The 288,358-nt window shown below is 38.0% G+C and overlaps 3 protein-coding genes and 1 long non-coding RNA gene across 8 annotated transcripts; 2 read left to right on the forward strand and 2 right to left on the reverse strand.

The window, feature by feature from the left end:
* The first annotated feature begins 21,680 nt into the window (after positions 1-21,680).
* Positions 21,681-36,861, forward strand: LOX (lysyl oxidase). 2 transcript variants are annotated; one of them, XM_019964655.2, is made up of 7 exons: positions 21,684-22,593; positions 22,945-23,053; positions 24,125-24,262; positions 25,798-25,954; positions 29,265-29,360; positions 29,723-29,838; positions 33,340-36,861. In XM_019964655.2, the coding sequence occupies exons 1-7, from the start codon at positions 21,960-21,962 to the stop codon at positions 33,344-33,346; spliced, it is 1,257 nt and encodes a 418-aa protein (XP_019820214.2). In that variant the 5' UTR covers positions 21,684-21,959; the 3' UTR covers positions 33,347-36,861. The 2 variants fall into 2 exon arrangements, with proteins under 2 accessions (XP_019820215.2, XP_019820214.2); XM_019964656.2 differs by lacking the exon at positions 33,340-36,861 and having other exon boundaries at positions 21,681-22,593; positions 29,723-29,842.
* A 15,082-nt stretch (positions 36,862-51,943) lies between these two features.
* On the reverse strand, positions 51,944-119,675 carry SRFBP1 (serum response factor binding protein 1). 3 transcript variants are annotated; one of them, XR_011567596.1, is made up of 9 exons: positions 119,488-119,675; positions 106,680-106,768; positions 105,595-105,667; positions 82,788-82,859; positions 67,873-67,954; positions 66,196-66,907; positions 64,657-64,694; positions 54,422-59,489; positions 51,944-52,315 (listed from the first exon to the last, which is right to left on the reverse strand). XR_011567596.1 is itself a non-coding variant. In XM_070793267.1 (9 exons), exons 3-9 carry the CDS (start codon positions 106,757-106,759, stop codon positions 59,305-59,307), a joined length of 1,242 nt encoding a protein of 413 aa, XP_070649368.1. In that variant the 5' UTR covers positions 106,760-106,768; positions 116,461-116,527; positions 119,488-119,669; the 3' UTR covers positions 51,944-59,304. The 3 variants fall into 3 exon arrangements, 2 of the variants coding, with proteins under 2 accessions (XP_070649368.1, XP_019820216.2); XM_070793267.1 differs by adding an exon at positions 116,461-116,527 and having other exon boundaries at positions 51,944-59,489; positions 119,488-119,669; XM_019964657.2 differs by having other exon boundaries at positions 51,944-59,489.
* Positions 119,676-119,735: 60 nt separating this feature from the next.
* On the forward strand, positions 119,736-223,424 carry LOC109561865 (uncharacterized). Of its 2 annotated transcripts, none has more exons than XR_002181096.2 (5): positions 119,736-120,164; positions 131,441-131,715; positions 135,969-136,083; positions 176,492-176,552; positions 217,624-223,424. It is a non-coding gene; the product is annotated as an uncharacterized lncRNA (long non-coding RNA). The 2 variants fall into 2 exon arrangements; XR_011567597.1 differs by having other exon boundaries at positions 119,736-119,862.
* Positions 223,425-238,299: 14,875 nt separating this feature from the next.
* On the reverse strand, positions 238,300-239,692 carry FTMT (ferritin mitochondrial). The gene has a single exon (XM_019963611.2). The coding sequence runs from the start codon at positions 239,615-239,617 to the stop codon at positions 238,889-238,891; it is 729 nt and encodes a 242-aa protein (XP_019819170.2). The 5' UTR covers positions 239,618-239,692; the 3' UTR covers positions 238,300-238,888.
* Between the last annotated feature and the right edge of the window lie 48,666 nt (positions 239,693-288,358).

Below are 288,358 nucleotides of genomic sequence, written 5' to 3' on the forward strand. Positions count from 1 at the left end.
AGTGGATAATTTAAAGCACTGAGTTTTTCATGTTTCTTCTTAATCTCTCTAGCACAACATGCAGCAACCAGTTTACGCCTACTCATCAAGTCTTCATACTGTGCCACCTTATCACTCAGTTAACAAAGCCAAGTTTCCTATAGACACCTCAAGCCAGGTGAATACAGGTAACAAATTAAGTAACTATTTCACCTCCAGCCACCATAGGTTATTATTATTCCATTATTTAATGGTAGGTCAATCCTACATCCTTCAAACCTAACCCAGTGCCTCAAACATTATCATCAGTCAGAATTCAGACACAGATAACAGAAAACAGTCTATTTCAACCAGGAAGTCACAAATCTGGGAATTAGGTACTTATAAAATCATTTAAAGAAATGGGGAACTGGATTCTAGAAACAGTTTCAGACTTATTCTGGCCCACTAACGGAGCTGTTACCTTGACCATGTTTAGGGAAGCTGGAAATCTGGAAGCTGTCCCTGGAACTATTGATCTGGGAACACTTACCTTAGCTGTAATCCAGGGATATGGAAGATGGAGCTGTCAGCTCTAGAGCCAGCCTGTACCTGCTTGGCTCCGTACTATACCCTGGCCCTGCAGAACTACTGAATAGACCTCTGACTTTTCTTGAAGCAGGGAATCCTAACTGCTGAGCAATCATGCTTACCAGCAAAGGCAGCAGAAACTGAAGGAGAACCGCCGCCTCACTTAAGTTTCTATTTTGTGCCTCCCATCTGATCTCAGAACCTAATCCTTCAACCCTGGCTTCAACAGACTCTGAGAGGTTCAGATTTTAGCTTTCTCACCTCTGCCATTCAGGAAGTCACATGAGGCGGACCACATCCCCATAAAGTCTTGAAGCAAAGTTCTAACAAGCTTGAAACAGATGACCTCACTTATTCTTGGATTTGTAATAAATGTGGTTCTTGGATGCATCATATTTACAAAATGTTAATGAGCTACATTCTGAGCCTAAAATCACTTAGGCACAGTGTTTTTCCCAGCTAACCTCCAATGAGTTGGGACTATACTACTTGAACTTCCTTCCCTCATGTGGTTGGGGGTTGAATTCTAAGCAATGCAAACTAACTTCTAGGGATTCATGAACTGAAAGGTTCTATAAATATCCTATTAAACAATGTTTAAACTTGTTTAAAGAAGTTCTGGGGTAAAGTTTCATATGTATCCGTGGAAGGGGTAGGGAAACATTTCAGATACTATAGGTATAACAGAGGAATATTGTCTCCTTGAGTAGCTTTTTTTTCCTTAGAAAATTCAGTGATCTTTTTACTTACATTAACTGACAGAGAAGGCAAATTATATCCTGATAAGGTACTGCTAAGTCACTTCAGTCATGTCCGACTCTGTGCGACCCCACAGACAGCACCCCACCAGGCTTTCCTGTCCCTGGGATTCTCCAGGCAAGAACACTGGAGTGGGTTGCCATTTCCTTCTCCAGTTGATAAGGTACAGTAACTTTCTAAAATAAAGACTATGAAAATGACTTGTGTGCAAGGTGAAAACAATGAATGAGAACCCTGAGCACACAGACATCCCTATGCAGCAGGTGTGTGTATGTGTGTGTGCACGTGTGTGTGTGTGTGTGTGTGTGTGTGTTAGTCACTCAGTCGTGTATGGCACTTTGCGGCCCAAGGACTGAAGCCCGCCAGGCTCCTCTGTCCATGGGATCCTCCAGGCAAAAATACTGGAGTGGGTTTCCATGCTCTCCTCCAGGGGATTTTCTCGACCCAGGGATTGAACTCGAGTCTCTTACTTCTCCTGAATTGGTAGGCGGGTTCTTTATCTCTAGGGCCACCTGGGAAGCCCATACAACAGGAGGCCCACGGCAAATAGAACCACACGTGTGCAAAGTCTCAGATGAGATCTGCACAGCCACCTTATGATTTAGTGTTTTTAACACATGGACAAATCAAAGAGTAGAACAATTTTATACTATGTAACTGTTTATGCTAATGGTTTGAAGTTTAAAAGCAAAAATGAACTGTGTACAAATATGTTCAACTGAAATAAAATGCTTATATTTATATTCTAAGTAAGTTTCCATAAATTCGCTCCACACATTGTCAACTTGGATAGAACAACATGGAAATTCAGTCTCTACTCAAATTCAGTGAAAGAAGAATGTGAAAATCCAGACCTGGACCTCATGGCTGGGAACTGAGCGTTCTGTGTTGCTTGGCTGAGCAGTGGTGCAGTTGTCCTCTGGTTCCTATTTTGCTCTAGTTCCTCATACTTTGTGGTTGTTTCCAGTCAATATGTGCTCTGAAATAGACGAACCCACCCTTCTTAACATGACCTAAGTGTGGTCTTTGTACTTATATATCCAAAAAGAGTAGAATTTAATAAATGATTTATTAGTGTGGTATAAAAAACAAAAAAGGCAAGAAGAGTAGGAAAAAGGATGCAATCTGTTAAAAGAGGAACCAATAGCCTAGGTTACTGAAATTCAGTGTTAGCTTTGAAGAAAACATACACCATGTATTTCTTGGATCTCCTGTGTGAATCCATCGATAAATCTCTTCTTCTAGCATATGGGCTTGAACTAACCCCCCAACTTTCCAACAGACTAATGCCTCCACCCAGCTACTCATTCCAGAGTTATAGTTATTGAGTCAAATGCCTTGGCCATTCTAAGAAAATTCCACAAGTAACAATTACTGTACTTGGCAGGAAGCCTGGTAATACCCAGCTAGAACGTTTTTTGTGTGTTGTTGATTTTAAAATACATTTTTAAAATATTTTTCAGATTTATGGCTGCTTAGGAAAGTGTGTTATCAAAATATAAAGTGAAAAAAGAGCTAAAAAGAAGTAACTTAGGTTAATAAATACATAATGATATTCCAAATCTATATACTATTTAATTGTAACCTAAATATAATTGAATCCTTGTCCCCAGATGGCCTATTCTCAAGTAGTAAATAAAAGCAATTGGAATCTGTGCTAAGTCTCTTGGTGGGGGAAAAATGCCTGAAAACGGATGGTGTTCTTAATATAAGCCACATGACTTTACTTTTTTTTTTGTTTTGGATAGTTTTCTTGTTCCTCATCTCTTTACAATATTCAGCTCAGTCCCTTAACATGGTCCTCCCATTTCTACTTTCTCTCTCATCCTTCTCCTTCCAGAGGAGTGATCTGCCTATCAGTTCCCTATTACCAATAGCTTCAGCTACCTACAGAGACTTTCCCTATTACATGCAGCCCTCTGTCAAGTTTATTCCCAACCTAGGCTTTGGCTGCTTTTCTCCTAAGAACTATCTCATCACTAAAATTCTGCATACAAAATGAGATCCAGCTAGTAGCATTTTTTTCTTCTTGGGAGAAAACAAAGGGGTGAGAGAAGTGATTGATACTTGCAAAGTAATTCTATTCCTCTGTTACTCTTCCTCAGAAGATCATAACCAAAAGGAGAATGCCATGTGTGTTTGTACAACTCACCACCACACCACCACTCATATTCCAAAATGCCTTTCTCCTTCTTCAGTATGGTCAGACATGCTTTCCATCAGGCACTCTGCAAAGTGTACCATACCTGTGTCTATCTAACTTTCTTCTAGAAAATTAGAAAGGAAATGGATCAGCATTAGGATTTTAATGCCTACCTACTCTCCTGGCATCCTTGTTTTCATAACAAGAGGATGAAGGTAATTTCACAGAATTCCTTCCATTACCTAGGCAGTTGACTATTAGATGACATGCACAAACATAACTGAGGAAGGATGGGACCAAGCTGAATAATCAGAGTTTGGGGAAATCAGAAGCAGTCCAGAAAAAATTTCCTCCTATCTTGGGTACTATAAAATGTAGAGAGTTAGCTGAAAAAAAAAATCATACTGGAGTTAAATAAAGGGGGACACTTCCCATCCCAGCACTCCTTTGGCAAAACAGGTGCTACTCAGGGTCAGAAACCTCACTGTAGTTCATCGCACTTCAAGAGACTGAGTCAGTCTTGCTCCTTCCCTTCCTCTTCAAGTATTCTGCAGATCTCAGGTTTGGGGTTCATTCATCTACAATTCTCCTGCAGGGCAGTTTCATTCATCAGTTGGTCCACCTCAGTACTGTTTAGCTTCACTAGCCACAAAAATCTGAGGAGATTCAGGGGCACTAAAATAAAGTGAAAGCCTATTTAAGGTTTTCTCAAGTCTAAGAGTAATTAGTCTTCACTATCAATCATTGCCTCAGGAACTTGATCCAGAAAATGATGAGTCTGTATCATACTCTATTGCCCCCTAGAGGATGACTCATTTTAGTGGTTTTCTGTAGGAATGCAAAAGCAGAGTTTTTTACCCATTCATAGTTCTGAACCTGACACATGAATTCCATAAAACTCCATTCTTCCATATACTCATTCTGGAGCAGAAAGTTCACTACAAAAAGGAAAAAAACTGTGTGGCTTTGAGTCCAACAGACCTATAGACAATATTTTTTCTATCTCCAGGGAGGTCTACTAAAGTAGATTTAAGTCATTTGCTAACCACACCTAAAATTCCACTTCTTGGGTTCTTGGTGAGACACCTCCCATGAATTTCTCAAATTCCTAGTAGCAAGTGGCCTGTATCAGTAAATCCAGAAACTGATTTCAAGTCTCTCGATGGAAGCCATATTCAGAGGACATGAGGTTTTGGGACTAGGAGTGGAGACACTAAACTAATAAGCACATGTTTGCTATCATCTTTTTTCCCCCCCTTTTAGGAATTATAACCAAAAACCCAGAAAAATTCCAAGAAATTGAGAGTCTGTTGAGAACAGATTATAAATCAAGCTCATAGATACCCGCAGTACAATTCTGCATAAATCAAGTCCTATTTTTAAAACATCCAGTTCCCAAAATTGACGTTTTTGCTTCAGTGCATCTTCACAACCTTTCACTGGTTTTTAGTATTATTCTAAAACCCACTGGCACTTGTTCTCAGACCATCCTCTTCTTTATATCTATTCTGTTAATAGTTTGGTAAGTGTTTAGTTCTAGCAATTATTATACTCTAGGCTCAAAATCACAAAAAGTAGTCCCTAACTCAATGTAACTCAAATGTAATTCATACCAACCCACCAGGATGTCAATTCAATAAACAATGGTCAATCATCCTAATAGTAATTAAGCAATTAGAAACTTCACTCAGTCTCCAAGGAAAACACCAAAATAGAGAGCACATACTTAAGACAGTCAGTTTTCTTAAAACAAAACAAAAAAGTCTTCAGACCTCACATTTAGTCTCAATATCTAGCCAGTGTGAAATAAACATTGAATATTTAAGATATATCTCCATTCTCTTACAAAGTGCTGTAGAGCCATGCAGAAGTTAAGTTGGAGTACCATCACTATTGGCTTTATTGACTATGGCAAAGCCTTTGACTGTGTGGATCACAACAAACTGTGGACATTCTTCAAGAGATAGGAATACCAGACCACCTGACCTGCCTCTTGAGAAACCTGTATGCAGGTCAGGAAGCGACAGTTAGAACTGGACATGGAACAGACTGGTTCCAAATAGGAAAAGGAGTACGTCAAGGCTGTATACTATCACCCTGCTTATTTAACTTATATGCAGAGTACATCATGAGAAACGCTGGGATAGAGAAAGTACAAGCTGGAATCAAGATTGCCGTGAGAAATATCAACAACCTTAGATATGCAGACGACATGACCCTTATGGCAGAAAGTGAAGAAGAACTAAAGAGCCTCTTGATGAAAGTGAAAGTGGAGAGTGAAAAAATTGGCTTAAAGCTCAACATTCAGAAAACTAAGATCATGGCATCCAGTCCCATCACTTCATGGGAAATAGATGGGGAAACAGTGGAAACAGTGTCAGACTTTATTTTTCTGGGCTCCAAAATCACTGCAGATGGTGATTGCAGATAAAATTAAAAGACACTTACTCCCTGGAAGGAAAATTATGACCAACCTAGACAGCATATTCAAAAGCAGAGACAATACTTTGTCAACAAAGGTCTGTCTAGTCAAGGCTATGGTTTTTCCAGTAGTCATGTATGGATGTGAGAGTTGGACTATAAAGAAAGCTGAGTGCTAAAGAATTGATGCTTTTGAACTGTGGTGTTGGAGAAGACTCTCGAGAGTCCCTTGGACCGCAAGGAGATCCAATCAGTCCACCCTAAAGGAGATCAGTCCTAATGGACTTATGTTGAAGCTGAAACTCCAATACTTTGGCCACCTGATGCGAAGAGCTGACTCATTTGAAAAGACCCTGATGCTGGGAAAGATTGAGGGCAGGAGGAGAAGGGGACGACAGAGGATGAGATGGTTGGATGGCATCACCGACTAAATGGACATGAGTTTGGGTAAACTTCGGGAGTTGGTGATTGACAGGGAGGCCTGGTGTGCTATGGTTCATGGGGTTGCAAAGAGTCAGACACAACTGAGCGACTGAACTGAACTAAACCATCATGAAGGATGTACCTTTTGTGAAAGATGAATATAATTAAATATAATGAAATCAATGTGAAATATGATTAAATATATGCAGTATATTTAGCAGTAGTTTATTAGTGGTTGCCTAATATCACACGCAAAAATATGTTATTTACTTCCAGAAATAATCAATTTGATAATATCCATTTATTCATAAGGGAATGAGTAAACTGTGCTAATTTTCTCACTAATCACTTAGACAGCTAACTATTAGTACAGCTGATTAATAGTATAGAGCTATAGCATAGTAAAAATGTATTGATAAATAAAACAGTAACTTCTGTTTCTTTGTTCTTTGTTCCTATAGCTAGTTGCAGGGAATATTTTCTTTTGTGAAAGTAAGCCTTTAATGGAGACACTTAGAGAAAAGACTATTTGACTGTGTACTTAAGTGTCAATATAAGCAAAGTGTGGTATAGTAATTTGTGAATTTCCTCTGTGGTTTGCTTTAAAAAATCACTAAATGATCATTTACAGCAGCACATAAAAATATTACTATTTGGATTGCAGCTGGAGTTCCTCTTACCTGGAACCCTGTTATTTCTAAGAACAAGTCAGAATTTTTAAGAACTCTATTTCAATGCTCATGCACGCATTCTGCCACATTAACCTTGTAATTCAGTGTTAGATCACCTTAAAGTATTTCTTCTAATCTCATCCACAGTTCACTATGCATTCATTGTTGAGATGCCCAAACACCATTCTCAACAAAAGACAGCTCATAAAAACCAGAGTCCTAATAAAATGTGAATAACTGCTCAGTTAAGTGAATTATTCAATTTACAAATGAAAATTTAAATGGGATAACTCTAAAACTATTTAGTCTACTATAAAACTACTTTGTCTACAATTATGTTACCCTTACCCTTTTAAAATTAAGAAACAAGTAGATTTTGGTACATGAAATGTGAGGGCCTGACTAAAGCCAGTTTGGTGTGGTCAAGTATTGGGCAAGATTCCCCATTCACCTCCGCCAAGACCTTGTCATTTTAGCGAGATTAAGGTTCCAACTGCTTAGGCCCAAGACCTCTCTGGAGCAGACGCTCTGCTATTCTGGTTAAGTTAAGCCCATTTCTCTCCCAAGTGAATAAATACTTAAGTTCCCATGCTGAGACAGCTGAAGTGACTTTTCATTTGGCACACTGCTTCCAGGAGTCTAATACGTATTTGTTGAAACCATGCTAAGTTAGGACAAAGTATTTTTATTATTACTACTTAATAATTTGTATTGAGAACAGATATTGTACTTTGTCCAGACATAATACCTAAAGGAAGCCATCATTCCTACAGATAGGAATAAACAAATTGGATGAATATATTATTGATTAAACTTATATCCTTACAGAAACTATAGTTCAATTGAGAAGATAGACATTGAACACATAATTATAGACGAGGCTAGTTTTTTTTTTAAAGTACAGTATATTATGTATGTGCAAAGAAGAAGGAGTTGACCTTGTCTTGGGGGTTAAAGGAAAGTCTCCAGAAAGAAATCTGTACTGAAGCTTGAAAAATGAGATAAAGTTGGCTAGCTAAAGAATAGAGGAAATAGTGATTCATGCAAAAACGACTCTGATGGGAGAGGGTATGACAGTTACATCTGGAAACTGCAATGAATAGTAGCAATACAAAGGAGGCAGAACTGTGGAGAGGTGGAGGTGGTGGTGGCATTGAACCTGTAGAAGCTGGCAACAGCAGAGTCCATTAGGCCATAGTAGGGATTTCCTACTTTATTCTAAGGGAAGTGTGATTCTCCTAAATTGTTTTGATGACAGGAATGACACGATCATGTGTGTGCTTGTAAAAAGAATCACCCTTGTAGCAGTATGGAATATGTGAGGGTGAGCATGGATGAATGTGGGGAAACTGGCTAGAAGGTTATTGCCCAAGAGAGAGATAAGTGGTAACTCTGTCAGGGTGTTTGAAATGGAGATAGGGAGAAGTAGAAATATTAAAGGAGGTCCAGTGAACCATATTTTAATATGGGTTGTATGTTAGGGTAAAGGATAGGGTGAGTTGAGGGGTGATCCCCTGGTTTCTGGACTAGCCAGCTGAAGTTATAGCTACTACGATAAAAAAGAATAAAGAAAAATAATCAGTTTTAGACATATTTACTATATATTAAAAATATTGGACCATACCCTGGATATGTTCCAGTGTCTCCTGGTGTATAGTCTATGGGAATGTGAATAGAATTTGTATCCTGCTGTTGTGTGAAAAATGTATAAATCTTAATTATGTTGAATGGGTTCATAGTGCTTTTCAGGTCTACTATCTTCTTCTACTTTTCTATCCGTTCTATTAATTTTTGAGAGTCTGATATTGAAATTCCAACTAAAAATCTTAATTTATCTACTTAAAAAATTGCAAATATAGTGGAACCATATGTAACTGTATTTTATAAGACTTCTGTAAATGTATTACATATTTTCATAATTAAAAAAAGATAAAAAAGAATTGTACTGTATAAATATGGATTATTAACATTGATTTTAAAATATTTCCTTTACATCCATGATTAAACAAACAACTTTCATATATACAAATGCTGCTCCTGATTCCTCTTATGTAAAATATTTTACAGATTCTGTGATGGGTGTCATTTATTTCAGAAGTAAATAGAATACATCATGCTTCCATTTTATTTTTTATTTTGATTTTTTATGAATCATCAAAATTATTTGAGAAGTATTAATATTTTATATTAATTAGTAAGTAAAATTTTGATAGTATCTGATTATCTTCAATATTATAAATAGGTGAAATGAATTATTCATGTTCCTTTCAATAGATATATTTTTTTTTACTACCTACTTTATTTTTTTTATTTTTAAACTTTACATAATTGTATTAGTTTTGCCAAATATCAAAATGAATCCACCACAGGTATACATGTGTTCCCCATCCTGAACCCTCCTCCCTCCTCCCTCCCCATACCATCCCTCTGGGTTGTCCCAGTGCACTAGCCCCAAGCATCCAGTATCGTGCATCGAACCTGGACTGGCATCTCGTTTCATTTTTTTATGGTCAAATTGTCTGATTGGTCAATAAATTGATTCAATCACAGATAGAATAAAGTATGTACCATGCATGTTTCTGAGACAAAGGTACAGTTGAGTGTATCTCTATGAGGAAGCCCAGGTGGAAACAGAATAAGCCTTCAGCTGACCCAGTGGATTGTGAAATAATACTATGTATATCATTTGAGGCGCCAGGTTTTGGGATGATCTGTTATATAGCAATAGTTAACAGATACGGTACTATTTTTTCATTACCTACCTTCTAAAACTGTCCATATATAATCATTCCTTGTAATCATATAGAATCATTCTTTTTTCTTCCCTTCTTGGCATCCATCAGATTTCTTTTGCAGTCTCTTATTTTCCTCTTTAAATCTCAATTTTAAAAAAAAGTTTTTAAGAGGTTATAAAGTCAGTTTATAAAATCAATTGTGTTTCCATCAGTTCAGTTCAGTTGCTCAGTCGTGTCTGATTCTTTGCGACCCCATGAATTGCAGCATGCCAGGCCTCCCTGTCCAACACCATCTCCCGGAGTTCACTCAAACTCACGTCCATCGAGTCAGTGATGCCATCCAGCCATCTCATCCTCTGTCGTCCCCTCATCCTCCTCACCCCAATCCCTCTCAGCATCAGAGTCTTTTCCAATGAGTCAACTCTTCACATGAGGTGGCCAAAGTACTGGAGTTTCAGCTTTAGCATCATTCCTTCCAAAGAATACCCAGGGCTGATCTCTATAAACTAGCACTAAACAACAAGAGAATTAAGTTTAAATATTTTCATTTATGAGGGCTTCTCTGGTGGCTCAGATAGTAAAGAATCTGCCTGCAATCCAGGAGGCCCAGGTTCAATCCCTGGGTTGGGAAGATCCTATGGGGAAGGGAATGGCTATCCTCTCCAGTATTCTTGCCTAGAGAATTCCATGGACAGAGGTGCCTGGCAGCCTACCATCCATTGGGTCACAAAGAGTTGGACATGACTGAGCTAGTAACACTTTTCACTTCATTTTCATTTATAAATAATCTCAAAAACACATAAAATACTCATAAATAAATTTAACAAACGAGATGCAAATTTTCTCCATTGAACATTACAAAACACTGCTGAAAGATATTAAAGACTGGAATAAGTGGAGTGTATACCATGTTCATGGATTGGAAGATTCATACTGTTAAAGTATAAATTGTCTCTGTACTGATATACAGATTCAATGCAGCTTACAACAGGTTTTTAGGTAGAAATTGTCAGGTTGTTTCTAAAATGTATATGGAAATGAAAAAAAATCAAAAACAGTCAAAATATTTTTGGAGAACTTTCATTATCTGATTTCAAGACTGACTATAAAGTAATAGGGCTTCCCTGATAGCTCAGTTGGTAAGGAATCTGCCTGCAATGCAGGAGAACCCGGTTTGACTCCTGGGTCAGGAAGATCCACTGGAGAAGGATAGGCTATCCACTCCAGCATTCTTGGGCTTCCCTTGTGGCTCAGCTTGTAAAGAATCTGTCTGCAATGTAGGAGACCTGGGTTCTTCGATCCCTGGCTTGGGAAGATCCCCTGGAGAAGAGAAAGGCTACCTGTTCCAGTACTGTGGCCTGGAGAATTCCATGGACTGCATAGTCCACGGGGTCACAAAGGGATGGCCACGATGAGAAACTTTCAGTTTCACTATGAAGTAATAATCAAGACAATGTGGTAATGACGTGAGAATAAACGTGTCAGTAAAAAGGAATATGATGCCCAGAAATAGATCTGAATATATTCGCCAACTGATTTTTGGTAGATACCAAGGAGTGTCTTGGAGACATAGTCTTTTCAACAAATTTTGCTGAATCAACTGGATATCCATGTGAAAAAAACCTCAACTCCTGCCTTAGCTGTACCTAAAGTATTTTTAAATGGACCACAGACTAAACATAAAGCTAAAATTAGAAAATTTCTAGAAAAAAAGTGGAACAAAATTTTATCAATTTGAATTAGAAAAAGATTTCTTAAATAAGATGCAGAATGAAAATAAATTGATCAATTGGATTTTATCAAAATTACAAAACCTGTTCTTCAAAAGACATTAAGAAAACGAAAAGGTAAACCCATGGATGAAGAAAATATTTCTAATGCATATGTTTCACTTAAGTCTTGTTTCCAGAATGTATTAAAAACTCATATTCCTTAATAAGAATATAAGAAAAAAACGGCAAAAAATTGAGTATTTATTTCACAAATGTGCAGTACACAGAAAAGTAGCATATGAAAGTAATGCTCAAAATCGTAAGTCATTAAAGAGATGCAAATTAAAATTACATCTAAACGGCTAAAATGGAAAAAGACTGGAATATCAGGGGTTGGCAAAGATGTAGAACAAAGGAATCTCTGTATGAAGCTGCTGTGAATGTAAAATAGTATCCTCTGTAGCCAAAGATGGAGAAGCTCTATACAGTCAGCAAAAATGAGACGGGGAGCTGACTGTGACTCCAATCATGAATTCCTTATTGCAAAATTCAGACTTAAAATGAAGAAAGTAGGGGAACTACTAGACGATTCAGGTATGACCTAAATCAAATCCCTTATGATTATACAGTGGAAGTGAGAAATAGATTCAAGGGATTAGATCTGATAGACAGGGTGCCTGAAGAACTATGGATGAAGGTTTGTGATATTGTATGAGGCAGTGATCAAGACCAAGAAGAAGAAATGCAGAAAGGCAAAATAGTTGTCTGAGGACAACTCAAATAGTTCTGAAAAGAAGAGAAGCGAAAGGCAAAGGAGAAAAGGAAAGACATACCCATTTGAATGCAGAGCTCCAAAGAATAGCAAGGAGAGATAAGAAAGCCTTCCTTAGTGATCAGTGCAAAGAAATAAGAGGAAAACAATAGAATGGAAAAGGCTAGAGATCTCTTCAAGAAAATTAGGGATACCAAGGGAACATATCATGCAAAGAGGGCACAATAAAGGATAGAAATGGTATGGGCCTAACAGAAGCAGAAGATATTAAGAAGAGGTGGCAAGAATACACAGAAGAATTATACAAAAAAAGATCTTCATGATCCAGATAACCACGATGGTGTGATCACTGACCTAGAGCCAGACATCCTGGAATGCGAAGTCAAGTGGGCCTTAGGAGGCATCACTACGAACAAAGCTAGTGGAGGTGATGGAATTCCAGTTGAGTTATTTCAAATCCTAAAAGATGATGGTGTGAAAATGCTGCACTCAATATGCCAGCAAATCTGAAAAACTCAGCAGGACTGGAAAAAGTCAGTTTTCATTCCAATCCCAAAAAAGGCAATGCCAAAGAATGCTCAAACTACTGCACAATTGCATTCATCTCACATGCTAGCAAAGTAATGCTCAAAATTCTCCAACCCAGGCTTCAACAGTGTATGAACCATGAACTTCCAGATGTTCAAGCTGGATTTAGAAAAGGCAGAAGAACCAGAGATCAAATTGCTAATATCCATTGGATCACTGAAAAAGCAAGAGAATTTCAGACCTGCTTTATTGATTATGTCGAAGCCTGTGACTGTGTGGATCACAACAAACTGTGGAAAATTCTTCAAGAGATGGGAATACCAGACTACCTGATCTGCCTCTTGAGAAATCTGTATGCAGGTCAGGAAGCAACAGTTAGAACTGGACATGGAACAACAGACTGGTTGCAAATAGGGAAAGGTGTACGTCAAGGCTGTATGTTGTCACCCTGCTTATTTAACTTATATGCAGAGTACATCAAGAGAAATGCTGGACTGGATGAAGCACAAGTTGGAATCAAGATTGCCAGGAGAAATATCAGTTATCTCAGATATGCAGATGACACCACACTTATAGCAGAAAGCGAAAAAGAACTAAAGAGCCTCTTGATGAAAGTGAAAGAGGAGAGTGAAAAAGTTGACTTAAAACTCAACATTCAGAAAACTAAGATCATGGCATCTGGTCCAATCACTTCATGGCAAATAGATGGGGAAACAATGGAAACAGTGAGAGACTTTATTTTTTGGGGCTCCAAAATCACTGCAGATGGTGACTGCAGCCATGAAATTAAAAGACGTTTACTCCTTGGAAGAAAAGTTATGACCAACCTAGACAGCATATTAAAAAGCAGAGGCATCACTTGGTCAACAAAGATCTGACTAGTTGAAGCTTTTGATGTGAAAGTTGGATTATAAAGAAAGCTAAGCACTGAAGAATTGATGCTTTTGAACTGTGATGTTGGAAAAGACTCCTGAGAGTCCCTTGGACTGCAAGGAGATCCAACCAGTCAATCCTGAAGGAAATCAGTCCTGAATGTTCACTGGAAGTACTGATGCTGAAGCTGAAACTCCAATACTTTGACCACCTGATGCGAAGAACTGACTCATTGGAAAAGACCCTGATCCTGGGAACAATTGAAGGTGGGAAGAGAAGGGGACAATAGAGGATGAGATGTTTGGATGGCATCACCAACTCAATGGACATGAGTCTGAATAAGCTCTGGGAGTTGGTGATCGACAGGGAAGCTGGCGTGTTGCAGTTCATGTGGTTGGAAAGAGTCAGACACAACTGAGTAACTGAACTGAACTGAACAAATGAACCTCTGACTGAGCAACAAATGCATGGATCTTAGACTTGCTGAGCAAAAGAACAGACACTAAAGGATATTTGCTGTATGTGTGTGGTAATCGCTCAGTTGTGTCCGACTCTTTTGAGATCCCACGGACTATAGCCTGCCAGGCTTCTCTGTCCTTGGAATCTCCAGGCAAGAATACTGAGTGAATGGGTTGCCATTCCCTTCTCCAGGAGGGGATCTTCTCAACCCAGGGATCAAGCCCAGGTCTTCTGCATTGCAGGCAGATGCTTTACCATCTGAGCCACCAGGAAAAGTAATGTAGGGGGAAAAATCAGAACTGTGGTTTCCTGGGGCAGGGGTGCAGTGGGTTCACAGAGACTTCATGGAATGATGGAAATAATCTTGATTGCTGTACTGATTACAAAGGCATATACATTTGTTAAAACTGTGTACTTGAAAGTTACACATCTTATTTTATGTAAATTACATCTAAATAAAGTTGATTTATTTTTTAAAGAATCTTCTTGCCTCAACATAACAAAATAAGCACTTTAAAAATTAAATAATGTCCCTTTTCCCGTGTTTAGAGAAAATGCCTTGCTGCATGATTGTTTACATACATAATCTTGTTAACTTTTAAACTGCAATGTCCAAGTACCAAGCAATAACAATAGTTATTATCTCCTTACTGCCTAAAATAAGCTGGATTCTCTGCCATATACTTATAACAATTCTGCATAAGTCTATTATCTTATATTTGTTTGGGAAACTTAGTCTAAAAAGAATTAATTTATCCAAGAGCTCCCTGTTAGTAAATAGTAGAGGTAACAGTTATCTAAGAACTGTCTGTCTCCATCAACCAGTTAACTTGCATGTCACACTCATCCCAAAGCTATTTACTCATAGGCATCAGCTAAACAGCCACTGCTAGTCTTCCCATTTAATTGGCCTGGTCAAAATCTCTTTGTTATGTAAATAAACTTCAGTGAGTCACTAAGCCTAATATTCCAATAATTAAAACAAAGAAAGAAAATGAGAGAGACTAATACCTTTTTTTCTACTTCATGTGGCAAGAGTAATATAGTGTTTATAACAGGATAAACCTAAGGTTCAAGGACTAGTTCTGTCCATTTTTAACTGAGCATGTTGCTTAATCAGTTTCAACTTTCTATCCATAAGATGGAAGTATGAATAACTAGTTCACAGGGTTGTTGGGAGGATAAAATGAGGTAATACATTTAAACACATTGTACTGTGCCAGGAACAAAGCAAGTGACAAGAAATAGAAAGGCTTATTATTAATGAGTGGACAGGTATTGTCCTTTAAAGAGAGTGATTAAGTTGCTTATTTTTCTTATTATTGCTCATTTTTTTAATTACTTCCTTCCTCTACCAAGCATCTATTTAGCAAGCTTGAAAAGAAAGGCCCTGTGTACTCAACTCATTATTTGGTCATGAGAGATTCCTTTGTCACAGATTATTTTGAAGTTGTATACATTCATTTACTAGCGTCACTTAATTGAAGATCTTCATTTAATCAATTTAATATTTTCAAGTATGTATGGCATCATAGGCTCTTGTATTAACTATTTGCCAAAACTTATACAAACTGTTGAGAATGAAGCATAAGAGATGTCATTGGAAAAACCTGTCTTGTTCCCATCAGTCGCCCAGAATAGTGGTCAAACTATTCACTGCCATTATGTGACCTATAGGGGACAGAGTTCCCACAAACAGTATGAGCTTCCATTTTTCTCTTTTTATCTCCTACTTTCTGGAAGAGATGACTGTGATCCATGAAATAGCTGAAAAGTAGGAAAAGAAAATATGTAGAAGTCAAAGAACCCATGTTTACAACAATGTCATAGCTACATAACTGACTGGGCCTGCTTTAAAAAATTCTCACAACTTTAAGGGCCATAATATAGTAGTCTTTGATTAAGGTGCTATATAATCAAGAAGAAATGGGATGGCTAAATAAGTGGTATTCTAATGATATCAGAAAGAGAAAGAACAATGATTCTCAAAGCTCATCTCAAGCAAGTATTAGTAGATAGATTTTTACCTTTAGAACCCCATCAAGATCTTTCTTCACTCTGCCTCTACTTTGAATATCAAAATACTCTCAAATGGTCTAACTACTGTTTCACAGGAGACAGCAAAAAATGTAAAACTCCATTTAATTTGCATTATGTTGTCAGTAATCCGTGGTCTTAGTTCTCCTGGACACTAAATGAAGGCAATGCTCTTTGGGCTAAGTTAAAACAAGGGGAAGACAAGCTGATGGTGGAATGCAATCATAGCATGTTACAAGTAGATGGAGACACCTTAGTTAAGCATAAATGTTCTTCTGACCTCTATCCCACCATCTCAGAGGATCAAATCCAGGTAACAGTAAACAACTTTTAGGGTTCTGAGACAGTGAAGCTGAATCCAGGAAGAGCTGAGAAGCAGCAAATAAGGCAAGACATGGACCAAAGGACACACTTCACTGTGTCAATTACAAGCAGGAATGACCCTAGTATATCTCACAGCACGAAGAACAGTTGACTCTTTGTCATTGGACAGCCCATCACGTCCAATCGAATCACTTGGAGTTCACTTGTAGGCAGTTTTGCCAACTGGCTGACCCCTTATTTTTGTGGTCGATACAGCCAAATTACTTTGAACTTTGATTAACTGAATTTCAAAGACTCATTCTCCTGTCATAACTTTACCCCTTCTCATTTTCCCACTTTGTTATAGTGACTAACAATATTTACTTAATCACATATGAATATGCATTAAGATACTAGGAAAAATACTTTTCCATTCCCTGGGGTTAAGCTCCACTTCCTAGGTGGCCTGAGGGGATAAGTAACCAAACAAGATATACTTAAAATTCATTATTTCTGGGATTCTTCTGGTCTGTTTACAGACTTTTTTCTTTTTTTCATTTTGGTCTTGACACAGAGACAAGTGTGTACTAACTGTCTACTTTTTATATTTGGGGAAGTACCTGGAAGTGGTATGTGGTAGAAGAAAAGAATGAGGTGAAGAGAACACAAGCACATTGTTAATGTCAAAACCAACTCGCTCCTCTCCTCCATTTTACCCCAAGTAAGAAGACTGCTGGTTCAAATACTTCTGGTTCATGCTATATTCCCTTCTAAATTACTTTCAAAAATGCACTGTGTCTTCATTCCCCTCTCAACACATCTCCCTTGTGTTAGATATGATACTGACCTCTTTTCTCAATCATTTCTCACTTATACATCTCCAACTTCCCACTGCCTTTGTTGATTTTATTCTCTATGACACTTTCAAACTACATGACACCAAAGCATATATGAGCATTAGTCTATCAATGAACATTTTTATGAGCTTCCTGAGCCCCAGACTAAAGAATGATCAACTCTGTGCTCTACTCAGGGTCCTTTGACGAAGGCCTAAGTATTCTGGTTTTCTGTGTAACTCGACTTTCCGTTTATACGAATTATCCCACATATAGGGCTTCCCTGGTGGCTCAGACAATAAGCATCTGCCTATGGTGCAGGAGGCCTGGGTTCAGTCCCTGGGTTGGGAAGATCCCCTGTAGGAGGGCATGGCAACTGACTCCAGTATTCTTGCCTGGAGAATCCCCATGGACAGAGGAGCCTGGTGGGGTGCAGTCCATGGGGTGGCAAAGAGTCGGACATGATGGAACGACTAAGCACATCCTAAACATGTGAATACAGTTTACAAATATCAGAACACAGCCCTATAACAATGTTCAGTTTTTAATGGGGCAGACATTGCAGTTTAAATTTTTGATATTGATATTCTATTGACAGACCCTTGAAAAATAGCATTATTCCACCTCTCTTCCTCTTATGCTACATACTGCAGAACTGTCCACAAAAGAAGGTCTTAAGGTCAAAGTGGAATCAGTTATGGATCTTACTAAAGCTAAAAGTAAAGGTATCTTGATGTAGTTACAGTTGTTACTGATTATTTCAGTGATGAGTAGAAGGAACTGTTGTTTCTCCAATTTTGTGAGTAATAGTTTTGTCACTGAACAGAAGGCACAATGTGTGGCTAGACTGTGTCTTGTAGCATTTGCAAATACTTTCAATCTTCCCCAATGTGCAAGCCACATGTTTGTTTTCAGCTGGCTGAGTCGTAAGGCAGAGAGTTTAGAGAAAGTGGAAGAGAAAGAAAATCAACTAAGCATTTATTAGGAAGTATAACAAAAGGTTTCCCCTCGCCCCCAACAAGGCAGTGTTGTGTGTGTTTAAAAGAAAATAAAGTGTACACATTGCTATTCTAGTTGCTTTATTCTGACATTTTTTTTAAAGTCTGTTGGAGTAAATTTGATAAAAAAAAAGACAAACTTCATTCAGCCATAAATTTTGATAATGAGTTAATCAACTGACATTCATCGAGTGCTCGGGTGTGCAAATCACCATTATAGTATACTACACTTCACAGTATCACAAGATTCAAGAAATTTGTAAATCAAATGTATATTCAATTTCTGGTGCTGTTGCTGCTGCTGCTAAGTCACTTCAGTCGTGTCCGACTCTGTGCGACCCCATATACAGCAGCCCACCAGGCTCTCCCGTCCCTGGGATTCTCCAGGCAAGAACACTGGAGTGGGTTGCCATTTCCTTTTCCAATTTCTGGTGGGAAATATGTAAAAATGGAAAATGGCCACCTGCACACTCTCATACATTGAATACATCTAAAGTTGCAAAGTCCAACTAAAGTAGTTATTCAATTAAATATTAATAATCATAAAGAAAAACTATAGTGAATGAAAGAGCTGATGAATGATATGTTTAGCTGGTTTTCTTCCCCCACCGCTTGAAGTAGGGGAAGTTTCAACAAAGCTCAGTCAGCCCCACTGTGCAACTGGGTTGGGGAAGTTTCCAAAAGGAAAATACAGTTGTCATGACCAGAAAATTCCAGTTACATGAAAGTAAATGGAATTACTTGGATATTCACAAAAGTCAGTGGTTTTAAAAGAGGGAAAATGCTTTAGAAAGGATTTGGGTTAATCCTTGAATCCTGCATATAACTAAGAGTCAGGAAAAGTAAGTCAGCTGTCCAAAGATACACAGCTTTTTATGTAAACACCAGGATTAGAAGCTAGAGTATTTTATCCAAGATTCAGGAAAACTTTCCTACCCTTCCATTAAGGGCCACTCTGGTCTGCCACACTGACAGTCTGAACTCTACGGCAGAGTTCTTCCCTCAGCACTGTGTGGTCAAACCCTAGTGGTTGCGGGCTTCTCTTTCCTGGGGAATGAGCTCGTCCTGGGTGAATACAGAGCATTCTTCTGATGACAGATAATTACACTCTCTCCCTTCCTGCTTCTCCTATAATTTGGCCTGTCCATCCAAATTATATACACCTGCTTCTTCTTTTTATTCCTTCTCTTAGTGGGTTTAGGGAATTGAGTAGTTTAAGTCCTGCAGTAAGTTCATAAAATGATAGACAGAGATGCCTCTGAACTTCATACAGAGGGATAGCATGGCTGACCTGCCATTCATGGGATTTGCCCTTGAACTTTTATCTTCATCATATAAGACATTTGGCAATACCAGAAAGTTTTCACCTGACACCTGTTTGTGATCAAGGATGGTGTGTGGTCAGGGTCATAGCAAATCTAGCTTGACTGAGTAACAGTCAAATCAATCACCTTGGATTCAGAATCACTAGATCTGATTAGCTAAGAGAACCATCCCACCTTCACCTTAGTGTCAGTCAGGGCTCTTGGGTAGAAAACAATAGGGAGAAGGCAACGGCACCCCACTCCAGTACTCTTGCCTGGAAAATCCCATGGATGGAGGAGCCTGGTGGGCTGCAGTCCATGGGGTCGCTAAGAGTTGGAAACAACTGAGTGCCTTCACTTTCACTTTTCTCTTTCATGCATTGGAGAAGGAAATGGCAACCCACTCCTGTGTTCTTGCCTGGAGAATCCCAGGGACGGGAGAGCCTGGTGGGCTGCTGTCTATGGGGTCGCACAGAGTCGGACACGACTGAAGTGACTTAGCAGCAGCAGACCACACTCAGCCACAAAGGAATGCAGTGGAAAAATGAAAGGAAAAGCTGAAGAATCAGCTCTTTGAAGATACTGGCCTAAAACAGCTTAAGGGGAATCGGTAGCAAGAACTTGCAGGAACTTTCTTTACTAGCAGGAAGAGTGGGCTCCAACATTTCTGACCTTTGTGTACTTCTGCTCAAGAGGTGAATTCTACGGAGATGGTTTGATGAGCCAAGCTTGAATCTCATGTCCACCGCTTGATGTGGTGAACTTGAAGTTCTGCACTGATATCATCAAGGCAACTCTGTAGGGGAAGTTTCTAAAATGAAAACACATTTGTTCCAACCAGAAAATAGTGAAGTGGATGTTGGGAAGTCAAATCAGCAGAGGTTCACAACACAACCAAAATGTGGTGGTTAAACATCCAGAGGCAGAGACCAAGAGTGATAGGTGAATAAAACCTGGGTCCAAGTCTAGTTTAAATCAAGCTGTTAATTTTAATTTTTCCTTTGAAATGCTTCCAGCAGTGCTGAAACCCTGAGTGGCATATGAGCAACTGGTCCACTAAACATCTCTTTCCAGTCAGTTACCTACCTCCTACCCACATCCTCCCACTCATTATCCCCTGGCCACCCTCATTCCCTTGTCTTCACCCAAATCTGAAGCCCAAGACTGTTTCTTCAGCAACCGCTTTGTTTAGCTTGGAAGATCAATTAAACACCACAGGATTCTTCACTGACTTATCAACATTTAACAAATGGTTAAGTTTTTTTTTTTTTTTAATTCAAAGTCAAACCTCCTTATTAGACATACAAAGAGAAAAAATAAAAGCAGATGAAATGCTTATTTGAAATTGCCTTCTGAGTGCTCTCTGAGGCAGAATTTGCTGAAACTTCCTGAGAGACACTGTGGAAAGGAAAGATGGTTCTTCACTTCCAAAGTACAAATCAGGCCGGCATTTTGAAAGCGACAGGTTTATTCATCACTTCAGCGTTAGCTGGCTTTGCTCCCTGTAAAATTTTACTTTTGGTTATTAAAATATTCACTGTAGGAAATAAATTTGTAATCCATTTCTCATATTACCTACACACAGAAAAACAAAATTTGATATCTTGGGGTTTATTTGCTGAGGGCGCTTCCCATAAAAGCAAGGGGTGTGCATTGGGAAACGTGTCTGGTTAACTCCTTATGGATAAATTAGTCACAACCTTTCCTCCGCCCACCCCATCCCCCCTTTCCCGACTCTCGCCCCCAGCACCCTCTCCACCTCCCGACTTCCCGCCTCTCCAGGGCTGGTGACCTAATAGCATTTTTCTTCATGCATATTTTGGCGTCGCCCCACGGCCTGGCTGCCTTTGCCTGTCTGAGTCTTTTGAAATTCCTGCATGTTCGCCCCAGATTAAGCCGAGTGTGTCTCAGGATGTGTGTTCCGTTTTGTTCTTTCCCCTTAACGCTCCCTGTGCAACGTGTCTGGGGGGAGGAGGACAAGACGGGGAGGGGAGGGGAGGGAGGGGCAGAGGCGAGGAGCTGTCCGCCTTGCACGTTTCCAATCACATTACGTGAACAAATAGCAGAGGGGCGGCCGGGCCAGAACGGCTTGTGTAACTTTGCAAATGTGCCAGAAAGTTTAAAAATCTCTCCTCCTTCCTTCACTCCAGACACTGCCCGTTCGCCGGGGCCGCCACGCCGCTCCCCGTCGCCTTCCAGAAGGACTGAGAAAGAGAAGAGAGGAGAGTGCCACGTCTCACCAGCCGCCTTTACTGGAGAGGGTCTGCAGCCCACCCTAGGCACTGCTTGGTAGGGACTGAGATACCCGGGCGTCCAGCCCGCCTCCTCGGTTGACGAGTTCTCCCTCCCTCACGTGACTTGAGCCCCGTTTTTTTTTTTTTTCCCCCCCTCCGAGCTACGTCTTCCCGGAGTGGGGACAGTCCAGGAAAGGGAGCGATGCGCTTCGCCTGGACCGCACTCCTCGGGTCGCTGCAGCTCTGCGCACTCGTGCGCTGCGCCCCGCCGGCCGCCAGCCACCGGCAGCCCCCTCGCGAACAGGCGGCGGCTCCCGGCGCCTGGCGCCAGAAGATCCAATGGGAGAACAACGGGCAGGTGTTCAGCCTGCTGAGCCTGGGCTCGCAGTACCAGCCGCAACGGCGACGGGACCCCGGCGCCACCGCCCCGGGGGCCGCCAACGCCACTGCCCCACAGATGCGCACACCAATCCTGCTGCTCCGCAACAACCGCACCGCGGCGGCGCGAGTGCGGACGGCCGGCCCCTCTGCGGCCGCAGCTGGCCGCCCCAGGCCCGCCGCCCGCCACTGGTTCCAAGCTGGCTACTCGACGTCCGGGGCCCACGACGCTGGGACCTCGCGCGCTGATAACCAGACGGCACCGGGAGAGGTCCCGACGCTCAGTAACCTGCGACCGCCCAACCGCGTGGACGTGGACGGCATGGTGGGCGACGACCCGTACAACCCCTATAAGTACACCGACGACAACCCCTATTACAACTATTACGACACGTACGAAAGGCCCAGGCCTGGGAGCAGGTACCGGCCCGGATACGGCACCGGCTACTTCCAGTATGGTAAGCACCCCAAGTCTCCACTAACCCCCGTGCACCGTCTCCCCAGCTCCGCGTCTCCCCGACGTGGCTGCCTGGGCGCGGCGGGCCTTGGTCCGTGCAGATCCAATCCCTCCCCCTGCGCCGGCCGAGGCAGCCCTGGAATTTGGTGCAAACCGCGCGCGCCTGGCCCCTCCTGCTTCGTTTCCACTTTACTTTGCAGCCCCGGGCGTCCCCATTCTTCTGCTACCCGCAGCCCAACACCGCAGCCCAGTTGACTGAAGGGTGAGGAGTAAGGCACATGGAGGGACCCGGAGCCAGGGTGGGGGCCGCTAAATTGTCTCACTGCTTTGCCCATCGCCTGCTGACGTTTAGGTCTTCCGGACCTGGTGCCCGATCCCTACTACATCCAGGCGTCCACATACGTGCAAAAGATGGCCATGTACAACCTTAGATGCGCTGCGGAGGAAAACTGCTTGGCCAGGTACCAGCTGGGATCTCCTCGGCCTAGCTCCCTCGTCTTGGTTCCAGGGGGCTCCTCAGGTGCTTGGTCCTGACCACTCTTGTTCTGTGCAGACAAGGGTTGGGAAGTGGAACGTGATCTCTCGGGCATGCTGACCTGGGTGGAGAATTAAAATTTGGAATATTTCTGTGGGTTCTGACTTTCAAACCGTGGCATAAATCAGGGAGATTAAGCAAACCCTTAGCCTGGAGACTGGAGGTCTCCTATTCTTTTTCCAAGATCCTTAAACTTTGGAGCCAACTGTTTCCAATGACGTTCTATTAAACTACTATACCGTGGAAAAAATACTGTAATGGAAGAGCTTGTTAAAACCCCCTCAAAACATCGGGGGGCCACTTGGCCAGTGTGTCACCCCTCCGATGGATGGCACTGTTTTCTTCTGTTTGAAGTCACAGTTAACTTAGTTGTTTTGGCATTACTTTAGCCAGGATAAGATCAGGAGCAAGAGCTTTGCTTTTGCATTAAAAGCTTTAGTCCTAAAATAAAATCTTAGCAGTTTGGGGAATGGAATTCCCTGAGTTTGCTGCTGGGAAACCAGCAGAGGGAGTAAAAGATGTTTTGATAAGACACACAATTTTTTTTAATGTAAAATAAGGTCATCGATAGTATTTGAATATATATTCACACAAAATATTTTACAAGACAGAAATGTTTATATAGTCAATTTCTTCCACTTCCTTTATAACTGTCAGGCTAAAAGAAGAGAAGAAATCCAAGCTCATCATTTTCATTCTACTAGAGTCTTGCATCATACACCATTGCATTCCCTATGGTAGTCTTACAGTAATGCCATTGTTTTAAAGTTACTAAATTATTTATCTTATCTGGGTATACTCTATCAGGATTATTTCCCCAATTTACATCTTCTTTAACTGGGTGGGAAAAAAATGTATGCAAAATGCTCTAGTCTTTTGGAACTGATAACCTCGTTGGGAGACGAGGGCAGTGAACTCTTGGAAGGTTTTGCTTGTAGTTTTGTCTTTAGTTTCATATTCTGTGAAAATCATAATGTTTCTCTCTGTAAAATCACAGCTCAGCATACAGGGGAGATGTCAGAGATTATGATCACAGGGTGCTGCTAAGATTTCCCCAGAGAGTGAAAAACCAAGGGACATCTGATTTCCTACCAAGTCGACCAAGATATTCCTGGGAATGGCACAGTTGTCACCAGTAAGTGGATGGGATGCTTGGGTACTTTTGAGTTGCTTTTTCACTTTACAGGTGATTCTTTTTATGTTTTTTAAGAGTTAACTTTTTGTTTTGAACTTTTTATTTTGTAGTAGGGTATAGCCGATTAACAGTGTTGTGATAGTTTCTGGTAAACAGCGAAGGGACTCAGCCATACATATACATGTATCTATTCTTCCCCCCAAACCCCTCCTATCTAAGCTGCCACATACTACTGAGCAGGGTTCCATGTGCTATACAACAGGTCCTTGCTGGTCATCCATTTTAAATATAGCAGTGTGTACATGACCACCCCAAACTCCCTAACTATCCCTTCCTCCCCTGGCAACCATAGTTCATTTTCTAAATTACAGGTGATTCTTGACATGACAAATCCTTACACAAAGGAAGAAAATTGCTGTTATTTACACTAGAATTTCTCTATATAATTTGACATAATCAAGGAAATCTATCTTTAGGATAATACATCAGTTACTATATATTGTTATCTTTTAAACTGGAAACTCTTTTAAGCCCAGCTTATTAAAACTGTTGATAAGATTACATCAGTTAGCTTCACTAGAATTTTATCCCAGTATACTACAGGTAGCGCTTCCTGGTGGTCATTGGTAAAGATCTACCTGCAATGCAGGAGACTTGGGCTCAATCCCTGGGTTGTTAAGATCCCCTGGAGAAGGAAATGGCAACCCACTCCAGTATTGTTGCTTTCGAAGTCCCATGGACAGAGGAGCCTGGCGGGTTGCAGTCCATGGGGTCGCAAAGAGTTGGACATGTCTTAGCAACTACACCACCACCACCAATTCTACAGTATGACTTGGTAACTTGCTTAGGTGTTCATTGCCAGGAAATCCTGTTTTATGTTCTTAAAATTTCTACAGTTTGAGCCATCACTTTTTGTTCTTTTATGAGAAAATGAACAGTTCAGCACCTTCACTTAAATGAAAAAAGAAATAAATGTGAGCAACTACTTTGCTGATAAAGTAGATTTATAAATAAAAGTTTATACTAGTTAGATAAGAATGGTGGATAAAACATGCTTTTATTTCTCCTTTGCATTTTAGTATAGATTAAAATGCGTGAGAATACAATTTTTAAAAATTTCATAGAAACCTCCCAAGAGAAAAGTGCTCTTCTCTTTTGGAATGAAATATGAGTAGTAGCAGCCAAAGGAGATATACTAGAGAACATATGACAAGTTTCACTTAAACAAAGATAATTTACCATCTATCTCTATTTAATCTTCAAAGATAAAACAGGGTGAAATAAAAAAGCAGAATACTCAAAATAAGTCTTTTTTTCCCCACATACAAAGCTAAAGCCTTACCATTTTGATAGATTTTTGTCCTGGAAAAAAAAAAATCTAGCATGAATCTAGCTTTAAGCAGCTCAACTTGATCCCAATTTTGATGCAAAAACAAACGTGGGAAGCAGTGTATGTGTGTGGGGGGTCATCTAGAATCCTCACTGCTGTCTCTGTATGTTACTGACTGCTGTCTCTGTGTCGTGTGGGACATTAGGCATTACCACAGCATGGATGAATTCAGCCACTATGACCTGCTTGATGCCAGCACCCAGAGGAGAGTGGCTGAGGGCCATAAAGCGAGTTTCTGTCTTGAGGACACATCGTGTGACTACGGCTACCACAGGCGATTTGCATGTACTGCACACACACAGGTAGGATGGCAACCCACACGCTTCAGAGAGAAAACAGCCATCTATCTTCTTTCCTCCTGCCCATCTTTGTGAAAAACTAGTTTACTCGGGGGGTCATCTAGTCCAAATGGTAAACTATTGGGAAAAGGAAAGTGATGGCTTGATGATCCAAATTACTTTTAAAAAGTATTCCATCATCACAGAAGGTCAAGGTGTATACTTGGTATGTTCCACAATGAAGAGCAGTAGTCTATAATCTGAAAAGATCGGAAGGGTTTCCCATTTTTGCACTCAACTCAACTGGTAAGTAACTGTAGGAGAGAGATGTTTTGTCACCTGTAAAACTCTCTCTCCATCTGAGCTAAAAACAGAATGGTGGTTGGGGTTAACAAAAGGACAGAAATAAGTTTCTTAAAGAGCACTTAAAAAAATGTCTCTTTTAATCATGCAGAGAAGAGCAGAAGGACAGTTTCTTTCTCCATGCATATATATTTAAACCTACGGTATAATTGATGTCAGATGTTCTTTGGATGGATTTTTAAAAATAGTGCTGTCCTAAGCAGTTTGTATGTCTTATAATGGGAAAATGTGTGTCAGTTAAAAGCCGCGCCAGTATTTCCATAAGAAACCCTAATTTGTAAAAGGACATTATAATTTTACTCCAGCAGAAATCTTGGCAGGGAGTAGTGAATATATGTAACTCAGGGCACAAAGATCAGCAGCTGGCATCTTGGGAAGCAAATTCCAGGCCTGTGGCAGGAAGCTTTCTGGTGACCTAAATATTATCACTGCTTCTTTCTCTGGACTTAAAACATCATAGCAATTGGAAGGCAAAAGGTTCAGTTCCTCTCACCTGGGGCAGCGCTTACTCTAAGAACAAGAAGATGTAACCTCACATTACACGTATGTTTGTGTAGAATCCCTTTTCACACAGTGATCCCCAAGTCCCACAGCACCTGCCAGTGCAGGGTACCTTGAGTTTACTCTCTTAACTTAGGAAAAGAGGCACTCTGAACAGCTCAGTGCTGAAGTATTTGAATCTAAGACTATAGGCAGCATGTGAATCCCCCAACTCCTTGGCTGGTGACCCTACTTCATTTTATGTGGTAGCTTTCTGATTAATTACCCTCCATTTTATATCCTGTTTAACCACTGTTCACTAGATCTTGCACTGCAAATGACTAATGTATTTGTGTTTTTCACTACACTGGTTGTCTCTTGAACATGGGCTTCCTTTAAAGGGAAAAAAAATTTTCACAAAGCCCCAGTGTTGACTTAGTTATATTATGACCCTTTTAAATGTATCCAAATATAAAACTAGATATAACTTCTTTATATTTATACTCTCATATAAATTCTTGGGCTTCCCTTCCCTCAGCTGGTAAAGAATCTGCCTGCAATGTGGGAGACCTGGGTTCGATCCTTGAGCTGAGAAGATCCCGTGGAGAAGGGAAAGGCTACCCACTTCAGTATTCTGGCCTGGAGAATTCCATGGACTGTATAATCCATGGGGCTGCAAAGAATTTGCATATTAAATATATATGAAGCTAGAAATTACATTAACCTCATTCATGTAATAGTTACATTTGGCTAAAACCAAATAATTTATGTAGTCTTGGCTGTGGTTCTACATTTTTTAAGTTTTTCAAGTTTGAATACAGGAAATGCCTGTTTGCTTACTGCCCTGAAAAACCCTTTTTTTTTGTTTGCCAGTTCAAATAATCAAAACTTATACTTAAATTCTGCCATCTGAGTAAGGTAGAGTGCCAATGTCAGCATTCTTTAAAGTGCTCTTGTTCACTTGAGGGTAAGATAAGCATTATTGAAACCAGTCTTAAATAGGTATCTAATTTGGTGAATCCCTTACAGTGCCATGAAGGTGGTACTAGTAGTAGAAGTAGCAACGATAGTAGCTAACACTGAGTATATGCTCTGTGCCAGAGTAAGAATTATGTGCTGGGAATCAGAAACTGAAAATTCTTCACAATATATTGACTACGCAGCATAAGGTTAATGAATGATTGCAGGTTGGTATGGACCAGCATGGGAAAACACTTCTCACTGCAGTGGCACAGGTCCTTTCTGAGTTTGGCCTGTCTGTACTATTGCGTACTGTATGAGAACACAGTGCTCCCCCGCAAACCAGCACTGGCACAGCATGCTCCAGATGATTCTGCCCTCTCTCTGGTGGCCAAGGTGATCTTAAGCACCAAACAATATCGAGTTTAAAGGACTGCAGCCTATTCTTTTAAATTTACTTTGATTAGTATTAGAATGAAAATACAAAAGTGAAAACTTCTGATAAAGAACCAGTGGAATCAAGAATATACCTATGGATTCCACTTTGAGCAAATTTCTCCAGACTAACTTGCTGGAGGGCAAGAACCATATTTTAGTGGTGTTTTTCTCCTCTCAGCCGCTAGAAGGCACTCATTTACTACTGAAGTGAGTATCTGAGCAAGTAGAGTTGACGTGGCATTCATCCCTTTAACACAACAACAAAATATTCAGTGACGATGTGAGAAAGATTACAGCGTGGTGGTTACAAACAGGGACCCTGGACCCCAAATGCCTGAACTCAAAACCAGCTCAGCCACTTACCAGCTATTTATTCTTGGATGAGCTATTTGACCTTATACAGCCTTAGTTTCTTCATTCATAATATGTGTTACTACTACCCTCTCCCTTGTGTAGTTGTGAGAATTAAATTTATATATATATATATATATATATAACATGCTTAAAATTGCTCCTGGCACATAATACATACTTCATAAGGGTTAACTATTCAAAAATGCAGTAAGACTCCATCCTTAGGGAGCTTACAATCTCTAGTAGATTCATTCTTACATAGGATGATTTTAATATAGAGAATAGACGGATAAATAGCATAAAATGTATACACAAATTGTGTATCATGGGCTTTCACAGTATAGGAAGGTAATTTCCAAGAACAGAAATTGGAGAGAGTTCCACCGATGACAAGACATTTGAGCTAAATTATTATGTGGCCTTTATTCCTGAACTGGTAATATTCAAGGATTTTGGTGGAGGCCTATTTTGTCACTTAAGATTGTATTTATCACTAGTGATTTATTACACTTTTAAGCGAGATGTACTACTACTTATATTAGTCCTGTATTTTTTTTAGCTGGAGGTGCTATAAGGCTGAGTAATATATACTTCTCAAAGGAGATGCAATATAAGTATAGTTTTATGTCAAACTCTTGTAAGTACTAAATTAAAATTTAATTTGCAAATACTAAGCATATTCTTTAGCATACTCTAACCATATGCCATCCTTTTAATTTTTGAATTTTATTTGTTTCAGGGCTTGAGTCCTGGCTGCTATGATACCTATAATGCAGACATAGACTGCCAATGGATTGATATCACTGATGTCAAACCTGGAAACTATATTCTCAAGGTAGAGAACTTTGAACATATACCCATAATGTATTTCAATTGTGACTCAGTGGGCTTATTCTCTGGAGTCAAATGTTAAATATTCATGGTCCTGCAAACAATTATACATCTTCTAGAACTACTTCTAAACCAACCTAGATATATTTAAAAAATTCTTATTTGAAAGAACTTTATGGAAAAAGATCCAGCCTCCTTCAAAAACTCCAGAGTTGAAACACATGCCTAACTTACACCCTCTTCCTTGCCTGATTTAGTTGAATTATGCTGTCTCTATTTTAGCCTCCATTCTGGAAAGAGGAAAAAAATTAACCAGTAAACACTGCTGATGAAATCTGAAACACAGATGATGTTTGTTTTGCCTAGGTCAGTGTGAATCCCAGCTATTTGGTGCCTGAGTCGGATTATTCCAACAATGTCGTCCGCTGTGAAATTCGCTACACAGGACATCACGCATATGCCTCGGGCTGCACAATTTCACCGTGAGTCCCATTTGCCTAGCTAAGTAATTCTCTTGACGATGAGTTTCAATTCATTGATAGGCATTCTACACATACATCTGTTTTCACTACTACTGCAGCTTCCTTGTAAAATAGGTCAAAGGTAGAAAATGATAGCGAGTCTGCACTATCATATAATGGGAGCTGATCCTTTTTTGATAATGCTAGAAAACAGAGTCACAGATTTGATCCCTGGAAGATCTCCTGGAGAAGGAAATGGCAACCCATTCCAGTATTCTTGAGCGGGAGATCCAATGGACAGAGGAGCCTGGTGAGCTATATAGTCCATGGGATTACAAAAGAGATGGATACAACTTAGGGACTAAACAAAAACAAGAGGATGGAGGAGCAGATATGCTCAGGTTTTTAATCACCCTGAAACTTAGCTTTTAAGACAAGACACAGAACACATGTATTTACCCACAAAGCCTGTGTGGCAGCTGAATCTGTAAAATATGCAGTGTGGGTGACCTTGTGGGAGCCCAAAGAGTTGGGTTTCTGGCCTCTTCCTCATAGTCCATGAAGGAGCCCTGAAAAAATTCCTAGAATTCTTCAAAATACATTTTGAAAGTCACTACCTTAAAGTAAACAACTGAAGAGGTCAGACCACCTGTTCTGTAGAAATCAAGATTCCACATATTTGAGTTCTACAAACACAAGCAATAGGGAAATACCTTGCAAAAGAAGGGCTGTGTGGAGATGCCTTCATAATTTTTCTAGTCCAAAAGCCCTTCTTCGGATGAAATTTTAGAAGGAATCCCAGCACTTACTATAACATGGTGCTTTGACGAGAGTAATGAAAGAAAGTTGGGCAGTTTTGCCTTCTTGTGTCTCTGTCCCACCCTGACCTGTGGCACTGCCTGCCCCAGTGATGCTGGGTTATAGATTCTAACTCATATGCCACCTGGGAGGGATACCTTCCCAACAATAAGAATACCATTAGAGTGATACTGAACACAAGCCAGGTTTGCTGTGATGGGAGAGAGGCACGAGTTAGTAGAAAGGTGTCTAACAGAACCACACTGGAAACATAATAGAAAATTTTCCCTGTTACACAAACCAGGGCAATGATTACTGCACATGGACCTGTAGTTTGTGGGCTTTCCGAACTCCACATGAACCTGTCTGGTTGTGCATATTTTGTCAACTACTCGGGGGCTAATAGCCAAGGGAAAGATGGAGCTTAAAGCAGCCCATGCTGTGCACTGTGGACTGGGCTACATTCACCTCGGAGAGGTGAATTTCCATGAAGGAGCAAAACCTGTGTTTTTTAAGTGTCATTATAGCATTAGAGACATATGTAGTCTATGACAAACAAAGGTGTAGGACTGAAAGAAGATTATCAAGTAAATTCTTCTGAACATGCCTGAAATACAGAAAACCTGGCTGGGTTTATGGCCCACACTGTGTGGAACTGATCACAGTATAACTGAAAATCCCCAGAAAAGGAATATAACTTAATTTAAAATTATTAATTTCTCTTAATTTTTATAATTCCGTAATTTATTCACTCATTATTCACTGGCACTTTTTGATATAATGCTTAAATTGCATGGGGGGGTGCTAAAATAAAATGCATTAGAAACAGGAGGACCTCTACGATGATAACCTAAGTGACTCTCAGGTACAACTGCTGATCTCCTATGAGGAAAAAGTCTGAGAGGTGATTCTATTGTTGTATAGAAAGTGACTTGCTTGTTTATCATCAGTAGAATCCATTGGGTTGGATATTGACAGACATTTAGAGCAAATAAAAACTGTTACTCTGTTCCAGCAGAGTTTCTTTCTCTTTTTTTCATTTTAGCCAGTTGTCATTGACTGTAAATTGTAAGAGTGGTTGATGAAAAACTTTAATGACCAATACGGATCAGATGAAAATATGCAAAAGTTAAAGGACGCATGGGTAGTGATTTGTAATTAAATAACAATCTCATACATATCTATGAATGGAAAATAATGGGAAAAGTACAAAAACCTTGACTTAAACCCCCACCTTCAGGAGAATGATGCTCGCCTCTTATATTGGCTCTCAGTTCCACCTCCCTTGATAGGGATAAGAGTTCAGAGGAAGAAATTTTCTCTGGCTATAGCTTTAGGACAGCACTTGAATTGGGCCTTGAGGGCTGAGGAGGACTGCACTGGAGAGGGTTAAGGAGGGCCATGCTAGGAGGAGTCAACATCACCCGCAACTACATGGCAAGAAGAAACTGCAGGGCATGTTTGGAAAAGCAAGTTAGCCTGGCTAAGGCATAAATTTCATGGGCAAAAAGAATGGAAAAGTTGGGACGAGATCAAAGTGAGCACTGAAGAGCAAGCTGAAAAGTCTCAGCTTCATCCTAGTGACCATGGGGAGTCTCTGAGGTTTCTTGAGCAAGGTGTGTATCTTGCCTAAAGCCATGTGGTCGCTCAGTGACTCTGTAAGCAGCAGTGTGTGTGTGATTCCCTTGGTAATGTTATTGTAATTAAAAAAAAACAAAACTCTTAAAGACATATCATCTCTTAGTTCACTGGTTGTTTTTCATGCTAATCAAATATCTGAGCACGTGTGTGTGTTTGTGTTCGTCGCTTCAGTCATGTCCAACTCTTTGTGACCCTATGGACTATAGCCCGCCAGGCTCCTCTGTCCATGGGATTTCCCAGGCAAAAATACTGGAGTAGGTTGCCATTTCCTTCTCCAGGGGATCTTCATGACCTAGAAATTGAACCTGGGTCTCCTGCATTGCAGGAAGATTCTTTACCATCTGAGCCACTAGGTATCGGTGTGTAAAAAAGTGTGTGCCTTGGGTGTATCCCCTCTCTCTCATTTTCCTTTCTGTAAACCCAGTGAATGACCCAGGTGACTCTGTGGCCCAGCTCAGTTCTAAGATACCATCATTAAGTTCTTTCTTCACAGAAACTACTTGGGAATAAATTCACAGAAATTATTTGGAAACTGATGGTTTATAATCTGGACTAAGTGATTCTTATTTCATGTACATAGGGATCTGTGATCACAGTATAAATACAGTATTTGATTTACTGGCTTTGACCCAGTCTTGGCCTATTAGTGTAACATTCTACATCCAGAACTTTGCTGGGAAACAACCAATGCCGGACAGTATGGAGGTCATGAACCTGCTTCTTGGTGGGCCTGCCACACTAGCTGCACAGAGTGAACTCACTTGGCCAGGGCTGGTGGTCCTGTAAGCCCTGCTTTATTCTTACATGTTTCAGAGGGTGTTTCTTTTAACTCTAAACATCAAGTTTGTAGGTATCAGGCATAAACTTTCTCCTAGTGACATAGTCACCATCTTCAAATCATGTATTAAATAATGTATTAATGGATAATTTCAGAAGGTGACTGTTGCATAGGTGGAGGGAAATTGTCATATATATATATATATATATTTTTTTTTTTTTTAAGATGACTTTAAACTTGTCTACTATACTCATTCAGAGTATTATCAGGTTAATAACTTGTTTTATTTTGTTTTCTTAATCTAGGTATTAGAAAGCAAGCCAAAACTCCCAAAGGATATATCAGTGCCTGGTGTTCTGAAGTGGAAAAAAATAGATTAACTTCAGTAGGATTTATGTATTTTGAAAGAGAGAACAGAAAACAACAAAAGAATTTTTGTTTGGACTGTTTTATAACAAAGCACATAACTGGATTTTGAACATTTCAATCGGCATTATTTGGGAAATTTTTAATATTATTATTCACATTACTTTGTGAATTAACACAGTGTTTCAATTCTGTAATTGCACACTTGGCTCTTTCTGAGAAATCCAAATTTCTTATGCTTCTTCTGAAATTATAGTGCAAAAGGGAAAAAAAATTCGATGAATGAGTCAAAATTATTTTAAAACTGAGAATTTTCTAAAGTTCTAAAACTTTAGTGAACCTTAATAATAACTGGCTTATATATGTCCTAGCATAGATCACTTTAGAAATGAAGCTCCTACTGTTTAAATAGATATGGACACATTTGGTACTGAGGGAGGAATAAACAGGTTACCATTGGTGTCAAGAAATGTTACTATATAGCAGAGAAATGGCAATGTATGTATTCAGATAGTTACATCCCTATATAAAATTTGTTTACATTTTAAAAATTAGTAGATAAACTCCTTTCTTTCTGTCAAGTGTACAAGTTCATTCTGACTTAAGTCAGCTTTTGTTGTGGAACAAATTAAGTAATTGAGCTGCCCAACTTGTGTCTGACATTTGTTGATGCGCCCCTCTATTCTTTAATTTTTCTATGGGCAGAGACCTTTTCAGTGACATTCTTAAAATTACTGTTATGGGGATCTGCTAGACATAGGACAACTGTATCAATGGGAAGTCGTTCTGATGATAGATGTGATACATTCAAAGACAGTATGCACTTTAGTATCTTTAACTATTAGCCAAAAAAATGCCCTTGCTGACATAAAAATCATACAAAAAAGTCCCCCAGACCACAACTGTCTCTAAAATACTTAGGAATATTAGTGAGAAACTTAGGATTTTCAACTTTTCTACACTTTTTTAAATGATCAGCTTTAAAAAGAGTAAGACTAACATTTTTTAAATTATCCAGAATAGATGACATAATGTATATGAATACACAAACATTATTCTGGGTCATCTAGGAATCAGTCATATGTGTTTTTTGTGTGTGTATCTGAAATATAATACAAACTAGCAAAGCACATAGCATTACATACTTGAGACGTTGGTGAATAAGGGGGACCAAAAGAGAACAGCTTTCTGCAAAACCAAGGAGTGTGTTGCATAATGAGACAGCTGTGATTTTATTTTAAACTGTGAAACCATGTGCCACATCAGAATTTGGAGAATTTCTTTTTTTCCTAGATTCAAAAGATGTAGAAAGAGATCAAATTACAGTTTTTAAGTTAGTGGTGCTGAAGCAGAAGTTTTCCTCTCTTAACCAGTATTCAAATCCCAAGCAAGGTATTTCCAGTGCCAAGACACATTAGGTAGAATTTTAAAATGAGTGGCATCCCTATATTGTGTCATACAGTTGTAAAGTTAGCACCAACTACCAACCATTCTTCACTCACCGAGTGCTCTGCACTGTAAGAAGGGCTAGAGGTGGGCAGTCGTCAGGGGAGATAGAGCGGGCTGCAGGAGCCTCATCTGCCAGGCACACACTTACCATGAGACAATACAGACAGCTTGATAGAGACCCAGAATTTCCATTGAGCTAGTATCTGAGCTATGGAATAGCTTCTTTGATGTACCTCTTTGCCTTCGATTGCTTTTAGTTTTAAGACTGTAGAATGATCCTTTAAAATTGTAATCTTTTCTAATAGAGATATTTTAATATACTTGCTTTTTTAAAAAACAAAAACTACTGTCAGTATAATACTGAGCCAGACTGGCATCTACAGATTTACGACCTATCATTTCATCAAGATTCTCACCCCCATACTAAAAGCTAGCTAATATCATGGCCTTTGGATACGTATGAGATGTGTTTACTGTCATTCCATTGGCCTTCCATCTGCCTGTAGATCCATCATTTTAGGGCCTAAAATATGCTAGGGACTAACATGCTAGGCATTACGATACGAAAAAGGCTGTCCCTAACCTCATTAAGTATTCAAAATGCCATTATTACTCATTAGGTTCAACTTATCTCATTTTTAACATCATAAGTACATGTCTAGAAAATTTCTATTTTAAGCACTATTGTTTTTCATGACCATATTTTATTAAAAAATAAGTTTAAAATGAATACATATATGCATGTATGTGTTACTAATAATTAAAACTATCTTTCTAATCCCTGAAATCTCTGCCTTTTAAATATAACACATACTATTTCATTGATTTTGGGAAAAAAATTCAATTAAAAGGTTAAATATTCTCACTTATTCCTTATATAAATATTCCTCCCCCCTTAATCACTCCTAAACACTCTCAAATAACTCACAAATATTGATTTAACACTCAGTATTTTTGAACCTCAAAGAATCTCTTCTCTGAATAACCACGAAAACTCACAGATAATGATTAGTTGGTAAAATGTATCTATTAATAAAAAATATAATCCCGCCTTACCAAACTCTAAATAAAAAAATCTTTTAAATAGGAAGTAGAAATGAAACAAAGAATTTTGAGTACTGAAAAGAGACTGGTTTTTAAACACAGACTGTGAAAAAAATAGGAAGATAACTTAGTGAGTCTTCCACATGCCATATTAGTGGCCTCATAATTATTCAGACCACAGTTTGTATTAAAGAGGTCTTGCCTTCTAAGGCTAGGATTCAGTCTCACATAGCTTTCCTATTTCCAGGAAATCTTTATATTTTTACATAATGACATTCACAATTGCTAATCATTCACTAGACATTATTTTTAATAATGAAGAACAAATGTTTTTTCTCCTTGACCTCATAGGAGATCATCACACTCATAATCTTTCTCAATATTCAGATTGTAGAGGAAATGCAGTTCACTAAAATCATGGTACTAAGAATTCCTCTTTACCAAATTATGTTAAAATACTGAACTTCTGATCAGAAGACATTTTGTTTTAAAAATAACTTGTTTTGATACTAACAGTACAACTAATAAGTAAAACTACCCTTTTCTATATATCACAATCAATAGCCACATTTCATTCCCAGCTACCAAAAGTCTTGGGCCACTTTTGAATGCTTAAAGCATGTCATTTATCCTTCTAATCAAAATGGTGCTGAATTATTTCAACTTGAATGTAAAATGTGTTGTCTTAGCTCACAGGATATAAACATTTAATATATAACTGCTTGCTATGAACTACGTAACATGTGATTTGGTATTGTAATGTTTTTAATGACGTTTTAGTTTCTTCCAAATTTTTCAGGAATACTAGTTGTAAAACATTTTTAACTTTTTTTTTGAAGAGCTCTTATTTTAAATGCCCAGACACTGGCTTTATAATCTTCTTTACACTCGCACATTCTTTTATTATATGCCTATACTATGATTGCAAGATTATGTAAAAATGCCTTGAATAAATGATTTCAAGTGTCTAGAGTGGTCATTTGTTGTTACATATAAATAAATGATATGAATTTCACTTAGATTAAGATCTTAAAGCCATGTGTATGGTTGGTGATTTTGCTTAATTGCCTTTTATATTAACAAACTGTTTATCAAGCTCACACAACTTGAAACTTGTCTATGATGGATAAAAATCTAGCTGATATTTTAAAAAGAAACTATCATACCGGAACAGATTCTAACTTTTGTCATCATTACCAACCACTTCCAAGGATGCGGAACAGGCACAGAAAGAATAACTGCCCTCTGTTTTGATTCGCATCTTAGAAATGCTCATGAGCATATGTGCACCCAGGGGACACATCTGGCTCAAGATACAAATTATTTATATGAAGAGAAACATTGCTATCACAGTAATCCCTATTTAAATGTGTACCAGATTAACCTGAAGCTAGTAGCCTAAGAAGACAGACAGGCCCCAAACTGTGAGCAAGTGTTTTGGGAGAAGAATAATTAATCCACAAACAATTTACCTTTAAGGAGCTCTTGCAGGTAAAATAGACGTAGGCTTGTGGCTGGCAGTTTTCATTTTTGACAGTACCAGGGACGGGGGAGCCTGGTGGGCTGCCGTCTATGGGGTCGCACAGAGTCAGACATGACTGAAGCGACTTAGCAGCAGCAGCAGGACATTAGCGACACCTGAAACCACCGATTTCCTGCTTTTCTCACCTGCTCATGGAAAGGTATTAGTGTAAAAGACGATTACTTTGGTGTTATCCAGTGTTCGCTGTTTCAGGCACTGTTCATTATTATTAGTTCATTAATCAAACATACATTCTAATTAGTCACAGTCCCTCTAGAGTGGGTACAATTCAATGGCAGAAAACCTGAGAGAAAAACACAGCAAAATATTAGTGTTCTGGAAGAAATGCAGCTGTAATGAGAGGGTTGGGGGAGAGGAACAGTAGTCAGCTGTACCCCTCCCTCTTGCAGTATTATCTTAGTGTTTTCACCACTTTTTAATCCATGATATAGAAAAATTCACATGTGGTTGATGCTGGGGTGAGGCAAGAGTGGCGCAACTCATTCCTGACGTTTCTGCGCCTGAGTCCAAGAGCATCAGCAACTGGGTTAAATTTGCTTTGCAGATGAGAGATCTGAGGGGACGAAGTAAGAGGAATGGGATGGAAAACACATAAATGGTGCAACTTCTTCCCTAATTTAGGCAACTGGTTCTCTGGAAAGTGACCTACAATGTCAAGATTTTCTCCAAGGCCCAGGCTGACCAGAGATGACTTTTCGTCCACAGGGAGTTATCCTGCTACTCTTTCAGAGTTTGAGAAGGCGTATCAGGAGCTAAGCATACAAAGCCTTATTTTCTGCCCCTTGCTCCCCAATTTTCTAAAAGGAATACTTCTGAGTATTAGAAACATGGGAAAAAAAGGTCATCCTCCTTTTCTCTTTCATGTACAGGATTCCACAATTTAGCAACAGGTGGTCCTCTGTGATTTTTTTTTCTCTTTTGATGATCAACAAGAGGCCAATAAGAGTTTTAACCTCAAACAGTAGTCTCATTTGAATGTGCTTAGAAAAACATCTTAGGGTTGAGTTTGCCTTATCAGAATATTTTAGATATTCATTCAATACTTCCATTATGAAGTTATTTAAAGTTGATTGTCATCAATAAATAATGTTCCTTTCACTGCAGTAAAATTAACGTAACAGTTCCTTAATAGCATCAAATACCTAGTTAGCATTCAAATTTCACTGATTGTCTTAAAATTTTTTTTTAAGTTGATTTGTTTGATTCAGGATCAAACAAGGACACAATGACTTAGTTATTATGTGTTTTCAGTTCAGTTCAGTTCAGTCGCTCGGTCGTGTCTGACTCTTTGCGACCCCATGAATCGCAGCACGGCAGGCCTCCCTGTCCATCACCAACTCCCAGAGTTCATTCAAACTCACGTCCATCGAGTCAGTGATGCCATCCAGCCATCTCATCCTCTGTTGTCCCCTCTTCCTCCTGCCCCCAATCCCTCCCAGCATCAGAGTCTTTTCCAATGAGTCAACTCTTCGCATGAGGTGGCCAAAGAAATTCTAGGGCTGATCTCCTTTAGAATGGACTGGTTGGATCTCCTTGTAGTCCAAGTGACTCTCAAGAGTTTTCTCCAACACCACAGTTCAAAAGCATCAATTCTTCGGCACTCAGATTTCTCCACAGTCCAAATCTTGCATCCACACATGACCACTGGAAAAACCATAGCCTTGACTAGACGGACCTTTGTTGGCAAAGTAATATCTCTGCTTTTCAATACGCTATCTAGGTTGGTCATAACTTTTCTTCCAAGAGTAAGCATCTTTTAATTTCATGGCTGCAGTCACCATCTGCAGTGATTTTGGAGCCCCAAAAAATAAAGTCTGACACTGTTTCCACTGTTTCCCCATCTATTTCCCATGAAGTGATGAGACCAGATGCCATGATCTTCGTTTTCTGAATGTTGAGCTTTAAGCCAACTTTTTCACTCTCCTCTTTCACTTTCATCAAGAGGCTTTTTTGTTCCTCTTCACTTTCTGCCATAAGGGTGGTGTCATCTGCATATCTGAGGTTATTGATATTTCTCCTAGCAATCTTGATTCCAGCTTGTGCTTCTTCCAGCCCAGCGTTTCTCATGATGTACTCTGCATAGAAGTTAAATCTTTTTAAAATCCATATATTTCCCTTTTATCATTTTTTGTCTTGCTATTAAAGTATGTGAATTTTTTTTTTTTTTTTTTTTTATATAGAACACCTACTATCTTATAGAATTTTCCACATTCTAGATTTTGAAGACTGGATACTGGTGGTGTCATTTAATATTAACACATTCTTCTGTTCCTTGTATTTCCAATGAAACGTCAAATCTGGAGGCTTGACCAGATGTAGGTTAGGTTTGATTTGGGGGTGCAACAAGACATGATCCACCTATGGATGGATAGATGGTAGAGATATCCTGGGCTTCCTCGTATGATGGAGTTATGAAGGACATCTATCATGATCTTCATAACTCCATCATACGAGGAAGCCCAGGATGTCTCTACCATCTATCTTTTTGTGATGTTAAAAATGATCAGTGGGCTCAGCATTGTCAGTCTGATACATCCACTATAGAAATCCCCAATAGATTCTTACCTACTCATTTTAGCAGTCATTGATGATCATTGCTAGATCTATTATCAAATTTCCGTATTAGCTGATTTTCTAAAAAAAAGAAATGTTGAGTATTTCATAATGGTATACATGCTTTTTAATTTGAATGGAACTGTTTATTTCATTAACGCACTTTACTAATTAAATAACATTTAACATGAAACTTAGTAACTGATATTTATTTCCCCCCCTTTTAGTAATTTGAGATACTTCTGGAACCTTATAAAAGACATTCAAGGTGCTGTGCTCTTTCACAAGAAAAGCCAAAACGTTGTTTTTGGAGCTGTTTTTCCCATGTGTGTGTGTATTTTTCTCCCATTATTGTTAAAGGTAATTTTAACCTTACACAAATGATCTGTTGATTTGAAATATCATGGGAAAACTTTGGCCTAGAACATTTTCAAAGAGGTTAGTTACTGGAAATACAAAAAAGCTAAGGATACTTGGCAAGGTGGTTATATTACATGCTTCAAATCTCTACACAAGTACATAGCTTTCTCCATCCTCAGATTTTTCAATTTCCAATTGAGTTTCTCAATTTCCTGTAAATTAAATTTCAAGAACCTTAAATGACATTCAAGGCCTTCTTTTAGCCTTAATTCTCCAGTTCAGCAGTTTCATATCTACCACTTTTCTGCATTCTCTTCTGTAGCCAAACTAGACAACTGACTGTTCCCCTTACTCCTCCTGTCTCTCCAGGAGTCAAGTACTTCCCTGGGGTACACATGGGGAGTTTACTTCTCTCTTAAGGTGTTTCGTTTCTTTCTATTAACAGATTCACATATATTCATGGTCTCTTACTAAACTTGTACAGGACAGCTACTCTTTCTTGGCTAACACCATGTCTTTCTACTATTTAAGAGATATTAGCGCCTTGATTTCCTTTGGGGGGGAATACTTTGCCCACATTGCATTGCTAACCATGATATCCTACACCAAGCAGGACACAGCTCCAGATCCCATGTTCAATGAATTAAAAGACACCTTCTCCCTAAAATGTTAATTGTCAGCAAAGTGACTAAAAGATTGACAATGTTTATAAATGATTAATCAGCAGTCAGATGAGTTTCTCAAGAACTAATAGTTATTATTTACTGAGTGCCTGCCAAGAAACCCTATATAGTATGTATGCAATCCATGAAGTATTTATTTTGTTGTTTTCAGGCTTTTTCTCACCTTTTCTTTCTCACTTAGCCTCAATTGGTCATTTCTTTACTCCCAGTTCATATTCACTTAGGAACAAACATTCAAAAAAACCTTACTCCTAAAGTGCCTGATGAGTTCTTATAGCCATACTTGTAGGGCTGTTTTCTCTGGCCTCAAATAAAACAGGGTCTGGGAGAAAGAGAAAAGTAGAGTAGGAATTCAAACTGATAAGGAAGATGGTTAGAAAGAGGAAGAACAAAAATTTTCAGAGTTTTGGGAAGCAGCATGAAAGGTTTTCTGACTTTTTACCTACAGGTAACTTGTCATTCAGGCTTCCCTAGTGGCTCAGATGGTAAAGAATATGCCTGTCAATGCAGAAGACCCAGGTTCAATCCTGGTGTTGGGAAAATCCTCTGGAGAGGAGAATGGCAACCTACTCCAGTGTTCTTGTCTGGAGAATCCCATGGGTGGAGGGCTACAGTCCATGGGGTTGCAAAAGCTGTATACAACTGAGTGACTAAGCACACACACAACCTCTCATTCAACAGTCCTGGACACTTGTGGGTCCTCCTGGAGAAAGGGGTGAGGGAATTTGGATACCTTACACGAAGATGAGGATAAAAAACAAACAAAAGCATCCTTACTGTAACCACAATAAAACTGGAATAAAATGAATGGGAAATATACTGTCAATAAGGCAGAGGTAGAACCGATGTTAATTTTATTTCTTCCTTTCCATTTCTAACTGCACTGGCTTCAACTTTTAAAACAATGGTAAGTGAAAATGTAGTAACAGTATAATGAGAGCCATCCTTGTTATGTTTCTAACTTCCAATATTTCTCCACTAAGTGAAATACTGATTATTAGTGTCAGTCAGTCAGTTCAGTCCCTCAGTCACTTCTGACTCTCTGCGACCCCATGAATTGCAGAACGCCAGGCCTCCCTGTCCATCACCAACTCCCGGGGTTCACTCAAACTCACATCCATTGAGTCAGTAATGCCACCTAGCCATCCCATCCTCTGTCGTCCCCTTCTCCTCCTGTCCCCATTCCCTCCCAGCATCAGGGTCTTTTACAGTCAACTCTTCGTATGAGGTGGTCAAAGTATTGGAGTTTCAGCTTTAGCATCAGTCCTTCCAATGAACACCCAGGACTGATTTCCTTTAGGATGGACTGGTTGGATCTCCTTGCAGTCCAAGGGACCCTCACAAGTCTTCTCCAACACCACAGTTCAAAAGCATCTTCTCCGGTGCTCAGCTTTCTTCACAGTCCAACTCTCACATCCATACATGACCACTGGAAAAACCATAGCCTTGACTAGACGGACAATTGTTGGCAAAGTAATGTCTCTGCTTTTTAATATTCTATCTAGGTTGGTCACAACTTTTCTTCCAAGGAGTAAGCATCTTTTAATTTCATGGCTGCAGTTACCATCTGCAGTGATCCTGGAGCCAAAAAAAAATAAAGTCTGACACTGTTTCCACTATTTCCCCATCTATTTCCCATGAAGTGATGGGACCAGATGCCATGATCTTCGTTTTCTGAACGTTGAGCTTTAAGCCAACTTTTCCACTCTCCTCTTTCACTTTCATCAGTTCCTCTTCACTTTCTGCCATAAGGTTGGTGTCATCTGCATATCTGAGGTTATTGATATTTCTCCTGGCAATCTTGATTCCAGCTTGTGTTTTTTCCAGCCCAGCGTTTCTCATGATGTACTCTGTGTATGAGTTAAATAAGCAGGGTGACAATATACAGCTTTGACGAACTCCTTTTCCTATTTGGAACCAGTTTGTTGTTCCATGTCCAGTTCTAACTGTTGCTTTCTGACCTGCATACAGATTTCTCAAGAGGCAGGTCAGGTGGTCTGGTATTCCCATCTCTTGAAGAATCTTCCACAGTTCATTGTGATCCACACAGTCAAAGGCTTTGGCATAGTCAATAAAGCAGAAATAGATGTTTTTCTGGAACTTTCTTGCTTTTTTGATGATCCAGCAGATGTTGGCAATTTGAGCTCTGGTTCCTCTGCCTTTTCTAAAACCAGCTTGAACATCTGGAAGTTCACAGTTCACGTATTGCTGAAGCCTGACTTGGAGAATTTTGAGCATTACTTTACTAGTGTGTGAGAAGAGTGCAATTGTGCGGTAGTTTGAGCATTCTTTGGCATTGCCTTTGGGATTGGAATGAAAACTGACCTTTTCCAGTCCTGTGGCCACTGCTGAGTTTTCCAAATTTGCTGGCATATTGAGTGAAGCACTGTCATAGCATTACCTTTCAGGATTTGAAAGAGCTCAACTGGAATTCTATCACCTCCACTAGCTTTGTTTATAGTGATGCTTTCTAAGGCCCACTTGACTTCACATTCCAGAATGTCTGGCTCTAGGTGAGTGATCACACCATCGTGATTATCTTGGTCGTGAAGCTCTTTTTTTGTACAGTTCTCCTGTGTATTCTTGCCACTTCTTCTTAATATTTTCTGCTTCTGTTAGGTCCATACCATTTCTGTACTTTATTGAGCCCATCTTTGCATGAAATGTTCCCTTGGTATCTCTAATTTTCTTGAAGAGATCTCTAGTCTTCCCCATTCTGTTGTTTTCCTTTATGTCTTTGCATTGATCACTGAGGAAGGCTTTCTTATCTCTCCTGCTATTATTCAGATGCTTGTATCATTCCTTTTCTCCTTTTCTTTTCGCTTCTTTTCACAGCTATTTGTGAGGCATCCTCAGACAGCCATTTGGCTTTTTTGCATTTGTTTTCCATGGGGATGGTCTTGATCCCTGTCTCCTGTACAATGTCATGAACCTCCGTCCATAGTTCATCAGGCATGCTATCAGATCTAGTCCCTTAAATCTATTTCTCACTTCCACTGTATAATCATAAGGGATTTGATTTAGGTCATACCTGATGGTCTAGTGGTTTTCCCTACTTTCTTCAATTTCAGTGTCAATTTGGCAATAAGGAGTTCATGATCTGAGCCACAGTCAGCTCCTGGTCTTGTTTTTGCTGACTTTATATAGCTTCTCCATCTTTGGCTGCAAAGAATATAATCAATCTGATTTTGGTGTTGACCATCTGGTGATGTCCATGTGTAGAGTCTTCTCTTGTGTTGTTGGAAGAGGGTGTTTGCTATGACCAGTGCATTCTCTTGGCAAAACTCTATTAGACTTTGCCCTGCTTCATTCCATACTCCAAGAACAAATTTGCCTGTTACTCCAGGTGTTTCTTGACTTCCTACTTTTGCATTCCAGTCCCCTATAATGAAAAGGACATCTTTTTTGGGTGTTAGTTCTAAAAGGTCTTGTAGGTCTTCATAGAACTGTTCAATCTCAGCTTCTTCAGTGTTCCCAAGTAAGATGGTAGGTGTTGTGAGAGGGCATCAGAGGGCAGACACACTGAAACCATAATCACGGAAAACTAGCCAATCTGATCACACAGACCACAGCCTTGTCTAACTCAATGAAACTAAGCCATGCCCTGTGGGGCCACCCAGGATGGGAGGGTCATGCTGGAGAGGTCTGACAGAATGTGGTCCACTGGAGAAGGGAATGGCAAACCACTTCAGTTTTCTTGCCTTGAGAACCCCATGAACAGTATGAAAAGGCAAAATGATAGGATACTGAAAGAGGAACTCCCCCAGTCGGTAGGTGCCCAATATGCTACTGGAGATCAGTGGAGAAATAACTCCAGAAATAATGAAAGGATGAAGCCAAAGCAAAAGCAATACCCAGTTGAGGATGTGACTGTTGATAGACACAAGGTCTGATGCTGTAAAGAGCATTATTGCATAGGAACCTGGAATGTCAGGTCCATGAATCAAGGCAAATTGGAAGTGGTCAAACAGAAGATGGCAAGAGTGAACGTCGACATTCTAGGAATCAGCGAACTAAAATGGACTGGAATGGGTGAATTTAACTCAGATGACCATTATATCTACTACTGTGGGCAAGATTCCCTTAGAAGAAATGGAGTAGCCATCATGGTCAACAAAAGAGTCTGAAATGCATTACTTGGATTATTAGTGTAAGACACTCCTTTTTATGCTGAGAAATTAAACTTCTATTCTTAGATTTTTAAGTGCTTTGTTTAGAAAAGGACAGATTAAAGAAAAGAAAGAGAAAAGCAGAGTAGGAATTCAAACTGATAAAGATGATCATTAGAAAGAGGAAGGACAAGAACTTTCAGATTGTATACATAGCACATACAGACCTTAAAATTTTGATAGGGCTTATAAATTTCTCCTTTATCACAGGTGGTACCTATGATTTAAAAAATAATCAGAACTAGTTCACACTTACTTCAGACTTGAGCTAAATTGTTTATTGTTGGTGTATGTGAAGACTGTGAACTTCTGTCCATAAGAGAGCTAAGCTAAACAAAGAATATTCATATCATGTTTAGTTTAAAAATAAACACAAATAACACTCCACCATTCACTGATCCTCTAAGTTTTGGCTGTCTTTACTGAAAAACATCCTTTTAATTATATCCTGAAAACAGCATGGAGAATGACTTTCTTTCACAACCAGTTTTCCCTTGAGGGAAAACTCATGTTCAAAGTACAAACAACATTCCAATTTCCAACTTAAGGCTACTTAATTTCTGCACAATAATGTCATATTTAAGACTACTGAGCTTGCTCCTGTTCATATCATTTCTTCTGTAGTTCCACATTTTAGGGCCATCCATGGAAAGAGACCCATCATTTTATATAAATAACTACAGAACAACAATGAGAACACTTCTGAAATACAAATACCTTCCAGGTTACAAAAAAATTTCTAAAAGGAATCAAAATTAATATTCCAAGACAATTTTTTGAAATAAAACCTATAAGCTGATTTTAAAATCTGTTGCTAAAGAAAAGATATAAGTCTTGCTAAGAAAATTCTGAGGAAAAAAAAAAAAAACCTTGTTAAGTAAAAACAGCTACTCAGTGTCTAAATAAATTACAAGGCTATAATAATTTAAAATGCAGTATTTGGTCAGAGAAACAGATAAGCAGCCAAGGGAGTGAGTCTATGAACAATGGACTGAATATTAATATACAGTGACATTTCAAATCAGTAGAGAAGGACAGACAACCCAACTATTCAAAAAAGGCATTAGAACAATATGTATTTTGGAAAAACTAGAATAGTAAGGTACCAACCACACATACGTTTTACAATAATTCTTAGCTGCAGTAACAGCTAACACTCTAAATCTCAGTGACATAACCAAATACTTACTTAGCTCTTGCTCATGTGAAGTTCAATCGGTGGCTGGATACAACCAAGCAGGGACCCTGGCTGATATTAACAGAAATTTCACCATCTTGTAAATCTGTCTTGTAAGGCTGCCCAAAATGTTTAACATCTAGCTGGAAAACAAAGAGAGAAATGTGGAGATTCCCTGGAAAGTTCTATGGGGAAGGTGAAAATCATGTACCCACATTCTTCTGGCCAGCATTTGCCAACTTCAAGGAGGCTGGGAAGTGTAATTTAGACAGGTACCTAACTAAAAGAAGAAATAGATTAAATGAACACTTAGCCAGTTTCTAACATAGTATGTCCTTCTGGTTACCAGGTGCCCTACCTCATAAAGCATACTCCCTCCTTCCCCAAGAGAGAAAACTCAAAATTCCATTCAGTTATTGCAATCAGCTCAAAGGCCAAGATCTCTGAACGTGTGGTTCTTTCCACCAGTTCTGGATATGGCCACTTGAGGTTCCAGTGATACTTGCACTAACAATAAAGTTACAGAAATCTCTCTATTGCCACCAGACCCACTTTACAACGATAAAGCATGGACAGGAGGTTTGTGATATAAATTGCCATCTGGTAAAAGGAATACGGGAGACACACAGAAGGCACTGGTTATGATATTCTTCTGGCAGGCATTTTGAGATCCCTCTTTCTGGTAGTGGGCCACTTTCCTGATAGCAGCTTTTCTATCTAGAAGGAACTACTTATACAGTGTTCTTCATAGCTCTGAATCTACCTTTCTGGAGACTGTTTGGTCCATTACTACATTTGAAATAAATGATGGGGATATTGACTTTCCTGGGAGCCTTTAGTTTTTGCAACTCATCTCTTCTCTAAGCAAGTTTGGGATCCCCCACTCATAATGAAAGAAAATTCAAAGGCTACTGAAATCCAGACTTCCAATTTTGTTGGCATTACAAAAAGGCAAACCACTATTTTTGAGGGAGAGGTATCTATTCACTTACATATGCTAATAGTATCCTTCAAAGTTCTTTCCTAAATATAATTCTCAAGCCCAACTTATTTTTTCCATTTGCCAACATGGCTTAAAGCTATCATGCTTAGGAGGAAATGCCACATCTTAGGTCTGTGTAGACCCAGAAGTCTCAGTGGACATTTGTCCATTATCTCTTATTATTTGGGACTAGAAGTCATGGCTTTTTCATCTTTTTTTTTCTGCTTTCGAACTAACAGATTTTTGCTAAATCCCATTTTCCCCCCCCATCACCCTGTTAAGTCCAGAGTAACAATCAACACTCAATACCACCATTCCATTCTCCAGCCTCTCTCCTTAGTACTATGAGGTCAATAAACACGTCATCTACCTTTTAAGCAATTGCAAATAACCATTTAAAAAAATGTTTTGTCATTGCATGCACAAATCTCCAGTTTTATAGCCTTGGATTATTAGTTTCCATCTTGACTGTATAGTGGACCAATGCTAAGTATATTTTGGATTTTTGTCATAGGAACATTCTTTTTCTAGCAACAATTTCTGTATCAGAGTAATACTTGTACTACAAAAAAAATTCTCACTGGTTTTACACAAAGATGTTTGATAGAGGCTAACTTAAGTCAATTTGGCTTAAGTGGAGGGAAAGGTGGTAAGTATGATTTCCACAGTTATTGCGGTTCCCACATTGATGGTTATTTCTTCATCTTAAAAACAGGGTCCTCTACTGTCTCCCCAGGACTTGACACCTGAGGGTGAAAAGAAGGGTAGAAGATAGATGACAATTTCCTGGGGCAGATCTAGAAGTAGTTTATATAATTTTCACTCATATTCCAATAATTAATTCTTGTTACATGTCCCCAACCTAACTTCAGGAGAGGCTGAGAAACACAAATTCACTGTAACTAACTGGTGTGATTATTTAGCAGTTTGCCCATCAGGGTAAATTCCAGAAATATTAAGCTTGAAAGGTAAACAAAAACCCATAAAAGTTCTAGAGGAAAATGTAGTATAATTATTTAGAGATGTCAAGAACTCTAAAGGGTATGGGAATTCCATAGGTCTACACTGGGCACTCAGGAGAAAGACTGGGGACAGAGCAAAAACTGTTGTTGATGGTGCAGGCCTGAAAGAGGAGAGCTACTACTGAAGCAAGGACACAAATACCTACAAGATCCTTCTTCCTTACTGAGAAAAAAAGCCTTAAGCCACAATAAGGTCGTCAAACATTGTTAACCAGAACACAGGTACAAAGACTTGCTGTGGGCTGGGGAAGGGTAAAAGGAAAAATACGAAAAACAAGAAACAACTCTGCATCCCCAGGAAGGGTCAAGGCTTCACCCAGATCTCCTAACTTGGGAAGGAACAAGAAACTCCACCACAGATACAATGACTGTTTAACTGTCACAAGCAAAAGGGGCAGGATCACTGAGAAAGCCACAAACCCAAGATCCAGTCATGTTTAACTATGAAAACCAGAGAAAAAAAAATTTATAGTGTGAAAACTACAGAAAAACATTGAAGCATCAAGAGCTCAAACAGTTTTTTCCATGAGTTCTTTTTGAGGAATCTGCTAGAAAATGAACTTTATCCAACAAAAGATGACTGAGAAAACTTGAGCAATTTAGCTTTAACATACTTAATTGTAAATCTAAGCCTAAAATGAAGGTGGGGATAAGGGAACAATATGTTATATAATAATGCTCTATGTTATGTGTTGTATCTCCTAATGAAGTAAAAACAACAAAACTAAAAACTGGAAGAGAATGCAGATGGAAGGAGGAAAGTAGAATAAACCCATTAGTTGTGGTTTAGGCAACAAGTGAAACTTAAGAGATGTCACTGAAAATGGATAATACAGATTGTGAATTTAAAAAAAAAATACAGGACTAAAGGCATTAAATAAAGGTAGAAGCACAAAGATAACTACCAAAACGGAAATACTGGCTTTTCTAAACATCAAATTTAGGAATCTCTTTCTAAAAAAGAGAACATAGCAGACATTATGGAGAGGAACAAAATGAATATAATAATTATTGCCTGAGAGGATGAGAAGGTTGGACAGCATCAATGACTCAACGGACTTGAAAATGAGCAAACTCCAGGGACACAGTGAAGGTCAGGGAAGTCTAAAGCACTGCAGTTCATGGGGTTGCAGAGTTGGACTTGACTGAACAAAAATAGCATAACATAATCTGAAAGAGTTGAAAGCAATCATATTCATCTTATTAACAACTGTGAAAGGGTTTAATTTGATTATACAGAAAGATTTTCAAGCTGGCTCATAAAGGCTCAACAAAATGCTCTTTTCAAGAGACATATCTGAAACAGAATGATTCAGAAAGACTAAAAATCAAAGGATAGTCAAAGGTGTTTCAGACAAATGGAAACACAAAGAACACAGGGACAGCAAAATTGATATCAAAGTAGAAAGAAAGTAGCAGAGTAAGATTTTCTAACTATGATCCCAAATGTATATATAAAAATTAAAATAATAGTAAATACAGAGGAACCAGTACATCTGAATACATCAAATAAGTGATAGACAAACATGATGGAAACATGAATGACAAAAATCAAGACAACTGACAATGTATGGGGCTATTTTTAATAAAACTACATACACATTTACCTTCTAACCTAACAGTATTACTTCTAGGAACTTACTTCAAAGACACCCTCCAACAATATGAAAATACACAGTTGATTCATATTTTATTTGAAAATTGCTTGCAGTTGTAAAATATGAAAAATAACCAAAGGCTCATACATGGTGGTGGTGGTGGTGTAGTTGCTAAGTCGTGTCCGACTCTTGCGACCCCATGGACGAGCCTGCCAGACTCCTCTGTCCATGGGATTCTCCAGGCAAGAATACTGGAGTGGGTTGCTATTCCCTTCTCCAAGACTCATACATAAGTGAGTGAATAAATAGATCTACTCAATGATGTGTGATGCTATTGCTATTCTGTAATGGCTTAAACAAAAATAAACATAATCTAATAGTTCTAAAGTCTGACATGGGTCTCAGTGGGCTAAAATCAGAGTTTCAGCAGGGCTGTGTTCCTCTTTAGAGGCACTCAGGTAGGGTCCTTCCCATGGCTCATTCAGGTTGTTAGCAGAATTCAGTTTTTTGAGGTGGTAGGCCTGAGATTCCCATTTTCTTCTTGATGTCAACGGAAGGCTTCTAGAAGCCACCAGCTTTCCTCAGGTTGTGATTCTTTCTCTGTCTTCAGAGCAAGCAACAGTGGATACAGCCCCTCTCACACACCTGGCCATGCTCCAGGTGCTGTGCACTACATCCTCAATACTTTTTTGTTCCTAGCAGTTTGAACCTCTTAATCCCCTTCACCTATCTTGCCCTTCCCCCACCTCTCTCCCCTTGGTAACCACTAGCCTGGTCTCCATATCTGTGTCCATTTCTATTCTGTTATATTCACTAGTTTTATTTTAAAGAAGGAAGACCTCTATGGACAGATCTGTAGAGATTTACAGAATATGTTGGGTTGGCCTTTGGTTTTTAACTAAAAATAAGACACATTTTTCATTTTCACCAAGAACTTTATTGAACAACACATTCACTATGTTGTTCCACTACCTTCTGGCATTTTTCAGGCAACTTTGTCATTCCATCATCCCAAAACTTTCTCTCTTTTTGAGCAAAGAACTATTCCAGGTGCCTTTTCAGTCTTCTAGGAAACGGAAGCTTTTTGCATTAAGAGAATTTTGTAAAGACTGAAATAACTGGACATGTGAAGGTGCAATGTCTGGTGAAAATGGTAGATGAATCAGAACTTCCCAGCCAGGCTTTAACAGTTTTTATCTGGTCATCAAAGAAATATGCAGTCTTATGGTAAGCTGATTATGCATTTTCTGTTGACTAATTCCAGACACTATTCTTTGAGTGCTTTCAGTTGGTCTAACTGGGAGCAATATTTGTTGGAAATAATCATTTGGTTTTCCAGAAGGTGCTCATAAGAGGACTCCCTTTCAATCACACCATATACACAACATCACCTTCTGTGGATAAAGTTTGGCCTTTGGTGTGGTTGGTGGTTCATTTTGCTTGCCGCAGGATCTCTTCTGTTCTACAACATTATACAGTATTCACTTTTCATCACTTATCACAATTTGTTTTAAAAACACAATATTTTCATTACTTTGAGGTAGAGAATTGCATGCAGAAATATAGTCAAGAAGGTTTTTTCACTTATGTGGAACCCAAATGTCAAAGAGATTAACTTGGCCAAGTTCGTGCAAATTATTTTCAACACTTGAGTTGGATATTCTGGGTATGTTGGCTATCTCCTGTGTGGTAAAATATTGATTATTCTCAATTAATGTCTATTTGATTGCTATCACTTCAACTGGTCTACCCGAAGACCATGGAAGATTTTTCAGCGAAAAATGTCCAGAATGAAACTTTGTAAACCATTTTTGACATGTCTGATCATTCACAGAACCTTCTTCATACACTGTACAAATCTTTTTCACATATTAGTTGTTTTCACCTTTCTTGAAATAATAAAGCATAATATGCCAAAAATGTTGCTTTCCCCATCTTCAATATTAAAATGGCTATACAAAAATTCACCAATTTTGATAAGTTTTTAATGCATGCTGATATGACAGCTGTCACAATATAATCTAACAAAATTGTTTTGAACAATGTTAAGGACAACTAAGCATTAACAAGAGCCATCTTATGGAAAAAAACAAATGAACTTTTGGACCAACCCAACATTTTTAAATGAAGAACGTGAACGTGAAGTTGCTCAGTTGTGTCCGACTCTTTGCGACCCCATGGATACCAGGCTTCTCTGTCCATGGAATTTTTCTAGGCAGGAGTACTGGAGTGGGTTGCCATCTCCTTCTCCAGGGAATCTTCCCAACCCAGGGATCAAACCCAGGTCTCCTGCATTGTAGACAGACGCTTTACTGTCTGAGCCACCAGGGAACTCCTTTTTTAAATGAAGAAACCAAGGATTATACAAGCATCTAGAAAATTTCAATTTTTATGTAAGAAAGGGGAAATAAAAAATTAACATTTATTAGTCTGCAAATAAAAACACAGGAAGAATACACTAAGGATGAATGAGGCTGATTATCTACATGGGGAGGGAGGGCTTGGGGTGAAACGGAAATAAACAATTTGAAGAGCAGAGCTGCCACTTCTCTGAGTATACTGTTTTATGGAGCTCTTAACATACAGAACAATATTAACGTTTCACATACATAAAGAAAAAAGTAAATACAATTACCAAGGATATAGAAAATAATCCTTAAAATAAAATACAATCAGAAATATTTGAACTAAAATGCATTTCAAATGAAGTACTATATGGAAGGAAGAAGAGTGGGGGAAAAAATACACTAACCCAGGTAAAATGTTATTATTATTTTAAAAAAATGAGATATAATTCACATACAGTAATATGCATCCTTACAAAGCATACAATTCAGTGGATTTTTGTATATTCACAAAGTTGTGGAACCAACACTACAATATCCAATTTCAGAACACATCCAGTCCTTAAAGAAATGTCACATCCATTAACAGGCACTCCCTATTCCTCTCCCCCTCAGCCCTTCTCAGCCACTAACCTACTTTTGATCTCAATGGATTTACCTATTCCAGACATTTCACATAAACAGAACTCTAATTCATCCATGTCACAATATGTATCAATACTCCATTCTTTTTTAATGACTCAATAATATGCCACTGCATGTATATACCATTTATCCAGTCATCAACGGATGGATATTTGGGTTCTTTCCTCTTTTTCTCTATTATGAATAATGCTCCCGTGAACATTTGCATTCAATTTTTTTTCCTTTAAATATGTTTTCAATTCTCTTGGGGGTACACCACTATACTGGAAATGTGGGGTCATATTAGACTCTCATTATGCCTATATTAACACACTTGATGGTATCCCCATGGATCTTCAAGAGTCTACTAACTTTCATTATTTATTTTCAACTGATGAATTGTGAGCTTCAGTCAATCCTTCCTAACTGCTCAAATGTACTGTCGAACCCGTGTGTTGACATTTTTGTTTCAGTTATGTATTTTTCAATTTCTAAAATTTTTTCTTTCTTCTTTATAATTTCTATCTCATTACTTATATTCTCTATTTGATAAGAATAGTTCTCAAACTTTCTCTTAGACTTTTAGTATTGTTTCCTTTTGTTCACATTTAAAATAGCCTATTTAAAGTTTTTATCAAATAAATTCAAAGTCTGGGCCTATTTGGGACAGTTTGTATAGACTGTTTTTTTTCTCCTTGTATATGAGCCATATGCTGTGTATGTGTTACAACATTCTGTTGAAAACTAGACATTTTAAATAACAATGTATGTTGCAACTCTAAAAATCAGATATTCTCTTCTCCTTAGGGTTTGTTGTTGCTATTTTTTGTTGCTGTTTGTCTAGTGACTTTTCTTAACTATTTTTGTGAAATCTGTATTCTTTGTTGTATATGGCCACTAAAGTCTCTGCTTCATTTGCTTAGTGGTATGCTAATAACTGGACAAAGATTCCTTTAATGCCTGGAATTGATACTTCACTAACTTTGTTGAGAGCCTGTGTTGGGGTACACCTTCAACACTTGGCCAGGAAGTTGACAATTCCACACTAGCCATCACTTCCCGCTTATGTAGAACTCCCAAAGTCAACCAGAAGTGAGGGTTTAGGGCCTTCTCAACACTTTCCTGAACATGCACATAATCCTGTCATTCATATGACTTTCTTAATTCCAGGAAATATGTCAAAACTTATCAAAGTTCCCAAGGACAGTGAATTTTCCAGATTTCCTTTTAAACTGTTTGATTAACTTCTGTCTTTCCCAACTTATTCACTGCCTTGGGAAATTGTGATGTTAAACAATTGCCTCTAACTGATTTCAAAAAGTGATCTCAGAAAAAAGGCTTTTCACATTGGGCAAGCTCTTAGCCAAGTTAGTTAAAGACAGAATTGCCATGGGGTGTTCCAGTGAACTACCTTACTGGTCAAATAAAGATAATTCTCAGGGAATTTGAAAAAGTTCTGAAAAAGTTCCAACCTTCTTCTGGCTCCTCCAGTATCTGTCAGGCTGCAGGTTTTCATCATGATTGTGGGCTGCTGATTTTCAAGACACCATGGACTTGGGGAGTGGGGAATGAGAATAGAGCAAGTTAAAATGTCACAAAGATACTCTATCAAGTTTCAGCCATTTTTAATAAATAACAACCCTTAGTAAACTTTTGGTTAATTCTGCAGTTCTGAAAACGTCAATTTTGACACTATGAACAGCTTTCTCCACTGCTTTTAGAGGAGAAAGGTAATTCTTGGATGTCCTTAGTCAGCCATTTTTGCTAACAATATCCCAGATAACTTGCAAACTTAGTTTTGAAACCATATGCCCTCAGGCTAAAGAAAAAAGAACTTCAAACATAAATTAGTTTGGCTAATTTATTTAGCCAAATATACTTGTGTTTTGCAGAGGTATCAACCAGCAATTTTGAACTGAACTTCTGTGTACTCTGGGGCTGAGAAAATAAATATATTGTGGAAACTAAGAAACCACCTTCCTCACTACTACAGAAAGGACTTACATGCCAAAAAAACACAGGAAACAACTTGAAGGGGCTTCCACTAAGCAAAGTAAGGATAAACCAAGCATCGATATAAAGAACTTCTATTTCCTACCATTACAAAATAACAGGAATTAGATTTATTTTTCTATATTAAACTAGAAAACTGGACAAAACAGATGTGAAACAAAGGTTTCAGGCAATGGACAAAGAGCAGTACAGGATATTAATACCTGAGAGAAAACACAAATGAGTGCTCTAAGTGCACAGCTCACTGGTTGAAGAGTTTCCAAATTATAATGCAAGAGGAAGGGACATCAAAATAGCGCAATAGCTTTACTTAGGAGACAGTTCAAAGTTTAGGTAGGTTTATGTGACTAGAATTTGTGAGGCAAAAAAAAGAGGAAAGAGATGCACAGAGAGGAGGAAGCGCTCTGGAGGTCTATACAATGATTCCCTGAAATCAATCATATTAGACCGATCTGCATAAAGTATATAAAGAATCTAACAGGGCCAGGGGAAAAAAGTCACTAGACAAGAATTAGTGGAAACATCCTAACATAGGTCCAGATACAGTCTGCTTTCACCAGACACAACAGAAAAATTTCCTAAGAGACAAAGAATTAGGCAGAGTTCTTAGAATGGTAATGCCTCAACAGTGGCACCAAATGAGCCCCAGACCAAGATTTCATAACCTTGGTACTGCTGAAATTCTGGGTGTGGTACTTATTTCTTGCATATATAATAGAATATTTAGCAGCATCCCTGGCCTATCTCCACTAGATGCAACATTGTTCCCAGATGTGACACTCAAAGTATCTCTGCTGCTGCTGCTAAGTCACCTCAGTCGTGTCTGACTCTGTGTGACCCCAGACAGCAGCCCACCAGGCTGCCCTGTCCCTGGGATTCTTCAGGCAAGAACACTGGAGTGGGTTGCCATTTCCTTCTCCAGTGCATGAAAGTGAAAAGTGAAAGTGAAGTCGCTCAGTCGTGTCCGACTCTTAGCGGCCCCATGGACTGCAGCCTACCAGGCTCCTCCGTCCATGTGATTTTCCAGGCAAGAGTACTGGAGTGGGGTGCCATTGCCTTCTCCACAAAGTATCTCTAGGCAATGCCAAATATACCTTGTTGGTACAAACTGCCCCAAGAGAATGACTGCAGACAAGATCATTAAAACAGCTATTAATATTCCAGGAAGTAGAGAAAATCATAAACATGATACAAAGAAAAACAGAAATTTTAGTAAAATCAATAACAATGCACTACAGGGTTAAATGTAGAAGCAAAATGTATATAAACAATAGTACAAAAGCTTGGGGAGAAATGTGACATTTACTACAGTAAGGTGTTTGGATGGTATGTAAAGTAGTATAAATACTACTTGAGATGTATACTATAATAAATCTTATAATCCAATGATCGATAAAATGAATAAAAAATAGCCAATTAATAAAAAAATAATAGAAAAGGAGAAAAGTACCCATGAGATAATACTGAAATACATTTAAAAGCTCAACTAACAGGAAAAAAATGTAAGATTCTCCCTTATTCTAAAAAGCCATCTAGTAAGTATAGAAAAACAGTGAAATAAAAAAAATCATAATTTAAACCACTATAGCAATAATTATTTCAGGTTAAGAATTATGAATGAATGTTAAAACTAGTGCATGAAAGTTTCAAGACAGTTTCACACAGTCTCAAAGTATCTCCCCATAAGATAATTATTCATGACAAAGAGAAAATAGTAATCCTGCAGTGGAAAAACCATATAAATACCACTTAAAACAAGTAAGCAGAGTTAATATCACCAGTAAAGGCCCAGCCATATCAACATCATCACCTAACCTCAGATATGATGCAACAGGACAAATGCAACATTCTTTCTGCAACATTCCTGCCAAAAGTACATAACTTGAACATGAAAATGTGAATATTAGACAAGCCCAAATAAAAGCACACTGCAAAATAACTGATGTGCATTTTTGAAAAAGGTCAATGTCATGAAATCTTAAGACAGACTGAGGTACTTTTTCCAACCAAAGAGAGATAACTGAATGTAAGGTGACAACTGGATGTAAGGCTTGATGCTGGATTTTTCTGTTGCCATAAAAAGACACTGGGACAATTGGCAAAATCTTAACATTTGATAACTGAAGTGTGGTAATACAAAAGAACAAAGAATGACTTTGTTTTTAGAGAGAGGCTGTAAACAGCATAGAGAAAAAGAAGAAATGGTAAAAGGATGAGAGGAAGAGAGCAGATGGAGAGGGAGACAGGGATAAAATGAGGAAAAGAGAGATGAAGGGATAAAGATTATAAAAAAGGAAGGAGAGAAAGGGGAAAAGGGAGGAAAAAAGGAGGAGAGAAGGGAGTATGAGAGCCAAAGATAAAGTAGATACAGAAAAATGTTAATATTGGGGGAATTCGGGTGACGGATGCTGTGCAGTAAAGAACCTGGCCTTGCCCAAAGAGAGAAATGGCCTTTGCCTTCAGTTTCTTGAGGCACTCTATGTCATACCTGATAGGAGTGTCCTTGTTTAGAGCAGGGGTTGGCTGCACTACAAAAGACCTCATTTAGGATGAGCCTTCGGGTCATATGATATTATCAATCTATCTGAAACCATCACATGGGCAATCAACTGAGCATGTCTATATATGAAAGATACAATAAAAACTCTGGACACTAAAACTCCAGTGAGCTTTTCAGATTGGCAACACTGTACATATTGATGCAACGATGGTAATGCAACTTGAGGACAACAGAAACATTGCTTTTAGAACCCTCATGGACTTTGCCCTATGCATCTCTTCCCTTGGCTGGTTATAATCTGTACTCTTTACTTGTAATGAACTATCTGTTGTTGTTCAGTCACTGAACTGTATAATGAACTGTAACTAGGAATATAATAGGTTTTAGTGAGTTCTGCAAGCACATGTTTGAATCTGACAGTATTTGGGGAGCCCTCCCCTGCAATTTTCAAACCTGCAGTTGGTGTCAGAAGTGAGCAGTCTTGTGTGGCTTCTTTCTTCTAACTTTGTAGTCAAACCCTAACTCCTTGAAGTTAGGGTTAGAAGTGTTGGGTCGATGAATAGTGCGCTCAACCTCATGGTTTAGCTAAATCTGGGTAGGGACAGAAACATTATTTTTCAACTTTCTTAGAGTCGTTTTTCATAATTAAACTTTCAATTCAAATTAATTTCAATGTGACATAATTTTGTATGTAACTGTAAACAAACTTAAAAGAAAAAACAAATTTTGCATTTAACACAGCAAAAATAATTTTATTTCCGTATAACCTCTTGAATTCTACTGCTTTAGTTATCTAAACTCTTTAAGCATTTGAAAAAGATAAAAATGACTTTCCAGAGTTCCTGAATTCCTACCACCAGAAAGCTTTATTTCATCATTAATAGGATCAATGCATAAAAACATAGAATTTAGTTAGCATTACTTAGTTAACCAAGAACTTGAATTTCTCCCAGTAGCAAGAAGTGAAACATTTGAAGGGATTTTTAAAATTCTGTTTTCCCTTTAAATAACAGTACTATGAAATATAAAGCAGTCCCATCTTCAGTGAGTTATAACCTCTGCTTAGCTATCAGTGAAAATGCTTCTGTAATTATATCTCCTTCAGAATTTGCTCTTGTAAATTCCAAACCTATGATTCCTCAAAAACTGTTTCTATAAAGAACACATGTCTAGTATGTTATATATTTATGATTTTACACAAATTTTATATGCAGTAAAACCAATTTTTGGTTGGTTGCAACATTTGAACATGAATGCTGCCCAAATAACTAAACATAATTCAGAAATCCAAAAATTTCCTTGGAAACTATTTTAAACAGTCAAAAACTAAAAAATTACAAATAATTAAAACTATAATAAAAACTAATATTTACTTATATAACTTATTATCTGTATACCCATAATAAAAGTTATCATCTTAGTTTTGCTAACAAGAGTATCTTCCAGTAAAAATAGTCTGTTTTAAATAGCTACACTTTCCTCATATTTTTGCATTATTATTTTAAATATCACTCAACATTTATTTTCAAAGTAACGAAACACAGAGCTGACCTAGTGAAATACACTTCGTGATAAAACCAAATGAGAAAATGTGAGATAGCTATCATCTCAAAATTCTTTTATAGAGGGACAGCAGTCTAGACATATTTAAAATTAAGTATATACTTGATCAACAGAAGCTTAAACGTACATGAACACACGTAAAAAAATAAAGACAAAATCAACTCATTTCTATAACCCATTCAGAGACTTACTTAAATATATATTTTAATAATGAGCTAGTTTAAAAAATAAGAAGAAAATCAAATTTAGACAGAGAAGTTAACAAAAATATAGTACTGATCAATCATCAAAAGTAATTTTTTTCCCCTGAAACACAGCAATTTTGGATTGCTGTTCTTTTCGCCGCCGGCTTGCTTCCCATGAAGGATGAAGAGGCAGCTGTGATTTCTGTTTTGTATTTTCAAATCCTCTTTGTGCTTTCTTATTAAACTGATTCTTGTTCTGAGGTTCAATGTGCTGAAAATCTGTAGGAGAAAACAAAATTAATGAAAACTAAGTCTACACATAAATAGCATAGAAGACAAAAACATTTTATCTTCTCAAACCAGTATTTAAGGAAGAAATTTAGTTTTACTTACGTAGAATACCTCATACTGTTAAAAAATCTAAGCCCTACTGGAAACTTTGAACTTGAAATACACATATGGCCAGTGATTTTGGGACACATGCTTTCTGTTGTCAATAAATGTTTGTTGCATGCCTCCTAGTATATGCTGTTCTATCTTTTTACATTGACATTAAGGAAACAGTCCAGACAACACATAAGGAAACAAAATTTTAAAAGTGGAGTATTTTGTATTTTTAAAGGAATATGATTCATTGGCATATGATATCTGTGTGTGGAGCAATGCAGCCAGAAAACTCACATGTTTTAACTAAAATATTGAATTCAACAGTGTGGATAAGTGAGCTGTTTAAAGGGCTATTAATTGATTCCACTCCCTTCTGTTACTGAACAAAAAATTTGTGACTGCAAGGTAACTGCTATATCTACTCAAATTTAAGACACTGTTCTTTTTGACCATAATATAAGTTATCCACCAAATATGAGGGTGGCAATTTGTAATCTAGCTCTTACCTCTTTCATTATGAGAAACTTCTATTACATTATTTTGAACAAAGTACTGGGAGACATACGGGCCTGGATGGACTGAATCAATGCACATTTATAGGATCAGAAAGACAAGGCAAAAAATTTAATACCGATTTATTAATCAGTCCTAGGGGTGCATAATTTCTCCACTGCTAGTTAGCCATCATTGTCAAGAAGCCTTTTAAAGATCTTAAAAAGTGTCATAATGTTATTGAAACAAGTGTACAATTGGGATAAATTTCCAAAGATCACTGCACACAGATTCAAAACATCCCATATCTTGTACAAATCACATGTGCTCTAGAAATCTGTTATAATACTCCAAGAGTGCCTATAGTGATAAAGAGTGAAGAATGAAAATGTTAAATGAAACCATTTCATGTAACTTAAAATTTGAATAAGATAGTATTTCTAAACTGGTATGTATTTTAATAACTATGTAAGGCATACTTGGATGTGAAAATAAATGGATAAATTAAATATCATAAATTTATAAGCTAAGTAGAAACAAAAACACGTTCTACTTATGCCTTCTCATTAGGAAGATGTGGGAATTTTTTAATTTGCAGCTATTCCGTATTTGTGAATATAAGGCCACGTATTTCCCAATGACTTTATACAGTCATTAAAATAACATAAAAATGTGGCATGGGTTTTGCAGTTCTGTAGTAGGTAGTATGGCACCCCACTCCAGTACTCTTGCCTGGAAAATCCCATGGATGGAGGAGCCTGGTGGGCTGCAGTCCATGGGGTCGCTAAGAGTCGGACATGACGAGCGACTTCACTTTCACTTTTCACTTTCATGCATTGGAGAAGGAAATGGCAACCCACTCCAGTGTTCTTGCCTGGAGAATCCCAGGGATGGGGGAGCCTGGTGGGCTGCTGTCTATGGGGTCGCACAGAGTCAGACACGACTGAAGTGACTTAGCAGCAGCAGCAGCAGTAGGTAGTAAGGAAATGATATCTAAGGCTGCAAGTGAGTATCCTATGTGTCACAAGTGAGCATCCTATGTGTGAGTATCCTATTTGTTAGTGAGTATCCTATGTGTTAGGAAAAAGTAAAACTGTTGTTAGTTAAAACTTGGGAAGCAGGCTACATGCTTATGGAACTGCAGCACAAGGTTAAGTGTCTGGAAAGAATAAAAAGATTAGTGTACTGATGGCTCTTTGGCAAAGTACTAAAAAGAAAAAGAGAACAGTTCAAAAAAAACTGGCCAGTTCACAGGCAGATACAAAAAGGAAAAGAGGGTACAGATATTGGGCATTTAAGGTTTAGAAAAGCCTTTGGACTCCAAACTGTGAGAGATAAGACTGAGAAAGATTTTAAGCAGTAATGACCTACAGAGATGTAGCCCTGTAGCAGAGCTAAGAGTAAAGGTATGGCTCTCTCATGAATGCAAAGAAGAGAAGCAGAAGGCAAAGGAGAAAAGGAAAGATATACCTATTTGAAGCCAGAGCTCCAAAGAATAGCATGGAGAGATAAGAAAACCATCCTCAGTGATTCATGCAAAGAAATAGAGGAAAACAACAGAATGGAAAAGGCTAGAGATCTCATCAAGAAAATTAAAGATACCAAGGGAACATTTCATGCAAAGATGGGCACAATAAAGGACAGAAACAGTATGGACCTAACAGAAGCACAAGATACTAAAGAAGAGGTGGCAAGAATACACAGAAGAACTGTACAAAAAAAATCTTCATGACCCAGATAACCGCAATGGTGTGATCATTGACCGAGACCCAGATATCCTGGAATGCGAAATCAAGTGGGCCTTAGGAAACATCACTACGAACAAAGCTAGTGGAGGTGATGGAATTCCAGTTGAGCTATTTCAAATCCTAAAAGATGATGCTGTGGAAGTGCTGCACTCAATATGTCAGCAAGTTTGGAAAACTCAGCAATGGTCACAAGACTGGAAAAGGTCAGTTTTCATTCCAATCCCAAAGAAAGGCAATGACAAAGAATGCTCAAACTACCGCACAATTGCACTCATCTCACATGCTAGTAAAGTAACGCTCAAAATTCTTCAAGCCAGGCTTCAGCAATACGTGAACCATGAACTTCCAGATGTTCAAGCTGGTTTTAGAAAAGGCAGAGGAATCAGAGATCAAACTGCCAACATCCATCGGATCATGACAAAACCAATGAATTCCAGAAAAACATCTGCTTTATTGACTACACTAAAGCCTGACTGTGTGGATCACAACAAACTGTGGAAAATTCTTCAAGAGATGGGAATACCAGATCAGCTTGCCTGCCTCCTGAGAAATCTGTATGCAGGTCAAGAAGCAACTGTTAGAAATGGACATGGAACAACAGTCAGTCAGTCAGTTCAGTCGCTCAGTGGTTTCCGACTCTTCGTGACCCCATGAATCGCAGCACTCCAGGCCTCTCTGTCCATCACCAACTCCCGGAGTCCACCCAGACCCACGTCCATCGAGTCAGTGATGCCATCCAGCAATCTCATCCTCTGTCGTCCCCTTCTCCTGCCCCCAATCCCTCCCAGCATCAGAGTCTTTTCCAATGAGTCAGCTCTTCGCATGAGGTGGCCAAAGTACTGGAGTTTCAGCTTCAGCATCATTCCCTCCAAAGAAATCCCAGGGCTGATCTCCTTCAGAATGGACTGGTTGGATCTCCTTGCAGTCCAAGGGACTCTCAAGAGTCTTCTGTTCTCCAACACCACAGTTCAAAAGCATCAATTCTTTGGCGCTCAGCCTTCTTCACAGTCCAACTCTCACATCCATACATGACCACTGGAAAAACCATAGCCTTGACTAGACGGACCTTTGTTGGCAAAGTAATGTCTCTGCTGTTGAATATGCTATCTAGGTTGGTTATAACTTTCCTTCCAAGGAGTAAGCATCTTTTAATTTCATGGCTGCAGTCACCATCTGCAGTGATTTTGGAGCCCCCAAAAATAAAGTCTGACAGTGTTTCCACTGTTTCCCCAGACTGGCTACAAATCAGGAAAGGAGTACGTCAAGGCTGTATATTGTCACCCTAGTATTTCAACTCATAGGCAGAGTACATCATGTGAAATGCTAGGCTGGATGAAGCACAAGCTGGAATCAAGATTGCGGGGAGAAGTATCAATAACCTCAGATATGCAGGTGACACCACCCTTATGGCAGAAAGTGAAGAAGAACTAAAAAGCCTCTTGATGAAAGTGAAACAGAAGAGTGAAAAAGTTGGCTTAAAGCTCAACATTCAGAAAACGAACATCATGGCATCTGGTCCCATCACTTCATGGCAAATAGATGGGGAAACAATGGAAACAGCAAGAGAGTTTATTTTGGGGGTTCCAAAATCACTGCAGATGGTGACTGCAGCCATGAAATTAAAAGACGCTTGCAAAAGCGTCTGCCTACAATGCAGGAGACCTGGGTTCGATTCCTGGGTCAGGAAGATCCCCAAGGAAATGGCAACCCACTCCAGTACTCTTGCCTGGATAATCCCATGGGTGGAGAAGCCTGGTGGGCTACAGTCCATGGGGTCGCAAAGAGTCAGACATGACTGAGTGACTTCACTTTACTTCACTTGCTCCTTGGAAGAAAAGCTATGACCAACCTAGACAGCGTATTAAAAAGCAGAGACATTACTTTGCCAATAAAGGTCCATATATTCAAAGCGATGGTTCTTCCAGTCATCATGTATGGTTGTTAGAGTTGGACTATAAAGAAAGCTGAGTGCTGAAGAATTGACACTTTTCAACTGTGGTGTTGGCAAAGACTCTTGAGAGTCCCTTGGACTGTAAGGAGATCCAGTCCATCTTAAAAGAAATCAGTCTTGAATATTTATTGGAAAGACTGTTGCTGAAGGTGAAACTCCAATACTTTGGCTACCTGATGCAAAGAACTGACTCATTAGAAAAGACCCTGATGCTGGGAAAGATTGAAGGCGGGAGCAGGGGATGACAGAGGATGAGATGATTGGATGGCATCACCAACTCAATGGACATGAGTTTGAGTAAACTCCGGGAAGTTGCTGATGGACAGGGAGGCCTGGGGTGCTGCAGTCCATGGGGCCGCAAAGAGTCAGACTTGACTAAGTGACTGAACTGAACTGAAATCAAACAGACTCAATATTACTGATAAGTTCTGTCTGTATCTTTCCTACTGGCAGAACATAGAGAGTTAAAAAAACCACCTAATATAAAAAAACAAAAAACTATACTGATAATTACAAGATGCTCTATTTTCATTTCTGTGGGCACAGAATTTATTCAGACTACTAAGCAACCAGGCTTCTCTGGTGGCTCAGTGGTTAAGAATCAGGAGACACAGGTTCAGTCCCTGGCTCGGGAAGATCCCCTCGAGAAGGAAACGGCAACCCACTCCAGTATTCTTGCCTGGGAAATCCCATGGACAGAGGAGCCTGGCAGGCTACAGTCCACGGGGTCACAAAAGACTCAGACAGAAAAGTCTCAGACACGACTTCATGACTAAATAACAAGTAAGCAACCAGAGTTTTTCTTCTTTCCTCTTTGGAAAGGAACTGCTCAACTGTATGTGGAAGTCAGGTAGTTATTAGTACATACCCATGGTTTTGCTTCTTGGAACCTGTTCTCTGTGATTTCTAAAAGAAGAAAAACACCATTAGGATATTTAATATTGAAACAAATCTTCTGACTTTAAGAAGACAACATAATAAGAATGTTGATAAAACTCACTTTAAAAACTATCATGCTCCTTTACCTCCCCCACTAGAAACAATTAAAAAATTATGAAAACCCCATGTTTTAGCTACATCAAAGGTTTGTTAGATCCCAATATCACTATGGGCTTCCTAGATGGCACTAGTAAAGGTGGTGAAGAATCCACCTGCCAATGCAGGAGATGCAAGAGAAATGCATTTGATCCTTGGGTTGGAAGATCCTCTGGAGTAGGGATTAGCAGCCCCGTTTAGTATTCTTGCCTGGAGAATCCCATGGACAGGGGATGCCGATGGGCTACAGTCCATAGGGTCACAGAGTCAGACGTGACTGAGCGACTGAGCACAGTATCACTACAGAAGTATGTAGGAATCTTTCTCTCAACATCCTTATCGTGACTTTTGGCTATAAAATATCCTGTCTTGGTTACCTTGGATGCTTGAGAACTATCTAGACAAAGAATTTCAAAAATTTTCTTACTGGAACAATGAATCACATGTAACAAAAAGTAAGTTAACAATATTGGGGAAAAGAAAGGGATAGTGGTGTGTAATTTTCAAGTGAGGAAAAAAAATAAATCTTTCGAAGGCAGAGTTGGGAGCTACAAGGACTAATTTAATAATTTTCAAGGCTTCAAAGATGGTTTATGTGTCTTTTCCATACTCTTACTTTCTGGGAAAATTTCAACATCACTTTTTTTGTTTTATTAAAAATTATGCCTAACCTATTTATTATAGAAAAAGTTTACTGAAGAAGATAGCTAACCATGATTTTTATTCTAAAATGTAAAGATACCGCCTAACATTAGAATTACAAATGAAATTAAACCTATTGATTTACAACAAAACAGCTGAAAAAAGCAGTGATTACAGAAGGGATAAGGATGACCACCTAGTATAAGCACCACCAAATAGAAAGCAGTCTGGAGATACTTGGTGTTAGGGCAAGCAAGCAGCCTTATATACTGAAACAGGAAAATGTATAAAACAATTGTTTTACAATAATGCTCTAGGTCAACAAGAGAAAAAACAAAACAAAACAAAAATTCACCAGTCTTTTCAGAAAGTTCTGTTTAGAAAGTGAAATACATGAGACATTTTCAAAAGTTTTCACCAAAAGTTAACTCAAAAGTTTCAAAACTTCAATAAGTGAAGGAATAAACTTAAATTAGCTAGATATTAAATTAGATAAATTATTTATCTATCTCATTTTCTGATGAGGCTGGAAGAATTTGGCTTTATCATACGTATATTTGAATATATTACTCCAATATAAAGTTGGAGACGGCCAAGTCTAAAGACAAATTCTGTACAAACTAGAATTATGTATGAGAGATAGCCATGTCAATGTCAGGGTGTGTAGCTATTTCATACCTTTCACAAATTAAGAATTAATAATTATTTCAGAATGAAAAAATATTCTTACCTTTCAAGGCTCTTAGATCCAGATAAAGACTGGAAAAACACTGATTCAAACCTCCTTGCCTCTGTACGTGGCTTGTTTTTATCATTTTGTAAATTTTGATGGGTTTCAAGTATACCTTCTTCAAGCAACAAGTTTTTGGGGGGGTTTTGTTCCTTATCTGAAAAACGACAACTACTTTCCTTCTTTCGTGCCCGTTTGACTTTCCCAATGAAGAAGTCATCACCACTATCACTATCCTCAGACATGGAAGACTGTTTGTAAAACCTTTCTTCTGTGCTATCATCAAAATATTCCTTCTCTTCTTCATATAATTCTTCTCCATCACTGTCAACATCAAGTGAGCTACTGGACTCTTTCATTTTTTTGGTTTTACTTAATGCTTTCATTTTGGGGTCAGAAGGTGTCTTCTGGGATGCTGAGGAAGCTGGAGAATCTTTTCCGGAAGGCTTTGATAGAGAATTTGGGACATCCATTGCTTTGGGTCCATGATCCATCTTGGCTATTTTTTCTTTTGAATTATTTATCGGTTTCTTTGCCAATATTTTGGCTTCCTTCTCTTTTTGTTCACGGATAATAGTTCCTTCATGCTGTAACTTGCTGGCATCATCATTTGAACACAAAGTGTCCTTGGAATGATTTTCTTCTGAAGCACTGTTTGATGACTTAACTTCAACAACATTTTGTCTTGCATCTTTAAAGGATTTGACAGCAGCTGCAAGAGAAACAGCACATGACTTGTTTCAGCACTGAAACAAATAATAAAAAACATCACTGTTTTAGTACCATATTTCTTAAATTATTTGGAAATACTTAACAGAATGATTGGAATTTAAATTACATATATATAATAGGTGCAAATTCACAAAGAACTCTATTAACTTTTAGAAAACCACAACACTTATGAAATGCTCAGAGATATCCATTTTAAATCTCTAAAATTAAATTTATTCTTCCATATATGATGTTAAAAACAGTAAAAACTTCACTGAATATAAATGAATAAAATTTTGCAACTTTAATTTCTATAGCAATAATGTATTAATACAATTTCAGGGTACTATAAATTGTGCTTTCAGGCATAAAAATAATTATCTTCTAATCTGTGTCAGAAGCATTTAGTTCTTTCATTGTATTTTATAATATACAAACATAAATAAAAATTATGTGACTGAATGGCAAGGTAAGTAATAATGTGAATTACATCAATATTTAGAAAGGGCTTGGTGGCTCAGTTGGTAAAAAAATCTGCCTGCAATGTGGGAGACATGGGTTCAATCCCTGGGTTGGAAAGATCCTCTAGAGGAGGGCATAGCAACCCACTTCAGGATTCTTGCCTTGAGAATCTCCATGGACAGAGGAACCTGGCAGGCTACAGTCCATGGGGTTGGAGAGTTGGACACAACTGAGTGACTAAGCACAGCAAAATATTTAGAAAGTCAGTTGTATTTAATATTACCATGAGTATTATCTATTTTAAGAATTTATAAAATTTAGAAAAAACACAATTTTTTAGATATAAAAAAATTTTCAGGTTGTTTCCTACATTTGGAAGCATTTGAAAAGACATTTATAATGTAAAAGATCCTCAAAAGTTAAAAAAAATCATAAAAGTAAATAAATGAATGGCCATTTATTCAAATTATTTACTGAAAATGGCTTAAGTCATTTAATTCATACCTTTCAGCACATCTATTTTTTTCTTCAGAAGAGGGTGCACTGCTAGTCTAGCAATTGCTCTTTCAGCAGCAGTCGAATCAGGCTGCAAATTGAAATAATAAACACATGGGAATAAAAACTAACATTACTAAGAAGTGAATAAAATGCAACTCATAATTTTTAAAAGTTAAGAGTTAGGGAACAGAAATTTGTTAATATTCTAACTAGGTAACTCACCTATATAATGCATTCTAAAGATAACATGCTGAAAAAAATACTACTGTTCTTCACAGTTATAATTATGTAATCAATTAACAAATATTCTTTGAGTAATTAATATTGTTCCAGAATTGTGGTAGGCATCATGTGTGATATTTTAAAAAATGTAATATAGATCCTGCAGTCAAAGAGTTTAAAAATCTAGTATAGAATACTAAAATAACATGAACGAATCAAGTAACATATTAGTACTAAGCTGGGTGATAATCCATGACTAATATAACGCCTGAAGTTCCATTTACTAGAGACCTAAAGTTACCAAATACTATATATTTTTATGTTGAATGACTAATACCACTATTTCATTCTCAGAACTTTTCACCAGTGCCTGGCTTATAGCCAACACTTTGTAGATGTTTGATGATGACCGAATGGGATTATATACATATAATGATATGTGTGTGTGTGTGTATGTGTACACACATACACAAACATACAGACACACACATACATAGTATTTATTCATTGAGAAAATTCATAGTTCAGACTACTTTAAATAAATATTATCTGTGGTTGAAACTTCCAAATTTCTACCTCAAGCTCTAACTTGATCTCCAGACTCATATATCCAACTACCTACTTGACATGTTAAAAGAAAATTCTGTGATTTTCTCCTGAAACTTTAAACCTTTTCCCATCTTATTAGATATAAGTTTAATTTTTCTGTTGGTTAAGGGTTAAAACTCATGATTCTTCCATTACGTTTCTCCTTTTTTCACAGCTCACAATAAATCCTTCAGCAAATCCTGTGATTTCATCTGCAAAATCTATCCAGAACCAGTCACTAATCACCATTTCTACTTACTTCCTTTGACCAAATCACCAACACCTCTCACCTGGTCCAAAGCAATAAGCCCATAACTAGTCATTCTCCATTGGCTTTTGTTCTTCCACAGACTGTTTTCCATATAGCAGTTACAGTGAAGTTTAAATGTAACCAGATCATGCTACTTCCTTATGGGTTCTTTTGAAAGCTTTACTGCCTTCTGATGCTTAAGCTATCCTTTGCAAGTTCTTCTCTACTTGGCTGATCATTTCATTGTATTCAGGTCTCTGCTCAAATGTTATCTGAATTAACACAACACTTTTCATCACCATTTACTTCACATCACAAGAGGCAGGGACTCTGTCTTCCACATTCCTGTAGACCTAGTGCCTAAAACAATAACTGATAATAGTTGGTATTCAATAAACACTCCCTGAAGCATGTAAAAATTTCACTAGTGTGTGAGAGCAGAGCTATCAGCTTTAAACATCTTTATATTTACCCTATTGTTAATAGCCCAATAAGGCTATTTTTCCTCCCAGTCATAAACACAGATGAGTACCTAAGCGAAAGCAAGATAGTAGCTTGAAATCTATTCTGTATGGAGAATTTATCTAGGTAAAAATCACTCAGAAAACAACTTTAGACCTGATGCAAATCCTGTGCTAGGATCACTTGCTGCCTAATTACGGTTTTTATCTTGGGTCAAATGGTATTATCCTCAAGTTTGATACCTAACAAGAAACTGCAAACGTGATCCTAGTTGGAAATAGGAACAAGGGCATTGCAGATATAATTAAGAGGACAGCATACTGGTTTAGGATGGGGCTTAAATCTATTATGACTGGTGTCCCTATAAGGAAGACACGTGGATACAGAGACACAGTAGACAGCAAGAGAATAACACTGAAGTAAAGGTTGGAGGTAGCCTCCCACAAGCCAAGCTGGAAGAAGCTACTGGCTCCACTAAAATGAGGAAGGAAACAAAAAGAGTGAGGAAGGCATGGATATGAGAAATAGGAAATTCAGGCCAAAGAAATGCCCAGGATGGTGACAGGGGATTTAGATTTATATTTAGAATACCTAGTGTTACTAAATATCTTGAGAAGAGATTTCAAAAACCAATGAGGAATTTGGTTTTACATAGAGTACACAATCAACAAAATAAGCATAATAATTATAAACTATAAGTAGAAATATTATACAGAAAAACAAAAGTAATAAACATTCACTAAATGACTCATAGCCAAAGTAACATAATCACTAAATGTTCACCTCATCTAAATCTGACCCAAGCATATTAGGAAGACAGAAGAGATAAAGAGGGTACATATATGACACAGAGGCTGAAGGAGGAAAGAGATCTAAATCCTTGTAAACCACAGCAGGAAGTCAATAGCTAGTGCTTAAAATGTATTAATATAAACATATTGATGTGGGGGTAAATTCCATAAGAATCAACTGTAACTGAAGGTGGGGGATGACCAATAGAGAACTGTCATTTCTCTCTCTCTCTCTCTCTCTCACACACACACACACACACACACAAATCTTGTAGAAGTATTTGATTTTCAAAATCAGTGGCTGGCAAACTAACTCATGTGCCAGTTTCTCACCTGCTATCTGCTTTTAAAAATAAAGTTTTATTGGAACATAAAACCAAATTCATTCATCTATGGCTGCACTATGTCACCGTTGTATTGTTCAGTAGTTGTGACAAAGACTGTAAGGCCTAGAAAGCCTAAAATATTTACAATATGGTCCTTTATGGAAAGAGTTAATGTCGCTCTATATTACATGCAAGAAGAATCTTCAGCGGGGATCAACCAAAAACTGATGAAAACAGAAAAAACATTTTTTTTTAAAGTGAGCTCATGATGTCTAAAACTTGAATTTAAAACAAAAACACTGCCCTGACAGTTTTGCTGCCAAATTGAGGCAATGGGTTATAGCCCTAAATGCAGTAAATGTGCTTCCTGAACTGTGATATACTAAGATATTCTGGCTTAGTAGAAACAATTTGGTGTTCAATGCAGAGGCACTATTCTTAATCCTCAGGACTGCTGCTGCTGCTGCTAAGCTGCTTCAGTCGTGTCCGACTCTGTTTGACCCCATAGATGGCAGGCCACCAGGCTCCCCCGTCCCTGGGATTCTCCAGCCAAGAACATTGGAGTGGGTTGCCATTTCCTTCTCCAATGCATGAAAGTGCAAAGTGAAAGTGAAGTCGCTCAGTCGTGTCCAACTCTTAGTGACCCTATGGACTGCAGCCTACCAGGCTCCTCCGTCCATGGGATTTTCCAGGCAGGAGTACTGGAGTGGGGTGCAAATTACATTTTCCCTGGGTAGCTACTAAAAATTCAATTCACTTAAAAGAAAATTCCTGATGATATATGAACAACTGTATCTGTAAAGCAGAAAAACTAGAAAGTAACTATTTTTATCATGTGAGTTAATTTCACATGTTTTAGATAAGAAGTTCTGGGAATCCAAAATAGATTTTGACTAATGTATTCATGTATAATTGTTCAAAGCTATATTTATTACTGTTTCCAAATCTCTGTTTTGACAACTTGCAAAGAGTTTTAACGACCTGGGCGTTTTTCTTTCCAGAGCTAGCTGCATCTTTCCAGTTAGTCAGAAAAAGTTTAAAAGAACAGTGGTAGTACATGCATATCGAGTGTAGACACTAAGTAACACCACCTTGATAAAAATCACTTTACTTTGAATTTACTTAGCAATGCTACTTCTGTTCTCTGGAAAATATCTCAGAGTAATCTAACTTAGTGATCCAATTTCAGTAAATTTTATTTAAATTAAAAAAGAGCCCTAGAATATGATTTAAAATTGTATAATTACATATGACTTCTAATAAATGAAGAGTTATTCTTATTTGTTACATATTGTTTAACTGTATTTTTACGCTGCAACCTTTGCGGTGGACTTATTTGGGAAGAATACCAGGTTATTAAGAAGTGAGATTGAGTAAAAAAGAGTCATTGTATTCCATAATCCTAGGGTTGGCATTCACACTAGTTGTCACAATTGGAGTTATACAGTATATTGCTTATGCACCCAAATGTAAACGGTGAATTCAAACAAAAACATTAAGGCTCGAGTCGACAAGTTACACGGGTCTATAAAACTAAGTAGTTACTAATCAGGTATGATTACATAACAATAAGTAGAATTACCTATATCACAGCTTTAGGTTTTGTGATTATATGCAATTTGTGTTTTTAAAGAAAACAATGATATCAGCAAATAAAATTTTTATTATTCTTCTGAAAGTACACTGTTGATGAGTAATTACTTTAAAATAAAGATATATAATGAATTCTCATTCTTTGTGCTTCCTAGCAAACAGCTAGTGTGTGATGACAAGCGCTGGTGGCTCAGATGGTAAAGAATGCAATGTGGGAGAGCCAGGTTCGCTCCCTGGGTCAGGAAGATTCCCTGGAGAAGGGCATGGCAACCCACTCCAGTATTCTTGCCTGGAGAATTTCATGGACAGAGGAAGCTGGCTTGTTGAGGCAGTGTCCAGTACTATAAGGCAGTGTCCATGTCCTTAACAGTAGCTAGGAGAAACAGTACTCCATTGGTAGGAATACAATTCTGCTTAAAAAAACATAAGGAGACGAATGAGTTTCTCTAATGGTTTCTCTAATCAATGGTTTCTCTAATGCCAATCCTTTCAAACTCTTTCAGAAAAAAAAAATGAAGGGAGAACATTATTAAAGTACCAAAATTCAGCAACCACCACCCTGATCAGTCAGCAGTCATAAATTTCAAGGTAAGACCCTCCACCAGCAAAAAGAATACAACTTGCTGAAGACTCAGATGATGGCTAGTACTTTTCGGCAATGAAGTATTTTTAAATAAAGGTATGTACATTTTTTAGACATAATGCTATTATACACTTCATCGTCTACAGTAGTGCAAACATGACTTTTACATGCACTGGGAAACCAAAAATTTGTGTACTCTTTTATTGTGGTTATTTGCTTTACTGAGGTGGTCTGAAATTGAACACCCAATATCCTCAATGTATGCCAGCAGTTCTTAAAATGTTTGATTTGGATAAAGTCTTAGTTAAAAATATCAAATTTTATATATTAGAGCAAACATTTAAATAAATTCATAAAATTCTCTAAGTAAAAAATTGTCAAATTTAACACTTTAAACTTTTCTTTAACTTTATTCTTAAGAAAGCAATTAGAAAGCATTTATTTAATTTTTTAAGTTCAAATTTTAACAAGAGATTAAAGAAGTAAACAGAATAGAGATCACAGATTTTATCAACAATTAAATTAACAGTATTGACTTGATTTCAAGACCACTTAGCCAGTTAGGAACAAGTGAGAACTCAAAGTCAGGTTTCTAAATTCAATCTAGTATTCTCAACAAGCTTTTCTCTCAACTATTTCAAATTGGGTCATTTTGTGACCCAATTCCAAGACACCCTCAAATCTTTCTGTAAAGAAATTAAATATAAACGTAAAAACAAAAAGAGGCTTATTAATCAAGTGGGCTAAGTTCATACCTTTGGCAGTGTTTGGGGTCTGTGCTGCAATAAGAGATGTCTACATTTTCCTTAAGGCACTGAGGTTAAGTGTAGGAACTCACAAGAGTAAGTACAACAGTCCCTGAAATAAGGGACTTCCAATTCTTTATCTAACTTCCTTACTTCTTTCCCATCCCTTTTCCTTCCTCACTTAAGTTTCTCCCTCTTTATATTTACAGATATCTATATATAAATAGATACAGCTAACAAAACACGTACACTAGAACAAAGTAATGCTCAAAATTCTCCAAGCCAGGCTTCAACTGTATGTGAACCGTGAATTCCAGATGTTCAAGCTCAATTTAGAAAAGGCAGAGGAACCAGAGATGAAATTGCCAACATCCACTGGATCATCGAAAAAGCAAGAGAATTCCAGAAAAACATCTGCTTTGTTGACTATGCTAAAGCCTTTGACTGTATAGACCACAACAAACTCTGGAAAATTCTTCAAGAGATGGGAATACCAGATTACCTTACCCCTGCCTCCTGAGAAATCTGTATGCAGGTTAAAAAGCAACAGTTAGAACTGAAGATGGAATAACAGACTGGTTCCAAACTGGGAAAGGAGTACGACAAGGCTGTAAATTGTCACCCTGCTTATTTAACTTATATGCAGAGTACATCATGCAAAATGCCAGGCCAGATAAAGCACAAACTGGAATCAAGATTGCTTGGAGAAATGTGAATAACCTCTGATATACAGATGACACCACACTTAAGGCAGAAAGTGAAGAGGAACTAAAGAGCCTCTTGATGAAAGTGAAAGAGGAGAGTGAAAAAGCTGGCTTAAAACTCAATATTCAAAAAAGTAAGATCAGGCCATCTGGTCCCATCACTTCACAGCAAATAGATGGAGAAACAATGAAAATTGTGACAGACTTTATTTTATTGGGCTCCCCAATCACTGCAGATGGTGACCGCAGCCATGAAATTAAAACAATCTTGCTCCTTGAAAGAAAAGCTATGACCAACCTAGACAGCATATTAAAAAGCAGAGACATTGCTTTGCCAACAAAAGTCCATCTAATCAAAGCTATGGTTTTTCCAGTCATCATGGATGTGAGAGTTGGACTATAGAGAAAACTAAGCACCAAAGAATTGATGCTTTTGCACTATGGTGTTGGCGAAGACTCGAGCGTCCCATGGACTGTAAAGAGAACCAACCAGCCCATCCTAAAGGAAATCAGTCCTGAATATTCATTGGAAGGTCTGATGTTGAAGCTGAAACTCCAATACTTAGGCCACCTGATGCTGAGAAAGACTGAAGGCAGGAGGAGAAGGGGATGACAGAGGATGAGATGGTTGGATGGCATCACCAACTTGATGGACATGAGTTTGAGCAAGCTCTGGGTGTTGCTGATGGACAGGGAGGCCTGGGGTGCTGCAGTCCATGGGGTCTCAAAGAGTCAGATGTGACTCAACTGAATGACTGATACGTAAGTATGCTTTATTATGTGAAGGTGAAATCTTACACATAAGGATACAAATATCATCTCTTGAGGCTCAGAATCTTTCACTAATTTAAAAGTTTAAAACAAATGCACAAATAACTAATCCAAAGCAGAACGTGATAAACTTCACAGGAGAGACTGAAAATGTTGTGGAGGTTTATAGAAGAATTAAAATATAGTCAAACATCTTAAATTTAAATAAAAATATTTTGAAGCTTAAAAGCCTAAACAATCTCTATTAACAAATAGAGATTTGTTAATCTCTCTTCCACACCTGCAAGAAACAGTCATCACAATATTGGGAGATATGCAGGAAACCACAATTTTCCTTATTTGAAGTTGACACAGTGTTTGCCTTGGAGCATTCTCAGGAAACTGTGGTTTTCACACACCTCCAGTTTCTTCCATTTCTAATAAATTAAATCAAAAAGGGAAAACACCTCATCTTGGAATAGAAAAATTTTATTTTGGCATATGGGTATTTCTGTGAACACAAAGCATTTGGCGCTCAATTTTGAAAAGAATTTTGAGAATGTACATGTAAATATAAACAAGAGTCTAAAAGTGGAACAGCTCTCTTACATGCAATGTTCATTCCTTTGAAATGTTGTTGCCTTAGAGAAGAACTAACACCTATCTCTGCTCAAACTGTTCTAAAAAATTGCAGAAGGAGGAAAACTCCCAAACTCAGTCTATGAGGCCATCACCATCCTGATATCAAAACCAGACAACGATATCACAGAAAAGGAAAACTACAGGCCGATATCACTGATGAACATAGATGCAAAAATCCTCAGCAAAGTTCTGGCAGACAGAATCCAACAACACATCGAAAGGAACAAACACCATTATCAAGTGGGGTTTACCCAAGGGATGCAAGGATTCTTCAATATATGCAAGTAAATCAAAGTGATACACCATATTAACAAACTGAAAAATAAAAACCATATGATCATCTCAATAGATGCAGAGAAAGCTTCTGACAAAATTCAGCACCCATTTATAATAATAATAATAATAATAATAATTAAAAAAAACCTCTCCAGAAAATTTGCAAGAGGAACTTTTTACCTCAACATAATAAAGGCCATACACAAGAAACCCACAGCAAACATTACTCTCAACAGTGAAAAACTAAAAGCTTTTTTCTCTAAGATCAGGAACACTTACCACTATTATTCAGTATAGTTTTGGAAGTCCTGCTGCTGCTGCTAAGTCGCTTCAGTCGTGTCTGACTCTATGCGACCCCATAGACGGCAGCCCACAAGGCTCCCCTGTCCCTGGGATTCTCCAGGCAAGAACACTGGAGTGAATTGCCATTTCCTTCTCCAATGCATGAAAGTGAAAAGTGAAAAGTGAAGACGCTCAGTCATATCCGACTCTTAGCAACCCCATGGACTGCAGCCTACCAGGCTCCTCTGTCCATGGGATTTTCCAGGCAAGAGTACATGAGTGGGTTGTCACTAGCCACAGCAATTAAAGGAGAAAAAGAAATAAAGGAATCCAGGTTGGAAAACAAGTAAAACTCTCACTGTTTGCAGATGACATGATACTACACATAGAAAACCCTAAAAGTACCACAAAACAACTACTAGAGCTAATCAATGAATTTAGTAAAGTCGTAGCATATAAAATCAATACACAGAAATCCCTTGCATTTCTGTACACTAACAATGAAAAATCAGAAAGAGAAATTAAGGAAACAATCTCATTCACCATTGCAACAAAAAGAATAAAATACCTAGGAATAAACCTACCTAAAGAGACAAAAGACCTGCATGCAGAATAAGACACTGATAAAGGAAACCAATGACGACACAGATGGAGAACTCGACCATATTCTTGGATTGGAAGAATCAATACTGTCAAAATGACTGTACTACCCAAAGCAATCTACAAATCAATGCAATTCCTATCAAATTATCAATGACATTTTCCACAGAACTAGAACTAAACATTTCACCATTTATATGGAAACACAAAAGACGACAAACAGCCAAAGCAATCATGAGAAAGAAAACCAAGCTGGAGGTATCAACTTCCCTGACTTCAGACTAAACTACAAAGCTACAGTCATCCAAGACAGTATGGTACTGGCACAAAAACAGAAATATACACCAATGAAATAAGACAGAAATCCCAGGGATAAACTCATGTATACATGGGCACCTTATTTTTGACAAAGGAGGCAAAAATATACAATGGAAAAAGAAAACCTCTTCAATGAGTGGTGCTGGGAAAACTGGTTAGCTACATGTAAAAGAATAAAATTAGAACATTTCCTAACAACACACACAAAAATAAACTCAAAATGGATTAAAGACTTAAATGTTAAGACTAGAAACTATAACGCTCTTAGAGGAAAACACAGGCAGTACTCTCTGACATAAATCACAGCAATATTCTCTCTGACCCACCTCCCTGATTAATGGAAATAAAAACAAAAATAAACAAATGGGACCTAATAAAACTTAAATAAAAGTAAAAAATAAAGCTTTTGCATAGCAAAGAAAGCCATAAACAAGATGAAAAGACAACTCTCAAAATGGGAGAAAAAAACTGCAAATGAAGCAACTGACAAAGGATTAGTCTCCAAAATATATAAGCAGCTCATACAGCTCAACATCAGAAAAACTAACAGCCCAATCAAAAATGGGCAGAAGACCTAAACAGACATTTCTCCACAAAGAAAATATCAGATCACATCAGATCAGATCAGTCGCTCAGTTGTGTCCGACTCTTTGCGACCCCATGAATCACGGCACGCCAGGCCTCCCTGTCCATCACCAACTCCCGGAGTTCACTGAGACTCACGTCCATCGAAGTCAGTGATGCCATCCAGCCATCTCATCCTCTGTCATCCCCTTCTCCTCCTGCCCCCAATAGAGGTGGCTAATAAACACATGAAAAGATGCTCAACATCACTTATTATTAGAGAAATGCAAATCAAAACTACAATGAGGCATCACCTCACACCAGTCAGAATGGTCATCACCAAAAAATCTACAATCAATACTGGAGACGGTGTGGAGAAAAGGGAATTCTCCTGCATTATTGGAAACAGTATGGACACTCCTTAAAAAACTATAAATAAATCTACCATATGTCCCAGCAAATCCACTACTGGGCATATACCCTGAGGAAAACACAATTCTAAAATACACATGTATCCCAATGTTCACTGCAACAGTATTTATAATAGCTAGGACATGGACCCAAGCTAGATATCCATCGACAGATGAATGGATAAAAAAGATGTGGTACATAAATACAATGAAACATTCCTCAGCCATACAAGGGAACAAATTTGAGTCAGTTGTAGTGAGGTGGATGAACCTAGAGCCTCTTATACCAGTAAAGTAAGCCAGAAAGAGAAAAACAAGTACCATATATTAACACACATACGTGGAATCTAGAAAAATGATACTTTTTACCTAGTACAGAACAGACTGGTGTCCACGCTTGTTGTCTTGTATGTGTATCATACTATCATGTGTAAAACAGTTAATGGGAAATGCTATAAATACAGGGAGCTCAGCCTGGTGCTCTGTGATGACCTAGAGGGATGGGTTAGAGTGAGTGGAGGGAGGCTCAAGAGGGAGGGTGTATATATATACACGATGAAGTGTTGGTTTCTGCCATAAGCAGCATGAATAGATTGCCATGTGCTGTAAACATCATAGTAAAGCAATCTTTCATCAGTTAAAAATAAAAATCAAACTGACCAAAGGAACTCGTACAGGTAGAAAGCTAGTAGCAGTACTTTTAACATTAACTCGACTTCAATTCTAGGTTTTACCTAAAGATAGAAGTCAACACATTCATATTTGTATTTATTAAAAACATTTAGAAATATAATAAGAAACAGTCCTCTTAGCTGAATCAGAAGAATTGTGACAAGTAAAGGGCTTAGAGTCCACATTTAGGAGAACAGGAGATTTTTCTGTATTCATTAAACTCTTAAAATCCCATGATTCCAAAATGCTTTTACATATAGACACTTATTCTATCCTTTTGTCCTAAAATTTCATTTTGCAGGCAGAGACTTTGCTTGTCTAAACCTTGGATCTAACATTTCCTACTGATTGATCACAGGTATATTTTGACCTTTCTGGGCCCACTGTCTCATCTGTTAAATGAGATTATTATCATCTTAATGAGAAAGCTAATGTATATAAAGTATCTAACAAGTCAGCTACTAGCAGATGTTAGCAAATATTAATTTGCTTCCTCTTATCCTTTAAAATCAACATTCAGAAAACAAAGATCATGGCATCTGGTCCCATCACTTCATGGGAAATAGATGGGGAAACAGTGGAAACAGTGTCAGACTTTATTTTTTGGGGCTCCAGTATCACTGCAGATGGTGACTGCAGCCATGAAATTAAAAGATGCATACTGCTTGGAAGAAAAGTTATGACCAACCTAGATAGCATATTGAAAAGCAGAGACATTACTTTGCCAAGAAAGGTCCATCTAGTCAAGGCTATGGTTTTTCTAGTGGTCATGTATGGATGTGAGAGTTGGACTGTGAAGAAAGCTGAGCACCGAAGAATTGATGCTTTTGAACTGTTGTGTTGGAGAAGACTCTTGAGAGTCCCTTGGACTGCAAGGAGATACAACCAGTCTATTCTGAAGGAGATCAGCCCTGGGATTTCTTTGGAAGGAATGATGCTAAAGCTGAAACTCCAGTACTTTGGCCACCTCATGCGAAGAGTTGACTCATTGGAAAAGATTCTGATGCTGGGAGGGATTGGGGGCAGGAGGAGAAGGGGACGACAGAGGATGAGATGGCTGGATGGCATCACTGACTCGATGGACATGAGTCTGAGTGAACTCCGGGAGTTGGTGATGGACAGGGAGGCCTGGTGTACTGCGATTTATGGGGTTGCAAAGAGTTGGACACGACTGAGCGACTGAACTGAACTGAATCCTTTAAAATAACTATGTTCTATTCCCTTCCTTTTTTACATAGTGCCTGGCCAACTGTTCTGCATATAATAGACATTTGGACTTGAGAAGTCCTTGAAATTCTGGCAATAATTGTCTGGAAATGTCACAGTTCTAGTGCCCAAACTCTATAGTTTTAAAACTCTCATACAAATATTAACTGGCTACTTAATCTTTCTAACCATTTCTGAATTTGGAAAATGAAGATACTACTAGTATTACTACACACATGTACACACATGCATGTGCACACATGAATGTTTTCACTTGAAATCAATGTTGTAAGATCAACTGAGATACTAATGTATATGGAAGAACTAAGCAAGCTCTAAGGAGTTACACACATCAGCTTGTTCTGCTCTATTCTGATGGTCAGACAGCTTCAAATGTATAAGCTCTATGTAATAGCCTTATACTACCTCTTTGGTCATCTTTAATTAACTTCCCTTCCTGTGGCAAACCAGTCTTCTCTCCATGACACTCAGCTAATTTATTAACATATTTTGATACAGGAGAACATTAATTCAATGGGAAGAATATCATAAGTGAAATAAAACAGTAACAAAATAGTTGAAATCAAATAGCTCAGGAGGAATCTGAAACCATTCTTAAGCAAGGCAATTTCCCTTGGCTCTAAATCGTCAAGGGTTCCATCAAGAACTATAAAACAGAACTGTCTTCCTTTGTCCTTCTCCACCTCCCTTTCCTTCCTTTCATTTGGAGGAAGGTACCGAAAGGGCAGAAATGTAATGAATTTTTTTTTTTTTTGCTTGACAACATTCCAGTTTGAGCCCAACTTTCTACATGTTTATGATACATCTCATGACTATAAATCTAGTGATATGCAAATGTATTTACTATTTAGAAAATATAAATGATAAGCGAATACAGACGCATTTCCCCATTTTTAGGATCACATTTCACACACTGGAAGGTTAAACAAAAGGTTGTAAATGTAATAAGATGCGCTAAAGAAACCTGATTTTACAAACACTACACATACATTAACTAACAATAACCTTCCAAGTGAAAATAATCAGACTGAAAAGTTCAAAGAAAAAAAGACAAAGATATATTATTTTGGATATTTTCAAGTTCCAATTAAAAAATACTGTCAAGCTTCAGTGCTGAAATTTAAATGGAAACATGATATTAGGCAACAAAAAGAAATTGGTTTTTATTCCCATCATAAATTAAATATTACTGAGATACTTTTAGGGTGCAGCAACCAGAAAATGAAAAAAATTTATTCTGGTAAAAACCTTAAATGATTATTTTTTTAAACTCTCAAGAGAAAACAAATACATTCTATCATATTTTTATACAATTACCACTATTCTATTTAACATGTCATTGTTTTGTCAGAAACATATACACCAAGTAAAAAAGTATCACAGAACTAAATTTTTTTCCTCTCTATGAATGAATGCTATGAAGTAAGAATATTTACTGCAGAATCAGGTAGAATCAAAATAAGGAAGCTGTAAAATCATGCTCCTGACTCTTTGGTGTCGCTTTCCTGACAAGGACCATAACAACAAAAACAAACGTTCCCTTTCCTCAAACATACAACAACCTTTCATTTTCTGCCCTTCTTACAATAAAATGTTTTAAAATTCTAATGTCTAATATCAATTAATTGCAGAGAAATGAGTACTAGTGTACATAAATGTGGAGTTAAGAGTATTTTTCTTCTTAAAGCTGTAATAGGAAAACTGCCATTTATAGTTGTAGATTCCAATACATCTCTCCTAGTAATCAATAAAATAAGCAGGCAGAAAGTCAGTAAAGCTGTATATCATCTGTACAACACCATCAATCAGTTTGACTTAAATGACATTTACAGGCCACTGATCTCAATATAATAATATTGCTTTCAAGTACACATGAAATATTCACCAAGATAAGCCATACTTTGAACAAGTAACATAAATACTAAAGTTAAAAGAATAATAATCATAAAAACTATGCTCATGGATCATAAAGAAAACAAAAAGATACCCCAAACCCTCTAATTGTTCAGAAATTAAACAATATCCATCTAATTAAACCATAGGTTAAAGGTGAAGTTTCAAGAGAAATTTAAAACATTTTAAAATCAAAGAAAATAAAATACAACATATCATATATATAAGATGTAGCTAAAGCAGTGCTTAGAGGGAATTTTATTGCATTAAATGTTTATATTAGAAAAAAAGAGAAATGTCTAAATTAGTAATTTAAGCTTCTAAATTAAGAAACCAGAGGAAAGAGCAAGTATACACAAATGCAAGAGGAGGAAATAATACAGATTACAGCAAACATGAATAAAAGTGAAAACAGAAAATCAATAGTTACAAAAATCAGTTAATTCAAAACTGTTCCCTGGTGGAACTGTTATGTAGGCTTCAGAAAAGTGGGCAGAAATGAAAAAGAGGGAAAAGCAAGAAGCAAGTGTAGCAAATGCAAGGGGTAGAAGCTCTGTGTAAAAGTCCATGTAAGTAACTGAACGTAACAGTGGTGTACTCTTACTTAGCTCACTTCTTACTTTCCGAGCTTCAGTTTCCTTACTTATAAAAAGGGGGTAGAAATAATTTCCATAGGATAAATGCAGAGATTAAATATTTATAAAAACTAGTATGTGGAAAAAATAAAAAATCTGTGTTCTAAATAATAAAATTAACAGACTAATTGCAGTCTAGCACACAAATGCCACATTAACGTCAACATACCTTTTAAGGTCTCTGGAGGTGTGATATAAGAATAAAGTAAAATTCATTAATTATCATAAAAATTTTTTTGGTAGCAACAGTAGAGCTCAAATAGAGAAAATCATCATACACTAATAGTAACTGGTTTATTCAAGGAAAAAAAGTTAAAAGAAAAAATGAGGTCAAGAATATAAATATGGAACTATTCCCCAAAGAAATACAACTTACTGCAAAATTACCTTTTTGCAGATTTTTTCAAAGTTGATATCTTCACCAAGAGCAGATTTAGTTACTACATCAGGTTTCAACTCCTGTAAAAGAATAAATTAATTTTAGTTATGACCCTAACTTTAAACTGTCATTATATTATGAGTTGAATTTCTTCCTGTGTTTTGCTTTCAAGGACTCTGTTATTTAAAGAAATTACTACTTATTTTAATGATATTTCAGGACACTGGAAATTCTATCAATTTATAAAGAAAAGCTGATATTTACAGAGAAATACTTAATTTTAATCCTTGATTTAAAAAAATCTAAACCACAAATATTTTTCTACTCTGGAAAGGATAAATCTTTTATTTTAGAAAACTAAGAAACACAGAAAAACAAAGAAAAGTAAATAAAATTACTGGCAATGTTTACATAATTATAATTTTATTATATATCCTTCTACAAGCTTCTTTCAGAGTTTAAGTTTGATATGCATTCCACTAAGGAATCGTCAGTACCAAAATCAGACTGATTCTATTCTATGCAATTGAAGATGGAGAAGCTCTATACACTCAGAAAAACAAGACCTGGAGCTAACTGTGGCTAAGATCATTAGCTCCTTATTGTAAAATTCAGGCTCAAATTGAAGAAAGCAGGGAAAACCACAAGCTTATTCAGGTATGACCTAAATCAAATTGCTTACACTTATACAGTGGAGATAATGAATAGATTCAAGGGACTAGATCTGGTAGACAGAGTGGATGAATAACTATGGACGGAGGTTCATAACACTGAACAGGAGGTGATGACCAAAATCATCCCCAAGAAAAAAGAAATTCAAGAAGTCAAAGTGGTTGCCTGAGATAACCACTGAGAGATAAGAAGAGAAGTGAAAGGCAAAGGAGAAAACATATACCCAACTGAATGAAGAGTTCCAGAGAACAGCAAGGAGAGGTAAGAAAGCCTTCTTAAGTGACCAATGCAAAGAAATAGAGGAAAACAATAAAATGTGAAAGACTAGAGATCTCTTTAAGAAAATTGGAGATATCAAGGGAATATTTCATATAAAGATAGGCACATTAAAGGATAAAACTGGCAAGGACCTAACAGAAGCATAAGAGATTAAGAAAAGGTGCAAAAATACACAGAAGAACTGTACAAAAAACCTCTTAATGACCCAGATAACCACAATGACGTGATCACTCACCTAGTCAGACATTGTGGAGTATGAAGTCACGTGGGCCTTAGGAAGCATTACTATGAACAAGGATAGTGGAGGTAATAGAATTCCAGCTGATCTATTTCAAATCTTAAAAGATGATGCTGTTAAAGTGCTGCATCCATTATGCCAGCAAATTGAAAAACTTAGCAATGGGCACAGGACTGGAAAAGGTCAGCTTTCATTCCAATTCCAAAGAAAGGCAATGCCAAAGAATGTTCAAATTTCCATACAATTGCAATCATTTCACATGACAGCAAGATTATGCTCCACATTCTTCAAACTAGGCTTCAAAAGTACATGAACCGAGGTCTTCCAGATGAACAAGCTGGATTTAGAAAAGGCAGAGGGACAAGAGATCAAATTGCCAAAATATGCTGGATCACAGAAAAAACAAGGGAATTCCAAAAAAAAAAAACCCATCTACTTCTGCTTCACTGACTATGCTAAAGCCTTTGACTATGGATCACAACAAACTGTGGAATATTTTTTTTTTCCCGGAATATTCTTAATGAGATGAGAATACCAGACCATATTACCTGTCTCCGGAGAAACCTGTATGCAGGACAACCAGCAACAGTTGGAACTGGATATGGAACAATAGACTGGTTCCAAATTGGGAAATGAGTACGTCAAGGCTGTAAATTGTCACTGTGCTTATTTAACTTATATGCACAGTTTATCATGCAAAATGCCAGGCTGGATGGAGTTAAGATTGTAGGGAGAAATATCAACAACCTCAGATACACAGATGATATCACTTTAATGGCAGAAAGTGAAGAACTAAAGAGCCTTTTAAAGAAAGTGAAAGAGGAGAGTGTAAAAGCTGGTTTAAAATTCAACATTCAAAAAATGAAGAACATGGCATCCAGTTCCATCACTTCCTGGCAAATAGATGGGGAAAATGTGGAAACCGTGTCAGATTTCATTTTCATTTTTCATTTTCTTGGGCTCCAAAATCAATGCAGATGGTGACTGCAGCCACAAAATTAAAAGAATAATTGGAATAATAGCTATGACAAACCTAGACAGTGTATTAAAAAGCATAGACAACACTTTGCCAACAGAGGTCCATATAGTCAAAGCTATGGTTTTTCCAGTTGTCGTGTCTGGATGTGAGAGTTGGACCATAAAGAAGGCTGAGAACTAATGAACTGACACTTTTGTACTGTGGTGCTGGAGAAGACTCTTGAGAGTCCCTTGGACAGGCAGGAGATCAAACCAGTCAATCCTAAAGGAAATCAGTCCTGAATAATCATTGGAAGGACTGATGCTGCAGCTGAAGCTCCAACACTTTGGCCACCTGATGCAAAGAGCTGACTCACTGGAAAAGACCATGATGCTGGGAAAGACTGACGGCAAGAGGAGAAGAGGGCGACAAAGGATGAGATGGTTGCATGGCAACGCTGACTCAATGCACATTTTGAGAAAACGCGCAGAGATAGTGAAGAACAAGGAAGCCTGGTGTTCTGCAGTTCATGGGTTGCAAAGAGTTGGACATGACTCAGTGAATGAACAACAACAATAGCATAATTCAGTGTTTTGGGTCAATTCATTTTTAACTTAATTTTAAATATAACCATATCTCCTATGACATCATACAAAATTTTTAAATGGTGCTTAAGTATCACTGTATAAATAGAAATGCTATGCCATAACTGGAATTTTGGTTCAGAACTATCCTAATTAGACACTGAGGAATTTAATAAATCAAGCAGTTCACTTGGTAATAAAATAAAAATAAAATAAAATATAAATTATAAATATATAAATTATGAACTTATTCTTTCCTCCCTTCAGTTTTATTCAGAAAAGATCAGGAACTGCCTTTCAGAAAAGACTCTTTGATATGTTATTCCAAATGGAGAGCAGCACCTCAAATGTTAGTATTCTTTTTAGAAGATACGATGAAATCTAACTGACAGCCTTTCTCAATTCTTCTAAGAGTCAGCTATGCAGTCTACTTGTGAAATTCATGGTAAACTCCCAAGACTTTCAAATTGTTGCTCCAAATTCTAAATCTGTATCTATTCTGACTCAGTATATCTAATATATGTTTAAAGGAAGAAGTCTTAAGAAACTATTTTCATTATTCTTGGATTGGATTTAGTAGTTCTAATGATAGGTTATAATCTAGCCACAAAACTCAATTTACTCATATTGTAATAATAAATTATCCTTCAAATTGATTATGAAAGACAGTTGCTATAGCAAAATTCACTAGGGTCTAACAGATCAGTAATATAAGCTACAGGGAATAGTATAATATTTTTTTAATACAAGATCTGAAGTAATCCACAGTTTTCAAAGAATGCCTTGGATGATGGGAATTTTTTACTGCAGCAAATGGGATGGGAAGTTGTGACTATAGAACCTTACCTGACATTCAGCTACTTTCTTCATTATAAATGAATGGCTTCCCATAAGAGTTTGAAAAGCATGTAAGATTGCAAGCTTTGTACATAAAACTCCAAAAAGCCCTCATTTAGGTAAAAAGTAGAGAACTCTAAAAGACAAGTGGTATTTAGAAGCTTGGTCATGAAAGAGTTTCAACAATTTCAGCTTTCAGGCTAGCTATTCAGAAATAGAAGTATAATCTAACCAGCATCTTGGGAACACTTCCACTTCAAGTACATGGGAAGAAGCTAGCTTGAACATGGTTAGGCAGTAAGCCATCTGGTCAAAAGGTCCGAGGAACTACATAAAAACATTGGGGAATAATTTATGTTTATGTTAATCTTGTTTTTCATTTTCTTGATGGGAAAATAAAATGAAGGGCCTAGAATGTAAGTTTTTCAAGGGTGAGAATGGTTTCTTATTCATCTTTGACTATCTGATCCTAGTACAATGACACATTTATTCAACAGAAATGGACCAGGGACAAGAAATTTAAAGTGCTTATTCCTCAGTGAGAGGTCAGTGAAGTCTTTTATCAACAGAAAAGGCAAATTCAGAATTTCCAAAGAATTTTTAGATGCCAATGTGGGCTTTTTCTTTAGAAAAGCAAAGGCAAGTACTATAAAAAAAACTACTAGGACCTACTAGAATGTTGCAAAGTAGAACATTATGCTCCAAAGTATTCTACACTACCTTAATTTTTATGTATAGCAGGAAAAGGCTAAATACTACTTAAGAACTCACTGAAACATATAGCTGTATCTTGAATGGCCAGGAAACCACACTAGCTAATAAGCCAGGCAGGTGCCATAAAAGACAAGACTGCTCTTTCTGAGAAAAGACTTCATACTAACTCAAAAATTAAGATTCATTTCTAGACCCAGGAAAAGACACTTTTACACAACAGCTCTGTTCCTATTCCAAAGACATTATACATACTCAGTGTAGAAAGGTTGTGTGATCCCCTCATGCACTAGACTTAAATGTAGTGTTAGTCACTCAATCGTGTCCAACTCTTTGCAACCCATGAACTGTAGTCCACCAGGCTCCTCTGTCCATAGAATTCTCTAGGCAAGAAGACTGTGCCATTCCCTTTTCTAGGAGATCTTTCTGACATAGGGATCAAACTCAGGTCTCACGCATTGCAGGCAGACTCTTCAATGTCTGAGCCACCAGGGAAGCCCTCAACATGGTTAAGAAAATACCGGTAAAAATATGAAAGAAAAGACATCAGTTCAGTGCTTATATGATAATTTTACACTATGCCATTTATAGTATTTGGGGTTAATGATAAGTAAAATGACTAAGACAGGAACACTTAGCTTTCTTTTATATAAAACTAATTCTAGTATCTTTTTTCAGATAAAAGTATTTTTCTTAAATTTTAGAGCTTTCTCTACCTTAAATTGAATTTAACCATTTCAAATAATTCTGCAACTTTAAATGCAGAACAAGATGCATTATTACAGATGGTAATTTGCAAATTTTATACCAAAGTCATACATTATGGACTCTGGGGGAAAAAAAAATGCCTAGGTATATTTCAAGGAGAAGGCAATGGCACCCCGCTCCAGTACTCTTTCCTGGAAAATCCCATGGATGGAGGAGTCTGGTAGGCTGCAGTCCATGGGGTCACGAAGAGTCGAGCACGACTGAGCGACTTCAGTTTCAATTTTCACTTTCATGCATGGGAGAAGGAAATGGCAGCCCACTCCAGTGTGCTTGCCTGGAGAATCCCAGGGACGGGGGAGCCTGGTGGGCTGCCGTCTATGGGGTGGTACAGAGTCGGACACGACTGAAGCGACTTAGCAGCAGCAGCAGGTATATTTCAACTTATGAAAAGAAAATGTTGAACACTTTTAAATCAAAGAAATTTTAAATATGACCCAAGCACATTAAAAGGGAAAAAGAATAACAATATTAAAATGCAAAACTATTCTCAATTAGAAAACCATGGATCAAGAAAAAACAATGGGAAAATAAAGATACTGCAACTATGTAACAGGTGTTAAATATTGAATACTTCACTAAACAAGTTTAAAATGAGTGAGAGACTAACATTAAACAAGACAAGTAAAACTTGAGCAATTTTACACAACTGTACAAAAATGCTGCAAAATTTTTTCACTAAAAAAAGATGTTTAAATTTATCATAAGTGCCAGAGAAATTAAAAATATCAATAATTTGCTAATCAAATGCTAAGTGAACTTAAGCTTCTGAAACTGGGCTTAAGTAATTTTTTCCTCCATAGACTTCCTTAATGTTCACTTCCTTAATTTCCTTTATGTTCATCTTCCGACTTGTAAGCTTATTCATTAGTGAGCAGGGCTTGTGTTGACTTGTATAAGACACACATTCTTTTGTTTTTCGACATTCAATTCAGCTTTGTTTTCTAGCATCAGCATAACTTCTTTTATTTCAAGTTTCAAATAGTTATGATTATCTAAGCCTTCTTAAAGATGAAATAAAACATTAACTACAATATATGAGTTACTAATCTGTTCATAAAACATCATAATTATTAGGGACTTCAGCTATCACATAATTCTACACCTGTGCAGGAAAGGGTTAAAGTCAGCAGGCGTGGGCTGCTCCAACTGCACATTCCTGAGAAGGCCTAACTTCTTCAGGACTGGCCTTTGGCCAGTTCCTAGGAATTAAGTTCTGAGCCCTTGGCCACAGGCTTACCAAGCTGATCAGGTAGTTTACCCTAGTAATGTGATTTATGGTGACTATGTCTTCACTCTGGGGAGTTGGAGTTTGCGTAGTAGGGAGGAGTCATGCAGGTGATTCATGTCTCTGTGACTGGCTCCCAATAAAACCCCTGACACCAAGGCTCAAGTGAGCTTCCCTGGTAGGCAACACTTTGCAAGTGTTGGCATACATCTCTGCTAGGAGTGTGTCCATGCAACCATACTATACTGGCTGAGGGCATCTACAGGCTTATGTCTGATTTTTCCTAGACTTCCCTTAGGGGCCTTTTTCTTTTGCTGATTTTAATCTGTATCCTTGAATATAAATAAACTGTTATTCTGAGTATAAAAGTTGCTTTTTGTTTTTTTTTCCTGAGTCCTGTGAATCCTTCCAGTGAATCATTCAACCTTGGGCACCCTCAACCATTCAATTTTAAAAAGAGAAAATGAGAAGCCAATAAAGTTTAAGAAACTCATTAATTTAAACTAACATTGCTCAAGTTTCCCACATTAAAGATAGCCATTCACTAATAACCAGACCCAGCAGAACATTTCAGTTCCTTATTCTACAGTGCCAGATGCTATGCAGCAAACTCGGTGGGAATTAGCTAATCTCAAATTTTGATTATTTGGCTATCTCCTTGTCTTTTTTTCTCTCCAAAGGCTTTTGTTTGAACAAATGAATATACCGAGTCATAACTAAACATAAAACTAGTGTGATGTTGTCTCTGGCTGAGTGGGCAAAGTATGTTTGCAACCAAACTATTCTGTATCAGGCTGTGGGGAGGGACACTAAGACGAAAAATAACTTGAAGGCATTAATCAAGCTGATGCTTTTAATTCCAAGAGACTCTCATTAAGGTTGGGCTTTTAATGTAATAAAATATAAAACATGTTTGTACTTTCCAAAATGTGATTAAAACTGGAACATGATATTTTAGATTACGAGGGGTTAATCTCTAATACCAGGGACTTACAAGGTGCCAAGAAAAGTCTGGATTCTTGGAGGTATTTTTTGTCTATTTGGAAATGAAGCAATAAATGCATTTCTCTGAAATAAAGAACCTGAAATAACTCGTGAGAGAGCTATTGACATCCAAATTCATGCTTTTCCACAGATGGGAATGTCATTATGGTTACGCTTCAGTGACAACAAAAACCCTATTTCCTATATACTGTTCTACTGTCTCCTAAATACAGTACCAGATGGAACTTCAATAAGGTTATATTCTGTCACCATATCGCCAAGGGATTTTTCCAAATAAAACATCTCTGTCTTTGTCCTTCACCTATCCCTGTGTTATCTACAGCATTTAATGGCATCTCCAGCCTCTGCTACTCAGGTTAGACAGCTCAGAGTCATCTGATACTGCGGGCCTCCTCGTCACGCCTCTGCTATGCTCCCATCCCCCTTTCCACTACTCTGCTGTGGTGTCTGTTGAATTTAGTTCCTCCTTTGGATTACCATTATTGTACCCACAGAATCAGAACTTCATTATGGATTGTGTGGGTTATAATAACGTAACTGAGTTTCCTGCCTCCACAACCAGTAATTCCAAGGACCATTATGTCACTGTCTTGAATACAGAAAGAAGTCCAAAACCTTTATTCTGGTGTTGAAATCCTTTCATTATCTGGTCTCGGTGCCTCCTTCTAACACTATAATACTCTTTTTCCATAAGTCTTATATGCATTCATTCAGCTTTACATAGAATTCCCTGAATAAGTTTCCTATTCTCCCACCCCAGTATCTTTGCTGCGTGCTTTAACAATTTTTATTGCAAAATGCCTTTCTCTTATCAGTCACCTGGCTTTCTCACGCTTTCTCCCCAATCAAGATCTATTAATGTTTCAACTCTTTGTTTCTGAGTGTCACTGAAATGAAGCAAGGCTTCTTAGAGACATGGCTGAATAGAATCTAAGGCAGAAAAAAGTATAATCCATGCAACGTTCTGTTACGCCAGGAAAGAAAATTGGGTTCTCTCAAAAACTCATAAAAGGTAGCTTAGAAAAGATACTACTGGTCAAATTTGGGTGTCAAAAGAATAATGACAGCAAAGAATCATAACCACACTGACCATATAAGTAGCTGTTTAAACCAGTACCCATCTGAGAGTGAAATGAGGCTCTATTAAAAATAATGCTGGGACAAGTGATGATTACCAGAACACCAGGGAAATCTAGTCATATAGCCACCCTAATCATAACACTTGCCATTTTTTCTCTTTTTCTCTTAAAGCCACTGCAAGCAGACTTTTAGCACGATTATCCCCATCAATCTCATTTTTGTTTTCACCAATCTCCACACTGCTAAATCTAATGAGCAGACCTCAGCACTCCTCTTACTTGAGGAGCATCAGGTGTCTTTTAAGCACCTAGAAAAGGGCATGTCATTTGGTAAATGTTCAGAAACACTTGTTAACAGAATAGATACTGAAGTTATTTTTACCCATTAGGCATTATAAATTGCTAAACTAAGTATCTATTATCTCAGTATTGGGTATAATATATGCCAGACCTGCTAGTAAACCCTGCTTCTGCTCAGGAGCTGAAGGAACTACAAGAGAGTACACTTAGAACTATGTCTTTCCTTCACATTTGTTATTTTTCAATTTTCTAAGTTAAAAACAAAAGACCCCATTAATTTTTATCCATGACTACACTGAGATGTGAATCTAAATCACTATCACAGATAACATAATTTCATTTAGGCAAACTTGTAAAATAATCTAAAAACTTTATAACTCTTGATCTTACAAGTACTTCCTTTACAAATTTTCAAAACAAGCACAATAAAGGCATATAAATTTAAGTGTCCATTCTGTAACCTGTGAAGTTACAGTCACTTTTTTTTTTTAAATTTTATTTTTAAACTTTACATAATTGTATTAGTTTTGCCAAATATCAAAATGAATCCATCACAGGTATACATGTGCTCCCCATCCTGAACCCTCCTCCCTCCCCATACCATTCCTCTGGGTTGTCCCAGTGCACTAGCCCCAAGCATCCAGTCTCGTGCATTGAACCTGGCAGGAAGTTTCTCTTGAGTCCTCAAAGCAGTACTAAGTGGTGCTCCTCCAAGACATCTACCAGTAGATGTATTGTATTCAATACACTGGACTGAAACTGTTTACATGTCCATGTCGCTCATCAGACTCCAAGTTTCTCAAGGGCAAATGCCATACTGATTTCTATATACCTGTAAATTAGTACAGTATTTGGCATACAAAGTACAGACCTAGTACATTTTTGTTGAGCTGAAATAAAGTGCTTTGGCCATCTGGAAGGTTCTGAAGTCATTATAAAAATGTGCAAACTCTTCAGGCAAAGTACAGTTCTAAACATACCAGGTAAAACTTTCATTTTTGGATCCTACGGTACAGAGTAAAAGAATGAGAATGATTTCTGCACTAGTCTAAAGTCATAATGCAACATGGACAATGATGATGGACTGTGTGGTATGCTACGTCTCCAAAAGACCTCTGGTTCAGGAACTCTGTCGTTGAATAGTTTTGGCCTACCTTTAAAAAAATGGTATTGAAGACAATGGCTATCTCAAATAATATTTCATCCATGCAAATTATATGGAGTAAAAGACTACAGAGATTCAAAATCTTGAAAAATTGAAAGAGTACCATACTAGGAACATTGATGTGGCATATTTTATTTAATCCCTACAGCAAATAGTTCAGACAGGAATTATTTCAAATTTTAAGGTGAAGAAACAGACTCAAGGACACAAATTAGTTAATGGTACAAAAACAGTATCAATCCAACTTGTTAAAAATTTCAGGAAATAATGTAAATGGTTTATTCTTCTTCACTGTTAGAATTACACCCTTCTGCATTTTAAAAGTTACCAACTTACTGTTGATTTTAGTTCAAAAAACTACTGAAATTCAAATTCTTAAATCCAAAATTCTTCAACAATAAAATCTCAAACATTAGCATTAGATAGAAAATAAGAAAAAGAAACAAAACATACCAAACAACTTTGATAGAGATCTATCTTCCTTTTGATTAGAAAAATTTAATGGCGCTTTGCTACTACCTCTTCAAATATCTGTTTATAATAGATGTGCGCTTTGCTATTACCTCTTCAAATATCTATCTGTAATAGATCTGTTATTAATATCTGAAACATGTTACTATTGTGCAAAATATCAGGCGCTGTTTAAAAATGCAAATAACCAGAAAGAGTATAGTTTTTAAAATAACATGCAAATGACCTGACATAACACAAGGGAAGATACACTAAAATACAGACTGTTAAAAACTATCACTTAAGAACTATACATATGAAGATGAAGTAGCAGGGCAATTTCTCCTCAGTGTTGTAGCTCTCAATGGTGGGAAAATAAAAAGATACTCAAATTACTGGGAACCTTTCTCAAATTGGCCAAACCTCCCATCCATTATGATATACATGCCAGGCATGAATCTTTGTGCATTTATCCCCTGCCTCCTCCAGTAAAACCACTGTTACAGAGGATGGTGAAGGCTGTGAAAATGATTCACTCTAGTTTTGTAAAGAGCATGTAAGAGTTGGTGAATTCTGCCTTGTTATCAATAAAGCCCATGAAACTTAAAAACAGGATAATGTACAAAGTATGTGGAGGAGATACAACGCCAACCGTAATATGCAGACAAAAATGATCAGGAAGAGAGAGACCAACTGATAAAAACCTTTAAATACCCACAAGGAATTAGATCTGGTCTGGTAGACAACAGGAAAAGCTAACTTAGGTTGATTATTATGAGAATGATATAACAAAACAAAGTAGGTTTACTATTAGAAAATTTTACCAATTTCAGGTTTTTGCTGGCAGCCAGTTCAAAGCATTACTAAAGAATATACTAAAGATCAGTACTCTACTGATCTTTATATAATATATAAAGTATATTATACTAATAGTACAGTACTCTCCCCTTATCTGTGGTTTTGGTTTCTGCGGTTTCAGTTACCCACAGTAAACGGCAGTTCAAAAATAAAAAATTCCAGAAATAAACAATTCATAAATTTTAAATGATGAGCCATCACTCGAGTAGGGTGATGAAATCTTGTGCCATTCTGATCTGTCCTGCCTGGTACATCAATCATCTGTTTGTCCAGGTTTCATGCTCATTAGTCATTCAGAAGCCATTCCTATCAGACTGAATGCTGAGGTATCACAGAGCCTCGGAGCAGTGACACTGGCAATTTGGATATGCTAAAGAGAAGCAGTAAAGTGCTTTCTTTAAGTGAAAACATGAAAGTTCTTGAAAATAATAATAATAATAAATCCTATATTGAGGTTGGTAAGATCCACAGTAAGAACAAATTTTCCATCCATGAAATTATCACGGAAAAAAAAAAAAAAGAAATTCAAGCTAGTTTTGCTGCTGAGCCTCAAACTGCAAAAATCATGGATAAGTGCCTAGTTAAAATGGAAAAGGTATTAAATTTGTTGATGGACAACAGGAACACAAAACACATTTCAAGTCATGGCCGTGGGCTGCACCAGAAAGCCCTGAGCCTACAGGAAGACCACAGCCAGAGACTTACTGAAACAGGTGACACTAGCTTCACTGCAAGTAAGGGACGATTACACAGATTCAGTAACAGGTTTGGACTGAAAACTGTAAAAATTACTGGAAAGCTGCATTTGCCAATCAAGAAGCCTCTGCCACATTTTTGGCAGAGTTGAAGAGGTTGATAAAGGAGAGAGATCAACATTCACATAACTTTTATTACAGTCTACTGTTAAAGTTGTTCCATTTTATTATTAGTTACTATTAATCTCTTACTGTGCCTAATCTGTAAACTAAACTTTACTGCAGGTATTTACATTTAGGAAAAAACGCAATATTTATAGGATTGGTTTGAAACTGTTAGTCACTCAGTCATGTCCAACTCTTTGCAACACCGTGGACTGCAGCCCGCCAGGCTCCTCTGTCCGTGAAATTTTCCAAGCAAGATTACTGGAGTGGATAGCTGCTCCCTTCTCCAAAGGATCTCCACAACACAGGGATCAAATCTGGGTCTCCTGCACTGCAGGCAGATTCTTTACCATACTAGGCAGCAGGGAAGTCCATAGGATTGGATACCATCTTCCACTTTAGGCATCTACTGAGGGTCTTGGGGAATGTGCAGATAAAGGACTATTATACTGCCTGACTTTACTTCCATCTTGACTTGCATTCATGTTTAAAGCTGAAGTTTTGTATTTTAAAAACAGAATTCATCTTTCAACTATAAATTATTTTCAAGATATGAAAATAATTAGACACAAAAATAATTACAATTTCAGTGTGCTAAAAACAACTTGTACAATTCGACAGTCCAAACATTTGCATTTCACTTAAAAATAGTAACTAAGCATAAACATCATCAAATAATTTAGTCAAATGAAACTCTAAAACCACCTTATCTCTCACAATAGAACACTTTTTAGAAAACAGAATAGGACATTTTTATCCTTCTTTCCCCTGATCTAAACTGTTCTTGGCACATAAAATGACTCACTTCTGTCATGTTCAAAGAGGCAGGCAGAGAGAATGAGATAAGAGTAATTCTATCAACCCAGAGACTCTACACAGAACACTTCTGCATTCTAAAATAAGTCAGAGTAAACAGATTTTTTCATTCTAGAGATTCTTTTCTAACAAAATGGCTGGCTTTGGGGATAAAAGTTAACCATTTTTGAGTGGAATCCAAACATTTGTTTAAACGGGCATTATTTAGTGGCAAATTTATAGGGAGTAAACAAAATACTTAAACACCATATTTAGAATAACATGTTGAGAATAAGAACAATTAGAGAAGGTGAGATAATATATAGGTATTATTTTTTATTATTTAATAAGTATGTCAAAAACAGGATAAATTATAGCTTGGTATGAATATAATAAATGTACTTTACTCCTGAATTTTTTTTAATCTATATATCTTTGCAACTTTAGATTTCTTAACCCAACAACAAAGAGCTAAGGAAACGAAGAAACAAACAAAACCTCAAATTTAATGAATAATTATATAAGATCATAGCAAATATTCCCCACAGTGTAGCACCTAGAAAATGCATCAAAAGGCAGGAAATTGTTAGGGAAATTGCATTAGGTGCCTGAGGCAGTCTTTCTCTGTAATTTTAGAATTATGACTTAGATATAGGGATGTTCTAAAAGGGTTATAGGCATGTATTAAGAAAGAGAGCAATCTTTAACTGAAAGAATAAGGAACAATCTTTCAAAGTCTCTAGAAAGTCACATTATTTGTTATTACAAGTTCTAATTCCTTCAAAGTATTTTCTCTAGAACCTTCAAATTTGAAGCAAACTTTTCCAAGGGCATATATGATAACAAAATACATACTCATTTCTTAATTATATTTCTAAGTGTTAATAGTTTAAGGAACCTGTATCAATAGGATGTTACATTCAAGTATGTTTTTAAAGTGAAAGTGAAAGTTGCTCAGTCATGTCCGACTCTTTGCGACCCCATGGACTATGGACTACTGCTACAGTCCATGGAATTCTCCAGGCCAGAATACTGGAGTGGGTAGCCTTCCCCTTCTCCAGGGGATCTTTGCAACCCAGGGATCGAACCCAGGTCTTCCACATTGCGGGCAGATTCTTTACCAGCTGAGCCACAAGGGAAATACAGTGCCAAACTGAGTAAGGAATAAAACTTTTTTGAAATATAATCACTGTTATCAGTACATAATCCCAAGGGAATTGATTATTTTGGTATTTAGCTTCCAGACATTATTTCTAAATATTAAATTTACACACAAAAGCCTTTATGGATAACAAGACATTCTGTATCTTTAGGAAGTCCCAACTATTCTAATTATACCAAATTAAAAATGAATACTATTTTTCAACTCAAAGGAGCAATGATGATACAGTATTTCACCAGTATTTTTACTTTTCTATTAAAAACACAATGCAAAAGCACATTTATCATACCTTTATCAATCTTGATAAAAAAACTGTGTACTTCTTTTTTTTTGTTTGTTTGTTTTTTTTGTACTTAATTCTTAAGAGAGGTTAGGTTAGTAGAGTGTTAAGAACACAGGTTATTGATATAGATAGACATAGACTGAAGAACTCTGAGCAAAGCAATTAACACTTAAATCCCCAGTTTCCACCTCATTAAAACGGGGTTAAACAGGAACCTTTATGAGTTAATAAGATTACAAATAATACATGTAGATTGTAGCAGAAAATATGACATAGAGCAAGTGCTAAATAATAACTAAAATTACTAAGCTATTTATGAGCAGTATCCTTATATCTGAAATTGAGCTTCACAGTGCTATAAATAATATGTAAGTCTTGGATATGAAGTTGTTACATGAAACACTGTTCTTGCTGTCTAATTGGGATTCAATTAAATACTATCAAGGAAATCACATCAGTTTGAAAAATCAGTAATTTTTAAATTAAACTTTCCCAAGAAACATTCCTCAATTAATTACTAGCTAAAAGCAATCTTTTCTCTTCCATAATTTTCAAAGACCTTATCATAACTTGGAGGTACTTGCAGATCTGTATGCATTGTTCTTGTGCTCTATTTATCTAGTCTACCTTTTTGAAAACAGAATCATACTTATTCTTCAGGTTCCAACTCAGTACCACAATTCTGTAAGATCTTCCCTAAGTCCTAAAAGTAATTAAATAAATTGATCCTTTCTCTAGGTTCTTACAACTTTTTGACTGTAACAGGGTATGGCATATATTATAGAGACTAACATGCTTTTTCCCCAGAGAACAATGTGTTCCCTGACAGCAGAAATCTATTAATCTACACATATAATAGGCTCTAATTTAAAAGACATTTAACCAACCTGAGTATACAGTATGGAATTTATAACAGCTGTACTGTAAATTCCTAATTGTTTTTTTTTCTTTATACTTTCTTCTTTTCTGGTTGCAAATTTCATGGGTCTTAAAGATATATGATCATTAATAAACTAGGATGCTATCTTAGATTGTGATGAACAGCAGAAAACTATAGTTACTGATTCACTACAACCAAAACTCATAAGTTCTACTATATTTTAATATACCAAGTTTCAACGAAAATCAAGAATTTTAAAAAGTGAGAATTTCTCTCTCAACCTCACTCATATATAAAATTAAAATGCCTTTTAAGGAGTTTAGTTTTTATAGAAGGGGAGAATAAAAGAGAAATATATATTTTCAATGCAAATTGCTAAAAAACATTTTTAATTGAATTAATTACTACTTGGGATTATTTTTGTTTCTTGGAAGACTACATAGTTTACATAATTTAGTGGCAGGTAGAGAAAAAAATAAAATTCTTCACAGGCAAGAAAAATTTTCTCTTGTCACAAAATACTGATTGAACAGCAAGCCACTAACACGAGGTATTCTAACATAGAAAAAAATATAGAGAGAGCTTCCATCACAATAGAAATCTGGCAACATAAAATATATGTTCAAAGTAAGGAATTTAAATGTTTAAAAATAATCTGTCTCCATTTAACCCAAAATTCAGGTGATATCCCAGATGAATAGAAAGAAAACCTCATTAAAAGAACAGTTACTTACTATTCTTATTGCTGCTTTTCTCTTGGGCCCTTTGTCTTCCACTGGGTATTTCCAACAATGCTGTAATATTTGCTCCTTTTCTCAATCACTGCATTATTCCATATTGGAATTAGGACAGTAGTATTGGTTGTCCAAATTTTTAAAAATTAATAGTTGAAAGGGGCTTTGGGTACTTTCACAGTTAGTTGGAACGTCATGCCAAGGTTGTAAGTTCAAATTTCCAAAATTACAAAACTTAAAAAATCAAATCAAAACAAAACAGAAAAAACAATATACATTTTGGGGGAAAAAAAACTCATATGATACTCCTTCCTTCCTACCCCTAAATCCTGTTTACACACTAAGTAAGTAGCCTTTGAACTAGGCTTAACTGGACTGAAGCAATTCCAAAGTAAGTTTTTCATTTTAAAATTAAGTGTACATGACTCAGTAAGTGGTAACAGTACTTCATCAATTTTACCAACAAGGACCTGTACCTTTTCATTTTCAAATAAAAGCAAGGAGGTTAAAAAGCAGGGAATGGATACCACTTTTATTTGCTACAACTGCTCTTATTTAAAACACAAAAATACTTTAAGGCCACCACAGACTTGACATAACATCTTTAATATCAAAGCAGCTTACAATGAAAACCATGACTCCTACATATTAAAAAATGCAACACTGCTAAGGATTTCAGGAATATAAACTATTCAAAATACTGGCTTCAAGCTGCAGGATCCACATGCCAAGAAAGCAAACTGGAATTCCAATGTGATGATCTGTTACTAAATGATGTTGTATGAGTGTGAGGAGAGCGGTATATACTGGTCCCTTGCCCTTTTAAAATACCACTATGACTTCCTGTTTATCATTTCAAATGTCACAAGCTGAGTACAGAAGGATATTAAATCAGGGCATCCTGCTCTGCCTTCAGAAGCAATAAAAGTTCTCCCTTAAAAAAAACAAAACTGAATTAGAAGTTAAATGGTCTTAGGAGTGCTGGTTAAGCTGACTATAAAATGAACAGCCTATTCATTCTTTGGTTTCTGATAATTAACATTAAAACCAACAAACAAAAACACACTATCCTAAGTTGACAATTTTTATTGAGGATCTTTAAAGTTACCTAAAGGTTTAAAAAATTATTTATTACTTGATTTCTACAATGCATTAGAGAAAAATAATCTAAATAAAAAGTACAGATTTATAAGAGACTTACAGGTCATAGTGCTGAACCTGTAACTATAGAAGACCATAATGTGGGTTATGCTCGAGTATGGAAACCACACAAGAAACAGAAACATTATGCCTCTTTCATACTTGGACCAGTGTTTGCAGCTTCTAGGTTTCAGACATAAAGGAAGAAAATATGAATGTGGAAACATTTCAAACTTTTGAGATTTTAATATCATTTTACAGAAACAATCAAGACAGGGAAGGGGAAGAATAGAAGGCATGCTTAGGATGACATGAGCAAGAACAAAACCCCTTCTGGTTCTATCAGCACAATTCTGCAAGGTATTCTAGACTCTAGAATTGAGACAACTTGAAAAATTCATTAGTGATTAGGATCTAATAGGTGAGTTTACACTTTACAAATAATATTGCTAATTTTGTAAACAAGAACAACAATATAAACACTTAGTTCATCACTCTGTTCTCTTGAGACAGTTTCTTCACTTGGTTTCCTAGATACCATACTCTCTTGGTTCTCTTTCTCCTTCACTATCTACACTTTCTCAGTCTATTTATTCTGTCTCTCTAAGATCTAAACTCTCAGTGTTGTGGGGTGCTCAGTCCTCTTCTCTAGCAATTTATAATTACTTTGAACTTTGGCTACTTCCATTTCTGGGAATGACAGACCAAGGTACTAGCAGATAACATGATTAACCCTTCCTTCAAAAAACAAAGTAAAGCAAAAATGAAAACTGGGCACACTACAAAAAACCTTCTCTGAAGGTAAAGCAGAGTAAATGCAAGAAGGCAGAGTCTGATGCAGTGTCAAAGCGCACTACGAATACAGATGGAAAGCTGTACAAATAAGTCACAACCTCTTAAGAATGTAACCTAAAACTAACTGCATTCTTCATGGTTCAGAAGCAGTGGCCAAGGAACACATGGAACCCATGTGAAGCCTAGGTACATTACCCGCTCAGAGAGTAGGGGAAACCCAGAAGAGACGGAACCATACAAGGGGTTCTGAAACTTGAACAACTCATCAAAGAAACAGATTCAGTTCATCTCACCAAAAGGCAAAAGATCCGAACTGAAGCTAAAAGTGCTATCCAAGAAACACTGTTTGAAATTCAAGTGAAAGTTGCTCAGTCATGTCCAACTCTGCGACCCCATGGATTATACAGTCCATGGAATTCTCCAGGCCAGAATACTGGAAAGGGCAGCCTTTCCCTTCTCCAGGGGATCTTTGCAACCCAGGGATTGAACCCAGGTCTTTTGCATGGCAGGCAGAATCTTTACCAGCTGAGCCACAGTTTGAAATAAAAGCCTACTCCAAAAAGCCACCATTCACTGGAGAAGAATAACCAAACCCTGAATCTCTATCATTTAATCTTCGTAAAGTTCAGAGTACAATGCAAAATTATCCAGCATATGGTACTTCCCTGGCAATCCAGTGGTTAGGACTCCATGCTTGCACTGGCAAGGGGCATGGGTTCGATCTCTGATAAGGAAATAGATACTGCAGCATGCTGCACAGTGCAGCCAAAAACAAAACAAAAACCCCCTCAAATTACTCAGCAGATGAAGAACCAACAAAAACAACCATCTTTTCCTCTCTGAAAGCAAAAATGGCTATTATCCCTTTCCTATGATGCTAAAAGGAGAAGGCAATGGCAACCCACTCCAGTACTCTTGCCTGGAAAATCTTATGGACAGAGGAGCCTGGTGGGCTGCAGTCCATGGGGCCGCTAAGAGTTGGATATGACTGAGCGACTTCACTTTCACTTTTCACTGTCATGTACTGGAGAAGAAAATGGCAACCCACTCCAGTGTTCTTGCCTAGAGAATCCCAGAGACGGGGGAGCCTGGTGGGCTGCCGTCTGTGGGGTCGCACAGAGTCGGACACAACTGAAGTGACTTAGCAGTAGCAGCAGCAGCACCATGATGCCAAAAAAGAAAATCCTTTCAATGGATTAAAATCTTATGAGATAAATTAAAAAAAAAAAAATCCCAGCACAGAAACAGAAACAAAAAAACTGGTAACTGATTCAGTCACAGAACATCAGTCACTGGGTGAAAAGACCACAGGATATTCATATAATCTCAAAGTTACCATTTTACAGATGACTTAACAAATGCTAAAACAGAAAAAGGAGCCTTTAAAAGGGAGGAATCTGTCAGACAACATCTAAACCAAGTGTTTGGAACTCACCATTGCCAGTAAGGGATAAACATGTATGTGATACAATGTATTATTATTATTACACCATAACATTACAATTTTCCTTTAGTTTTGAAATATTTTCCAAAAAGTTAGAGGGAAATACAAACAAAAAGAAAAAAATTGCAAAAAGGTGTATTTTTACAAATCAGAGAGAGAAGAATTAAAACAGCTGCCTTGCCATCTGTTCTCTTTTCTTACCAGGAAGAAACTCAGGGAAAGGTAGAAGATGGAGTTTAATGTGTAGTTGAAAATCTAGGTATAAGTTGCATATAACTTAGAAACAGGCCATGATGGAGCACAAGACAAAGCAATTCTAACAGCTGATAAAGTGCAAAGGATGCTTTTAATAAGAGATTGAAACATGCAAAAACAGAAAAAGAATGGAACAAAAGGTGAAAGAGTTTTAACACAGAGAAGAGTAGCAGACAGAGCAAGATCTCACATATAAATTTTCATTGTATACGAATACTTAGCATAAAGAAAATTAATGGCCTCAGAGAAGTGAAGAAAAAAAAGTTAACTGGGTATATTTAGCTGTGAGGAAATAAAGAATCTGAAAACTCATCACACATCTTTGGACCTTTTTTCCTTAGAAAGCTTCATGTTTATTATATTACCTCTTTACTGGTGGCTTAGATGGTATGGTAAAGAATCTGCCTACCAATGCAGGAGACTCAGGTTCAATCCCTGGGTCAGGAAGATCCCTTAGAGGAGGAAATGGCAACTCACTCCAGTATTCTCCCCTGGGAAATCCCATGACACAAGAGCCTGGTGGGCTATAGTTTATGGGGTTGCAACGAGTCGGACACCACTGAGCAACTAACTCATCCAATCTTTAGGAGATAGAGTCTACATATATTTCTGAAGTTCTCATTTTAATGAAGGAGCATAGTGAAATGGCTAACACTATCAACTTTGTAGTTAGTTACAACTAGATCATTACCTAACAACTATTTGACCGAGAACAAGCTGCTGAACTTCTCTAAGCCTGTTTCCTACTCTGTAAGATGGAGATAATGATATCTACTTGATGAGATTGTGAATATAAAACACACAATACAGTGCCTGGCACATAGTAAAGAATAAAAGCTAGTTATTTAACCCTTATTATTGAGAAGAAAGATTTCTTGTACATTTTTATTAATTTCATTCTATGCTTTAATTTTACTGTCTCCTTCTCTAGCTAAACAACCTAGAAATCTAAGTCAAAAAGCTACCTTAATATCCAAAGAGAAAAGAACTGTTTCAGAAGCCAGTGTATATATACCAGAATCAAAGTTAAAAGTGTGAATACTATTAGAAAAGGCAGCAAGATTTCTTTCACATTCATACATTAAAGGCTATAAAACTGGAATCTATCATTTTATAGTATCATAAAGACCAGGCAATTTTTTTCCTTGACCAGAAAAAACAAACTCTTATTTCTAAAAATATCTCAGGTTTTCTTCTTAAGGAAGTCCTCTTGCAACAAAATACCCTATTATCATAGAAAGCAAGTATAGGACAAGACCATAAAAATGTAGTGGTATATGAGCCGAGGAAAAAATTCATGTGGAAAAATGAGTAAGAAAAGGTTTTTTCTTCAAAGTTAATTGAGACTGTGAGCTTTCTGTTTTGTGACTATTTCTTTGATACTCCCATGTACATGATAAAACATTCCCTTAAGAAATTACAAATGATCTTTCAATTTAAAAATGTTTTATGTATGTGCTTCTTTTAGAAAGAAAAGTAGACCAATTTTGTAAAAGAACCATAACTGAAGAATGAAATTTGACATGCAAGGAAAGCAAACATATAGACTTACTTTTTTCTAGTTTTTATATTTAGATTTAATCCATTTTTTAAACAGCACTGTGAAAGTTGAAGGTAGAGTATCCAAATTAAACTACCCTAACCACTGACATTGACTCAAGAAATATATATACTATTAATTTTATGAATTCAAGGACTATATCAGGCAGTGAATTTTAGCTTTCTATGAGGCAACAATTCCATAGTGGTCTTTTATAAACACAAGGAAAAACAGAAACAAACAAAAACTATAATCATGACAGTAATCTTAAAAACCTATGAACTTTATCAGTAAGTCTGATTTTCTACTGCTGATGAGGTTTAAGAATTACAGAAAACAAGTTTCACATATAGATCAAATAGGACAACTTAGTCCCTAATTAACTAAATTAAATTCACTATTGAGTTATGGAAGGCATGTAGTTTAAAGATTAATGAATATCTTTTGTTTCTAAACTCCTGATACAATGCACAGAGGTTTACTGTATATAATCCATCCTTTCCACAGTAAAATAAAATCACCAATTATATAGTAGCTCAAAGCCTCTGAATAATTTAGGACTACAAAAATGACTATTCAGAAGAAATTACAGGGAAAAGTTTAGGTAAGGAATGTAATTTAGTAAGGAGCTTGGTTAAGAGAAAGTGAAAGACAACAGCACAAATCATAACTTCTTACCTTAGTGTTATCCTCAAAAATCTCTAAAGATTTTATTTCTCATAGGAATTTTATGGGAAAAAAAGTCTAGATGATGTATAAAACAAAGTGATACAAATAATAATTAAGAGTCAAATATAGAGTATTTTGAATGAATGGCTGGACAGTAAGAGTATTAAAACTTATGACATATCAAATGGATGCCATGAATTTTATGGTCCTGTGAAAAACAATACAAATTGAGGGAAAAAAGCCACAAAAACCATACCTCACACCAAAGAATCATGTCCTACATCTGTTTCTATTCAGATCAACTATGGTAACTTTGTCTTATAGGACACTTTATCATCCTTTCAAAAGGAAAAAAACAGTGAGAAGTTTTGATAATCTAACTCAATTAAAATATTGTTAGAGATTTCTCTTGCTTTTTTATCTATCTCAAAACTTAGAAGTTCTACCAAAATGTAATAGTCAAACATACATGCAAAATGACCCTGCAATTAAGGTAATTGCTGGTACCAAATGTTGTTTTTAAGTTCTTCAATAAAACAGTCTTCCAGACATTTAATAGTATGTCATTTGGTAAATGAAAGTTTCCACAAAGAACAGCGAGAAGACCTAAAAATTATGCTAGAGAAGAGTCTGGCTGAAAGAAACGAAAATACGGATCATTTTGGTCCAATACTAATTTTATTTCAAGTTACTACAGAGCTGAATAAAATGGTGATGCCACCACACAAAAATTTATTGAGCTGGCAATAGGCAAAGCATGATGTCAGCCATCAATATCACCATCCACATTACCAAACAACAGGAACTTAACTTAGACTTCATGCCTAAACTTTTAGTAAAAATAAAAACCTTAGGTATGAAGCATTATTAAATATAGAAGAGTTTAATCTGGCAGTTTTGACTCAAATTAATCTAGTACTTTAATAACTTAAGTAAAAAACATAAAATAATGCAAACAAATCTAATTTTCTAAATGTAGTGCTACATTCTTCACCAAACAGATCCACACAAACAAGCCTTAGCCAACTCACAGTTATATTCAATAAATAACACCGAACACACATACACAAAATGCAGCTGACAGGAGACATGGAAACACACATATACACAACTCCGCATAAGTTCTTACCTTCATGGCACGAATTTCTTCGAGCAATCGTTGTGCTCGTCTTTGGTTTTTTAACAATGCATCTTCACTACCCCTGCAAAAGACACATTATAATACGTAGCCAGAAAAAAGCATGTATTTTAGACTAGTATCATAATAAAAAGTCCTCCATTTCTTTTGGAAAAGCTTAATAATCTCTAAATAACAAGCATTCTGTCATTCTGCACTGCCCTTTCCCCCATCCAAAACACACTCCAACTCCATCAACAAACCCAAGATTTTGGCATTATATTAATGACTATTATCACTGATAGCTTGTCTTCTAATTCCTTAATAGGAAAGCCAAATAACACTTTCCAGTCAATTAATAGCACATTGCATTTCATGTAAGCGATAAGCTTGGATACAATTAAATGAAAATTTGTTTTCTGGAATTAAATAAATACCTAAAGAAATTAAATATATAATTGTATCAGAGGAGAGCTACCTTATGAAACACACACACACAAATAAGAAATTAACCAGAAACAAAACATGTTTGAAGACTCTGTAAGTATTCACGCTTTAAAGCATAAGAAGTATAAATAACATACTTTTGTTCTCATACTAGTGATACCAAAAATATAAAACATTATTTTTTCAAAAAAATTAAATGGAACATAATGTTTTGACAAATACTTCCAAAAGGTACTAAAGATTTCAAATTAATCAGCAATTCAAGGAATACAGTGATATAAAATCTTCATAATTGATTCAGAGTATCACTTGATTTGCTAACCTATATGAAAAACATCTTAAAAGAATAACTTCTAATAACATAAAAAATATAAAAAACTTCAAAGACTTTTCAGTTTGACAAAGCCAAAAGAAGAGTTTTGAAAACAGAATTTATCCTGTCTTAAGTGAATATGTTCTGAACTATGTAAGCACATGCTGACACAGCACATTTTATCTCACTCAAGATCTATCCACATATAAAACAAAGTGCTGTAAGAGTAAGAAATTTAATTAATCCTCTAGGCCCCACCCTCAAATTTTGTAAATACTGAACAAAAACAACTTTCAACATTTTGTTAGTCACAGGACCATAACATTAAATGACTAACTTTTTTGACTTCAGTCTGCCAACACTCCTGACAAGTTTTCGGATAACCAAAACTCGGATTCTCTTCACTTCTTTTCTCATCTTCACAACCTTCAAGGAATAAAGCCAAAATTAGAGAGGGTCTTAATTCAAGAGAGAATATACCTTATAGTGCATACTAATAATGCAGAATATGCCTGCCACTTCGGCAGAGTTTCGTTTAACTGTATTTATAGCTTGATGAAATCTAACTTCTTTCGTAACAGTGAAGGAATAAGAAATAAATCAACATTCTAAACAAGTGTATGAGGACTTACGAGAAACATCTCATGATTTAAAACACAAAACAGAGCATTCCCAGTGGCTAGTGTTTTAAATTACACTTATATCTTGTTGGGTTTGGCACACAATAAACTGTGAACTCACTGAGATCAGAGACCATCATATTTATCTCTAAATCCTTGTGGTTTAAAACAAAGCTTCACCTAAAAACTGTAGGAATTTAATTTACTGAATGAGCATTTGTATTAACAAAAGCAAATGCATGAAAGTGATTTTATTTTACTTATTTTTAGCACATCCCTTTAATTTATATTTAACAAATCATTTGAAGCATAACTTGAAAAACACAAGGGCAGACACCATGCAAGCACACACAGACACTTTAAATTACTCCATTAGAGAACAATGCTGAGCTCTAAGAATCAAAAAAGCCCAAAACCAAAAAACTGTTGGCCAAGAGAAAGAACTATTCTAATGATAAACAACTACATGTTATTAGTGCAATGGGATGCTACCATTCTGAGTTCCTGTTTTCTCCATCATTGTTAAGAGGCATACATATATAATTCCTCCTGTAATGTCCTTCATCCCATTCTCCACTTTAAGAACTACATGAAATTCAGTTTGGATGTATCATTCCTGTGAAATCTTCAACGACTTCTTCAGTAGGAGAGTCATCCTCTCCCTGGAGTTGCCACTATGCCTGTAGGCAGCGCTACCACCGCACTGTCACTATTGCTCATAAAACGGTCTTTTTCTATAACCTCCCAAAGGGCAGGGCCCTTGCAATATTTACATAATGTATTCTGTGCCTTGCAAGCAAGAGTGTCTGGCATGTACAATTCTCAAAGTCTTCTTGCCAAAGTAACAGTAGTAACATCATTCTGTTTTTACAAGGCTCTTGTATTTAGCTGTTACTTTTTTACCCTTCATTAATATCATTCATCCCCTTATTCATTGACAATATGGGTGACCAACCCACAATTTCTCTCCACCATAAGTTTTGCCATTATTCTGGGTGATGCAGATGTCCCAGAATTATTAAGGTGTCCACTTGAATAATCTACCCAATATTATAGCCTCATTCCTTGATTTCCTCCTTTCTAATGGCTTAATCTGTTCCATCACAGCCACCCACTTTCATGGTCACACTGTAGTCCCTGTCATTGTTCATGATTATTCAATTTCTAAAACCAATTTAAATTCTATACACTGAGATCAAAACTGCTTTCAGCTTGCATGTTCAACCCCAGCCACCACAAAGGTGTAACGATTTCACTGGAACCACCAGTTCACTGACCCCTATTACTTTTCCTCAAATGATTAGTCCTTTTCAATTTCCTTCTCTTATCTAGTTTAGGTACATAACCAACACTTGCCAATATATTATACTCATGCCTCTGGCTAGTGTATCCTGGATAAAAACAATATTCTGAGTTCTTTATCACAGTACCCCAAGAGCCATGAAACATCTGAGATATTCTATCTACTAGATATCTATCATAATTAACCTCAAATGAGTCCTTACTCTTCTTATCATACATAAATACCTACTTTGGTCAATTCACTTTACAATCATTATTCTAAATCTGTGCCTGCTTTCCTAAAACATCTAACCTTTCTCTTCCTCTCCTTCTCAATTTGATGAAGAAAATAAACATCAGATGGGAACCATCATCTTTCTACTATTATGAATGTAAATTTACTTGCATCACCCATCCCCTCTATTAATAAAGTCATGTGCATGCTCAATCATATCCAACTCTTTGTGACCCAAAGGCTATAAGCCCGCCAGGCTCCTCTGTTCATGGGATTTTCCAGACAATAATACTGGAGTGGGTTGTCATTTCCTCCTCCAATTCCCAACCCAGGGATTAAGCCCATGTCTCCTGTGGCTTCTGCACTGGCAGGCAGATTCTTTACCACTGAGCCACCTGGGAAGCACTTAATAAAGTTACAATATAAGAAATATTACTAAACTTTTCTGAGGTTAATCTTCTAACTGTATTTTGGATCCCATTCTTTTCTGCCTTCCTAGAATGCTTACTGCAAACTATGCATTTACTCTAGCATTGTCAATCTCTTAAATGGATGTTTCTCACTCATTTTGAAAAAACTGGGGTACAGTTGCTTTACAATGCTGTGTTAGTGGTGTACAACAAAGTGAGTCAGTTACATGTGTGTATATATATTTCCCTTTCCTTTTGGAGCTCCCTCCCCCCATTCCACCCATCTGGGTCACCACAGAGCACTGAGCTGAGCTCCCTGTGCTACACAACAGGTTTCCATGAGCTATCTATTTTACACATAGTAGTTTATCTATGTCAATTCCAATTTTCCAATTCATCCCCCACATCCGTCCCCACCCCTTGTCCACATTGATTTTTGATCATGTTTGAGTCATTTTCATAAAAAACAGAAACAAAACAACCTCACTACAAAGTTTACAGGAAGCATCATCTCTCTTCAACCGCCCCAGAGTCAGGCTTTTTAGAGATGTTCAAACAGATCACTCCATATATGCATGCCATACAATTCCAGTTTAATTTCCCTTTCCACCAGTCTACTAAATGCTGTCACAAAGACACCAATGACTTCTAAAAGTCCCTGAAGCCAACAGGAATTTTTCAGACTTATTTTGCTTGAAATTTCAGCAGCATTTGATACTGATGAATACTTTCTCCTTCTTAAAATACTCCCCTTTGGCTTGTATACCAGAATATTTATTTTGGTTTTCCTTCTTCCTCTCTAGCCACTTCATCTTCGTCTTCTTTGGAGACACATACACATCTAATCAGTCTTGAACTGATTAGGCCAGCTCTTCCTTTCAAGATGTATTTTTTAGCCCTAAGTGATCTTATGTGTATATACAGTTTTAATTTGCCACCAAAGAAAGATGACTCAAAAATTTCTACAGTTAGCTGAGATCTCCACTTTAGCTCCAGACCTAAATGTGTAACTGCCTACTTAACATTTCAAGTATGCTTAAAAACATCTCCAACTCACACTGAACCCATGCTTTCACTCCCAACTGGATCTCTTTTTTGGTCTTTCATATTTAAGGGAATAGAACAATTTTTTCAATTATAAACCTAACTTTCTTTTCTAAATCCCTCACAATGAATCTATTACTAAGTCCTAATAATTTTATTTCCTAATTATCTGCCAAATTGTACCATTTTTCCTTCTATCTTGACTCTCTTGGCTCTCTCGGCTGAGTTACTGCCAACTAGTTTCTCAATATTGTCCTTCTCCAATCAGTTATCCACAACTCAATCAGAATACATTTTTTAACACTTAGATCTGATGTAACACCTTTACTTATCTCTCTTCAGTTCAGTGGTTTCAACTGTTCTTAGGATGGCCACAAGCACCATCTTTTAGTCCATTCTCACCATGCTTACAACTACCACCAATCTTTACATCTGCCGTCTTCTCTGTTAGGAGTACTCTTTCTCCTCATGTTAGCTTGTTAACATCTTATCTGATTTGGCCTAATTGTCATTTCTCACTAAAGTGTCTCCTGGCCTCCCTCAGAGGGTCAAAAAGTGCTTATAGAATTATCTTGACCCTTATTTTAATATTTTACTTTTAATCTGATAATGCTTAATGTGTCTTTCTCCCACTAGGCTATAAATTCCATGAAAGTAAAATATCTGGTTTTATTCAACATTGTATCTTAACAGTGAGCATAGCAGATGACACAACACATGTTCAATAAATATTTGTTAAGTAAATGAACAGAAAAGGAGCAGTGCTCCCAGTGATCATTCACTGTTTCTAAACAGTAATATTTTAATAGAATATAATCAGATTTCCACTGTCTATATTAACCTCTTTAGAATTTGTTTCAAAGTTAGATCTATTTAGGAAAAAAAAAAACCAACATACTTGCATAAACAAAAAGCCACTGAGATGAGGTTTAAGTGCAAAATGAACTGCTACATTTCATAAGCAGCCTAATAGTGGATTATGATCCACTTCTGAAAGTCAGGTCATTCACAAAATGAATAGCAAGTGATAAATTATGCATTAAAATATATTAACAAATGTTTCCAACCGCTGTACCCTGCAGGTGCAGGAGAAGATTATCCATTTGCTAACTGCTGTTAACCAAACTTAACTAATAAACTGCAGGAAGCAGAACTGGTCCTCAGTTACATTCCAATCATGGGAAAGCTAGACTCCAATTTTAAAAATCCAATTTAAGAAGCACTATGTTTGTCATTACTGCATAAGGGAATTCTGAAAAGCAAAGGGAATGCTTCATGTGCTTAGTTTCATGCCGATGCCAAAAAATGCTTTTTTAGCCTATTAAAATTTTCAGTTATTTGGTAAGTTTAGTATACTAAAAAAATACATATATTCACTTCATATAAAAATGGAATTATTACTTTTATTTCCCTCATACTATTTGTCTCAAACACTTAGCTTTCTCCAAGCATTTAAATTTATTTTTGCACAACTGACAAACAGCTACCAGTAGCCCTTTACTTAGAATTTAAAAGGCTGCCAATTCATTTGTCACCCAGGAATTATGAAGCTGGTTGACAGATATCCCAGACATCAACAAACAGTCCTTAGACACCCAGTACTGTCAGAAGGCCAATGAACTGCTTAAGGGCAACACACTTTGGTGAATTCTTTAACCAAAAGCAAACATAACTGTGATTGTTACAAATGTGAAAAGAGTATAACACTGTTTGGGAGGAAAAGAAGGAAAGAGAAATAAAGTGAGAAAGAACAAAACAGGAATAATAATGAAATGTGCTGACAGGAAAGAGACACAATGAAAAAGAAGTAGAAGAGTGTGAAGTCAAAAACTGAAGGACAAAACTCTGCAGTGCATCATTACCAGGACTGGTAAGGCCACACTGAGTGCTTCTAAGCTGCAAAAGAATGCATTCAGTAACTGCAAGGGCACAAGAAGAAGAGTTAAGACACAAACATCCACATCCACACAAAACACACGCACTCACAGTGAGGTATCACCTAGAACCTGGGCACAGAGATGCCCTCAGTTAACCCGGTGAAACCTGAACACAGTAATGTAAACCTGGATCAACTCTTATGAAGATAGTAGAAAAATTATGATAATTAAATGAAAAGCTAATATACTTGCTCGGAGAAAGACCAAGTGAACATATGGGCAAGACTCAATATAAACACAGGAAAGGGAACCACAAAGAGCAAAAGCTGGCAGTATCTGAATCAAGAAGATTCCAGAGAAAAGTTCCCCAGCTCAGAGCCTTGGGAACTCTAATTTAGACAGGAATAACTCAATTATGGGGACAGATCTTATCACAGCCCAACACTGAATCATGCAACTAAAACCCTTGCTGTGGTAAATGTAAATGTTACTTTGAAATTATGCCTAGTTGGCTATCTGCTAGTCTGTCAATTAGCCAACCTCTTTTGGTAATGTAGTAACTTTGCTACATATATGAATTAGTGAAGTCACTCAGTCGTGTCTGACTCTTTGCAACCCCATGGACTGTCTCCCCCATGGGCTGTAGCCTACCAGGCTCCTCTGTCCATGGGATTTTCCAGGCAAGAGTACTGGAGTGGGTTGCCATTTCCTTCTCAAGGGGATCTTCCTGACCCAGGGATCAAACCCAGGTCTCCCTCGTTGAAGGCAGACGCTTATCTGTCTGAGCCACCAGGGAAGCCCACATATCATACTGTATAAATGCAGTATCATAATATGTATCATTCTACAAGTTACTTTTTCACCTAACACTATTTTCAAAGTTTATCCATAATACATATAGATGTCTTGCATTGATCTAAAATATAGTACACTGCTTATGCTTTGTTTACATAATATATGAATTAATTTATAACACAAACACATGGTTATTAGAAAACAATTATTCAAAGTTCCAGCTGGTCTGGAGAAGCTTGCAGTGCCAAGAAAAATCTGAGTATTCCTCTGTTTTGTAAGACACATTAAAACTTCTTTTTACTCATTACTTAGGGCTTCCCCAATAGCTCAGTTGGTAAAGAATCCACCTGCGATGCAGGAGACCCTGGTTCAATTCCTGGGTCAGGAAGATCTGCTGCAGAAGGGATAGGCTACCCACTCCAGTATTCTTGGGCTTCCCTTATGGCTCAGCTAGTAAGAATTCACCAGCAATGCGGGAGACCTGGGTTCAATCCCTGGGTTGGGAAGATTCCCTGGAGAAAGGAAAGGCTACCCATTTCAGTATTCTGACCTGGAGAATTCCACGGATTGTATACTCCACGTCGTCACAAAGAGTCAGACACGACTCAGCAACTTTCACTTTCATTTTTCACCTGTCAGACTAGCAAATACAAAAGAATATAACACATTTTGCTTGTGAGACTTTGAGCAGGCACTCATGCACTGCTGGTCGGAATGCAAATTGGTATACTCCTGGGGGAAACTGGCAATATCTAACAAAATCCCACTTCCAGGAATCTGTCCAGAAGACATACCTCCAGCTACAGAAGAAGGCTACACACAAGACTACTCAATGTGGCATTCTTACAAAATGTTGCATAAGAGAGAAAATATCGGATATAAACAAAGCATAAGCAATGTACTATTTTAGATCAACGGAGGGATCTGTATGTATTATGGATAAACTCTGAAAATACTGTTAGGTGAAAAAGTAACTTTTAGAATAATGCATAGTATGGTAACTGCATTTATACAGTATGATATCACACATGTAAAGTGTAATACTATACACTGGTTATGTATATGGGTATATGTTACAAAAACTATAAAATACATATGAGAAAACACAGAGAATAAGTAATGTTTACTTCTAATGTGGAAAGGAAGGTAGGTGGAATCAAGCATTATGATATGACAACATACTGATATTTGCTAAATATAGGAAGTAGATTACAAGGATATTTTTTGTATCATTTTTCCATACATTTACACTATTTCATAGTTAATAACATTAACTACAGTTTTATACAGAGGACTTCTAATTTGACCAATTGGATGATATCTTATTACTGAATTATATCTTTTATTTCTGATGAGCAACAATTTAAAAATTCTAGCGTGCTTGGTGATTGTCTACAACTTAATCATGACTGAGTATATGCTGCCACCTAGCCTAATTTCCTAGAACTGTTAAAGAACTGAACAGAAAATGATTCTCTTATACTGAACCTAGTTTAGTATTTCAGTAAAGAATTATTTAAAAAGTTATCACATATTTAATTATGAAACTGGAGCTTTGCAACTTCAAAAACATATACAAAATTAGTTTTTGACAATAAGCCTTTGCAAATCAGCTTGTTCTCTGTCATTTTAGTTTCTACTATCTTAAAGGACATGGAAAGCAATTTTTAAATAGACTCCTTGATAATCTGCTATCAAGAATAAAATAATGTCAGTTTCATATAGAAGCCCTTGGTCCTCCTATGGAATTAAAGTACTTTACCATATTAGAATGTTTCACTTTCTAATTCTCATTTTTATATATCATTGCAGCCTAAAGAAACAGATGACTAGAGAAAATCCAGCTCTAGATTCACAAATTCTTTATCCAGTAAATGCCTTGGCACTATTGTTTTCAATTATACATCCCTTTTCTGGTTCTAATGGTAAGGGAGAAAGAAGTTTACACTTAGAAGATTTCTCCCCCTCATTTGAACATTAAGTGATTCAAGTTGAGCTATTCATACTTTTATCTGCCCAGTAAGTATATAGTACCTATTATTACCCATACACAAGGAACTATGTTAGAGATTAGGGAAGCTACTATAATAAATCAGTTAAATATTCTCTCTTCAAAGTCCACATGAGTACTTTTGAAGATAAAATATGCAACAAATAATCATAAGATTAAGTAAAAAGTGATTATTTTATTTTTTTAAAAAGTAAAGGTAGGAGCTTATATTCTTTCAGAAGACTACATGTATTTTAAGAACCTAGAGTCAGGAAGTGTTCTGTAACTGTTAGCTGTCAGCCTTGGAAAACAACTGGGGAAAAAAAAAAGAATTAGGGCTGAACACATTGAAAGTTCGCATAATATAATAGTTGTGTCTGCAGTCAGGCTTTTATTTTTACAAAAGACATTCTGGGAAATTAAATATACTGTAAATTAGCTGGCCATATAAGTTTTTAAAAGAAAAGACTATAACCTCTGCCCCCCAGAGACAGGCATAATAAGCACAACAAATTGCACATAATTTCAGGCAGTTATATGATCCCTGAAATCTTCCTGAATCTCAGTTATAGGAGAGCTAATTATTCAGTTATCAAGGATCAAAAAAACGATGTCTCAAGTTACTCAGTCAACACACAGGCACTGCGGATATGATGGTGAGCAAAAATTTAGTCAGGTAGAGGGCATAAGAAATCTCTCATGTTCACATGCCCCTCATATTAAGCAATTCTTACAAATGCTAAAATGAAGTAAATAGTGCTACAAAAGCTCACAAAAGGAGCAAATGGAAGTCAAGAACCATTTCCCTGATAAAGCAACAAAAAAGTATAGAATGTACTGAGAGGAAAAGGAGCTATGGATAAAAGGAATACCATCTATGCATATGGTAGGGCTATGACTGACAAGGAGGAAAGCCAGTGTGGCTTAAGTACAGTGCCTGAGGCAGGTGAGGGGTGTGGTGTAATAGTGGAGAGATTGGCCTTCTTTAGATTGGTCTTGACCAAAAGCAACAGGAAGCCACCACATCAGTTTTAAGCAAGAAAACACATGATTATGCATGTTTTTAAGATCACGCTTCATTTGTACTACAGAGATGAGATTAGAAGATGGGTCAAGTAGTTGGGAGGCAATGACAGTAGTTCTGCTGGGAGATATAGCTTGGATTTGGATAGTGAGGATGAAGGAAAACCTACAGGGGTGGGATGGGGGTGGGAGGGAGGCTCAAGAAGGAGGGGGCTGATTCGAGTTGTTGTATGGCAGAAACCAATACAACACTGAAAAGCAATTCTCCTCCAATTCAAAATAAACAAATTTTTTTTAAAGGGGGAAAATGTAATGGAAAGACATGAAAGAAAACAGTGAATTTGAACTCTTTTTCATATATATATATTTCTTCCTTAAAGAACTTAATTCATTTAACCAATTTCCTATGAGATTATTTCTCTTCGTTTCCATTAAGCTATTTTATAGTAATGACATTAGCCATTTATCTGTCGTATCTACTGTATTTTTCTTCTAACTGGTTGTCTCATTTCTTCCCCCTGGGTTTTTGAATTTTTATGTAAGCAATATGTTTTTCCCTTTGTAGTCATTGTCCTATTAATTTTAAATTATAACACTCTTCTTCCACCATCACCACTTTGTCTTTTTTCCCCTACTTTCATATTATAACATATAAGATTTACTTCAGTATGGGATGTATAAACTTACTAATTTGATTAGTTCATTCACTTATCCAGCAAACATTCATATACCACACATGGCGCAGGTGATAGACCCACACACAAAAAGAGAGAAACAGGTAAACAAATGCTTTCAGGGTAGAGAGCATCCTGGTTGCATAAAGAATGGACACCTAGCTCATACCGAGATGAATTGGTGACGACATCCTAAAGGTCAAATTTTAACTGTTCTGAAGAGGGCTGGAAAGTAGCTAAAAGGAAAAAGAAAGAACCTTTAAGTGAAGAGTAAAGTAAATGACTGTCACCACTCTTCAGAGTAATTTCAAAATCGAACAGGAAACTCACTAGTATTTGCAGTGAATTTCCAAGGACATCACTCAGATTACGGGCTTTTATATCTCACCTGTAATCTAACAGGAAAAAAGACCACCAAATGCTTTCTGTAATTAGCACGAGATTAATGTATGGTTATTAATATAAACCAAATACCTTCAAGAGTTCTCTTCAATATACCCTGTTGTCTACTGTCAAGTGAAATGCAGACTTATTAACCTGGCAGTAAGACAGTAACGTGGGCCTTAGGAAGCCTCACTACGAACAAAGCTAGTGGAAGTGATAGAATTCCAGTTGAGCTATTTCAAATCCTAAAAGATGAAGCTGTGTAAGTGCTGCACTCAATAGGCCAGCAAATTTAGAAAACTCAGCAGTGGCCACAGGACTGGAAAAGGTCAGTTTTCATTCCAATCCCAAAGAAAGGCAACGCTCAAACTACTGCACAACTGTAGTCATCCCACATGCTAGCAAAGTAATGCTTAAAATTCTCCAAGCCAGGCTTCAACAGTACATGAACCCTGAACTTTCAGATGTTCAAGCTGGATTTAGGGAGAGGAACCAGAGATCAAATTGACAACATCTGCTGGATCACAGAAAAAGCAAGAGAGTTCCAGAAAAACATCTACTTCTGCTTTATTAACTACACCAAAGCCTTTGACTGTGTGGATCACAACAAACTGTGGAAAATTCTTCAAGAGAGGGCAATACTGGACCACCTGATCTGCCTCCTGAGAAATCTGGAGCTCAGGAAGCAACAGTTAGAACCGGACATGGAACAAACTAGTTCCAAATAAGGAAAGGGGTATGTCAAGGCTGTATATTGTCACCCTGCTTATTTAACTTATATGCAGAGTACATCATGAGAAACACTGGGCGGGGAGAAGCACAACCTGGAATCAAGATTGCCAGGAGAAATATCAACAACCTCGGATATGCAGATGACACCACCCTTGTGGCAGAAAGTGAAGAACTAAAGAGCCTTTTGATGAAAGTGAAAGAGCAGAGAGAAAAAGTTGGCTTAAAGCTCAACATTCAGAAAACGAAGATCATGGCATCTGGTCTCATCACTTCATAACAAATAGATGGGGAAACAATGGCAATAGTGGCTGACTTTATTTTGGGGGGCTCCAAAATCACTGCAGATGGTTACTGCAGCCATGAAATTAAAAGACGCTTACTCCCTGGAAGAAAAGTTATGACCAAGCTAGACAGCATATTAAAAAGCAGAGATATTACTTTGCCAACAAAGGTCCATCCAGTCAAAGCTATGTTTTTTCCAGTGGTCATGTATGGATGTGAGAGTTGGACTATAAAGACAGCTGATCACTGAAGAATTGATGCTTTTGAACTGTGGTGCTGGAGAAGACTCTTGAAAGTCCCCTGGACTTCAAGGTCCAACCAGTCCATCCTAAAGGAAATCAGTCCTGAATATTCATTGGAAGGACTGATGCTATGCTGAAACTCCAAATGCTTAGGCCACCTAATGTGAAGAACTGACTCATCTGAAAAGACCAATGCTGGCAAAGACTGAAAGCGGGAGGAGAAGGTGAGGACAGAGAATGATAGGGTTGGATGGCATCACCGACTCAATGGACATGAATTTGAGTCAACTCCAGGAGTTGGTGATGGACAGGGAAGCCTGGCATGCTTCAGTCCATGGGGTTGCAGAGTCTGACACGACTGAACAACTGAACTGAAGACAGTAATACACTAGCTTTATTTCCTACTTCATCTCACAAGTTCTCATGAGTAGAGTGTTCTTTACTCCTGTATAACTCAAGGTGTTTCCCACTTCCACTTCCCCCACTCCCCGATACTTTTAGAGAATTTAATATACTTTATATAAAAACATAATTCTCAACCATTGCCATATTTATATTACCTTTTTTTCTTTTAACACCAAAAACATCCTTTCTTCGCCTATGTGTCCCTCTGGCTAGAATGCCTTCTTTCCCCTTCATTGAATCACTAAATGCAATCTTGTGTAAGATCCTTAAAGATCAAGACCAAATATCACTCATTTCATTTTGCTTTCTTTGGAAACTTTTCTGCACTAAGTATCTTTTTTTTTTCCTGTGAGTATTCTGTATCATTGATGGATGCTGATTACCCTTTCCTACCTGAAAACAGGTTGGTTAAAAACAGAAAGTATGTCTAAAGAGCAGACACATAACCACTGAATAAATACGAAGAACTTCCTTTGCTGGAGCTGTAAAGTTCTTAACTGACCCCCGCTTTCCAGCCTACTTCAATTCTTCGATGACTTTTGAATTTCCTGAATAGAACCAGAAACCAGAAAGGGGATAATGACAGAAACGGTAAGCTAGTAAAATTAACCCGTAAGGGTGGAGGTGATGAGGGCAAATGTCTGATAAGACTGGATTTAAGAGAGTTGAGATGAAAACTTGGGGGCAGCAAGTATTAAAATTTTGCTGCAAATGGTAGCAGAGAAATGGAACAAAAGCTGAAGGAAGAAATGAGGTACTGAGGAAGCATTCATCCTTATAAATGATACGGTCTCATTCAAGACGAGCAATTTCCTAGGAAAAGCCACCGCTCTCAACCTCTCAAGGAAAGTACTACCATGAGCTTCCTTTTACAGACGGTTACTGAATAGAGAAATTAAATGATCTTCCCAAGGTCCATGGAAAAAAATTCAAGACAACCGACAGCCAAAGACATTTCAGTCACCTAGAAACCAGGAGGTGGAAGAGTACGGGTGGGGAGTTACAGCTGTCAGTTCTCAGAGTTCCGGAAAATCCGCCTGAGCCATCAGGCGCACTTCCCGCTTCGTCCCAGACCCTTCCAAAAGACGCAGAAAAGCCGTCCTGAGGCCCCCAAAGATCAGCCCCACACGTTTCCAGACCTCCGTGCTCACCTCATTATTGAGGTTCAAAGTCTCCGGCTCGGCCATGGTAGCTCTTAGCAGAAGATCCGCTGCTGCCGCATGTGAACTGTAGCTGCCGGAACGCGGATGCGTCCTCACGCCCCCAACGGCGGCCTCAGTGGCCCAAAATGCATCCGCCTTCTGCTCAAGCAGACGCGTAAGTAAAAGGTATACTGACTTTGAGGGGAGGAGCGGAAGTGACGAAGAACAACTTCCTGCGTAGAGTGCGCCGTACCGGATTTGCGTGTTCCTATGGAAACCAGGCAGGCCGGTGGCTGAGAGGGTGTTCCGCAAGTAATTGCCTTCTTCAGAAGTTTTTCAAGATGCTGATTTTCTTATATTCCTTTGCAGAATGGTTCCAGCTTTGTAAGGACCTTGTTTTTCTTGTCTCAATGGGAATGAAAACCTTTATGAAAGGATCACTTGAGCGACCAGTTTTGCCCCGAATTTTTACCTAGCTTCTGTGAAGATTTCTGCGTTTTTGACAAGCACCTTTGTTAGATTCACCTTTTTTCCTATCCTCACGGTATAGGCATGGTCATATTTTTCTGCACACTGAAAGGTTTAAATTTATATAGAGAACATATAAGCAAAACCAGGATGTACAGTTGCTGCTGCTTGTGAAAATGGCTGTTTTGAAGTATAATGTGCATGCAGAGAACCAAGGAGTGAGTCGGAATTAAATAACATTATTAATAGTTAACGCCTGGTGGTATTGAGCTTTATAAGGGGTCCAGTACGTGTATTATCTCTAAAATAGTCAAATCTAAAGAGATAGGAACTATTATTCTTATTCTACAGATTTGGAAACTAACTTTTGAGGAACCAAGTGTCTTACCAAGAGTTGCCCAGCTGGAGCCCACCACTGCTACAGGACCTCAGGGCTGGTGACATAATTTGAGGGGCCCAGGGCAAAATGAAAATGCAGGACACCACTCCCCAACCCCGTTCCCCGCCCCTGGCCCAATTCAAAAAGTGGGGGAAAGTTTCTTTTCTTCTGTGGTGTCTTTTGACCTGTCATGTGCTTTTTATTTGGTGTTTAATGTGGTGCTTCTTCAAGCAACAGGGATGCCTTGGGGCTAGTGCACACCTTCACAGGTGCCTGGAACCCATGTTTGAGGACCCAGGGAGGGGTTCCTGTACTGGACCAAGATGGCAGCAATTGCCAGGCAGAGACTGGGAAGTAGGAAGCCAGAGAATCCGAATGGGAGTATGTGATAGGAAAGACCACACTGATCTGAGACTAAACTCTTGACATATGTTCCATTGTCCCACTGGATTTCACTTAACAAAACTCAAATTCTCAAACTTATTAAGAATTTCAAAACTGTAATGAAAGAAAATTTAAACCAGGCCCCCTTCTGAGGTTCTGCCCAAGAAGAGGGTGCTGTGTAGAGTCTATGCTCTTGACTCCTGAGTCTGTATTCAGTTTACAACTTAGTCTTGTCTTTGGATTGGTATTCTTTAATGTATGATTTGGGCACAGTTGGATTAACCCTGGCTTTCTGTTTGACTAGTGTTGTGTAAAGGTAGTTTTTGTATTCATAAATCATATGCTGAAATTGTAGTTATCTTCATATTCAGCTAGTTCTTCTTATCAAAACTGATCTCCTGGAGTGAAGGGGCTTTTCACCCCAGTTGGGGAGTAGGCACTTCAGGCATAAAATATATAGGAAAGGATGTTTTAAAGATAAATGTAGAGCTTATGGGAAATCTGTCTTCTAATTCAGGAAAAATGTGTTTTTAGTATGATTCCATAATGCTTTAAAATTATTTTTATTTACAGTTTTCTACTTTTATTTTGAAATTTTTTATGTACTGTTTATTCTTTTATGTGATCAATTCAGTTTAATTCACTCAGTCATGTCCGACTTTTTGTGACCCAATGGACTTCAGTACAGCAGGCCTCCCTGTCCATCACCAATGCCCGGGGTTTACTAAAACTCATTTCCATTGAGCTGGTGATGCCATCCAACCATCTCATCCTCTGTCATCCCCTTCTCCCACCCTCAATCTTTCCCAGCATCACGGTCTTCTCAAATGAGTCAGTTCTTCACATCAGGTGGCCAAAGTATTGGAGTTTCAGCTTCAGCATCAGTCTTTCCAGTGAACATTCTGGACTGATTTCCTTTAGGATGGACTAGTTGGATCTCCTTGCAAGTCCAAGGGACTCTCAAGAGTCTTCTCCAACACCACAGTTCAAAAGCATCAATTCTTTCGCACTCAGCTTTCTTTATAGTCCAACTCTCACATCCATACATGACTACTAGAAAAACCATAGCCTTGACTAGATGGACCTTTGTTGGCAAAGTAATGTCTCTGCTTTTTAATATGCTGTCTAGGTTGGTCATAACTTTTCTTTCAAGGAGTAAGCGTCTTTTAATTTCATGGCTAAGCACCACATGGCTAATTTTATGTGATAAGCTCTCAGTAAACTTAGATATCATTTTTAAAGTGACTAGTAGTTTTTCATTGTCCTTGCTGTATCACTTCCTTATCTATCCAGCTGTCTTTTGATGCTGCAATCTCAAAATTTTTGATTCTTTACAAAGGTGATTCTAGTAATGAATATTTCCTCTAATAATGTATTAATATTTATGTTAATCAGGCTACATGTTTCTGTAGAAAGCAGTACCTACTTGTTTTATTTTTGAAGAACTGAGCTGGATCAGTTAAATGCTGTCAGAGATATGAAACAGCAATAGTATTACCATTAAAAGCAACTGGTATGAGACCTCTTTTGTCTTTATTACAGTGTTCCATTTAATGGAAGTAAGGATTCCCAAACGTATACAATGGGGACTCAAGTTTTCTAACTTGAAGTTTCTTAAGACTTTATCAGATTCCACTGTATTTGTCTACTCAGGCTACAACAAAATAGCACAGACTGGGTGACTTAAACAACAGAAATTTCTTTTCTTACATTTGCTAAAACTTCTAATATATTCTACATCATTCCTGATTTTAATGGGAATAGCTTTAATATTTTACCATTTGAAGTGACATTTTGTGTTTGTTGTAGTGAATAGTTTAATAAAACTCAGGTAGTTTTCTTGTATTTGTCTAGCCTTTTTTTTTTTTTGATATGTAGAAGTGGTTGATGAAAAAAGAAAATGCTTTTTCAATTTCTTTTGTTTTGATCATACAGTGTGTTTTTCCCTTTAAAGCATTTCCCCCACATATGTTCTAATTTTATTGTGGCCTTTGGAAAAGTATAGGTGTGGACCTTAGCATCAGGCCTGCCTGTATGTGGACCCTAGCAGTAAGCCTGCTCATCTGTGTCTCATGCACAGCCCTCACCAGCCATCCTTCCTGTGGACCCTGCCAGTAGGCTTACCCAGGATCTCTGGGCAGTTTGCCTGGTAAATGACATTCCTGTGAAGCCAGATTGGAAAGTCTATTAGAGGACAATGCAAGGCTACTATGATAATGGAAATCAAGGAAACATGATACCACCAAAGAAGCAAAATAAAGATCAAGTAACCGACCCTAAGGAAATGGTGACTAGCAATTTTCCTGACAGAGAATTCAAAATAATCATCTTATATTAACCTCAGTGAGCTAAAAGAGAGCAGACACATAAAACGAAATATCATCAAGAAAACAATATATTAATAAAATGAGAAATTCAACGTCTTTTCATGATAAAAACTCTCAACAAATTGGGTATAGCAGAAATGTACCTCAGCATAATAAAATCCATGTGTAACAAGCCCAAAGCTAACAGCTGAATGGTGGAAAATTTTTCGTCTGATGTCAGGAATGAGACAAGGATGCTCACTCCCACTATTCCTATGCAACACAATACTGGAAATCCTAGCCAGAACAATTTGGCAAGAAAAGGAAATAAAGGGCACCAGAATTAAAAAAGAAGAAGTAGAATGATTTCTGTTTGCAGATGACATGATCTTATGTGTAGAAACCTTGAAAATTCCACACACATAAAAAGTGGACTAATAATATACACATTCTGTAAAGTTTCAGGATAAAAATCAACAAATAAAAATTGTGTTTCTGTACACTTAACAATGTTCTATCCCAAAAGCAAATTAAGAAAACAATCCCATTTAAAATAGCAGAAGAAAGAATAAGATATTTAAAATAAATGTAATCAAGGCGGTGTGAAACTTGTACACTAAAAACTATAAAACACTGATGAAAGAAATTAAAGCAGGGCAAATAAATGAAAAGACGATCCTGTGTCTATGGACTGGAAAAATAAATATTGTTAAAATGCCCATACTACCCAAAGCAAATTCAATGCTTTTAAATAGAAAAAACAATCCTAAAATGCATATGGAATTATTAAAGACCCTAAATAACCAAAACAATTTTGAGCAAGAATAATAAACCTGGAGGCATCACCCATCCTTTTCAAAATGTACTACAAAGCTACAGTAATCACAACAGTATGGAAACAGTATGGTAAAAGCAGGCACGCACACACTCACACACGGAACAGAATAAATATTCCAGGGATAAGCCCACACATAGAGTCGATTGATTTTTTTTACAAAGATGCCAAGAATATACACTGGGGAAAAGATTTAAAAAAGAAAGACTCTTTTAAAACTCTCACAATAAATGGTGTTGTGAAAACTATATCTACCTGCAAAAAAGACCTTAAACCACAAAAGTCCTTAAACCAACAAAACATAAGGAAAAAGCTTCTTGACACTGGCCTTGGTAATGATATTGGATATATCACCTAAAAGTTCAGGGAAGTGTGGATAAGTAGTATTACAGCAAACTGAAAAGCTGCAAAACAAAGGAAATCATCAAAGTTAACATGCTAAGTCACTTCAGTTGTGTCTGACTCTGTGCAACCCCATAGATGGCAGCCCACCAGGCTCTCCTGTCCCTGGGATTCTCCAGGCAAGAACACTGGAGTGGGTTGCCATTTCCTTCTCCAATGCATGAAAGTGAAAAGTGAAAGTGAAGTCGCTCAGTCGTGTCCGACTCTTAGCGACCCCATGGATTGCAGCCTAACAGGCTCCTCCGTCCATGGGATTTTCCAAGCAACAGTACTGGAGTGGGGTGCCATTGTAACTCACAAAATGGGAAAATTTCAGACCATACATCTGATAAAGGGTTAATATTTGAAAGTTATACGACTCAATACCAAAAGGAAAACAGCCCAAGTTTAAAAAAAAAAAAATGGGCAAAGGACCTGTACAGACATGTCTCCAAAAAAGACATACAGATAACCAGCATGTATGTGAAAATATGTTTAACATCAATAGTCATCCCGGAAACACAAATCCAAATCACAGTGAGATACCACCTTGCATCTGTTAGGATTTCTATAAACAAAAAACAGAACATAACAAATATTGGTACTAATGTGTAGAAAAAGGAACCCTTACACATTGTGGGAATGTAAATTGAGGCAGCCAATGTTTACTGCAGCATTATTCACAGTAGCCAAGACAAGGAAGCAACTTAAATGTTCATCAGTGGATTACTGGAAAATGAAAATGCGATTCACACAAGCACAAAGATATTACTCAAGTTTTAAAAAGAAGGAAATTCTGCCATTTGTAATAACATGGTTGAACCTGGAAGACATCATACTAAGTGAAATAAGCCAGACACAGAAAGACAAATACTACATAATTTCAGTTTAGCCACTCAATCATGTCCGACTCTTTGTGACCCAATGGACTGCAGCACACCAGGCTTCCCTGTCCATCACCAAGTCCGGGAGCTTGCTCAAACTCATGTCCATTGAGTTGGTGACGCCATCCAACCAACTCATCCTCTGTCAGCTCCTTCTCCTCCTGCCTTCAGTCTTTCCCAGAATCAGGGTCTTTTCTAAGGAGTCAGTTCTTTGGATCAGGTGGTCAAAGTATTGGAGTTTTACCTTAACATCAGTCCTTCCAATAAATATTCAGGACTGATCTCCTTTAGGATGGACTGGTTGGATCTCCTTGCAGTCCAAGGGACTCTCAAGAGTCTTCTGCAACACCACAGTTCAAAAGCATCAATTCTTTGGTACTCAGCTTTCTTTGTAGTCCAGCTCTCACATCCATACATGACAACTGGAAAAACCATAACTTTGACCAGATGGACCTTTGTCAGCAAAGTAATGTCTCTGCTTTTTAATATGCTGTCTAGGTTGGTCATAACTTTCCTTCCAAGGAGTAAGCGTCTTTTAATTTCATGGCTGCAATCACCATCTGCAGTGATTTTAGAGCCTCCCAAAATAAACTCTCTCACTGTTTTCATTGTTTCCCCATCTATTTGCCATAAACTGATGGGACCAGATGCCACGATCTTAGTTGTTTGAATGTTGAATTTTAAGCGAGGTTTTCACTCTCCTTTTTCATTTTCATCAAGAGGCTTTTTAGTTGTTCTTCTTCACTTTCTGCCATAAGGGTGATGTCATTTGTGTATCTGAAGTTATTGTATTTCTCCCGGCAATCTTGATTCCAGCTTGTGCTTAATCCAGCCCAGCGTTTCTCATGATGTACTCTGCATATAAGTTAAGTAAGCAGGGTGACAATATACAGCCTTGATGTACTCCTTTCCCGATTTGGAATCAGTCTATTGTTACATGTCTAGTTCTAATTGTTGCTTCTTGATCTGCATACAGATTTCTCAGGAGGCAGGCAGGGTGATCTGGTATTCCCAGCTCTTGAAGAATTTTCCACAGTTTGTTGTGATCCACACTGTCAAAGGCTTTGGCATAATAAATAAAGTAGAAGTAGATGTTTTTCTGGAACTCTCTTGCTTTTTCTATGATCCAACGGATGTTGGCAATTTAATCTCTGCTTCCTCTGCCTTTTCTAAACACGGCTTGAATATCTGGAAGTTAACACTACGTAATACTACTTACATCAGGAATCTAAAACTGTCAGACTCATAGAAGCGGAATAGAATCATGATTGCCAGAGGCTGGAGGGAGGGAAAAGTGGGAAAGTATTAGTCAAAAGGCACAAAGTTTTAGTTATACAAAATAAATAGGTACTATGTATGATGCTTGGAGAAGGCAATGGCACCCCACTCCAGTATTCTTGCCTGGAAAATCCCATGGACGGAGGAGCCTGGAGGGCTGCAGTCCATGGGGTCGCTGAGGGTTGGACGTGACTGAGCGACTTCACTTTCACTTTTCACTTTCATGCATTGGAGAAGGAAATGGCAACCCACTCCAGTGTTCTTGCCTAGAGAATCCCAGGGATTGGGGAGCCTGATGGGCTGCCGTCTATGGGGTCTCACAGAGTCGGACACGATTGAAGTGACTTAGCAGTTAGCATGGATGATGCTAAAGCTGAAACTCCAGTACTTTGGCCACCTCATGTGAAGAGTTGACTCATTGGAAAAGACTCTGATGCTGGGAGGGATTCAGGGCAGGAGGAAAAGGGGACGACAGAGGATGAGATGGCTGGATGGCATCATCGACTCGATGGACATAAGTTTGAGTGAACTCCGGGAGTTGGTGATGGACAGGGAGGCCTGGCGTGCGGCAATTCATTGGGTCACAAAGAGTCGGACACGACTGAGCGACTGAACTGAACTGATTTACTATACAGCATAGTTCTTACAGTTAACAATACATTATTGTATGTTTAAAATTTGCCAAGAGGATGAATCTTGAAAACATTTTAGTGTTTTTATCATCAGAACAATAATAAAAAGGACAGGAGGAAACTATTGGAGGTGATGGATATTTTAATGGCATAGATTGTGTTGATGGTTTCACAGTATATACGTCTCTCCAAAGTCATCAAGTTGTATATATTAATTATTTACAGCTTTTTGTATGTCAATTATGCCTCAATACTTTTTTTTTCTTTTTTTTTTTTTAGAAAAGACAGCTATGGTGTATAAAAAAGTAAAGAGAAATGCTACACCTTTCTCTCACTTGAATAAGTGGATAAAGAGAACTTAATATTGAAATACCTGTCAGTTTTTGAAAGCATGTTGTTTACAATCTTTAGTACTTGAACTATTATTATTAATTCACCTCACCACAGATTCCAACACAACCGAGTATTTCAATCCCAGGTTAAGAACCACTGCATTAAGTTTCTCAGTTATTCTGGCTCTGCACTTTCAATCCTCTATCCCCTGGATGGCAGTGTTGTTCTCCAAATTTCACATTACAATAGAAATTTGACATCTTAAAGAAAGCCATCTGAATAAATGGCTTATGATGATAGCATTTTTGACTTAAAAGGAAAAGAGATGGATGCCTCAGATTTTATATTTTTAATGTTCTGGTATCAATTTTTAATTTGAAGTGAATTACCAGGCAATAATAAATCCTCAAATTGAGCCACTAATGGATGTATTTGATTCAATGTTTTATATACATAACATACTGAAGAGACAAGTAGTTGGCAAGCTAGACTAATATATTTATTTACTAAGTCAATCCTCCAGTCTAACAGATTTTTTTTTTCCCTAAATTGCATGTCAATGTTTATGGAATATTTTGGTTAGATTTGTTACTTTATATCTCTGGAAAATTTAAAGAAAAGTTTCTGTTGTAGGAATTTTAGGTCTTAGAAAATTTTAAAATAGCTAGTTAATATTATGTAGTCAAGTTTTACAAAATCTGAAGGGATGGAGTTTAGCAGTTTAGCACTTTGTCTAAGAGCTTTGGCTGTGGAATCAGACTGATATCAAATTCTAATTCTGTCTTAGTAGCTATATGCCCTTGGGCAAATTATATCAGCTCTCTGTGACAAGATTTCTTTATTTATAAAAATGGGAATGATAATCACCCTCACAAGATTGTTGTTTAAATGAAAACACAATCTAGAGTTGAATATTTACCTCTCAATAATTTAATCTGCTATTAGTTTCCATTATCCAAATTGATCTTGACAGTGACTTTGGAAGATAGGCTTGGTACATATGAAGAGTGCATGTCTAATCAATAAGAAATATGCCTGAGATCAAAGAGGTAATAAGAGGGCAATCCAAGTATCTTGACATAAAATTGATGGTGGCAGTTTTACAACAACTGTATATGAATGTATAAATTACATTAATAATTTATGACTGCTATTCTTTCCCATTCACCTAATTGTTTATTGATTTTTTTAGCAATTAATGAATGAGCTAAGGTATTTTATAAACTATAAATCAACACATATATGATTTATTTTAATTATTACCAATTAGCCCAAGATAGGCTCAAAGATTATGCAAGAAAATCTATAATAATTTAATTTAAGTTTAGAAAGTATTAAAGTTTCCAAAAACATTATTGGGCAGACATAGAAATTAAAACTTTTTAAATTTTTAAAATATGTTCAGTTCAGTTCAGTCGCTCAGTCGTGTCTGACTCTTTGCGACCCCATGAATCGCAGCACGCCAGGCCTCCCTGTCCATCACCAACTCCCGGAGTTCACTCAGACTCACATCCATCGAGTCAGTGGTGCCATCCAGCCATCTCATCCTCTGTCGTCCCCTTCTCCTCCTGCCCCCAATCCCTCCCAGCATCAGAGTCTTTTCCAGTGAGTCAACTCTTCGCATGAGGTGGCCAAAGTACTGGAGTTTCAGCTTTAGCATTATTCCTTCTAAAGAAACCCCAGGGTTGATCTCCTTCAGAATGGACTGGTTGGATCTCCTTGCAGTCCAAGGGACTCTCAAGAGTCTTCTCTTCTCCAACACCACAGTTCAAAAGCATCAATTCTTTGGCGCTCAGCCTTCTTCACAGTCCAACTCTCACATCCATACATGACCACAGGAAAAACCATAGCCTTGACTAGACGGACCTTTGTTGGCAAAGTGTTTGGTGCAAAAATAATTGTGATTTTTATGTTGTTGAAATTTGCCATTTTATGTTGAAATACATTCTAAATAAATGTGGTTATGTTATACATCACTTTAATGTGCATTTCTTACTTTATGTTTTTTTACTAATGACTTATTACTTGCTGTTTGTTTTAGACTATGGTAATGATGTTAGACAAAAAGCAAATTTGAACAATTTTCTTACTTAAGTTCAAAGTGGATCATAAAGCAGCAGAGACAACTTGTACATCAAGAAAGCACTTGGCCCGGGAAATACTAATGAATGTACAGTGCAGTGATGGTTCAAGAAGTTCTGCAAAGGAAACAAAGGGTTTGAAGATGAGGAGCATAGAGGCTGGCCCTCGGAAGGTGACAATAATTGAGAGCCATTATCGAAGCTGATTCTCTTAAACTACACGAGATGTTGCTGAAGAACTCAATGTCGACCTTTAAGGTCATTTGGCATTTGAAGTAAATTGGAAATGTGAAAAAGCTGGTAAGTGGGTGCCTCATGACCTGACCACAAATCAAAAAAATTGTTATTTTGAAGTGTCATCTTCTCTTACTCTACGCAACAACAATGAACGATTTCCTAGATTGGATTGTGACATGAGATGAAAAGTGGATTATATACAACAACCAGTGATGACCAGCTCAGCTCAGTGGTTGGAATGAGAAGTTCCAAAGCACTTCCCAAAGCCAAGCTTGCCCCCAAAGAAGGTCATGGTAATTGTTTGGTGGTCTGCTGCTGGTCTGATCCACTACAGCTTTCTGAATGCTGGCAAAACCATTATATCTGAGAAGTATGCTCAGCAGAAGGATGAGATGCACTGAAAACTTCAACACATTGGTAAACAGAAAGGGAACAGTTCTTCATGTCAACACCCACCCGCACATTGCACAATCAGCTCTTCAAAAGTTTAATGAATTTGGCTTCAAAGTTTTGCCTCATCCACCAGATTCTCAGGACTGTCCTCTCACCAACTGACTACCACTTCTTCAAGCATCTCAACAACTTTTTGCAGGGAAAATGCTTCCATGACCAGTAAGGGGCAGAAAATGCTTTTCAGGAGTTTGTCAAATCATGTATTTTGTTGTTGTTCAGTCACTAAGTTGTGTCCAACTCTTTGCAATCCCGTGGCCTGCAGCACACCAGACTTCCCTGTCCTTCACTATCTCCTGGAGTTTGCTCAAACTCAGGTCTGTTGAGTCAGTGATGCCATCCAACCATCTCATCCTCTGTCACATCCTTTTCCTCCTGCCCCCAATCTTTCCCAGTATCAGGGTCTTTTCCAGTGAGTCGTCTGTTGCATCAGGTGGACGAAGTATGGGAGCTTCAACCTCAGCATCAGTACTTCCAATGAATATTCCAATCCTTTAGGATTGACTGGTTTGATCTCCCTGCTCTCTGAGAGATTCCCAAGAGGCTTCTCCAGCACCACAATTAAAAAGCATCAATTCTTCAGCATTCAGCCCTCTTTATGGCCCAACTCTCACATCTGTACATGACTACTGGAAAAACCATAACTTTAAGTATACTAACCTTCGTTGGCAAAATGACTCTCTGCTTTTTTTGTTTCTTGTTAAAACATTTTATTTATTTTTAATTGGAGGATAATTGCTTTACAAGATTGTGTTGGGTTTTGCCATACATCAACATGAATCAGCCATAGGTATACATATATACCCTCTCTCTTGAACCTCCCTCCCACCTCCCACCCTAGGTTGTCACAGAGCACCAAGTTTGAGCTCCTTGCATCATACAGCAAATTCCCATTGGCTATCTATTTTATATGTAATGTGTATGTTTCTACTTTTGAATACGCTGTCTAGGTTTGTCATAGCTTTCTTTCCAAGGAGCAAGCATCTTTTAATTTCATGGCTGCAGTCACTGTCCACAGTGATTTTGGAGCCCAAGAAAATAAAAATTTGTCACTGCTTCCACTTCTTCCCGATCTGTAGTATTTGCCACAAAGTGATGGGACTGGATGGCATGGTTTTAGTTTTTTTTAATGTTGAGTTTCAAGCCAGCTTTTTCACTCTCCTATTTCTGCACTACTTAACTCTAACACAATTTTCCCCTCAGAAATTGGGGTCATCTTAGAAATGGGTTAGTCATATTCCTCAGTTTGTATACATTTTCATCATTAGTCAGGACAAAATTTCTTTCTTATTTGAGTTATGTATTTCCTTTCAGTTCAGTCGCTCAGTCGTGTTCAACTCTTTGCGACCCCATGAACGGCAGCACACCAGTCCTGCCTGTCCATCACCAACTCCCGGAGTCTACCCAAACCCATGTCCATCGAGTCGGTGATGCCATCCAACCATCTCAACCTCTGTCATCCCCTTCTCCTCCTGCCCTCAATCTTTTCCAGCATCAGGATCTTTTCAAATGAGTCAGCTCTTCGCATCAGGTGGCCAAAGTATTGGAGTTTCAGCTTCCACTCCTATTTCCACCCTCTACCCTGGTAGGTAAGTACTCTACTGTATTTAATATGTATCTTTTTAAAAGGAGTAGGTGTGTTTCCATACAAACTATGTATTACCTTATAAATTAAAACATTTTAATTCTCTTTTAAAATCTTCACTGTCCACCATACAGGTCAAACAGAAGATAAAAAACATAAATAATAGCATGATGTAATTAAAAAAAATAGAAAAGGTTGAGTTTTGAGTATCTATTACCTTTGTTGCTAATACAGTTTATTTCATAATAAATTTACATAAATTTTAATAATGGTTATGTTTTGAAACATTATATTCTTGGTTTTTTTTTCTCCTTTTTTGGTGTATGTTTACTCTTTGAGGAATATCATCTGCCCCCAATGTTTCACCTTTCTTTTGAAACATTTCCCGAGTAATGTTCTACACAATATTTCACAGCATTAGGTCTAGCTAGAAAAATGGTCTATATTCAAATACATTTAGAATTTTCTATATGATTTATGATGTAAAATAACATTGATAATGTAAACTAAATCCTGTAATTCTGAAATAATGAGCCTCTCAACCATGTTGAAACTAATCTTTTCCAATCTCATTGAAGTGTAGATCACCGTGCATTTACCAAAGCTACTAGAACTGTATATATGAGTTTCAGAAATATTAGCATAAAAGTTGATAACTTTCCAATATATGTATCCAGTCTTTCCTTTTATCTGAAATCCAAGACTGAATTTTCAACTGTCTCTTACATACCCAGAAGTTTACATAGTCTGATATTAGCAATGAGGTGAAGCCAAAGACTACCAACATACACTTACAGTTAAATGAGTTAAATGTATTACTGGTTACAGCAAGGGAAAATGCAAAACATAGTGAAAGAGGATGTCTCACAAAGAGTGTGTTAGATCTTGTAAGATTTTAATATAATTTGAGTAATTTTGAAGAGGACCGAAGGAAGTAGAGGCTAGCTCTAGACTGGGTGCTGCCAGAAAAAAAGAACAAATCTATGACTGAGTATCTCAATAAAATTTTTGTGTCAGGGGGCTGGACAGAGTGAGAATAAAGCTATAATTGGTAAAGGAGTAACAGTCACTTATTTTAGCTGAGGGAGGGAAATATTTGGTATTTTGTGGATTTCCCAATAATCATCTTTTTGTGTTATTTAGTCATGGTTACAGAGTTATTTGTGTTTGATGTTCATCTTTGCTGAGGTTGTTTATGTCCAAGAGCAGAACACCATGGTTTAACTGTTAGCATCATAAGGACTTGTAGTAACACCGAGGCCTACCTGTGTGTTTCAGAACAGGTCTCCAATATCAGGAGCTATTTTGTCTTTCCTTAAATCCTTTACAATACTTGTTCTTTGTTTTGTATTATTTACTAGCATAACCTTAGTCATCCAAACAAGAAACATATGGTTAATGTTCATCTCTCATATTCCTGACACTTTGGAAGTGAAAGTGAAGGTGTTAGTCACTCAGTCATGTCTGACTCTTTGTGACCTCATGGACTGTGTAGCCCACCAGGCTCCTCTGTCCATGGAATTCTCCAGGCAAGAATACTGGAGTGGGTTGCTAATCTCCTGACATTTTAGAGGATTATTAATCACCAATTTCAACCATAAGTACCCATGAAATATTTTTCAAAATCATTCCTGTACCTCTTATTTCAATACCTAGATTCAGGCCCTCATTATTTCTTACCTGAAGAGTTGCAGTTGCCAATAAACAGATCTTTCTGATTCTGTTTTATAGCCAATCATGTTATCCTTTCCCTATTGTCGAAGATTTCTTCCCAAAACATAAGTAAAATCATGTCCTTCCTCCATTTTACAAACTTAATGGTTCACTTTATCTACACATTTTGTTATGCATTGTATAAGTACCTACCCTGCTATTTATTTAACGTCCTTGACAATGTGATATATCTTTACAGTCTCACTTCACACACAGTCCTGTCACCATATATGGTTTTTGCCCTAAAATTCACTCAATAAATATTTGTTGAAATTATTTATGATGTGTTTTCTTTGGGCCATGTTATTCATCTAAATAAGTTTTAAAATTATATGGCAATTAGTGTGCTTGTTTAATATCTATCTCCATACTAAACTTCAGTTCAGAGTCAGCAGGCGCCATATTTTGTTTTTTCACTATTTCATTCTCCACCATCAAGCAGAATATTCAGACTGCTAACATAGACTACTTAGTTATATAACAGGTGCAGGATTAAACTGAGGTTAAGTTCAAAATATTTTGAATTGGAAATACTCAAAGTCAGACTTTCTTAATATCCGACTATGATTAATAGTTGAAGGCGAATAAAAAGATTGAGCAATGAATTAAATGAATCCTTGTAAAAGTGCACAATGTAGCTAATATAAAATGACAATAGTTAGACCACCCTTCTGAATCAATGTTAACATAGATCTGAAAATAAGAATTCTAAATTGTTGTGCTGAGACTTTTTCAACGTTGAGAAGCTAAAATTTGATGACTTATTATATCCTGCCAAGATAATATTTAAGTAGATTTAAGGCCTATGAAATAGGAGTCAGAATGATATGTCTAGTACTAATACTAAAACTTAGTAGCTCTGTGCCTGAGAACTCTGCGTTCACTTTCCTGAATCCCAGAATCCTCACCTGTAAAACTAGGGTAGTGCTCTAATAATGCTCCACATAGATTATCTTAATTCTGTAAGATAAAAGATACAGCAAATTCTCCCCCACCTCAAACGCCTTAGAAGTCCATCTCACATTTCTTGCAAGAAGCAGTGGCAGTTTTTTACTTCCCATCATTATGTTCTCCTTAATCTAAAAGATCCATTGATCAATGATAATGTAGTGTGCCCTACTTTATATTTCTGCTTCTCCTGTCTAAAAGACCAAATCTGGTCCCATGAAACATCACGGTAGATCCTTGAGGTGTTCAGCATATATTGAGTTAGTTCTTAAGCCATCAACCACTTTTTACTCAATATTGCCTTTCTCTGTACCTTGTCTCTAATTGGTCTCGCCTTTTTAATCCTTTAAAGTTTTGATTGCTGAACTTTCCAGTTTGTCTACATCTTTCAGTGTACAATATCCTATATTGATAATTCCATAATAACTGACAGAGACTGAGAGTTTGTTCTGTAACTTCTTTTCCTCATCTGATATTGTAAAAGAATCACTGATGTTTTAAGCTTAGAAAACTAAAACTATATTCAGTCACCTAAGTATAGATTCTGTTAAGCTTCCTTTACAGATAGGCTAGCCACCTTATCAATTTGTGACCAAGGGTCATAAATGAAAAGTGGTTTGTATGGCTTATGTTGAAGTGAATGTATCTATTTCTCTGTCTCCTTTACTGGAATGTTGACATAATGGCAGGAACTCCAGCAATATTTAAAAACATATAAATGAAGGCTACATAAAATAATGATGAAGTCAAAATTTGGAGGAGTTTGGGTCCTTGATTACTTCATTGAACTGACATGGCCCAAGATAGGGCTATTCCTTGAGTGAAAAGAATTATAAGACAAAATTTGTGTGTTTGAGCCACTTAAATTTGGATTTTTTTTTTTTTAACATGAGGGTGAACTTAATTTTCTCCGATATAATAATAATGGTAACCACATTTTTAAGAAATTTCATTTGATTTAGCTACCCATTTGTCACTTTTCTTCCCATACATTACCTATCAATATCTATCCAAAAGAACTCAATGCAGTGTGGTGGGATATTATAAAACATGAAAATTACATAGTATTAATATAAGTATCTACCTCCTTTTTCAATCTCCTGTAATAGTTTCATCTGAACCCTGAAAACTTCTTCTCTTCCCAGTCAAAAGTACAAGAACTACTCAAGAGTAGAGCATAAAGGCTAGAGAAAGTATTAAAATAACAAACAAATGAAAAGAATTTTTGTAAAAAAAATAACAGCCACCGGCCAAAGCAGAATTTAGAAATCTTAGGATATACACATCTAATGTTAGTTTTCTTACTTACATAAGCTAAATAAAGTGCATGGGCAGAGGAGAGAAAGAGTTGAAAGAAACATGGGGGTAAAAGAGAATGTGCTGGAGAAATTAAGAGCCCCTGCCAGAGTTACAAAAAACTATTTCTTGATTGGGCTTCCCTGGTGGCTCAGAGGTTAAAGTGTCTGCCTGGAATGCGGGAGACCTGAGTTCGATCCCTGGGTCGATCAAAAGCCAGCTTTAGCTTATGGAATATTAGGTTTCAATTAAAACTTGATTGTGCCAGTCTCACACCTCTAACCAATATATCGTTTAAAGGCAACCCTCTCTCTGATGGCTCAGGACAATTGAAAGCCTCTGCAAATGTATAGTGGGAGACCCGGACCCTGAAGTTTGAAATGTAACATGAAAGTAAACCTTGCCTCTGTTCAAGGTAAGACAAATGAAAACAGTTTGAAATTGCACACAAAGTGGAACTGTTTTGAAGTTTACAAATATACAGTTTGTTGTAGGATAAATTTATAAAGTCAGTAAGGCAAATGGAAAAGAAATGGAAGAAAATAAGATGGAAGCAGAACCTTGGTTATATTCTAAATGGATGCCACATTTTTTAGGGATAAGCCATGAGTTAAAATCTAAGATTATAGTGTTAATATACAGGGAGAAATACAGTAATTTTCATGTTTTAAAAGTTCATAACATAAAATATGTCTTGTTGCTTAGAAATATCTGTTGTTCAGTCACTAAATCATGTTCAGCTCTTTGTGACCCTGAGGACTGTGGTACTCCAGGTTCCTCTGTCCTCCACTATCTCCCAGAGTTTGCTCAAACTCATGTCCATTGAGCCAGTGATGCCATCCAACTATACAAACTAATACTAATACAAAGATAACAGAGAACCAACCTTAGCTTGCTCCTCCTCCCTGAAGCCATCATGTCAATGAAGATATTCTCAAAATTTTTATAGTGAACATATCATTTTTTCCTGTTGTTTACATATTTATCTGTCCTTAAAAGAATGTTTATATTTTGTGTTCTACAACTGAAGGGCATTGAAAGTTTCAATTCATCAAAGTATTTTTTCAAAATATTAAAGATTAAGTTAAAAAAAGTGGGGAGAGGAATGTTCATCTTCCAGCCTTGAGAGACTAACACGATCTGCTATTACTTTCAGATGTAAAAAACTAGAAAACTGTGTGAAATATATTAAATTATATATATAATTCATATATAATTTTGGTACATTGAACAATAGGAGCACAGGAATGTAATCACTGAAAAAAAGTAAACAAATGAATTTACACCTAATTTAAGATGTTCTTTTATGCTCTCAGAGTTAGCATTAATTATACCTCTTCTGAACTGCAAGATCAAGACATATTTTATGTTGTGAATATTTTGAGTTTTAAAATTATTTTATTGTGTTTTTTATAGTAGTAAAAACACATCTAAATATCATAGTATCATTTAATCTGTCCTCTAACTCTTATATTTCTTATAATTTGGTACTTAGATCTGGAAGATAAATAGAATTTTTATTTTTCTTAAAATAAAGATACTTCATTTGTAATAATGTGTACCTCCATAAGAAGGCAAGGATATTTGACTCCTGTGACATAATGTAGCTATTATAATCATTGATTAGTTCAGTTAATTTCCTAATGGCTCCAAAATGGCGTTATTTTAATTTCATGGTTAGTTTATTTAGGAGTTTTCTTACTTCTATAAAAATAAACTTCCTTTTGAATTATTTGATCATATTAGGGCACAGTCATATAGGAAAGACAAAGTAAATACTTGCTAGACTTTTTCAATTTTAAAAATGAATTGATTTCCCAGCATGCTCAAAAAATTGACTAAAGAATTTTCTGGGATTTTGTTCTTTTGGTTTTTTAAATGCTTGTTTTAGAAAACAAGTACCAGTTTTGGGGGAAAAGATTTACCTCATTGGGGTCATTTTCTTTAAAATATTTATTTATTTATTTGATTTTGACTGAACCGGGTTTTCCTTGCTACACGCAGGCTTTCTCTAGTTGGCGAGCGGGGGCCTGTAGTGTGCGGGCTTTTCATTGTTGTGGCTTCTCTTGTTATGGGGCACAGGCTCTAGGGTGGGCGGGCTTCAGTAGTTTCAGAGTGTGGGCTTGGTCGTTGTGGGGCATGGGCTTCGTTGCCGGTGGCATGTGGGATCTTCCTGGATCTGATGTCCCCTGCATTGCAAGGAGGATTCTTAACCACTGGACCACCAGGGAAGCCTTCAGTTCAGTTCAGTCCTTCACTGGCGTCTTAATCATAAGACCGATTGATGACCAGATGGTCAGGAAATAAGTTGAGGTAGATCCCATTGTTTGCTATTGCTATCAGAAGTTATGTAAAGGCTACTCAATTACTTCCTCTCTTTTCATAGACTCACTTCAGACAAATTGAAATGTTACTGCTCCTTAATAGTTTTCTTTTTTCCTAGGAGAAAAACAAAGTGACAGGAATAAGAATCCTAGGGGGAAAAGTAGGATAGGTAGGCAGAGGGATATGGATTATCTTAAGCTGGGGATTCACAAACCAATCAGGTTGTTGGGGGAGTCTGTAGTTACATGGCTCTTTGATCAAGCTGTTGATTTCCCAGAGTGGACCAGTGTAGAAAGACCTAGAGAGGGAGAAAATATTGTGTTTTAGACCACAGAAAAGGAACAAGAGAGGAAACTAAGCTCTGTTATGAAGTTTTAGAAGTGATGACTGGGCAAAATACGGGCGGTAAAGAAAAGAATATTAGAGGCCACACAGGCCCTAGGATCAAGAGAAGGGCAAGATCAAAGGCAAAGTCCAAAAATCTAAGATAATTGCTTTTAAAAAGTTGGAGAATCCAAGGGTTACTCTCACTGAGTCAGTTGCACAAGACTTACAAATATGTGGGAGGAAAAAAATCCTTAAAATGCTGAAGTGCTCAGCCCTCAATTTATTCTGAAACGTGTGTCGTTGCTCAGTCGTGTCTGACTCTTTGTGACCCCATGGACTGTAGCCTACTAGGGTCCTCCGTCCATGGGATTTTCCAGGCAACAATACTGGAGTGGGTTGCCATTTCCTTCTCCAGGGGATCTTCCCGACCCAGGGATTGAACCCAGGTCTCCTGCATTGCAGGCAGATGCTTTACTCTCTAAGCCACCAGGGAAGCCACCAAATTTATTCTGGGGTGGCCTAATTTATTTCAGATTTTGGGAGATGGTTGATTATGTTTGATTATATGCTGATTGAAATGCTGTGTATATCTTTATCAGAATAGAGCTCAGTTTTAAATGGAGTTGCTCCAATTTTTACTATTTGGATGATAAAAAGACTTAATTCTAATAGTCCTTAAACAATCATGAATAATAACCTCTTGTCAGAAATCCTAGATGAAAGGATAACAATTGCTTGACAACATCATCAGCCTGCCATGTTACAAATCCTTTATTTTCAACGTTAAGCTTCAACAGCACTGCTGCTGCTGCTGCTAAGTCGCTTCAGTCGTGTCCAACTCTGTGAGACCCCATAGATGGCAGCCCATCAGGCTCCCCCGTCCCTGGGATTCTCCAGGCAAGAACACTGGAGTGGGTTGCCATGTCCTTCTCCAATGCATGAAAGTGAAAAGTGAAAGTGAAGTCCCTCAGTCGTGTCCAACTCTTCACGACCCCATGGACTGCAGCCTACCAGGCTCCTCTGCCCATGGGATTTTCCAGGCAAGAGTACTGGAGTGGGTTGCCATTGCCTTCTCCGTCAACAGCACTAATGCAGTGCTAAAAATGAAGGAAGCCACTAGAATTCTTAAAGTTGCCTTTGTGTTGTTATATCTTTTGTAACCAAAAGAGGATTGTGTCTTATTTAGCATATGTCCTTAACACACAAGAAATACTAATAATTAAATAAATTCCCCGACCTCAGTCGCAAATTCAATAGAGGCAAAAAGAGCAATAGTATAAATGATGTTCTTCCAGTGGAGACAGATCAAGTTTGAACAGGCAGAAAAAAGCTAGATGATTAAAAGTCATGGAAAGGTTTGAAAAGAAATGTATTTTATGTGAGAATGCTAAATGTGTCTACTGCTAATAGTATGTCAAATCCAAATAGTGACAGAAGTGGTTTAAAAAAATGTCAGCTTTGATTAGAATTTTGACAATTTTCTAGCATTAAATGATTTTATGTCCATCCAGCATAGAATGCTGTATTCTAAACAGATATGGGAAGAATGGACTCATGAACTTGGCAGAATTATGCCTTATTCATCTATAGTAATATTTTTGTGCCAAAAAAAGAAGCCCAAAGCTATAGTTTTATTGACTTTACCTTGTAATTAGGAATTTTTGCAAGACGGCTTCCATAGCAAATTAAAGAAATGCATTTCCCTTTGGAATAAATGTGACTTTATTTTTCAGTTTTCAAGAAGGGAAAGAACTTTAAATTTTAGCTTTTATTATTTAACACAAGAAAATCTCATAATATTAGTATTTTAAAATGTAGGAATCAATTTCAGTGTTATATGATTGTATATTCTTAAAAATGATCTCTACATGGATCCCCTGATCAGAGAAATTTTATATCCTAAATGTATTATAATATGATACCAAAAATAAAAATGCATTTATGAAATGGTTCTTAATTTTTTATTTAAGCAATAGTTTCCTATGGTCAGGCGTATTTAGTGTATTTACTAGAGTTTAAGTCCATTCTTCATTGGCTTAACATTGAGGTTTTCAGGAGAGGACCCCTCTGATGCCAGAGCCAAAAAATTAGGTCATCATTGCTTGTAAAATAAGGGAGCCATGTGAATTCCTAAGGTAATGCAAACAAAGGTATTGAAATAACATTAAGTTTTGTTAGTTCAACTCTGCAGCTATTCTAAGAAAGTGAAGACTATGCTTCCAGTTTTGTTGACTCCATAAGTATATCAGGGTACATATTGGTAATAGGCTCATGATTATAGTTATGGTTCTTAAAAGTATTACTAAAACAGTAATATTGACATAATATATCAGAACTACTCTTTTCTAGCTATTTTCAATTTTTACTATTTTGAATACTACATTTTGTTTTTCAAATGAGAACATCTTACAATGTATTAATCTTTGTAAACCTCTCTTGACTGTAAACCTCTCTTGATTTCCTTGTTTCCTTCCTGGTAATTTGCATTCTTTGACTGTAATGTTTGGGCTAGCAGTAGACAGGCAGGGAATGATCAAATTTTAGTTCAATATATAAAAGCTACTTAGTAATCTACACTCATTCCCTGATTCTAAAACCCAAATTATCATTATACAAGTTCACATTTGTACTCAACCTCATGTTACAAAAGCAATCTAATATTTCCTTTATTCCAAGCCCTCTCGACTTCCATTATGTCCTCAACTTTCATTACTTGCTGTCCTGAATAGTTATGGGCTCCATGATCATCCCAGAAACCTGAGACTGTCATGAATTTTTCGATTTATCTTACTTTTTGCATCAGTTGGTCCTTGTCCCTAAACATGTCTCATTTCTTTCCATGCTTCTCCATTCCTACTGCCAAATTCTAGCTTAGGTGTTAATCGTGCATCACCTGTCCTTGAAACAGTTTCTTAACTGGTCTTTCTGTTTCTAGAATGATGCCATCCAATCCAAGTTCTATCCTGAATCCAGAGTAGTCTTTGTAACCAGGATATGTTATCATGTCAATGTCACTTCCTTCTGTATGATTTTTCAATAATTCCCCACTATTTACAGGATACATTTGAAACCCTTTCCACATAGCAAATATTATCTTGCCTTTCTCAGCAGCTTTAACTTTTAGAACTCCTACCTTTGCTCTTGTAATATACCACATATGTTCAACTGTTTGAAATCCCTGAAACATCAAACTTACAAATGTCTGAATCTTGTTCAACTGTCCCTACTGCTTAGAAATCCCTTCCTAATCTGTCTGCCTACTAAATATCTACTCTTTCTGCATGTTTTTGGAAAGATACCTACAACTCCTTTCCTTCATTCAGAACTTTATCAACTCAGTTGGTCTTGAGACCACCAAGACCATTCCTACCACACCTTTGATTTTTGTATATTCTAGTCCCCGAAGGAAGCCCTGGGACTCTGTCCCATATGGCTTATGCTTAACCTTATCTGATTCTACTTTTTACCCATATTCCCAATTTCATTTCCTAGATTCTTATAGATCACCCTATGGAACTTGTGATTTGTCCTTATGAAAACATCCTACATCTTCAGCCTCTTAATTAAGCACTTCCTTTACCTTCGTGCTCTAACCAAGATTTGGTTATAGCCTTATTACATTTTTTTTTTTAATTTATGTCTCTCAGGTAGTGGTTATTTTTTCTTCTCCTATGGCCCTTGTGATTCTGAATCTGAAATAGAAATAAATGGCCATTTTTATTCTCTCTGTTGTATTCAGAATATTGCTTTTCCTTCTTTCCAAAAGGCCTTCAACACTGAAGCTTCTGCATTCAGAATGTGTCACTCATTATTATTTCTGTTAGCTACACACAGACCAGTCTCTCTCATTTCTTGAATACTTAAGTACTGGTTCACTGTCACACCCCGTTACAAGAAATACAAAAAACATTTTATCATTTCAGTATCCATATAGATTCAAGTAGATAGACTTTCCATTTCCTTGTCCTGGTTTCTCAACTCTTTGACTTTTCTTTACTAACCATATTTTTCATCTTTAAACAGGCAGCTTTCATGTTCTTACTCTAAACCACCTGTAACAAATAACTGTACTTCCTCCATGCTTTCATGTTTAAGCATACTGCTTTCTTTTCCTTTCCAGAATTGTATTATAAAAAGTTTTCAAACATACAGAAAAATTAAAAGAATTTTTACAGTAAATATCTGTATATCCACATTTAGATTCTATCATTAACATTTTATTGTATTGGCTTTACAATATAGCTATCTGTCTATCCACCCACCCCTTTCTGCATCATTAATTCATCTTATTTTAGTGCATTTCAAAATAAATTGCAGGCATGAGTAAAACTCCTTTAATACCTTAGAATAAATATCAGTAACTGTAATTTAATATTTATTTATGATAATAGTAATTCACACACACACATAATTATGAATATTTGCATTCTGCTTCTGCTTTAAAACAGAACCGTCATCTTCTTGAGCGTATGCACTTATATTTGTATTCTTAAGGGCTAACACAAGAGAATTTCAGTCAGTTCAGTTCAGTAGCTCAGGCATATTCGACTCTTTGTGACCCCATGGACTGCAGCATGCCAGGCTTCCCTGTCTATCACCAACTCCTGGAGCTTACTCAAACTCATGTCCATTGAGTTGGTGATGCCATACAACCATCTCATCCTCTGTTGTCCCCTTCTCCTCCCACCTTCAATCTTTCCGAGCATCAGGGTCTTTTCAAATGAGTCAGTTCTTCACATCAAGTGGCCAAAGTATTGGAGTTTTAGCTTCAGCATCAGTCCTTCCAATGAATATTCAGGATTGATTTCCTTTAGGATGGACTGATTGGATCTCCTTGCAGTCTAAAGGACTCTTAAGGGTCTTCTCCAATAAGAAACTCAATTCAAAAGCTCAATTCTTCGGCGCTCAACTTTCTTTATAGTCCAACTTTCACATCTATACATGACTACTGGAAAAACCATAGTTTTGACTAGACGGACCTTTGTTGGCAAAGTAATGTTTCTGCTTTTTAAAAACTTTTCTTCCCAGGAGCAAGTGTCTTTTAATTTCATGGCTGTAGTCACCATCTGCAGTGATTTTGGACCACCCCCCCTCCAAAATAAAGTCTCTCACTGTTTCCATTGTTTCCCTATCTATTTGCCATGAAATGATGGGACCAGATGCCATGATCTTAGTTTTCTGAATGTTGAGTTTTAAGCCAACTTTTCACTCTCCTCTTCCACTTTCATCAAGAGGCTCTTAAGTTCTTCACTTTCTGCCGTAAGAATGATGTCATCTGCATATCTGAAGTTATTGATATTTCTCCTGGCAATCTTGACTCCAGCCTGTGCTTCACCAGCCAAGAGTTTCTCATGATGTACTCTGCATATGAGTTAAACAAGCAGGGTGACAATATACCGCCTTGACATACTCCTTTCCCGATTTGGAACCAGTCTGTTGTTCCATGTCCAGTTCTAACTGTGGCTTCCTGACCTGCATACAGATTTCTTAAGAGGCAGGTCAGGTGGTCTGGTATTCCCATCTCTTTCAGAATTTTCCACAGTTTATTGTGATTCACACAAAGTCTTTGGAAAGAGAATTTAGTAGGTAGTAAATAAATACTAGTTGAATGAATGAAGGTCTCACCTCACAGTAATACCAATATCAATACCAAGGTAAGATAATAGGATAAATCCTACCAGATCACTCAAATCCAGAATTAGATTATCTTGACAAATCAGGCAGAGAACATTGCCAGTGTATTAGGACACTTAAGGATGAGTTCATAGACAAATCAGGCTTTTTCTTGAACCACTTTTCTTACATTTCATTACACCCTGAAGAAGTGACAAAATTGAAATTTATTACATGTCAAAAGACATAATCCTTAATTGGTTTCTTCAAAAAGCCATGCTTGTTATTGTAGTAACATTTATTTTCTATTACAGCTAAGTAGAGGCTAATATTTGTATTATAAGTTTGGTATGCCCAGAATAATTATACTTATAGCCTCTTGATGTAGAATTACTTCCAGACTGCATTTTCCCTTTGGGCTTTGTTAAGCAAAACTATATCATATATAACAGAAAGATACCATTAACGAATAAAATGTTCACATCAAATCTTGTTAGGTTACATGGATCAGGTATTTAATAAACGGAATGCAATCTAACTTGGCTTTTATACATCTTGTTGATTTTCCATGGTTGCCTATAGTGTAAGTTATATTGATGTTATCCTGTTAATGAGAAATTTTAGGCTGTGTAATGTACCATACTCTCAACAATGTAGTTGTATAATTTATTCCTCCTGCTAAGAGAATCAGTAAGTTTACTTACTGAACAGATGCAAAGAAAGAGAAATGTGTGAGATCTCTGACAGGATGACACCATCCACAATACTAAACAAGAAGCATGTGTCATAAATGCAAACCTTATATAATAGAATAACACCTTTCAAAACACAAGTGTGATTGTAAAACCATCTGCTTCATAATCAGCTTCTCAAGTACATCTGGTATTGCTATATTGCTCACTAAATTGTTCCTAAATGCATTTTAAAAACATAAAGTGAATGCAAATAGTCTATGGAATAAGAAACTAAATGTCCAAATGGCTTCCTTTAGTACCTTTCTAATTTCATCAGTGTATTTCTTAATTAAACTCTCTCAGTAAGCATGTAACTGTTACTAATAAAAACATATATTATTTAAATGAGTGTTTAAAGGACTCAGGTACGTAGTGGTTTCAATTTAGCTGTGTAAGTTGGGTATAATTTTATTTCTATGTAATTATTTCTTTTTATTAAAAATAAAGAAAATACATCATGAGTCCTTATTTTAATCATAACATCATATATAGTATGACTGTATTGTTAGAAGTAGCAAGACAAAATGGTAAATTAACGTAGAGCAGAAAATGGGTTCTGACTTTAAACATTTTTAAAACAACAGTTTAAAACTTAGTCTAAACTCACAAGCAACCTTAGATTTTATTATTGACATTAGATATTTTGTTACTGTATTTTTTAAGAGTAACGTTTGTGTTGGAACTGTTTCCTGGTTGATCAATATTTCATAGGCAAGTTCAGTTCAGTTCAGTCACTCAGTCATGTCCGACTCTTCGCAACCCCATGAACTGCAGCACGCCAGGCCTCCCAGTCTATCACCAACTGCCAGAGTCTACCCAAACCCATGTTCATTGAGTCGGTGATGCCATCCAACCATCTCATCCTGTCATCCCCTTCTCCTGCCCTCAATCTTTCCCAGCATAGGGTCTTCTCAAATGAGTCAGCTCTTTGCATCAGGTGGCCAAAGTATTGGATTTCAGCTTCAAATCAGTCCTTCCAATGAACATCCAGGACTGATCTCCTTTAGGATGGACTGGTTAGAACTGGACATGGAACAACAGACTGGTTCTAAATAGGAAAAGGAGTACGTCAAGGCTGTATATTGTCACTCTGCTTATTTGACTTATATGCAGAGTACATTATGAGAAACATTGGGCTGGAGGAAGCACAAGCTGGAATCAAGATTGCTGGGAGAAATATCAATAAACTCAGATATGCAGATGACACCACCCTTATGGCAGAAAGTGAAGAAGAACTAAAGAGCCTCTTGATGAAAGTGAAAGAGGAGAGTGAAAAAGTTGGCTTAAACTCAATATTCAGAAAACTAAGATCATGGCATCCGGTCCCATCACTTCATGGCAAATAGATGGGGAAAACAGTGCAAACAGTGGCTGACTTAATTTTTCTGGGCTCCAAAATCACTTTCGGTGGTGACTGCAGCCATGAAATTAAAAGACGCTTACTCCTTGGAAGGAAAGTTATGACCAAACTAGACAGCATATTAAAAAGCAGAGACATTACTTTGTCAACAAAGGTCCGTCTAGTCAAGGCTATGGTTTTTCCAGTGGTCATGTATGGATGTGAGAGTTAGACTACGAAGAAAGCTGAGTGCTGAAGAATTGATACTTTTAAACTGTGGTGTTAGAGAAGAATCTTGAGAGTCCCTTGGATTGGAAGGACATCCAACCAGTCCATCCTAAAGGAGATCAGTCCTAGGTGTTCATTGGAAGGACTGATTTGAAGCTGAAATCCAGTACTTTGGCCACCTGATGCAAAGAGCTGACTCATTTGAGAAGACCCTGATGCTGGGAAAGATTGAGGGCAGGAGGAGAAGGGGACGACAGAGGATGAGATGGTTGGATGGCATCACTGACTTGATGGACATGGGTTTGGGTAGACTCCAGCAGTTGGTGATGGACAGGGAGGCCTGGCATGCTGCGGTTCATTGGGTCGCGAAGAGTTGGACATGGCTGAGTGAATGAACTGAACTGAAATGGACTGATGTACCTGTTTTGCTTATTTCATAGAAACAACCACAGGAAGTCAAACAAAATAAAGAAACATAGGAGTACATTCAAAGAAAAAGAAAAAACCCTGATGAAATGAAGCTAAATAATTTATCTGATTGAGAGGTCAAACTAATGGTCATAAAGAAGCTCACCAAGTTGAGGAGAAGAATGAAGGAATACAGTGAGAATGTTAACAAAGAGAAAATATGAGAAAGAACTAATCAGAGATGAAGACCATAATGGAAATGAAAAATACATGAGGGGGAATAAGTAGTAGATTATGTTATACCAAAAAAATATATGTGATCTAGAAAACAGAATAATGGAAATCACCCAATCATAATAGCAAAAAAGAAAAAAGAATTTAAAAATATGAGGATGTTTACAAGAATTCTGGGACAACATGATGCACATCAACATTTGCATTATAGAAGAAGAGAGAGAAGAAGGGGGCAAAAAAATTATTTGAATAAATAATGGCAGAAAACTTACCTAACCTGGAGAAAGAAACAGATTTCCAGGTACAGGAATAGTAGAAAGTCTGAAACAAGATGAATCCAGAGAGATTCACACCAAGGTATATCATAATTAAAACACAAATATTAGAGTATTAGAGTGGAAATAAGAGTGCTAGGTGCCAAGAAATTCAGACAGCCTCTAGAAGCTGGGAAGATGGAATGTTCTGGAAGAGATTAAGATAGCAGAGTAGAAGGATGTGAAAGTTACCTCTCTCCATGAAAACATGGAAAATAAATCTTTATGTGGAACAATTCTGACTAAAAAGTAACTGGAGACTGACAGATAGACTCCTATACAACAAAGGCTGTAAAAAAAAGATTCATGTGGATTTGAGCAAGAAGGGAAGAGAAGCAATCAAGTTGGAACCTTTGCTCCTGGGAGAGGACTCAGAGCAAAAGGGAGATTACATGGGTGGGGATTTTTCCTGGGGAGTGAGTGGTTCAAGCCACATATTGAGTGCCTAAGCACTGGGGCCCAACACAGGGAATACAGGCTCCCTTTGTTGTTTGGAAGCTGGTGCAACTAACAAGAGGGCTGTGGGAAGCCTGAACTTGTTCATAAGAAGCACATACATGTTTTCTTGTTCCCAAAGCAGGGCAGAGAAGTTGGATTGAAAATTGCACCAGTGGTTGGATCTGTGATTGCCCTGGTGAATGCTGCAGCCTGAACCAAGCAAACAGTCCAGCCTGATGTTTCACGAAACAACTCCATACTGGGGCAAGGGTTTGGCTGTGCGACACAGACCCCAAACTGCATCTGAATAGAGTGGAAAAGCGAAAAGGGAGGTGAAAGTGTTAGCTGCTCAGTCATATGTCTGACTCTTTTCAACTCCATGGACTGTAGTCTACCAGGCTTCTCTGTTCATGGAATTCTCCAGACAAGAAACACTGGAATGAGTAGCCATTCCCTTCTCCAAGGGTTCTTCCTGACCCAGGAATTGAATCTGGGTCTCCTGCATTGCAGGCAGATTCTTTGCTGTCTGGGCCCAGCCATTACTGGCACTTATAGAAGCAACACATCAGAAGCTTTGACCCAATTCAGGTTTCTGCAGCCTGTTCCCGGACATGCACCAAGTAACCACACCAAGCCCTCTTGCTCCAGCACTGTTCCTCTTCTGGGTGAGGATACAGGTGCTAGGAGAGGAGAAAACACACCCCTGCTTGGCCATGGTCCTCTGGGCTTCTCTCATGCCACTTGGACCTACCCCTGCTCCTGGTAAGTTGGTGATAGCCACTGAGGAGCAGGTTTAGCCCCAGCTCGCAACTGGCTCCAGTGCTAGTCCTTCCATTTCTAGCCCCACTTCTCACCAAGGTGATAGCTGGCAGCATACCCAGAGGAAAGATGTGACTCGTGTTCACACCAATTCCAGCTCTCACATCAAAGTACTGGGCATATGTGGGCTATATAGGGATGCCTCACATAAGGAAACCCATTCAAAACCACCAGAGATAACTGCTTCACATAATTTCGTAGACAGAAAGGTTAAGCAGAATGATAAGACAAAGGAATTTATTTTAGTAGAAAGAGCAAGAGAAAACCCCTGAAAAGACAACTAATGAAATAGAAATAGACATTTTACCAGATAATCAAATCCTTAATAATAAGAATGCTACCTGAATTAGGAAAAAATAGATGAAAATAGTGAAAAAATTTGACAAGAAACTAGAAAATAAAAAATAGCAGTCAAATCAGAAGAATACAATTATTGGAATTAAAACATGCACACGCACACACACACACACTCACACACACTAGGAGGAATTAATAGCAGACTAGGAAGAACATCTGGAAAATCCCATGGATGGAGGAGCCTGGTAGGCTGCAGTCCATGGGGTCGCTAAGAGTCGGACACGACTGAGCGACTTCACTTTCACTTTTCACTTTCAAGCATTGAAGAAGGAAATGGCAACCCACTCCAGTGTTCTTGCCTGGAGAATCCCAGGGACGGGGGAGCCTGGTGGGCTACCGTCTATGGGGTCGCACAGAGTCGGACACGACTGACGTGACTTAGCAGCAGTAGGAAGAACATCTAAAAGATCTGGAATATAGGAAAATGGAAGTCACCAAATCAGAACAGCAAAAAGAAAAAAGAGTTAATAAAAAGTTTAAGGGATCTCTGAGATAGTATCAAGCACACCAACATTCTCATTATAAATGTCCCAGAAGAAGAGAAAGAGGAGAGGATTGAAAATACATTTGATAAAATTATGACCAAAATCTTCCCAAACCTGAAGAAGGAAACAGATAATCCGGTACAAAAGGAGAGGGTTCTAGACAAGATGAACACAAATGGACCTACACCAAGATATAATTAAAATGATAAAAGTTAAAGGTAAATGTAATTCTAAAGTCAGTAAGAAGAAACAATCATATACAAGGGATTCCCTATAAGGCTATTAGCTAATTTCTTTACAGAAACTTTGCCGGTTAGAAGGAGGCATAAATATGTTCAAACTACTGAAAGGGAAAAACCTGCAACATAGGTTACTCTCCCCAGGATTATATTTGAATTTTAGGAGAAATATGGAACTTCTTAGATAAGTAAAATCTAAAAGAACTCATCAATACTAAAGTTAATCTAAAAGAAGTAATGGGTCTTGAAGTTGAAAAAATGCAATAAAAAGAAGAAACTAGAGGAAATGAAAAATCCCACTAGTAAAGGTAAATATATGGTAAATACTGAGGATCAACCTCTTAAATAAACTAGTATGAAGATTAAAAGACAAAAAAAATAAAAGCAACAATTAGTTGTTGTTAAATAATAAGCATGAAGATTTAAAATATGACATGAAAGCCCCAAAATGTGGAGGAGAGGAATGAAAACGTAGAACTTTTAGAATGAGTTTGATCACTTCTCAGCCTTTTGGCTAAGAACAAGTGTAGGGTGAGTTTGAACTTAAAGGAAAACCTATTTAAATAAGTAGATATAACTATAAGTCAACATTTATGAACTGCATGTTAATCACAAATCACAAACCTACAATTGTTGGGCAAAAATCAGAGGGAAAGGAACATAAGCACAGCACAAAAGAAACTGATTAAACCACAAGGGAAGAAACAAAAATAAGATGAAGAGAACAGAGAACTTTAAAGACAACAGGAAAATAAGTACTAAAGTGGCAATAAGTATATACCTATCAATAATTACTTTTAATGTCAATAGACTAAATCCTCTAATCAGAAAACATAGGGTGGCTAATTGGATTAAAAAAAAACAAAACAGAACTCATCTATATGTAGTTCAGAAAGAAGGACAGAGACTGAAAGTCAAGGGATGGAAAAAGATAGTAATGTGAATGGAAACAACAAGAAAGGGGGATAGAAATACTCATGTCAGACTAATTACTTGATTAAAAAGTCTATTAGTTGCTCAGTTGTGTCTAACCCTTTGCGGTCCCATGGACTGTAGCCCGTCAGGCTCCTCTGTCCATGGAATTCTCCAGGCAAGACTACTGGAGTGGGTTGCCGTTCCCTTCTCCAGGGGATCTTCCCAACCCAGGAATCAAACCTGGGTCTCCTGAATTGCAGGCAGATTCTTTACCATCTAAGCCACCTGGGAAGACTGGTAAAAAAGATGGAAGGGCTTTAAATAATGATAAAGGGATCAATACAAGAAGACTCATTGACATGTATCACTCAATAAAGGAGCTTCTAAATCTGTAAAGAAATTACCATCAGACACAAAGGGAGAAATTGACAGTGATATAATAATAGTAGGGGACTTTAATACCTCTCTTACATCAATAGAGAGATCATCCAGACAGAAAAATTAAAAAGGTAACAGTGGTCTAAAATAAAACAATAGATCAGCTGAACTTAATAGATATCTACAGAATGTTTCATCCAAAAAAAAAAAAAGGAAAGTACAAACTTTTTCCAAGTGTACGTGGAACATTGTCCACAATAGCTAATGTATTAGGCCACAAATCAAGTCTCAGTAAATTTAAGAAGATGGAGATCATATCAAGCATGTTTTCCAACCATAGCAATATGAAACTAGAAATCTATTACAAGTATAAGACTGGAAAGATCGCAAATATATGGAGACTGAGCAACATGCTACGAAGTTACCAATGAGTCAATGAAGACATCAAAAAGAAAATAAAAAACTACCTGAGACAAATATAAACACAATTTTCCAAAATGTATAGGATGTAACAAAAGCAGTTGCTCAGTCGTGTCCGACTCTTTGCGACCCCATGGATTTTAGCCCACCAGGCTCCTTGGTCCATGGAATTTTCCAGGCATGAATACTGGAGTGGGTTGCCATTTCCTTCTCCACATAGTAATACCAGCCTACTTCAAAAAACAAAGAAAATCTCAAATAAGCAACCTAACTTTACATCTAAAGAAACTAAAAAAGATCAAACCAAGCTCAAAGTTAGTAAAAGGAGGGACATAATAGAGTGATATTTTGTAAGATAGAAAATAAAAAAAGAAATCAATGAACCTAAGAGATAGTTCTTTGAAAAGATAAAGAAAATTTACAAATCTTTAGCCAGACTCATTAAGAAAAAAAGAGAAAGTGTTCACATAAAGAAAATCAGAAATGAAAGAGGAGATGTTATAACTGATATCACAGAAATTTAAAAAATAAGAGATTACTATGACCCGTTATACACCAACAAACTGGAGTAATATTGGAAGAAAAGAATAAATATGTAGAAATATACAAGCTTCCAAGACTGAATCATGAAGAAATAGAAAACCTAAGCAGGCCAATAACCAGTAATGAAATTGAAAGAAAGAAAGAAAGTTAAGTTGCTCAGTCGTGTCCAGCTCTTTGTGACCCCATGAACTGTAGCCTGCCAGGCTTCTCAGTCCATGGAATTTTCCAGGCAAGGATACTGGAGTGGGTTGCCATTTCCTTCTCCAGGGGATCTTCCCAACCCAGGGATCTTCCCAACCCAGGGATCTAACCTGGGTCTCCCACACTGCAAGCAGACTCTACCGTTTGCGCCACCAGGGAAGCCCAATGAAACTGAATCAGTAATCAAAAAAGTTCAACGAGGATCAAGGAGCTTCACAGGTCAATTTTGCCAAAATTCAACATCCATTTGTGATCATCACATGGCTAACATCATACTCAATGATGAAAAGCTGAAATTATTTCCTCCAAGATTAGGAACAAGATAAGGATACCCATTCTCACCACTTCTATTCAAAATATTTTTGGAAGTCCTAGCCACAGCATCCAGAGAAGAAAAAGAAATAAAAGGAATCTAAGTTGGGAAGAAAGAAGTAAATTGCAGGTGACATGATATTATACATAGAATAGAAAATTCTAAAGATGCCAGCAAAAAACTACAGAAGCTCATCAAGGAATTTGGTAAAGTTTCAGGATAAAATATTAATACACAGAAATATGTTGCTTTCTATACTCTTATAATGAACTATCCAGATGAGAAATTAAAAGAACACACCTATTTACAATTATATCCAAAAAATGAAATATATAGTAATAAATTAGCTAAGAAGGTAGAAGATTTGTAGTCAGGAAACTATAAAACACTAATGAAAGAAATTGAAGATGACACAAACAGATGGAATGATATACCAAGTTCATGGATTGAAAAAGTTAATAATGTTACAATGACTGTACTGCAAAAGGCAATCTACAGATTCAGTACAATCCCTATCAAAATACCAATGACATTTTTCATAGAATTAGAACAAATAATTCTGAAATTTGTATGGAAACAAAAGGATGCCAAATAGTCAAAACAACTTTGAGACAAAAGAGAGCTGGAGATATCATGCTCTCTAACTTCAGACTCTACTACAAAGCTACAGTAATCACAACAGCATGGTGCTGGCATGAGAGCAGATTCATAGCTCAATGGAACAGAATAGAGAGCCTAGAAATAAACCCATACACTTATTGTCAGTTGATCTATGGCAAATGAGACAAGAATATACAGTGTAGAAAAGACAGTCTTTCAATAAATAGAGCTGGAAAAACTGGACTGCTGCTAAGTCGCTTCAGTCATGTCCAACTCTGTGCGACCCCATAGACAGCAGCCCACCAGGCTCTGCCATCCCTGGGATTTTCCAGGCAAGAACAATGGAGTGGGTTGCCATTTCCTTCTCCAATGCATGAAAGTGAAAAGTGAAAGTGAAGTCGCCCAGTCGTGTCTGACTCTTTGCGACCCCATGGACTGCAGCCTACCAGGATCCTCCGTCCGTGGGATTTTCCAGGCAAGAGTATTGGAGTGGGTTGCCATTGCCTTTTCAATAAATAGAGCTGGAAAAACTGGACAGACTCATAAAAGAATGAGTTTAGAACATTGTTTCATACCTTGTACAAAAATAAAATTGACAAAAGACTTAAATGTAAGACCTGAAATCTTAAAATTTGGAGAAGAGAACATAGGTAGAATACTCCCTGACATAACTCCCTGACATAAATTGTATCAACATATTTTTTTGGTTCTTCCTCCTAAGGCAAAAGAAGTAAACACAAAAATAAGCTAATGGGACCTCAGTTCAGTTCAGTCACTCAGTTGTGTCTGACTCTTTGCGACCCCATGAACCGCAGCATGCCAGGCCTCCCTGTCCACCACAAACTCCCGGAGTTCACTCAGACTCACATCCATAGAGTCAGTGATGTCATCCAGCCATCTCATCCTCTGTCGTCCCCTTCTCCTCCTGCCTGCTAATCCCTCCCAGCATCAGAGTCTTTTCCAATGAGTCAACTCTTCGCATGAGGTGGCCAAAGAACTGGAGTTTCAGCTTCAGCATCATTCCCTCCAAAGAAATTCTAGGGCTGATCTCCTTCAGAATGGACTGGTTGGATCTTCTTGCAGTCCAAGGGACTCTCAAGAGTCTTCTCCAACACCAAAGATCAAAAGCATCAATTCTTTGGTGCTCAGCCTTCTTCACAGTCCAACTCTCACATCCATACATGACCACAGGAAAAACCATAGCCTTGACTAGACGAACCTTTGTTGGCAAAGTAATGTCTCTGCTTTTCAATAGGCTATGTAGGTTGGTCATAACTTTCCTTTCAAGGAGTAAGTGTCTTTTAATTTCATGGCTGCAGTCACCATCTGCAGTGATTTTGGAGCCCCCCAAAATAAAATCTGACACTGTTTCCACTGTTTCCCCATCTATTTCCCATAAAGTGATGGGACCGGATGCCGTGATCTTCGTTTTCTGAATGTTGAGCTTTAAGCCAACTTTTTCACTCTCCACTTTCACTTTCATCAAGAGGCTTTTTAGTTCCTCTTCACTTTCTGCCATAAGGGTGGTGTCATCTGCATATCTGAGGTTATTGATATTTCTCCCAGCAATGTTGATTCCAGCTTGTGCTTCTTTCAGTGCAGCATTTCTCATGATGTACTCTGTGTATAAGTTAAATAAGCAGGGTGATAATATACAGCCTTGACGTACTCCTTTTCCTATTTGGAACCAGTCTGTTGTTCCATGTCCAGTTCTAGCTGTTGTTTCCTTACCTGCATACAGATTTCTCAAGAGGCAGGTCAGGTGGTCTGGTATTCCTATCTCTTTCAGAATTTTCCACAGTTTATTGTGATCCACACAGTCAAAGGCTTTGGCATAGTCAATAAAGCAAAAATAGATGGTTTTCTGGAACTCTCTTGCTTTTTCCATCCAGCGGATTTTGGCAATTTGATCTCTGGTTCCTCTGACTTTTATAAAACCAGCTTGAACATCAGGAGGTTCACGGTTCACGTATTGCTGAAGCCTGGCTTGGAGAATTTTGAGCATTACTTTACTAGCATGTGAGATGAGTGCAATTGTGTGGCAGTTTGAGCATTCCTTGGCATTGCCTTTCTTTGGGATTGGAATGAAAATTTACTTTTTCAGTCCTGTGGCCACTGCTGAGTTTTCCAAATTTGCTGGCATATTAAGTGTAGCACTTTCACAGCATCATCTTTCAGGATTTGAAAGAGCTCAACTGGAATTCCATCACCTCCACTAGCTTTATTCATAGTGATGCTTTCTAAGGCCCACTTCACTTCACATTCCAGGATATCTGGCTCTAGATGAGTGATCACACCATCATGATTATCTGGGTCATGAAGATCTTTTTTGTACAGTTCTTCTGTGTATTCTTGCCATCTCTTCTTAATATCTTCTGCTTCTGTTAGGTCCATCCCATTTCTGTCCTTTATCGAGCCCATCTTTGCATGAAATGTTCCCTTGGTATCTCTGATTTTCTTGAAGAGATCTCTAGTCTTTCCCATTCTGTTGTTTTTCTCTATTTCTTTGCATTGATTGCTGAGGAATGGGATCTAATTAAGCTTAAAAACTTTTGCACAGCAAAAGAAACCATTGTCAAAAATGAAAAGATTACCTACCTAATGTGTAAAACTCTTTGCAAATGATAATGATGAATACAGGGTTAATATTTAAAATATAAACATCCCATACAACTCAACATAAAAAAATAACACAATTTTTAAATAGTCAGATACCTGAATAGATATTTTTCCAAAGAAGGCATATAGATGGTCAACAGGTGTGTGAAAAGATACTGAACTTTGCTAATTATCAGAGAAATCAAAACTAGGATGATTTATTACCTCCTATCTGTTAGAAAAACTATCATCAAAAATCTCCACATAATAGAAGTTGTGAAGGACGTGAAGAAAAGTAATCCCGTACACTGTTGGTTCAAAATGTAAATTTGTGCAATCACTGTGGAAAACAGGGTGGATTTTCTCAAAACACTAAAAACAGAACTGCTGTATGATCCAGAAATTTCACTCCTGTGTGTACATCCAAAGAAAATGAAAACACTAATTTGAAAAGATACAAGCACCCCAATATTCATGACAGCGTTATTTAAAATAGCTGAGATATGGAAGTAACCTAAGTGTCCACCAAAATATGAATGGATAAAGAAGATGTGGTGTGTATATGTATATAGAGACACCACACATTTATATAAATATATGTAAAATGAAATGTGTATGTGCAAAGTTGCTTCAGTTGTGTCCAGCTCTTTGCAACACTATGGATTGTGGCCCACCAGGCTCCTCTGTCCATCGGATTCTCCAGGCAAGCACACTGGAGTGGGTTGCTATGCCCTTTGCCAGGGAATCTTCCTGACCCAGGAATCCAATGCGCATCTCCTGCATTGACAGGTGAGTTCTTTATCACTAGCGCCACATATTACTTGACTATAAGAAAAAAAAAAAAAAAAAAGGAAATGATGCCATATGCAAAATCATGGATAGACCTAGGAGGTATTATGCCTAGTGAAATAAGTTAGAGAAACTGATACTGAGTGTTATTCCTTATATGTGGAATATATAGTACAAAGCACATGAATGAATATAACAAAACAGAAACAGACATATATTGCCGGGAGCCAGTGTGAGGAACTCCGCCCGTGGCAAAGGTCATGAGGAAGGAGGCTTGGCATACACAAAGGCGGGATTGAGCCTCAGGAGTCCCCCTGGAAATTCTTGAGCATCTACCCCCAAAACCAGTCTGCCTACTTTCCGCTTTGTGCTCTCACCTACACCTCTGACTTTACGGGGCGCTGTCCCCCACAACCTCTCTCTGAAAAAAGAGTTAACTTACAGCTCCAGTTAATAAAGTTCCTGGGCGTGACAAGAGTGTTTCAACCTACAAACTCCTTTGGAAGTCCTCTCAGTTCAGTTCAGTTCAGTCGCTCAGTCGTGTCCGACTCTTTGAGACCCCATGAATCACAGCACGCCAGGCCTCCCTGTCCATCACCAGCTGCTGGAGTTCACTCAGACTCATGTCCATCGAGTCTGTGATGCCATCCAGCCATCTCATCCTCTGTCGTCCCCTTCTCCTCTAGCCTGCCTGAATAGGTTTTTCCGGCCACATGTGATTGTTCAGAGCCTCCCAACTGTGAGAGGCATGAGATGTTCTAAACTGTCTAAATACAGATTCCTTTGAGCAGTTAAAAGATTGATTAGAAATTGTATTGGTGAAGGGTTTTTCACTTGTTGGGCCAATGTTTGCTGCTAAGTTTCCATATCCCTTACCTACTGTGTCCCTGGCAATGTATTGATTAATATAATTGGTGTATAGGAATGTAAGTAGTAGCTTTAATGTTCGTAACCTTGGACCCTTGAGTTAATTCTTTTTCTTGTTATAGCCCACCACATCTTTGCCCTATAGGAATGCAACTTTATTTAATGCTTTTGGAGGGTGGCGCCTGACTGATTAGTCAGGCTTTAGAGAAAAATAAGTTTTCTGAAGAAAGGGTCTTAAAATGTTAACAGGCCTCCAGGCCAGAAGATGATGTAAATCACCTAAACTTTTGCATATGATAAGCTTGCAGGAAGAAAGCCTGGCTTACTGCTGACTCTACCCCTTCCCCCATTATCCCCTATGCACAACTTAAGGTATAAAAACTACTTTGGAAAATAAAGTGCGGGCTTTGTTCACCGAAACTTGGTCTCCCCATGTCGTTCTTTCTCTCACCTTCTGGCTGAATTTTCCATCTGGGGCGTGGAGGTTCATCAAGCCTACTAATTTTGCCTGGGCTTCTAAGATCTGACCGGGGAGGCCTTAGTGTCTCTTCTCCTTCGGGAGAACGGGAGGATGCCTGTGGCCTACGTAGGTGACGCAAAATTCCTTGTTTTGGAATTTTATTAGCTTTCCACGTAAACCAAGTTATTCAGCCTCTTTTCTCCACTAAATTTTCTCACTGAGCTATCCTTATTTAACCACTCTTTATATCCTTAATTAACGTTTACTTAAGCAATTGTTTCCTGATCCTCGCTGATGCCATCCCCTCTTCGAATTCCCTGGATCCACCGGGGCTGGACCCCGGCAATATATAAAGAAAACAAACTAGTGGTTACCAGTGAGGAGAGAGAAGAGGGAGGGGCTGGGGTCGGAGAGTAAGAGGCACAAACTATATGCCAGAATATAACGTTAAATGGAGTATTATCTGTAAAAAATATTGAATCACTGTGTTGTACACCAGAAACTAATTATAATCAACTACTTTGATTAAATAAATAAATTGGAGCCAACAGAACTTTTGCGTTTAGTTCTTCACACTGGCCACTCCTCTGGAATAGTGAGCAAGAGATCAAGATGATGGAGTTTTGCTGACAACTGTTGTGTATACATGTTGTATTTCTCTAACAATTAGCTTTAGTGACCTTGCCAATCTCTTTGCTGTATTGAAGCTGTATACATCTGAGTCTCACTGGACATATATATGATTAATCTTACAAGCCAACTAGAGTGCCTGAGGCTCAGCTCTCTAATTTGCCCCTCAGCTACTGTCTGTCACAATTTTTGTGACAGAGAGTTTTAAAGTATTATTTGTCATTTTTGGCTTACTTGCATGAAATTTATTCCAGCCAGTGCTCACCATTACCAGTAGTTAGCTAATTCTGTAATTCTCCTTTCAGTTTTACTACGTATCTTTCTATCATTTTTCTAAGTGAGTTTAAATTATTGAAGTACCACTACATACATTAAACTATACAAATTTTAGGTGTTGAATCACGTATGTGTTATTCGCTTTTGAATTGCGATACTCTTGGGGCTTCCTTGGTGGCTCCAAAAGAATCCGTCTGAAATGCAGGAGACTAGGGTCAATCCCTGTGTTGGGAATATCCCTTGGAGAAGGGAATGGCTACCCACTCAAGTATTGCTGCCTGGAAAATCCCATGGACAGAAGAGCCTGGTGGGGTACAGTCTGTGAGGTCGCAAAGAATCAGACATGAATGAACAACTGACGCACAGCGCTGCACTCCTCTTGGGTTTTGGCGTTGAAGCACTTGCATCTGAAATAATTTAATATAGTCTATATTTGCTTTATATTCATAGTATTTATAACTTTGCATTTTTCCCTGAAAAGAATGTCTCAAAGTGGGAGCTTATGTCCAAAATAAAAACAATTCATGAGAAATAATTCATGTTTTAGGAATTTTATTTTTAAAAATTAATGTTATTAATTTTCCTCTACTAAATTTAAAAAACTCACAAATTCACAGAATTTGAAGGAGCTGAGGGTGGGCAAAATAAGAACCTCACCTAATCTGACTTCAGAAATTAATTCTACCACGTTTACCTTTGTACCTATTAAATGGAACCTGCCTTTTGTCATATTCTTATTACAGTGTAGCATCAGGAATGGAATCTACTCTCAGTTTTACTTTCTTTTACATGGTTCCTAATATTTCTGTCTCAAATAAATTTCTGAAAGCCTTTTAAGAAGCATTTATAAGTTTTTTCAGGGTCTTGGTATTTTTCTGTTTACAGAGTAAAATACACAGTTGAGTGGGAGAAAAGTCTGTAAATATTATACGTGATTTAAAAAGTTACATATTTTATTTTTTGCTTGATTTGCAAAAGATAATGCTTATAATGTCACATTGAATAAAACTTTAACTTTGAGATATGCCTGAAGATATTATCCTCTAATATGGAACCAAATTATTCATTTTTTTAGAACTTCAGTAACAACTATGAATTGGTTATAGTAATTTAGGTTGACCTAATCTTGATACTTCTTTTGAGCATAGTCAACTTTCAATTATTTTAAAATTCCTGTTTTTCAAACTTAGGTAATTCTTATAGAGTTATAAGTTTTGACCTGTCCATTTACCACCCTCCTATTATTTACTTAATATTTTTTGAAATAACTTTTAAATAGAAAATAAAACCTAAGTAATGTTTCAGCCTTTTCCTTATAATCAGAGAAGGCTATGGCACCCCACTCCAATACTCTTGCCTGGCAAATCCCATGGACGGAGGAGCCTGGAAGGCTGCAGTCTATGGGGTCGCTGAGGGTCAGGCACGACTGAGCAACTAAACTGAACTGAAGAACCACAGAAAAAATAGATCTTGCATGTAGTCCTCTTTTAAGAGGAAAGGATGTGGCTGGATTTCTTTCCTTCGCTTGAATGGATGAATGGATGGATGGATGGAAGGATGAATAAATGAGCCACCAGGAAGCCCAGAATAAAATCACAGATTGCTCTGTTACTGGTGGTGTTTTAATGATAAAATGGCACATTTGGTAAATATTATTGTACAGACATAAAATCCTCTTGAATACAATCGTAATGATACCAAGAGGTATATTATTCTACAGATATAAAAACCTCTGGAATACCAAGATTCCAGAGGTTTTTATATCTGTAGAATAATACCTACCATATATGCTGTTCAATAATCAAAAAGCCACCAGTATTAGAACAATGTTATTTTTTCATCCATCCATCTATCTATTCATTCATTAATTCATATATTGAGCTCCTAATATGTGAAAGCACCTCCACCCCTTTACCCTTCGGTAACCATAAATTTGTTTTCTATGTCTGCGAGTCTATTTCTGCTTTGTAAATAAGTCCATTTGTATCAATTTTTTAGATTCCACATATAAGCAATTTCATCTGATATTTATCTTCCTCTTTCTGGCTTACTTCACTCAGCATGATAACCTCTAGGTCCATCCATGTTGCTGCAAATGACTTTATTTCCTTCTTTTTTTTTAATGGCTGGTAATATTTAATTGTATATGTGTACCACATCTTCTTTATCCATACCTCTGTCAGTGGATACTTGGGTTGCTTCCAAGTCTTAGCTAATATAAATAGTGCTATAATATACACTGGGATGCATGTGTCTTTTCAAATTACAGTTTTTTTTCCAGAGATAGGCCCAGGAGTGGGATCACTGGATCATATGGTAACTCTATTTTTAATTTTTTAAGGAAGCTTCATACTGTTCTCCTTAGGGGCTATACTGATTTATATTCCAACCAAAAGTTTATGAGGGTTCTCTTTTCTCCTCACCCTCTCCAGCATTTATTTTTGTAGACTTTTTGATGATGGCCATCCTGACCAGTGTGAGGTGATAAATCATTGTAGTTTTGATTTTTTTTCTCTAATAATTAGTGATACCAACATCCATTTTTAAGTGGAACGTGTAAAAGACCAAGTCTCCACTCTGTGGAGCATCTCATCAAGGTGGCCCATTTGGATCAGGATAGTGAGAAACAGATGGATTACAGATAAGTGTAAGGCTAGCTGGTTCTTAAAGCTCTGTGAAAGAGTAACCTAGGTCACAAAAGTTTTAGTTCAGCAAAAATGACTGAGAATATCTTAATAAAGATGTTGATAATAGCAGTACTTCTGACAGAAATAAGCACTACTAATCAATTTAATAGTGCTCTCAGACCTCAAACCTAGCTATTGTTAGATAATTGGAAGAACTGGTGCTACTCCATGACATGCATGATAGCTTTAAGGAGAGAATTTTGTAAGAGTAATACAGATAGTTTGGGCAGAATATTAGGTATAAACTAGAGTAAGATCAGAGAAGGCAATGGCACCCTACTCCAGTACTCTTGCCTGGAAAATCCCATGGACGGAGGAGCCTGGTAGGCTGCAGACCATGGGGTCAGGAAGAGTCGGACACAACTGAGCGACTTCACTTTCACTTTTCACTTTCATGCATTGGAGAAGGAAATGACAACCCACTCCAGTGTTCTTGCCTGGAAAATCCCAGGGACAGGGGAGCCTGGTGGGCTGCCGTCTATGGGGTTGTACAGAGTCGAACACGACTGAAGTGACTTAGCATCAGCAGCAGCAGCAGCAGAGTAAGATACAAATAGTGTCTACAAAATCAAGTCACATTAATTTATATCATGCAGATTCTAGAGTGTTGTATCTAATTTTGATGTACATTAATTTATTAAACAGTTTTTGGATGACAGCTATGTACCAGTCACTTTTAGAGTTCTGGAAATATAAAAATAGAAACTGTTTTCTAACTTAAAGGAGCTTACTGTCGAGTGAAGGATGTTCATGATAGCAATAATTACCTTTCTAAAGAACATTCTCTAGGAACTGGAAAACTCATTTGTGTCTCTCTACAATAAACTCAATGAATTTTAAAAGCTCTTTGTTTGTTGACATATTCATATATCTGTGAACTTTTGTCAGTTCAGAACATATTTATTGACTACCTAATATGTATGCCAAGCATTTTGTGAGAGGTTAGAGAGACCATGACAAAGATTTTGGTCTTACTTTCAAGAAACGCTTAGTCATATGTGATATAGAGCTGACTACATGCCAGTTTTAAAATATATTACTAAGTGAATCCAAACTCAAAGAAAGGAACAAAATATGCACAGTCTTGTTTTCTTCTTTTATATTCCTTTTCTCAACTCTTTAGTGCTTTTTGGTTTTATGATGTTTGCGTAAGTTTGGATTTGTTTTGTTTAGGTTAGCAAATCAATTAGGATTCTTGGTGGTGACCAATAGAAACTGACTTTGATTAACTTAAGCAACAAACAAAAGGAATTTAAAGGAGACATAATGCATTACTCATAACGGAAAATGAATGTTCAAAAACATAGGCTTTGGGAAAGAACAGAAACCCACTGTTTCTCCAGTGATCTTGGCAGTGAGGACCCATAATCATTTTCCTTGGAAATAACTCAGTTCTGTCTTCTAACTTTTATATGTCGCCATCCAATATTCACATTCCTAGGAGAGAGAATTTTGATTGTTCCAATGTGAGTTATGTGCCCATACCTAGGATAAGGGAAAAATAGCAGCATGATTTATAGTTCTCCTAGAACCACATGGAGTAGAGGAATGGTTTTTCAAGGCAAGAGTGAAAAGAGTAATTTTTAGTCAATTACAGGACAACGGATGCTGGGTATATAAGAACAGTGTTTCTCAAAGTTGAGACATGGATGGCCTCTTAAATGATAAAAAGATGATCACAGCTCTCCTCAGAGTAGTTTAAAATTATTTCACTTCAACATGATTTTCAATATTTTAAAATGTTCAAACATTTTATGCTTATAAGAAATATACTACTTCCTTTTATAAGTTTGTTGGATGGGGAAGGATAGAAACGTGATCACTATTTTTTGTTTCTTGGTTTAAAACAACATGGAAAATTACATGTAATAGTACAGTAATACTGTGTTTCTGTTTTCCTTCCCAGTGGGGCTGTCAACTGGTAGCTAAGGGTGGAGAGTAGTTTCCCATAATTTCCATACAACCCTCCTGCGTAATCTTCAAAATTATCTTACCAATCAAATGCAAACAAAACTAAAAGAGAACATAATATTTTTATTTTAAAACATTGCTTGCCTGTGACAGATGACGTTGTTTACTGAAACTTAATCATTGCTCAAAACATATATATGAAACCAGCTGCTACAAGGCAGTTTCCTTTAAGTTTGGAATGTCTGTATCACCATATGCTCAGAGCTACCTCAAAATCTCCTTCATGTTTCTTCACTGAGACAATTTCATAACCATTGTTTTCAGAAACTTTAGTGATAACCATCTAACCTTCATTTGGCATGAAAATATTTGTATATTAAGTCCACATCTGTGCTTTTGTCATTAGCTTCAACAAATGAAGCTGTTTAGTTTCACTGTGATAGTATAGACAAATGCAAAATTGTTGAAATGATAAAGCTACTCTTAAGTATAAGGCAGCTATCCAGGATATTCTTGTGTATAAAATTTTAGATTATTACCAAAATAAGCACATTAAATTAAAAGAATTGTCTTGAATAGAAATCACATATCCTAATTGGGCACTGCTTTGGGCAGTCTGATTGAAGAGGCAGGTGAAGGATAGAAGGATAGGAAAGATAATCACTATGGGCAGGACACTGCCTACATCTCTGCATAGCTCTCCTTTCTTTCTTATTTGAACTTGGTTGCCTGGAAAATCCCATGGATGGAGGAGCCTGGTAGGCTGCAGTCCATGGGGTCGCTGAGTCAGGCACGACTGAGCAACTTCACTTTCACTTTTCACTTTCATGCGTTGGAGAAGGAAATGGCAACCCACTCCAGTGTTCTTGCCTGGAGAATCCCAGGGACGGGGGAGCCTGGTGGGTGGCCGTCTATGGGGTCAGGCAGAGTCGGGCACGACTGAAGCGACTCAGCAGCAGCAGCAGTAGTCTTTAGTGAATGCACACAGCACTGATCAAGTTTTCTTTTTCTTTTACAAAGAATTTTATTAGGTAGAAAAGAATGAGAGAAACTAGGCATTTTATAAGATGATTTACTATATGTTATTTGTTGATGCAAATCAGGAAAACTCCTTCTCAAGAAATAGTAGACTTTCATTTATTTATAAAAGAAGACACTTATCATGAAATTATACATGCGATAGATCCTGGTTCACACTCGGATGGTTCTCCTGCTTTGCAGGCAGATTTGTTACCATCTGAGCCACCAGAGAAGCCCCTTGGATGGTTCTGAAACAATTGTTGTTAACAAATTATTTGAAATTTGAACTTTGTATAAGCAGTTTGTTTTAAGGTGTAATAGAGAGCCAATTCTTTATTAGTAAACATACAACCCTCTTTACAAGGTTGTTGGTTGGAGAAGAATGAAGAATGATTGCCTTTGAAGGAAATTAAATCAGTATTTTGAAGAAATATCAACACACACATGTTGCATTATGTGTTGCACACATTGCAGCATTATTCACAATAGTCAATATACAGATACAACCTAAATGTCCTTTGACAGATGAATAGATTAAAAAAAATGTGATGTGTGTGTGTGTATATATATATATATATATATAATAGAATATTAGTAAGCCATTATAAGGAAGAAAATTCTGCCCTTATCTGTGATAACATGGATAAACTTGGAGGACATTATGCTAAGTGAAATAAGCCAGACAGAGACAGACAGGATCATATGGTATCATGTATATGTGTAATCTTTTTTAAAAAGCTACCTTCATAGAAACAGAGAGAGCTGCCAGGAGCTGGGAAGAGGGTGAAATGGGAGATGTAGTCAAAGGGTTAAAAACTTCCAGATATGCAGATGATACCACTCTAATGGTAGAAAGCAAAGAGGAACTAAAGAACCTCTTGATGAGGGTGAAGGAGGAGAGTGAAAAAACCAGCTTAAAACTCACTATTAAAAAAACTAAGATCATGGCATATGGTCCCATCACTTCATGGCGAATAGAAGGGGAAAAGGTGGAAGCAGTGATAGATTTCCTATTCTTGGGCTCTAAAATCACTATGGATGGTGACTGCAGCCATGAAGTTAGAAGACAATTGCTTCTTGGCAGGAAAGCTTCTTTGTCATCAAACCCAGACAGTGTGTTAAAAGGCAAAGACATCACTTTGCTGACAAAGGTATGTATAATCAAAGCTATGGTTTTTCTAGTAGTCATGTCCAAATGTGAGAACAGGACAATAAAGAAGGAAGAGCACTGAAGTATTGATGCTTTCAAATTGTGGTGCTGGGAAGTACCTTGGACAGCAAGGAGATCAAACCAGTCAATCCTAAAGGAAATCAACACTGAATGTTCTTTGGAAGGACTGATGCTGAAGCTCCAATACTTTGGCCACCTGATGCGAACAGCTGATTCATTGGAAAAGACCCGGTGCTTGGAAAAATTGAAGGCAGAAGGAGAAGAGGGCTACAGAGAATGAGACAGTTGGATGGCATCACTGATTTAGTGGACATGAACTTGGGCAAACTCCGGGAGACGGTGAAGGACAGGGAAGACTTGCATAATGCAGTCCATGGGGTCGAGAAGAGGCAGACATGACTTAGCAACTGAACAACAACAACACAAACTTCCAGTTATAAGAAGAAGTTATGAGGATCTAATGAGGAACTACCATGGTAATGGTAGTTAATAATATGGCATTGTATACTTGATAGTAGATCTTAAGCATTCTCACCAAACACACGCGCACACACACACACACACACACACACACACGTTAACTATGTGAAGACAGATGTGTTAATTATCTCAATATTGGTAGTCATTCCACAGTGTACATCAAATAACTGTGCTGTCCACTTTAAATATGTACAGTTATATCTGTGAATTATTCCTGAAGTTAAGGAAAAATGGTTGTCTAATTTTTGTTTCTAAAGTGATATGAAAATTTGTCTCTAAGTATAGTAATATGAGGTCTTTCTTGACCCATCTGGCAGCACCATCAGTTGGTGGTACAAGAATATGTTCCATGCAGTCTACATTAGCTTCCATTCAAGCCAATCCAAATGGACATAGGCTTTAAATAAAATAGTACACTTATTATGAAACTATACATTTAAGACTAGTCCCATAGGTACACTGAATCATGATGCTGTATTTCCAGTAGAAATTGGTGAGTTTCTGTGGAAATTCTAGAGCTGCTGGCACATTGCCAAGCCTTAAGAAAAGCTGGCTGGGGTGATTTGACATGAGAAGACCCACATGTTGCTGAAAAAAATTTGGCCTTTTAGCAAACTGACATATTTCTCTGTGAAGAAGCCTAGTACATTTACATGCCAAAAAGAGTTTAATTGACTTTGAATGAAAAGAATTTGAACTACACAAATGTGAAATAAACTCTATTTGGAGGGTAAACACAATAAAAATAAAAATGAATTTACTTAGAAATGGTTAGTTTAGGGTTTAAGACCTTCCCTTTAATGAAATGGCAAAAAATGTAGACTTCATTTATTCTCACTTAGATAAGAATTTATACTGATTATCTGAAGTCAGAGCTAATAATCCCAATCTGTCAAAGGTCAGCTCTTACATGTGGGTTTTACAGTGTGTAAAAACACTCATTTTATGATTTTTCCACTCTGGTAGATTGAACAAAGATTGAATGCTAGCTGCACAGATTTGTGCAAGGTGCTGCAATGAGACAAAGATAAACGGAGCAAGAAAGCTGCAGATAAGATACGTATACACATTATCATGGCATATTACTGCAGTGACAAGAGAAGTGAGGTGGTAGCTCTAGTAGTACAGAACCCACCTGACAATGCAGGAGACTTTAAGAGAAGTGGGTTTGATCCCTGGGTCGGGAATATCCCCTGGAGGAGGGCATGGAAACCCACTCCATTATTCTTGCCTGGAGAATCCCATGGACAGAGGAGCCTGGTGAGTTACAGTCCATTGGGTTGCAAAGAACTGGACACAACTGAAGTGACTTAGCACAGTTGTGCATTAGTATAGGAATAGAAACTTTGCACATAGGAAGTAAGAAGGGGGAATGATTGCATCCCCAGGTGCTATTAATATAGAGAAAAAATAGATACCAGTCTTTACCTTCATGGAGCTTTCTGTCTTGTAGCAGAAACAGAAGTAGACCAGTAATTATGCAAGTATTTAATCATACATGCTTATGAACACCACAAAGGAGAAGCACAATGTCAGGAGAATATGAAGTAGAAGACCTAATCTACTCTGAATTTTTAACAAAGTGTTCCCTGAGAAGATGGAATCTGAGCAGAGATCTAAAGGAGCTAGGTTACTAGGTTGAATTGGCAAGGGATTAGTTTATGGCATTAATGGGGATGTTGACCTCAGGTAAAAATCTTGGCAGTGAATACAGTGGACTCAGCAAAAGAAGGAGAGTTTCCAGGGAAGATCCAAGACAGCCATCTAATTGTCAGAATCATGGCATGATTTGAGGGGAATCAGTGGGAAAAAGTATGGGAGAAGTTGGGGTCAGAACAGAGTGTGGATTTGAATGCCTTTAATGAATACTTACCAAAGTACTTGGACTTCATTTTGATGTTCAGTAATTGTTGAAGTCATTTGAGCCGGGGGTGTACTGGAAGCAGGACAAGAAAAAGCTACTCTCCTATGAATGTACACAATGCGTTTGTGAGGAATCAGTCAGAGAAGTTGCAGTGGAGGTGTTACTGAAACTTCGAGAAGTCTGAATGAGAGTAACCTCAGTGGAAATGGAAGGAAGGTTGGAGTTAGATGTAAGGGTAAGTGGAGTGGCAAAAGTGACTTCCAGGCTTTGGTTGTTTGATGCCAGTGTCAGAATTTCTGGACACAGGGGATTTGCTGACTGTCCAGTAGTAAGGACTCTGTGCTTCCACTGTAGAGAGCATGGATTTGACTCCTGATGAGGAAACTGAGATCCCTCAATCCACAAGGGGATGGCCAAAAAAAAAAAAAAGAATTACAAGACTCACACAAAAGGATAAACTTTTAAACTTTTGCTGAAACGTGAATGGGATTTGTGAACCTCAGCTAAGTAAATGCTTTTTTTTTTTTTTTTTTTAAAGAAGCAGTAATATCTAATAGGTAGACAGGATGAATAAATTCATGTGACAGATTTCATTTAGTACAAAAGTAGAGGAAAAAAAAACTGTAGTTTTTTTTCTGCAAATCTGCTTATATGAATGAAATATAAATTATATTTTTAGGTATCACATTAATTTTTAAACATTTTTTTCCTTTTTTCTTGTTTCCCAAAATTAGTAACACTCTAGGGTTGTTAAAGAGGCAGGGAAGAAGTATGTAGGAAAGATTATTTATAGTGTGCTTCCTGCCACTTAGTCAGCAGTTTAATGGCTATCCCCCAAGGGAGAGGCTGGCAGCTCTCTGGTTCAGTAATATGAGTCAAAGGGTAGGGTAAAACCAGGTAGCTTGGCTGTCCCTTTAATGAAGCATCTTTACACGATATATAGTGGCTTGTTTACTCTTCTTTCAGAAGCTTAATTTGTGACCCCGAACAATTAAGGAGTGTTTACTTAATTCATTTAAAAAGAAGCAACAGCTAATCCCACTCTGTCTATAATAACCAGCCAGTTGAACCAATTCAAGGCCTCTTAAAATTTTTTTATTTTGCACTTATACAATTTAAGAAGAATGTCTTGCTAGTCCACAATTGTGTTTTATTCATTCATAATAAGAGTGGAAAGTCTTATTCCACTCACCCTGTAATATGATAGAGTTAACATGTTCATTCAACCTGCATTCACATTTTGTCAACTGTGGAAGTTTAGTGAATTGACTCTCAGTTATTGGATCAGATCAGATCAGTCTCTCAGTCTTGTCGGACTCTTTGCGACCCCATGAATCGCAGCAATCCAGGCCTCCCTGTCCCTCACTGACTCCCGGAGTTCACCCAGACTCACGTCCATCGAGTCAGTGATGCCATCCAGCCATCTCATCCTCTGTTGTCCCCTTCTCCTCCTGCCCCCAATCGCTCCCAGCATCAGAGTCTTTTCCAATGAGTCAACTCTTCGCATGCAGTGGCCAAAGTACTGGAGTTTCAGCTTTAGCATCATTCCTTCCAAAGAAATCCTTGGGCTGATCTCCTTCAGAATGGACTGGTTGGATCTCCTTGAAGTCCAAGGGACTCTCAAGAGTCTTCTCCAACACCACTGTTCAAAAGCATCAATTCTTCGGCGCTCAGCCTTCTTCACAGTCCAACTCTCACATCCATACATGACCACAGGAAAAACCATAGCCTTGACTAGACAAACCTTTGTTGGCAAAGTAATGTCTCTGCTTTTGAATATGCTATCTAGGTTGGTCATAACTTTCCTTCCAAGGAATAAGCGTCTTTTAATTTCATGGCTGCAGTCACCATCTGCAGTGATTTTGGAGCCCAGAAAAATAAAGTCTGACACTGTTTCCACTGTTTCTCCATCTATTTCCCATGAAGTGATGGGACCGGATGCCATGATCTTCGTTTTCTGAATGTTGAGCTTTAAGCCAACTTTTTCACTCTCCACTTTCACTTTCATCAAGAGGCTTTTGAGTTCCTCTTCACTTTCTGCCAGAAGGGTGGTGTCATCTGCATATCTGATGTTATTGCTATTTCTCCCAGCAATCTTGATTCCAGCTTGTGTTTCTTCCAGTCCAGCGTTTCTCATGATGTACTCTGCATATAAGTTATATAAACAGGGTGACAATATATAGCCTTGATGAACTCCTTTTCCTATTTGGAACCAGTCTGTTGTTCGATGTCCAGTTCTGTTGCTTCCTGACCTGCATACAAATTTCTCAAGAGGCAGATCAAGTGTTCTGGTATTCCCGTCTCTTTCAGATTTTTCCACAGTTTATTGTGATCCACACAGTCAAAGGCTTTGGCATAGTCAATAAAGCAGAAATAGATGTTTTTCTGGAACTCTCTTGCTTTTTCAATGATCCAGCAGATGTTAGCAATTTCATCTCTGGTTCCTCTGCCTTTTCTAAAACCAGCTTGAACATCAGGAAGTTCACGGTTCACGTATTGCTGAAGCCTGGCTTGGAGAATTTTGAGCATTACTTTACTAGTGTGTGGGATGAGTGCAATTGTGTGGTAGTTTGAGCATTCTTTGGCATTGCCTTTCTTTGGGATTGGAATGAAAACTGACCTTTTCCAGTCCTGTGGCCACTGCTGAGTTTTCCAAATTTGCTGGCATATTGAGTGCAACACTTTCACAGCATCATCTTTCAGGATTTGGAATAGCTCAACTGGAATTCCATCACCTCCACTAGCTTTGTTCGTAGTGGTGCTTTCTAAGGCCAACTTGACTTCACATTCCAGGATGTCTGGCTCTAGGTCAGTGATCACACCATCGTGATTATCTGGTTCATGAAGATCTTTTTTGTACAGTTCTCCTGTGTATTCTTGCCTTCTCTTCTTAATATCTTCTGATTTTTTTAGGTCCATACCATTTCCGTCCTTTATAGAGCCCATCTTTCCATGAAATGTTCCTTTGGTATCTCTGATTTTCTTGAAGAGGTCCCTAGTCTTTCCCATTCTGTTGTTTTCCTGTATTTCTTTGCATTGATCGCTGAAGAAGGCTTTCTTATCTCTTCTTGCTATTCTTTGGAACTCTGCATTCAGATGTTTATATCTTTCCTTTTCTCCTTTGCTTTTCGCTTCTCTTCTTTTCACAGCTATTTGTAAGGCCTCCCCAGACAGCCATTTTGCTTTTTTGCATTTCTTTTCTATGGGAATGGTCTTGATCCCTGTCTCCTGTCAATGTCACGAACCTCATTCCACAGTTCATCAATCACTCTATCTATCAGATCTAGGCCCTTAAATCTATTTCTCACTTCCACTGTATAATCATAAGGGATTTGATTTAGATCATACCTGAATGGTCTAGTGGTTTTCCCTACTTTCTTCAATTTAAGTCTGAATTTGGCAATAAGGAGTTCATGGTCTGAGCCACGGTCAGCTCCTGGACTTGTTTTTGCTGACTGTGATAGGAGAATGCTTTGCTGGACAGTTCTAGGAATAGTCCTAATGCTGTTCCAGGAAATACCTCCCCCCCGCCCCCCCCCCCGCCACCATTTACAAGATACTTATGTGTCTGTCCCCTAGCAGATTAGAGGGTTTTAGAGATGCTCTCTCAGTATTTAGGAGTGCATCTTCTGAATCTTTTAAAGAAAAAGTTCAACTGCTATAATTAATTGAAGTTTTGGGGTCAGTTTTATATTCACAATTAACCTGCTTTTGAATTGAGATTTCCATACAATCATTTGGTGACAGTAATAGAAAGACTTAACCAGCTAAATAAGACAAAGCATGTTGTTTTTGTCTTTGATATTTTTCCATTTGGAGGATGATGGAGATGAAATCATGTGTAATTGAAGAGAATAAGGACAACGCTATGAAGAAAAGCTGTTCAAGCCTTCCTGTGCGTGAACTTGAACCTGTGTCTATCCTCTTTCCCCTGTGGCACTTATTTACCCTCCCTGTGAACTGAATGTAGTAATCACGCTTCACTTGATTGACAGCACACTCTTAGGAAAATTTTCTTTAAAGGCAACATTTGGCCGAGTTTTCCCTCCATAAAAATGCTTCAAACACCCCCGATGATACAATTTTAAAAGGAGAGGCTGAAAATATGAAACCTCAAGAAGAACTTCCACAGACTGGAAATCTAACGAAAGATCATTTGGCAGAAAGCAGAGTAACATTAGCAATTTTCAGAGATTGTCAGTTGAATTGGGACTTGGATAACATTAAGATGGCATATTCAGTCAATTAGGGATAAAGAGGTAAATGTAAACTCTATATATCTCTAAGTATTGGATTTTGGCTTATTTTGCTACCTGTATATTGGTGTGGAAGAAATTTTATTTTACTATGGGATATTCCACAGGAAAATGGGTTTCTCTAAAATATAGGCAGATTTGGTGGAAATAATACACTCTAGTTGGTTTAATATAGGGATGATGTGAAGCTCTGCAGTTTTGACAATGTGTTCTTATATCTTATCAAAATACACTTCCTCTCCAATATTCTGTACTCTTAAACACTTTAAAAAGATATAATCCAGGGTGAAATACTGAAAAAAATTATTCAATTTCACTTTTGTTTGCCTTATAAAAATCCTGGGGGAAATTGCACAGAGAAATGTGTTTGTAGCGTATCCTATAATGTCAGGTATTGTGCTGTTGTGGCTGAAGAATTTCGTAAATACTTCCTTGTATTATCAGAAAGATCAAAATAGAAAATCACCTGGGAGGCTGTTTAAAGTTTCCTTATCTCCTTTAAAAAAGGGCATGCTCTAGTTTAGTAAAATTCAAATAGAAACATAGTGGACGGTTTTTCTTTTTATGTAAATATTTCATTCCTTTCACTGGTGCCTCTTTGCCTTAAGACAGTGTTTCTACTCTGCAATTCAGAAAATGGCTTGGAGGGTTTTTTATGAAGACAGACTGTCTACAGGTCCTTCCAGGCAATAGATTAAAAATGATGTTATTTTTTCAAAGCATGTAGAGGGTATGTGGCCACAACTAACAGTTAAGGTTATGAAATAATATATCCACAGTTATATAAAGTGCTAATTAATGTAAGAAATGTGAAAGTTCACTGACTTTCATAATCTGTCTCTTAAAAAGTAAGCCTCGTTCTGAAGAGCTCTGGGCTTCCTGCTGTGTGCACATGATTAGCGGTAATGGAAATTAGATAAGCATGTGTAGTGTAAACTCACCCTTGCTTTTACATTGGGCTTGTCAAGTGGAGATCTAAAATGAGATGTGCTGTTAATGCTCCACTGCTCTGTGGACATATGGTAGGCTTTTAGCAAAGTGGCATCCTGGGAGGATATTTGCTTATTTTTCATGCCTGGCATTGAGACACACAGCATCCTCTCCCCTAATGTCTAGTACAGAGTACTAAGAAAAACAAGTGGCTTGTTTTTTGTACTTATGACCTAACAGAGGGTCCCCATTCATTATAAATTATGTCTAATATAAACCTTCATAACTGAAGTTTATTTAATGTATTTTCAATCTATGGTACTCTTCTTTTCTGTCCTAAAGTTTTCTAGAAAAGTCTATAATCTCCTGTTACAGAAAGATTGGAGAATGTAGGATTTAGGAGAGCATGTGGTTAATGTTTTTGAGAATCTATGAGTCCAGCAATGTTTTAATGTTATTTTGTTTAATATTTACCATACACTTTTGAGATAGAAATTATTCCCAATTCATAAACAAGGAAACAAGATGGTTTTGTTCCTTGCCAATAATCACAAAATTTGTGAATGACAAAGTTGTAATTAAAACTCAAAGCTGTAGAACTACACTCTTTCACTACAAGTGTTGGCCATAGCTCTTAATTTCCCCCTACCGTCTGCATCCCTGACTTGGATGGATAAAGTTAAAAGCCTACTAACTTTATATCATGATTCTCTTATCCTGTTACACAATCACCCTACCAGTGAAAATTCACACTCTATGATTATGCAGTTATTAATTGACATTCAGTTTTCTCCCAAAATTCAGTGGGGATATTGAAATGGATTTGGTACCTATTCTTTGCAAATCCTACTATTATCCTGAGTAATTTCTTTTTTAAAATTATTTTTAATTGGAAGATAATTTATTTGTAGTCTTGTGTTGGTTTCTGCCATGTGCTGTGCTGTGCTTAGTCTCTCAGTCATGTCTGACTCAATGCAACCCCATGAATTGTAGCCTGCCAAGCTCCTCTGTCCATGGGGTTCTCCAGGCAAGGATACTGGAGTGAGTTGCCATGCCCTCCTCCAGGGAATCTTCCCTACCCCAGGATTGAACCCAGGTCTTCCACATTGCAGGCAGAGTCTTTACCACTTGAGCCTAAATATGTCCCCTCCCTCTTGAACCTCCCTCCCACCCCACACCTCATCCCACCTCTCTAGGATGACTAGCAGACTCCTGAACATTATCATCATCCAGAAAGGCTCTATCTCTAAAATGCTAAATACTAACATAGAAAAGATTGCTAGTTACCTAGCAACCAATACTTTTCTCCTTCACCTTAAGCATAAAACCCATGACTTGTGGTAAACATAAGTATCTAGAAGAAATATTTTTAATTAATTTAATTAATTTTATTTTTGGCTGCACTGGATCTTTGTTGCTCCATGTGCTTTCTCTAGTTGTGGTGAGTTGGGTTAGTCTTCTTTGAGCTGCTCAGGCTTCTCATTGCAGTGGCTTCTATTGTTGCAGAGTAAAGGCTCCAGGGTGCACAGACTTCAATAGCTGTCGGCACATAGTCTCATGGGCTTAGTTATTCTGTGGGACGTGGAATCTTCCTGGACCAGGGGTCAATCTTCTACATTGGCAGGTGGATTCTCATCCACTGCACCACCAAGGAAGTCCCCGAAGAAATACTTTTTTCTAGATTTTCTTATCTCTTAGCCAAATGACAGTTCTGATCAATAAGAGATAAGCAAAAGTTTGTGTAAAACTGTCCTTAAAGGGACTTGGGGCAAGAGATTACTCTGTTTCCTACTTCTTCCTGGCTTGACAACAAATGTGGTACCTGGACCATTTTGAACCATCAGAAGGAAAGCATGAGTTGAAGATGATTGACGGACAAGAGAGTAGGAGACTGGTTCCCTGATTCTTAGACTGTTCTTATCAGCTCTGGACTGTCTATTTCTGGACTTGCTTTACATGAAAGAAAAAAATAACTCTATTTTTTTAAAGTGAGTATTAATTTATGTCTTCAAATTCAGCCAAGGGTAAACCTGATGTGTTAACTCTCAGACACAGTACCAAGTTGTTCATTATCTCACACTTCAGTGGCTGTCTTCTGATGACCATTGTTTTCCTAGCCAGTCCAGCACTCACAGTCAAACACATGAACAGCTCTTTCACTGACACTGTGGTTATTATTTCCTAGAAAAATCAAAGAATACCATCCCAGACTTTATGCAGCAATCTAGAATTGCCTAGATTTTCTAGACTATACCATTTATTTGCACATTAATTTTCCTTGATCTAGAATGCCAACCTCTCCATGACTCTTCAGAAAATCCTAGTATCTTAAATATCACTATATACAGTATGTAGTATATATTAGGTTGGTACAAAAGTAATTGTGGTTTCTAATGATGAATTTTAAATCATATGACTAGGCTCAAGGGCTTCTCCGGTGGTGTTAATGGTAAAGAATCTACCAGTGCAGGAGAATAAGAGGCATGAGTTTGATCCCTGGGTTGGGAAGATCCCCTGGAGGAGGACATGTCAATCCACTCTAGTATTCTTGCTTGGAAAAATCCCGTGGATGGAGGAGCCTGGCAGGTTGCAGTCCATAAGGTGGCAAAGAGTTGGACATGACTGAAGTGACTTAGCACATGTAGCACAAAATAAGTATAAAATAAATAACAAGTAATATGTCATTAGCAAAAAAAATAAAGTGAGAAATATGCATTGAAATGATGTATAGTATAGCCACATTTGTTTAAAATGTATTCCAATATCAAATGACAAAGTTCAACAATGTAAAACCGCAATCACTTTTGCAGCAACCTAAGAATATATAATTATGTATGTAACATAATCTTTGGTTACAACTTTATTGACATGATTATACAACACTTCCTCCTGGTCCAGGATACCCAGTTGTTTATATTGTCAGACTTACTGATTTTCAAAGGGTTTTCTATTTTCAACAAGTCTGACATTTCTAAGTCATCAATGAAATAGCCTACGAATTTAATTGATGCTAATAGGAGAGAGATGTATACATATATCTTCTAGTATTTTGTAAGGAGAATGTTCAGGGATCATTTGAACATAATGTTCTATATTTGCATTTAAATCTGACAGACATATTCCTCCTTTGTTTTTAAGAAACTAAAACATTTAAAATGATCTAGCGAAATATGACTTTCAACTTCAAAAGGCATATGTCCATCCTTTATTTAAATTTTATTGTTGATAATGTCAGACTATTTCTATGTAAATGAAAACAATATCTTTTAATTTAGTTTCATGTAACATTAAAATGTACAGCATAGTATCAATGAAAACTGGATTCTCCTGAAAAGTATTTATTATCTAGTATAAATATAGAAACCTATATTTCTATATTCTAGAAAATCTAGAAATCTCTAGTTTAAAAAGCTGTAAAACAAGATTGTGCTGTCATTGCAAGTTATGTTAAAATCTCTACAGCATTGCTAGGTATGCTACTATATCAGGATAAATGTTGTGATCAATAAATGATATAAATGCCTGGATTTTCAAGTTATTTACAGAATCTTTAGAAAATCTGAAAAAAATTAAATTTCTGAGAGGTGCAAATGAATCTGCTAAGAACTTAATCATTTTTATGATAATTTCTATTTCATTTGTTTTCTCTTCTAGTTTCTCACTTATCAGCGATTCATAGCTGATTATCTCTCACAGACTATAGAAGATTCTTTAGGTAAGATATGATTTCTTTAATCATTACTAATGATTAAAAAAGTATGTTTTAAAACCTAGAAATATTAGCATTTAACAAAATATAGTTGAGACTAAATTTTTGCTGATGAGAAATATTAGAAGGCTAGTGAACTGATGGGCATTTAGGTTGCTTCCATATCTCGGCAACTGTAAATAATGCTGCCATGAACAGGGGTGCGTGCATCTTTTTGAATTCATGTTTTCCATTTTTTCAGATATACACCCAGGAGTGGAACTGCTGGGTCATATGGTAGTGCTACTTTTAGTTTTTTGGGACACCTTGGTACTGTTTCCCACAGTGGTGTACCAATTTATATTCCCACCAACAGTGTATGTGTCCCCTTTCCCTACTCCATGAAATGCCTATTCATATTTTTGCCCACTTTAAAATGAGTTTGCCCCTTAAAAAAGTAATTGTTCTTTTCTTATTGACTTTTATAAATTCCCTGTGTAGTTCGTTCATGAATTCATCACAGTTTGTGTTCTGGGGAAGCAGATACTGAGAGTGAAACATGCGAATTTTATTAAAGAGTAACACCTTGTAAAGTGATTAGATAGGGACCTCACCACTGAATGACTAACACACACAGACACACACACACACATACACACACACACACCAAGAAGAATATGACCTGAGCTACTACATTCTTGGTCAGCATGACCCTGAAAAAAGCATGATCTCAGTTCACAAGCCGAAGGAGACTCTGAAGGTATTAATAGCTGAAAGCTGACAGCTACCCATACTCTTAGTAATGGGTGAGTTCTTTCTTAAAGGGAATACACATCTCTTCATGTGTGACAGACCCTTTTTTAGTTGTATATATTTATTGTAGATATCCTGTCAGTGGCTTGTATTTTCACACTTTTAGTGTTTTTTTTTGATGAATATGACTGTCTAATTTTAATGTAGCTTAATTTATTAAAATTTCCATTCATGTTAATTTTGAGTTCTGTTAAAAACTATCCCAAGTTAATTATGGTATTCTCTTAGTGTTACTTACTACAAGTATTATTGTTTTGACCTTGTACCTTTAGATGTACACACCATGTAGAAATGATTTTGGTCAACAAAGAAAAATAGGGGTAAAATTATCTATGTATCTAGCATCATCATCTGTCTATAACTATCCTTAGACAAGATATATATAGACATCCAATTAACCCAGCAGAATTTATAGATCATTCTTTTCTACTATTCCTCAGCGGCATCTCTGTCATACCTTAATGGTCAATAAATGCACAAGCTTGTTTCAGGGCATTCTGTTTTATTGTATTAGCCTGTTTATCTCTCCCTGCAGTACCCTCCCTGATTTAATTTCTGTGGTTTCAGAACTACTCTTATTATCTGCTGATATCATTCCTTGTTCTGTTTCTTCAAAACTGTCTGCCAGACTTTCTCAATTGATGTCCTCATCTGAATAGAGGGAAAAAAAATAATTTGAGTAAAAATTTTATCACTTCTCTCAGATATGTTACCATTCTAGATGCACAGGAGAGAAGTTATTAATAACTCATGAAATGGAACTTTTAGGGCATTAGACTTTAGTCCTCTCTTGAAACTCTGGTTGAGATATCTGAGAGAGCTGTTCATGGTTCCTTGCTTTATTCCAATACTTTGGCCACTTCATGAGAAGAGCTGACTCACTGGAAAAGACCCTGATGCTGGGAGGGATTGGGGGCAGGAGGAGAAGGGGACCACAGAGGATGAGATGGCTGGATGGTATCACTGACTTGATGCACATGAGTTTGGGTGAACTCCGGGAATTGGTGATGGACAGGGAGGCCTGGCGTGCTGCGATACTTGGGGTCGCAGAGCCAGACACGACTGAGCGAATGAACTGAACTGAACTGTAATATTTCCAGAAAAATTTTATTGGGAGTTTTATGAGTGCAGAATTTAATCTATATTCCCTTTGAAGAAAACCAAAATCTTTACAATATGAAGTCTGAAGTCACTAATATGATATATTGTTCCAATTATTTAGGTCTTCTTTAATCTCTCTCATTAATGTCTTATAATTTTATAAGATCTGATGCATATTTTGTTAGATTTGTTATTAGATATTTGTTATGTTGAATGTATGTAAAATAACACTTAAAATTTTTTAAATTTTCATTGTTGACATTATTCAGAAATAAATTGATTTTTAAAATATTGACCTTCTAATTCTTAGCCACAATAAATTTACATATTACTTCTCATAGTCATTCTGGAAATTCTTTTAAATTTTCTGCGTGTACAATTGTCTATTGGATCTATCTGTGAATAACTACAGATTACTCCTTCTCCAATCATTTATTTTTTTTATTTTATGGCACTGGTTGCAATCTTCATTACAGTCTAGAAAGAGCAATAATCATACTCATTGCCAATTTCTTGGGGGAAAGCTTTCAGTATTTTCCCCTTAAGTACAATGTAGATTTCTTTCTACAAAGGATTCTCCTTATTATATTAGCAATGGTCTTTGTCCTCTTAATTCTACTAATTTTTATTATGAATGGGTAGTTAGGATGATCATGTAATTTTCCCCTTTAGAATATTAATTTATGAAATACCTAAATTCAAATGTTAAAATAATCTTGCATTCCTGAAATAAATGCAGCATTGTCATTTCCCCCACATTTTGTATCTTATCAGTTCACTAATGCACTGTTTAAGATGTTTGTACCTAGGTTATTGGGAGAGATTTGCCCATAAATTTCATTTGTTAATGGGACTTTCAGTGATTGCTATCAAAGTTATGCGGCTGCTGCTGCTAAGTCGCTTCAGTCGCGTCCGACTCTGTGCGACCCCATAGACGGCAGCCCACCAGGCTCCCCCGTCCCTGGGATTCTCCAGGCAAGAACATTGGAGTGGGTTGCCATTTACTTCTCCAGTGCATCAAAGTGAAAAGTGAAAGTGAAGTCGTTCAGTCGTGTCTGACTCTTAGCGACCCCATGGACTGCAGCCTCCCAGGCTCCTCTGTCCATGGGATTTTCCAGACGAGAGTACTCGAATGGGTTGTCATTGCCTTCTCCAAAGTTATGATAGTATTGTGAATTCAAGTGGTCTCATTTTCTGTTCTGAAAATGATTGACTAAAATATATTTGATCTCATCTTAAATTATTTCTTAGTTGATTGGTAATGTCTTTTGTGCCAGAAGCTTTCTTTGTTTAAAAATGTTTCATTATACAATTATTTAATAACATAGGACTATTCAGAATTTCTATTTTTTCTTAAGCCAATCTTTGTAAATTTTGTTTCCATGAGTTTATTCATTTCACTTAAATTGTCATGTTTTGGACATACAATTCTTGGCCTATTTCCATCTTCCCACTATGTAACAGTGGCTTTTTGAAGTTTTCAGATTTAATAAGTGTGCTTTTTCCTACATTCCAATGCATATTTTTACATTTTATAGTGTACTTTCTGGGTCACTTCAATTGGGATTAATAGGAAGTCAGCTATACCCAAATACCTCACAAAACCAGATGTTCCTCTTAAAGCACAAAGCTCCTTATTAATAATTTTGAAAGTTAAAATTAAAGTTAAAAAGTGTTAAATGGAACAATAAATAAAAGAACAATTAGTGTGTGTACACACACACACACACACACACACACACACACAGGATGAGAGATAAACAAGAAAGCTGAAGCCTGAAAACATTGAATAGGTTATCATGCTTTCTATAAAAATTTTCCATAATTTTAATATATATAAACAAGTGTTAACCTATGCAATTATGTGTATAATATAAATAGATAGGTAATGTATGAATTATCCAGGTGTTATCCAGCTTTTAATAAAAATATTTCTCAGAGTGTGCCCCCCAAATAATCAGCAACTTGAAGGACAGATTAAAACCAAATTCCTGAATCCAACCCCACATCTACTGAATTAGAATCTCTCGGGGTAAACTGCAGAAACTGTCCTTGTAACCAGCTCTCTAGGGGAGTTTCAGCCACTGATATTTGAGGTTAATCTCTTTGCGATTAATTTCTTTAGATTAACCCTCTGCGGGTAATATACCAGACTGACTTTACCTTTGTTGTGCTGTGCTGTGCTTAGTCACTCAGTCACATCCGACTCTTTGTGACCCAAGGACTGTAGCCCGCCAGGCTCCTCTGCCCAGGGAATTCTCCAGGCAAGAACATCAGAGTGGGTTGTTATGCCTTCTTCAGGGGTCTTAACAACCCTGGAATCGAACCCATGTCTCCTGCATTGCAGGCAGATCTTTACTATCTGACTTTACGAGTCACCAGGGAAGCCTGAGATGGAGGATAACTGTCTCTAAAGAGAGAAGATACAATATCTGTACAGATATCTGTACAACTGAGGCTGTTATGCCTCCTTCAGGGGTCTTAACAACCCTGGAATCGAACCCATGTCTCCCGCATTGCAGGCAGGTCTTTATTATCTGACTTTACGAGTCACCAGGGAAGCCTGAGACGGAGGATAACTGTCTCTAAAGAGAGAAGATACAATATCTGTACAGATATCTGTACAACTGAGGCTATAAGAGGAAGACCTTTTCAGACATTTCGTTGATCCAATTTAAAGTGGAAATTGTTTACCTAACCCCAAGACAGTTTATTTGTTTGACTAAAGCCTCATTCTATAATTTTTTTTCTGATAAAGAAGAAAATGAGTTATATAATTGTACTAAAACTCAGTCATAATGAATCAAAGCTGGATATGATATGTGTCTAGATGCTCAAAAATAAATAACTACCATTTGTCACTTCTCAATCTCTACTAAAACAATATCAGTTTAGAGTGGGGGAATATGATCACACAAAATGTATCTTTTTCTAATAATAAATTTTCTTTTTACTTATTGGTGCTTAATGAGTTAACTACAACTGTGTCAATATTTTTACATTCAAACAATATACCTGATGGTAGGAAAGCACAACCATTCTTTCTGTTTTACCTTGAAATGAAAAAAGAAAAGTTTTCTAAGTAAATATTAGAATTTCTGATGATAGTTTCTAGTGATGATGAACTAACGGCTATTACCCTGGGTACTAGGTGCTGTGTGATATTAATAAGCTTCTCTGTAGACCTAATGTCTGGGTTTGCTCTACACTGCCTAATGTCATATTCTGCCTTATGTCATGTGTCATACCTTTCTTTAGGACAAAGCAATGTAATAAATTCATCCTATTTATATATACTGTTAACTTGTATATTCCATAACCACCTGGGTTGAACTGGTCTTGAAGCATTGGATGGTATGAAGCTGAGAGAGTGAGTCTTAACATCTGCATTGAGTTTAGCTTATTCATGAGGACAAGGAGATAGCTAGGAGGTATGGTTCAGTTCAGTTCAGTTGCTCAGTCGTGTCTGACTCTTTGTGATCCCATGGACTGCAGCACGCCAGGATTCCCTGTCCATCACTATCTCCCAGAGCTTACTCAAACTCCTGTGCATTGAGTCGGTGATGCCATCCAACCATCTCATCCTCTGTTGTTGCCTTCTCCTCCCACCTTTAATTTTTCCCAGCATCAGGGTCTTTTCAAAAGAGTTAGTTATTCGCATCAGGTGGCCAAAGTATTGGTGTTTCAGCTTCAGCATCAGTCCTTCAAATGAATATTCAGTATTGATTTCTTTAGGGTGGACTGGTTGGGCCTCCTTTCAGTCCAAGGGACTCTCAAGAGTCTTCTGCAACACCACAGTTCAAAAGCATCAATTCTTCAGCACTCAGCTTTCTGTATAGTCCAACTCTCACATCCATACCTGACTACTGGAAAAACCCTAGCATTGACTAGATGGACCTTTGTTGGCAAATTAATGTCTTTGCTTTTTAATATGCTGTCTAGGTTGGTCATAGCTTTTCTTCCAAGGAGCAAGCTTCTTTTAATTTCATGGCTGCAGTCACCATCTGCAGTAATTTTGGAGCCCCCCAAAATAAAAGTCTCTCACTGTTTTCATCGTTTCCCCATCTACTTGCCATGAACTAATGGGACTAGATGCCATGATCTTATTTTTGAATGTTGAGTTTTAAGCCAACTTTTTCACTCTCCTTTTTCACTTTCATCAAGAGGCTCTTTAGTTCGACTTTGCTTTCTGCCATAAGGGTGGTGTCATTTGCGTATCTGAGGTTATTGATATTTCTCCCGGCAATCTTGATTCTAGCTTGTGCTTCATTCAGCCCAGTGTTTCTCATGAAGTATTTTGCATATAAGTTAAATAAGTGAAGTGAAAGTGAAGTTGCTCAGTCGTGTCCGACTCTTTGCGACCCCGTGGACTGTAGCCTAGCAGGCTCCTCCGTCCCTGGGATTCTCCAGGCAAGAATACTGGAGTGGGTTGCTATTTCCTTCTCCAGGGGATCTTCCCGACCCAGGGATCGAACCTGGGTCTCCCACATTGCAGGCAGACGCTTTACCCTCTGAGCCATCAGGGAAGCCTGAAGGAGGGTGACAATATACAGCCTTGACGTACTCCTTTCCCAATTTGTAACCAGTCTGTTGTTCCATGTCCAGTTCTAACTGTTGCTTCCTGACCTGCATAGAAATTTCTCAAGAGGCAGGTCAGGTGGTCTGGCATTCCCATCTCTTGAATTTTCGAGTTTGTTGTGATCCACCCAGTCAAAGGTTGGCCTAGTCAATAAAGCAGAAATAGATGTTTTTCTGGAACTCTCTTGCTTTTTTGATGATCCAGCAGATGTTGACAATTTGATCTCTGGTTTCTCTGCCTTTTCCAAATCTAGCTTGAACATTTGGAAGTTCATGGGTCACGTACTGTTGAAACCTGGCTTGGAGAATTTTGAGCATTACTTTGCTAGCATGTGAGATGAGTACAATTGTGCAGTAGTTTGAGCATTCTTTGGCATTGCCTTTCTTTGGGATTGGAATGAAAACTGACCTTTTCCAGTCCTGTGGCTACTTCTGAGTTTTCTAAATTTGCTGGCATATCATGTAGCACTTTGTAAACTGTTAAGATATATTAGAACAACAAAGTGAGTGTTGTAAAATATTCATTCCAGAAATCTTCAAATTATTGTCTAAGATATGCTTAAACTTGCCAATGCAGGATTCAAAGATAACATGTTACTTTATAACTGAGATTAGTATTCAGTTTGATTTTGCTTAGTAGTTGCCCATTAAAAAATAATCTTGATGATGTTTAAATGAATATACTAGATATTTAATGATGAAGTAATATATTACATACTTAAGAAATTGATGGAATTATTTAATAGAAAGGAATGAAAATGATTCCCTCCTTTATTTTCATCTTCCCATTAGCCCATTATATAGTCAGTATTTTTTTCCAAATACATGAATAAGAAGAAAACTTGCAGAATATCATAAAAATTTAATCAAATCCCTTGCAGGAACATTTAGAGACAATTGCTAAATGCTGTAATCACTTCCTGCACTCTTGATCTTTTATGAGGCAACATAATTAATGTCCTTGATCTTTGGGAGTTATGTGTAATTATTCTGTGCCTCATCTGTCTAGGACTAGGAACTCAACTCTTGAAGGAGAACTGCTCTTACCTTGTCTGCAGTGATAAAGAGTCAAATCCTTTTTCTGAACTTCAGGGATCCATTCCTTGCCATGTATTATTCATTTTAAGTAAGTTAATGTCATTGGGAGTCAGAGTTTCTGCCTTGTATGATAAAATGATTTTAAGTGAGGTATAGTTAATTACTTATCACCCGTGCCCTAGTGTGCTTTTCCATATGGCCTTTTTTTGGCATATGAGTGACAAGAAGTCATCAGGGCAAAATCATAAGCAGAATTTTTATATTAAAACTTTAATGTATCAGTGCCCAGGGCACTAGCTAATTCCAGTTTTCTAGCTACAGAATCTGGGCAAATAATTTACCATCTAGTGCTTCTCAATATGCGTATTTTAGTTCAACTTCTTCTGTCTCTTAAATATAGAATTATCTCCCAAGTGCTTCAGTTGCATGTGTCAGTGACACATGAAGGAAGGTTTTATTAGCAGAACTCCAGTCTCCTCAGGGGTGACATACCAAACCTTTTAAACCACAACTGTCAGTAAAGTTTTGGTGTGAAAAAATCCAAAATGTTCATAGTGGAAAGAAAATTATAACATTTCTTTTAGTTGTCTTGGATTATAGAAAAGAAGGTAAAATGCTCCTTTACCTTTTATAATTAGGAAACTGTGCTTTAAAATATTCCTTGATTGACAAATACTTGTTCTGGTACAAGTCTTGTCAACCAATGCATATAATAATTATTGGAACTGAAGAATTAAGAGTGTGAGTGGTTCAGCTCTTTTCTGCCTACCTCAGGGAAGCTTGGGGACAGCAGTCTTGCTGTGTGGGTGGGTTGTGATTTGGCATCATGTTGCTCTTGTGTGTGTGTGTGTGTGTGTGTGTGTGTGTGTATGTATTTAGTGGCTCAGTCGTATCCATCTCTTTGCAACCTCATGGACTGTAACCCGCCAGTCTCCTCTGTCCATAGAATTCTCATAGTAGGCCACTGTTTTTACTTGGTTGGTTGGTTCATTTGAGAGTAGTCTTGTGTCCTATTCCAAATGTGGTCTAAAACTTCTCCCATAATAGGACATGTTACTACTGTGTCATACTGAAATATTAGATCTAGAAAGGTTTTCAAAATTATGTTAGAGTAAATTATTTTATAGTTGAGAAAACTGAGGGCTAGAAGTTAGAAAGATTCAGTCAAGATTACAGTTTAATTCTTTATTGTTTAATGCCATTAAAAAGCTCTCTTAATTCTAAAATAAATTAATACATGTGTGTGATTCACTACTCCTAAATAGGTATCAGAAAACCACAATCAAACCACAATTTTTCTTTTTTCTTATTCACTTCCCAGGTGGCGCTAGCAGTAAAGAACCCACCTGCCAGTGCAGGAGACATAGGAGATATAGGTTCGATCCCTGGGTTGGGAACCCCCAGAGAAGGGTATGGAAATCCATTCCAGTAGTCTTGCCTGGGGAATCCCATGGACAGAGGAGCCTGGCAGGCTACAGTTCATGGGGTTGCAAAGAGCTGGACACGACTGAAGTGATTTAGTGCAGTACAGCACACTACAATTCTTTCTCTATGCTGGCTGTAAGAAGGTGGGTACCAAGAAAGCTAGTAGCAACATATGTGTTTTTTAAAGCAGAAATTGTATATACTTTAAGCACAAATGTGAGATATATTTCAGTTTCATAATTTACATATTACATGTTAGTGAAGTTGATTTTGCCTTGCAAAAGGGAATTTGTACTTGGGAAAGATTTTCATTACTATTGCACTTGTCTTAGATGCTTATGATGCTGAATGATAACATTCTTTCAGTTAAGTGAAAAAGGGTGCTTAACTATAATGCTACTTTCCTTACACTGTAGTCAAAATTTTATTTTTAAAAATGATACTTTGCGTATTGTCATTTTAGAAAGAAATCTTTGATAGAAAGTAATAAAAAAAGAAAGAAATTTAGTTAACTTCCAATGAAATAAAACTTGCCAAGAAATCAAGGCCAAGTCCAATTTAATAGTGATTAAACAGCAATTATAATTTTAGAGCTATTAAGGCAACAGTGTGAATTGATTTGGGTTCTATTCACTCCGGAGGAGGGACAGACGCACATTGTGTCAACAGATGCAATCACTTCACTACATAATGCTCTGGAGGGAAAATAGGGAGAGCTGAATCTATGATCAGCTTTACCAGTAATTTTGCAGAGCTCCTATTTTGCATCACAGAATTTTAATCTATGGCTATTATTGCCATTCTTGCCTTTTTCTTGTAGAGAGAGTTTGATGGACAAAGAATTCTGAGACAGTGGTAAATTTAAGCAATGTTTTGCATGTTTTCAAAGCATTTCACTACTGAGAATATAGTTGTTGTTATTGTTAGTCTCTAAGTTGTGTCAGACTCTTTGCAACCCCACGGACTTCAGCATGTGATGATTCCCTGTCCTTCACTATCTCCCAGAGTTTGCTCAGATTCATGTCCATTGACTCGGTGACACTATTTAACCATCTTATCCTCTGCCATCCTTTCTGTTACATAAAGTTGTTGTTTGTTCAACGACTAAATACTTAAGTAAAGTAATGCTCAAAATTCTCCAAGCCAGGCTTCAGCAATATGTGAACTGTGAACTTCCAGATGTTCAAGTTGGTTTTAGAAAAGGCAGAGGAACAAGAGATCAAATTGCCAACATCCGCTGGATCATTGAAAAAGCAAGAGAGGTCCAGAAAAACATCTGTTTCTGCTTTATTGACTATGCCAACCTTTGACTGTGTGGATCACAACAAACTGTGGAAAATTCTGAAAAAGATGGGAATACCAGACCACCTGACCTGCCTCTTGAGAAACCTGTATGCATGTCAGGAAGCAACAGTCAGAACTGGACACGGAACAGCAGACTGGTTCCAAAGAGGAAAAGGAGTACATCAAGGCTGTATATTGTCACCCTGCTTATTTAACTTCTATGCAGAGGACATCATGAGAAACGCTGGGCTGGAGGAAGCACAACCTGGAATCAAGATTGCTGGGAGAAATATCAATAACCTCAGATATGCAGATGACACCACCCTTATGGCAGAAAGTGAAGAACTAAAGAGCCTCTTGATGAAAGTGAAAGAGGAGAGTGAAAAAGTTGGCTTAAAGCTCAACATTCAGAAAACAAAGATCATGGCATCCGGTCCCATCACTTCATGGCAAATTGATAGGCAAACAGTGGAAAGAGTGGCTGACTTTATTTTTGGGGGGCTCCAAAATCACTGCAGATGGTGACTGCAGCCATGAAATTAAAAGACGCTTACTCCTTGGAAGGAAACTTATGACCCACCTAGACAACATATTAAAAAGCAGAGACGTTACTTTGTCAACAAAGGTCCATCTAGTCAAGGCTATGGTTTTTCCAGTGGTCATGTATGGATGTGAGAGTTGGACTCTAAAGACAGCTGAGTGCTGAAGAATTGATGCTTTTGAACTATGGTGTTGGAGAAGACTCTTGAGAGTCCCTTGGACCGCAAGGAGATCCAACCAGTCCATCTTAAAGGAGATCAGTCCTGGGTGTTCATTGGAAGGGCTGATGTTGAAGCTGAAACTCCAATACTTTGGCCACCTGATGTGGAGAGCTGACTCATTTGAAAAGACCCTGATGCTGGGAAAGATTGAGGGCAGGAGGAGAAGGGGATGACAGAGGATGAAATGGTTGGATGGCATCACTGATCAATGGACATGGGTTTGGGTGGACTCCGGGAGTTGATGATGGACAGGGAGGCCTGGCGTGCTGCAGTTCACGGGGTTGTAAAGAGTCAGACATGACTGAGCTACTGAACTGAACTGAACTGAACTGAAAGACTTAATCCAATATCTTTAACAGAAGATTTTCCTTCTCTTTCTGTTAATCCTTTATATATTTTCCCTGTGTGTAACTTTCTTTCCTTATTCTCAGCTATCACACAAAGCTTGATATCTTGAAAATCTCACTTCAGGTTAGTCACTCTGCTAAGATTCAAGCTCTATTTCTACATGCCAGTTTGATCTTTCCAAATGGATGTCTCATATGCACTTCAAACCTACTAAAGCTCTGAATTTAACTTTCCTGTTATCTTTCTTATTAAACACCTTTCTTTCTTCCAGAAGCTTATTACTTGTGCTAGGAAATTTAGAACTGCTTTGTATAAAGTTCCTAGCTTGGTGTCTAATATGTTAAATTACTAGCAATGATAGCCTCATAAGTACACTATCTTTTCATGAATTTGGCTGCTACAATTATCTCACGTTCACCTTGAGTAGCCTTTATAATGCTGCCCAAAGTGAATACTGGAGTGGGTTGCCATGCCCTCCTCCTGGGTGTGTGTGTGTATATATATATATATATATATATATATATATAGTGGTTTAGTCTCTAAGTCATGTCCCACTCTTCCGACCCCATGGACTATAGCCTGCCAGGCTCCTATGTCCGTGGGTTTTTCCAGGCAAGAATACTGCAGTGGGTTGCCATTTCCTTCTCCAGGGGATCTTTCAGACCCAGGAATTGAACCCAGGTCTTCTGCATTGCAGGCGGACTCCTGCATTGTAGGCAGATTCCTGCATTATAGGTAGATTCTTTACCAATTGAGTTATGACAGAAACCCAAAGGGACAGGAAGGTACTTGTATTCCAAGAGTGGGGAGAAGACTTGTTATGGTGCAGAATGAACCTAGATACTTGGAGGTTGGGATGGAGATAAGAAAGGATCTCAAATGCCACCAAACTTCAGACAGTTTGAGCTCTTGAAGGTTTTTAAAGTTTGAGAGAGACTCAAACTTGTTTATTCTGCTTTTCCCATCCTGAATTGCTTTTCTCCATTTTACTTCATAGCAAAACTTCAGATATAATCATTATATCTGCTTTGAAGTTTTTCCTGACTCCCACCCCTTGTTACATAGAAAGGTGATTAATTCCTGCTCTGGAAATTCTTTATCATTTGTTAACATAGCTAATTCTAATTGTTAACCTTTGTTGACTTTTATCATGTTTTTAATACCTCTGTAAGTGTTTAACATATATAAATTTATGCATACTTTATGGGAAGACACTATTTTTAATCCACATTTTTTAGATGAGAACCTCAGGCAAGAGTGATTAAGAAACTTTGCCTAAGTTCAGACAGCCTGCTAGTGGTGGAGTCAGGCTTTGACCCAGGATGTCTGGCTTCTGTGTCTATGCATATATCCACTTTTTGTTGCCTTCCAATAGTGTTTAACACTGGATGCACTGTCATGTACCCCTGTCTTATCCTTGACATTGAGGGAAGACTCCAGTCCTGTGCAATACATGCATCAGTTTGGCTGTAATAAGTACAATTAGAGGCAATTGAGATGTGAGCCCTTTAGGATTATTCAAATGATAGCTGATTGCAAATGGTTTTCACTGCTAACTGGTTTTGAAAGTGTGATTATCCATAATACTGAATAATCAACTTATTAAAGGAGTGATTATTCATTTTTGTGACTTGCTTCTTTGTTATTTACTGACTTTTCCTTTGGCCCGTCATCCCACCCACTATTTGTTTTGTTTTGCTATTTCTCTGCTTATTAGTGTACCTAATAGAAGAAAAGAAAGGAGATAAATTCTAATCATACATCCTTGTAAGCTACTAGAGTAGGGAAAGGTTAAACTATTGGACAACATAGTGCTTAGGGTTATAAGGTAAATTTTTATGCGTACATACTTATTTTACATTATTTTACATTACATTACTAAAACTCATTTAAAATTTAAGAACCATGTGTTGAGTATTTACTGTGTGCTCAGCTTTGTGGATTACATTAACTGTTATTTTAGGAGCCAGGAAGGGTAAACTTCATCTTATATTTTCACCTTTTATTAACATAGAACCAGTCTGAGAAGTCTCATGTAATAACTTTTGACAGTATGTATTAATTAACTTGACAGTGTTCATAAATACATCTGTACAAAAGCTCTGACTTTAGGAAATTTGGTTCATTTTTCATTGGCTGAATATGTATGAATCCCTTGCTTTGACATTTACAGCCTCCTGTTATCTTGTATATACATTGTGCTTCAATTGCAGGTCTCGAAATCTTCCCCAAGAGCATTCTACTGGCCACAGTGAGGAAGTTCCCAAACACACCCCATTCATGTGTTCCAGGAAACTTCATTGTGTTACATTTTTCTTTCTTGTAACAATGATTTATGACACCTTTCTTTTCTTTGACATACAATCTAGAATATTTTCAGTTTATTTAATATATGCCTAATAAAAATCTATTCCTGTCTCTTTGGGTGGGCACACTCAAAGCCTGGAGTAAGGCTGAGTGTCATCAGTGACCCTCTTGTTAAAAAAGACCCTTGAGAAAAAATTTGACTTAGACAGCAGGGGTTGGCATTCTCTTTCTTATCTCTTTTGAAATCTACCAATCACTTTTATTGATACCTTTTATATCTTGTCAAGAAGCTAAATGCTTAGTTATCTTAACATTACAAGCAATCGTTTTTTACTGTGGGGAGTTGTATATAGTTATTAATAAATTTAAAGCCTCACACTTTGCATATTTTGTCCAGAAGATGCCTTTTTCCAGACATTGTTTGCTTAAAAATGTATCTTTCATTTTTAATCCACTATAAAAATACAAATAAACTCTGTGGGTACATTTTTGAGGAATCATTTCTAAATAGTAAACCTCTTAAGATGTATTTTAGCTACAGAAATTAAATTAATTTCTGCTTGGTTTCAGGTTGTTCTGTGAGCTGAGGTCCATGTCGTCTAATCATATAATTTATACTTTTTCAAAATGAACTTTCTCACCCTCTTCAAGAGACACCTCTATATTCAGGAAGGACTTAAGCAGTTAAGATTGAGGGCAGGAGGAGAAGGGGACGACAGAGGATGAGATGGCTGGATGGCATCACTGACTCGATGGACGTGAGTCTGAGTGAACTCCGGGAGTTGGTGATGGACAGAGAGGCCTGGTGTGCTGGGATTCATGGGGTCGCAAAGAGTTGGACACGACTGAACTGAACTGAACTTAGCAGTTAAGACAAAATTTTCCTTTTCATTCCATCCTCTGCCTTTGCTTGGGTCATTTGATCTGTTTGACCTTCTCAAAACTCTAGCCTTATGATCCTTTGACTTTCTCTAGTTTAAAAATCTTAGAAATCTGTTCCAGTTCATCAATTTCTACTTAGCATTTGGAACGTGTCATCACCTACAACTGCTCAAGTTGAAAGATCTCATGTCTTTAATCTCAAAGCTTTATTCTTTTATTTCTGCCACAGAACTTGTTCTTTTCCTTCCCTTGACCATTAGTTGCTTCATGCATGCATGCATGCTAAGTTTCTTCAGTCGTATTCAACTCTTTGAGATCCTGTGGACTATAGCCTCCCAGGCTCCTCTGTCCATGGAAATCTCCAGGCAAGAATACTGGAGTGGGTTGCCATGCCCTTCTCCATGGGATCTTCCTGACCCAGATTAGTTGCTTCACTGTATCACTAATCTCCCATCTGCCAAGCATTTCTAGACTTCACCCGTGTCTCTATTCATCCTAAACTCTTCTAGCAATTGGATCATGTTCTCTCACTCTTATAAAATTTTGGGGTTCCTGCCTTATCAATATTCAAATATATGATTTATTTATACTTGCCTTCTAGACTTATTTTGTGACCCAAAGTCACATGACTTGAAAAGTTATCTCCAGCACAAATCCCATAATTTCCAAATAAGCATGTTATAAAAAAGAATAAACTTGAAATTAGATTTTTTTTTCCTGGAGAAGTGTGAGTTGTTCAGCTTGATACCTTTAGTGGAAAATGAAAGAGAATGTAACTGAAAAGATGAATTAGACCTAGGTCAAACAGTAGTCTAAAATACTCCACTAAGAAGTTGAAATTCATCCCATAGATAAGAGGGAGTAGTTGAGAAAAATCTAAGTGGGTGAATAATATTCTTAAAGCTGCATTTTTAGCAATAAAAATGGTGATGTGGGAGATTATTAGCATGTGAAGAATAATTGAAAACCATCAGACTTGTTTGGAAGCTGTTGAGATTGTACAATCATGAACCTTTATGGCCTGAATTGGGCAGCTGGGGTAAAAATGAAGAACTGTTTCTCCTTCAGTGTGTTCTTCAGTGAACTAGTATTTTGCATTTTATTTGTAATGATCTATAGCTCTATAGGAGAACTTCAGAAAAATCTCTGGTCTCTTTAATAAGATGACATATTAGTTTATTTTTCTCATGGGAAACAAAGGAGTTTACCATACTATTTTTCCTTTGTAAAATCTGCTATGTATATTTCCAGAAATGGAAATATTATACATACTAGAACAAAGGAATTTAACATGTGATGTTTGTAAAAACTTTTGAAAAGTATTTTACTGTGTAGAAGTTATGCCAGCTTGCTATTTAATTTCTATTAGAGAGGAGAAATGGTGTTTCCCCTCAGTGTTTCACATGGGATAAGACCACTGAACCTACCTGAAATGATTTAAGAGAGTTATAATTAAATTGTCACCAAGATCATGCAATCTCTGCCAGGGACTTAATAAAAATGTTTGGAAGTACTTTCTACTTTTAAAGCGGCCACTGAACTTGATGATATAGCCTGGCTAGGGGTTGTTGGCAGACCCAGTCTGTATTGTCCCAGTGACTCCAGTGAGCTAGGCAAGTTAAGAGTCCTGGATAACACTGCTTGAGAACACAAAACTTTAGACAAAAGATGACAGCCACAAGAATAGCCTGAATGTTCCTTGGCATTGCCTTGGATAGGAAATAAATGTATAGTATAAATTCTTATGAAGTATTTTCTCTCTTTTGTTACTGTGAACTTTCCAACTTACTTTAAAAGAAAAAAAATATTCTCAGGCCTGGGCTGAAGAGGAGAGAAATATCGAATTTTGTCAGTACTGTCAGATACCATTATAATTTTATCATTTCATATAGTCAAATATTTTTCTCTAATTTAAGTTGATGTATTGTCTGCACTGGTAAAATAGAAGTGGCCAGAACCTGTCAGATGGCAACCTATCTTGAAAAAGAATAACAATAAATCAAAATTATATTCTGATGACTCTGATTCAAGTTGCTTGCTATATGACCTTAGTTTTGTATTTTTCCATCTTTTTGAAGATTTTAGGTGGGTGCGTAAGTTTTTATGTTTAGTTAGCTGTCATGGAACAGAAATTCAATCATTAACACTTAATAAAGCCTGTGGTATACATTTATTAATTCAGCTTACTCTAATTTGAATGAAACTGATGCTTTATATAAAACTATATCTCTTACTGTAGTTCTCTTTTCCTTCCTCTGTTAAGGTTTGTGTATATTTGCTATCTTCTTTCCAACCTTCTGCCGTGTTAGGCATTGGAAAGCAGGGATTGAATCTCTCATTTTTGAATTAGTGCAGCGTCAACACAGTATTACCACCTTTTTTTCACTTAATAGGATAAAAATACCATGAAATCTATCTTAATAGTGCAACTGTTACCCCACATGAAAAAGCATTTTTATTAAATGTTAAGTCTTGAACTTATGTCAATATGGTCATGTAAATATAGGGCATCTTTTACATTTCATTTTATTCAGCAACACTACTTTGAGCACTTAGATTTCAAATTTTTTGTTAGGAACTTGAAATACAAAGAGAAAATGGAGTCCTAGTTGTCTAATAAGGATAATACTTAGGAATTAGAAATCCATTTAGTTTTTCTCAAAAAGAATCTGAATTATTCTCTCAACTAGTTTCCCATTTCACAACATTAGGCAATTATTATGTAGTAGACTTTAGCATGTTAGAAATATGATAATTAATTATTGCCTAGTAGACTATGTGGAAAATGAAGTAGTTTATTTGAGTAGAGAAGAGTTATGAGTTCTGATAGTTTTCAGTGTTCCAGAGCTTTTATTCCTCATTTCACACACACATACACACATAAACCTATACCAAAATGGCTTTATATATGTGTGTGTATATATGTGTATTTACACACACATATATAATTATATGTATATATATACTATATTGTATATATATACTATATGTATGCTTTTGAACAAAGTTATTTTCATTCTAGCATTATCACTGGAGTAGGAGACAATATAAAAAGAGAAGTGTTCTTACTCCCAACAACAAACCCAACTATAGGATGTATGAAATCCTAGGTCAAATAAATCAAAATGAGACCTAATGGAAAAAAAGGAAATATCTATTGAAATTTTTCATGATTTCAATAAATGAGAGAGTGGAAATGAATATTTATGGTTGAATTGATCTCAAAGAACATGAACTATAGTCATAGCTTAGATCTTCTTGGGTTTGGATGCTTCACATTTTTTATTTCAACAATTTTCCATGGATTTCATACATTTCTACATGTCTTATGAACCAAAGCACTGTCTATTTTATCTTAGACTATCTGCTTAAGGATGTTTGTAAAGCAAATACTCTTAGAAGAAGTGGGCAATGTCTTGCTCCAGAGCAAAGCTGATTTACTGTTCACTATAATAAAGATTGGAGAAGGCAATGGCAACCCACTCCAGTACTCTTGCCTGGAAAATCCCATGGACAGAGGAGCCTGGTAGGCTGCAGTCCATGGGGTCGCTAAGAGTTGGACACGACTGAACGACTTCACTTTCACGTTTCACTTTCATGCACTGGAGAAGGAAATGGTAACCCACTCCAGTATTCTTTCCTGGAGAATCCCAGGGACAGAGTAGCCTGGTGGGCTGCCGTCTATGGGGTCACACAGAGTCGGACACGACTGAAGCGACTTAGCAGCAGCAGCAGCATAATAAAGATAACATCTACTTTTGGGGCAAAGTTCAAGCAGGTTTACTGCCCATTCCAAGATATTTGGGTTTCCTAACTGCAGGGTTCCGTTCCTGTAATGTGTCCTCCTCTATGTATGGGTATACCCAGCCCTCTTTGCAGTGACTCATGGGAATTTGGGCTCAGAGAACCGAGCAAAAGCAGCATCTTCTGGCTACTGCACTGCTAGTGCTTTAAGTAACAAATCATGCATTGTTTCTGACTCAGGAGCATAGTGTCGCCCATCAAACTATGGCAGGCTAACTTGTAAGCTCGCAAGTAGGGTAAAAATCTCAAACCCTTCATAGTTCTTAACAGATACAAGAGGTTGATTTCCTATTATATAATATATATATATATTATATATATATATAATATATAATATAATATATTATATTCTTTAACTATTTATCAGTAACTTGATATGGAATTGTTTTTATTTTTTTTCCCCAAAGTCATACAGCTTTATTACTATAATTATTATAAATATGACCAAAGCAAGGACAATGGAAGCTTCAGGTAGAAATATTCTCCTAAGAAATACTAAATAGAGTAATTGCATGGGTTTTTTTTTTTTGTTGTTGTTGTTCTTTTAGTTAAACTTTTAGGGTACTACCCTTCTACACAGAGATCTACTTTATCATTTTCACCTCTTCACAATGCTATGCCTTTTGAGATTCTTAGCAGACAAAGTCTAGGTGTATTATAGGAGCTAAATAGAACTACACATACAGAGCATTTGCAGACCAACCCTCACCCACAACTCTGTGGGGAATCAAGCAAATGGCAAGAGTGTTCTAAATGCAAAGCTTCTAATTTCAGTCCTCTGTTTTGTCTTTTCTGTACTAATGTGAATTTCCATCACGTAGTTATTGGAATCCTTTTTGAAGTGAAGCTTGGACAAGTATTTAATTGAACATTATGTAAGGACTAAAAGGAAAACACTGTATGTTTTAAGTGTACTGTGTGTGTGTGTGTGTGTGTGTGTGTGTGTGTGTGTGTGTGTGTATGCATGTGATGAACCCATTTAGGAAGCCTGAGATGATTTCCCCAAGTCTATTATCAACATCTCTCTTCATAAAGAGAGTTTAGAGAGACAAATACATAAAAAAGACAATTATTTTGCTCTTTGTCTTCTCTCCATTGTCATTAACTATGGGCTGCTCACTAAGACATTTTAAAAATAAGCCTGTGAATCAGGTAGTGGGGTAAAGCAAATTTTTGGTGTGTAATTTGTTTCTGTGCCAATATAAATTTTTCTTTAGACCATTAACTTTTAGAAGGCAAAACCTCTGCCTTATTTATCTTTGAATTTTCACTCGACTCCATTGGGTCTGGCTAATAGGAGGTGTTCAATGAGTGTTTATTTGTTTGAATTAATGAAAAAAATAACAGAACTAAAAAATAGTAGATGGGCATTCAGTTCAGTTCAGTCATTCAGTCGTGTCCGACTCTTTGTGATCCCAAGAACCACAGCGCACCAGGCCTCCCTGTCCATCACCAACTCCCAGAGTCCACCCAAACCCATGTCCATTGAGTTGGTGATGTGATCCAACCATCTCATCCTCTGTCATCCCCTTCTCCAGCCCTCAATCTTTCCCAGCATCAGGGTCTTTTCAAATGAGTCAGCTCTCCACATCAGGTAGCCAAAGTATTGGAGTTTCAGCTTCAACATCAGCCCTTCCAATGAACACCCAGGACTGATCTCCTTTAAGATGGACTGGTTGGATCTCCTTGCAGTCCAAGGGACTCTCAAGAGTCTTCTCCAACACCACAGTTCAAAAGCATCAATTCTTCGGCGCTCAGCCTTCTTCACAGTCCAACTCTCACATCCATACATGACCACTGGAAAGACCATAGCTTTGACTAGATGGACCTTTGTTGATAAAGTAATGTCTCTGCTTTTTAATATGTTGTCTAGTTGGGTCATAACTTTCCTTCCAAGGAGCAAGCATCTTTTAATTTCATGATTGCAGTCACCATCTGAGTGATTTTTGGGCCCCCAAAAATAAAGTCAGCCACTGTTCCCACTGTTTTCCCATCTATTTGCCATGAAATGATGGAACTGGATTCCATGATCTTTGTTTTCTGAATGTTGAGCTTTAAGCCAACTTTTTCCTCTCCTCTTTCACCTTCATCAAGAAACTCTTTAATTCTTCTTCACTTTGTGCCATAAGAGTGGTGTTATCTGCATATCTGAGATTATTGATATTTCTCCCGGCAAGTTTGATTCTAGCTTGTGCTTCCTCCAGCCCAGCATTTCTCATAATGTATTCTGCATATAAGTTAAATAAGCAGGGTGACAATATACAGCCTTGACGTACTCCTTTTCCTATTTGGAACCACTCTGTTGTTCCATGTCCAGTTCTAACTGTTGCTTCCTGGACTGCATACAGGTTTCTCAAGAGGCAGGTCAGGTGGTCTGGTATTCCCATCTCTTGAAGAATTTTCCACAGTTTGTTGTGATCCACACAGTCAAAGTTTGGCGTAGTCAATAAAGCAGAAATAGATGTTTTCTGGAACTCTCTTGCTTGTTCGATTATCCAGCGGATGTTGGCAATTTGATCTGTGGTTCCTTTGCCTTTTCTAAAACAAGCTTGAACAGCTGGAAGTTCACGGTTGATGTATTGCTGAAGCCTGGCTTGGAGAATTTTGAGCATTACTTTACTAGCGTGTGAGATGAGTGCAATTGTGTGGTAGTTTGAGCATTTTTTGGCATTGCCTTTCTTTGGGATTGGAATGAAAACTGACCTTTTCCAGTCCTGTGGCTACTGCTCAGTTTTCCAAATTTTCTGTCATATTGAGTGCAGCCCTTTCACAGAGTCATCTTTTAGGATTTGAAATGGTTCAACTGGAATTCCATCACCTCCACTAGCTTTGTTCATAGTATATGGACATATTTTCAGCCAAATTATTGTCAAAAGAGAATTAAGAAAATGGTTTACTTCTGACAGAATAATACGTCTCATTTCAAATATCCAGGTATGTTTTAAAAATGGGTCTTCAATAATCTTCATCTACTCTTTTTATAATTTATAATTTTCCTCATTATAATGGGTCAAATAAACAAATAATTATAGCAAAAACTAACTGAAAGCTTACCAAGTGCCAGCTACTGTTTTAAGCTTTCTCCATTTTTACCTCATTTACCCATCAAAAAGCTAAAAAAAACTATTATCTTTATTTCTATTGTGCAAGTGAGGAAATGGGTTAAAGGGAGGATAGATAATTTGCCCAAGGGCGCACAACTGGTTTTCAAGACAATATAGAGTCAAAGAAAGACTGCTTGATTCTAGATTTGTGTCTTAATCAATACTGCCTCTTAGAGAAAGGTTAAAGTACAAGTGCATCCGTTAAAGATAATCCGCATCTGCAGTAACTAGCTGTGTGTCCTGTGTGCTCAATCGTGTCTGACTCTGTGTGACCCCATGGACTGTAGCTCACCAGGCTCCTCTGTCCATGGGATTATCCAGGTATTAATACTGGAGTGGGTTGCCATGCCCTCCTACAGAGGATCTTCCTGATGCAGGGATCTAACCTGTCTCTTGAGTCTCCTGCACTGGCAGACAAATTATTTACCACTGTGTACCTGGGAAGCCCTGACACAACTATTAATAGGTATTAATTGGAGAGGTTAAAAGGAAATTGAAATGTGAACTATTTTGAAACAACTTTCTGTTGTAGCAAACTAGCAGCTGGCTTTAAAATCATTTTTGTTTCTTCATCCTTGGCAAAACTTTACTTTCCAGAGATTCTGGCTGGAGTCCGTTAAACCTGGATACTGGAAGGGAGAAAAAAATACATTTTGTACTTGACCCGAGGCTGAACTTTATATAAAGATCATGCCACATAACAGGTGTTAAACAAATTATTTTATGGTAGACTGAGGATGGCATTAGATTCTAAATTGCTATCTCATTTTAAACTGATTTGTTTAAACTGATTCCAGTTTACAGACTATCTCATTCCCATTACTCCTTTGATGGAATTTATATCTAAATCTTAAATGAGAATATGACATTGATTCTGCAGTAAATTTTATATGTGTTTTGTATGGTATCATAGTTAGGAAGTGAAAGTGAAAATCACTCAGTCATGTCCGACTCTTTGCAACCCCATGGACTATATGGTCCATGGAATTCTCCAGGCCAGAATACTGGAGTCGGTAGCCTTTCCCTTCTCAAAGGGATCTTCTCAACCCAAGGATGGAGCCCAGGTTTCCCACAATGCAGGTGGATTCTTTACCAGCTGAGTATAAGGGAAGCCCAAGAGCACTGGAATGGATGGCCTATCCCTTCTCCAGTGGATCTTCCCTACCCAGGAATTGAACTGGGGTCTCCTGCACTACAGGTGGATTCTTTACCAACATAGCTATCAGGGAACCCCATAAAGTAACTGGCAAACATTTTCTGGTGGTGATTCAATTTTCTGACATTTTAGAGTAATTCTGTATGTGTATAAATATTAGGCTAAAAAAAATTAATAGATCAAGAATCAGAAGTCCTAAAGCTTAGTGGGGATTTCATAATATTATGTGAGGAAATTAACTTCCTCGAAATGGTGTTAATAACTCTGAGTTCTTGGACTTTTAATATTCATATCTAGTGGAGTTCAGGGACTTTTCAAAAGAATGGCCTCTAAAATTTTAAAAATCACAAATATAATCTAAAATTAATTGATATAAAAACATCTGGGGATATTTAAGGACCACGTAATCTAGTACTGAAACAAGATGTGATGGTTGGTGGTTGGCTTTTACCTTGGGAGTGTTTTTCGACCTTCACACTAGCAACACTTTGGACTAGATGTCTCTTTGTTGTGGATCTGTCCTGTGTGTTATACCACATTTAGCAGAATTCCCGGTGTCTAGATGATAGTACCCCCCCTTCCAGTTGTGACAATCAAAAATGTCTCCATATGTTGTCAAATATGCCATGGAGGCAAAATTGCCCCCATGGAGAACCATTATGCATTAGTGTCTAACAACAAGTTTAAGTGAAGAGGTACTTCCTTTTCTTTTTTTTTTCTAAATTGAAGTGTATGTGTGTGTGTTCAGTTGCTCGATTGTGTCTGACTCTTTGTGACCCTATGGACTGTAGCCCGCCAGGCTCCTCTGGAATTTTCCAGGCAAGAATACTGGAGTGGGTTGCCATTTCCTACTGCAAGGGATCTTCCCAACCCAGAGATTGAACCCAGATCTCCTGCATTGGCAGGTGGATTCTTTACCACTGAGCCACCTTTGATTTAAATTATTATATTGATTTCAGATGTACAGCATAGCGATTCAGTTTTTTTTATAGATAATGCTCAATTAAAAATTTTTGCAAGATAATGATCATAATTTCCTGTGCTATTCAATATATCCTTGTTGCTCATCTATTTTATATGTAGTAGTTTGTGTCTCTGAATCTCATACCCCATCTTGTCCTTCCTCCCTTTCCTCTCCGCACTGGTAACCACTAGATTGTTTTCTATATTTGTGAGTCTGTTTTGCAATATACTTTATTTTTTAGAATCTACATATCACTGATAATATATTATTTTTCTTATTTTAGCTGATTTATTTCATTGAGCATTTCTCTAGGTCCATCAGAATTCTGCAAACGGCAGAATTTAATTTCTTTTTTAAGGCTGAGTTATATATTTACATATATATATGTATATACACACCACTTTGATGAGAGTTTTTTTTTTTTATCATGAATGGGTGTTGAATCTGATAAAATTCTTTGTTTACCTGTATTATCATGTGATTTTTATCCTTTCTTTTGCTGTGTTCTGTATCATATTGATTGATTTGTAAATATTGAACCATTCTTATATTCCTGGAATAAATCCAACTTGATCAAAGTGTGTCATTCTTGTTATATATTGTTGAATTCAATTTGCTAATTTTTTTTTTTTTAGGATTTTTGCACCTCTATTCAACAAAGATATTGGCCTGTAATTTTCTTCTGTTGTAGTCTTTGTATGGTTTTTGATATGAGGGTTATGCTGGTAATCCATCCTTGTAGAATGGATTTGGGGGTGTTCTGTCCTCTTCAATTTTTTGGAATAAGTATTAGCTCTTCCTCCCTGGTGACTCAGTAGAAAATGATCTGCCTGTCAATGCAGGAGACACAAGTTCCATCCCTGGGTTGGGAAGATCCTGTGGAAGAGGGCATAGCAACCCACTCCAGTATTCTTGCCTGGAGAATTCCATGGACAGAGGAGCCTGGAATATTACAGTCTGTGGAGCTGTAAAGAGTCGGATATGACTTAGCAATGAAACAACAATATGTTTGGTAGAATTCCTTTTCGAAGCCGTCTGGTCCTGGGATTCTATTACCTGGGTATGTGTGCACTGTTAGCTGGGAGTTTTCTAAATTGCTAATTCAATTTCACTCCTAACAATGTATGCGTCCTCTAGGAGTGGAGTCTCTGTTTCCTCCAGTCCTGTGTAACTCCTGTGACCAAGACCCACTAGCCTTCAAAGCCAAATACTCTGGGGGCTCCTCCTTCTGATGCCAAACTGCCAGACTGGGGAGCTTGATGCAGAGCTCAGAACTCTCACCCACATGGGAGAACTTCCATGATATAATTCTTCTCCAGTTTGTGGGTTATCCATCCAGGGATATGGGATTTGAATATATTATGAATGCACCTCTCCTACCATCTCATTGTGATTTCTTATCTTTATATGTAGAAAATGTTTTTTAGTAGATTCCGATAATATTTACTGATGGTTGTTTGGCAGTTAGTTATGATTTTGGTGTTCTCGTGGGAGAAGGTTAGCCCAAGGCCTCTACTCCACCATCCTGTCTTCTCTATCATATTTCTGGAAGAGAGAGGCACTGATTCTTTGCACCAACTCTGAGGAATTTAGAACTCAGTTGAAGGACCTACCTGAGTCATGGGAGGTGGAGCTCATAATAGTTTTAATAGAGAAAAATCTTAGAATACTTGAGTCATCAGATATCATAGGATAGTGTAAACTTTCTGAAATAAGGGGACAAACCTGTACTGAAGCATGTAAGTATTATATTTACATTTCATTACAGCATAATAATTTCATCTATCACACTACATTAATGTTGTTAATTTGAATATTATTGCTTTTCAATTTTGTTTGTATATATTTTTAACTCATTTTGGTGGTAGAATTAAAGCCCTAAGCATAAGCTCTAAGCATTAAGAGTTTATACATAGTTGTTGCTGTTCAGTGGCTAAGTCATGACCGATTATGACCACATGGACTGCAGCAAGCCAGGACTCCCTGTCCCTCACTATCTCCAGGTGTTTACATATATTTAACAAACATGATAATAAAAATTATCAACACCAGAAAGACTCAAAGATGATTTTTAACATTGAAAGGGATTAGTGCATTTCTGAAGTTTGAGAAACACTGGATTTGAAGTATCAGAGGTTGAATGGAGGCAAGGGCAGCAGATCAATGGGGGAAAGTCATCCCTGATAAATTTGGGGGAAACTCTAGACTTAGATGCTGAACTTGTGCTGCATCATCTTAACTTACGTCAAGCACATAAGAAATTAAAATACCTAAATTTACACCTAAAAAAAAACTAGAAAAAGAAGAAACAAAGAGCCTCAGGGTTAGTAGAAGGAAAGAAATGATAAAAATTAGGTCAGAAATAAATGAAAAAGAAACAAAGGAGACCATAGCCAAAATCAAAACTAAAAGCTTGTTCTTTGATAAGATAAATAAAATAGACAAACCAGTAGCCAGATTCATCAAGAAAAAAATGGAGAAGAATCAAATAAAAAAAATTAAAAATGAAAATGGAGAAATCACAATAGACAACACAGAAATACAAAGGATCATAAGATACTACTATCAGCAACTATATGCCAATAAAATGGACAACTTAGAAGAAATGGATGAATTCTTAGAAAAATATAACCTTCCAAACCTGAACCAGGAAGAAATAGAAAATCTTAACAGACCCATCACAAGCATGGAAACTGAAACTATAATAAAAATCTTCCAACAACAAAAGCCCAGGATCAGAGGGCTTCACAGGTGAATTCTACCAAAAATTTAGAGAAGAGCTAACACCTATCCTACCCAAACTGTTCCAGAAAATTGCAGAGGAAGGTAAACTGCCAAACTCATTCTATGAGGACACCATCACCCGAATACCAAAACCAGACAAAGATGCCACACAACAAAAGAAAACTACAGGCCAATATCATTGATGAACACTGATGCAAAAATCCTCAACAAAATTCTAGCAAACAGAATCCAACAACATATTAAAAAGATCATACATCATGACCAAGAGAGCTTTATCCCAGGGATGCAAGGATTCTTCAATATTCACAAATCAGTCAATGTGATACACCACATTAACAAATTGAAAGATTAAAAACCATATGATTGGTTTTTAAGAATCCTTGCATCCCTGGGATAAAGCTCTCTTGGTCATGATGTACGATCTTTTTAATATGTTGTTGGGTTCTGTTTGCACGATACTGGATGCTTGGGGCTAGTGCACTGGGATGACCCAGAGGGATGGTATGGGGAGGGAGGAGGGAGGAGGGTTCAGGATGGGGAACACATGTATACCTGTGATGGATTCATTTTGATATTTGGCAAAACTAATACAATTATGTAAAGTTTAAAAATAAAATAAAATTAAAAAAAAACCATATGATTATCTCAATAGATGCAGAGAAAGCCTTTGACAAAATTCAACATCCATTTATGATAGGGAAAAACAAAACAAAACAAAACAGAAAGCAGGCATAGAAGGAGCATACCTCAACATAATAAAAGCCATATATGATAAACCCACAGCAAACATTATCTTCAATGGTGAAAAATTGAAAACATTTCCCTTAAAGTTGGGAACAAAGACAAGGGTGCCCACTCTCACCACTACTATTCAACATAGTTTTGGAAGTTTTAGCCACAGCAATCAGAGAAGAAAAAGGAATAAAAGGAATCCAGATGGGAAAAGAAGAAGTAAAACTCACTGTTTGCAGATGGCATGATCCTCTACAAAGAAAACCCTAAAGACTCCACCAGAAAATTACTAGAGCTAATCAATGAATATAGTAAAGTTGCAGGATATAAAATTAACACACAGAAATCCCTTGCATTCCTGTTCACTAACAATGAGAAAACAGAGAAGTTAAGGAAACAATTCTATTCACCATTGCAATGAAAAGAATAAAATACTTAGGAATAAATATACCTAAAGAAACAAAAGACCTCTATATAGAAAGCTATAAAACACTGATGAAAGAAATCAAAGATGACACAAATAGATGGAAAAATATACCATATTCATGGATCGGAAGATTCAATATAGTGAAAATGAGTATACTACCCAAAGTAGTCTATAGATTCAATGCAAGCGCTATCAAGCTACCAATGGTGTTTTTCAGAGAACTAGAACAAATAATTTCACAATTTGTATGGAAATACAAAAAACCTTGATAGCCAAAGCAATCTTGAAAAAGAAGAATGGAATTGGAGGAATCAACCCGCCTGACTTCAGACTATACTGCAAAGCTACAGTCATCAAGACAGTATGGTACTGGCACAAAGACAGAAATATAGGTCAGTGGAACAAAATAGAAAGCCCAGAGATAAATCCACACAGCTATGGACACCCTATCTTTGACAAAGGAGGCAAGAATATACAATGGAGAAAAGACAATCTCTTTAACAAGTGGTGCTGGGACAACTAGTCAACCACTTGTAAAAGAATGAAACTAGAACGCTTTCTAACACCATACACAAAAATAAACTCAAAATTGATTAAAGATCTAAATTTAAGACCAGAAACTATAAAACTCCTAAAGGAATACATAGGCAAAACACTCTCTGACATAAATCACAGCAGGATCCTCCATGACCCACCTCTCAGAGTAATGGAAATAAAAGCAAAAATAAACTATTGGGACCTAATTAAACTTAAAAGCTTTTGCACAACGAAGGAAACTATAAGCAAAGTGAAAAGATAGCCTTCAGAATGGGAGAAAATAATAGCAAATGAAGCAACTGACAAAGACTTAATCTCAAAAATATACAAGCAGCTCATGCAGCTCAATTCCAGAAAAATAAATGACTGAATCAAAAAATGGGCCAAAGCACTAAACAGACATTTCTCTAAATAAGATATACAGATGGCTAACAAACACATGAAAAGATGCTCAACATCACATATTATCAGAGAAATGCAAATCAACACCACAATGAGGTACCATCTCACATCAGTCAGAATGGCTACTATCAAAAAGTTTACAAACAATAAATGCTGGAGAGGGTGTGGAGAAAAGGGAACCCTCTTACACTGCTGGGAATGTAAAGTGGGAATGCAAAGTGGTACAGCCACTATGGAGAACAGTGTGGAGATTCCTTAAAAAATGAAGTAGAACTCCCAAACGACCCAGCAATCCCACTGCTGGGCATACACACCAAGGAAACCAGAATTGAAAGAGACATGTGTACCCCAATGTTCATTGCAGCACTGTTTACAATAGCTAGGACATGGAAACAACCTAGATGTCCATCAGCAGATGAATGGATAAGAAAGCTGTGGTACACATACACAATGGAATATTACTCAGCTATTAAAAAGAACGCATTGGAGTCAGTTCTAATGAGGTGAATGAAACTGGAATCTATTATACAGAATGAAGTAAGCCAGAAAGAAAAACACCAATACAGTATATTAACACATATATATGGAATTTAGAAGATGGTAATGATGACCCTATATGCAAGACAACAAAAGAGACACAGATGTAAAGAACAGACTTTTGGACTCTGTGGGGGCAGGCGAAGGTGGAGTGATTTGAGAGAGCATTGAAAGACGTATATTACCATATGTGAAATAAATCCCCAGTCCAGGTTCAAGGCATGAGACAGGGCACTCAGGGCCATTTCACTGGGAAGACCCTTAGGGATGGGATGGGGAGGGAGGTGGGAGGGGGGTTCAGGATGGGGGACATATGTACACCCATGGCTGATTCATGTCAATATATGGCAAAAATCACTACAATATTGTAAAGCAATTAGCCTCCAATTAAATTAATTTACAAAAAAAATCAATGTTCTCTTTTTTATAACTAACAAAATTACAGAGACTGCTCACTGAGTTATTCGGTATATTTCCTGTTGACAATATAAAAAAGTTTATAAACACACTGTTGCCTTGTGTAAAGTGCAATGTGAAAAGAATGCTTATTTAAGCAAGATTGCTTCAATTTTGATCATAACTGAAGACATCAGAAACAGAGATGGAATTGGGTATATTTTCAGGTGACTTTGACAATTTATTGTGTCACATTGTCCAAACAAATCACCCCTTGTGATTTTAGGGCAAGTGTAATGGCCTCACAGGCTGAAGATCATGCTCTCTTCATCTGATATGCTCCCATTGCCTTCAGTTGTTGTTACTTTACTTCTCTGTTGTACTGATTTGAAGAACCCTTGAGACTTCACTGCCCTATATACCAAAGGAACTGGAAAACCTTCTGCTTCCAGCCATAATAATCCTTTGCCTCTTTTTTCTTTCATTATCTTCTTGTGGAGAGTGTTTTGGACTGGTGGTCAGCAAAGTACAAGGGTAAAATTGGTCATGAACTCGTCATGGTTGCAGTGGTTGAATTGGAAGGGTTCAGTCTTTCCTACTGAACCCATCTCTCTTTACTCCCAGAAAGGAGAGGTCCCTGGAATGACTGACTCCTCTAGCTCCAGGAGAGTTATAGATTATACTCATCCAGTCTATGGCCAGACCACACTGAATATGCCTGATCGTGTCTGAGCTCGGAAGCTAAGCATGGTTGCACCTGGTTAGTACTTGGATGGAAGATTATACTCATCCTGATAAAAATATAGGCAAAAATCAGACAAAAATTTTACTACAATATTAGGATGGGCCTTTGTTAATTAGGCTCACTCCTTCAAAAAGTTAGATGACTCAGGTTACATTTTAGATACAACTTTTTGGAAAGAAACATTATTTGGTAATTAATTGGACATAATTTTCACAAAGTCTAACTGAAAAGAAGACTGTTTATGCAATTTATCTGTCACTTTATGAGCTCTAATATATAGTACTTATGCTTTGAGGTCCTGATGTTTGAAAAAGGAAATTCTTCAAATTACTGATTTTTGAATCAAGTCTCTCATTCTTAAAAATAAAATCAGCATTGTTTGATAGAAAAATTTAAGTCCCTGTTTCATAATGTCAGATTTCAGTAAGATAAGTGAAAATGTAGGTCTAGATTCTTGTCAACATAGTTGGGTTGTAAACCCCAATACTTTTTATGGATGTAACTTGTACTGAGTTTGTTAAAGCTATGGAAAGAAATCCCAAGAAACAGGAATAGAGACTGTAACTTTCTGAAAGTTCATAAGCTCATTGAAAATTGTTTGGACATATTTCTGATTATCTTTGTAAAAGAAACAAGGTCTGATCTCTTCCAAAAGACCAGTCTTCCAGAAGATGCACAAATGTGCTTTATGTATTGACATATTTCTCAGAACTTTAAATTGTTGAAACCAAGTATATCTGAAATTTTATGAAACAAATTCTCTCTTGACTATATTATTTGTTGTCTCTTGAACTTATGTTTATATTATAGGGGAACAAGCTGTCATGGTTATTTTAAAATTGCATTTTGAAATTCACTTATATTATGGGTAAATCTGGTTCTATATTGATAAGAAATAAAAAAGCTAAATGATGAAAAATTCATTCCTCTTAAAGATTCAAAAATCATTCCTTTTAAACATATTTTTATTTTATGTTTTAAATAGAAGTAACTTCTAAGTGGAATGCTTTCAGGTATGTGCATCACAAGCTACCTATTATTTTTTATTCTTGAGGAAGAATTCTTTTCTAAGAAGATAATGCTCATGACTGTGGGCATTGAAAGCTGGAATTTCAGGTATCAGACCAGAAAAAATACTTTCAAGCCTTTGATCTGAAATAAAGAGCCATCTGAATAAAGTAGAGACTGATCATCAACCACAAAGAATCTAGACAACCCTTTCCTGGAGCTGGTTTTATAACACTAGAGCACTTTCTCTTCCCTGTTGCAACTTTTCCCCATTGTTCTTATTATGCGTGTTTTCCAAGTACAGACTAAAGTATCATATTTTTCTATTTCTTCTCTGCATCAGAGAGGATTACCTAAGGAATATGGAAATATATTTTCATTGCTAAGTTTTGAGACATATACTTCATTTTCCTTCTATTTCTCTCCATTTTCCTACCTTTCTCCTCATTTGGGGGAGATTTCTTCTCCATCAGTTATAGAATTAACTTTGTGTATAAAGAAAGGCAATGTCTCAGATGCTAATAAATAATAATTTTCATTGAAGCATTTTTCATAAGATTTGAAACATTACAAAGAGATGTAAATAATTCTTGTCAGAGAGGGAACTCTAATTCTCATGACTTTGGCAATCATTCATTCAGCAACTACTTCCTGTATGCCTAAGATGTACAGGGCACAGTGTATAGCTCCATATATTAATTAGAAATTGTCATCTAAAAAATATAGTCACAACCTGAAAGTAAAGAGTTATTTTAGTTGGTGGAAATGTTTACGACTCTAAGCCTGGGAGATAGCATCTCAGTAGCTCTGACAAAACTGCTCCAAGGAGGCAGGAGGGGAAGTCAGGATATATACAAGTTTGCAACAAAGGAAGCAGGCACTCTGAACATCAAAGATCAGGTATCAAGTTAAGGAATTTGGCATTCTATGTATGGGAAGATGCAAGCCTCTGGGCTCACAGAATTCATTCTTTTCATATGCATTTCAGCTATCTGAGGCCAATCCTGCTTCCTTGATCACCATGCTTCTTGCATTCTCCCAGCTCCTCATCTTGCATTCGCCTAGCTCCTCATGAATCAAGTGGCAGCATCTGCAGGATCACAGTTTGGGGAACCAGAAATCACTGATGGCTGTGACAATTCTTGTTTATGGATATGGCAGATATTTTCATTTCACAAAATTGCCCGTGTCTTCCTGTAGGAGAAATAAATACTTAATTCAAATTAGAACTATGTCTAGTCAAAGCTATGGCTTTTCCAGTAGTCATGTATGGTTGTGAGAGTTGGACTGTAAAGAAAGCTGAATGCCGAAGAATTGATGTTTTTGAACTGTGGCCTTGGAGAAGACTCTTGAGAGTCCCTTGGACTGCAAGATCAAACCAGTCAATCCTAAAGGAGATCAGTCCTGAATATTCATGGGAAGGATGGATGCTGAAGCTGAAACTCCAATACTTTGGCCACTTGATGCGAAGAACTGACTCATTTGAAAAGACCCTGATGCTGGGAAAGATTGAGGGTGGGAGGAGAAGGGGACAACAGAAACAAGATCATTGGATGGCATCGACTCAATGGAAGTGAATTTGAACAAACTCTGGGAGATAGTGAAGAACAGGAAAGGCAGGCATGCAGTAGTTCATGGGGTCACAGAGTCAGGCACAACTGAGAGACTGAAAAACAAATTTATCATAAACCCACTTGAAGAGCCAAGAATGCTTCCTAGAAAATAAATGGCATTTGAGCTGGATCTAATATATAAACAACAGTTTTACCATGGAAGAACAGAGAAAAGGACATCCAAAGAAAGTAGAAGAATATATTCAAATGCATAGAGGTAGTATCTTATGAAATATTAGGAAGTGTGGTAGACTAAATATTTAAACTTTTTTTTTTCAGCTCAAGACACAGCGTATCACTGACTTTTCCCACTTTTCACCAACCATCTTTATGCTGTTTCACCAACTTTTCCCAGCCCTACCTAGTCACCCCAGTTGAAAGACCTGGTGCAGCTTTGCCCAGCACTTGGAACATTCCTGATCAGAGTTGAAGTCTTATTGATTTCTTTGGTCCCAGCAACAAGGAGAGTCTGGAATCAATCCTGTTATCCTGAATCCAGGTTCAGCTGTGTGGGGGTGGGGAGGTGAGAAGGGGGGGTGAGCTACATACCAGCTCTACCACTTCTTTGGTCCACTGTGCTAAACTTCAGCTAAACTGCCAGTCTCTTCCTCTAGTTCAGGGTCCTACTCCCAGCATCCTCATTCCTAGATGCCCTACTATTTTGAAGGGCTTGGTTGGTCCATACTGACAATACAATTGTTTATGTAAAAATATAGTTCCTGCTATCTGTTCTCCTGCCAATGTGCATTTTTCCCTGCTATGAATCTCCTTTAATGTCAAACCTTGACATAACCAAGACTGATGAGTCCACATCACTTTGATACTGCTGTTGGAACACTGACTTTGTCTATCAGCATCCCTTCTCTCTATTTTGAGGCCAGTTCTAAACTCAGGCCAGCTTCTCAGTGAAACACTTGGGATATTTTTATGAAAGTAACAGAAAACTTATTTGAGCTAATCTAAGAGTGATTGAGACTAGGAAACATTTATTGGAAGAGTATGGGACTTCCTAGGTGGCTCAGTGGTAAAGAATCCATCTATCAATGCAGGAGACACGGATTCGACCCCTAGATCAGGAATATCCCTGATAAAGGAAAGAGCAACCCACTCCAGTATTCTTTCCTGGAAAATCCCATGGACAGAGGAGCCTGATGGGCTACAGTCCATGGGATCATAAAGAGCTGGACATGGCTAAGCGACTAAGCACACATGCATATGGGAGTTTCTCCCACATAGACAAAAATGTTATAGGATTAAATCTTTGTAAAGGTAATATTGAGTCCAGAGGCAGCAGGAAATGATGGGCCGTTTGTTCAAGATGCCATCACCTCGTAATGAAATCAACTGCATATCTTTTCTCTTGAGATCCTGAGCTTAATTCCAGAGAGAGTTAAGTTCCTTAGAGTAATTGTGTATGTTTGAATGGTCTAGATTAATCTATGTTTTCCCCTTCCATTTGAGCCCCTTAATTGGTGTCCCACAGTCAGTGGGAACAGAGTAAACATCCAAACAAAATGATAGTACTACACACAGAAGTTGTCATGGAGATTGGGTGAGCTATTCCAATACTATCAACTGTACTCAGCCTCTCTTTTTGTGTATGGTCTAAGTTATTTTCTCCATACTGGCTGATACTATTTGGGTCCAGTATGCATCAAGATTAAGCCCTTTCAATGTATGACAATACTAGAAACTAGAGTTGCATTTTCCTTTATGGGGCTTCTTGAAGGATTCTCTTAAATGTTGGTCATCTAGGTTGCTTCCATGTCCTGGTTACTGTAAATAGTGCTACAATGAACATTGGGGTATGTGCAAATTATGGTTTTCTTAGGGTATACACCCATGAGTGACATTTCTGGGTCATATGGTTGTTTAATTTTTAGAGTTTTAAGGAATCTCCATACTGTTCTCCATAGTGGTTGTGTCAAGTTACATTCCCACACTACTGTTAAGAAAGTTCCTTTTTATTCACACCCTCTCCAGAATTTATTATCTGTACATTTTTTGATGATGGCCATTCTGACCAGTGTGAGGTAAAATAGATAGCTAGTGAGATGCTGTTATATAGCACAGGGAACTCAGATCGGTGCTCTGTGATGACATAGAGGGGTGGGAGGGAGGTATATGTATCAGATCAGATCAGTCGCTCAGTCATGTCCGACTCTGCGACACCATGAATTGCAGCATGCCAGGCCTCCCTGTCCATCACCAACTCCCGGAGTTCACTGTGACTCACGTCCATCGAGTCAGTGATGCCATCCAGCCATCTCATCCTCTGTCGTCCCCTTCTCCTCTTGCCCCCAATCCCTCCCAGCATAGAGTCTTTTCCAATGAGTCAACTCTTCACATGAGGTGGCCAAAGTACTGGAGTTTCAGCTTTAGCATCATTCATTCCAAAGAACATCCAGGGCTGATCTCCTTCAGAATGGACTGGTTGGATCTCCTTGCAGTCCAAGGGACTCTCAAGAGTCTTCTCCAACACCACAGTTCAAAAGCATCAATTCTTCGGCGCTCAGCCTTCTTCACAGTCCAACTCTCACATCCATACATGACCACAGGAAAAACCATAGCCTTGACTAGACAGACCTTTGTTGGCAAAGTAATGTCTCTGCTTTTGAATATGCTATCTAGGTTGGTCATAACTTTCCTTCCAAGGAGTAAGAGTCTTTTAATTTCATGGCTGCAGTCACCATCTGTAGTGATTTTGGAGCCCAGAAAAATAAAGTCTGACACTTTTCCCACAGTTTCCCCATCTATAATCTAATTCATGTGGTTCTACAGAAGAAGCTAGCACAGCATTGTAAAGCAATTATATTCCATTAAAAATTAGAAATTTCTTCAAAAAAATAAACAATGTTTGGTCAGACTTGGGTTGTTTGCCTAATGGAATTAGAATCCAAAAGTCTGTAGTCAAGGGACCACATTTACTTTACTTCTGTTAGACTTGAGAGGAATAACAAGATACGATATCATAACTATAACTAATTCTGGTAAAATCTACTGAAGCCTGAAAATGAAAAAAGTAATTTGAATACAAATTACATCTGTGCCTGTTGTAGTTTAATATATTTTGCAACTGTTAATTATGTAATTAATAAGATTTGATGTTTCTTATTATTGACTTGAGATTCAATACATATTTAAAAAAAATTCTTTCTCTTAAAACAATACTGTAACATTTTAAATGTATGTAGTCCTTGTTTTTTTTTTTTTTTTTTTTTTTTAATGTTGTTTCTAAATACCTGTCCTTAAAACATTTCTCTCTTTCCAATTGATCAGCCATGAATTTTATTGTTTTGCTTCACTTGAACAAAAGCTGAGTGGTCAACATATTAAGACAAGATGATATTTAAAGCTATTTTCAGTTAAAATATCTGTAGTCAGTGATTCTTTGACACTTCATTATATTGCTGGGCTTTATCTTTTCCTCTTGTGATGAGCATCTTCATACATATAAAAGAGTGCTTAGTTCAATAAATTATAGCCAATTTTGTCTCCTAATTTTGTTCGACTGTGATGCTCAGTATGTCAAAGTGGCTAACTTTAGCATTATGTCAACCAGACACTTTTGCAGAGAACTTTCCTCTTTTGATTACTCTCTAATTATTGGGTTGGCCAAAAGGTTCATTCAGTTTTTTTTTCTACATAGCTCTAGTAGTGATTAGATGTCCAACTGAACTTATTCAAAACAATTTTGTATTGTGACAGCTCTCAAATCAGCATGCAAAAACAAATTGGTGAATTTGTATGTAGCCATTTTGATATTGAAGATGGAAGAAAAAAGCAACATTTTTGGCTTATGCTTTATTATTTTAAGAAAGGCAAAAACACAGCTGAAGCACAAAAGAGATTTGTGCAGTGTGTGGAAAACGTGCTGTGATCAAATGTGTCAAAAGTGGTTTGCAAAATTTCATAGTGGAGATTTCTCACTGGATAATGCTCCATGGTCTAGTAGGCCAGTTGAAGTTGATAGCGATCAAATTGAGACATTAATTGAGAACAATCAGTGTTCCATGGGAGATAACCAACACACTCAAAATATCCAAATCAAATGTTTATAATCATTTGCACCAGCTTGGTTATGTTAATTGCTTTGATGTTTGGGTTCCACATAAATTAAGTGAAAAAAAACCCCTTTTGACCATATTCCCACATGTTATTCTCTAATTAAACATAATGAAAATGTTCTGTTTTTAAAACAAATGGTGACAGGCAATGAAAAGTGGATACTGTACATTAATGTGGAGTGGAAGAGATTGTGGGGCAAGTAAAATGAAGCACCACCAACCACACCAAAGGCCAGTCTTCATCCAAAGGAAGTGATGTTGTGTACATGGTAGGATTGGAAGGGTGTGCCTATTATGGGCTCCTTCTGGAAAACCAAAGCATAAATTCCAACAAGTCCTGTTCCTAATTAGATCAACTGAAAGCAGCACTTGATGAAAAGCATCCATAATTAGTCAACAGAAAACGCATTGTCTCCCATCAGGACAATGCAAGAACACATGTTTCTTTGATGACCAGGCAAAACCCGTTAATCTTGGCTGGGAAGTTCTGATTCATCCACTGTATTCACCAGACACTGGACCATCAGATATCCATTTATTTCTGTCTTTACAAAATTCTCTTAATGGAAAACATTTCAATTTCCTGGAAGACTGTAAAAGGCATCTGAAATGTACTTTGCTGAAAAAGAAAAAGCTTTGGGAAGATGGAGTCCTGAAGTTAGCTGAAAAATGGAAAAACATAGTGGAACAAAATGGTGAATACATTGTTCAATAAAGTTCTTGGTGAAAATGAAAAAAAAATATGTCTTTTATTTTAACTTAAAAACCAAAGGAAGCTTTTGGCCAACCCAGTACATACTGTCACTCAACCAATTTCTAGATATCAATGCATGTACTCTGTCACCAGGAAAAGGTATATCAGGTGGATGAACAACTCAGTATAACACATAACCAGGACTGGAGAAAAAACAACTTAGACTTGCTTTTTTTCCCTCTAACAATAGTCTTGTAATATTATCTCAGTTGTAGTACACAAGTGAAATGGTAGCATTGTCAATTTATAAGAAACTCAATTAAAAAGTAAATGATAAGATATTTTCAATTTATTTCTTTTATTGTAACTACTATTTATAGCAATAGTAGTTACATCATCTGGCACTCTTAACTAGAACTTAGCTTTCTGTGCAACACATTTCAGAAATATTTCATGAAAACAAGAAAAGCTATCATATTGTCTTGGGTTAAAAACAGTGTACAAGTTGTAGGGAGGTGGGAGGTGAAAGACTCTCCTGATATTAAATATAATAACATTTATCACTGCACTTCTTAGAAAGCAATGGAGCATTTTTAATCTGTGCTCAGCTCCATTGATTTCAATGAATTCTTACCATAAACGCACTGGATCAATCTGGACTCAATTGAAAGCAATAATGTAATATGCGAAATAGTTCTCCCAGTTCTTTGCTGTCAATGAATCAGCTCATGGTAGAAAACACTATTGATTTCATTTGAAAAGTTGTTAAATATATAGTATGAGTATATAAAAGTATAATTTAAAAAATATTATAGCCAAGCCTCAAAAATGCTAATATTTGAAATTATGAAAAATATATATTAGGAATTACCTTAAAATATAGCATATTGAAATACATGACTCTTTTCTATGAGATGTATGATAGACACATTTTGTTACAGGAAGAAAGAAATCTAAGATTGGCATGAAAGCAATAGATTAACAGAAAGTCCTTATGAAATCCACAAATCTATATTAAATACCTATTACAGCTCAGCATAATGCTAACATGGTAGGATAATGATTTTCAAAGGGTAGAGATGGGGACATAACAGAATATGTCATGGAATTTTGAATGAAATACACCTATTTTTGAAAAGAATTTGAAACTATATCCCTGTACTATATATACCTTCAATATTTTTGAGTGTGAATAATGTGATCCAATTGTTATTGAGAAAAACATGAAATGAAAGGTAATTCAAATGAGTTCAAATATTATGTATGCAATAAATCCTCTAGTGTAAATATGAAAAAAAGATGTTTATATTTCTGTGAACATAAAAAAAATCAGGTTTTTTCCATACAGGGTAAATGCTAAACTTATATATAAGGGCTCTGAATTTGATGTAATCCTAGGTTTTTTGTTTGCTTGGACTAGCTGTGAAAAGAAGAGAAGCAAAAAGCAAAGGAGAAAAGGAAAGATATAAACATCTGAATGCAGAGTTCCAAAGAATAGCAAGAAGAGATAAGAAAGCCTTCTTCAGCGATCAATGCAAAGAAATAGACGAAAACAACAGAATGGGAAAGACTAGGGATCTCTTCAAGAAAATCAGAGATACCAAAGGAACATTTCATAGAAAGATGGGCTCGATAAAGGACAGAAATGGTATGGACCTAACAGAAGCAGAAGATATTAAGAAGAGATGGCAAGAATACACAGAAGAACTGTACAAAAAAGATCTTCACGACCCAGATAATCACGATGGTGTGATCACTGACCTAGAGCCAGACATCCTGGAATGTGAAGTCAAGTTGGCCTTAGAAAGCACCACTACGAACAAAGCTAGTGGAGGTGATGGAATTCCAGTTGAGCTATTCCAAATCCTGAAAGATGATGCTGTGAAAGTGCTACACTCAATATCCTAGCAAATTTGTAAAACTCAGCAGTGGCCACAGGACTGGAAAAGGTCAGTTTTCATTCCAATCCCAAAGAAAGGCAATGCCAAAGAATGCTCAAACTACCGCACAGTTGCACTCATCTCACATGCTAGTAAAGCAATGCTCAAAATTCTCCAAGTCAAGCTTCAGCAATATGTGAACCATGAATTTCCTGATGTTCAAGCTGGTTTTAGAAAAGGCAGAGGAACCAGAGATCAAATTGCCAACAACCACTGGATCATGGAAAAAGCAAGAGAGTTCCAGAAAAACATCTATTTCTACTTTATTGACTATGCCAAAGCCTTTGACTGTGTGGATCACAATCAACTGTGGAAAATTCTTCAAAAGATGGGAATACCAGACCACCTGATCTGCCTCTTGAGAAATTTGTATGCAGGTCAGGAAGCAAAAGTTAGAACTGGACATGGAACAGCAGACTGGTTCCAAATAGGAAAAGGAGTTCGTCAAGGCTGTATATTGTCACCCTGTTTATTTAACTTATATGCAGAGTACATCATGAGAAATGCTGGACTGGAAGAAACACAAGCTGGAATCAAGATTGCCGGGAGAAATATCAATCGCCTCAGATATGCGGATGACACCACCCTTATGGCAGGAAGTGAAGAGGAACTAAAAAGCGTCTTGATGAAAGTGAAAGTGGAGAGTGAAAAAGTTGGCTTAAAGCTCAACATTCAGAAAACGACGATCATGGCATCCGGTCCCATTACTTCATGGGAAATAGATGGGGAAACAGTGGAAACAGTGTCAGACTTTATTTTTCTGGGCTCCAAAATCACTGCAGATGGTGACCGCAGCCATGAAATTAAAAGACGCTTACTCCTTGGAAGGAAAGTTATGACCAACCTAGATAGCATATTCAAAAGCAGAGATATTTGCCAACAAAGGTCTGTCTAGTCAAGCTATGGTTTTTCCTGTGGTCATGTATGGATGTGAGAGTTGGACTGTGAAGAAGGCTGAGCGCCGAAGAATTGATGCTTTTGAACTGTGGTGTTGGAGAAGACTCTTGAGAGTCCCTTGGACTGCAAGGAGATCCAACCAGTCCATTCTGAAGGAGATCAGCCCTGGATGTTCTTTGGAATGAATGATGCTAAAGCTGGAACTCCAGTACTTTGGCCACCTCATGTGAAGAGTTGACTCATTGGAAAAGACTCTATGCTGGGAGGGATTGGGGGCAAGAGGAGAAGGGGACGACAGAGGATGAGATGGCTGGATGGCATCACTGACTTGATGGACGTGAGTCTGAGTGAACTCCGGGAGTTGGTGATGGACAGGGAGGCCTGGCGTGCTGCAGTTCATGGGGTCGCAAAGAGTCGGACACGACTGAACGACTGATCTGATCTGATCTGGACTATCTTGATTTGTCCCCAACTTTTAAATTCAGAATAAAATCTAGTATAAGATGGCCTAGTGCAGTCATTATTAATCCTGATTGATAAGGTAGAATTAAGAGAAATATTGAGAATTGAGCTGACCCAGAAAGGAAGTTCAGAAACTAATTTAGAAAAGAAAATAAAGGATGATGAGGGCCTTATTGACTACTTCCTGAGATGTCTTTTTGTCCATTTGTTAAATGCTTTTGTTTTAGTTAACTGCATTTTTAGTTCAATAAGTTAATAGTCACATATGTTGCTACAAACAACGCTTTATCAAATTTCCAAAATAGCCAATTGGCATTTTTGCTTTTTAAAGGATTGCACAACAGCAATAAGAGAGACCAAGGGCTTTTCTCTGGTTCCATCACCAAGACATCTGATCACCTTTGTAACTAAACTATTTGAACTGTCTGCAGTTTGTTGAACCTTGACCCTACATTAACTGAAGCAGCTTCAAATCCATTACAGGAAAGGTAAGTCACCTTTGTAAGTCAAAGATTATAATTAATTATTTTCATTATAGACTAATGATCTGTGGAAATTTAAGGCTTTCCAAGAGTTGAATGTACTGTTTTCTGTACTGTGGTGCAGGAGGGAAATTACAAATTGTTTTAAAACTTCAGCCATTTAGAGGAAATCAATTCAGACTCCATCAAAGTAGCATTTTGGACCAGATATTCTGTGGCCATTAGTGCAGAACAGCATTATTTCTTTTACAAATATTGTGAATGATGGATATGCTCTGGCTTATTTTCAAGTTTGAAGAGAGGTCAAATTAAATAGTATTCATTTATAATAATTCTGATAAACTTTCATTTTTTGCCATATCCCACTTGACACAATTCAATCACTGTGGTAAATGCTTTACACACTTTAAAGTAACACTCTTCAGAACCCTTTCAAGAAAATGAGAAAACAGAGAGAAAGCTCTATAATTTACCCAAAGCAACACAACTGGTAAGTAAAGAGGTCAGATTTCAAACTCAGACCTGAATTTTAAATCCCTTCACCATTAAGCAGGTGTAATTGCTTTCCCCAAGTCACATGGCTGATGTGTTAGCCAAGATGGTTTGTATAAGTTTTTTTTAGACCCTGCCCAAAAAAACCTTATGGAAAGGAAAAAAGAAAATATGTTGGGAGAGTGTAGGGGTGATCAATGTCATTTTTTAAAGTGCTAAACAAACCAGCTGTCAGGGTCAGAGCTTGAAAACAAGAATAAATTGGACCCATTACTCTTTTCACTTCCTATATTATGGTGGACAAAGAAATTTGGGGCTTCCCTGGTGGCTCAGTGGTAAAGAATCTGCCTGATGATGCAGGAGACATGGATTCAACCCCTAGGTCAGGAGATCCCCTAGAGAAGGAAATGGCAACCTTCTCCAGTATTCTTGCCTGGAGATCCCCATGGACAGAGGAGCCTGGAGGGCTATAGTCCAGGGGATCACAAAAGAGTCAGACATGACTTAGTGACAAGAAAGAAATTTTACACATATTGTTTTGTGAAAGTGTTTTATACCTTTGCAAATACTGTCTGGTTAAGCTGCCATTATTCCTTTTGTCAGCTGTGATAACTAAGACAAAATAAGTGAATTGATTTGTCCAAGGTGGTTGGCTGTTCCAGAAATAGTGCCCAGCCCTCCAGACACTATGCTCTGATAATCTATTTCTCTTTCATAAAGTCCTATTGAATCAATATTCCTATAAGTATTAAAGACTTTTTGATTTTAGTGAGGCTAATGTAAATGTTAATACATTTTAAGGAGAAAACCAATTTGATATTTGAGATTCTTAAGTGAAAAGCAAAGGAGGAAAGGAAAGATATACCCATTTGAATGCAGAGTTCCAAAGAAAGCAAGGAGAGATAAGAAAGCCTTCCTTGGCGATCCATGCAAAGAAATAGAGGAAAACAATAGAATGGGAAAGACTAGAGATCTCTTCCAGAAAATTAGAGATACCAAGGGAACATTTCACCCAAAGATGGGTTCAATAAAGGACAGAAATGGTAGGGACCTAACAGAAGCAGACGATATTAAGAAGAAGTGGCAAGAATACACAGAAGAACTGTACAAAAAAGGTCTTTACGAACCAGATAATCATGATGGTGTGATCACTCACCTAGAGCCAGACATCCTGGAATGTGAAGTCAAATGGGCCTTAGAAAGCGTCACTATGAACAAAGCTAGTGGAAGTGATGGCATTCCAGTGAAACTACTTCAAATCCTGAAAGATGATGGTGTGAAAGTGCTACACTCAATATCCTAGCAAATTTGGAAAACTCAGCAGTGGCCACAGGACTGGAAAAGGTCAGTTTTCATTCCAATCCCAAAGAAAGGCAATGCCAAAGAATGCTCAAACTACTGCACAATTGCATTCATCTCACACGCTAGTAAAGTAATGATTAAAATTCTCCAATCCAGGCTTCAGTAATATGTGAACCATGAACTTCCAGATAGTCAAGCTAGTTTTAGAAAAGGCAGAGGAACCAAAGATCAAATTGCCAACATCCGCTGGATCATGGAAAAAGCAAGAGAGTTCCAGAAAAACATCTATTTCTACTTTATTGACTATGCCAAAGCCTTTGACTGTGTGGATCACAATAAACTGTGGAAAATTCTGAAGCAGATGGGAATACCAGACCACCTGACCTGTCTCTTGAGAAACCTGTACGCAGGTCAGGAAGCAACAGTTAGAAGTGGACATGGAACAGCAGACTGGTTCCAAATAGGAAAAGGAGTACATCAAGGCTGTATATTGTCACCCTGCTTATTTAACTTCTATGCAGAGTACATCATGAGAAATGCTGGGCTGGAGGAAGCAAGAGCTGGAATCAAGATTGCCGGGAGAAATATCAATAACCTCAGATATGCAGATGACACCACCCTTATGGCAGAAAGTGAAGAAGAACTAAAGAGCCTCTTGATGAAAGTGAAAGAGGAGAGTGAAAAAGTTGGCTTAAAGCTCAACATTCAGAAAACGAAGATCATGGCATCAAGTCCCATCACTTCATGGCAAATAGATGGGGAAACAGTGGAAAGAGTGGCTGACTTTATTTTTCTGGGCTCCAGAATCACTGCAGATGGTGATTGTAGCCATGAAATTAAAAGACGCTTACTCTTTGGAAGGAAAGTCATGACCAACCTAGACAGCATATTAAAAAGCAGAGACATTACTTTGTGAACAAAGGTCCATCTAGTCAAGGCTATGGTTCTTCCAGTGGTCATGTATGGATGTGAGAGTTGGACTGTGAAGAAAGCTGAGCACCGAAGAATGATGCTTTTGAACTGTGGTGTTGGAGAAGACTCTTGAGAGTCCCTTGGACTGCAAGGAGATCCAACCAGTCCATCCCAAAGGAGACCAGTCCTGGGTGTTCCTTGAAATGACTGATGTTGAAGCTGAAACTCCAATACTTTGGCCACCTGATGCGAAGAGCTGACTCATTTGAAAAGACCCTGATGTTGGGAAAGATTGAGGGCAGGAGGAGCAGGGGATGACAGAGGATGAGATGGTTGGATGGCATCACTGACTCTATGGACATGGGTTTGGGTGAACTCTGGTAATTGATGATGGACAAGGAGGCCTGGCATGTTGCGGTTCACGGGGTTGCAAAGAGTCAGACACGACTGAGTGACTGAACTGAACTGAACTGAGTATACCTCATATGGAAACTCTTCCTGGTGGCTCAGACAGTACAGAATCTGCCAGCAATGCTTGAGACCAGGGTTTGATCCCTGGGTTGAGAAGATCCCCTGGAGAAGGGAATGGCAACCCACTCCAGTATCTTTGCCTGGACAATTCCATGGACAGAGGAACATGACTGAGTCACTTTCACTTTCACTATACCTCAGACATCTTTATCAATATTGACCATATGAAACCCAGAAGTGTTTGGCACTAAATTATAATTATATAAAAATAACCTTCACTAATACAGATTTCATTAATTCTCTGAAAATTTTTTTTCGTTAAAATGCCTTGATAACATATAGCTATTTTGAAATATAGCATTTGGTTTGTAGTTGATATACACAGGGAAAAAGGCTTTTTTGGTAAAAATTATTCAATATTCTTTTCCTAGTATTCAAACATGCTAATAAACATGTTTATTTTGTGCAAACATGGTAATAAAATAAAGATAAAGCTATGGATTTATTTCTGTGATACTTAGAAATTTTTTTACCTTTTGCTTTGTAAGTGATTTCAGATAGACAGGTTTCCAAATTAGATGCCTTATCCACAAGATGGTGTCCTAACATTAACAACCAATAGGTTGTGCTTACAAAAAGTATTGACTTTACTAGATGAAATGTTTTTCAAGTTGAAAATGTCAAGTGCCATGCATAAAAATAATTACTTCTCAGCCTGTGGTTTTGCGCAAAATATACTTGGGAAAATGTATTGTTCAACTCAATTTGATTAACTCTCATCATAGATTTGTATTTATTTATGATAATGCTATACTGGAATAGTTAGTTCATTAACTTCTAATTTATCTAAAACAATGAGGAAAACTGTTTTCCTTGCAAATCACAACAAATTTTCAAATGGTACAATAGTTGAATTTTGTGTAATGTACATTCTTTTTTTAAATGTCATGAGAAGTTCACTTAAGAACTTAATAGTTTTATCTTGTATTTTTAAATTTCCATAATGATTTGCTTTTGAAATCATGGAGGGTAACATTTAGTTAACCTTGCACCTGAATGCATTTAAAATTTGAATATGATAAGTTGTATATTGTTTTTTGCTTTTAAAAACTAACATTTATTTCCAGGATCCTGAGAAATCTCTGGTTCTAATACTTCTTACTGGTTATCACTGAATTTTGAACACATATAGATACTTTATAATACCAATTTCTGGGGAAAAGAGGTTGAATACATTATACTACATTTAAGAGAGTCTGAGTAAAAAAAGAAATTGTTTCAGATAATATTAAATAGATTGATAGCCTCTAATTCTGTTTTAATACTAATTTAAAATAAATCTGGACTTGCCCTACATTGAAAACAGTACTTTTGCTTTTAAAAAGGTATTTTCACATGGGAAAATAATCTTAAAAGATGGGAGATGTGTATATGTGTAACTGATTTATGCTGTACACCTGAAACTAATACAATATTGTAAATCAACTGCACTCCAATAAAAATAAAAAAATAAAAAGATAGTTTCCATGTTTTGTTAGCTGTTAAAAACTTGTTAAAGAGTGTTTTGGGGACCTTTCTATATTTTCACCCTGAAAAAGAAGTTTCATACAAAATCACTTGGCTATAGTAGAGGGCAAGAAAGAAGCATGTAAAATTGAAATATATAGAATCACTTCATAAGTTCTCTTCTGCATTAGTGTTAATTTTATACAGTTTTGAAAATAAATCTGCAATATATATTTGAAAAAAGTATATACATACTGAACCTAGTGCCACCTTTAGAAATCTATCCTACAGAAATAGAATTGCATATGATATGATATGTACAATAATATCCACTCCAGCACTGTTCATGGAAACCAAAATAAAAGTACTGTAAGACTGTGGGTCCCCATCCAAAGATGAGTGATTGAATATATTATTATATGTCTATACCATGGAATGGGCTTTCCTGGTGGCTTGGTGGTAAAGAATCTTCCTGGATGCAGGAGGATTTGGTTTGACCCTGAACTAAAGAGCCTCTTGATGAAAGTGAAAGAGGAGAGTCAAAAAGTTGGTGTCAAGCTCAACATTCAGAAAACTAAGATCATGGCATCCAGTCCCATCACTTCGTGGCAAATAGATGGGGAAACAGTGGAAAAAGTGGCTGACTTTATTTTTCTGGGCTGCAAAATCACCGCAGATGGTGATTGCAGCCATGAAATTAAAACACGCTTACTCCTTGGAAGGAAAGTTATGACCAACTTAGACAGCATATTAAAAAGCAGAGACATTACTTTATCAACAAAGGTCCGTATAATCAAGGGTATGGTTTTTCCAGTGGTCATGTATGGATGTGAGAATTGGACTATAAAGAAAGCTGATCACCGAAGATTGATGCTTTTGAACTATGGTGTTGGAGAAGACACTTGAGAGTCCCTTGGACTGCAAGGTGATCCAAACAGTCCATTCTGAAGGAGATCATTGGAAGGGCTGATATTGAAGCTGAAACTTCAATACTTTGGTCACCTGATGTGAAGAGCTGACTCACTGGAAAAGACCCTGGTGCTGGGAAAGATTGAGTCAGGCAGGAGGAGCAGGGGACAACAGAGGATGAGATGGTTGGGTGGCATCACTGACTCAATGGACATGGGTTTGGGTGGACTCTGGCAGTTGGTGATGGACTGGGAGGCCTGGCGTGCTGCTGTTCATGGGGTCACAGAGAGTCGGACATGACTGAGTGACTGAACTGAACTGATGGGTTGGGAAGATCCCTTGGAGAAGGAAATGGCAATCCAGTCTAGTATTCTTGCCTGGAAAATCCCATGGACAGAGGAGCCTGGTGAGCTACAATCCATGGGATCACAAAAGAATCAGACTTTATTTAGTGGCTAAACAACAACAATACCTTAGAATATTATTTACCTGCTAAAAGAATGTACTAAAGCTTTGGAGCAATACAAATTGCCTAGAGGAAATCTAAACCTATATAAATATTAATACCTATATATATTAATAGGTATAATAGTGCTTTTGAATGGGGAAATTAAGGAATTTATAATAAGATCTCATTTTAAAAAGCAAAAATCATATATTTATAATATATTATATATGTATATTTATTTGCCCATATGAGACAGTCATGGAAGAAAGCATGGAAGAATTCATATTAGCTTATTTACATAACCTCCTTCTTGAGGGTTCTTATTGGTTCCCCAGAAAGCAGACTCTGAGATAGAAATTGGAGTGCAGGAAGTTTATGTAGGAGTGGTCTCAGAGTCAACCATTGAAGGGAAATGAAGGATAGTATAGTAGATTAAGCTGAGGCAAAGACTGGGCTAGGCTGCAATCACAAGAGCAGGTCAGTTGAGACCTCTGGAGCTGGGATATTCCTGCATAGTCATTTCCAACTGGACCAAGGAAGTCTTTTTGCTCTACATTCTCTATTTGCCTTCCCCCACCTAACCCTACATGTTGGCTAACCCTCCATGTTTGGATGTGGACTGTCACCAAAAAGGAGGTGTGATATAACTGTAGCTCTGCTGAAGGTGATCCTTAAAAAGCAGGCTTGAGCTGTGAGCATCAACCATCAACATTCCCAACCACTGAAGCGGTAAGTGCTTTAGTCCTGAAAGGGCTAGGGAAATTTAGTCCTGAAAGGGCTAGGGAAATTTAGTTGGCACACCAGAACATTCTCTAAAGAATAGGGTGAAGAATAATGTGATTGATCGGAGGAGAAAGGAAGAGGTAACCATACAAGAAAACAGAAAAATAATTTTAATAAAAGCATTTAAACAAGTGGTAAATGGGCATTAATATTGCAATGTGTGGGGGTAGCAAAGCTATGAAAAATTCATATTTTACCTGGAAAAAACCTTCCAAAACCTTCCTTGACCCAATTTTCTGGGTCATTCTTGCTTTTCAATGTACTGTATTTTCTTTGACAACACCCAAGAAATACAGTGCTCAGTAAAGAAGAACTGAGAAATAAGCTTAAAGATTTTATTTTTAGAAGGAATAAATGTCTGATGAAGGAAATTACATCATTCTGTACACTTACTGCAGTATTTTGGCTATGGTAACTGTATTCTTACTAAGATGCTGTATTTGGAGAAAAAAATGTCTTGGGAGAAGAGATAAACATGCTGATAATCTACTGTGCCTTAATATATATTATAGTAAGCCTCTGAACTACTTTTGCTAGACTTTATATACAGCTTTGTAGTTTTCATTTATTGAATAGCTATCATATGCCAGGCAGTTTATTAGGCCCTGGGGGACTAGAAACTACAGACTTAGTGGTTCAGAGCCTTGTAGGAAAGACAAATGCATCAAGGTAATCACAGAGTGATAAACGCCATGGTACAGACAGTTAGAGTGTTATGGGAGCTCAAATGGCTACCCAAACCAGAAGTTTGCAGCCTGAGGGTGTCAAAGCTTTTAGGAAGAGGATACTTCTGAATTGTGGGGTGGATATTTTGAAAACTGAATAATAAAGAAAATCCAAATAGGAAAAGGAGTACATCAAGGCTGTGTATTGTCACCCTGCTTATTTAACTTCTATGCAGAGTACATCATGAGAAACGCTGGGCTGGATGAAGCACAAACTGGAATCAATATTGCCGGGAGAAATATCATTAACCTCAGATATGCAGATGACACCACGCTTATGGCACAAAATAAAGAGGAACTAAAAAGCCTCCTGATGAAAGTGAAAGAGGAGAGTGAAAAAGTTGGCTTAAAGCTCAAAATTCAGAAAACTAAGATCATGTCATCTGGTCCCATCACTTTATGGGAAATAGATGGGGAAACAGTGGAAACAGTGTCAAACTTTAATTTTCTGGGCTCCAAAATCACTGCAGATGGTGATTGCAGCCATGAAATTAAAAGACGCTTACTCCTTGGAAGGAAAGTTATGACCAACCTAGATAGCATATTCAAAAGCAGGGATATTACTTTGCCAACAATGGTCCATCTAGTCAAGGCTATGGTTTTTCCAGTGGTCATGTATGGATGTGAGAATTGGACTGTGAAGAAAGCTGAGCTCCAAAGAATTGATGCTTTTGAACTGTGGTGTTGGAGAAGACTCTTGAGAGTCGCTTGGACTGCAAGGAGATCCAACCAGTCCATCCTAAAGGAGACCAGTCCTGGGTGTTCATTGGAAGGACTGATGCTGAGGCTGAAACTCCAGTACTTTGGCCACCTTATGCCATTTGAAAAGACCCTGATGCTGGGAGGGATTGGGAGCAGGAGGAGAAGGGGACGACAGAGGATGAGATGGCTGGATGGCATCACCAACTCGATGCACATGAGTTTGGGTGAACTCTGGGAATTGGTGATGGACAGGGAGGCCTGGCATGCTGCAAAGAGTTGGACACGACTGAGTGACTGAACTGAACTGAAGGATAAAAAGGCCTCCAAAATCATGCAGATGGTTACTGCAGCCATGAAATCAAAAGATGCTTGCTCCTTGGAAGAAAAGCTATGACAAAGCTAGACAGTATACTAAAAAGCAGAGACATTACTTTGCTACCAAAAGTCTATATAGTCAAAGCTATGGTTTTTCCAGTAGTTGTGTATTGATGTGAGAGTTGAACTATAAAGAAGGCTGAACGCTGAAGAATTGATGCTTTTGGACTATGTTGTTGCAGAAGACTTGAGAGTCCCTTGGACTGTATGGAAATCAAACCAGTTAATCCTAAAGGAAATCAGTCCTGAATATTCATTGGCAGGACTGATGCTGAAGCTGAATCTCCAATGCTTTACCACCTAATGGGGAGAGCCAATTCATTGGATAAGACTCTATGCTGGGAAAGGTGGAAGGTAGGAGAAGGGAATGACAGAGGATGAGATGGTTGGATGGTATCACCAACTCAATGAACATGAATTTGAGCAAGCTCCAGGTGATGGTGATGGCCAAGAAAGCTTGGGGTGATGAAGTCCATGGGATCTCAAAGAGTCTTACACAACTGAGTGACTGAACAACAGGGAGCTGTAAATAGTCTAGTATATTGTAGTCAAGACTGTACGTTGTTTTGACTGGCATGAGGGCATAAGTCTTAGGAGACCATGTTGGAGAAAGAACCATTAGGAGGAGCGGGAACAAGATTATAGTCAGGATCCTGATACAGGGCACAAATAAGATAATTCAGAGAGAGTATAATAAAGCAGCTATTTGTAAAGAAGTGGTGGGGGAGTAGGGCAGGGATTGGACATTTCCACCCCAGGTCTAATACAGCCAGAGATAGAGTGGCTTATTAGAGCCTAGAGACAGAATGGCTAAGTAGAGGGAGCTGCCTTCCTCACAGGAGGCATTGAGTCTGTGGAGGGATGCTGCAGAGCTGCAGTGACATTGAAAGGAGGGAGCTGGGAGAACAAATACCTTGATGGGACTGCAGGGAAACTGTTGTTATGTCCTTGCACGTTAGAATGGAGAGAGGGAGAGAAGAGAGAAAGCTGTTCTGGAAGGGGCAAAGAGAAGATCTCCTCCCAGCATAAGTGACACTTGTAGAATTGAAGATTAAGTAGGAGGTGAGTTGATGGAAAAGGGAAGGAGGCAAACAGAGCAATATGGCAAGAGGCTGTGGCATGAGTGTGCCTGGTGAATCTAGAGATGAAAATAATGCCAGTGTAGCTGGGGTGGAGAGAGCAAGGAGGTGGGATGTGAAGTTATGAAGGCAGACTAGACAGGGCCAGTCATGCCACATTAAATACTTTGGCCTTTTTCCCAAGAGCAATGCAACATCACAAAGGAGTCTGCTCCTGAATATTAGACAGTGGTATGGGGAATAAGTTAACTTTATGTGAAGGTTCTTTATAAATCACACAGTACAATGTTAATAGTACTTAGTGTTATTAAACTTTAAGAACACTGTCTCTATTTCTAGTTTTCTTGAATTCACAATAAATTGGTTCCTATTTTACTATCTATAATAATTCAAAGATACTTATTAAATGAATGAAATGCCTGACAAAAATCAGAAAAAGTGTTTTTAGAATGACACTCTTAACAGAAAATTGGTTTTCTGCTTTGGTGGATATACAGATAATTCTTATTTTTCAGGGCAGTGCAGGGCTATAAAAATGATCTTGCAAGTTGAAACCATCCAAAGTGATCTTAATAATCACTGGGAAAATTATGATCATTATATAACCTTTAAATATTTTTTGGCAAAACATGAAATACTCCCTTACTGTTGGTTATAAATGTAAAGGGAAATGAAAAAAATGGTAAAGCCAATATTTATTTAATACTTAAATTTAAAGTATTTTATTTCTTTGAAAAAAGAGACACAAATGGCCTACACAATGAAAAAGTCTTACTAGCACTGCTTTCCCAACTACCGGGTTTTTTTCTTCATTGAGGGCAAATGACATCCTTCCAGAGGTAGTCTTTGCATATGTAAGCAAACATACTCACAAATACACTGACAAAATTTTCTCCCTTTAAAAAACCCCCATTCTAAGCAGCTAATATTTATTGAGCATTTGCCATATACCAGAAAATGTGCTGACCTTTCTATTCTTTTCGAGAAGAAAATGGCAACCCACTCCAGTATTCTTGCCTGGAGAATCCCACGGACAGAGGAGTTTGGCACTGAGCTACAGTCCATGGGGTTGCAAAGAGTTGGACACGACTGAGCAACTTTCACTTCACTTTATATTCTTTATTTCATTTAGTCTCCCAGTAAACGTTGCAATAGGCTGTCATGGCAGAGGGAAATCCGTCTCTGAAAATTTAACGTCTTTTCCCAAGATCATGCGTTTGGTATGTGGTAGAGCAGTTATTCTCATACAAGTATTTTGAATTCTCGAGTGCAGGCTATTAATAACCAGACTACACTATCTAGGATCTGTGTGTAGGTCACGCAATAGTATTTTATTAGTCCGACAGTCCTTTTATGGTAGGGGAAATTCTTTTTTACTAATTCAGTCTATGAAAACATGGTGCTCAGGGGGTTTGAGAGAGACTAAGGTTTGTCCAAAAGCATTAGATATCTCTCTCAGGAGATTGTTTGGCCACCATCTGCACTGGGAAATTGGCCAGGCCGCTTGGAAGGAGTCCACTCCTGAGTGCGTGTCTATGTTCTGTTCTCTGAAAACTGTCAGGCAGTCCCTCCTTGCTGGGCATTCTCACCCAGCCCGGGAGAGCCCCTGCACTCGCACGTACACACAGGCATCGTTTTGCTCATTCCAAAGCAAATATACCCAACAAAGTGTCTTAAACCTACATGATAGAAATATGGAGCTTAGGAAAACTAATACATGCCAAAGTCTGTGCAACTGAGTGCCCTTGGCAGATTATGTTTAATAGTCTGTTGTAAGCAGAGATACCACCCTGGTCAGCTCTGATGAGCAGTTGTGTGTGTTTTCTAGCTGTCTGCTTCCTGAGTGTGTCTCTTGGAGCACTCTTGAAGTGTCTCATGCTCCCTTTTCTCCACCATGGACACCTCACCTTTGTTTGTGACAGTGGTGATGCTGAGTGTTTTCTCCAATGTCTTTCATTTGAGAGTGGAAAGTTTGGAGGTGAAGTTCAACTTTTAAAAAAAGTCAGGTGAACTGTATTGGCTTCAGAAACTCTGGGTCAAATTTCAGAAAGAAATGTATACACTCTGTCCTGAGATATTTTGTCATGCAGACTAAGTGCTTCCCCAAGGAAGTTTTCAAAGGAACTGTGCAAAACCTGATTAACAATTGCAGGTGAAGGACGATGACTTACAATAGATGCTAATGTTCAGGGGAATATGCTATATTTTCCCGCCAATCTGAAGGCCTTGGACCTTGGCATCATTGGGTGTTTGTGTTCAAGAGTAAAACAATGTCTCAGGATATTTAAGTGTTTGGAGTCATTTCTTTCTTATACTAGGTTTTTGTTTAGAAATCTAGTTTCCACTTGGTTCAGCTCCAGGCACATACTCTTTGACTTGTAGCTTTTTATAAATACTAGACAAAGAGCAAAGATTATATCCCATCTGTAAAATGATTTATATTTACTATTTTGTAATAATATCTGGTAAATGAAACTGTTACGGGAAGCACACTGACTGAAACTGCCCACCCTAGCCAGGCACCATAGTAACCATTTGCATTAGTTGTTTTATGACAGGAGGTCCTGGTAAGGAACACAGAACTAATAACCCACCACCAACCACAAGAGTTCAGAAAAGGTCAAAAAGACACCGCATGTGCGACCACCTCCCAGAATCCTTCTTGGCATCCATCTTGGCTGAACAAGGCCTGCACCAGTGGAAGGACTTTGAGTCAGAATGATTGGCTAAAGACAACCCGGAAATTAATCCCATAAATTAATCACCATAAAACCTGAGACTGCTAGCAGAGCAGTTCTCCTGGTTTCCCTTTCCCTACTGCTCTCCATCTGGGTGCCCTTTCCCAGTAAAATCGCTTGATTTGTCAGCATGTGTCTCCTTGGACAATTCATTTCTGAGTGTTAGACAAGAGCCCAGTTTCAGCCTCTGGAAGGGGTGCCCCTTCCTGCAACAAAGCTAATTAAAATATTTCTAGGTAGAGGTTGCTATATCTCAGTAGATGATCTAATTTGCTACTTTTGCTCCTGCGTGGCCTTGGCTTGCAGTCGGGATTTTAGTTCTGGGCCAGAGGTTGAAGTCAGGCAGTGAGAATGTGGAATCCTAGCCTCTAGAACACCAGAGACCAGTGACAAGGCCCTTGCCCGTCAGCTGTGTAGAAATGAATTTTCACATAGAGATGGGATGTAAAGAAGCAAGTAAAGTACTTATTAAAAGGAAAAAGGGTACATGTGGATAGATAACACAGGTGGGCTCAGAGAGAGTTCTGCCCTTGTGGTAGTTTGAATTACTTTTGTGGGGCGTTTTTCTGTGTTTCTTTCTGCCAATCATCTTGCTTTGCCTGGTTTTGAGTTTGTATTTGGTATATCTCCGGGTCCTCCCACATGCGTTGATGGATCTTTTAGACAGGATGGATTCTAGCAAAGAGGCCTATGAGCTGGTTGACATCACTACTCTGGGGTGGTACCCCCTCCCTTTTTGAATTCCAAGAAGCCTTCCTGTGCGTGTGTAGGTGGGAAGGTCTCCTTGACTTCAAGAATGAGAAGTGTGGTCTTTCGTCTGGTCAGGGCTTAGCCCCTTCTCTTCTTCATCTTGAAGTATCTGTCCACAGGGCACAAACTCCAGCTTCTCAGCCTGAGACCCATCTATCTCCTGCCTCACTTTATTTGGAAGATTGAGTTCAGCCAGGGTGAAGTGACTTTCACTTCATCTTAAAGTTTATTTTCTTAAAGTTTAATTTCTTCCTCTTTTATTCATTCTGTTTTTGGAGGACATGTCTTTCCAGGTCATACCTAGGTTTTCTTTTAATCTTGTGCTCCATTCTCCACTAGAACCTGACTCTATCACTTGCTTCTCAAATCTTTTCTTTTTACTAGCTTTTCTTGTCCTGAAAGCACTCATAGCCATTCTGTACCCTCTAGTAGCTTCAATTACTTAAAAAAGAAAAACTTTTCAAATAAGAATTTTATATTCTCTACCTGTTTACCCCCATGAATATGGCTTTCTACCTCCACCACTCCTAAAGCCACTATTCTGAAATAACAAATGAGTTACTGATTTGCCAACTCTGATGCCCCTTTTTTAAATTGAAGAATTAATGATTTACAATAAAAAAAATCCTAATAGTTACCAGTGAGGGGAGGGGAGGAAGGAAGGGCATGATAGGGATATGGGCTTTAGAGACACAATCTGCTTTGTGAAAAACAAACAAACAAACAACAGGCCAGGGATGTATTTTACAGCACAGGGAAATGTAGCCACTTTTTTGTAATAATTTTAAATAGAATATAATTTGATGCCTTTCAACCCACAACCTAATTAAGCTCTATAGCATTTGATGGAAACTCTCTCTACTACCATGGCTTCCAAGAAAAGTGTTTTGTTTTTTTTTTTTGGTTTTGATATTTTTATGTTCTTTTTCTGTATCCTGTCAAGGTTTCTTCATCTAATATCCCCTAAATATAGAGCTGCTTTAATTTTCCAAGTGTCTCTGTCTGGACCCACCTCTGCTGTCTTTCTTTTTATTAATATATCCTCTCTTCTTTGTCACTTCAGCCTTTTCAATTTTACTTATGATCTCTATGTGGATAACTTTCAGGTAACCAGTGTTACAGAAAATAATGCAGGGGGATAAAAAGACAGGAGTTTGTACTAAAGGGGCAAGATGAAAATTGTTAGCATTGGTAAGATTCAGGATTTTGCTGAATGTCTAGTAGAAGGTATGAGAGAAAGCGAGCGGTCAAGAATGACAAGACCCTAGAAACTGGTAGAATGGAATTTTATTTTACTATTAAGCAAAAGATTTTAACTAGGTTGTGAAGGATGGAGAAATCAAGTGTATGTTTTTGATGTCTATGTTTCGTAGACATTTCATATTCAATATCAGACCACCTTAACTGCCTCTTGAGAAATCTGTATGCAGGTTAAGAAGCAACAGTTAGAACCAGACATGGAACAGTGGATTGGTTCCAAATTGAGAAAGTAGTACATCAAGGCTGTATATTGTCATCTTGCTTATTTAACTTCTATGCAGAGTACAGCCTGTGGAACCAGGGCTGGATAAAGCAAAAGCTGGAATCAAGATTGCCAGGAGAAATAGCAATAACCTCAGATATGCAGATGACACCACCCTTATGGCAGAAAGTGAAGAGGAACTAAAGAGCCTCTTGATGAAAGTGAAAGAGAAGAGTGAAAAAGCTGCCTTAAAACTCAACATTCAAAAAACTAAGATTATGACATCCAATCCTATCACTTCATGGCAAATAGATGGAAAAACAATGGAAACTGTGACAGACTTTATTTTCTTGGGCTCCAAAATACTGCAGATGGTGACTGCAGCCATGAAATTAAAAGATGCTTGCTCCTTGGAAGAAAAGCTATGACAAACCTAGATAGCAGAGACATCACTTTGCCAACAAAGGTCCATCTAGTCAATGTTATGGTTTTTCCAATAGTCATGTTTGGAAATGAGAGTTGGACCATAAAGAAAGCTGAGTGCAGAAGAATTGATGCTTTTGAGCTGTAGTGTTGGAGAAAACTCTTGAGAGTCCCCTGGATTGCCAGGAGATCAAATGAGCCAATCCTAAGGGAAATCAGTCCTGAATATTCATTGGAAGGACTGATGCTGAAGCTTAAGCTCCAATACTTTGACCACCTAATGCAAAGAGCTGATTCATTAGAAAAGACCTTGTTGCTGGAAACGATTGAGGGCATGAGGAGAAGGGGACAACAGAGGATGAGATGGTTGGATGGCATTACAGACTCAATGGACATGAGTTTGAGCAAGCTCCAGGAGATGGTGAATGACAGGGAAGCCTGGCATGCTGCAGTTCATAGGCCTGCAAAGAGTCAGACATGACTGAGCGACTAAGCAACAACAATGAAACATCTAAGGGGAAATATCAATAAATATTTACATACATAATTTATTTTTTTAATTGGAGCTTAATTGCTTTACAATGTTATGTTGGCTTCTACCATACAACAGTGCAAATCAGCCATAATTATACATATATCTGCTCCCTCCTGAACCTCCCTCTCACCCCTCTGCTGCTGCTAAGTCACTTCAGTCATGTCCGACTCTGTGCGACCCCATAGATGGCAGCCCACCAGGCTTCCCTGTCCCTGGGATTCTCCAGGCAAGAACATTGGAGTGGGTTGCCATTTCCTTCTCCAATGCATGAAAAGTGAAAGTGAAGTTGCTCAGTCGTGTCCGACTCTTCGTGACCCCATGTACTGCAGCCTACCAGGCTCCTCCATCCATGGGATTTTCCAGGCAAGAGTACTGGAGTGGGGTGCCATTCACCCCTCTAGGTTATCACAAAGCACTAGGTTGAACTCTATATTATATAGCAACTTCTCACCAGCTGTTTTATTCATGGTAGTGTGTATATGCTGATGCTACTTTCTCCATTCATCCCACTCTTTCCTTCCCTCACTATGTCCAAAAGTCCATTCTGTATCTCCATTCCTTTCCTTCAAACAGGTGCATCAACACCATTTTTTCTAGATCCCATATATATGCGCTAATATACTGTATTTATTTTTCTCTTTCTGACTTACTTTACCCTGCATAACAAACTCTATGTTCATCAATTTCACAGCTGCTGCTGCTGCTAAGTTGCTTCAGTCATGTCCGACTCTGTGCGACCCCATAGATGGCAGCCCACCAGGCTCCCCCGTCCCTGGGATTCTCCAGGCAAGAACACGGGAGTGGGTTGCCATTTCCTTCTCCAATGCATGAAAGTGAAAAGTGAAAGTGAAGTCGCTGAGTCGTGTCAGACCCTCAGCTACCCCATGGACTGCAGCCTTCCAGGCTCCTCCGTCCATGGGGTTTTCCAAGCAAGAGTACTGGAGTGGGGTACCATTGCCTTCTCCGTTCCATGTCCTAGCTACTGTTAAAAAAATGGGTGTAAAACTTAGACAGACACTTCTCCAAGAAGGATATACAGATGGCCATAGAGCACATGAAAAGCTACTCAACATCACTAGTTATTAGAGAAATGTGAGTCAAGGCTACAGTGAGGTATCACCTCACACTAGTCAGAATGGCCAATATAAAAAAATCTACAAGCAATAAATCCCAGGGAGGATATGGAGAAAAGGGAGCCCTCTTGCACTGTTGTGGAAATGTGGATTGGTACAGCCACTGTGGAGAACAATATGTAAATTTCTTTAAAAACTAGGAATAAAACTACAGTATGACCCAGAAATCCCACTAATGGGCATCTACTCTGAGAAAACCATAATTGAAAAGCACACATGTACTCCAATGTTCATTACTGATGATCTTGACAACAAAACAAAACAAAACAAAACAAGGTTGGTGTGGTGAACAGTGAACACAGCCTTACTTGGGAGGTACCAAAGAGAACAGAAAAATTGGACCCAGGAAGCAGGAACAACTTTTTCAACTTTCATTGTAAAAGAGAAAGTGGTAACTTAGTGTTTGCAAAAAGGAATGTAGATCCAAAGGTGAAATTTTTTATTAGGAAAAATAACACTATTTTTGTTTCTTATGGGAACCAACCAATAGAAAATGAAAGAATAATTGTAGGTGTGACGTCCTTTTGTCCTTGAGTGTGTGGGAGGGTTGGGACTCAGGGCAAAGCAGGAGATTGGTTTTAGAAAGCAAAATATATGCTTCAACCTTTGTAGCAGAATAAAGTGCTTTATATGTGAACACCGGGGCAAATATGTAATCAATTCAATGAGGAGAATATGTGAAGTTCTTCTGTGATTACTTCTGAATTTTCAGTGAAATAAGAGGCTTATCAAATGACATTGTGGAAGGAGAGGAGACTGAGAGATTTGAGATGAGAATGTATAATAATTTTCTAGGATAATGGCTATTGAATGTTTTTGACAGAAACATAGAATAAGAAATATCACTATCCAAGATGTAAATACATGAAAACACGCACACACTAAGAATTTCAGGATACAATATCCTTACTTCACTTACTTTCACTTCAATTCTATTTTATTAACAAAAGGTGGATAGCAACTCACTAATCTTATGACACATCTATAGGCTGCAATATGCAGTTTGAAATACACTCATCTAGAGGAACTGAAGAGGACATTTTCTGCAGAAATGTAATAGCACTCCTGTGAGGCAAGATAAACCAACTTAAGTATAGACTGTATAGTGAGATTGATCCACATAATCAAAAGCAAATCATCATGGACTCTCCAACCTCAATTATTCCTCTTGTTGTGATTCCTGCTTTTTTTCAACTTGTCTATTCTGTGGTTTGAACTCTACACATTTTCTTCCTATACCCCACTTCTGAATTCTCTTCATTAAAGCATCTGCAAAATTAAAAAGATTCTATCTCTAAACTCTCTCCAGCATGTCTTTGTTTCTATATTCTTTGGTTTCAACATGGTTCAGCCCTTTTTGCTTTATTTTATAGTTTTACTTTTCTATCATTATGATAATTGGTGCCCATGATAAGAAATTTATTTTAAAAAGACAAGTAGCTAAAGAAAATAAATATCAAACACAACATCACTAAGAGATTTTCCAGTTACATTTGTTGGTATATATATTTCCATTTTTATATGCATATATTTTATATAATTTCCCCTGGAAGTCTATACATATGCAATTATATAATATAACCCTACCTTGCAATATGCTTATTTTTAAGATAACACATTGTGAATTTCTGTCCACCTCATTATGTGTTTGACAAAATTGTATTTAATAGCTGCAGAACATTTCCAAGTATGTGGTTTTAAATTGTTTTGTTGAGTTTGTGCAGTCATGTGTGTGTAGCTCTCAAATCTGGTACTGAAGGGTGCACAATTTGCCAAAGACCCAAGCTGTTGTGCTCTAAAATCGATCCATCCCTTAGTTTGTTGCAAGGCTGCACTTCCTATGGCCATGACTCTTTGCAAGCCTATGGACTAACCCACCAAGACTTTTCTGTCTATGGGAGTCTTCAGGCAAGAATACTGGAGTGGGTTGCCATTTCCTCCACCATGGGATCTTCCCAACCCAGAGATTGGACCTGTGTCTCCTGCGTCTCCTGCATAAGCAGGCAGATTCTTTACCACTGAGCCACCTGGGAAGCCCCTCTTACAGATCACTCCTAGTCAATAACTGAATGCCAGAAGTGTACATAAGCAGGCCCATTTCTCGGATGCTTGATATTCTTCTGATGAGCAATTTTAGCTGGAGGTCTCCCAGACAGGTCTCTCTCTACTCTATTCAATTGTAGAATTTCCTGGAGAACTATGTACAACTTCTCTTTCTTCCTTCTCTCAGGATCAGACTCACACAGAGTCTGAAGTCTCTCTCTGCTTCTCCCAGCTCTTTTCCCATTTCCTTTCAACATCCTTTATTTTTTCCCTAATACAGTTCTTCCCTGCACTTAATCCCATCTTGGCATCTGTTTCTCAGAGGACCCAAACTAACACCAACATTGAGGTTGTTTTCAGATTTTTATTCTCTACAACTAAACTTCTGATTGTTCAACATTTAGCACAGCATTCTTCTGTTGGGATCCCTTTGAAGCACTGCCATTGCTCCCTAAACTGAACCTAACCTTTCCTTCTCACCTCCGTAGTTGGGCTTTAGCCCATCTTTCCAAACACCACCCAGCACTCTTAGTCTAGCCAAAGGTCTACTGACCAAAATACATTAAGTCCCCTACATACGAATGAGTTCCATTCCAAGGGCAAGTTTGTAAGCCCAATTTGTTAGTAAGTCCAACAAGGTTAGCCTAGTAATCCAACTAACACAATTGCATATAGTACTGTACTGTAATGGTTTATACTGCTTTTCACATAAATAATACACAAAAGACAAAAACTACGATGTTTCTAATCTTACAGTTTAGTACCTTGAAAAGTACAGTAGGGCAGTATAACATCTGGCATACAGGGGCTGGCTGGTATTGAGCAAAAAGGCCAAGAAGAGATACTGGCTGGAGGATGGAGACAAGGTGGGAGAAAACAGAGTTGAAGGATCCATTTGCAATAGAAGATGGAGGACGAACTGCAATTTCACTCATGCCTGGTGCTGCTGGCACAGGTTCTGGTTTCTTGCTGGATTCAATTCTACTTAAAAAGATACTGTACTACTATACTCTATGTAGTGTGTGTGTGTGTGCGCGCATGTGAGCTAGTAACTCAGTCCGACTATTTGTGACCCTATGGACTGTAGCCCGCCAGGCTCCTCTGTTCATTAAATTCTCCAGGCAAGAATACTGGAGTGGGTTGTCATTTCCTTCTCCAGGGAATCTCCCTGACCCAGGGATCAAACCCTGGTCTCCCGCATTGCAGGCAGATTCTTTACCATCTGAGTCACCAGGGAAGACACTCTATACAGTGCTATACAGTAAAGTACACAAAAGCACAACCACTTGCAGAGGATGCACACATGTGACAAAGTACGCCAAACACATGAACTAACTTAACATGATTGGACATGTGAATGCATGCTTGCATCTTTGAACGCTCGAAACTTAAAGGTTCGTATGTAGGGGACATACTGTATTCTACTCACTTTATCGCCCCTTCTCCCACCTCCCCAAGAAAACATCTGCCCAGCTGATGCTTCTTTTACTCTGGATCCCTTCTTGACTTTTCCATCCTAATGTTCTTTCAGCTTCACTTTAAAGGCCACAGGAATGTGTTTTCTGCAATGTATTCACTCTTTTTGGTATGTTAAAAGGGAGGCTGTATAGTCTATTATCAGATACATAGGTATGGTTATATTATCATTGCTACCATGAAAAGCTAGCTGAGATTGGGTTTGTTTGGGAAACACTGAGCTAAATGAAAAATAAACCAATAATTTTTTTGGTTTGGATTTTGTTTTTAATTTCAAGATTTACCAGAGCCCTGAAAGTGTTAGCACACATTGTGTCTTTCCAAATCCAGCATTTATACTTTTTTAGCTTTTCTTGAATTTGGTTGATCACAAAATCCTTCAAAAACAGATTGCACTTTTAGAAAAGGGTAAAACTTGTTACAGAACTTTGCTCGGATTATTTTTGCAGTACTACATATCCTTCATCTTGCTACAGTTATTTGCATCTTTATCTTACACATGTTTCCACTTTAGCCTTTAACATAAAGTCTTGAAAATAACAGGCATTTGTTGAGTTGAAATTCATCGATATTTATTGCAGGGTCATGGTCTGGAATAATATTTGGTAACTGTAAAAATTTAGTTTGCATCTATTTCAGTAGCTTTTTTGCAGTCTTTTTTATACCATCTCATTCTGGGCTGGGAAAATCATCTTGATGCTGGGCAAACAGCCATTGTTAACATGGAGCTAAATACATTTTCTCTACAAATCACTTTATTGAGACATTATAAGAGAAGAATATAAAAAGAAAGGAGGAAACAGCTGCCTCTGGGTTCTGGCACACCTTGTTTGTGAAGGCAGCCTTTGGGTTAGTTGTGATTGTTTTCATTTCCAAGGGTATGCTTGTCAAAAAGGTACTCTGCCAGACCAGACTCGGGGGCCCCCATCTTAACCAAGTTATTCACGTGGTCACCTAGTTCTTTGATAGACTTCACCTGCTCATTCAGATAGTGGGTTTCTAGGAAATCGCACAAATGGGGGTCACCTTTGTCTGAAGCCAGAGTGTGCAATTCCAGCAACGACTGGTTCACATTCTTTTCCAAGAGCAGAGCACACTCCATTGCATTCAGCCCACTCTTCCAGTCGTTCTGGTCCGGTTTCTTGATGTCCTGCAAGCAGATCAGTCCTCCCCGCTGGTTCTGCAGCCTCATCAGCTTCTCCGCGTGCTCGGTCTCCTCCCGGGACAGTCGAAGGAAATATCTGGCAAAGTTGTGCAAGGCCACGTCATCTCGGGAGAAGTAATAGGCCATGGACAAGTACACGTAGGAGGCATACAGCTCCAGGTTGATCTGGCGATTAATGGCGGCCTCGGAGTCCGGGTGGAAGTTCTGGCGCACCCGGGAGGGGGCGCCGGCGCCATCCGCCGGCCCCCGGGAAGAGGCGGCTGCGGCCAGCAGGCGGATAGGGGCAGCGGGCGGGTAATCCGAGGACAGCCTGGGGACCCAGCGCGGCAGCAAAGCGAAGCCGTGGCGCGCACTGCGCAGGAACACCAACGATGTGCTGATGTGCTTGGGCAGGAACAAGAAACAGGGTAGCATGGCCTCCCCTATTTAGAAGTAGGGAAACTGAGGCCAGGCCGGCTCAGCGCGCAGTCAAGCGCCGCCCGGGCACCAGATCTGAATCAGAACGCAGCCTTAGGCGACAGCGACTGCGTCACACGCCCCTTTGCTTCCATACTCACCGAATTCCAGGCGGAGGGCTGCTGCGGGGCGGGCGCGCGTCATTCGCGGTGGGGAAAAGGCTGATAACAGTTATAAACATTGCCCCCATCGTCGACGCGAGGTTTCTGGTCTTGGGCGTTTCTAATTTACTATTTCATCTAAGTTTAAAATGCTGTCGAAAAAGTAGATGCTGTGACTTGAGTCAAACCTTACTTGGCCTCCCTCTCTGACCTTTTTCTGTCCAAGGACCAAGAGATGGGGGAGACAAGGCAGTGAAATAGGATAAAACAAAAATCAACACTGATTCATCTGAGAGTAAATAAAGGTCCACATCCAAAGAGGATGTTTATAAATTGACTTTCTGGTTATTTTTACAAATTTAAATATGGAAATAGTTGCCAGTATTGCAGTAGGTGTATACTGGTGCGTGCATGCTAAGTAGCTTCAGTTGTTTCCGACTCTTTGCCACCCCGTGGACTGTAGCCCACCAGGCTTTTCTGTCCATGGAATTTTCCAGGCAAGAATACTGGAGTGGGTTGCTGTGCCTTTCTCCAGGGGATGCCTCCGACTCAGGGATGGAACACGGGTCTCCTGTGGCTCTTGCAGTGCAGGCAGATTCTTTACTGCTGAGCCACCAGGGAAAGTGTATACTGGTATTTCATTGTATTTTTAGTTTGCACTTCCATAATAATTAGTGATGTTTAGTATATTTTCACATATTTCTTGCCAGCCATATGTCTTTGATGAAGTGTATGTTCAAATCTTTTTCTCATTTATATATTGGGTCATTTTTTATTCTTCAGTTCAGTTCAGTTCAGTCGCTCAGTCATGTCTGGACTATTTGTGACCCCATGAATCACAGCACGCCAGGCCTCCCTGTCCATCACCAACTCCCGGAATTTACCCAAACTCATGTCCATCGAGTCGGTGATGCCATCCAGCCATCTCATCCTCTGTCGTCCCCTTCTCCTCCTGCTCCCAATCCCTCCCAGTATCAGGGTCTTTTCCAGTGAGTCAATTCTTCGCATGAGGTGGCCAAAGTATTGGAGTTTTGGCTTCAACATCAGTCCCTCCAATGAACACCCAGGACTGATCTCCTTTAGGATGGACTGGTTGGATCTCCTTGCAGTCCAAGGGACTCTCAAGAGTCTTCTCCAACACCACAGTTCAAAAGCATCAATTCTTTGGTGCTCAGCTTTCCTCACAGTCCAACTCTCACATCCATACATGACCACTGGAAAACCCATAGCCTTGACCAGAAGGACCTTTGTTGGCAAAGTAATGTCTCTGCTTTTCGATATGCCATCTAGGTTGGTCGTAACTTTCCTTCTAAGGAGTAAGCGTCTTTTAATTTCATGGCTGCAGTCACCATCTGCAGTGATTTTGGAGCCTCCCAAAATGAAGTCTGATGCTGTTTCCACTGTTTCCCCATCTATTTGCCATGAAGTGATGGGGCCAGATGCCATGATCTTAGTTTTCTGAATGTTGAGCTTTAAGCCAACTTTTTCACTCTCCACTTTCACTTTCAACAGGCTTTTTAGTTCCTCTTCACTTTCTGCCATAAGGGTGGTGTCATGGTTGTTTAATTTCTTATGGTTAATATCTGAATCTTTGATAGTAGTACTGCTTCTGTTCAGGTCTTGTTTATATTATCTATATATTACTTTCCTATATTTCTGTGTGCAAGTCAAATTTCCTGTCTAGGTCAGTTTCCTCAGTTGTAAATTTAGGATCCCCCTTGCCTCCAGTGAGTGGTTGAAAATACTAAATAAGAGAATGTATACAGAGGACTTATCAGAGTGCTTGACATGGAATAAGCACTAGAAATATTGTTTCATAGTTTTTATTGGATAATTTCTAAGTGGTTATTCATAATCAATATATTATTGAGCAAGTGATGATGGTTATTATTGCATTTGGTAAGACTTACACAACTTATAAAGAATGCTGACATGTATTATATAGTTGCTATCATGTATGGGTAGTGAGGTAGAAATTCTTTTATTATATGAACATATCAAGCTTGTAGCTTTGGAGTAAGCTCCCTAGTCTCAAATGAGCTTCTTAAAGTGTACCATAAATAAAGATGCATGCCTCAAATCTAAGCTTCCCTGATAGCTCAGTTGGTAAAGAATCTACCTGCAATGCAGGAGACCTCAAATCTAGTGATACTCAAACTCTGTAGTAGAATGTGATTGATATTCACTGAGCAATTTCTCACTGATTTTTGCTTCTCCAAACCCATTTCTGCTTTTATTTTCCTCAAACTTTTTCTACTCCTAAAATGTAGTTCCCTAAAGAGAGGTTATGAAAATGATTCTTTAGAGTGGTATTAAATGCCAACTGCTCCTACTAGTGTTTTAGGAGAAATGATGCTCTTCATATAAATGCTTATCCCCAAGGTAATAAAAAGCACAGATATAAAACAAATGAAATACATGAGATGTAATGAAAAATAACGCCATAAAATAAAATGCACATTTAAATATCACATGTTAACTTGTCAAAAATGTTTCTTTTTCTCATTACAAAATTTGTCATATATTTTGCTAGACTTCTAAAACGCAAAGATCTGGTAGGTGTTATTTTTATCTTATGGACATTTTAAAAAGTCTTATGGACATTTTGATTTCTAGTATTCACAGTAAAATTAATGTTGTTATACTAAAAATATGAAACTAGATCATCACCCACCCCTCTTCACAAATCATTTCTTCCTCAGTTTCAATGGCTTCTTTTATTCTTTGAACACCTCCTTAAGCTTTCATGCTTCTCTAGGATTCCCTCTGCTTCTTTACCTTCCTCTCTTCCTTTTTTTCACTGTCTCATGAAATCTATCTCATCTTTTAATTTCCCATCAAATATATTCCCTACTCTTGTAAGTCTTACATAACCTCATGTAGAATTCATGACTACTTTTTGTTGTTGTTGGCAAAAATTTGTTTATCTTGAGAGCTTATCATATATTGTATCATAATTATAATCATTATCATAGTTATAATTCCTTGTGTAAAGTGTATGTATGTGTCCTTAAGGGCAGAACCATCATCTTAGTCATTTTAGAATCCTCAGGCCTAGCATAAAGCTTGACTATTTTTAAAAAGCACAAATAAATCCTTTCAGGTGCCAAAATAGATAGGGACAGAAATTTTTACTTCATATTACATACCAGCTTGGTTGGATGCACTTTTATAAAGTATATTAGTAGATGGCTTCACTTTAAGTTCTCTGAGCCTGTCCAGAAAAACCTCTGTACTTAAATTTCATTCTCCAAATGAATAACAAAATTCACTCATCTCTTCTTTTTAGATATATTGGTTATTTATTTTATATGCTAAAATGCTTTGCAAATTGGAAATTAAAAATTATATGAATGTGGATTGTTATTCAGTCATGTTTTGATTTATGTAATATACATGGATCAAATTTTATGACATTATTTTCTTTAAAGCATTTGGTTGTAAATACTAAATTTTTAAAAAAAACTTACCTACTTTGGAAAATATTTAAACAACACTCTACACTTCTGCATAAAATAGATGGAAGCAGTTTTATAATAAGGGAAAGAAAAGATGAAAAGTAACTTCACTCTCATATTTGTTTTTGTAGTAAAGGTATTTTTTTCTCCTGTTTTCATTTCTTTTTATTCTCATTGCTGTTGCTGTTGCTAAGTCACTTCAGTCGTGTCCGACTCTGTGTGACCCCATAGACGGCAGCCCACCAGGCTCCCTCGTCCCTGGGATTCTCCAGGCAAGAACACTGGAGTGGGTTGCCATTTCCTTCTCCAATGCAGGAAAGTGAAAAGTGAAAGTGAAGTCACTCAGTCGTGTCCGACTCTTCGTGACCCCATAGACGGCAGCCCACCAGGCTCCCCCGTCCCTGGGATTCTCCAGGCAAGAACACTGGAGTAGGCTGCCATTTCCTCACTTTTATTCTCATGTTTACATTCAAAAAAGGTTAGTAGCATAAACAACTCTTCATTTTCACTGATTCTGGTCCTTTCTAAAATTGCTTTTCTGTGAGACGTGACAAAGCCAGGGTGGAGAAAAGTCCATTGATTACTAAGGATCATCTACTTGCTGTTAATAGAGTATTTGAGAATTTTGAATAGAGAACAATAGAGGAAGTTGTTTTGAAAATATAAAAAGTATCATATATGTATTGCTAGTCTGTGTCTTATCACTAGGAAATCTCTCAAAATTCCACAGGGAGTGTTTGGACTCAGCTGTGGAGCCCTTTCTGACCTCACTCTGGGATCCTTTCAAAACTGGGAAATCTTCTGGCTCACCTGATCAATGAGCCAGAACTGAACTCTCAAGGGCAGTACATGCTGCCTCTAAAACTGGAAGAGGTCTAGCAAACTGTTTTGTTCATTTTATTCACCCAGGGTCAGAGGGGCAAGATGCAGTCACTCTTACTTTACCTTGGAAGAGGTACCTGGCAGGCCTCAAACTGTTAGACTCCAAAAACTACACCAGTATCCTAGCCACTGATTATCTTCCACCTTCTAAACCTGAGTATCCAGAGTATTTCTTTGCTTACCAGATCTGATCAGCTTACTGCCATCTTTCTAACACGATGCCCTGTGGAACGTTCAGATGAGCCAGACTGTCTTTGGATGTATTGTAACAGAGGGCAAGCACTTAAGCATATCTCTGAAGTGAGAATGAGAAGACACACTGCTGCCTATCCTAGGTGAATGTGAACTACTTCAGGTGCTCCTTCCTGGTAGATATTGAAAATCATACATACTCTAAGTTCAAAAGTCACATACATGAACTAGAGGCTTAGTTGACCTGTTTCAGTAAAGATGCCATACCTAGAACAACAACTTCAATTAGGGCTCCTGTTTGGATAAGTACACTATCCTCCAGTATGATTCATGGGACTTTGCAAAGACTAGATTGGTGACTTAAATGGTGACGTACGTAGTAGTAGTAGGGACCATTACGCTTGCCTCTTTTAAGCCTTTAGGGATGACCCTGATCGTTACCATTGTAGCCAGCGTGTGGCACTCATTGGCTTTAAGAACTCTGATGGATGGGGGCTTGTTCTCACCCTTTCTGTCAGCTCTTATTCCATATGTCAAGGAATCGGTGTAAGGATCCTGGGACCTGCTAAGTGTCCATTCCAATTATGCATTCAGAACTGAGATGATAACTAGATAGGTCCACAGATATATTGGACCCAAAGTGAGATAATCCTGGGAACCGAGGCCTTTATCTATAACAGCACCCTTTCTAGTCAGTCCTGGCCCACATTTCTGAGCTTCTGATGAATGCTGGTGATTGCCTCACCATCACATTATATTTTGTCTTGTGTAAACAGTGAGTACCACCAGTCAGTGGACTGTTGGATCTTATATACCAGACCCAATCTATCATGCTCACTTTCTAAGCCTTTCCTCACTTAGAATTCTGCATTCTGCCAGCATTTTCTTACTTAGACCATGCTGAGATTTGAGCTTAATTATTCATATAAGGGTGGATGGAATGAATATCTGTGTGCTAATGGCACCCCACTCCAGTACTCTTGCCTGGAAAATCCCATGGATGGAGGAGCCTGGTAGGCTGCAGTCCATGGGGTCGCTAAGAGTCAGACACAACTGAACGACTTCCCTTTCACTTTTTACTTTCATGCATTGGAGGAGGAAATGGCAACCCACTCCAATGTTCTTGCCTGGAGAATCCCAGGGATGGGGGAGCCTGGTGGGCTGCCGTCTATGGGGTCACACAGAGTCGGACACGACTGGAGCGACTTAGCAGCAGCAGCAGCAAGTCACTTCAGTCGTGTATGACTCTGTGCAACCCTATGGACTATAGACCTCCAGTCTCCTCTGTCCATGGGATTCTCCAGGCAAGAATATTGGAGGGGGTTGCCATACACTCCTCCAGGGAATCTTCCCAATCTAGCGATGGAAACCATGTTTTGTACATCTGCTGCATTGGCAGGAGGGCTCTTTATCACCACCTGACAAGTTCTTTGCAGATATAATCAAGGTAAAAGGAGACCATACTAGATTTGGGTGGCAGTGACTTGAATTCCCACATGGCACAAGTGGTAAAGAGCTCTCCTGCCAGTGTAGAAGATGTAAAAGACATGGGTTCCATCCTGGGTCGGGAAGATCCCCTCGAGGAGGGCATGGCAGTCCACTCCAGTATTCTTGCCTGGAGAATCCCATTTACAGAGGAGCCTGGTGGGCTACAGTCCATAGTGTCACAGAGTCAGACATGACTGAAGTGACTTAGCATGGACACAGCACGTATTTAAGTGACTGGTGTCACTAAAAGAAGAGGGCAATTTAAAACAGACACATAGATACACAAGGGAGAAAACCATGTAAAGTGAGGAAGAGATTAGAGTGAGAGACTCCTTGGTCAAGGAATGCCAAGGATTGTTAGAGATCGCCATAAACTATAAGAGAGGCATGGAAGGATGCTTCCTTAGCATCCTCAGAGACAGAGTATGTTCCTGCCAATATGTTTCAAATTTCTAGCACCCAGAACTGCAAGAGAATAAATTTCTGTTGATTTAAGCCAATTGGTTTGTAATACTTTGTTATGGCAACCCAGGGAAACTAGATTTATGCTGTTCTACAAACCCAGGCTTGTAGGACACCTGCCTCTGTTGATGCCTCTGTATAGACTCTAGACTAGCTAGAGAGGGGCATGCTTCTCCCTTTTAACAGGAGGAAATGTGCTGCTTTTGCAAGCCAAGAAAATCCCTGTAAAATCTGTCAGTCAAATAAACTTGAGTGCATCTTACCCAGATGTCTCCATTCCAACTCTCTGTCCTTCTCTATCAAAATCCTGATTTTGGTGAGGGCTGCAAATTCGGTCTTCACTGAAATTCTCCCTTCACAATCAAGTTGTATGTCTTGTCTACAGCTCAGGCTACCCTCAGACTGTAGGACAGGGATTTGCAAGCTTTTTCTATAAAGGACCAGATAAATGTTTTAGACTTTGTGGACCATACAGCCTCTGTCACATCTGTAAGCTCCACTGTTGTAGTGTGGATGCAGCCATAGACTATACATAAGCGATAAGCATGTCACGTTCTAATAAAACTTGATTTTCAAAAACAATAGTTTGTCTCATTGTGATCAGGGCAGGACCAGTTAGACAATAGATGGCACATGTAAAAATTAAAATAGTTCTAGAAAATTTCAATAAAGGGATTATATATGGATATATGTGAAAGGAAGATAGATGAGATAGTTCATCAACTCTGGAGCCAATCTTAAGAGCAGTGCTGTGCTTAGTTGCTCAGTTCTGTCCAATTCTTTGCAACCCCATCCCCTGTCCATGGGGATTCTCCAGGCAAGAATGCTGGAGTGGGTTGCCATGCCCTCTTCCAGGGGATCTTCCCAACCCAGGGATTGAACTGGGGTCTCTTGTGTTACAGGCGGATTCTTTACTAGCTGAGCCACTAGGGAAGCCCTCAAGAGGAGTACTGGTTACCAGAACCCAGGTGAGATTGTGCTGTTGAGAGGGACCCACCTGGGAAGGAGCAATGACACTTAGTCAAGGGACAAAGCCCATTCAGGAAACCTTATGGGAAGAATCCAGGGAAATAAATACATGACCTCGCTCACTTCTTTCCCTTGCATCTCTGGCTAGAGCTCCACACAAGTGTAGCTCAATTTTGCATTCTAAAATGTAAGTATGATTACATCATTCCCTACATCAAATCTTTTACTGATTCTACATTAAACTATAGTCCTGCAAGATACATTCTCCCTTGCTTCTCTGTGACATTTCTTTCTCATTCCCACACCTTTTACACTTCTGAACACTTGATATGCTTCAGTCATTATACATTTCTTTTTAGACACTGGAATGTACCCTTTTTCCTTTCCCTAAGGAGTCTACAGGCTGTCTCCTCTACCTCGAGCACTGTTTTGCCCAGAAGTAATCACAGAGGGTTTGTGGGTAGAGGGTTAACAAAATCTTTCCCATATCTGCATGAGATTGTGACTGCTGATTAGTCTAGTTCTGTTAAGATGTGGAGTGTATGTCTAGGCAATCTCGCTTGTAGAAAAATTACCTCCGATTGGCAAATTAACATTCTTACTTCCTGGAGTATGGTGACTCTTGTTTCTGGGAATGCCTTTAGTGCATTTGCTATGAGAGATACTGGCTCCTCTGGGACATGAGGCTTTTTAGCAAGGGCATCTTCCATACTCATTTTATGGGAATCTTGAGAGGAAGCTTGGGATATTCTGATGCCGGGAAGCTGTGGTTCTTATCCTCTGTTCTTCTGAGTGGTATGGCGCTAGTCTTGAAATATGAATGTTTAGTTGAATCCAGGAAGGCCCTTTGTGGTTGCTACAGGGACTAAATAGATTAACATTAATTTACCTTCTGACCAACCCCTGACTGCTGCTGCATCCCATAGTCATGCAACTGTGTCTGCCACTCTTCCCTCTGCATCTTTGTCTTCTGGCTAATTCCCACTGTTTTCTTGATTACATTTTAAATGGTTTTTAGAAGCCTTCAGTGAGTCCCATAATCTCTTTTACTAACCCTATTACCAGTCCAGGTTCGATGCACGATACTGGATGCTTGGGGCTAGTGCACTGGGACGACCCAGAGGGATGGTATGGGGAGGGAGGAGGGAGGAGGGTTCAGGATGGGGAACACATGTATACCTGTGGCAGATTCATTTTGATATTTGGCAAAACTAATACAATTATGTAAAGTTTAAAAATAAAATAAAATTAGAAAAAAAAAGAAAATAAATAAATAAAATTAGATAATATAAAAAAAAGAATAAATTATAATTATCTATTTAGGTTTTTTTTTACCCCAATATATTGAAAAATTCTGATTATTAGGAGAATTTCCATCTTTTTCGTTCTTATATTTCTAGTGTTTAAGATGCACTCAATAATACTGTTAATAAAGTGAATTAGGGACTACAATTTCCTCAAGTCTCCAAACTTTCATTTCCAAATAATACTTAAGTAGCAAAGTTAAGGGAGTTATAATTTAACGATTTAGTTGCAGTTCATTTAATAGCTTATTTTTTGTCATGCTCCACTACTACTAGAAGCAGTGAATAATTATTAATTTTGAGCCTTATATTCTTAGAGGTTGAACATGTATCATCTTCAATTTGATTTGACTTAATTGGATTCAATTCCAAGTAAATATATTGAACACTTGATGCTAGAAGAGTAAGTATACGATATGGTTGGATATTGAGGCCTTTGTGGATTCAAAAAATTGATATAGATGATTTTATTTACAAAGCAGAAATAGAGACAAAGTACCAAACAAGGGGCTTCCCTGATATCTCAGTTAGTAAAGAATCAGCCTGCACTGCAGGAGACCCGGTTCAATTCCTGGGTTGGGAAGATCTGCTGGAGAAGGGATAGGCCACCCACTCCAGTATTCTTGGACTTCCTTTTGGCTCAGCTGGTAAAGAATCTGCCTACAATGAGGGAGACCTGGGTTTGATTCCTGGGTTGGGAAGATCCCCTTGAGAAGGGAAAGGCTATCCACTCCAGTATTCTGGCCTGGAGAATTACACGAACTGTATAGTCCATGGAGTTGCAAAGAGTTGGTCATGACTGAATGACTTTCACTTTTTTTTTTTCTCCCCACAAGTACAGAACAAATGTATGGATGTCAAGGAGGAAAATGGGGTGGGGTGAATTGGGAGATTGGGATTGACATAAATACGCTATTGATTGCTGTTGTTGCTTAGTCTCTAAGTTGTGTCCAACTCTCTTGCAACTTAATGGACTCTAGCCCTCCAGGCTCTCCTGTCCATGGGATTTCCCAGGCCAGAATACTGCAGTCAGTTCCCATGTCCTTCTCCAGAGGATCTTCCCAACCCAGGGATAGAACTTGTGTCTCCTGCATTGGCAGGAGGGTTCTTTACCACTGAGCCACTAGGGAAACCCTGTATACTGTTAATACTGTGTATAAAACAGATAACTAATGAGAACCTACTGTATAGCACAGGGAACTCTATTTAGTGCTCTGTGGGGATCGAAATGAGAAGGAAATCCAAAAAAAAAAAAAAAAGAGGATATGTGTATATGAATAGCTGATTCACTTTGTTCTACAGTAGAACATTATATAAAGTATAATTTTGTAAAGCAGCTATATTCCAATAAATTTTTTTTAAAGATAAAATAGAAGAGCCACATTCAATCATTGAAGTTTGACTGCATTAGCATCTCAAACCAAGTTCAGGATTATTAGTGACTGCATTGTAGAGAAGGTCAGATTTGACTATGGTCTTAAAAGAAGTTGGGAGATGGGAACTCTATGCAGAAAAAACATCATGGGAAGTTCCCAAAGGAGAGAGGATATAGTTTCATTTGAACAGAAAGAGGGTAGGCAAAACTTCAGTGGCATTTGTTTGCAATAGGGACAGTGTATACACTGTATCTTAGGAGAGAATTGATTTAATTGGATCAAAGTTTTGAATCTTCTAGGTCTAAAGAATTTAATTATTGATGCCATCCTTTTGTACTGTAATATGTTGCAGTTTGAAATCTTTTAAAACAATAAAGTGCATAAAACATACTTGTGCTGACCTTTATATATGCTTGGAGTAACTATTTTAAGTGCAAGAACCCTGGGATGCCACTTCCACCAAAGATGTGCTTTGCCAATGTTACTTAAGTTACATAACAAAGGGTTCTTTCAGTTCATGGGTTGGATACCAACAATGGTTTATGACAATAAATGTATTCTTTTTAAGCTCCATTCTCTCTCAACATTAGCTCAGGACTAAATATGTTTGAAAGAATTATTTTCTTTATAAAAGGAGCAGGATCACATACTTACGTCATAAAATTTTGCTATAATGATTTATTACTTAATTCTGCTATTGTGAATAATTTTATAATTTAAAACAGGATATAGTGATACAACATTTTAAATTTTATTTTTATTTATTTTTAACACCAAATCATTTTGTATTGGGGTATAGTCAATTAGCAATGTTGTGATAGTTTCAGGGGAACAGTGAAGGGACTCAGCCATGTGTATTAATGTATCCATTCTCCCCCTAGAGCCCCCTCCCACCCAGGCTGGCACATAACATTGAGCTGAGTTCCATGTGCTATACCATACATTTTTGTTTGTTATCCATTTTAAATATAGCAGTGTGTACATGACATTCCCAAAGTCCCTAACTATCCCTTCCTCCCTGGCAAACCTGAGTTCATTTTCTAAGTCTGTGAGTCTCTTTCTGTTGTATAACTGAGTTCATTTGTATCATTTCTTTATAGATCCCACATATAAGGGATGTCATATTTCTCCTTTGTCTGACTTACCTCACTAAGTACGATGCTCTCTAGGTCCATTCATGTTGCTGCAAATGACCTTATTTAATTCTTTTTAATGGCTGAGTATTATTCCATTGTATACACACACACACACACACATATATATACCATATCTTCTTTATCCAGTGATACAGAATTTAAACATAAACTCAAAACCTTCTCCAATGATCATGAGAAAAGTAATAGTCACTAATTAGCTGTATGTGAGAAGCCCTATACAAGTTATTCTAAGTACTTTCTCTCACTGTATCTTCACAAAAGCACTGTAGAAGGAATAAGTACATCCATTTTGACTGTTTACAAATTAAAGAGAATATACACACATGTAACTCAAGTTTTACATAATCTGAAGGGATTTAGGAAAAAATGTTTCTAATACTTTCATTTTCAATCAAAATAGGAAGAATATTTTAAAAGTTGAATAGTATGGCTATGCTATCTTTAGTGACATGAATTATAGTAGAGAATTTTAGAGCCAGAAAGGACCATAGGGTTTGTCTATTTCACTTATCTGTTTTAAGAATGAAGAAGCTGTGTACTAGAGAGTACTGGCACAGAGCGACAAATTTGGATAGCAACACACTTGCCTTAAGAGTGTATTTTTTTTCAAGTATACTATACTCACTTAATACATGCTCTATTTTCCCAAAAATGATTAGTGTTTTAGAATTCAGTAAAATCATGAGATGCTAGTGCTTACTCAGTGACAATGCAGTATGGCTTTCCTTTCTATCAAACAGAATAAAACATTACCTCTCAGTAAAGAATTGCCTATCACCAGAACCTTGTAAACTGAAGCTTTAGATGGCTGTGTAGATAGTTTTATTTTTTGGTTGTAGGGAAAAGTGATGGAGAAAGCAATGGCACCCCACTCGAGTACTCTTGCCTGGAAAATCCCATGGATGGAGGAGCCTGGTAGGCTGTAGTCCATGGGGTCGCTAAGAGTTGGACACCACTGAGCGACTTCACTTTCCACTTTCATTCATTGGAGAAGGAAATGGCAACCCACTCCAGTGTTCTCGTCTGGAGAATCCTAGGGATGGTGGAGTCTGGTGGGCTGCCGTCTATAGGGTCGCACAGAGTCGGACACGACTGGAGCGACTTAGCAGCAGCAGTAGCAGCAGCAGTAGCAGCAGCAGGGAAATGTGAAATGGCCATTCAATTGTATTTGTTCAGATTGTTTACTAGAGCCAGTGTAGACAACCACTAACACCATTTGATAACTACCATGGGCTTCCCAGGGGGCTCAGTGGTAAAGAATGCACCTGCCAAGCAGGAAGCTTGGGTTCTATCCCTGGGTTAGGAAGAGCCCCTGGAGCAGAAAATGATGACCCACTCCATTATTCTTGCCTGGAAAATCCCATGGACAGGAGAGCCTGATGGGCTACAGTCCATGGGGTCACAAGAGTTGGACACAGTTTGTTGACTAAAGAACAACAAACTACCATAGTTAGAATATTATATGAGTCCTGTAGGAATCTACATATAAATTCTATTTACAAAAATGTCATAAAATGTTTTGATTTAGCAATCCTATTTTGAGAAATTTATTATAGGGAAAAATATGGTACATAGTAAGTACATAAATACATGTTAATCGCAGTGTTGCACTTAAAAATAAAACTATCATTCATTGGAGCATTGATAAGTTATAAGTTATGAGTTATACAATGAAACATCATACAGCCCTTTAGTAGAATAAAATAGTTCTCTTTGTGTTAATATGGCTGCTGCTAAGTCGCTTCAGTCGTGTCCGACTCTGTGTAACCCCATAGACGGTAGCCCACCAGGCTCCCCTGTCCCTAGGATTCTCCAGGTAAGAACACTGGAGTGGGTTGCCATTTCCTTCTCCAATGCATGAAAGTGAAAAGTGAAAGTGAAGTTGCTCAGTGGTGCCTGACTCCCAGTGACCCCATGAACTGCAGCCCACCAGGCTCCTCCATCCATGGGATTTTCCAGGCAAGAGTACTGGAATGGGGTGCCATTGCCTTCTCCAGTGTTAATATGGAGAAGTATTCTAAAGATATTCTCAATGGAAAAATCAACATGTCTGTGTTTTTATACACAATTTCATATTTGAAAGGAAAAAAAGAGTGTATATATAAGTGTAAAATATTAATATAGAATAGTTGTGAGAAAGATTAAGAGCAAGTGTACTTACTGGAAGGAGAAATGACAATTTGTGATAGCCTAGAACACAACTGAGCAATTGAGCACACACACACACACACACAGAAAAAATATATAGATTCTAGATAATTTCCCAGGAATCTAGGGCTTTTGTATTGTTATAGGTGGGTGTTGCAGAGGCTTTGATTTTAATTACCTTTTAAAATGTTATTCATAGTTTATCAGCATATTTTCTATTACTACCAGAGATATTTTCTATTACTCTTCTTATAATTTGTCCACCTAAATATAACTTATAGTGAAGAAAATATAGTTAAGAGAATATATTTCAAAATTGAAATATAAGCTTATTCTTGTTTTAAAAACTAAAAATAATACAAATTTCAGTTCAGTAAACTTTACAATAATTTCTTGTTGCCTTTGAACATGAATAATTTCTGTTCAAAAAATCTGAAATGTGTTTTAATAAATAAGTTTTGTGGTTCATTTAATTGTAAGCCTAAAGCTAAGTTGTGTATTTATCTTCATGATATAGAAAAATGGTGTTATCAAACTTCTCACTCACTGAATTGATGACATGCACTCATGCATGCCTACTGGAAAAACACTAACCAAAATAAATGAAATATGGAGTTATTTTAGGGTAGTGTATGCAGGACACTTTTGAGACTGTCTCACTTCATCCAATAATTGTTTCTGTAACTATAGATATTAGTCATTTTTACCCAACTAATTTAAAAAAGATCTCACTTTATTTTTCATTCCGCATAAAGTAAGATTGTATTGCTTTGCGTAGTAAGTACTCATAGGTCTTCCCTGGTGGCTCAGTCGGTAAAGAGTCTGCCTGCAATGTGGAAGACCGGGTTCAACCCACAGGTTGGGAAAATCCCCCGGAGAAGGAAATGGCAACCCACTCCAGTATTCTTGCCTGGAGGATTTCAGGGACAGAGGAGCCTGGTGGGGCTCCATGGGGTCACAAAGAGTCAGACACTACTGGATGACTAACACTTTCTTTTCACTTTCAAACTCATAGGGTACATGACATTCATAGTTTAGGTCCCTGTTCATAGTCCATTTATAATCCAACCAGAAGATAGATGACTGGGACAAGCATACTATAAAGGCATTCTACCTTTCTTTCTCTCTCTAGCAGATAAAAGAGTTCCTTGGGACAAAATCAGTCACAAAGCTTGCAGGAATTTCATTGCTGTGGAATTGAAAGTTATTCACATCTTTTGGCTTTGGGATTCTCCTGACTATTCTCTCTGATCTCTGTATTGGCCCCCAAATCTCCTACATTTTAATCTTTCCAGGTTAATGTTTTGGATTGCAGGGGTGGCATTGAGTCAGAATGTTTGCTGGGGGCTTGTGTTGTTCCCTAATACATTCTAAGTCCCACCACCTGGAAGAGGACTGCCACATATGATTGTGCAGTTTGAACAAGTGGGTATAACTGAGGGATCTATAGGTGGCCAAAATCCTGCCTGTGATTCCTGTGTAGGCTGTGTCCCTTGAAAAAGGGGGTGCTCATTGTACAACAGCATTGTTCAAGTGTCAATCTGAGACCAGTGGGGTTGCTAGTTTTTAATTTGTACAAAGGCACTGTATGGCTCAGCACTGATCTTGACTTGGAAGAATTTTAATTTTGATCTACATTTTAATGATATTTACATTGAGATAGTGATTATGTACTTCAATCATAGGTCCAAGGGTCCAAATTTTAAAAGTTCGAATTTAGTTCTCATCTATGAATTTTTCAAGGACAGGGACCTTCTCTTCCTTGTTTCTGAATTCCCAGTGTCCTGGATATTGACTAGCATATTCAACAATAAGTAGTTTATAAGTGAAAGGGTAAATGAATAAATGATTGATTCACTCACCTCCAAATATTACATGTACAGATGAATATTTAGATGATAGAGAGTGGCACCCCTATAGGATAGTAAACTGGATTGTTGTGAGTGATTGATAAATGTTTTGCTTTATTTTCTGATGTGTAAAGGAAAGGCTACAAGAGTTTACTCTAGAAGTGCCATTAGTTGTTCCAATTATGCAAAGATATGACTCTGTGTAAAAAGCAGAGACATTACTTTGCCAACAAAGGTTTGTCTAGTCAAGGCTATGGTTTTTCCTGTGGTCATGTATGGATGTGAGAGTTGGACTGTGAAGAAGGCTGAGCACCGAAGAATTGATGCTTTTGAACTGTGGTGTTGGAGAAGACTCTTGAGAGTCCCTTGGACTGCAAGGAGATCCAATCAGGTTATTCTGAAAGAGATCAGCCCTGGGATTTCTTTGGAAGGAATGATGCTAAAGCTGAAACTCCAGTACTTTGGCCACTTCATGTGAAGAGTTGACTCATTGGAAAAGATTCTGATGCTGGGAGGGATTGGGGGCAGGAGGAGAAGGGGAAGACAGAGGATGAGATGGCTGGATGGCATCACTGACTCGATGGACGTGAGCCTGGGTGAACTCTGGGAGTTGGTGATGGACAGGGAGGCCTGGAGTGCTGCGATTCATGGGTTCGTAAAGAGTCGGACACAACTGAGTGACTGATCTGATCTGATACCTGATCCATATACCAAGACTTTAGTCCAGAGGTAGCTGAAAATCTGTGATGGAGTCTATTAGAGGTGAAGGAATCCTAGAGGGAGCACAGCATTTTCTGTGGGACACTAAAGATTTGACATCCTGAAGAGCCAGCTCTTTAAGATCCTAGCACATTGACTAGTGTTATGGACTGAATTGTTTTCTCTGCAAATTCATATGTTTAAGTCCTAATTCCCAATGTGACTATAGCTGGAGATAGGTTCTTTTATGAGATAATTAGGTTAAACAAGATCATAAGAATGAAGCCCTAATCTGATAGGGTTGGTGTTCTTGTAAGAAGAAGAGGAAGAGACACCGGGATTGAGCTGCACAGAGAAAAAGCCACGTGAGGGCCTAGGGAGAAGATGATCGTCTGTAAGCCAAGGAGGGAGTTCTCACTAGAAACCAACCCTGCTGTCACTTTGATCTTAGAGTTTTAGCCTCTAAAAAATAGGCTTCCCTGGTGATTCAGTTGGTAAAGAATCTTCCTGCAATGGAGGAGACCCAGGTTCAATCCCTGGGTGGGGAAGATCCCCTGGAGAAGGAAATGGCAAACCACTCCAGTATTCTTGACTGGAAAATCCCATGGACAGAGGAGCCTGGTGGGCTACAGTCCACGGAATTATAGAGTCGGACATGACTTAGCAACTAAACCACCACCACCACTATAAGAAAATAAATTTTTGTTGTTTAAGCCACCCAGTCTTTGGTATTTTGTTGTGGCAGCCCTAGCAGCCTAATACAGACTAATTTAAAGCTGATGATTCAAATAGCAGTTAAAAGAGCTATTTTTCTGGTTGGAATTAGACATTTATGGGGTTTTTTTGGTAATCAGATTTTTATTTTTTGGCATATGGAATAAACAAATTTTTAAGGTGAAGCTTACTTTTTAGCACTCATTATTTCCTTTTGACATTGTTTGACTTGCAAATCTTAGCAATTTGATGCAAATAAATTCATACATGGACACTTTATGCTTTGGTAAAAGTGTTTTTCATAATCATTCTAAATGAAGAACTGTTTCATTATTCTTCACATTATGTGCACTCCTCAATATACTATGTGTGTGTGTGTAAATACATTTGTGAACAATTCTTCCATGATCTTGTCTTATCATTTATGAATAACCTCTAAACATTACCTTCTACTTCTTTTAATGAAAGCAGTTAGGAAAATAAAGTTACCTCTACATTTTTAAAAGTATCTAATTCTCAGTATTCTCAGCATGTGTCTTACATGATTGCTAGAAAAAAATTTTTAATGGCATTCTTAAAAATGATGAATCATTGTAACAGAGGGTATTCTGAAAGCCTTGAGAAGACGATTGTTCTAAGAGGTGTGATTTTTGCACATATCCATAATCATTAGACTCTGTCTCTTGTCACATCCAACAGCTTCAGTTTAGGGCCAACCACAGGCAAGAGCCAGGTCAGGGAGACAGATGTGAAATGATTTTGTCCTCCAAGCATGACATCCCCTGTAAAACCAATAGGTCACAGGATTGGCCTGACTCCTTACTACTTAAAAAAAGTAGTAGGAATCTACTGTGATTCTAATGGCCTGGTACCATTACTTGTTTCAGGAAAGAGAGATAAAAGTGTAATAGCCTGATATAGAATACATAGGAAAAGATCCCTTAGAAAGCTGTGAGGGGTCAAAAGTGGTAACTCGTTGAAATTTTAATCTTTGATGATGCTTATATAAAAAATGGTATAAGTGATTTAGAGCAAGACTTGAAATAAAATTTTTTACTTTGAGGAGAAGATGAGTTGAATGCTGTATGAGTGGCAGATATGGATGTTATATATATTTTTGATTGACACTGTAATTTTTCCATTTTTTATTAAAAAAATTAGAGGTAATGATATATCTGGGATGAATCAAGTTTTCCAAGTCTTTTACATTTTTGTCTGTTTCTATCTACAATTTAATCCCTTATCTACTGAATCAAAAGAATATTCTTGCCTAACTGAAATGAATTATTCTTCATCAGATTTGGTTTACTAATACTTTACCAGAGGATTTCATAAATTTCATTTCCAAACAGTATAATTCAATATTTAACCATTATTCAATAAGTAGAAATTACTTGTGAAGACGATTATAAATAGTGCAAAAAGTTCAAGTTGTTTTCTTACAATGTTAAAAATGGCCCAACTTGAAAGATATAACTTACTCCATATGAAAGAATACATTATATTTAAGTGTGCTTATTGGAACCTTTAGTGCAGGAGGTGCAGATAACTGAATTGGTCATATTGATATAGAATATTTGAATCAATGCTCACAGATAATGGCTGCTGATTAAGCAAAATTGAAGTTTAGAGGATGTATTTCCAATAAACTTTCAATACAATATGTGAAACACAGCTTTCACCCCAGATGATCCCTAGCTCCTGTTATCCACACTTTTGTATAATACCCTTCCCTTGAGTGTGAGCTGGACTACTTACTGCCTTGCTAATGAACCGAATATGGTAATCGATATGGGATGTGACTTTCAAAGCTGGATGGAAAAAAGACTATGAATTTTAGTTTGGTTGTTCTCTCCTGCCTACTCTTTCTTGGATCATTTACTCTATGTGGAAACAAATTGCTATGTTGTGAGGCAGACCTGTGGGAAGGGACAAGTGAGCGAGCTTGGATGTAGGTGTTCCAGGGCCTGCCAACCCCCACCTGACACACCTTGGAAGGCCATCCTCTCTCAATCTAGTCTTGTGATAAGAGCTTGACCCCAGGCAGCAGCTTGACTGTAATTTCATAAAGGCTCTGAGCCACAGGCACCAAGCTGTGTTGCACCTGGAGTCAATCCACAGGAACTGGAAGGTAATAAATGTTCGTTGTTTTCAGCCACTAATTTTGTTAAATAGAAATAGAAAACCAGTACACCATGTTTATTAATTCATTAACTAATATTAGGTTATTAAGCCATCTGTCACCTTCTTATTTTAATTGATATAATTTCAAATGCTGTCTTACTAAAGACAGCTTGAGTTGAATAATGCAGATATTTGGCATAGCATTTGAATTGATTTATATTACATGTTGCTGGTATTTTTAGGAGAATTTATGTTTATAAGGGAAAACCTTATATTTACGAGAGTGTATTTGATTCCTAAATTTCAGAAATGCTTACATCCAGGGAAGGCAAGGTGAAAAATTTAGAAATGGAAATTGTAAAATGATAAGATTAAATCCATTTGCTTTAAAAGACTATTTGTCTTTTGATCTATCAGATCACCTTTTGAAGTCTTTATCTAAAATTAATTTTGTATTGCTATTTTTACATAGTTTTGAAAATGTTTATATCCAGAATATGATTTTTCTGTCCCTCCCTCATAACTTGCTTCAGTGGATCTATGCCTACTGCTTCTAAGGATAAATAAATACAAAATAATAGAAATCTATTTCCAAGTACATTCTATTAAGGGCCTAGGTTACAGAATAATGATTATTTTACATGGGAACACACTGTCTTCTAACAATTATAGTGTACATAAAATATTCATAGCATTTCTGAATGTGTATCGGTATAACAAAAGATATCAACTGATTATGATAGTTTTCATAGATGATCTCAAAGTACTTTTTCAGAGTCAAATTCCTATTTCTGATGTTCCTAAATAGGGCAGCGGCTATTATCTTTATGAAAAATACACCTGAATTTTAAGCTTCTGTCAATAAAACAAAGAGGAATAGAGTGAGAAGGATCCAGTGACATGCACACATGCTTGACCCCTCCCAACCTGCAGAGAGAATCCAAGCCTTAAATCATAATGATAGTTTAGCTGGATCCAACAGTCATCCTACTCCTAACAGATAATTACTGTGTTTTTCCAGTGGCTGCCAGTTCCCTCTGGTTAGGTCTTCATTTCTAAAAGTGAAGCAAATGCATAATTTCATTGAAATAAGAGTCAAAATATAAATCAAGGAATTTAGACCAAAACCTTTGACCGTGGAATGCAGGTCTCTTAGGAATAAAGAGTAGACTAAGCAAATGTGCTTGGCTTTCCTGGTTAAAGTCCACCCTGAATTATCAATTATGTAGGCTGGTCTGGCAGCCAGTATTCTAGCAGCTGTCCATGGTTGTCTGGAAACTGACTCAGCTGCTGCCTCTGCTTGCTCGCATGCATGCTAAGTCACTTCAGTTGTGTCCTACTCTTTGCATTCCTATGGACCACCAGACTCCTCATCCATGGGATTCTCCAGGCAAGAATACTGGAGTGGGTTGCCATTCCCTTCTCCATGGGATCTTCACAACCTGGGGGTCAAACCCAGGTCTCCCACATTGTAGGCAGATTCTTTACCATCTGAGCCACCAGGGAAGTCCGTGCTGCCTCTGCTTGGTGACTGTCATAAAGTGACCTTTGCTACAAAGTATACATTAAGAAGTCTCACTTGCTTCCCCCCACCCCCCCGCCCCCTTACTTTGTTTGTAGTGTGTTGATATTAGGCAAAATCTCATACCCACAGTCTAGTGTAATCCTAAGCTTTTTAGCTTGTAACAAAGCACTGAAATGTCACACTTAATGAGAAAGAAAACATCATGCAGAGTGTGAGCATTTCCACTCCTTTGGAAAAACATCTTCCTAACTAGGATAATCAGGTTTTGCTGTGACACCTGCTATACTACAGGAGCATGGGAAGAATCTGAAATGAATTCTTCTTCTTCTGTCTCAGTGCATTAAATGATCTGTTGGAGGAATCTGTCTTGAACAAACAGCTAAATAAGTCCTAAATCTCTTGATACAACATGAAACAAAATGTAACAGTGATAATACACTGTATTAAATCATTGCTTTCTCTAAGAGCTATTAGCAGCCTTCTGCTCTATTATCTCAGTGATGTGACAAAGAACAGTGAGATACGTGAAGCCACAGGTATGAGAGGTGCTGTGGCAGAGCTTTGGCACTTGCTGCTTCAACAGCATTGTCTAAAATCTGTCATAATTGGTCATTTTACTAAGACGCAAACTTGAATTGTGTGCATGGTTTGTTAGGATGAGGTGAGGAATGTGTCACCTAGCTTTCTCAGGAGCTTTGTCTAGTTTTGATACCTGCAATTCAAGAAAATTTCACGGGTCCTTACTAGAATTCAGTATCGCTTTGAAGTGCTCAAGTATTTGATAATTTAGGGAAAGTGCAAAGTTATTCAGGTTAATTTTATAAGAATAGAGGCCTGCTAGCAAGCATCACCGACTCAATGGGCCTCAATTTGAGCAGACTCCAGAAGACAGTGGACAACACAGGAGCCTGGCATGCTGCAGTTGCAAAGAGTTGGACGCAGCTTAGTAGCTGAACAACAACAATTAGCAAGTAGAGTTAAGGCTGCTAGAGATCTTCTGAGATCAATGGAACCATTTCCTGGGATTGGACATGTTGTTTGTTGTTCAGTCACTAAGTCGTGTCTGACTTTTTGCAACCCCATGGGCTGCAGCACACCAGGCTTCCCTATCCCCCACTATCTCCTGGAGTTTATTCAGATTCATGTCCATTGAGTCAGTGATGCTACCTAACCATCTCATCCTCTGTTGCGCCCTTCTCCTTTTGCCTTCAATCTTTCCCATCATCAGGGTCTTTTCCAATAAGTCAGCTCTTCACATCAGGTGGTCAAAGTATTGGAGCTTCAGCTTCAGCACCAGTACTTCCATTGAATATTCAGGGTTGATTTCCTTTAGGATTGACTGGTTTGATCTCCTTGCCATCCAAGTGACTCCCAAGAGTCTTCTCCAGCACCACAGTTTGAAAGAATCAATTCTTCAGCGCTCAGCCTTCTTTATGGTCCAACTCACATCTGTGCGTGATTACTGGAAAAACTTTGACTATAAGGATATTTGTCGGCAAAGTGATGTCTAATTTATATAAAATTCTAGGAAGAGATTAGGCCGTTGTGAGTGGTTTAGTTCATTCTTCCCAATTAGAGAACAGCACATAAACCGGCCAAAGACAAGGCTGCTTTCTTGATTGAAGATCCATAAGGAGTAAGCTTTCATAACTCTCTGGATACCTTATTATTTGTGTGTTGCTATCCAGAAGGAAGAAAGCAGCCAGGGAGTTTTGGTGGTCATAGTTTTAAGTTTATAGAAAATGTAAAATTTTATGGTCTTGCCTTGTATGCTTCAGGGTCTACTTAGACAAGCACATTTTCTGGCACTAACAGGGCCCTTGAAAATCATGGTATATTGCTGTTCAGTTTTCTGCAGATATTCAGTGGAAACAATTTTTCTCTCAAACATTTTCAAAACATATTCTTCAAACTAACTTTTGCTGGTTTCCTGGGAGGTAATAACAGCAGCAATTTGCAAAAACTACACCATAACTTTTAAAGAGATAATGGTTTCAGCAGATGCTTTGTAAATCAAAGATAAGCAAAAGACTATTTTGAGAATATCACCATTGCACTGTTGGGTGGTAATCCAAGAAAATATTGACATCCTTGAGAGAAACTTACAGTCAACATTTTTTATTTTAGATATCTAGAATTCAAATCGAGTAACGAATGAACAATAAAAAGGGAAAGATAATATTGGGTTGGCCAAAAAGTTCATTTGGATTTTTACATGCTATCTTATGGAAAAACCTGAACAAACTTTTTGGCCAACCTCAATACTTAGAGTATGCTTAGCAGTGACAATAAGGTTTTGAGGAATATGTATGATATTGGCAGATACCAAGTAAAGCAAATAGGACTCTGTATCTTGGCCAACTTAATAAATTTACTATCTTGCTATGAAAGGGGCAAAGAATAAAAAAAAAAAGTCTTAGTTATTTTCTGTCTAGTTCTCAAGTTTGTTGGCTAGGAACTTTCTGTGAATATTGATGGTACAATATTGTGTTACACAATTTTTCTCCATCAAACCTTGGTAACTATTTCTCCCTGGGACAAGAAAAATGTCTATGTTAAAATGGGAAAAATCAAGACAACTCTAATGGCTTTTGTTCCGTACTAAGGCACACTGAGCAGAATTGTAGGATCACTTAATGGATGTGAGTGATGAGTGTTAAGAGTTTCCTAACTCAGCCATTCTTTGAAAGTTCAAAAGAAACTTTATAGGAGCTGTCACATTCCCAGAAAGCACAGGATATATCTGTTTGCTTATCTCAGTGAAGTCCATACTCCTAATTCGTGTCTGATACTACAATATGCCTGCTCCCCAGAGCTCGTGGGCCCCTGAAAGCAAAGGACAAGTCTTGTTTTGTTATTTCACATTAATGGTCCTTTGAGAGGTGTATCATCTCTGTTTCTGTGGATCTTCTTTCTCTGTGACAACTCAGTTATGCTAAGTACCCATAAGATCAGCCAAAAGCAGAAACATAAATCAAATTGACATGAGTCCAATTCAAAATCATAAATCAGTTTGACAAAAGTTGAATTTTAAAATGTATGAGCTATCCAAGATTGACTGTGATCTTCTGAAGCTGTTTCAGTAGAAATATTTGGTCATGGTAAATCATTTCGGGAAGATTTTAGAAAAGGTTGACATACAGGCCAAAAACTTGCCTGGGCCTCTAAAAAACTTGGCCATCATTAAAATAACTCCTCCATACCAGTTTTCTTTTTAAAATTGATCATGGACGTGGTTACAGTGACTTACTCTTACATTTGACCTCACTCAGATATATATTTAGTATATTAGATATTTTCAATGAAAAATCCTGTTGTTCACCTTATTTTAAAAGTTTCTGTTTACCTTATAATCTATCCTTAATTTGCAGATGTCTTCTTATTTTATCATGTCATAGTTTCATCCTCATATGTATAATTATTGTCCAGGCAGAGAAAATAACCTTTCAAATTTAAGGTTCTAATATTTCAAATATTTCTACGCTCCCTGAATAAATCATTCTGTGCCAGCAGGATCTCTCTGATGACTGAAGCCATGTTCTCATATTAGGGGGTATAATTTTAGACTGCTAGCAAAATACAGGTCTGAGAGCTTTGTCCTCCTATAAATCGCTGCATATTGTGCTGACATTGTGATTATAGCTCTTTAAGTCATTTCCTAGAAGCCCATGATGTATCTGGGTTTAGTAGAATGTTGTTCTTCTGGTGTATGTTTATTGTTTGGAGGATTACTGATACATGACTTCACTTACAGTTTTAATCTCACTCTTTACTACTAAACTGAGGAAATCCAGTTTTTCTCCCTTATATGCTATATACCTCAACATACATATAGAGTACAGTAGCAGAATTCTATGGAATTTTTTTTTTTTTGGTACTTATACTTCTTCAAAATTATAGAAGATGTGAAGATGGATTAAGAGGCAGTTCTTGTAGGAAAATATTTACATGCATTTTAAGAAGATGGAGGTCTTCTCACGCTGGCTGCTGACGTTGGTCTTTTCTTGTAAATCCATTTTCCAGGGGCTGATTATGTCTTGTCTGGATGAAGATGATCATGAACAATGTTTCCTCTGTCTGCTCTTCTTCTCCTTCTCTCCCATCTCCTACTCCTCCTTTTCTTTGCCCTGTCCCTTCTCCTCCCTTTCTTATTTTTCCTCTTCTTCTTTCTTTTCAAGGTGAATGTCATGTTAGTGAAGAAGCATGTAATGGTAGAATGAGGAAGACTGAGGCAAATGTTAGGCAACTCAGGCCCATGATGGCTGTGAAACTTTGGACAAGTGATTTAACTTCTCTCAGGTCCAGTTTTCTCATTAAGATGATAAATGAACTATTGAATGCTAATCCTTCATGAATCTACGAATTTATTTTGTGACCTAGAAAGCACCAGGTTTCACCATTTCTCTCCTCTTGCGGCTATGGCTTCTCCAGAATTTGCTTCTATTCTCATCTCCATTTCCTTGTTTTTGCTGTTGTTCAGTTGCTAAGTCCTGTCCAACTCTTTTCGATCCCATGGACTGCAGCATGCTAGGTTTCCCTGTCCTTCACTGTCTACTGGAGTTTGCTCAAACTCATGTCCATGGAGTCAGTGATGCCATCCAACCATCTCATCCCATCACGCCTTTCTCCTTTTGCCTTCAGTCTTTGCCAGAATCAGGGTCTTTTACAATGAGTCGGCTCTTTGCATTGCCTCAGTTCAATGAGCCACTCAGACACTGCAGTAGGCAGTGCTGGAGTGCCACTCCCATTCCCCCTGCCCACCTGACATTCACCTGCAGGGAGAATGTCCATGGCTTTCTGACTCTGTGCTTGGGGCATTCTTTGATCCTGGGGGTATGCTGTGGCCCCTGACCAGCATTCTGGGGAGTTACCTGCCCCATGGCAATCCTGAACCAATGAAGGATAGGAATTGGAGAAACTACCTCAGCTTTCTTACCCAGCAGGAGGCAACTCTGAGGGAGTGATCTATTCCATCTCTCAGAGGGTCCCCAGTAGAAATACGTTCCAGTTTTCCACAGGGCAACATGACCCTTATTAGCCTTCTTCCTTTCCCTGTCTCACATCCCCATGAGCTTCCTGCAGTAACTTTCAAAACAAACTCCTTGAATCCAAAGGCTTAGCTCAGTCTTTGTGTCTGGGGAAAATGCTTATTTGTCTACTGTCTGCTCCTTCCTGCTTCTGAGACTGCACTGCTTGTTTGCAGTTTTAAGTCATCATATTCTTATGTGTCAGTCAGGACTCACTCCCTTTACCCCAGATTTGTAGTCAGCATATCTTCAAGAGTCACTACTGCAGCCCAGGCTCTTCTCTCCTCTGGGACTGCCCTGCCCTTCTTCTGGAGAAATGCCTGTTTTCCATGTCTCTGTTTGACCTGTTTTTCTCTCTCCCACAAACCAAGAAACAATTTACTTAACCAACTCTTGCTCATCCTTGTTAAACATTCCTTCTTTAGGGAAGTCTTCCTACACACTTTAAAGAGGATGATGCCTCCCCACCTCAGTGGCTCCCATTGCCTCCTGAGTTTCTATTCTATTATGATATGAATTACATTTGTAATTACTTATTGACTCTTTATTCCTAATGGCATTATACACTGCATGTTGTTTCTGTTCACTCCTGCAGTTTCAGGATTTAGTACATTTCCCAGCCTCTAACAGACACTAAGTATACAATTACTGAAGAGTACGTGACTGAACCTAAGGAATTGCTTAGCTCAAATCTTCATTTTCTAGAAGATCAGAGCCCCAAAGATATAAAATTAAGGCAGAGAGTGGAACTAGAATTCAGAAACCCTAACTCTCAGTCCACGGATTATATTAGCATATGCAGTGCTTGCATGCGTGCTCAGTCGTGGCCAACTCTTTGCGACCCCATGGACTGTAGCCCACCAGGCTCCTCTGTACATGGACAACTCCAGGCAAGAATACTGGAGTGAGTTGTCCTGCCCTCCTCCAGGGGATCTTTCTGATCCAGAGAGCGAACCCATGTCTCGTGTCTCCTGCATTGGCAGGCGGGTTCTTTATCATTGGCGCCACCTGGGAAGCCCAGCATGTAGAGTAGTCCCTCCCATCTGTGTGATATGTTCCAAGACCCTCAGTTGGTGCCAAAACTGTGGATAGTACTGAATCCTGTATTTACTATGTTTTTTCCTATACATATATATCGATAAAGTTTAATTTATAAATTAGGCAGAGTAAAAGAATATCTGAATTGCCAGCGTCACTAGTCTTGCATTCAGGGGTCATTATTAAGTAAAATAGAGTCACTTGAACACAAGCACTCTGATAACCTAGACGGCTACTTAGGGAGTGGGCAGGATACACTGGACAAAGGATGATTCATGCCTGAGCGGGAGAAAATGGGACAGAGTGAGATTCCATCATGCTACACAGAAAATTCCTGGCAATTTAAAACTTCTAAGTTATTTATTTCTGGAATTTTCCATTTAATATTTTTGGAGCGTGGTTGATTGGAGGTAACTAGAACCTTGGAAAATGAAACTGTGTGTTAAGAGGGACTACAGTATGCTGCACAATACTTTTTCCTTCCCATTCGATCTATAACCAAAACCCCTTCATGTGCAGTGTTTTGCAAATGAAGTTTCATGAGATGACGGAGCAAGCGAGGGGGCTTGAAGCCTTGGCTGCCTCCGGTTTCCCTTGCTGGTTTTCTATGCTCCCTGACTCCCTCCTTCTTGGGCCCCACCAACCTCCTCCTTCCTCACCCTGCGGCCCTACCCTGTGATCTCTGTCATCCTTCATCCCTGACAGGGGCCTGGCTATAGGTGCAGGAAGGTCGAGGTGGGTGCTTGGAACCTGCAGTGTCTTAGAGTCAGAATGACACTAACTGTCCCCACCAATACTAGTGGCATCCGCCCTGTGGTGCGTCCACTGGGTGCTGCGTCTGGCCACTTGACCGCCCTTCATCCAGGTATGAGTGTCTCCCACCACAGAAGTTTAAAGACCCTTCAGGGTCCCCTGTCTGTTGTAGAAGGGGGAGTCAATGCACCAGAGACGCATGGAAGGGAGTTGACTTGTCCAGATCGGCCTCCTCCAAGGCACAGCTCTGGAATCTCCTACAGGCCAGAACTTAGGCCCCACATCAATGGACAGCCCCATACCTGTGTCACCTGTTAGAGTTTACACTCGCCCCATAATCCCTGTGCCCCAGGGCACTCTCTGGGCTGGCTGTTACCTTGAGGTGGGCCAGGATCCTCTCTTTTTCCTTCTAGATTTTCTGAGTCTTGCTTGCATCTCTCACTTCTATCGGTCTGAAAGGAGCCATATAACATGAACTGTGTAATTTTGGTGATTCTGCATGTAAATTTAATGCTTTGATATTTGCATTTGAAACTAGCATCACATAATAGAAACAGTAAACATCATGCTCTCATCTAAAATGTTAACTGTTTCTTTACTGAAAATGGCATGAAATAGCAAATGAAAAAGCAAAAGGTTAAATAATCTGTGAAAGAAAGCAAGCTTCTCATGTGCATTAAGAATACTTTTCCTCTGCCTTCTGAACAAGGGTCCCCACATTCTCAGTTGGCGTTGGGGCCTACATATTACACAGCCATCCCTTCTATTGCCTACAAGCCTGTCCCTGCACCATGAGGTGGTACACGTTTACCACCTGGTTGGTTTCCACAGAGCTACTACAAGTTGCAATAATTGCCTTCTGTAACAAAATAGTTCAGGTAAAAAATGAAGCTCTGGTTGTTCTTTGCTGTAGAACACATTACCCTAAAGCCTAATGACTTAAAACAACATTTATTTGATCCCTTCTGGCTCTGAGAGCTGACTGCCTTTGATGTGGCTCTTCTCACTTAGGGTCTGCACGTGTTGCTGTCAGACTACCTGGTGAAGGCTTTGTCACTCACATCTCTGGAGATGAGGTTGGATGTTGGCTGGGATTTCAGCTGGAGCTGTGTTCTAGAACAATTAAATATGGTTTCTGTATATGGGCCTGGATTCCTCAGAGCATGGTTGCTGAGATGCTTTAGAGAAAGAGAGAGAGAGAAGCAGAAACAGTATTGTCTTTTCTGAGCTGACCCATCCTGGGAGATCACACAGCATCACTTTCTACTCATTCTGTTTATTAGATGTATGGAGGCTGTGATTATTAGAGCAGAGGCCCATATAATAATGTATGGTTCCTAGGACTCACCAGCAGGACTTGGCGACCTCTCAGAGAGGAAAAATTTTGTCACATGGTTGGTGCATAACCAATGGCAGGTACTTTTGTCTTCAAAACTCATTTTCTGATGTTAAATATAAACCATGGAACACCTTTACCTTTGGTTCTTCAAAGAACACTATTTCTAATATTTGACTTCAAGAGCTGGCTCTATACAAGGATTCCCTGATGGTTCAGACCGTAAAGAATCTGCCTGCAATGCGGGAGACCTGGGTTCGATCCCTGGGACAGGAAGATTCCTCGGAGAAGGGAATGGCAACCTACTCCAGTATTCTTGCCTGGAAAATTCCATAGATAGAGGAATCTGGTGGGGTACCATCCATGGGGTCATAAAGAGTCAGACACAACTGAGTGACTAACACTTTCACTTTCTGGCTCAATCTAATATCTAGCTGTTAGCCTTTACTCAAGCCATTTAAATTTTCTGAGCAGCTGTTTCTACCTAATTTTTGTGCAGATTAATAATAAAATATGTGCAAAATCACTTTGTAAAGTGTAAGTAAAAAATTGCAGTTCCATTGACAAACTCAGTGGCAGTTCTAATTAGTTCTATAGACTTGAGTTTTGCTTTTATGGTGAACCATTGATTCTTCATATAGAATTATTACCTTCTGCACTCTCCTCTCCTTCTCTGTCCCTGCCTGCTTGATTCTTTTTAAGAACAGACTATTGATGATACTCTGTTCTCTTATTATTTACTATCTTTATAACTATTCTAGTCATATTACCTTCTACCTTAAAACTGTAAGCTCTTGAGTATTTGTGGTTTGGGGAGTGTGGGATGGAAAAGAAAAGCATTAAGAGAGGTAATGATTTTATCCTTAAAAGAGAGCCGAAGAAGGAATCCCAAGTCAGCTTAACTCTGATACCACTTTACAACATAAATCTGTTTTGATTGATATTGACCTCCAAAACCCTCATCACTCATCAAAAAATTGACACCTAGCTTGTATTGAGTTTTTTATATGTGTTTTATTCACCAGAGAAGAAACCTACGCTTCTCAGGTTTTGTTTCCTTCCTCCGTACATGCTAACCTGTTCTAGAGTAACTTACATGGCACTGAAGTTCAATACATTCTCCTGATACATTGCTTCATATTCATAGTTTCATTATTGTATGCCCCATAGTCTCCTGCTGTGTCACATTAGATGACTTAAATCTTCTTATGATGAAATCTGAAACCTTTGTTGCTAACATAGTTGAAAATTGTGTCTTCTGCTTTTCTGTTCACTGATTCCTTCTTGGTATTTTAATCCTGCCATTTAAGGAGCGGATATTTCCAACCTGAAAATAAAGGTAATAGAATGTACTGTAAGATTTAACAACAAATGCTTACAGAACACGTACTATGTCTGAGGCACTGTATATCAACATCATTTTATCTTATTGGATAAAATAGAGCATTTTTTTGTGGTTCATTGTAAAAAAAAAACTGGTTATAGTATTGTTCCTTGGAGTGTTTTATTGTAACTCTGTATGTGAAAATGAGATTTCTGTTTTCTCCTAGGGCATTTAACATGCACTTACATTGCAAAGTAGACTGTGTCCTCTGTGAAAATAAGAGCTGTGTTCAACTAGGTTCTAATTCTCAAAGTGGTTAGTATGGTGCTATTTCCTGCTAGTCCCTGTACGGATTCTCAAGTACTGTTAAAAACAGTAGTGTAGACAGCGCCTTGGCAATATTTTTAAGACTGTGATTCTGAATTCCCTTCATCGTTTCTTAACTTACAAGCGTCTCTGAATGTAAATTAAATTGGGAAAGTCAGTTTTTCCATTTTACATAAAAATTATTTTTATTCAAGCTCCTTTTCAGAAGAATTTTTAGGCTTTATAAACCTTTATACATTGGAAATGAAATTCAATACTAACCTTTTCTTCAGCCTCCAGTTTTCGGCTTCTTTCTTTGGTGGTCTTTCATTGGTACTATGTGATATTGCTTATTCTCTTTACTAAAGCGACAGTTCTGAAAAGGAAGGAAAAAAATGCATTTAACATAAGTTATGTGGTAACATACATAAAAACGTCCTGCCCAAGTGTTTAAAAATTTGTTCCCAGGGACGACCCAGAGGGATGGTGTGGGGAGGGAGGAGGGAGGAGGGTTCAGGATGGGGAACACATGTATGCCTGTGGCAGATTCATTTCAATACATGGCAGAACCAATATAATATTGTAAAGTTTAAAAATAAAATAAAATTAAATTAAAAAAAATAAAAATTTGTTCCCAGTATGACTGTACCCTTTGCTGTTTACAGAAAATAAGACTGAGCTTGCCCTTTTGTATTTTTATTACACAGTCACACCTCAGAGATAGTGCAGGTTCGGTTCCAGACCACCACAAATGAGTCGTGTGATATTTTTGGTTTCCCAGTGCCTATAGAAGTTATGTTTATACCATATAGTAGTCTGTTACATATGTAAATAACTATTTCTAAAAGAGTAATGTACATATCTTAATTAAAAAATACTTTATTGCTAAAAAATGCTAAGCATCATCTGAGCCTAGTATTTCTGACACATAATATCAAAGATCACTGACCACAGAGCATTATAACAAATAAGATAATAATAAAAATTTTGAAGTATTGCAAGAATTACCAAAGGTGGCACAGAGACACAAAGTGAACAAATGCTGCTGGAAAAAAACGGCACCAATAGACTTGCTTAACACACGGTTGCCACAAACCCTTACTTTGTGCAAAATGCAAAATCCACCATGTTCAGTAAAGCCAAGTGAAATCAAAGGTGGAATGTCTGTTTGGGAACCAGTTCCTAAAATAACTGAAGAACTGTCATTTTCATTGAAGATAGAACAATGTCATTCTTTTAGAAGTCTGAAAGAAAAGCCCTGAGGAACTCAAATTTGCTGTCCGCCAGAGATCTCTAAATTTAGCACACAACAGACATACCTGCAGAGCTGATTAACACACAGATTGCTGGGCTCAATTCCCGAGTTTCTGATTCAGCAGTTCAGGGACAGGGCCTGAGAATTTTAATCTCAACGAGTACCCAAGTGACACTGATGCTACCTTCTAGAGATTGCATGTTAGGGCCTACTGCCACAGGCTTGCGCTGAGAATCACTTCTATGCTTACTTTTGTGGCATTATAAACTGTGAGGCTCTTTTAACAAAAATAATCTATAACAAGAATAGAAAATAGCTTTATTTGAGCCAAACTAAGGACTAGCCCATGACTAATACTTTCATGACTACAGCCATGAAATTAAAATGCTTGCTCCTTGGGAGAAAAGTTATGACCAACCTAGAGAGCATATTAAAAAGCAGGGACATTACTTTGCCAACAAAGGTCTGCCTAGTCAAAGCTATGGTTTTCCCAGTAGTCATGTATGGATGTGCAAGTTGGACTGACTATAAAGAAAGTTGAGCACCGAAGAATTGATGCTTTTGAACTGTGGTGTTGGAGAAGACTCTTGAGAGTCCTTTGGATTGCAGGAAATCCAACCAGTCCATCTTAAAGGAAATCAGTCCTGAATATTCATTGGAAGGACTGATGCTGAAGCTGAAACTCCAATACTTTGGCCACCTAATGTAAAGAACTGACTCATTTGAAAAGACCCTGACACTGGGAAAGATTGAAGGCAGGAGGAGTATGGGGACAACAGAGGATGAGATAGTAGGATGGCATCACCGACTCAATGGACATGAGTTTGAGTAAACTCTGGGAGTCGGTGATGGACAGGGAGGCCTGGGCTGCTGCAGTCCATGGGGTCGCAAAGAGTCAGACATGACTGAGTGACTGAACTGAACTGAACTGAAGGACTAGCCCAGAAGCCATCTTCCCAGATTACTCTGAGAAGTTGCTTTGGAGAAGCAGGTTATTCAGCACGGTTTTATATCTTGTCAGAACAAAGAACTTTAAACAAATCAGGGTTACATTTCTTCAGTGTTTCAAAAAAAAAAAAAAAAAAAGACCAGCACATACGCAGTGAGTCAGGATGGCCTCAGCACTTGGAAAGGGAGTGTTTATCATCAAAAGAGTACCAGCATTGGCATCCCAGGAAGGGGAGCATTTAATTTTTCACATAAACATTTTTTTTTTACTTCTGTTCAATGTGCCCTTTTCTTAAATAATGAAAGTAGATGTCCAATGTAGTTGTGATAGGCCACACATAGGCTATTTCAGTTAGCATAAAATTCAAATTAACTCACGTATAAGTCAGAATGACTTCCCAATAACTCAATATATGAATATCTGCCAGCTCCAAACTTTTGGAAGCCTAAATTTATTATTAAACAAATATAATCTCTAAAGATAATTTGAAGTAAGTTATTATTATTTTTTTTACAAGTAGAATTTTGTGTGCTGTTGTTCAGTGCTAAGTTGTGTCCATCTCTTAATCCTGTAAACTGAAGCACACTAGGCTTCCATGTCCTTCACTGTCTCCTGGAGTTTGCTCAGACTCATGTGCATTGAGTCAGTGATGCCATCCAACCATTTAGTTGTCTGTTGCCCTCTTCTCCTCTTGCCTGCAATCTTTCCCAAAATCAAGGTCTTTTCCAGTGAGTCAGTTCTTTGCATCAGGTGGCCAAAGTATTGGAACTTTAGCTTCAGAATCAGTCCTTCTAATGAATATTTAGGTTTGATTTCCTTTAAGATTGTCTGATTTGATCTCCTTGCTTTCCAAGGGGCTCCCAAGAGTCTTCTCCAGCACCACAGTTCAAAAGCATCAATTCTTCAGCGCTCATCCTTCTTTATGGTGCAATTCTCACATCCATACATGACTACTGGAAAAACAATACCTTTGACTAGATGAACCTTTGTCAGCAAAGTGATATCTCTGCTTTTTAATATGCTGTCAAGGTTGGTCATATCTTTTCTTTCAAGGAGCAAGCATCTTTTAATTTCATGGCTGTAGTCACTGTCCACAGTGATTTTGGAGCCCAAGAAAATAAAATAAAAGGAGCTCTCATCTGAATAGTACCTGTTTATAATTGCATTTTAAATATTGCCTTTAGTATTCTATAGCATCTAAAATTGCTTCAAAATATTCAGTAATTTATTCCAAGAATACTCACTCTGTGGCCACTGAGTCTCAATCCCCTGGGAGAGATACACTAGCACACAGCACAGGTATGGAATTTATAGGTATATTTCTATCATGATGCATTGGCTATAGCTATATGGATTCTGATAGCCATTTGAAAACAAAGCAGACTGAACACGAGGGTTATTATTAAAATATGCCTTTCAAACTTCTTGTCCTTAGAGTTCATTCTCAATATAAACTACTCTGACAAAACTGCATCTGAATATTTGAAGTAGTAAAAATTTTAAGGAAGTTTGTCCAGTTATGACAACTGATTAACAGATGGAGCATGAAATTAAAAACAGGAAGTTGGCTTGCTTTTGTAATGCAATTCAGTTGCTTAGTCTGGTCTGACTCTTTGCAACCCCATGAACTGCAGCACGCCAGGCATCCCTGTCCAACACCAACTCCCAGAGTTCACCCAAACTCATGTCCATTGAATTGGTGATACCATCCTACCATCTCATCCTTTGTCATCCCCTTCTCCTCTGGCCCTCAATCTTTCCCAACATCAGGATCTTTCCCAATGAGTCAGCTCTTCACATCAGGTGGCCAAAGTATTGGAGTTTCAGCTTCAACATCAGTCCTTCCAATGAACACCGAGGACTGATCTCCTTTAGGATGGACTGGTTGGATCTCTTTGCAGTCCAAGGGACTCTCAAGAGTCTTCTCCAACACCACACTTCAAAAGCATCAATTCTTCGGTGCTCAGCTCTCTTCATAGTCCAACTCTCAATCCGTACATGACTACTGGAAAAACCAGAGCCTTCACTAGACAGATCTTTGTTGACAAAGTAATGTCTCTGCTTTTTAATATTCTGTCTAGGTTGGTCGTAACTTTCCTTCCAAGGAGTAAGCATCTTTTAATTTCATGGCTGCAATCACCATCTGCAGTGATTTTTGAGCCCCCCAAAATAAAGTCTCTCACTGTTTTCATTGTTTCCCCATCTATTTGCCATGAAGTGATGGGACTGGATGCCATGATCTTAGTTTTCTGAATTAAGCTTTGAGCCAACTTTTTCACTCACTTCTTTCACTTTCATCAAGAGGCTCTTTAGTTCTTCTTCACTTTCTGCCAAAAGGGTGGTGTCATCTGCATATCTGAGGTTATTGATATTTCTCCTGGCAATCTTGACTCCAGCTTGTGCTTCTTCCAGCCCAGCGTTTCTCATGATGTACTCTGCATATAAGTTAAATAAGCAGGGTGATAATATACAGCCTTGTATATTGAACTCCTTTTCCTATTGGAATCAGTGTGTTGTTCCATGTTCAGTTCTAACTGTTGCTTCCTGACCTGCATACAGGTTTCTCAAGAGGCAGGTCAGGTGGTCTGGTATTCCCATCTCTTTCAGAATTTTCCAAAGTTTGTTGTGATCCACACAGTCAAAGGCTTTGCCATAGTCAATAAAGCAGAAATAGCTGTTTTCTGGAACTCTCTTGCTTTTTCAATGATCCAGCGGATGTTGGCAATTTGATCTACGGTTCCTCTGCCTTTTCTAAAACCAGCTTGAACATCTGGAAGTTCACGGTTCATGTATTGCTGAAGCCTGGCTTGGACAATTTTGAGCATTACTTTACTAGCATGTGAGATGAGTGCAATTGTGTGGTAGTTTGAGCATTCTTTGGCATTGCCTTTCTTTGGGACTGTAATGAAAACTGACGTTTTCCAGTCCTGTGGCCACTGCTGAGTTTGCCAAATTTGCTGCCATATTGAGTGCAGGACTTTCACACCATCATCTTTTAGGATTTGAAAGAGCTCCACTGGAATTCCATCACCTCCACTAGCTTTGTTCATAGTGATGTTTCCTAAGACTCACTTGACTTCACATTCCAGGATGTCTGGCTCTAGGTCAGTGATCACACCATCGTGATTATCTGGGTTGTGAAGATCTTTTTTGTACAGTTCTTCTGTGTATTCTTGCCACCTCTTTTTAATAGCTTTGCTTTTGTTAGGTCCATACCATTTCTGTCCTTTATCGAGCCCATCTTTGCATGAAATGTTCCCTTGGTATCTCTAATTTTCTTAAAGAGATATCTAGTCTTTCCCATTCTATTGTTTTCTTCTACTTCTTTGGATGAGTCACTGAGGAAGACTTTCTTATCTCTCCTTGCTATTCTTTGGAACTCTGCATTCAAATGGGTATATCTTTCCTTTTCTCCTTTGCTTTTCACTTCTCTTCTTTTCACAGCTATTTGTAAGGCCTCCTCAGACAGCCATTTTGCCTTTTTGCATTTCTTTTTCTTGGAGATGGTCTTGTTCCCTGTCTCTTATACAATGTCACGAACTTCCATCAGGTACTCTGTCTATCAGATCTAGTCCCTTAAATCTATTTCTCACTTCCACTGTATAGTTATAAGGGATTTGATTTAGGTCATACCTGAATTGTCTAGTGGTTTTCCCCACTTTCTTCAATTTAAATCTGAATTTGGCAATAAGGAGTTCATGATCTGAGCCACAGTCAGCTCTTTGTCATGTTTTTGCTGACTGTATAAAACTTCTCCATTTTTGGCTATAAAGAATATAATCAATCTGTTTTCAGTGTTGGCCATCTGGTGATATCCATGTGTAGAGTCTTCTCTTGTGTTTTTGGAAGAGTGTGTTTGCTATGACCAGTGCATTTTCTTGGCAGAACTCTATTAGCCTTTGCCCTGCTTCATTCTGTACTCCAAGGCCAGATTTGCCTGGTCTTGCCTTGCCTGGTGTTTCTTGACCTCCTACTTTTGCATTCCAGTTCTCTATAATGAAAAGGACATCTTTTTTGGGTGTTAGTTCTAAAAGATTTTGTAGGTCTTCATAGCATTGTTCAACTTCAGCGTCTTTGGTGTTACTGGTCAGGGCATAGACTTGGATTACTGTGGTATTGAATGGTGTGCCTTGGAAACAAACAGAGATCATTGTGTGGCTTTTGAGATTGCATCCAAGTACTTCATTTCAGACTCCTGTTGACTATGATGGCTACTCCATTTTTTCTAAGGGATTCCTGCCCACAGTAGTAGATGTAATGGTCATCTGAGTTAAATTCACCCATTCCAGTCCATTTTAGTTCAGTGATTCCTAGAATGTTGATGTTCACTCTTGCCATCTCCTGTTTGACCACTTCCAATTTGCCTTGATTCATGGACCTAACATTCCAGCTTCCTATGCAATATTGCTCTTTACAGCATCGGACCTTGCTTCTATCACCAGTCACATCCACAACTGGGTGTTGTTTTTGCTTTGGCCTCATCCCTTCCTTCTTTCTGGAGTTATTTCTCCACTGATCTCCAGTAGCATATTGGGCACCTACCAACCTGGGGAGTTCCTCTTCAGTATCCTATCATTTTGCCTTTTCATACTGTTCATGGGGTTCTCAAGGCAAGAATACTGAAGTGGTTTGCCATTCCCTTCTCCAGTGGACCACATTCTGTTAGACCTCTCCACCATGACCCTCCCGTCTTGGGTGGCCCCACATTGCCTGGCTTAGTTTCATTGAGTTAGACAACGCTGTGGTCCATGTGATCAGATTGGCTAGGTGTCTATAATTGTGCTTTCAATATGTCTGCCCTCTGATACTGTCTCTCAGCGCCTACCATTTACTTGGGTTTCTCTTACCTTGATCGTGGGATATCTCTTCATGCTCCTCCAGAAAAGTGCAGCCACTGCTCCTGACCTTGGACGTGGGGTAACTCCTCTCAGCTGTAATTAAAAATTTGTTAATTTTTAAAATGAAATGCACAGGGCTGGGTTTTGTTTCTTCTCAGAACAGTTCATGTCGAGTAGCTAATCATTCCCAGTCATTTACTGTCTACATTTAGACACATGGTACTTACATCCCCTTTCCTCTCTCCTTAGTACTTTGTATGTATTAACATTTAAACAGTTCTAGTCAATGGACTTCCCAGGTGTTGCTAGTGGTAAAGGACCTGCCGGCCAATGCAGGAGACGTGAGATGTGAGTTAGATCCCTGGGTCTGAAAGATCCAATGGAGAAGGGCATGGCAACCCACTCCAGTATTCTTGCCTGGAGAATCCCTTGGACAAAAGAACCTGGTGGGCTACAGTCCATAGTGTTGCAAATAGTCAGACACAACTGAAGTGACTTACCACACAGGCATTTTGTATATATTGATTGTCTATAATAGTCTATGAGGTAGTAATATTGATCAATATACATATTTTATAGATTAGGAAATAGGCCTAGAGAGGTAAAAAAAAAATTGTCTAAGCTGCACAGCAGGTAAGTGATGGGGCCAGGAGCAGATTTTGACAATCCGACTCCAGAACCTACTCTCTTCTCCTTTAAGCTCTGCTGACTTATATGATATGATATCTCTGGTACTTGTCATACATTATGTTTTAGCTTATAGTTTGATTTCTATAAATACATATATTTCTTTTCCAATTAATAGTAAGGTCTTTGAGGGCAATCTAGGCTTGCCTATAAAGTGTCAAGCACAACACAGTACATATAACAGGCATTTAATAAATACTTTTCAATGGACTTGGAGAAGGAAATGGCAAACCACTCCAGTATTCTTGCCTGGAAAATCCCATGGATAGAGCAGCCTGGCAGGCTACAGTCCATGGGGTTGCAAGGAGTTGGACACAACTGAGTGACTTTATTTTCTTTCACTTTTCAATGGACTGATTGGTGAAACTACTAATTGCTTAATATTAGAAAATACAAATGTATATTTTCCTATATAGATAGTTAGCCATGTGCATTTTCTTTCTTAAAATAGATATATAAAACTTCCATATATACCTATATTAAAGAATGTAGTTGTATGAATTCAACTGCTATTGTAACTGAAATTGGGGGGTTTCTGACTGCTTCTCACAAAAGCAAGTAGGTAGGCCAGGTTGGTGGAAAGGAAGAAAGGGAGGGGTAAGGCAGGGTGGCAGACTCCTGTCCAAAGGCCAATGCCACCCCCTCCTCCACCCCTCAGCACAGTGGGCCAGAGGTTTTATAGACAGAGGGAGGGGGCTACATGCAGAAGCAGCACAGCCAGCTTTGGCAGTCATCTTGAAATTGGTCATCAGTGGTCTGATCAGCATCATCCTGATTGTTTCAAGTACAGCTAATCTTCAGTTCCAAAGTTGGTCTGTTTCTATTTCCTTGAGGCCAATTCTCTGAATTGTGGCAGTTTATGTTACAACTGAGCTTCCCTGGTAGCTGGTAAAGAATTCACCTGCAATGCAGGAGACCTGGTTCAATTCCTGGGTCAGGAAGATGGACTGGAGAAGGAATAGGCCACACACTTCAGTATTCTTGGGCTTCCCTGGTGGCTCAGATGGTAAAGAATCCACTGCAATGTTGAAGACCTGGGTTCGATCCTTAGGTTGGGCAGATACCCTGGAGAAGGGAAAGTCTACCCACTCCAGTATTCTTGCCTGGAGAATCCTCATGAACAGAGGATCCTGGTGGGCTACAGTCCATGGGGCCACAGAGTTGGACACAACTGAATGACTAAGCACAACACATGTCACAGCTACAGTCTGGTCATCATGTAGTTAATTTCTCTACCTGGTGGGTGTTTCAGTACCTATAAGACAGCTCACAGGATGTGGCTCAGAACACTACCTACTGCCCTTGGGTGGTGGGTGATTTAGTTGCTAAGTTGTGTCTGACTTTTGAGAACCCATGGACTGTAGCCCCTATGGATGGTAGCCTGCCAAGCTCCTCTGTCCATGGGATTCTGCAGGCAAGAATACTGGAGTGGGTTGCCTTTCCCTTCTTCAGGGGATTTTCTTGACCCAGGGATTGAACCCAGGTCTCTTGCATTGCATGTAAATTCTTTACTGACTGAGTCACCAAGGAAGCCCCCTATGGAGGTACTAAATGTCCTTGACTATGCTTAATGACTGCCTTATTATTATTTGGTCTCCTTTGACTATTTTCCTTTGTTTATACATTTTCTCACTTATCTGATTAAACTTATCCTTTGGCTAAAGTTTTTCCACAGAAAAAAGGAAGGCTAAAGACATGGGGAAGTGGTGGGGGTCAGGGGGGCAAGAACCATAGAGTCCTGCTCTGTTTCACTGTGGAAGACATTGCCATTAGTATAATGGTCAAACAGGCTTCAAAATTTGAAATGGAATCAGAAAAGTATTTTAAAGCAAGATACAAAATCAAATTTCATTTCATCCAGTCTCCCTTATTTTACTTATTAAGCAGTGGAGAAAAAGAACTATTCTAGGTCACATATATTTAATAGTTACTGGAAGGAACTAGCTCAGGTCTTTTGTTGGTTTAAAAATTGGGCCTTATATGTGGAGGACAAGGAGAGACTAAAGAAAGGCAGACTACTTCAGATTAATAGGGGGGCATTCTAATAAGCAAGGGAATTTACATATGATTCTTGTCTTCACCAACCCACCAGAAGCTACAAAGTTTATATGGAGGCCTTAACTGGGTTCAGTCACATCTACCATCCAGATGGTCTCAACAATACATTGTTCTTTTAAGGCTGAGTCCTTGAAAACACCTTCCACTGTGGAAACAGTGAACAGAATATGCTTTCCAAAAATGGGGTGAAAGTGAAGTGAAAGTGTGAGTTGCTCAGTTGCGTCTGAGCCTTTGCAACCCCGTGGACCATAGCCCACTAGGCTCCTCTGTCCATGGGATTTTTCAGGCCAGAATACCGGAGTGGGTTGCATTTCCTTCTCCAGGGGATCTTCCTGACCCAGGGATCAAACCCGGGTCTCTCACATTACAGGCAGATTCTTTACTGTCTGAGCCACCAAGAAAGCACAAAATGGGGTTCGGAGTTTCTCATTGACTCGGACCAGGTTTTGCATCAACAGGTGGTTACATCCTTTGAAGGACCTCCTTCAACATCTTTCAGTTTTAACTGTCTGAGTCTCCCTATCCCATATAATTTATTCTTTTTGGTTTTTAAGATTGTATTTCTGGTTCTCTCTCGGTCCTGTGGGAGCATCAGTGTGGCGTGTAGGAAGTGCTCCAGGGGATTCTAAGGGGAGGCCTGGGTTAAGGACGTGAAAAAAGAAAAGAGAAAAAAAAAAAAGAAAAAGATTGTATTTCTCCAGCTTCCCAGGTGGTTCAGTGGTAAAGAATCTGCCTGCCAAACAGCAGATGTGGGTTCGATCCCTGGGTCAGGAAGATCCCCTGGAGAAGGGAATGGCTACTCACTCCACTCTTCTTGTCTGGAAAACCCCAGGCACATTTGGTTCAAATATGGACAGAGGAGCCTGGCAGCCTATAGTCCATGGGGTCACAAAAGAATCTGACAAGATTTAGCAACTAAACAACAACAAACAAAATTCTCAGGCTAGTGTCAATACATTTTTTAAAATAAATTTTAACTTTTCCCCCAAAATGTGTTCCTTTTAACAAACAAAAAACTCCTGCTGCTGCTGCTGAGTCACTTCAGTCGTGTCTGACTCTGTGCGACCCCATAGATGGTAGCCCACCAGGATGCCCCGTCCCTGGGATTCTCCAGGCAAGAACACTGGAGTGGGTTGCCATTTCCTTCTCCAATGCATGAAAGTGAAAAGTGAAAGTGAAGTCGCTCAGTCATGTCCGACCCTCAGCGACCCCATGGACTGCAGCCTTCCAGGCTCCTCCATCCATGGGATTTTCCAGGCAAGAGTACTGGAGTGGGGTGCCATTGCCTTCTCCAAAAAAAACTCCTAATCTTTACCAATCTAGATTTTTGAACTTCTCAGTTGGAGATATAGAACCCTTTCAAGTTATTCTTTTAAGATTACATGTAGACATTTGTGTAGAAGTAGCTTAGTCCTGTGTATTTGTCTTTGTTGTGTAACAAATTAGTGGCTTAAAACCTTTTGCTGAACTACGTAGTTTTTGCAAGCCTTCCTTGAGCTGGGGCTGTGTGGCGCTGGAGCTGAGCTACTTTGAGGAGATACCCCACGTCCAAGGGCAGAGAATCAAGATTGCTGGGAGAAATATCAAACACCTCAGGTATGCAGATGACACCACCCTTATGGCAGAAAGCGAAGAACTAAAGAGGCTCTTGATGAAATGAAAGAGGAGAGTGAAAAAGTTGGTTTAAAACTCAACATTCAAAAAACTAAGATCATGGCATCTAGTCCCATCAGCTCATGGCAAATAGATGGGGAAACAATGAAAAACAGTGAGAGACTTTATTTTTCTGGGCTCCAAAATCACTGCAGATGGTGACTGCAGCCATGAAAGTAAAAGACGCTTGCTCCTTGGAAGAAAAGCTATGACCAACCTAGACAGCATATTGAAAAGCAGAGACATTACTTTGCCAACAAAGATCCACCTAGTCAAAGCTATGGTTTTTCCAGTAGTCATGTATGAATGTGAGAGTTGAACTATACAGAAAGCTGAGTGCCGAAGAATTGATGCTTTTGAATTGTGGTGTTGGAGAAAACTCTTGAGAGTCCCGTGAACTGCAAGGTGATCCAACCAGTCCATCCTAAAGAAAGTCAGTCCTGAATATTCATTGGAAGGAGTGATGTTGAAGCTGAAACTCCAACACTTTGGCCACCTGATGTGAAGAACTGACTCATTTGAAAAGACCTTGATGCTGGGAAAGATTGAAGGCAGGAAGAGAAGGGGATGACAGAGGATGAGATGGTTGGATGGCATCACTGACTCAATGGACATGAGTCTGAGTAAACTCTGGGAGTTGGTGATGGACAGGAAGGCCTGGAGTGCTGCAGTCCATGGGCTTGCAAAGAGTAGGACACGACTGAGTGACTGAACTGAACTGAATTCCAATTCCTTGTGCTGTGTTGCACTCAGCTGGGCTGACTGATTTATCAGTTGTTAATTGTCAGGCCGCTTGGGGTGTGGCTGATTCTGGATAACTGGATTCACATGTTTGATTCTTGCCTAACTCTCAGATGGGGTGTAAATATAAGTAGGTCGCATGACTTTTATCAGCCAATAGTCTAATTTAAGTGTATTCACATGGTGGCGGTAGCAGAAGGCTTTGGTGCATGCAGCAAATAGGTGTTTTAACATGCAAGAGGTTTTCTACTCAATGCTTGTGTCATGTGTGTTAGTGTCTTATTTACATGGCAAGTTACATGACCAACCTAGATTTAAGAGGTGGGAAAATGAATTCTGCTTTTTCATATTAATATGATAGGAAGGCTCATTGTAAGCATTGTAATAATCCACTAGAGCCTGTCCTTTGATCACAATTAATTCACTTTCCTCTCACTTTTAAAATAGCTACATGTCCTCTGAAGACTCGTCAAAAGTCTCATTCAGTTCCAGCTTTAGGTAGAAGTCTAGAGCAATATGCCAGCAAATTTGGAAAACTCAGCAGTGGCCACAGGACTGCAAAAGGTCAGTTTTCATTGCAATCCCAAAGAAAGGTAATGCCAAAGAATGCTCAAACTATCGCACAATGCACTCATCTCACACGCTAGTAAAGTAATGCTCAAAATTCTCCAAGCCAGGCTTCAGCAATATATGAACTATGAACTTCCTGATGTTCAAGCTGGTTTTAGAAAAGGCAGAGGAACCAGAGATCAAATTGCCAACATCCGATGGATCATGGAAAAAGCAAGAGAGTTCCAGAAAAACATCTATTTCTGCTTTATTGACTATGCCAAAGCCTTTGACTGTGTGGATCACAATAAACTCTGGAAAATTCTGAAAGAGATGGGAACACCAGACCACCTGATCTGCCTCTTGAGAAATTTGTATGCAGGTCAGGAAGCAACAGTTAGAACTGGACATGGAACAACAGACTGGTTCCAAATAGGAAAAGGAGTTCGTCAAGGCTGTATATTGTCACCCTGTTTATTTAACTTATATGCAGAGTACATCATGAGAAACGCTGGACTGGAAGAAACACAAGCTGGAATCAAGATTGCTGGGAGAAATATCAATAACCTCAGATATGCAGATGACACCACCCTTCTGGCAGAAAGTGAAGAGGAACTAAAAAGCCTCTTGATGAAAGTGAAAGTGGAGAGTGAAAAAGTTGGCTTAAAGCTCAACATTCAGGAAATGAAGATCATGGCATCCGGTCCCACCACTTCATGGGAAATAGATGGGAAAACAGTGGAAACAGTGTCAGACTTTCTTTTTCTGGGCTCCAAAATCACTGCAGATGGTGACTGCAGCCATGAAATTAAAAGACGCTTACTCCTTGGAAGGAAAGTTATGACCAACCTAGATAGCATATTCAAAAGCAGAGACATTACTTTGCCAACAAAGATCCATCTAGTCAAGGCTATGGTTTTTCCTGTGGTCACGTATGGATGTGAGAGTTGGACTGTGAAGAAGGCTGAGTGCCGAAGAATTGATGCTTTTGAACTGTGGTGTTGGACAAGACTCTTGAGAGTCCCTTGGACTGCAAGGAGATCCAATCAGTCCATTCTAAAGCAGATCAGCCCTGGATTTCTTTGGAAGGAATGATGCTAAAGCTGAAACTCCAGTACTTTGGCCACCTCATGGGAAGAGTTGACTCATTGGAAAAGACTCTGATGCTGGGAAGGATTGGGGGCAAGAGGAGAAGGGGACAACAGAGGATAAGATGGCTGGATGGCATCACTGACTCGATGGACGTGAGTCTGAGTGAACTCCGGGAGTTGGTGATGGACAGAGAGGCCTGGTGTGCTGCGATTCATGGGGTCGCAAAGAGTCAGACACGACTGAGTGACTAATCTGATCTGATCTGAGCTAGAGCCTCATGATTTAAAAAAGGTCTGAATATGGTTCTTGGATGTGTTTCTTTCACTCCCAGAAACAAAAGAAAAAGGAATTAAAATTACAAGTTGTCTGTCCCGCACAAAGAATGGTGAGACAAGGATAGATAAAGTAGTTATTAATATAACTGACTTTTCCACTCAAACAAATGAAGAGAAGGAGGCAGATAGCAGGCACTGATTCTTGCAATTCTGAAATGCCACAGGGGAGATGCTGCTGTGTCTTCTGACTCTGGAGCCAGGGGATATTTTTTTTTTTTTTTTGCCTAGGGTTTAGTTCTCCTTCAGAGAAGGCACTTCCCAAAGCAAAATTTCTAAGTTTATTTGTGTGTGGTTTCTTTATCCATTGTTCTCCATGAATCTTGACTCTATCACATGGGCGCTTGCTTCTATCTTCTAAAATGTTGCCTTTTCCACGAAAATTGCTTTGTTTGCAACTGAGTAGCTGTCTTAGTTTACTTCCTCCTATAGAAAATTGACAGAGAGGTTTTTTTTGTTGCTGAAATTTTAACAATCTCAATTTCTTTTCATCTAAAATAGTGGCCTTTTTTACTGATATAACTCCCATAAAATTTTTGTGTTTTTTTTTAGATTCTGGTGTACTCTAATCAATGAAATCCAAAATCTCAATTGTTTTTGAAGCTGCCTCTCTCTGTAGATTTAATAAACACCTTTTTGGGTGTTAAACTTTTGTGTGTATGGGTGCATGCTTAGTCTCTCAGTTGTGTTCGACTCTTTGCGACCCCATGGGTTGTAGTCTGCCAGGCTCCTCTGTTCATGGGATTCTCCAGGCAAGCATACTAGAGTGGGTTGCCTTTCCCTTCTCCAGAGGATCTTCCCAACCCAGGGATTGAACCTGGGTCTCCTGCATGGCAGGCGATACTTTACCACCTGAGCCACCAGGGAAGCCCCAAACTTCTGTGTGACCACACCCTTATTATTTTTAGAAGCCCTGTGTAAATCTCAGAAAGGATATTCAGCACTCCTTGAATCTTTCAGGATTTTAACAAAGGCTTTTACAGACACACCCTTGATTTTCTCTTTGTTTTCATTTTATTTTGAAAATATTTTTCTGGTTGGAGATACTGGAAATGAAAATCGGTTTTGCTTTCTGGGCCAAGTCCTACAGCTTTATTTCCCCTTTAAATTTTGCCTGAGAACAGAACCGGTCTCTTTTTAGTTTATCTCTCTCTTGCCATACCTTATCCTAGAAGCTAAAAGAAGCCAGCTGACACTTTGAACGTTTTGCTTGAAAGCTATCTTATCAATGCCAACAAGTTGATCGGATAATTTTCTGTCACTACAGGTGACAGTTTTGCCAATTGTTCTTCTGCTTCAGCTTTTACAGCAGTTTCCTCTCTGCTTTTCCGGCTTCAATTTACTATCCAGTCCTAAATCCAGTGCCATATTATTTCAGGTTAGTTGGTAGCAGAACATCCCTTAAAGGTACCTATTTATACATCATCTAATTTGCTTGTGTAACAAAACCCCAAACCTCAAAACTTAGTGCTTGAAAATATAGACATTTTTTAGCTTAGGATTCTGTGGGTCTGCAGTTTGGACTGGGTTCAGTGGTGGCTCTTTTGATCTGTGGTGGGCTTGGCTCAATTTGATTGGGTTAGCTTATGCATCTGCTGTTAGTTGGCAGATTGGTTGGGGGCTGGCTGATTCAGGATGGATCAGACTTTTTCTAGTGATTGGCTGATATTTGGACAGATAAGCTGGCTGAGTAATGTGTCTCCTGTCATCTAGTAGGCTAACCAAGGCTAATGATGATGACAAGAGATCCCCAAATGGCAAATAGCTAAGCTTCAATGTGCAAATGCTTTTCAAGTCTCTGCTTATGCCACAATTTGCTAATAACTTACTGTCAAAAGCAATTCACATAGCTCAGCCATACTCATGCATTGGGGAAATAGACTTGGTCTCTTCTTTGGATAAATGAAGAATTGTTGTTACTTTAACAATCTACTACACTCTGAAAATATTCTCTATGACTACAGTCCATTGTCCACAGTCTAATATTTTCAGTGCCTATGGAATTCAAAAGGGAAATGGGACCTGTCTCATATCTACATTTTTGAGGATGCATTTCCTAGAATAAACTTCAATTCTGTTTATTGTATATGTAAAAATAATCTGAATATGAAATAAAATCAATACTTACCTGATGTTTTAAATCTTACTGTTCTATTGATAAGCAATGTATGTATTTCCTTGGTAACTATTGAGTTCCTGTCTTTGATTACTAATCTAAATATTTACATAAAACAACACAGGCAAAGCATATACATGATAAACATTGCAGAAAATACTATTATTCCATAGGAAGTCAACTTTTAATAAATATTTGTGTGTAAATTTTAGTGTTTGTAGTACATAATGGTATGCTGGCTCATGAATTATCTGCTCTGTCTCCTGGTGTGTTTTCCTGAATTATTGAGGCTTAAAAGGTAAAACTAAAATTTCCAAACTCCTTGCAACTTATGTTCTTCATGTTTATCTGAGGTCTACCAGGCAGATCAACTGTTGAGGTTTGGAAGCCAGAGATACGTAGTATTATGTCTTGTTGAATTCAGGGAGAGATCACCTTGTGGGGAGGATTTTCATTTTTCTTGGATAGATAAAGATGTCTTCAATACCAAAATGCAAATCTGGTTTTTGGATTTGAGTATCAACAAGAAACAAATGGCACACTATTTACAAAGGAACTAATTGTAAAGGTCTGAGTGGTATATAAGAGATCCCAATAAATACAGCAAGAACCCTAGTTTAACAGGAGCAGAGGTGTACCCCAACCTTATCTCAAGGGACTGAGGAAAGGGGCACAGTTGCTGGAATCCAGAGGGAGAGAGAGTTGTATATGGCAGGTTGCCTTGAGGAACACAGCCATCCTGAGGAAACCTAACAGAACAAGAAGGAACCTACATTAATAAGTGCCATACACATACTCTTTATTCTTTCCAGTAATTCTTTCCAGTCTTCTCCCAGTATCCTCCTGGACTATCCAAGGAAAATAAACAGAGGTCATTAGCTTGTGATGGAGTCTGAAAGACTAGCCTCTTACGGCACAGGGAAGAGTGAAATAGAGCAGAGTGGATCAGGAAGAGCAAATAAGAACCCACCTGCCGATGCAGGACACATAAGAAATGTGGGTTGATAATGGTGAATACAGTGGAAGTGAGAAATAGATTCAAAGTATTAGATATGATAGACACAATGTCTGAAGAACTATGGATGGAGGTTTGTGACATTGTACAGGAGACAGGGATCAAGACCATCCCCAAGAAAAAGAAATGCAAAAAAGCAAAATGGCTGTTTGAGAAAGGCTTAAAATAGCTAAGTAAAGAAGAGAAGTGAAAAGCAAAGGAGAACAAGAAAGATATATGCATTTGAAAGCGCAGTTCCAAAGAATAGCCAGGAGAGATAAGAAAGCCTTCCTCAGTGATCAATGCAAAGAAATAGAGGAAAACAATAGAATGGGAAAGACTAGGGATCTCTTCAAGAAAGTTAGAGATGCCAAGGGAACATTTCATGCAAAAATGGGCACAATAAAGCACAGAAATAGTATAGACCTAACAGAAGCAGAAGATATTAAGAAGAGGTGGTAAGAATACACAGAAGAACTATACAAAAAGATCTTCATGAACCATATAGTCACGATGGTATGGTTGTTCACCTAGAGCCAGACATCCTGGAATGTGAAGTCAAGTGGGCCTTAGAAAGTATCACTACGAACAAAGCTAGTAGAGGTGATGGAATTCCAGTTGAGCTCTTTCAAATCCTAAAAGATGATGGTGTGAAAGTGCTGTACTCAACATGCCAGCAAATTTGGCAAACTCAGCAGTGGCCACAGGACTGCAAAAGGTCAGTTTATATTCCAATCCCGAAGAAAGGCAATGCCAAAGAATGTTCAAACTACCGCACAACTGCACTCATCTCACACGCTAGTAAAGTAATGCTCAACATTCTCCAAGCCAGGCTTCAACTGTCCATGAACTATGATCTTTGAGATGTTCAAGTTGGTTTCAGAAAAGGCAGAGGAACCAGAGATCAAATTGCCTACACCTACTGGATCATCGAAAAAGCAAGAGAGTTCCAGAAAAACATCTACTTCTGCTTTATTGACTTGCCAAAGCCTGTGACTGTGTGGATCACAACAAACTGTGGAAACTTCTGAAAGAGATGGGAATACCAGACCACTGACCTTCCTCCTGAGAAATATGTACGCAGGTCAGGAAGCAACAGTTAGAACTGGACATGGAACAACAGACTGGTTCCAAATAGGAAAAGGAGTATGACATGTATTTTGTCACTCTGCTTATTTAACTTCTATGCAGAGTACATCATG

The sequence above is a fragment of the Bos indicus genome, chromosome 7, assembly GCF_029378745.1.
Source record: "Bos indicus isolate NIAB-ARS_2022 breed Sahiwal x Tharparkar chromosome 7, NIAB-ARS_B.indTharparkar_mat_pri_1.0, whole genome shotgun sequence".
NCBI classification, from domain to species: Eukaryota; Metazoa; Chordata; class Mammalia; order Artiodactyla; family Bovidae; genus Bos; species Bos indicus.

Excerpts from the sequence above, each read along its gene's own strand:
- LOX (XM_019964655.2), top strand. The coding sequence starts at position 21,960 with ATGCGCTTCGCCTGGACCGCACTCCTCGGGTCGCTGCAGCTCTGCGCA. Across the intron at positions 24,263-25,797 it reads GAATGGCACAGTTGTCACCA|GCATTACCACAGCATGGATG; the intron begins GTAAGTGGATGG and ends GTGGGACATTAG. Across the intron at positions 25,955-29,264 it reads CATGTACTGCACACACACAG|GGCTTGAGTCCTGGCTGCTA; the intron begins GTAGGATGGCAA and ends TATTTGTTTCAG.
- SRFBP1 (XM_019964657.2), bottom strand. The coding sequence starts at position 119,523 with ATGGCCGAGCCGGAGACTTTGAACCTCAATAATGAG. Across the intron at positions 67,955-82,787 it reads TTGAAAAAATCTGCAAAAAG|CCTGATTCGACTGCTGCTGA; the intron begins GTAATTTTGCAG and ends TTCAATTTGCAG. Across the intron at positions 59,490-64,656 it reads TCCAAGAAGCAAAACCATGG|ATTTTCAGCACATTGAACCT; the intron begins GTATGTACTAAT and ends TTTCTCCTACAG.
- FTMT (XM_019963611.2), bottom strand. The coding sequence starts at position 239,617 with ATGCTACCCTGTTTCTTGTTCCTGCCCAAGCACATCAGCACATCGTTG.